The sequence below is a fragment of the Agelaius phoeniceus genome, chromosome 1, assembly GCF_051311805.1.
Source record: "Agelaius phoeniceus isolate bAgePho1 chromosome 1, bAgePho1.hap1, whole genome shotgun sequence".
NCBI classification, from domain to species: Eukaryota; Metazoa; Chordata; class Aves; order Passeriformes; family Icteridae; genus Agelaius; species Agelaius phoeniceus.
The window spans coordinates 146,440,893-146,681,047 of record NC_135265.1 but is presented as its reverse complement, the minus strand read 5'-3'; the positions used below and the strand labels follow the sequence as shown (position 1 = coordinate 146,681,047).

At 41.9% G+C, this 240,155-nt stretch overlaps 1 protein-coding gene across 2 annotated transcripts; it reads left to right on the top strand.

Annotated features, from left to right (window-relative positions):
* The first annotated feature begins 42,366 nt into the window (after positions 1 to 42,366).
* KCNQ3 (potassium voltage-gated channel subfamily Q member 3) lies at positions 42,367 to 234,042 on the top strand. Of its 2 annotated transcripts, XM_077189118.1 has the most exons (16): positions 42,367 to 43,036; positions 197,110 to 197,200; positions 198,958 to 199,084; positions 200,792 to 200,964; positions 202,953 to 203,108; positions 204,462 to 204,572; positions 205,579 to 205,674; positions 207,053 to 207,147; positions 208,436 to 208,462; positions 212,116 to 212,172; positions 219,487 to 219,674; positions 220,738 to 220,840; positions 223,158 to 223,289; positions 225,118 to 225,216; positions 226,892 to 226,976; positions 227,829 to 234,042. In XM_077189118.1, the coding sequence occupies exons 1-16, from the start codon at positions 42,705 to 42,707 to the stop codon at positions 228,564 to 228,566; spliced, it is 2,610 nt and encodes an 869-aa protein (XP_077045233.1). In that variant the 5' UTR covers positions 42,367 to 42,704; the 3' UTR covers positions 228,567 to 234,042. The 2 variants fall into 2 exon arrangements, with proteins under 2 accessions (XP_077045233.1, XP_054490329.2); XM_054634354.2 differs by lacking the exon at positions 212,116 to 212,172 and having other exon boundaries at positions 42,368 to 43,036.
* The last annotated feature ends 6,113 nt before the right edge of the window (positions 234,043 to 240,155 follow it).

The window sequence follows — 240,155 nt, the reverse complement described above, 5'->3', positions numbered from 1 at the left end:
TCATGTTAGACAGACTGGGCATAGTTTCTTCTGCCTTACAAACCCTACAAAAACCAGCAACCACTCCTTTACACAGCTCACAGAAATGTGAGCCACAGATCCATTGAAAGCAACTCTACAGCTCCTCATGGAGAGGCCCTGATGTGGTGGGAATTGACCAGGGATCAGGAGTCAAAAGCCCATTCCCTTAAGGAGATGGGATAGCACAGGACCAGCCCTCTGCTTTGTCTAGCTGTCAGCATAATAGTTTGCCCTTGGATGAGTTCAGATCTGCACAAAGTGTCAGTTTTCCCATATGGGGCACTATATGGAGGTGTCTCAACTTAAAGAGCACTTTTCTGATATTTGACAACAGCTTTTCTAGCATGATGGATTGGAAAATCATAAGAACCAGGTCCACACTGGGGGTTATACTTCTGTTCCTGGAAATAAAACTCTCAGTGTAGTACAGCCTGAATGTCTGGGCAAAAAAACATCTCAGAAGTTATAGCATGTATCATATAAACAGAAGCACTTAAAAACTCCACAGCTCTAAACAATAAACACCTTCTTCCTCAGCAACTTCATAGGAAATATGTGTGTAGAAGAGTTGACTGGTGAACATTTGGCTAGAAAGATGTGACCTGTGGTTGTGTTTTGACCCTTGTTTTTGTGCTCTTACTGCTAACCATCTGCAAGTCTACCAGCAGCATAATTATGCCTGTTTGACAGTGTACATAAATTAGTGTTGGCTCCTCTGGTTTTACAACAAGGCAGGCAGCCATCTGACTTTTTAATTAAGGATTTCACTGAGATTGATAGAAAAGTTGCAATATGCTTCCATATTTAAAATGAAAGTGCATCATCAGTATAAAAATTTTCAAAGGGAAAGCATCCATGGAGATTTATCAGGCACCTATGAAGTGTAGCTGAAGTAAAACATGACATCAGCTACAGAAGAAATCCAAGCTGTCTGCACCAAACTCCATTCTGCAGTGGAAATCCTCTAAGGGAATCAAATCCATTTTTTTTCACTCATTTTTTAAAATTTCCATGAACCTAAGACTCTGTACTGTATTTCTGAATATTTAAAGATGCTGATATCCTGCACCATTTCCAGAATTTCCTTATGTGTACTTCTGCTCAGTATCTAGTTACAGCTTCAGCTATTTAAATGCTTTAAAGTGTCACCCTTCCTTATGTCTGTAGTAAAAGCTATATTCATCTCACTAAAATTATTTTTCAATATGCTAAATAAAAATGCTTGCCTTTTTAAATTTATGCCTACACTTTAGCTCAATCTGGGAATTCATGTGTGAAACTAAGTCACTGTCAAACATTCTCAAAACTTTTCCAAGTGTGGTTCCAGTATAGCTCTAGAGTATCTTAGATAAATCCATTAAACTTTTTCAGTTTCTATCTTACAAAACCTGAGTTTCAGTCTGAACATTCTCAAAGTGGTATCAAAGGCTCCTGTGAGATATTGTTATGTACCTATTTTTGTGAAAGTGTCACAGATTACTTGGTGCTAATATGCTGGGGGTGTTTCTGTGGGGCTGCAGGTAATTTCTCACACTTTATCAGCTGTGTTGAGATACATAATTACATGTCTGTGATCTGTAAAGCAAATTCTCCCTCTTTATCAGTGTTTGACACTGGATGCTTAACAACCTGGTTAATCAAAACCAGATATACTGCTAGAATTAATGAGGCAATGAAAGGGTTTAATGACTGAGGGAAGCTTTTTAATGCCTGTTTCAAAGGAATTACTCAGTCTAATATTTGCTCATACGTAGTTGAGAAATGTGTGGTATGGAAGTCACGGTTATCCAGACAAATTAATTTCTCTGAGTCAGCTCAAACCTGTTATCTCATCACTGAAAACCTCAAATCTAGTTCATGTTCTTTTGATAGACAAAGAAGTTCTTTTTTCTTTCCCCTTGTATTAATTCAGGATTCAGTGCAGAAGATTCAAGGACAGCTGGCAAAAATGACCATTTAAATCTGCTCAGGACTCAAATAGGAGAGATTTTATTACTGGATATATCTGAACCACAGGATTAAAGAAAATTACCACACGTGGTTAGAGACAGAGAAGTCTGCCTATTAAATGAGCTGTGAAATTATTCTCAGCAACTGATAGCTCTTGAAATATCAGATCTTGAATTTGTCACTGGGATCTTGAAAAGAAAGATCTTGAAAAAAAAAGAATGTTTGGTCAGACAGACTGAGGTTCAGGTTCCATTTGGCTGTAAAGACTTTATCTAGTATTCTTTGGCCTGGACCTTTACTCAGATTGGGAAAGAGGACCCCAGGTATTGTTCAGTCTGTCTGAGGAAGGAGCAGCTGGGTGTGAACACAAGTGTGAAAGTTCTCCCCATTTCTTGTCCTGCACACTGTTCTCACTGCTTTTGTACCATGACACCGTGGGTCTGCTCAGGTGGTCCCAAGAATCTGTTCCCTGACATTGCAAAGAGGGGAACAACAAATGGAGACCTACTTCAAAACTTCCATCCAGTCTTGAACTAAACCAGCCTCCACCTGTCCATTTCCAGACCATAAGAATGTGGTGCTGGTTTGGATCTTTCCTGCTCATTTTAGAGTTCTTGGTTAAAGTTCATAGGAGCTCTCACCATTTCCTTTTGTTAAAGGAATTTGAGTGAATAGCTTGATGTGCAAACAAACTAACTCTTAAATTCTGCATCTGGCATGGTTTATTGTCAGGATGAGTCACTTAAGGAAAAATGCCTTTGCAATAAGAAATTCCCAGCACTCAGATCCACAGGTGCCTTATTGCAGGACCTCATACATCATACCCTGCAGTTTCCCAGGAAGGGCTGGGCTCTACTGTTTTATCTAGTCTCTATTCACTTCCTGAGGAGCCCTGAAAGCTTCCTAACTTCAGCTTAATTCATGCAGAAATTATTGGTGAACTATGAGTCAAAACTGGGAAAAGATATGCTCATCTTAGGGGTGATCATATGAAGAATTTTGGATAAAGTGATAAACCTCAGTCACTCGATCCAGCAGTGGCAGAGATGAGGATATAATTCAGAAGCCTATCACTTGAGGGCAGAAGGCACAAATTCACCAGTGAATTTCTTATGCCATTGCCCACAGCAGTAGGTGCAAGGAAGACCAGATGAAGCCAAGCCAGAAGCCCAATTAGCCCAAGATGTGCCTTGGTTCAAGCAGGACATTTCTGGGCCAGCAAATACAGGGAGTAACAATCTCCCTGCTCTGGAGGGCTGTGTCTGACTGTCCCATCACACCTGCTAACCTTGAGGCAGGCAGGTTCTCTTGCACATTCCAACCCAGTCCAGCCCCTTCCCCTCGTTCTGGGAGAGGCAAAATTCAATTTTGCATACCCTGCTGGGAAGACTCGACCATGTTCTGTATAAGAAATTTTGAAAAGAGTGATAATTCCCTGATACAGTCTCAGACAGTCAGCAGCTAGAGGAAAGTCTGATCTAGGGGTCTGACATGCAATTATCTTTGATGGAACACTCCTCTGGGAATCTGTGTTGCTGTTATTTCACACTAACTATGCTTATAAACCTCCATCCTTTATCCTGTGGCTACAAGCTTCGTGCTTTAATTATGCATCCTGTAAATATTGGCCTTAGTTTATTTTAAGCCTATCAACAAATCCTTGGGGATTCCCAGTTCCTTTGATTCATCCTGTTGTTTTCCTCAGAACCTTTTCTACTTCTGTGACATCCAGGACAGAGTGGGGCAAAATTTAAGTGTTTGCCCTGTGGTTTTACATAGCACCATGTTAACTCTCACTTTCCTACTGGTTCCTAATGGTCTCTCTTCAATACTGCCAAGCACTGTGCCCACATATTTATAAAACTGCCTGCAGGGAGCTCAGATTTTATTTCCTGAGTTTCAATAGCTAGACAAGAACCTACCACTATGTAGTGACAGATCAAGCTGGTTTAGGTAGAGTTATCTTCCCCTTTGTATTAAGAGATATTGAGTTTTTTTTTCCTTCAGTCACTCAACTCCTTGGGATTTTCAGACATTTTTGTGCTCTTCTCAGGCAGTCTGAGATATGATTCCTGCAAGCCATTTTATCACCTCAACATTTATTTCAGCAAATACTATCATCTCATTGTTCATCTCTTTTTCTGGACTGTTTAAGAAGGTGTTGAGCAGCTCAACTTTGAGCCCAGGTCTCTCTAGGGATCCACAGATAATCCTCCATTGTGAAAACTCTTTATTTTTACTCTGTTGCCTGTCTTTAAGAAATTCTTTATCCTTGAGCTGACCTTCCTTTTTATGCCATGACAGCTTAATTCCTTTTCCTAATCTTTCAACCTTGTCAGAAGCTTTCTGAAAAAATGCCTTATATCATGAATGCCTTATATCAACCAGAACATTCTTTTCCATAGGGTCAGTAAAAGTATTTCTATTTGAGTTGAAATATTGACAGTAAAACTTTCAAATGACTGGCCATTTCAATTGCTTCTGTATTTAGTATCCAGTCTGAGATGCCTTTGGAGGGCAATGATTTTCCACTTTTTCAATAAGTGATCAGACCCTACCTTTCATCATTTCCTTGAAGAAGTTTAAACTTGAACTCACCAGTTCTTGCTTAAAAACCTGGTTTGGATCTGTGGAAATATATAAACAGAAAGTAGAATACAGCAGGATTTCTGATTTATGCTGGACAGGGACTGGTCACAAAAGCAAGAATTTCAAGACTGTGTCTTCAAAAAACACAAAATGTTTTCTTACTTCCCATGCAGCATTTATCAAGTCAGTTGAGGTAAATGCACAAGATTTATTTCCCAGAAGGCAGAAGGCAGATGAGATGAAAAAAGACACCACCACTTGCAGATAAAGCAGAGGAGAGAGTGTCTTTCCTTCTTCTGGTACTGGAGCTGAGGAGAAAGGAGAACATGCTGAGATGCCAAAGGCACTAAGTGCAAAAAACCCTTCAAGCATTTTTGTCTATGTCGCCTCCTGAGAGTAAATTGTTGGGACTTCCTCACTTCCACTGCAATCTGGCTGTACAATGTTTTTCAAAAATGTCATTTTCAATTGAAAGGTCACTCCAGCAGAGAAGTTCTCCAATAATTACAGGTACACATTTTTACTTTTACCTTTAGAAGCCCATATTCAAATTATTTTAAAATTATTTTTTAAAGCGAATAAACTCTTATTTTACACTGGAACTGGAAAGAGCTGAATGTTCTTGTTCCCTTTAGACTTGAAAGAACTTAAAATTTGCATGTCAATACTCTTTAGTAGATCCACTTTTCCATCATTTGCATGCCTTTTACTGCATGACAATTAACAGATTAGTATCTGCATATAATTTATCTTTCTGGGAAATGGTAAGAGGGCAGTGAGAAGCTCTACAATATTCAACCTATTCATTGGCATTTCAGGGTGAAGCAATTGTGTCTCCACTAAATTTATTACTGCACTCTGTCAGAAGACTCAGACCTTGGCAGTTTAACCTTGATTGTTCTGATAGTGTGGTATAGAAATATGGCAGACAATAAAAAATGCAGGAGTTGTTTAGACCTTAGTCAAGAAACTCATTGTGAATTCCATTGTAAATAATTTTGGAGTGAAGCATGACTTGGGAGTTCAAAAATAGCTTTTTAAATGCCAAATTCATCAGTGAACCTGAGAACATCAGTCAGGAGAAAGAGTTGTGGTCTGAATACAGGAGATGAAAAATTCTTGCACTAAATCCTTGTGAACTTGAGTCATTCTTATTGGTCTCCTCCTTTGTTCTGGCATTTCAATACCAGACAGACAGAGAAATTCAGCTGCACTCCATGCAGAGATGTTGAAGCCTTGGAAACAAGGTCTCATATGAATTTTGGCAGAACCTATGCTTATAGATCCATTGATGCACCCCTAAGGTTGTATGTGTCAAACCCCATACAAGTGGGATGAGAAGAATAGAATAGGATAGGATAGAGTAGAACAGAAATGAATAGAACAGAACAGAGCAGAACAGACTGGTTCAGCTGGAAGAACCATCTAGTCCAACAGCCCAATGAATTCAGGGCCCACCAAAATTTAAAGCATGTTGTGAAGGGCATTGTCCAAATGCCTCTTAAACAGTGACAGACCTAAGGTGATATCGATCACCTCTCTAGAAAGCCTGTTCAAATCTTTGCCATCCTCTCAGTAAAGAAATCCATCTTCCCAATGTCCTTTCTGACCTTCTTGACACAACTTGAACCCTTCCCAAGCATCCTGTCACTTGGATCCCAGGGAGAAGAGCTCATCACTCCCCCTTGCCTTCACCCCCTCCAGAAGCTGCCAGAGAGCAATGAGGTTTCCCCTCAGCCTTCCCCAAACCAGACAAACCCAGAGCCCTCAGCCTCTCCTCACAGGATGTGCCTTGCAGCCCTTTCACCAGCTTTCTCTGGGTGCAAGAGACTCTTCCTTCTATTTCACAAATTTGCTTAAATTGAGGACAGCAGCTCTACTCTGTGTCAGTTCAGATTAACAAAGTCCATCCTGAGGAAGAGTATCCAACCCTTGTAGGAGCCTGACGGGGCCCTGCCTCTCAGGCCATGTTTGCAGCCAGATCTCAGGAGTTGCAGAATCCAACAGGAGCCATGCCAGCTGGTGCCCTCCTCCAGTTCACAGGTCCATGCCATCCATGGCTCGGTGACAAATGCATTCTCCTCCACCATGCTTCAAACAAGTGACATCCTAATGACTGCTGTCACTGTGGGTCTCTGCTGTGTCAGTTCTGCTGCCTTCAATCTCACATTGCCCATCAAGTGAATAATTTAACCCTCAGTATGGCCTAGGAAGGAGAGGACTGTTGATCTTTCCTTCTCCTGCTTTTTCCTTCACTGTCTCTTTCTCCTGCCATGTCTACTCAGTCAGAAGTGCTGCTGGAGGTCCTGGTTCTTTCATCACCACCCTGTAGGCATCCTTCAGGCTGTGCAGTGTTGGACAATACCCTTTTCCTGACCCACAGATGGGGCAACTGAGAGGCATTCTAAAAACTTTTTATTCCATTTTCAGTCTCATGAGAAGGGTGAGACAATACAGATGTTAGAATTCATGCCATCACAATCAGAAGCCATTTCCTAATTACATTACACTATAGGTGTTTCTTGGCCTATCAGCTTTTTGCCACACCATGCTGTAGATGCCTTATAGCCAATCATCTAAAACTACCCCTTGTGGGTCCCACTACAATGCATCTTTCATAGTTCTATATCTCTAAAGTATCCAGTCTTATTTACAAGGTAATCCTTCAAAACTTTTTTTCTAGCTCCATTTCTCTCTCAACAATATCTGTCCTATTCCATGGCATTTCTAAGTCAGCATTTCTTATCTCAAATTTTGCATACAGATGCATACTGTGGGGGCCTTCTGTCAGGCCCTGACAGCTCTCTACAAACCCATTTCCCACAGTGCAGAGCTCCACATGTTGCACAGAAAGGCACCCAAGCAGAGCTGACAGCACTATGGGGGCTCAACCTTCAGCCTTACTGCTGCTCTAGCCTGGCTCCTGGTGTTGTATTTAGATTCAAACAATGGCCTTGCTAAAAGTTTTGTCCTTATTGGCCCTATTTATGTTATTTTACTTTTTGTTTTAGCTTGACATACACCCTGCAGCTTTCTGAGGTCACTTATGCCTGCTTCTTTTTAATTGATTCTCTAATCCTCACAGGGTTGGTGTAGTTACCTGGTCATGGTCCTCACTCTGTCTGCTTCCTGTTTTGAAGTGGGAATATTTGAGTTTTAAGGCAACAAATTTCTCCTGCAGTGGTGATAATAGAGAGTCCTGTACTGTCCCTGCTGTGACAGTCTGAAAAACACACATTTTCCACACTCTTCAGACATGCACAGGATGAGGATGCACAGAAAGGGTGAAGGTAAATAGGAGGAGGGGACATGTGGAGAGCTGGGTGTGCTGGCAGCCTTCAGCTGGCTTGTGCTGGATCTCATGAGTAGGATGCTGTTTAGATCAAGCATCCATGGCTTTCCAGAAGCTTTCACTGCAATATCCAGAGTCTCTCATTCCAGTGATGACAGCCAGCCTTCTGGTTAGGAGTGTCCATCCAGGAGAGGTGAAGAAAGCCTGCAGCATCCCAGGCACTTGTTTGAAGAGTTTCAGCTGGTAGTAGTGGCTGGAATCTGACAGTGGCTGCCTCATCTTGAGCTCTTCAGGATGTGGGAATCAGCTGGTGAGGGACACCAGAAGGCTGAAGGCAAGTGGTACTCAGCCATCCTTAACAGCCCTTCCTGTGAATAAGACAGGAGAATCTGAATGAACTTTTGGTGCAATTAGCTCACAGAAAACAAGCCTTTGCTTGTTAAAGGCATGACACATCAATTGTTTGCACATGCATCTAATTAGTATGGGATTTGAAAAAGTCTTTGGAGGGAGCCAGAGGGCAGGGGAGGCATCACATTCTGCTTGTTTGTCACTTTTCCTTTGTCAAAACTATGTCTTTTATGTTAAATGCCTTATTAATTAGAGCCTGACTTTCTGACATGCAAAAATACATCCCTTTGAAGACTGAGCTGTCCAGATTATGTAAGACCCAAGACACATTTTTTTTTCCAGCCTTGCAGTGGATTAGTCTCTGTTACTAGCTCAGTGAACACTGACATCTTTTTTTGTTTGATAGCTTTACATATTAAGTTGCTGAGCAAACCAAGATCCCTTTTTTTTTCCCTCTGGGTGCATTGCCAAGGTGCAGTCAAGCAGCAAAACATTTCAGTTAGGTATTTTGTGAAAGAAATTAAATTTTGTAATGTCTTCCATGTATTCAGGTCAAGTCACCCTTTTTGGTTTAAAATCCTAAGCAGTCTTTAAGTTGGACATGTGCAAACATTCCATTTTAATTGAAGATTTATTTAATTCAGCAGTAGAATAGGTTGCCCAGAGAAGTTGTGGATGCCCTGTCACTGAAAGTGTTCAAGGACAGATTGGATGGGGTCCTGAGCATCCTGATCTAAGGGATGGCAGCCCTGCCAGGAAGAGGATTTAGAACTGGATGATTCTTAAGGGCCTTCCAACCCAAGCAATTCTGTGAGTCTGTGATTTTTCAAGTGTCTTTTCCTACCTCAGCCAAACTTTACCTACAGCCAAACTTTACCTACATGAAACTTAATCAGCTCTTTGCAAAAACTGCAGCGCATCCTGGGAACTCTCCTGCAGTAGTGCCATGCACAGAGCAGCCTCATGCCTATGCATGACCTACACAAAGTTGCTTCACCAGTTTGTCCCTGCTGTGTCCCCATGCCACAGTGTCCTCTAACAATGTACTGTCTAATATGTGCAGAATCACAGAATATCCTGAGCTGGAGGGGACCCACAAGGATCACTGAGTCCAGCTCCTGACAGTCTTACAGAACTAAAATAACTTTCAATAGGTTTTTTTGGTTTTTTTTCTGATGGGAAACAGTAAAGGGAGTTCATTTCCATTGAGAGCAGCTCTTGCAAGTCCCACTGGCAGCTGCTTTTGCACAGGAGCCAGAAGATGAATGTGTGGAAGAGCCAGACAAGAAGTGTGGGGAAAAAGCCCTTCAAAATACCTGTCACATTTGAGAACACAGACCCACAGAGCCAAGGCTGGTCCAGCAAACAGAGGTCAAGATGTGCTGTGGAAAATTCATCAAAAAGATCCAGACATCCTTGCAGAAGCTATTCACAGAGCTGTTGCAGGCAGAGAGGGCCTCTTTGCAAATAGGACATAGGAGGAGATCCCCAGTCAAAGCATCACTGGTAATGCACCTTCCAGCAGCTTCCCTCTGGGGGTCAGACATTCATTTATCCTCAGCCTGTCTAGGAGTGAGGCTGATTTACCTCATTCCTGTCTGCAGGCTTGTTCCACTGCAATATCACCATGGCTGGGAGGTTTTGTCTCCTTTGTACTTGGCTCAGATGATGGTGGGCAGTAAACCAGCAAGGATCAGCCAGCCTGGAGGAGCTGAGGGCAGGGCAGTTGTGGCTTGTACCATGGGTGATGTGCAAAGCAGTGATACCAGTAAAAATTTTCAATGCTTCCAATGATCTTCAAGCTGATTGAAAATATTGTGCTAGCTCCAGATGTCTGGTTAAACAAATTGCTGAGCAAATTAAAAGCCGCAAAATATAAAGGGAAATGAATGGGATATTAAGCACTCCAGAGACAAGGAATACCAAAAGACATGGTGGCCCTCAGAAAATCAGCTCTTCTCTAGTGCACACACCTGGCATCTTTATATAGAAAGAGAGAGAATGAATATATGTATAATTAAAAGATAGGGCTGGATTTGCACTGAAATGAACCACATAATTGTAGGAATTCCTGATTTTGTATGTGCCTAAAATATCTTCTTTGAATACTATTTGTGCTAATCTTATTTTTTTAAATATTTATTTAATTCTGAAAAACTATTTAAACTCTGGAGATGCATTGAAAGAAGTCACAAGCAATTATATGCTCCTGCTTAATATTCAGAAGAAACAGAAAAGAAGCTGTTAAACTATCCATGGTCTGTGCCAGATCTGCAAATGTCTTCTCTGAAAGCTAATTACATCTTGGCATATGGAGTCTTGGCAAAAGTGTTGCAATAAAAATAGAGAACAAGAAAAGAACTAATTCTCTGCATTTTAAAAAAAAATAATTCATAGAGCAAAACTCTTTGGTCTCCTGCTGCTTGCAAGCTGTTAATATAGAGCAGAAAGGAACACTTCCTAATTTAGTATGGACTTTCTTCTAAGAACTGCCAATTCTTCAGATGCTGGGGGAGAGCTAGAGTAGCAGAGCTGTCCAGAATATCAGAGTTATAATTGTTTTTCTCAGTCTCTGCTGCCTATCAGCAGAGACACTGGTGAGTAATCCAATTAAAACGAGCATCTCTCATTTGGAGACTTGAACCTTAACAAGGAAATCCAGGGTCCAAGGAAGAAATGGGAGTTTGCCCTAAGCTTCAGTGAAAACAGGATTAAAAGAACTGGCCTTGATTTTAGAAATCATTGATGGACAGGAAGGACATTTGAAGTGCATGTGTAAAACTAAATTATTAATTAAGTTCCACTGACTTTAATATGGGACATTATGGTACAAGTGCAGCTGTGAGTTCAGAAAGATTCATCCCATCTACCTTTGGATTTCTACCATGTAGATGTCTGTTTCTCTCCTAGTCACTCCTCATACTTTTAAAGTCTCTTTAATAAGAGAAATAAGCAGCTAAAGATGTGAATTATCTACTTCTGGTGTTTATGACAAAGCACCTATTTATTTCTCCTGTTTAACTGGAAGGGGACTCTCAGGCTCCATCTATGCCATTAAGTTAACACTGCTGACTATCCACAGTTTCTGGAAATTATTCCTGCTGCATTTTCTGCCTGGGACCAACCAACATGCTCCCACACAGTCCCCAGACACAGCTGAGGAGCTAACAGGAGCTGGGGTCATTCCCTGTGGGATTAAGGATGCAGCTGTTCCATTTCACAGGGAAAAGGATTTGTTCCTACAGGAGCAGGCACCCTCCCTTGGTGTCAGGCTGTGGGGATGTAGACACAACCCAAGGGACTTAGTCCAGTGTACAGGTCAGCTCTGGAGCTGTCTGCATTCATGACTTTTGTGCATCTCAGTAGATGAAAAGGGTTTTTTCCTTCCTCATATAAAAATTATTCCATGGCACAAAATTTCGATGAAGGCAAGGGCAAACATGGCAATCAAGCACAAAGCATCCTGTATTGTAAAGCAAGATTAACAAGAAAGTGCTGTCAGGAGCAGCAGAACTGAGTTCCCTTGCAATTTTGATGCAGCTTGGCCTGGCAGGAAGAAATCTAGAAAGAATAGAAAACAAGTTCAATATGTTGGAGCTACAGTGCAACTCTCAGTCTGCATTACTTAGAGCAAATGGAAACTCAATCCTGTGCTCATTTAATGCCTGTATTAGTAATTCCAGTGCTTATGTTACTACACCTGGCTTTTATACACATACATAGCAATATTATAACTATTTTGACATTCATAGAGAAGGAAAGAGATTTAAAGCTAAACAAATACTGACCTGTCACATGGTGACAGCATATTGCTGGACATTTCTCTCTATCTGCAAGATATCTTGCACTTTGTGCCTTTTAGTGCTCAAATACTTTTCTTCAAAGGTTTATTAAATGAAAGCTGATTTTGAAACCGTTGTGACTTTGGGTATGTGTTTGTGAAATTCAGTTTGACATAGAATAGAGATAATATTGGTTTACCTAAGGCCATGGAGAAAATCAGCTTCAGTAAGGCCAATCCCAGATCAGTTTAGAAGTGTGTGATTTTTGAGTCTGAGAAGATATGCTATAAAAATATAAGGAGAACATTTTAACCATCCAAACAAAACTTTTATAGGAGATCAGAACCAGCCAAGAGATTGTAACCCAAGTGCCACTGAAATAAAAAAATGACAGGACTTAAAATCACCAGGACTGTTTGAGAATTTTAATTACCTTGCAGGTTAGTATTTAACACCCACGTCATTTTCACCAGGAGTTAGTTGGAAAAGATACTCTTGCATCTTTAAAATATTTCCATAAAATATAATGAAAGTATATAAGCCAAGTATGTTACTGCTCATTTTAAAGCAAAACAAAACACTCATTTCAGCAAACAATTATTGACTGTGCTCTTGGTGGTTAGAATCAGAAGCAAAAAATCAGAACCATGGAATCATAGAAGTTTTGAGCTGGAAAGGACCCTCGAAGATCATGGAGTCCAACTCCTGGCCCTGCACAGGACATCTCAAGAACCCCACCATGTGCCCAAGTGTGCTGTCCAAACATTTCCTGAGCTCTGTCAGGCTTGGTGCTGTGAGCACATCCCTGGGGAGCCTGTTCCAGTGCCCAACCTCCCTCTGGGGGCAGAACCTTTCCTGATATCCAACCCAAACCTCCCCTGGCACAGCTCCAGGCCATTCCCTTGGCTCCTCTCACTGTCACTAGAGAGGTCAGAGGTTACACAAATCTCTGTTGATGGTTGCTGCCTTTGCTAGTTTAGATTTCAATCTCTGACACAGGGATGTTGGATGAAGTTCTGGATTCAGTTAGCCTGAAATGAAGAGGTAGAGTCATACCTGCTATACTTGAAATTAAGGAGGTGTGTACTTTATTTAAGCTAACATCTTCTGCATTAATAAGGATGTCATGATCTGCAGCAACACTGCCATGGGGAAAACACCAAGAAACAAGTCCCTCTTATAGAATACCTCCCCTACACACAGATTATTCAAATATATAAAATTTTTCAAGATCACGTAATTTCTGCAGCTTCACCTTGTATTTCATTACCAAGGACAACTATAGCAAACAATCAAAACATTCTCATTTATGCTAATGTTTTCTTTTTATTGTGCTTTTCATTCAGCAGAGTTGTACTAATCTTCCTCAGCAACAGGAACACTTCAGTCTATTAATAGAACTACTTGTTCAATGTTCAGCTATCAAATGATGTTAAGGATATTTCTTATTCTAAAAATAAACAGTAATAAAAAGGAACAGAGGGCAAAACTTAATTTAAAAAGCCCCAAAATTTGCTCTGAAATAGTGACTGAAAATCATGACATTTATGAAGATTTGATGAGTAACTAGTGGTTTGTACCATGTTTGCAAATCACAGATAATAGGGCACGGATCAAAGTCAGAGGAAGGAGTGCCTGTGTTAGAATCATGAGTCTAAAAATTGGGCTTTAGTGACAGCTGGCTTGGCTCTGAAAACCACACCCCAGGGAGAGCCCCAGACCCTGCTCCACGTGGGAGCCCACAGGCATTGCTGGAACACTCCACAGAGAGCTGACAGGGAACCCCAGCCCTCCTCTCCAGCGGGTAAAGGTACAGCAAGACCCAGGAACTATAAACTATAAAAGCAGGGAGCCACATTGCCAGGAATGGAAAATGAAGCTAATGTTTAACTGAGAGGGCAATTAACCAACTTCATGATAAATCAAGTCAAGTCTTCATCATTACAAGCTTTTAAACCATGGCTGAATTCCCTCCACTATAAAAATTTTAGGTCAACTCCAAATTATTGTCCCTGCTGTGCCTTGTGATATGATATTAACAACAGCATGATTGACCCCTTACCTCTCTACACATTGAGTTACTTGCTTCTGGTTTTGAGGGCAGTGATTTAGTTACTTGCTTCTGGTTTTGAGGGCAGTGATTTAGAATCTCATCCTTTGCTCTGCTTTCCTACAAATGATTCTTGAAGACCACCATGAACTTCCCTGGCTGGCAGCACAGACCAGCCCCACTGCTCCCCTGCAGTCTGTGATGGATGGCCCTTCCATGGGCACAGAAGGAGAGGAAATCACCTCCATTTAAATAGGGACAGTTTGGTCTCTGGGTGGAGGTCTCTGGATGGGTCAGTCATGTTACAATTCTCTGAGAGCCATCGAGCCCTCCCACAGGAGCCCTCTTGGATTACGTAATCTAAAGAACAACAGACAGGTCTGATATGAAAAGGAAATGGAACCAGTACTGAGGGTCATGATCACAAGCCAGGACTATGAGTCACTTGTGAGTTAAAACTTAGATTTTTCAGCAACTTAGGCTGTCAGTGAAGTCAGAGACGTCACATCTTGTTGAGAGCAAAATTAGGGTTGTTGCGCAGGGTGTTCGGAAATAGCACAGTATGCAAATGCAATTAAACCAGTAGCACTGATGACTCTGAGAGACTCTGCCAGCAGAATCAGCCTTGGCAAAGCTGTGACTGCCTTTGAGATCCCTCTTCCACTTCCCTTGTGGAACAGCTACTCCCTTGGGAATGAGGTGTGAGGAGCCATAGAGACAGCCTGGTGTGGCTGTTGAGCTGCATCCCAGTGGGGTTCTGCTGTCAAGACCTTCCTTTGCTCACCCACAGCACTGGATGAGCCTGGCACCAGTTCCCAGAACTGCTGGGGGATGTCCTAGAGCCAGAGGAATTAGAACACTGAGCTCACATAGGGATGTTTCAGTTCCTCAAGATCAGAGCAGCTGTCCCCAGACTTTGCTCAGCTGTTTGCCTAATGTGCCTTTAAAAGCAGCATCTATTGCCACATTGTTTTCATGATGTAGACTAAAGCAGCACCATTTGTTCTGCCCTCACTGAGCAGAAAACATAGCTTATCTCTTCCACAGCCACCTTGCCTATATGCCATGACTTCTACAAGGCTCACTCACACTTTCCAACTACTTCCCAGCTGGTCCTTCTAGGAAACACTGCTCTTCTTTGGACATCTTGAGCTAGCTAATATCTTTCTAAAAGCTTCTGTTAGAACTAAACCTGAATTAAATTTGAATTTGCGATATTATTTTTCCTTAGGGCTGTGCAAATATTTGTGGAAGGTAGTTCCACTCCAGCAGCTAAGTTCAGCTACATGCACCCACCTGCAATTTTCTTCTGCCTAGCACTAAGCCTTTTTGAAAAAAGATAGCAGGAGGATGAATAAAAGGTTTGTTCTGCTAAAGAAGATGAAACCAAGGAGTGGAGTGGTTTAGTGTTAGTGCTAGTGTTCAGTCATTTTGTGGGAAACAGATTTCCCAAACCACACTGTTAAGGAAGATTCTGTAGAGGTCTCAACTACTTGACAGCCAGTACAGAGAGGGCAGTGATATTTTAATAGCCAGCCTTGCTAAAGATACAGATCCAGACTGAAAAGACCTGCCCTGCTTTAGAAGTGTCTATTTAGGATGCAGAAAGAATATAAGACAAAGTGTTTCAGTGGAGATTCTACTCTTGTTGCACTCAGTTTGGGAAATGCAGTGCCAGTAATTGCAAGTGCTGAGGAGATACAGAGAAAGCTGGAGAGCACTGAGGCATTTAGAGCTTTGTGAATCCAGTAATGACAGCTGGTGGGCTACAAGAGGCACAAAACACAGCCCCTTTGATGGGTCAAGACTTCTTAGAAGTTTAAAATAAGAGCAGGAAATTAAATGGGATTCGTGTGAGAGCACATGGGTGGGAAGAAAGAAATCAGGTGAAACACCGAATAGGAGAAACACACTGGGAAAGCAAAAACAATGAGCAAGGCATAAGGAAACCACAAACAGTGAATTAGGTATGAGCCTGAAAGGCAGTAGGGAAGGCAGAGTTTTTAAAGAAGTCAGTCTAATTCTGGACTGCAGACCCAGGTTTCTCTCACTCCAGATTTCACAGGAAGCAGTTGGGAAGCAGCAGCTCCTGACTTTACTACTGGCAAACATTACTCTCTGTAATTACTCTCTGTAATGTGTTCCTCCTTCCATTTTCCCAGTTCTGGGCTCATGAGCCTATTTGCCCTATCAAATATAAATTTGTGTCCCTCTGTCTGACATACTGATTTTACTTTTGTTCCACTATTCTTTAGGCATTTTTATTCTAGTTTGTTCAATTATAAGGACAAAGAGTCTTTTTGAATGTTCTGGTAGCACGCAAGCCAAATTCTTATGAAGCCTACAGAAATCCTGTTCACAACTTTTAGATGAAGTCTGAAGGACTTTGATGTTCACTAACCATGTTCAAAAGACTCCCAGAAAGTTTCTGGTCTTTGGTGCCAGCCCTAATTGAGTTCTCATGGGTGTACTGAAAGGAATATCTGTAACTATGGACTGAGATTGGTCTAGTTTGACTTTTGCAGAATGCAACACACTGAAAAAGAATAATGTTGCTTTTTCTTGCTCATTGATTAAGCTCTTGCATTGCATTAATTCTCAAACTGAACCACATCCAGTTAAGCTCCAGAAATTTTAGGCAAGTTGGAGACAAGTTACAACATAATGCTAGAAAGATTTTGGCAGGGAGAAGTGAGTTTTAAAGGACAAAGCAATCACAGTGGGACGAGTTTGAAATTGCTGACTTAAAGGCAAACAATGAGAAATAACAAGGCAAATCCTAAAGTAGCCTGTTCAGTCCTTATCCCTGAAGAAAACCCTCCAGTGATGTCCCAGGCAGCTGTTTTAACAATGGATACTTTAAAACATTTTAACAATTATTTTGTTTTGATTTCAGTAGTGTCAGACACCTGGAATGCTTTTAGGAAGTTTAACAAAAATGTGATTTAAGAAAACATGTCAGTATTTGGTTCCATATTAGTTTACCTGGGAGATGATTATTTGCACAAAGCCTTTAGTTTGAGGAGCTGTCCCAGAGGGATGTAAAGGGATACAGTCCAGGAGCATCACCTTACTGCAGTCTGCTTTGAAGGGATGAGAATAATGTGTCAGATCTGTTTTGATACAAGGTTGAGCAGTAAAAACAATAAAACTCAGTGATATGACAAATCAAAACCTAAGCCTGGCCACAGGATTTGTCCAGAGGTGTTTACTGTACCTGTGTGTTTGAGTTATTCTGTATAGCCTGGAAGATCAAGTATACATAAGCTTATATACATCTATAGGCATATAAATATATAAATCTCTCTGTGTTTTAAGTCTCCAACACATCTGCTGACAAAATTTCCCAAATCCATTGTTGCAGCCTTAGCTATTTCTTCTGCAGGCAGCCTAAAGCCCCTCTTCTGAATGATGTCTGTGCCTGCCACTCACTCAGACCCTTGTCAGCAGCAGCTGCACTATTTTCTCCACCATGGTAGTTCCAGTGTGACTCGTTACCACTTACTGTGCCTCACAGATACAGGGTGAAAACATGGTCTCTGTGCTAAAGAGCATGCCAGGAGTATAAATGTAATCAGACCTATTTCCTATTTAAGGCCTGGAGCTGACTAATAATTGCCAAATCCAGAAGATGCTGCTAATAAAAGCTCTGCTTCTGACTGTGTTGCCAGGTGGAGCAGCCAGGGAGACTGCAAGAGAGGCAAAAAAAGGAAGGGGTAAGGAAATCCAAGTCAGATGCCAAAGGAGGATAAAGCAGGATGATGTGCTGCAAAGGATGTTGTTGACTATAGCCAGTGCAGTATGTTAGAAGTAATGAAGATTTTTTTCAGAGTTTACTCACTACAGAAATGCTTTATTCTGCCTTTGATCTCTGTGCAAATTTCTGCTTGATATCAGTGGGAAATCCCCTTGTTGTCTTTATCAGCCTGAAGATGTCAGAAAAGACTTTGCCAATCACTTCCCAGTGTCAGTCACTCTCCAAATGAGCTACTCTAGTTAGAAATTGCACTCCTTCTCTCCACCCACCCTTCCCCCTTTATTGATACATCAGCTTAATTACAGCAAATGGTGCCAGACAAACCTTGAAGTTTCCAATTTTTCCTTTCTTTAAGCCAGATAACCATAGGCAGCAGTGGTGCAATTTTCCTCTGCTCTTCTGCTAATATTCTTTATCATATTGGGGAATATTCTTTATTCCCCAATGCCAGGAACGTGTAGGGAGCAGAAGAAATTGAATTCCTGGCTTCCCTGTATTTATGTTGGTAATGAAAGAAGCCCATGGATATATTAATTCTGGAACCCATACATTACCTGTTTTTTGAGAAATGAGCACTGCTCATTTTGTCTGGGTAACTCAGCAGTGAATACAACCCCTGTTGTGGTCAAACCTCCAGGCTGCTTGCAGCCTTTCTCTGGGAGTCACAGGGATGAGGGGAAAGCTCTGTGACAACATTCACTAATGCAAGAGTCTCTGCATTGCTCCCTGTCTGGGAAGGGGAACCCTGTGCAAGGAAGGTGCTGAGGCAAATGAGCAGGCACTGCAGAGATAACAATAAACATACACTGTGTGCAGTACACACCATATGGCTGGGGGATTTTTATCAAGGTCTTTTGCTTGCAAAGTGGTTGTTAGATACTTTCTAATCTCACACCAGTGTGCTGCATCAGCCATGACAGTGAGAGGGCCCTGGGGCACGGGCTAAACCCCCCCAAAACTCAGTTCTGCTCCATACTGGGGAAATGCTTGCCTGGATCCTTTCAGCCCACAAACATTACCTTTGCCTTGCTGCATCACTGTGGCCCTGATCTGTCTCCATCGAGCGCCTACAGTGCTCAAAAGGCCCCTGGGTTTATGGAAAGTTGTGGCTGAGAATACTAAAAGCAGGTAATCAGATTTTTCTGCAAAGAGGAAAAATCCCATTGAGACATTCTCAAATCTTTTTCCTTCCATCTCCTAGAAATGACAAGAAATTCTGCCAAGAAATGCAGAATTTTTCAAAAATATAATTGAAAAATAGATCCCTGCCTCAGTATGCCTGTGATTGGAGTGGGGAGTTCTGCCCTTCTCTGGAACTCTGGAGCTGGTGCTGTACCCAGCATGGTGCTGCATGCTTCTGTGAGCAGCCTCTGCCAGCAGCTCCCGGAGCAGTTCCTTTGGAAAACTGCTGGAACACAGTTATCACATACCTGTGATAACCTAACCAGCCACTGAGTGTCCTCTTTGCTCCACAAACCCAGATGGAAAAGCACTTGCATGACAGAAAGGAGAAGGGATGGTTGATCCTCAAGGAGAGCTCAGATACAGCAACTATTAGGAGCTGGACCCTGGCACAAACCCTGAGGAGAACTTTAAATAACTAACCTGCTGGAATCACACAGTGTTCTGCCTCTTTGAGTTTCTTTCTAATGTAAGTATTTGAGCTCAAAGATTGTTTCTAGAGAGTGAAAAGAATAAATTTCTTTTTGTTTTCTTCAGCCTTTAAAAAGCAGGGATGGATTAGGCACAGTGACTCATAGGTTGAGCTAGTGTGCACCAAAGATTGCTTTTATACCTCTCTCTGCATACCAAGGGGCTGGGTCTCACAATACAGTACTTTTTCCTTCCCCATTAATTAATTGAATTCTGAAATGGCCTCTGTCTCTCTTGCATTGCAGTAGATGGCCTGACTCTTGTAACTTCCAGTGAACATTGCCTGAGGTTTTCTGTCCAGGAATCAAATGCTACAGCATTTGAACCAAGACTCTGCTCAATGACCACAGCTTTCATGGTGGATTCAGTCTCCTTCTCAGCTCTGGTTGCTCTGGGTTTTGGAGGGCTGCAGGTCTGTTCCCTGCTGAGACCTCAGAGACCTGCAACCTCCAGCATGCCTTCTCCAGACCATCCACTTATGGTCCTACATGGGCATGAGCATGCACAAAGCCATTTCCAACTGTTCTGAGATGTTCAAAGTAATTTTCATCTACTATTAATGTGCTGAGTGCAAACACCTTTGCCTTTACTCAGCCATGGGACTCTCAGTATCTTGGTTCTCACTTTCTACTACCCCTCCTGTACCATCTCCAGATGACTCCAGACAGCACCTCCTCTTTGTTGCTGTATCAAGAGGAACAGCTGAGCACCACTGCAGTAATCAAGAGGCATTTATTGGTTTCTTGCTATATATATAAGATGTTAGGAAGTTTAAGTTTGAACCCCTGCTGGGGCCGATCAGGAAATCATTAGGCTGAAGTAGAAGAAAATTAAACTCTAGAGAATATTGTTCTTCCTAAACTGTAGCATTAGGATGCAAAAAATATGGAGAGTCTTGCAATAAGAAAGTCCTGGATGCCAAAGGAAGTTGTCCCCCAAGAATTCCTGATGGAAGGACAAACATGTCAGTGTCTGTGTGTGTATTTGCCACCTTGATACAATCTGTGTATCTTCTGTGCTGACTGCTAAAGAGCTACTCTGTTGAGACACCAAATGAACAGCATTCAGTCCCCCCAACAATTTATCCTTGTCTAACTATGACTGTAACTCAGAACATCCTCCTGCTGCTCTGAAAGAGGGTATATCTTGCTCAAATCTGAACAAGAGCACCTGAAGATATCCGAAATTGTGAAATTTTTGTTTTGGCCAACTGGCAACAGTCAAATCCCTAGAGCATATCCCAGTGTCAGATACATTGTCCCAGTCTCATAGGTCTGACCTTAAACTCAGAGGCTGGCTCTAATTCCTAGGTCAGCTATTGACCTCTGTAGTCTTGTCCACCACTCCAGAAAAACTCATGAACAATCTCATGTTTAAGAATAAAGTAACATTATTGTGTGTGCTACAGCTTTGAGCATGTCAGATCTGTAGTACAAGCCCCCAGGTCTTAGCTTGGATGGAGGCAGTGACCTTGAAGTGTTACTCCAGAGAATCTGTTCCATTGAAGAACCAAGCAAAGCCCTCCTGTCACTCCTTGTTTTCTACATCTTCAGAATGTAAGCTGTAACAGTGACTGACTTTCAACCAAAGAATATTTGTGAATGCTTTTTTGTATCTAGGCACTGGGCAGTTGGGCTGAATCTATTTCACAAAATCACATAGCAGCTGAGGTTGGAAGCCACATCTAGAGCTCATCTAGTCCAATGCCCTGCTCAGGACAGGGTCACCTACAGCAGCTTGCCAAGGGCTATGTCCTGTTGAATTTTTATTATCTCCAAGGATGGACACTACACATCCCTAGAGCCTCTAGGGGAACACATTCCATTTTCAAATACCCTGGCAATAATAAATGCTAAAAGGCATTTTCTTATTTTAAGTGGAATTTCCTGTATTTCGATTTATGCCTATTACCTCCTTTATTGGCACTGAATGCCAGTGAGAAGAATTTCTGTCACCTTCACTCCCTCAAAACTGGTGTTTATACACAAAGATGAGATCCCCCTGACCCTTTTCTTCTGCTGGATTAGTAGCCTGAGCTCTCTCAGCTTCTCTTTGTACAACAGATGCTCCTCATCATTCTCACAGCCCTCCAATGGCCTTGCTCCAGTGTGTCCATGTCTCTCCTCTACTGGGGAGCCCAACCCTGGACACAACCTGCAGAAGTGTGTCACCAGTGGTGAGCAGAGAGGAAGGACCAGCTCCCCCAGCCTGCTGGCACTGCTCCAGTTTGGTGTCCACCATGTGCCCCATGGTCCTGCTGTGCCAAGCTGTTTTCCAGCTGGTTGGCACCCAGTCTATCCTGGTGCAGGGCATTGTTCCATGGCAGATGCAGGGCTTTCTACTTCTGTGTATTGGATTTCATGAGATTCTTGTCAATGAAATTCCTGTCAATCTGTTTTTCCATACTGCTGAGGTCCCTCTGAATAGCAGCATGACCCTTTCATGTATCAATCACCCCTTCCAGTTTTGTGTCACTTGGAAACCTCCAGAGGGTACACAGCCAAGTCATCTCTGCCAGTTCAGCAGGTGTTAAACAACACTTGTGCCAATGTCAACCCCATGTTACACCCCTGGAGACTGACCTCTGGCCAGGCTGCTGCTGACCTGTCTGGGGGTGGAAATGGGGGTGTGTATTCTATTCCTGTCTAAGGTGGGGCAGTTATCTTCTGTTAATTGGGCAGGTTTTCTTTATCTATTCCACAACCAATCCTCCCTCCAGATCTCTTCTGTTGATGGGCAGTGATTGTCACTGCAGGACTGATAAAATTACAGCATCCCATTGGGAGATGCTCCACCCAGGGGGAGGAGCCAAGCATTCCTACCTGGATATAATCTGGGGTTTGGAACACCACAGGCAGCCTTTCCCACTGGATTCCCAGAGGAAGTCCTGGCCCTCTACACCACCACTGGACCTTTGGAGGAAAACTCCACCCTTCTACAGGATCACTGCTCCAACAGAACCACACCTGGCACTGCAGGAGGGCTGCAGCCACCATTTAATGGGACTGTGCCACCACCCTGCCCCACAGGGTGTCAGCTCCTGTTCTAACTCTGTCAGTGTTTGTTTGGTTTTTTGTTTGTTTGTTTGTTTGTACTATTCCATTTGTTTTGTTTTTTTTTTAGTTTTCCTAGTAAAGTACTGATATTCCTATTCCCATATCTTTGCCTGAGAGCCTTTTAATTTCAAAATTACAATAATTCAGAGCGAGGGGGTTTACATTTTCCATTTCAAGGGAGGCTCCTGCCTTCCTTAAGCAGACACCTGTCTTTCAAACCAAGACATGACCATAGAACTTTGAGCCTGGCAGTGGGTTGTTTGTGTCTTGCTGTGTTCCCCCTTCAGAAGACACCAGAATGATTCAAGCCCCTGCTGGAGATCAGTCAGTGAACCTGAGCCTTCTGGAAGCTTTTTTAGCTTTTATCAGTAGCTGAAGCTACGGGTTTTTCAGCTCCAGTGGCCTTTAGCCATATCAGCCATGTTTGACCACTGCTCTTGACCTCTCAGCGGGCTCATCATCCATCCCTAGGCAGAGCTCCATGCCTTTCTGCAGCTCACACAGGGCAATTTGCTTGACTTTCCAGCCTGTCCTTCCTGAAAATCCTCTATCCTTCCACTGTAGCACTCCAGCCATCTTCCCTATCTCACCACAGCTCTGTGATCCCAATGAGACTCTTTGACAAGGTTTCTGCTACAAATAGGCTTTTTTTTTTTTTTTTGCATTAAAGATAAGTGGTCAGGGTTAGCAGCTTTCAAATTCATATCAACCTTAATGAATAACCCTCAAAAAAACTAAAAACAAACAAACAAAAAAAAAAACAAACCAAAAAAGCCCAAAAAACCCAAAAACTTAAAAGACGAACCATATTGAGGAAACAGAGAAATGTGGGAACGATGAAGGGACAGCAGCTGAGAAAACAAATACTCTCTGATAAAACATTAATAGAGTGGGAAAGATTATGATTTAGTGAAATTTAGACCTCATGGAAGCCAGTGGGATCTCAAAATACCCTTCAGGGAAGTGGTGAAGATTGCAATGCAAGATGTTTTCAATTACCATCTGTATGGCAGATTACCTTTGTCAAGTGGGCAGTTTGCTTTATCTCTCTCTCTGAGTGACCACAATCACTCCTCCCTCGGGAGGGGACATCTGCTGATAACAGCTATTGAATGTCACTGCACGACTGATAAGAGCTATAACATCCCATTGTGAGATGCTCCGCCCAGAGGGAGGAGCCAAGCATTGCTACCCGGATATAATCCAGAGGTTTTTGAGACACCAGCACGGCTTTTCTCCACGGGATTCCCCAGAGGAGCAGAAGCTGCCTCTTCTTCCATGGGATCTTCAGAGGAAGAATCCATCCTTCTCTACAGGCCCCCTGCTCCAACAGAACCACCCCTGACACTGCAGGAGGGCTGCAGGCACATTTCCAATGGGACTGCCACCCACACCCTGACCCACAGGGTTAAAGGTTGGGTTCTGAGTCTGTCAGTGTTGTTCTAGTGTACTGCATTGTTTATTTTATCCTTTTATTTTTTCTTCCCTATTAAAGAACTGTTATTTCCTGCTCCCATGTTTTTGCCTGAGAGTCCCTTAATTTAAAATTTATAGCAATTCGGAGGGGTGGGGAGGGTTTACACTCTCCATTTCAGGGGAGGCTCCTGCCTTCCTTAGCAGATTCCTGTCTTTCCAAACCAAGACAGGAAGAGTAGTAGGAAATGAAGGCAAAGAAATACTATTGGCACATGGGGAGACATTCCTTACCTTAGGACTTGGAAACAGAAATGTGTGACCCTGTAGTGTTTTCCTGCAGGTGTAAAGGTTTGCCTTGCTAGGACAGCTGCTTTTGTGTCAGGACTGACTTGTAAAAGCTGTGCCAGATGGAGATATGTGATTGTTACTATTTTTCCGTATTCTTGGTCAAGGCAGCCAATTGGTAAAACTTGTGCCTAGGTGAGATTGTAGCCTTGGTATGCTTCTCACCTGTAGGCCTTGACTCAATGATTTCTTTTGCAAATACAGAGATGCTAGAAAGGAACTAACATGCCCTGCTGTTTTTAATTTTTTTCATATGTTTTTTCTTTCTGCTTCATAGCCATGCATGTGTTCTCATTCAAATTATAATGCATTTCCTTCCCCTTTCTTCTTCTCTTAATTATTTTAATGTTTTCCCTATTCAGCTTGGTGATTTTTTTTAAACAGTGGTAATTATTGGAGGTTTGTATTAATCATATTTGTGTCAGTTTGTACCCAGGAGTTCAAGAAGAATGAGTCCTTTTAGTATGCAGGCAAAACAGTTCCTTTAATAAAAATTGCCAACAGAAGAGATCCCCCAGACAAACAGAGTATATTGTATTAGACAATGCAGTGCCCACACAGGGTGTGTTAAAATTCTCTCTGCTTTCCTCTCTCTGCAAAAATTGTGCCCCAGGTCCAGACATGCAGTTCAGAGATGATCAGCTAGAAAGAGAAGGGGACACCTTGAAAAAAACAAGTGAAGGGTATCAAAAAAGTGCTGAAAATGTGGGAGCAGAGAGGAAAGATTAAAGCTGAAGTGAAAAGGAGGAGAAGGTTGAAGTGAATCCTTGTGAGAGGAAAACACCAAATGTTGTGGGCTGAATGGAAGCTCTGGTTTTTCAGGGTTTATCAGGGAGACCCTTCCATTTAGTCTCAAGGAGCAGAAAGAACCCCCTTGCTCTGTAAACTCCTCAGAAAGGAGCCTGGGTGGGGCTGGATCATCTGCTAGCCCCAGACTGGTCAATGACTTGTGTCTAAAGGATGATACAGGTGTAATTGACCCTTCATATGACTTTGTCCCACAGGATTAAGGTTGTTAAGCCAAATATATGAATAAAATAAATGATTTCTTTAAATTGATGATGATAATGATAATGAATAGACTAAGAGACTTTAATCAGTATTATTTACTACACAGCATAGACAGTTAGAACTACTAATATAGTGCATTATTTATCAAATTAACAATTCTAAAGCTTAATAATTATTAACTAGAGATTGCTGCTACTTATCCATATCAATGACTTTGGGCAATTCTCTTTTGCTCAGCATAGAGGAGTGACCTTGAGGGACATCCCCACTCCAGGGAGGAATCTCCACACACCCTTGGAGTATGTTAGAAGTCCCTGCCATTAAAAAGTGTCAGTCAGATGTTTCTGGGTGAGCTGCAAGGGCCACACCCTCACCAGTGCCAGTTTCAGATAGAAAACATCCTCTGAATGTTTCACTCAGGGATTGATGGCTCAGGCTGATCTCAGCACTCTCCAATACCAAAAGCAGTGTGACCCCACTTCTCCATCCACTAGTAACTTTTGTAAATTGGGCAAAGTTTGAGTTGATTTACCCCCACTTGGGCAGAACACCCTGCTACACCAGAGTTTTCAAAAAAACCCCAGGCCTATCTACTCTGGAAGTGCTCCTATCAGAGGGGCCTCCCCAGACCTTCATGGCAAGGATTTAAGGTGCAGGTATTATCTGGGATGAGGAAGCACAAAATGTTCCCCTGAACTGGGAATCCTTGGAAGAATTCATTGTCACTGATCCAACAGCTACAGGACATAACAACCCAGTATGGAGTTAAAAACCACTTGACTTTCCTCCCAAGCTTCTTCCCCTGGAGCAATTTTTTCATTATCTCTGTTTACTAGGAAAGACTTAAGGAATAAGTACAAGAATCCTGTCTTCTTGATAAGCCTTAAAATTGGTACAGAGCTTGCAGTGCTGATATTAATAAAGGATCGCAACAGTTCAGCTATTAATACATTTTCTCTGGCAGAGCTTAGCAGAATATGATGAATTCTGGGTAGACTATGTTATGCTAATTAACATAAATATAGGAAAGCCCTTTTCCCTTCTGAATATCAGAATACTCCAAATGAATACTGCAGTTAACATATGCACACAGGAACACAAGATTATATGTATCACTGACAACATCATCTTATTAGCTATGAGCATATGTTTTGTTCAAGGAGGGGCTCTGATTGTTAAAGGAAGGGCAGGATACTGGCAGATGAGTTGAAGAAAAGGAGGCAGTGGAGCTCTTTGGATACAGCTCATAGATACAGCCTTGGAGACTTCTTAGACTGAAAACTGCCAGTATCTACAAACATACTGCTGTAGAACAGGGCCTTTTGGAGGGGGGGGAATGACCCAACCCCCTCCTCCCCATCACATAAATATAATTAATTAATGTGAACTGGGTTTTTTTTCCCTTTTAATAAGAGCTATCATGTAAAGAAAAAGGAAAAAACCCAAGTCCCCAGAATATATCTTCCCTGTCATAGTTCAAGTATTCAGTTCTATGGAAATAAACTCCCTTGTCTGAAATGCTTCCTTATATCATTCCCAAATAGAAGGACTTCAAAGGAAGAAATGGCTGGGGGGGGCAGGGGGGGAGTTTTTCCTTTTCATTTAAATACTGTTTTGAAATAAGAAACTGAGAAACATCCAATGCTTCTGTACTCAGTTGACAGAATGGATGCTGGTATAAAATACTGCTTTTACAAAGATAACCAGGACTGTGTCACAGTGGGAACTACAGTGGGATAATGAAGCACAATACTTCTAATTACAAGACTGAAACAAAACAAAATGTTAATGTTTCTCAAATCACACAAAGTGCACAGACACAGTAAATGTTGCTGAAGCGGAGGTCTCCATATATTTTCCCTTTGTTTTAAAAACCTTTTTAAAAACCAGAAGTTCTCTGCTATTGTGGTTGCTCACATAAAGCAAAGTTTGGCTCATGTCAATTGATGGTACTGATGGAGTCATTTAAACCCCTGAACCAAAAGTGGAGATTTAATGAGCAGCAGGAGCTTTGGATTTGAAGGCATGTGGGACAGAAAGTTGGGTCAAGGGTACCTAACAAAAGGATCTTTAGCACACACTGCTGAAATGAGCTCCTGTTTGCACAACACTGAATTTATTTAGGTTCCAGTCAAAATTTTTTCAGGCACCTGATGGAAAAGTCCATCAGGAATGGTGGAATTATTAGGTGGCCTTGAGGAACCTGGTCTAGTGCAAGGTGTCCCTGCCCATAGCAGGGGGATTGGAGCTGGATGATCTTTAAGGTCCCTTCCCCCTTGAACCATTCTATGAGTCTGTATTTCCACTTGAGGCTGAATTACATTTTCTCAGTGAATGCTTATGAGCAATTTTATATATGAGAGTGGCAAGAGGAGGTGAAAAGAAATGGGCAGCAGAAGTTCCTTTCAATTTTTTTTATAAGCTGCTTAAAGAGCCTTCTTCATGAAGAGTTTTCTTCATCTCAAGTTTAAGAAATGACTTCAGATGCCATATTTGAAAGACTGAGAAAATAAGGATATAAGCAGCCTGATCTAGAACAAAAGTCAAAGCAATGTTTCCCATTTTCTAGAGTCTTTCTTCTAGAGTCCCATTTCTGTATTTCTAGAGTTTTGCATGTTTAAGCTTGTTTTCTTTTTTTTTTTTTTTGGTAGGAAAGAAAATTTCTATTTGACCTGTATTGTGGTGTTGCATCATAAAAAATTAAGATGATACACAGTATCTTCTATTATTCAGTATTACTCTAAAGATGCATCAAATGCAGTGTGTTTTTCATACATGAGATGGTCTGTCTGCTGTTACTTATGCTGCAATAAATTCTCTGAGGGATTCATTATACAGCTCAGAATCAGTTTGAAATTACACAGTCCCACTTGGCTCCTGGTAATCTCATTGGAGGTGCACTTTGCACCATCCTATGCACAGAACTTCTTGTATTATTCAGATACATCTTTTTAGTCTCTGTTTTCATTCAAGTGCACAAAACACAGGAGTAGGTTGTAAAAAGTTCACATTTTGGTGAGCCAGCATTTGTGATTTTGGTTCTAGCCTATGTGTTTGCTCATAATAAAAGGAATATATGTGTATATATACTTTAACCATAGGCCTGAGTGCACCAGATTTATCCTTTCTTTTCCACATTGGAGGAAGGAAAGGAGAAGCAGAACCCAGCCCTCAAACATAAAATCCTAGAAGATTTTGTTTGGTCTTCTTCATGAAGTCCTAGACACCTTTATGTAAAAAATGCCTCTATCACCTATTTTCAATCCAAACAGACTTTTACATTTGAATACCACCTAAGTGTGATGAAGGTAAAAATATTCTCCAAAACCATCTATGGGTTAAAGACAAGCTGGTTAGCACAAGTGTAATACCAATAAATTGCTTTGGCCTTAGAGACAGAGGCTTCAGAGAACAAGTATGACTCCTTATGCCCCAGCAATAATTTATTGAAGATCTATATTTAGAACCACAGATAGTAAATGTCTGGGAGAGGGCTGCAGAAGTACAGCTGCTCCAATCACAGTCTGTATAATTTTTATTACCAGGATCTAAGGGTAAGACCTGCCCTGCATGGCTGCAGTTCTTTGAGGTTCAGGGTGGACTCCTGCAGTCCAAAAACTAAGTGATCTAAGCTGCCCTACAGTTCTTTGGATTTAATTGCCTAGAAACACATGGGGATTTTTTATATAAGAGGTCTTGAATATTGTAATTTTTTTTCCTTTGCGTGTTCTCTGTCAACCAGGTAATGTTAAGATTTCCTCTATCTCACTGCTGCACTGTAAACATTAGTTAAGTGGAGAGCTGGAAGTATTTAATTATTGTGATAATATGAGGCCATTATATCCCATTGATTGTAGGTAGCTGGCTCTAGGGAATGCACTGTATAAACATCTGAAATGCTTTCCAGATACTAATTATTGCCACATCGTTTCCATTTGAAGGTAGGGAAATTAAGGCGTGAAACAGTGAGCACTGGGACTTTCAAACACCACAAATCCCAGTCTAGGCACCGAAATCTTCACTGAAATTTTCCAACTAATTGCAAAGTTTTGCTCTTTCCAAGCTTGCTGGAAATCTGTTGGGGAAATACAGAGGCATTCAGAAGATCTGAATGAGGCTTTTTGGTTTGGCCAAGTAATCCTTGCCTTCAGCTTTCCATCAGTTTTGTTAGTGCAGAGCTTCTGCTGATTAATACAGCTTGTGCTGGGTGATCTAAGGGCAAATTTTAGAAACTGGGAGCCAAAAGGCTTGCTCCCTGTTGTGCTGTGAGCTGCTGCAGTGAGACCTGGAAATACCCAATTCATCTTCCCACACTTCTTACCCTTCCCAGTGGGACAACTTTCAGTGTCCAGCAGCACCAAATGCCTGTTCTGGTCCAGCACAGCCCTGTCACAGACAGAAATGCTGAAAGGCAGCTGAGGCAGTGGGGAGGAACATGGGCTTCCCTCCAACATCCACAAACTGCAACATTGTGTTAATGCATTTAAATTAATGCTCTTGTAGCTTCCTGGGGAGGACAAAAATATCTTGTGGTACAGGCACTTTCCTTTTTAGCGATGCCTCCAAAGAACAAGTTCTTGACACTCTGTAAGTATTAATTCTCTTTTTGAGCAGAAAGGTCAGCTACAGGTGAAGGAGCTGTGCTGAGAATACCTTTAAACTGCTCTGTCTCTGGCCTCCATGATGAATTGCTGGGAGCCCTTTCTCCAAGCCTGGATATATTTAGACTTTCTTTGATAGATCATTCTTCTATGGGCAGACTGATTGAGCCAAGATAGGAGCAGCTCAGTTTTAATTCAGCCTGGAAGTTGAGAGTGATCTGGCCAAATGGATCCTCATCTGCATCTCTTCCTCTGAGCTCTTCTTTTTATTCACTTGCTGCCTTCTGTGCTGAATTCTGAGAAATCCACATGGGCCACCAAGACTCAAAGGAACAAGAAAGTGCCCAGGAAGACATTTAAATGCATTTAAATCACTTGAATTGGTGGGATTCAAACTTTAAGAAGCTGCTGAACTGGAAGGTTCTGCAAGCAATAGCAAAGTCATGGGATGAACTCTGGGCCTTGCACTGCCCAAAACCTCTGCCATACAAGGGAAAATAATTTCCAAGACCTGACCTTGTGGCATTAAGAGAAAGTAAAACATTTTGTTTGAACCTGCTTTTTCCCCCATGAAATTGCAAAAGTGGGTTTGCAGTATTCTTCTGAAGCTACAGAAAGGTGCCTGAACATTGCTCCAGGGAAGGCCCCACTAGGAACAAATATCAGGAATGGCAAGTCCCCATGGCAGAAAAGAGTGACCATCAGAACCCCCAGGATCTGAACTTGTTTTACATGTTCTGCAAACAGAAAAATGATGTCTTTTTACCTTAATAGAGTAACAGCCAGCTTAGGTTACCAAAATCTATGGCTGCAGCAGAGTTAAATGGGATTTCTGTGTAGCCAATCTAAATTGCTTGTGCCCTAGGGAGGAAGGCACAGCACCCTGTTCCTCTGCTTGAGCAACACCCCTCAGCCATCATCAGTCTTTGCTGGGTGGAGTTTGGGGTGTCTGAGGCTGTTAATGGTGCAGCTATACACACAACACACAAACACATGGAGAAAAAGAGATGCCACACTGGAAAGGAATAAAAATTGGGTTCTGGCTGCTGTCAGGTTGCTGAACTCAGAGAAATGCCATGAAAACAGTCATTGCAAATTCAGTTGCATTAAGGGACCTCAAGCAACTTAAGCAGTACTGCAAGCAACCTCAAGGCTCAGAAAGAACTATGGGAGCAATCTGCTTCAACTGTTCAAAATGCTGTATTTTGGCTTTGGCTACTTTTCTAACTTTATTACTATGGGTTTGAGCTGCTAAAAGAGAGCTTTGAACTGGTAAAACACACACCTCAAACCAATCTTCAAAAGAAAGTTTTTGAACCCTGTCTAAGCTTCTGCAAAATAGGTAAAAACCTTCCACTCAATTTTTTCTTTGTTATCATTTTCCTATTAATACTTTTGAGTTTTACAAAAAATATTCCCCTCAGTTCAGCTTAAAATCCCACTATGAATTGAAGAGTTTGAAACCATTCATCTCACAATGCTTTTGTTCTCATAGCTGGCTAGAAACATCTACCAAAGACTTCAAGATCCCAGTGTACCTGGCTATCACAAATGATCTTCTGCCCAACAAAGATCAAGCTGTAATTAAGATTGAGTGCTCCTCAGTTTGATTTCAGTGTCCAAGAAAACAATCACAGAATCATAGAATTATAGAATGGTTTGTGCTGGAAAGGACCTTAATATCATCCAATTCCAGCCTGGTGCCATAGGCAGGGACACTCCACCAGCCCAGGCTGCTCAGACCCCATCCAGGCTCCAGCCATGGTCAGAGCCCAGCATTTTTGCTGTGAAAGTGGGATGGGACAGCAAGATGAACATTCAGCTGTGCATGGAAGAAATATTTTCTCCTTTCATCAAAAAGTGAGAGAACAGAACTGATGTTTATCTTGGGAGCCCAGGAGGTTATGACACCCTCTTTAAAAAGGTGAAACTCTGCAATCACTGAGTGTGAGCTCAGGCTGCCTGAAGATTCAGGCAAATATGTGGCCTTGTTACTGAACCTCAGTGAAAAATGTACCAAATATTCCCAGTTTACAGGGTAACAGATCAGCAAGCAGACATTGACTGACTGGGCACAGCCTGTTCAGCCCCAGCTGCTCCTGCTGCTGCCCTGGCTGCCCACACGTGTCCTCACTGTCCACCCCAAGGACAAAGTACTGCCCTGGTTTCAACCTTCCTGAAGCTCTGAGCATGAGGAACTGCTCAATGCTGGAACCTTGAATAATTGCTTGCTCAGCCTTTTAAAAACTTCTTGCCAAACTTTTCCATTTTGTTGTTTTTATTTTGTTAAATTGAAATAGAATCGGCTTTCAAACTGTTTTTAGTGAGCAAAAAACTTGTTTCCCAAGCAAAAAAAACTTTTCCAAAAGTTTGTTTCCAAGAAAGAATAATAATAAAAAGAAAGAGCTTAGCTTAGCACAGCACATATTAATAAAAAATTTTGTTTTCTCTTTTTTCAATTAAAATCATTGATTGAAATGGATTCAATGAAAACTCAATCCATTCAAAAGAAAACTCTGAGTGTCTTTAACTCATTGCTGAAGAATTTCCATGGGTTTATGTTCCTCTCAAAGTTTTCAGGTGTCAGACCACTATTCCCTTACCTGGGATGTGTCCATTCCTCAGTTAGCCCTGAACTAAATTACTGATGAAATAAATGACAGCAGCTTTGGGCACAGAAAGGAACCATCTGGTGGAGATGGGACTAACAGATGTGCTCTCACTGTTGGTGCCTCAGTGCACACACCCCAGAACTGCACTGCCATGCCCCTCCTTGCCCACCTGCTCATCAATAATGCAGCATTGCTCTTGAGGTGCTGAGGGACCCCATCCATCATGCCAGGCCCTGCACAGCACCAGAAGCTGTGGTCCCAAAGCAGTAAAGCCCTAATGCTCCAGTGAACTGTGTGCACTGGCCATGGAAGAAAGTGAAGCACAGGAGCAAATCCTCAGGAACTGAGACAAAAAACCTGCTCCCTGAATGGTACCTGGAGTGATACACAGCCACACAGGGAAGAGGAAATAGCAGGAAAAGAAAGCAAGGGCTCTTAAGAGCTACACCTACATATTAATTTCCAATTCAGGTCTCCTCCTGAACAGATGAGAGCAATTCCTACTCCTCCCCACTGTCTTCTAGACACACAGTCTCTGTTCACAGTTTCTTTGGATTCTTCACTATGAAATCAAGCTAAGCAATAATATGATTTAAGGAGCACATCCATGCTGTCAGGCACCCTGGACTCACCCAGACCCACATTTGCAATGGTCCAGCAAGGCTGACTTGATGGGCAGGCAGAGGGTTATTCCAAAGCAGAGCCTTGTTCTCATGGCTGATTCCTAACCTGACCTTTGGAGAAAGATGATGGTAGTAGAAAAATGTTGCTCTGATAGTGCAGGGTCCCACATCATTCAAGGTGGGAGGTGTGGACATTTGTTCTCCAGAAAAGTGGAAAAATATTTAATTTGGCAGATTCACAGTTCATCCCTTGTTCACTGAGCTGCAGGAATTATGAGATACCTGGGAGCTGCAACAAGGTTACAGCCACACCATACTGTTTTGCCTGAAGTCAAATTTGGTGTTGTGCAGGCTGATCAACATTCATCTTTGTGCAATAAAATACAGTTTTCTACAACTGATTATGAACCCTTCCCCTTCTGAACACAGAAGGTGCAAATTATGAAAGAGAGAGACAGCATTTGAGAATGTGCTGGTTCTACAGAAGCTGTAGATTTGACAGCATCATTCAGGGGGAATCTGTGTATTAGGGTGGGCCTGCTCAGCTGAAAACCAAGAGGGAAAAATGTTGTGAGCTCCTGGTACTGTGCAGCTCACTGCTGCTTTCAGCATGGAGAAACTGCATGGGCTGGAGAGCTGTGCCTGCTTGTGCAGGAAAATGTCCATCTTGAGACAAGCCACCTAAAAACTAGGATATGGTGGTGTGGACTTGGGGATTTGCTGCTTCTTCAGCGCTGCAGTGTTCAGAAAGCCCTGGAGGAGCTGCTTGTCAGAGACTGCTTCCCATGGGAGAGGGAAGTGTCATCTTAGAAACGAGTGGGCAAGGAAAAAGAGGCTGGAAATAGATTTTCAGTTTTATATTTTTGAAGACAGAAATTGTCCTAAGACAGGGCAATTTCTTCCTCTGTTTGGAGATGTGATAAGTGACATCCTTGGAATGACTGGAGTGAAATTTTGCAGTTACCAAAGGCAGTGTAAGGAAACTTGCCCTTAGGATCATTGCCAGCCCATGGGATGTTCTCTTCCCAAGGGCTGAATTTGAAATGGGAATGGGATCCCTGTACAAACCAGAGCTGGCTTCCACGTGAGAAGGACTGACAGCTGTAAATCACAGTGCAGTTCTGGGCTAAATTCCTTGACATTAAAATATGTGTCAGGTACTTCAATCTTTTGTGAAACTGGGTGTTCAGAAGCAAGAAATGAGGTAAAATTTATCTGGGGAGTCTCCAGCCTTGGAGAGATTCAAAAGCCATCTGGACAAGATCCTGAGGTTTTGGTGGCCCTGCAGGAGAAGGAGGGGTGGGACTGGGTGACCTCCAGTGTCCTTTCCAGCCTCAATGAGTCTTTGATTCTGTGATTTTGTGAATATCTGAAGACTTCTTCCACTGATGTTGTCAGGATTCCCCTGGAAGAGGACTGTTGAGTGTTGTAAAGCAGATTGCACCATGAGGGCTTGCCAGACAACATCACTATTTCAGTGTGTGATGCTTTACACAACCACTCACAGCCCCACCCACAGCTGGTGGTGAAGTTGTACCAGTTATTCAGTCATCCTCCTATTTTACCATCAGTGATGGAGCCCAAGCCATGGAGAAACACAATTCTGGCACACAAGACACTCCAAGAAAAGGCCTTTCCTGTCTTTCCTGTTTTGCTCCACTAAAAGGGGCTTGACTGAGGAATTTGCAGTGTATCCATTTATAGCAATTTAAAACTGATATTCAGAGGTTTCTGCTATATGTAGCCATCACTCATTCCTCTTTTCTACTTCAAATTGTGCCACATGGCCATTCCTATTCTGCAGAAAATTGGAAGCATTGGATAAATATTTCTAGAAAATACCTAAGAGGTATTGCTTTGCTGAGCCTGGCTGCTTCTTCATATGAAAACAGGCAGCATAAAGGAAACCAGGGGTAAATTTCTTGCAAGACACATTTTTGCAATAGTGACTTCTGCAGGTCTGAAGGCAAAGAAAGAATGATGGGAGCCCTCTGTAAAAGCAGTCACAGGCTGCACATCCTGGTAACTCTATAGTGACTGATGTTGAATCCAAAGTACAATCAGATTTCCACTGATGACATTCCAGCTGATTATTTTAATGCTAAGGGAAAATATCCAATTGAGAGACCTACTTTGACAGGGAGATACAATACTATCTGTCATGGTTTAACACTGGCACAATGCCAGTACCCCCATGAAGATACCTTCTCCCTGATTTCTGCTGTGAGATGTGACCAGGAATAAGCAAAGCAGGCCCCTACTTAGGAAAAAAGAACCAGAACTTTATTAACTACTCTACAACTACAGATAAAATGAAACACACACACAGGGAAAATGAAAACCTCACAAATGCATTTCCTCCTCCCCCCACCAAATTTCCAACACAATACATTTGTTCCTCAAATCACCAACTCTCGGTCCAGCACCATCTTTTAGACAATCAATCCTCAGTTCATCAAGAGGAGAGGAGTCCTTCTTGTGCCATGGGCTTCCCCTGGAAACACAGCTGAAGCCTCGTGTGTTCCTGTGTCACTCGTGGCACCGCCCGGAGTACATCTGCCGTCGTGACCTCTTCCTTTCATGTCCAGTGCTCTCACCACTGAACACGGACCAGAACTGCTTCTAGGGTTGTCTTTTAAGGATGCTCTGTCCCGATCCAAAAAAGGCACAATCTCTCCTTTGGGACACCTGTCCCCCCCATATTTTTTCACCCCCTGGGGCCGAGGGGCATCAACACTGAACCCTCTTGGCTCTGAGGCCATTGCCTCCCCCTAGAATGCAGTCTCTGTATCACAAGGAACATGGTTCTGTCCATGGCTATACAAAAAGAGTCCAGCAAAAGCTACTCCATCATCTCTTCCCACTAGGATTCTTCTCTACTCTTCTACTATCTCTCGCTTGCCCAGACCTCTCTCACACTGGCCCATTTCCTTTTTCATCTTCCACTCTATCTTCTAGGAAAGGTCAATGTTCTGTAAAGTTCTCATTTTCCAAAAAGGGGTTAAAAGCTCCTACAAGTGGCCGGCTGAACCCCCCCCTCTCCTCCGTCCCAGCCGTGCTGCCGGCACAGGCCCATGTTTATCAAGCTTCAAGGTCACAGTCTCAGGCAGCAGCTCTCTCTTTCTCTCTCTCTGTCTCTCAGGGGGGGCCGCCCGATGGCTCCCGGTCTCTCTCTCTCTCTCTCTGTTCCACCCTTCCACCCCGGGGCTCAGGCCTACCTCTCTTGGCCACATGGCTTTCCCCTCCCCCTGCCCAGCCAGCAGCTGGGCCGGGGGAGAGACCCGAACTCTTTCCCGCCGGAAACCCAAGAGGGCCCTCCCAGGGGAGAGCCCTGCTTTTAACCCCGTGTTCTCAGAGGCGTGTCCATGTCCCAATGGCCAGGTTAAATGCCAATATTAGAGCCTGAATATCCATTGGCCAAAAACACAGCATCCCAAAAAACACATTTCCTGTCAAACCACCACACTATCTTAGGCAAAATATGGAACCTTAAAAATTATCTGAAATGAAATGGAGAAATCACTGGAGACAGTAATGATTCCTCAGAGTTGCCATCTGTAATGATAGGAGTTCAAATGTCTGGTTTTGGGGTTGATTGTGTAATGTCCCAGCACATGGAAGGGTGACTCTCACCTTAGTTTCATTCACTCCTAGTCAGGAGGGAAAGTGAGAAATTCCAAGAGGCTCAGAAAAAGTCATAAAGCATGAGACTGAGTGAGAGAAAGTGAAAGACTCATGATGACCCATCTTTATCTGCTTGCTCTCCTCCCCTGAAGAATTTTTTCAGACAGCCCTTGGACTTTTAATGATTTAGTTCTGCCCTGCCTTGTGTGCTAAAGGGCCATGCCTGAAAATGAATCATGATAAGGTAGATTCAACCATGTGAAAGGGTTAAGCTCACTGGGTTGAGAAATGAAAAAGTTTTGGATGAGTAGTTTTTTCAAGAAAGTCAAGGACTGGGATGGTCAGAGCTCAGCACAGCTGGAAACCCAAGGTTTGAAGGTAGTGATGCAATGTTAGAACCTTGCTGGCTGAAATCCTGCTTTCTGTCTCAAAAACAAGGGCTGTGCAAAATGATGGCCCAAGATTATGAATGCACACATACATTGTGACTGTGACAGGGATTCAGCAAGGGGACCATGAGTGAATTATGGATGCTCTTTTGATTGGTTCTCAACGATCTTTTAATGGCATTAAGGCAGTGTGAAGTTACAATGTATTGATTTTCTTTTGCCCATGCAGTAATTTGCAGTGGTGGAGATTTATTTTCCACTTCATGTTTTCCATGAAGCTGGCAGGCAGCAAGGCCAATGGCAGCTGGCAGCTGGTCTCCCATTCCTATGGATGCTCTTGTGCTCTGAGGATGGGAGTGCCAGGGAACTCAATGCTTAGGGACAGCAAAGTGGGCATGGGGGTTTCTGTGGCCTCATTTCCACACTGCCATACAGGGAGGTTTTCTGCTAGGCCAAAGATGCTGCAGCTGCAAACCAGGGAACACTTTTTGTGCTAGCTCCTGGACCAGGGGACCTGTTCTGGCAAGTCTTTCCCTCAAGTGAGCACTGTGAAAGTATTTTAGAGTTGCTGTTTTATTTTGTTCGTTGTTCTTTTTTCTTTTAATGAATTTTATCCACTTTGGGACCAGCAGCATCAGCCCTAGAGTTATTTTGATTCTGAACATACAGCTAATATAGGCTCTGGCTTCCACTGCACAGAAAATAGCTTGGAGCAGCAGCTACTTTTCATTAGGTTCATCTGCAGTCTGGGGAAGGAAAAGCTGCCTGTCAGAACAACATTTTATTTTTCTGCAGAGCTTTGAGATTTCATGTACATCTCAACCCCTCTTCCACCACCAAATTTAGGATCAGACACTGATCTCAGTCTCCCCAGCATGACTGTTGTGTGCCTGACCTGGTTTCATGCAGCTCATGCAATGATCTGGATGCCAGCGAGACATTTTTATCAGTTTGACCACCTGCTGATCACAGAACATAGCTTCAAGTTAAACTAAGGTTTACTTTTAAGGTTTACTTTTAAACTTTTAAAAATAAAGATCAAACCTGCAACTCTGACTTAAGACCAAGTCCAAGAGTGCTTCATGCTTGGCTAGTTTATTCTGTCTTGTTTATTCAGTTGTTCTTTTTGGGCTACACTCTTTGTTGGTTTAAGCCACATCTTAGATTCCTTCAATGCTAATCCTTAAGAAACAAACCCTTAAAAAAATTTGACATGTAGCTGTAAGGAAGGGGGATGTGGATGCACAAAGAGGGGAGAGAAAATGTTGCTGAACACAGAAGTCACAGGACAAGATTCAGGCTGGGTGTTTGAACAATGCAGCTGAGACAGCACAGCCTGTGTCTGGGTGAGCAACCCCCCAAATCAGCCCCCATGGGGCTTCAGGTCTCTTTAAAAGCCAGGCTGCTCCTGCTGCCTAAATCATCTGGGCTCTCAGGGCTGTACTTGCAGTGTCTCATTTGGCATTCTTCAGTAGGGGCTTCCAGACCATGCTCAGTCACACTGGTAGATTTTGTGGGCATCCAAGTAGTGAGTTTTAACAAAATGATTAAAAGCAAGGTAGGTTTGAGTGTGAATGGAGTCCTCCTTAAAGCTTTTGGAGCTTCCAAGGAAGGAGCACGAGGATGCTTGAAGGAGCTTACACCAAAGGTTGAGTGTAAGCTGGTGTTAGAGACAGCTAAAAATGGGATTAGTTCTTGTCACCCTAAATGAGAAACTAAAAGCTCTGAAGCACTGCAAAAATTTTGCTTGATAAGATAGAGGAGCCAGAAGAAGGATAGACAAGGGCAATAAAATTCAACATCAGTGCTTACACTGGAACTGAGATCCCACATTCTTCTATGGTTATACAGCTTCACCCTCCATGCACTGGGTCTTGCTCCATATACAAGACTCCTGAGTCAAGAGATCCTCAAGCTTCAAATCTCTTATCCCAGGAAATGATCCCCGTGGTTCTGCTCTTCACCTTTCTCAAAGCATGCCTAAATTAACAGATCTCTATTCCTCTGACACTGCAGCTCATGAGCAGGTGTTTGTCCGTTTTATTCCTAAAGTCTTTTGCACAGTAACTGATTTTCCACTTGCACTTTCCTTCTACATGGTCCAGCTGAGTGTTCATGTGGCTCTACCAGAATACACTCTGTGTGTTAATGTGATGTTTACCAAGCACTCCTGTGTTTGTCATTCACAAGAATCCAGATGATCTATGAAAAAGCCAAGATGAAGCCATATTATCTTGACCAACAGATACAATCCTGTTTTCCTCTAATTTTAGGCTATAACCTCTTTGAGTGAACCAGTTTTCTGTTTGATGGGGGCCAGCATTACCTGCTGGGAGATGCTTATCTGGAGTCCCTCTGCACATTCCCATCAGAGCCTGTTACAGCCTCCTGGCTGCCAGCTCCAGCTCGGCAGAAGCACTTGCTTTTGATTACAGACATCTCCAGTGTCAGCCAAGGAGGTGGATATCAAACCTGAGCACGTTGGGTGCTGCCAGGAACACTTCATAAATAACAGTAATGGAGTGTAATTGCTCATTAAGCCAAATCACAGCCCTGAGCCCTCCCTCTGGCCAAACTCCCTCCAACATCAACGGGAGCTTTGCCAGCAGGTGTGCAGTAGGAATGTGGTCCCCAGCAGTGGTACCATCAATGGGGTGGTGTGAAACCACTGCTGGGGGCTGATTCAGATCCCCTTGAAACTGTTGTGTGTCTTTGGATTAATTCAGAAGACTTTAGCCAACCTCCCTTGCTTTACACTGCTCAGCCAGTACAGCTACATCTGCGCAGCAGTTATCCCAGATGGAATATGGAGGAGGAGAATTCCTGACACTGAGCTGTGGGATTTTAATTTTAGAGAGGCGATGGAAGCTCTTTCCTGTTGGGTCTCAAGTGGTGGCTTGTATGGGCGTGATTTGAGGCTTGAAAATGTCTCAGAAGCCTGCCACTGAAAAACCCCTACATGTAACTGATATTGAAAAGTGTTGTGTCTCTGGTGTAAGTGTTATAAAAGCCAAACAAGTTGGTGTGCCTTCCTATCAATCACCTATTGCTATCTGACATTGGTGCAACCCTTTGCAAGTGAAAATAATTTACTGCCTCCCCCCCATGAAAATTATTTACCATCCCCATTTCGGTTTGAACATTACTGTTGTGGTTCAAAGCTGTGATGAATTGCTTGGCTATAAATTGTCTTTCCTCTCCCCTTCTCCTCCCACCTCTTCCTAATGTAGCACTGGGATGAAGGTTAAGGCATAGGGTGTTATCTGCAGCAAGTGCTCATTCTCAGTGCCCCATACATCCTCGCTAATGCTTATGGCTCCCCTGTGGCATTGGGAAGTGTAATCGCTATTGTACTGAGGTAGAACAGGAGCTGGAGAGAGATAAATGGCCTAGTTATCAAAACTTCCTAGCCTCCCACAGTCCTCCTTGGGAATTCAGCTATAAATGACATTCAAATGATGCTGATAGATGTTAGCTGAGCAGGCAGCAGAACGTGTGCTGCGCCCGGGCCAGCTCCTTCCTGCTGATAATGCCAGGAGAGCTCAGCATCCCGACCCTGGCTGCTGACACTGGAGGCATTGCATGAGATAGCACTCAACAGCTTCTAGACAAATCCCTGGGGTTGCAAAGGTTCAAAATCAGATGGTGACTGAGACACATTAATGCTGGAGCTTGCAGAGCTGAAGGAAGAAGTGTTTTTTGTCTTCTTTGGCACAGAATTTGCTCAATTTACACCCTCAGAGGGTGAAATATGGGAGGGAAAACAGCCTTTCTTCCACCCAGCTCTGCAATGAAAAAAATGTGGTTTTTGAGTGACCTGGGATTGTCTGGTCCAAATTACTATGGCCTGTGCTGGGTCCAGAAACCACCTCCAGCAGCTCCCTTTGCATCTGCTGTCCTTCCTGGTGTGTGAAACAGGGGAAGGACTGCTCAGATCATAAATCCCTCAGGAATGGAACAGGAGCAGATAAAATAGGTGGCAAATCTGCTTCTGAGTCTGGAAGGGCTCTTGGGTGTTTTGGCATCTCTTCAGGAGATACCAGGAAAACTCCCCCATCTGGAGGAGGAGAACCTCCCATGAAAACCACCAGCAACCTGTAAGGCTTTGCATTTTATTTTATTTTATATTTTATTTTATTTTATTTTTAAATTTAATTTTATTTTTAAATTTTATTTTATTTTTTATTTTATATATCATTTTATAGTCCATTTTATTTTACCATTTATTTAATTTTATTGCATTTTATTTTATTTTATACCCCTTTTATCCTCGCAAGGTGTAGCTATGCGAACGCCCAGCCCTGAAGGCAGGTTTTCACACGACAGCAGCGCTCAGAGGGGATGTTTCTAGCGCGCTGTGGAAGAAATCCGAGGGCACCAAAGGTGTAAGGCACACAACAGCTTGTCTCTTTTACAGCCTAGAAACGGAAAGGAAAAGGGTCCGCGGCTGTTGATCACATCCCGTCAGGTTTTAGGTCCGAAGATGGACCGGGGTGCGGTTCACACGGCAAAGAGGAGCGAGGGGAGCTCCTGGGTCGCAGAGTCGGGGCGGACCCCGGGTCTCAGCTGGGCTGGGACTGGCGCCGCTCCCGGCAGGAGCCTCCCGGGAGGGGACGGGAGCAGCATCTCCGCGACAGACCCGCGCCCAAAGGCGCTGCCCGGCGGGGCTGCCCCAGCCCGGTCCGCGGGCGGAGGCTCCGGCTCGGCTCGCAGCGATCCGCAGCGGCCGCCAGCGCCTCCAGCCGCCCACTCGCCGCCTCTCCCGGCATCCCTCATCCCCATCCTCCGCTCCTTCCTGCTTCGGCGGTGGAAGCAGCCCCCCGCCGGGGGCCGGGAATGCCCTCCCCTCCTCTCCCTCCCTCCAGCCGCAGCGGGGGAGGGGGGCTGTGATGCTGCAGGGGGATCCCCGGGAGCCGAGCGGGGTCTCCCCTTCCGCCGGCTGCCGGGATCTCCCCGCTCGGCGCCGGCGGCCCCGGCGGCGGCTGCTGGGGGTTGCACCCGGGGGGTGGGGGGACAAAGGGGGGGCAGTGCCGTGGCCGGGGGGCCGGTGCCGGTGTCCCCCACACCGCGGATGACTCGACAGCCAGGGCTGGGGGAGCGGGGGGCGGGCGCCCGGCTATTTGCTGGCTGCATACAATGGGCCACTCCCTAACGTGAGGGCTGGGGGGAGGCAGGAGCTGGGAGGAGGAGGAGGAGGAGGAAGAGGAGGCGGGGTGGGGGGGGGGGAGAAGAAGGGGCTCGGGCATCGGGCTGGTAAATAAACTCCGCGATGATTCCCCTCCCTCGCGCCGGCCCAGGTGCGCTCCGCGCTCCTGCCCGCCCGCTGCCCGCCGGCGGGGGTGACCTGACGGGGATGTGACCGCCTCCCCTGCCCACCGCTTCCTACCCCCTCCCTCCAGATATATATATATATGTATATATATATATATATATACACACATACACTCACAGATGAATATATATATATAAATATATAGAGAAGTCATTTTGGGGGGAGGGACGGGGAGCTCGGATCATGGCCCTGGGGCTCCCGGGGCTGTCGCCGCCGATCTGCAGCTCGCCTCCGGGGCCCGCCGGCGACCATGGGGCTGAAGGCGCGGCGCGGCGCGGCGGGCGGTAGCGCGGCCGGCGGGGCGGCGGCGGCGGCGGGGCGGCGAGCGGCGGCCGGCGGCGACCCCGAGCAGGGCTCGCTGGCCCTGGGCACCGGCGGCGACCGCGACGGGACGCTGCTGCTGGAGGGCGGCGGGAAGGAGGAGGGCGGCAAGCGGAGCCCGCCGGGACTGGGGCTGCTGGCGAAGACCCCCCTGAGCCGCCCGGTGAAGCGGAACCACGCCAGGTACCGCCGCATCCAAACTTTGATCTACGACGCCCTGGAACGACCCCGCGGCTGGGCGCTGCTCTATCACGCCTTCGTGTGAGTACGCGGGGCGCGGAGCGGGGCTCCGGGGGCGCGGCCGGGGCTGCCCCGGGGGGTTTATCAGCATCGTTTTGCTTTATCATCCTCGGGGTGAGGCGCTCCGGGGGCCGGCTGTGCCTGGAGCAAGGGTCTGGTGCGGGGTGTGCTGCTCAGCGGCTTTATTTCTCTTAAGTCGTCGGGTTTTCCAAAAGGAGCAGCTGCTCTTAACTCTGTGTTTCTGTCTTGCCCGTACCTCCACGTTGCCTTGGAGTGGCATTCCCGAGCCTGTGTGTCTGAGGCACTGCAGGAGGGATGCCAGAAAAACCAAGCTCCGGGCGGTTTTAAGGCTCGAAGTGCTTCAGGGGAACGCGGCCAGTTCAGCTCAGCCTGGAGCGTGAGGTTCTGCTCGCTGTTGCAGACCGCGGGTGAACCGATCCCTTCCGTAGCTAAAAGCGTCAAATGAAAACCATCGGGTTTCGGTCCGATAAGCATCACCCCGCAGTGCATGATACCCGAGCATTGCAGCGCTGTCAACCAGAAAGTTACACTGACCACAAGTGAACCGAGAGGAAATAAACTCGTTTTATGGCCCATAGGTGACAAGTCAAGAGAATGACAACTAGTTTGCATTCCTAAAAATTCTGTTGCCTTAAGTTGTCATAAAGAATATCAAAAAGATCATTCTGTCAAGATCACAGAATGGAGTTGGCAGAGTCGTATTAAAATAAATGTTTGTTTTAGTGTTGGGAATGTGTTTGAAAACCCAGGGGTTTATCAGTGATCACGGTGGTGGTGTTTTTCTTTGGCTCTATAAGGTGTGCAGAGCTCTATGTGACAGAGGATTTAAGCAGTGATTTTTGAAATTGGCTTATTTGCCAAAGACAAACAAAGCTCTCTAGGCTGCATGGGTTGTGAGCCTGGATCTCAGGAAGTACTGATCATTGGCATAGTCCTTGCACCTGCAAATAAACAACTTGAGTGTCGGGCTGTGATTTTACCTTCAAGGCACATTTTTATTATGTTCACAGTGTTTTAGTCCTGAGCGAGAGTTAAAAGGCAACCATCACTACTAGAGTGCTGCTGTGTACCACTCATTCACTGCTGCTCCCCTCTTTTCAATGTTTATTCATCAAGTATATCTTGGGACTCAGGTCCTGTTTTCCAGCATAAAATCTGAAACTGGAAACTGGATGCTGTGACACTTCTTTGGTTCTTTCACCTCTTTTTGCCATAGAAAACTCGTGCTAGCAAGCAGGGAGCGACAGCACTTGAAGTGTGTTTTGCTGGGAAGGCTCTTAGGTCTGGAGGCTGCTGTTAAGTTCTGTTCAGTATTGCCTAATGCTGCTGGGGACAGAGGGCACCCCTTTCATCCTGCCTTGGCCAGCCCTCACACCTCAGTGAGGCTTTAGCACACAGCAGAGCATTCCAAGCAGTTTGCACCCCTCTGTGACAGCTGGGTCAGGTCTGTGTGCAGGCTCATGTCTGGATGGAAGCAATAGGACAGTGGATGTGTCTGGAGAGGCTCAGGTGAGCTGAGAGATTCAGACAATTGACAATACTATAATTGAATATTGAATTCATTGAATTGAATAAAATAATTGACAATATTTGCAGTGGTTTAAGATTTTCCAAGTTAAAGCATTCATTTTAGATAACTCTCTAGATGTGTGGTTGACCTTAAGATACTTATGCAATGTGGATCACAGAATGGGAAAAAAATCATGACGTTTGTAAGGTTTGATTCTTCTTAGGAGTGGACCTGACACTGTGTGGTCAACTTCTCTTTGATGACTACTCAGTCCTGCAAAACTGAAATGTCAGTCTGACTCACAAAAGTCAGTAAGAATCTTGTGAAAACCATCAGTGCCAAATTCAATATTAATGAAAACGAAACAAAACAAAACACTTCTTGGAGTCCTTCTCCTTAAAGGAAGTAAAACACACAAGTCTGTCAGCCCAGCATAAACACTTCGTCCCTCCCCAGGACATCCAGAGGATCTTGCTCTCCAAGCTGGCCCCACTGAGTTTCTGTTGAGTCTCAGCCCCCTTTGAACTCAGATGAAGCTGTGGGGTCTTACCTCACTGTAGGATCCAACCCTACAAAAGGAATCTGCTGAGAGTGATGGAAGAGTGTGCTGGGATCTGGCTGACAGAGCTTGTTCCTGCCTCTGGAGGAGGAAGACCTGCTTGAGAGCAGGAGCTGTGGGGAAGCAGCATCTCACTTGATACCCAAAGTCTTTATTCTTGCCTTCAAATGAATTGTCTTTTAACCTTTTTTCCTTCTTTAAAGGAGTCTCTCTCGTTTGGAGGTGCTGCTGTGACACAGTGTAGTTCCATCCCAACAGTCTCCCCGTGCTTCTTTTCACACTAGAACAGTTTACACTTTTCCTTGGGAAGATGAGAGATTGCCAGTCTTCCCATAAAATCTATAAATTTGATCTTGTTTTAATTTTCAAGGACAGTCCATTTATGTTATCTTAATGGCATATTACGATTTGTCTCATCTGAGTAACTTTGCAGTAAGTGCCATGCACCCAAAATGAACCAGTAAGATTGTTGCTGTCAAATACAAATAACTAGAGAATAAACAGCTGAGGGCCAAAAGGGATTTGAGGATGGCTGGATATGAGGAATTCCTTATAGATCCAAGCATTCAGAGGTGTTTAACAAAGAGATGATGCAAAGCACTCCAATATTGTGTATATCCCAGGGTCTGGGAGGCAGGTAGCTGCTGATGCAAGAGGGTTGCAACTTTTCCATCCATGCTGAGAGTGTTGTGGGAGGGGCAGGAAGGGCCTTTGACAAGCTCTTGGTGAAAACTTTGCATGCCACAACTTTTGAAAGAGTGGCAGAGATGAGATCTCATTAACTCGTGCAGAGATGCACATATGGCTGCAGAGGGGTCAGGATCCTGTGTGGATCTCACTGCTGGAATGTGCACATAAAGGAGGATCCTGTGTGGATCTCACTGCTGGAATGTGCACATAAAGGAGGATCCTGTGTGGATCTCACTGCTGGAATGTGCACATAAAGGAGGCTTTGGTTGGAATTGGGTGCTCTGGAATGATTCAGTCTGAGGAAGTCATTCAAGGAGAGCTCATAAATGGGATCAGGCCAAGCCCTAGGGACAGAGGTGCAGCTGAAAAAGGGAGCAATTCCTGATGGAAATTTTAGCATTCAGCTTTCACTGGCAGTAATTAAGAGAAAGTGTTGTGAGATACTTAACTTGTGATTCTTCCTTCTCCTTTGTTCTGCACAAGTGAATTTATCCAAGCCCATCCTTGGGGATTTGGTCCATAAAGAAGCCAGCTCTGTTTCCTTCACCATCTGAAAACATGTGCTCTCTAGTAGCTCTACTAGACAAAAGATTTATCTGTCACTCATGATGTTCCCCTTTGCTGGGTCACCAGGGTTCATGGTGTTCTTGGCAATAGGACAATGTCCTAGAGGTCCTACTTGGTAAGAAAAAATGTTTTTCCCCATGAAAAATGTCATGTCTGTAAAGCTAAACCCTAGCTGAACGTTTTCAGTATAAAGTAAAATAAGATAAAATAACCTGATATTTTGAGATATTTTTGAGATATTCCAGTTGTAAATGTCTCTTGGGGGTTGCAGGTCAGGCTACAGCCTATCTCTGTTCTTTTCTGAGCTCATGTCACTGTAGGTACAGCTGATGTTCCCATGATGTTCTGTAATTTTCTTTGTGTTAGGCAGTGCAATATTTTGTAGGAAACCCCTGCAGTTGTGCCTCGTGGGATGAGTGCTGTGGCCAGGGAGACAGACTCAAGACCTGTCCACCTCCACAAACCATCCAACTGCTTTATTTATGCACAGAAGCATTAATGAGTAGAATGAAAAATTGAAACAAGTAAGATTTTTATTTTTCCAGTGTTGTTTTTAGCTGTAAGCACAAAATATTTGGTGAATAAAGGACAGAGTACAGAAAGGTAACATAATACAGATTGTTTGGAATTGCAATTTGTGGAAAATTTTTAACCTGACTTAAAGAGAGGATGAAGGAGAGGTAACTAGGAGATATTCTCATTTTCATATCATCTTCTGAGACAACTACAGTCTTTACTTTCACAGAAAAACAGACTAGATAAAGGTTTGGGGTTAGATATTCCTTTTTGGGGAAGTGTGCAATATCACCTGCACTCTGCTGGTGTAGATCACCACGATGTACTTGCTGAGGTGAGGGGGAAGCCATGGGGAACATTAGAGAGCCCTTCTCTGTTTGCCATGCAATCTTCTCTCAGTTCTGCTTCATACCTGGAATAAGAAGAGGAGGCAGAGTCATGAGATCTCTCAAATCAGCATTTCTGGGAAGCACCTCTTGCCTGACTGATTGTAGGTGGGCTGTTTGCAGGAAGAAGTGTCATGGGACTGGGGAACAGGGTGAAGGTCTGCAGCCTTTCCATTATTTTCCTCTTCACCCTTCAGGAGATGCTCCATAAGATGTGCTCACCCCCCAGGCTCTGTGAGCCATCTGGAGGGAGATGGGAGAAGGTTTTGGGGTAAAAAGAGGAATAACTATGAATCCTTTCTTGGCTTTTTTGGCATGGACTTGTATCTGAGTGGGTCCCTAGAGCAGCAGAGCCAGCCTGGTCCATTAGCAAGTGCTCTTTGCTTATGTGTGTGCCAATATGAGTTCTGCTTTAATTATTGATGCTAATTCATCATAATGCATGGATAAATATTCTGCAGTATACTTTGTAAAAACTAATGAAGTCTTAGTCATTGGAGACCTTACCACACACCTCTGCTCCTGCAGCTCCACCGAGGCTTGAGGAGCTGCCCTGGGATTGTGAGTGCCCTGGGGGGATGTGGCTGCAGCTCAGCTGCTGGCAGCAGCTGCCAGGACAGAAGGAAGCTGGGATTTGCTGGGGGAATGACAAGGGGTAGCACAGCCTGGGGAAACCAGTGCCTGGGTAGTGAGTGGCTGGTGATCCCCAGCTGCAGCTCTGGAGTCCCCTCAGCAGCTCACAGGTGCCCAATGCTTGTTTCAGCATCCAAACTTCCTTTGAAATTATGGACCAAGCCCTTTGGTGGGAATAAGTGTTCACCTGCAGCCTCAAATCTTTGTGCTTGGGCATCAGTGCTCAGAGCAAGACCCAATCCCCAGTGGGTGCCCCCAGGTTGGATTGCTTTGACCTGTATTCAGTGGTGCCAAGTTTCTGTGCTGCCACGGCTCCTGGGAGCTGCAGGCACAGGGCTGCATGGTGCACAGGGTGTGCCTCAGCTGGGCTTTCAGTGCTGCCAGCTCAGCTGAGGAATAGCCCCTCAAACAGCAGTCACAGCCCCTGCTGTTAGGTCTATAAAACTGAACAGTCTCAAATTGAATCAGCTTGACAAGCAATGCTATAGCAAAGCCACCGCAGCAGCCAGCAAATCACGTTTTTCTTCTCTTCTGAGAGATTTGGTGTGAGGAGCAGCAGCAGCTCAGTGCCACCCCAGCAGTTCTGGAGACACTGTCAGTGGGAAAGCCCAGGACTAGAATTATCTCAGTATCTCCAGCCTGGGCTCTGGTCAGAGGTATCACTCTTCCTAAAAGCCATCCCAGCCTCTCCCCATGCCTCTGTTCCTTGCTGCAGACAATGGATCGTGGGAGGGCACAGCAGGGTCTGTGCACTTCTGGGACAGCTGCTGGGTGCAGAGGACACCTGAGCTTTACTTTGTGTTTTCATCTGAAAGAGAGATGCAGGAAATGCTACAAAAATGAGCAGGGAGAGGCTTTCTGCACTTGTTTTGCTCATTTTGCTGTAAAATGTAGGAACACTCGATACAAATTTAATGGAAATAAATAGTAAATAAAGACTAATTTAACACTAATCCATCTTAACAGCTGGATTAAAAAAATAATACATACATATAATGCCAGTCATCTATCACTGGGTGCTTTTGTGTGCAGGTGAATATGAAGGTGCTCCAGCCATTCCTACTTCTCCCAAAGGTCACCTCAGAATCCACTCAACCAACACATTTCTTTTGTTTTGATAGTCCTCATCTTCAAATATCACTTGATTGAATAATTTTTATTTATAGCTTACCCAACATACAAACCTGTGCATGTATGTAGAACATAATTCTGTATCCCTTGACTGTCAAAAAGTCCTTTGTGGCATTGAGATGCATGTGGAAGGTCAGACAATGGCATGCATATTCAAGGACAAGGTCTGAACTTGAGGAATTTGATTTAATAGCTGGAAGAAACTTTCTGATCAAAATTGATCAAGTGAGCATTAAGATAATTTATATGTTTTTTGCAAACATAAACAACTGGTGACCTTAGGCACAGCCAGGTGGCTGGGTACTACCATGGTATCAATAAATGATAATGTTTATTCTTGTGTTTAATAACATTATATTCCCTTTTTGTGTTTAAGAATGCCATACTCTCTTGTGCATGAAACTTTACAGAAGGAATGGAGCCATGCATCTGCTATTGCTTCTGGCAGATCCTGTATTAAATGGGATAAGTTAAATATTAATAGCTTTGCAGGGAATAAGCTCCACAAGAGCTGTTAAGTGTCTTAGGATGGTAGCTGGGAAACTTAGCATTTTCTGTGGAGAGAGGGACATGCCCTGGGATATTTAGATTTTGGTAACCTACTTGGAAAAAGGCACTTTAGGAGAACTTCCAGTCTGGAAATCTGTAAATTGCCTTCCGTGGTCTTAAGTGAGCAAATTGCATAAATGTGTGTTTAACTTGGAGCAAATGAAAGGTCCCTCTGAAGTCAGGAGGAACCTGTCCAAGGTGGCACTGAGGTAATCCAGAGCAGAGGATTGTGACTGGGATTTGGTGGAAAGCAGCATGAGGTACCATCATCTTCCTCTGTACAACCAGCTCCTTGTTCTGCTCAGGCCTGGTGGGATGCTCCTAAGCTGAAGGATCCATCACCCATCTTCAGCCTTCCCATGGCTTAATAACCACCTCTGGCTGTAGTCACCAGGATACCACCCTGTCCTCCTTAGTGGTGCAAACCATGAAGAAGTGAAGGTGTAATATCTCTAAATATTACACCAATATTACACAAATGTCTCTGCTAAATCTCAGTCTGGAGAGCTGCTGAGACCCTGACATGAGACACAACTGGTGTCTCTTGGCTTTTGCTCTGACACCCCTCTGCCTTGTGATTAATCTTGCCAAAGTCTTTCTTGCTTTAATTTTTCTCAGTTGCTGGTGCATGGAGCTGCATTGTTTGGCTGACATCCATTGTATGGCAGTGACAGAGGAGGAATCCTCATCCTCTCTGGGTTGCTGTTCTCTTTTACTTCCTTTGACTTCCCAAACTTTATTTCATTTCATGGATCCTTGGATCTCCCTTGTCCCTGTGTTTCCAGAGCTGTGGCTGAGAGCTGCATGCATGTGCTTTGCACTCCTTTGGCAATCCATGGTAGTTTGTGATTATCATGTTGACTCTCCAGTGGTGCTTTTTCAATAATCTCAAGTGCTTTTATATTTACTTTATTCTGTCCTCACTAGTGTTTTGATCACTTTCTAGACTGGTACCTCACAATTTTGCTAACATTCAATTTAGTTCTTTTTCTAGATCATCAAGGAAACAGTTAGTATGGCCAGAACTAAAAAACACAATTCAGCATTTCATTAAATAATAACTTCCCTGCTTCCTGGTTAATACAATGTAATTTGGTAGGGTTTTATTTATAGCTCTGGATCTAGTTTTTAATGTCATATAGTTTCTCTAGCCATCTGAATTAATACTAAGCCAAAGATTTTATGAGATATTGCACCTGTGTTGAAACTGCAAGTATTTCCTCATGTCTTTTTGTTCAAACCTGAGTTTCAGGCTATGTTTATCTGTTTATTTCTGTATAATTAAAAGCATGTGACGTGCTTTTAATTGTTATCTCTCCATCTCAGATTTTTCATGCTTTTGACATGGTGTGTATCTCAAACAACAAAATAATTAATTGTTCCTGGTGCCATCCACCACTGGAATAGAGATAAAGCAATGCTGAAAGCTTAAATATCCCAAACCATCCAGGTCCTAGCTCTTCTATGTTTTATAGGAGCCATTAGAGTTGGGCTACACCTGACTTTAGGTCAATGACAGAGATGTTAATCTTAAACCAGAGGCCTCTTTACAGGACATTCCCCACTGACTGTAAATTCAGAGTGTAAAATGTTCAGCTTTCAGTGGGATGGAGGAGAAGCAAGTGCAGCTGCTGAGGGGCTGATAGTGAAATCCCCAAGGCTCCTGGTGGGGAGCTGCCCCCCAGTCCTCAGCAGTGCAGAACCAGCTCTGCTTATCTTTGCTCCCCTCATGCCTCTCCATTCAGGCTCAGAGGGTTTGTGAGGAGGGATTACACCCTGAGGAGGGAATGTCAAGAGCAGCTGATTGAAATTGCAGGGGAATTCATTTGGGAAGGTAATTACACAAACTGGAATTTGCTCTTCTGCCTTTGCCAACACTGTTGCTCCTGTGAGATGTGCAGGAAGAATCTCAGTGCTCACAGCTAAGGCTCCCTGATCACACCCAGACACCTTCTGTGCCCTGCACCAGCTGCAGCCCAGCACCAGCCTCACTCTGCAGCTATGGCAGCAGCTTTGCCCGTGCCCAGAGCAGTCATTGGCCATGTCTTGGCTAATTGGCAGAGCTGTGACACACTCTGGCTGATTGCAGGACTCTGCTGGGTGGTGGTTTTGTTGGTGACTGAGTGACTGAGCCCAGCTCAGGTGATGCCACAGAGCTGGCACCACTCCCAGGAGGAGTCTGGGGGGCTCCCTGCTCTGGAGGTGAGGTCAGTGGTGTGGACACTTCTCATGCCAGCTGGCCTCAGGGACACAGAGCTGGGATGAACATCCTTAGGTTAATAGAACTGACATAATTCTTATGTGTGAGATCTTAGCACTTTGAGGTTTTCCTCCTGGGTCCATGCAAAAAGCCACTTTTGGGATAGAATCTTTGAATAATTTAAGTTGGAAGAGACCTTTAAAGCTCTAGTCCAACCCTGCTGCTGTGGGCAGGTGTACCTTCAGTTTCAGCAGGTTGCTCAAAGCCCCATCCAAAGTGGCCTTGAATGTTTCTGGGGATGGGGCATCCACCTGGGCATCCTCTGGGCAACCTGTGCCAGTGTTTTATCACCCTCATTGTAAAAAAATTCTTCCTTATATTTAGTCTTAGTTGATGCTCTTAGTTTCAAACCATTACCCCTGGGATAAGACCTTTCACTTAGAAAAGGCCCAAGAAATCCTACCCTGCTGAAATAATACAGGTTTCACCCTAGGTGTGTGTTCAGTACCATATTTTACATTCTACATCTTTTCTCCTTCCTGTTCATGGGACTTTGTTATGGCTTTTGCCTCTTCTGTTTCAATGCTGCTTGTGCTGCTCAAACTCCCATGGAGGTTTCAACACTTCACCCCCACATCTTGGCATATTAACAAAAAAATACATTTTTGTGATAGAAATCCAGGAGGAAGAGCCCACTGATCATTCATTAACAAACTTCTTGTGTGAAATGTGAAGATATTCCTAGTTGTGTGGATGCTGATATTTGGCTATTTCTCCTGGTTGTGTCTCACTCAATATTGTAGATGTTGCTCCATTACCTTGTCAGGTCCTGGGTGCAGAGATGGGATCTGGCAGAGCCTGGCTTATGACAATTCCTGCTCTCAGAATATGGTACTATCACATAGTACAGTGTCAAATACACTGCTCTCTTCAGTGTTAAATTACTTCCACAAACTGCATTTCCTTGCTCTTCCTCAGGGTTTGAGTGTCAGTCTTTCCACAGTGGGATCCATCCATCTGGCACATTATCTGAGGTAGCTGTCTGGAATTCTTTTATAGCTGCTGAAGAAAAACAGGAAATGGAAATTTCTGGAGCGCAATTAATCTCATTCTAAAGACAATTTGAAAATGGGTGAGATTAATCACGTCTTGCAGTGCCTGAAACTCTCCCCTGGCTACAAAGGCGACCTCATGGAACTAATTTAAATTTAGGTATTTGCACTGAAAACACCTGAGGAATGGGAGACTTTCTGCCTGACCTGAGGGGCAAGGATCAAAGCCACATTAGGGCAGCTAAATGTAAATATGTTCATGTACAGTTCTGTGTGTCTGGTAGGGATTTAGCTTCTCTTTATAGGCAGTGGGGATTTAGTCAATACAATCAGTAGATTTTAGGGTGGAATTCATCCAACCAGATGTGAGGGTCTGCTTTACATGGAGATAAATCACAGCTTCAGCTCCACTGAACAACTCTCCCTTGTCTATAGCAGGAACTGATCTTTGGTAAATATATGTAGTAAAAACCACGTTCAGACAAATGAGTTGTACCTCTAAAGGCAAGAGGAATATTATTCTTATTATTAAATAGACTTTTATTCTACAAATTCTAATTATATCTATAGTATATCAATTCTAATTCTCTTTCCTCAAGAGCTTTCTATATGTTGCCACTTAGTATACCAGGCCATGACAAGCCTACCACAGTCATCCCTGACATCATGCCAAAGAAAATCACATTTCAGTAGTTTTAAGGTCTTTCTCTAGTTGGGATTCTTGAGTTTAACTTTCCACCTTCCTTTTGTTCTCTGTTTTGCCTTGGGCTTTATCTCTCTGAGCTCTCACATAAATTTGCTTTTGGTTTCTGATGGTAATTACAGTTGATCTTGAGGTCACATTCAAACCCAGCACGTGTTGTACTGGGCTTCACATCTAAGGCTGTGACTGACTGTGTTTTCCCTTTGTCTCTTGTATTTACCTGGGCACAGGAGCTGCTGTGTTGGGAATTTGCCAGCATCAGTCCTTCTTCTTCCTATTCCTGAATTTCAGTCCATTTGCATTGGTCCTCTTGACTACATCACCCAAAATTATCTCCCAAAATCAATGAACAGGCATCACTGTTTTCTAGGGGTCTTTTAGGGATCAGAAAACATTTTGAGGGTGGCTTGAACATTGTCCTTTTAAATCCTGTAACAAGTGTAGAAGGTCAATTTGAAAGACCTGGTGTGAATGAGGGGGATCCTGAAGGTCATTTGTGGGCCCAGACAGTTTTTTAAGTGCTACAGTTTTCTGTATAAAATTGGAGACTTTGCAGATGTGTGAGCACCACTCAGTATTTTCAAGGGCATGCTCACTTTCATACACCTGCTGAAGCAGGACACCAGCATAATTGAACCTGATATTGAAAATCACTGGAAAACTGTATGAAATCTGAATGCATGCAAATGCCCTGACATAAAGAAGTGTATTTGGGTGGTGGTGTATTCCTTGAACAGCTGCTAGTTTGTGTTTTGCTTGATTTTGCAGAAATACTGACCCAGCAACTGCTTTTAGTCATGTCATTGCAAATGTAGAGTAAATCTATTACAGTCAGAGGAACAGTTGGATTTGGCTGCTGCACCACAAGCTTTTTCTGGACCCAGTACAAAATCTTTTTATCTTTATGGATATTCTGCTAGTACCAGAGGCCAGGATCAAAGTCTTGCACACAACACACTTGTCCTCCCAGTAGTGTAAGACAGCTTGAGGAGTGAGGTAGATAGGATAGATGGAGATTCCCTGGCAGAGTACCAAGTGAGCACCAACCTAGCCCAGAGCTGCCAGTATTCACACCCTGGTGCTCACAGCCTGTTTCCTTCATGCTGGGACCTGGTTTATTCAAACATGGAGGCTTTCCTTCCCTCCCTGCTCCTCAAAGATGAGAGAGAATTTTTTCCTCCCTCATAAATCCAGTTATCCACTGGTGACAAATCCAGTGCAGATAAGCTGGGGAAGTTGTGCAAGCAAAGGGCTGTGTTTCTGCACAATTCTTGGTGTAGGTCATGTCTGATATTGGGGCTGTAGGAGGGACTTGACAACTGCAACCATAAAACCATTTAAAATTGAATGTTTAGAGGTTTCCTGTCCAGTTCACTGAGCAAGGTTAACTTCAAACTCAAATAAGTTTGCTTGGGGCTGTTTCCAGTTGAGTTTTGTGCATCTCCAAGATTTGAACTCCATTATATTGTGGGAAACAATAAATTTGGTTGCTCTTTGCAGAACACATTGTTTAATGTTTTTCACATAACATGCAGACTTCTGGGCCCAGAGTCATGGAGGGTTTTCTTCCTTCCAACTCCATTTAATTCTCAGTGTACAGTGACAGAAGTGAGGTGTAACATCTAGACAGAGATGCTGGGCAGATCAGCCCACTGCAGAGCAATCAGTGCTCATATTTAGCTACAAAAGAAGTTGTGTGTCTCTAGGCTAACCCATACCAGTGTCTGTGTTTGGGGTACTGACACTGGGAAATGCTAGGTATAGTTTTCATTAACCAGTAGAGTTCATTGAGGATAGGAAGTCTTTCCCAATGAATTTTTTTTTTTTCAAACAGATGTTGTAATTTGCTATTTCCACCATTTTTTCATCATTCAGAAGAATCATTCAGTCTCAACTCTACAACTCCTTCTCACTTTCCCATCTCTTTCTCCCTATCCCTCATTCAATCCTGTCTCCCCTCTTTTCCTTGGTGGCATTCATCACCTCACTACTGAAGAACAGCACCAGTCACTGGATCCTCCAGCTCTGCCTTTCCTACATTACATGACTGGGACAGCAGAGTTGAGTTTGACTTAAAATCCCTCAACCTAAGTGCTGATAGCACTTAGGTGATGCTATCATCATGGAGATGCTGATAGATGGAGATGACATGTCAAGTTGTCTCTTACTCATACATAGCTTTATTTACTTTTTTTATCTTTTCTACTCCTCTTTTTTTAACTTTTTGGATTTTGACATTGGGTTCACCTATGTCAGGCTTAAAACTGTGCCTCTATTCCCCAGAGTCAGGACTCATCAAGAATTCCTTTATCCATGTGGAGCAAGGTAGTTTAGGTGCAAGAATGATCTCTGAATCACCTTGTGATGGGAATATGGCATCCAAGGGTGAGGTCCTTCCAGTGGGTCCCCTGTGACTTTGGGCAAGGCTTTTTGATTCCCTACACAAACAAATCCTTGTAGGAGAAGCTCACAGAGCTGTTGGGATTCAGGCCCACACACCTGTGAGTCACAGTTCCTGAACACTCTTTGCCCAGGGGTGGTGATGGTGTTGGGAAGAAGTGATTTATTGATGACCTGTGGAGGTAACAGCTTCCTTGTGGTGACTCAGCTGCTCTCTCGAGAAAGAGGGAATAAGAAGTGGAGGTGGACACCCATTTATCTTCCCAGAAAGGATACAAGTGGCACTAGTGTTTGTCCCTGGTCTCACTGGTAGGAGGAGGTGGTTTAGGAGCTCAGCATAATCCATGACCTGCATGTTATTTCATGCACAGTTGGTATCAGAGCTGCAGCTGCTGCTCCCAGAGTCAGGATGATAATACCATGTCCTGGTTTGCAGCTCCATTTGCTGCTGGGGTTGATAACCAAGAAATTAAAGATGGGAGCTCTTGGTGTGACAATAAATGGACAGCAACTTTCTGTAGCAATTGAGCCAGGGCTGAATGCCTGAGTCACCACATTTCCCAGCAAATGGGATGAGAAAGAACATTGCTCCCAGAGACCAAAGAAGGACATAATCACCTCCAAAGCAATGTTTTTTTGGACACCATAGGGAAAATCTGCTGTTATAGAATAATACCTTATAGTTTTCTGGAAACAGTAACTCTAAAGAAAACATCATTAGGAGGAGTGAAGGAAAGAGATTTTGAGCAGATGGAAATCTGTCTTCATTGGCAATGCTTGTTTTCACTTACTCTACCATGAGTTAATTTCCCAGCAACTTGAAGTAGATAATGTGTTTATTAGCCTTAATCTGAGATTTCCATCAGTGTTTCTTCCAGGCTATGAAGATGGAGTTTCTGTTTTACTAGAGGGCTTTTTAATTGCATAAATGATGATATAGCATGATTGGAAGGTGATGCAAGATAAATTCAGGCTATACATAAGGCCTAATAGCAGATCAGAAATCTGCTGAAAGAATTAGCACGAGAAATTATCAATTTTCCACTTGTCATTTTTAAACCAAACTTGGAGAATTTTCTAGAAGACAGCTGTGGACTGTATCTTAGCTGCAAAATATGGGCTAAATCAATGATTTTGTATATTCTTGGCTGGTGATTGAGCAGGACTGCAAGGTATAGCCAGGAATATGATAGGTTTGGGGGTTGTTGTTTTCTCGTCTTTGGTTTTTTTTTAGTTTCTTTTTTTTTTTAAATTTAGCAACAGATAAACAAATGAGCAATGAATTAACTCAGGAAAAGGAGATTTACTTGTATCTTAATTGTAATGTTAACATCATAATGTAGCATAACAGAAGTAGTAGCAGTTACAGTAATTGCGCTTGGAAGCTTAGGATGAAATGTAGATGTTTTCCCTGTGAATGTCTAAATGTGCCATTTCAATCTCCTCAGATGCTGACATAAACCATGGCTGCAGGAGCATTGCTGATCTTGAGCTCATCCTGAAGTAAAGGAGACAGTGATTTACCACACCCTGATTGCCAGAGATTGTGCCAAATAGATAGGGATCCCTTGACTGTAAGAGGAGCTTCAACACATGGCTTAGATGTAGAAATCTACATTACAAACACTGAGGTGAATCTCATCCTAATCACGTTGTTGAAGGCCTTGTGGGGATAATAAAATAACTTTGTGAAGTACTCTGGACACGAGGATAAAACAAGCCAGCCTTTTTGGCCTTGAGATGACTTTGCCAAATGCAAAAATCCCATGCAGTCTAAAGTGTGAAACACCCTTCTCAAGCATGTACATGCATGAACCAAGATCACCAACTTTCTGCAGTCCTGAATTCTGATTCAGTCTTGTTCCTAAATCTTCTTGTGATGCCCTTTAGGCTCACCTTAGGGTGACCTCTGCTGATGTCCCCCTGGTTCCATGTGCATTCAGAAGGTAAATCTCATTTAACAGGTTTGCAGGACTGGGTTCAGAAATTGTTGCTGGTCTTTCTGGTCAGTGTAGTCCCTACACTGATGACCAAATAATGATTGCCAGAATGTGGTGTTTTGGTTTTGTTTTTTTTTTTTCTTATTGGAAAGGGCTCTAAGTCAATGTTATTGTATTCAGAACACAAACACCTAGTTGTATCTCTTCAGTTATTTTAAAAAGCAATTGCAATATGGTGATTTCTTCAGCTGTCAGCTCTCTTGAAGAGTGGGATGTAAGTTTTAGGTGTCCATGCAGTCTCTTTGCTGCTGATCCTCTAAGGAGAACAGATGGACCTGTCTGATATCTGCCTTGTCCAGAGGGAAAAAAATAATGATTTTCAGCCCACATGGGTAAAAAAAAAAGGCAGAGGAAAAAATAAGCAATAAAGCCCTTGTTTTTCAGAGTGAGGTAAGACAGAAGACAGCAATAGCTCAGGGAAGAATCCAGCAGCTTTGAAAGCAGTTCCAGTGATGGTGACAAAACAGCAGCTGAGCTGCAGAAGGAGGCAAGGGAGATGTTGGAAACAAACTGGCAAAAATGAGAGGAAAGAGGATTAATCTCATTGTGACATGTAGAAGAGAAGGAGGAGGGGAAATAAGGCTACTCTTGCAGGTCAGCGTGTTAGAAGCACTTAATGAAAGTGCTGCTTGTACTGAGAAAACAACTGAATTGCCCACCTGGAGCTTTGGGGGCTGTTTCAGGCAAATTCCCTATTTTTGTCTAATCCCTAAGTGTCTACAGTGTGCAGCCTGATGTTGCTGTTGGTTTGCAGAGAGACTCTGTGTGCTCTGGGTGTGCTGGGAGCAAGCCCAAGACCTGGTGAGCAGTGAGGAGCCTTGCCCAGGTAGTGGAGGGATCCAGCTCTTTGCTGTTTGCTGCTTGAACTATTCCTGCTCTGCAGAGAGCCAGGGCTGTGCTTTCATTTCAGGGTGTCTCCATTGTCCTTGCACATGTCATGGTTGTCATCTGCTCCTGGCAGCACAGGGCTGTGAGCTCTGTCCTGACACCCCGAGTAGGAGACTGAGGCTTTGTTTGTTATTCCAGTGCAGAGCTGAGCCCTCAGAGCTGAAATCCTAGGAGAGTGTGCTTTGTGGGAATTTGGGCTGTCCTGGAACAGGGAACCTCCCTCTCTGCCCTACAAGCTCATGGGTCAGCTCCAAGGCTGAAGAAAGTGTGAAGAATAGAGACACCAAAGAAGCTGCATCTTCCAGGCATGTTAAATGTAAGATAAAGGAGGAATAGCTTAGAATCAGTCATTAAGGTTGGAAAAGACCTTCAAGGTCATCATTCACTGACTGAATGCCATCATGCCCCCTAAACCATATCATGAGGTGCTACATCTATGTACTGTTGAACATTTCCAGGATGGTGGCTCCTCTGTTTCATTCTCAAAACTAAACTTCATTCTCAAACCTGAGATTTCACAGGACTGGGAGAAGCACATAATGAGGTGATGATTTCAGCTGTTCTCTGTTCTCATGGCCTGACAACACTTCTCTTCAAAAAGTTTCAGTTTCTTTACTTTTGTATTTCATAAAATGCCCTACCCTGCACAGGCTATCAAGGTGCAAGATCTTTTGTAATTCTCTGTTATTGCTTTTGTAAAATTTACATTGTGTTCCCTGCAGATTGGTCATTGTTTGTTGGGTTTTTTTATATTTTTTTTTTTATTTTAAGATGAGGCAAAGGAAAGTCACTGGTCTCTCTGTGAGTCAGCAAATCCACCATAAAATTAGGGTTTTAGTCTGAGATTAATCTTCATGTCATGGCACCCTTTTTAAGCTCCCAATAATTTTTAGTGGCAATAAGGACATTTTAGCTGTGTGCAGGCATGAGGTGAATGTGATGGCACAGGTTATGTCTGACATAGCTGTGAATGTGTGTTTGTAATAGTGTAGTACCACACAGTCACTGCAGCCCCTATCCCTGTTTGGATGTAGCAAGTGCTTTTTTTACTAACTCAGAAATTATTTGTAGTGTATTTATATATGTTATAGAAGCACCTTCAGGGACAAGCAGACATGAAAGCCCTTTGGGCTGTGCATCCTTGTACTCCCACAGTATCCCAGGCTTCTTCCAGCACTTCTAGGTCCCACCACAGTGCTTCCATAAAATCTCCAGCCTTCTCTGATGAGGTGTGAACACACCTGCCCTCCTCAGAGATGCTGTTCACTCTGCTCAGACATCCCTTGGGCTCTGCACTGCCCAGACAGAGCAAAGAGGATCCTTGTCCCGAGCTGGGGCCAAATTTTTACATAACAGGACACAGAAAATAACTGTGATTACCAGTTGGGGCAAGTATAATTTAACAAGAAAGCAGTTGTGCTTACTGTAATAATTATTATTCTCAGTGCTTCAGTGTTATTGTTAGTGTTTTTCATGTGTGGCACAGAGAAAAATGTCCTACAAGGGAAGACTGGAAGGAGCATAGTGCTGGATTTTCTGGCTCCCACAGGCTGCTCCTTCCTTGCTCAAGGGACAGAGAGTGAGAAGGGCAGCATGAAAAAAGTGGGCCAGTGAATAGGAGAAGATGATATCTCTGGTGGAAAAGAGAGTGGCTGGTGGAAAAGAGAGTGGTGTCACTCCAGAACCAGCAATGGTTCAATATTAATAATGTTCTTTGATAACTGGGGATTAAACCCTTCATGTTGTTTTGGAAATACATTGGGTGTTAAAGGTCAGGGATCACTTGAGAGACTGTCCCCTCTAACTGGCCTTCAAATGGTGTTCAACATGCAGCTGGCATCCTCACTGGCAGTGTCTTCAATTATGCCAGAGATTAAATGACTTTCTGAAGTCATCTCTGCTTTGTCACTGCTCCTGAGGTGGGGCTCAGTGAGAGTACAAGTGGTGGACACACAAACTGCTATTAATCCTGCTATTTTCACTCTCAGGGAGAGAAGACAAACCAACTAAAGGCTGTCATATTTCAGGGCTAATTCAGCTTCTTTTTTATCAATTCACCGCACCATGGATGGAGCTACTGACTTTGGGTCCTGAGAACTGTTTTGCTCATAGTGCTGAAGAGACAGGAGTGAATATTTGATGACATTAATTCAAGAACATGTGTCTCACATGGTCAGTCTCCCAGCTGCACTCATATGCAGCTAGCTGCTCACACACAGCTTGTGATGGGATGGGATATTTTTGATTAATCCTCCTCTCTGCTGGGCGTGGTTGGGTTTGTGTTTCTGGAGATCCCATCCATTTTATTCTCAAACCATGTTTTTCAGCCACATCTCATTCAGATTCATATGCAAGCTCCTGGTAGATTACATAGATTTATTTGATTCACTTAACCTGAAATCTGTGGTTCCACCTCATTTTCCTTGGCCTATTGACACTGGGAGACTGGAGGGTTAAAAATGCAGCCAGTGTACATCCTCTGTTCCCACCTGTGAACTGTCTCAGCCCTGCCCTTCCTGCAGTGACCCATCTCTGATGGAAATGCAGAGGATTTAGGGAGGCAATCAAAAACAGAGGATCATATAACACTGAGGTTTTCTCCCTTTTTTGGGCCACCCTAAGCTGTTGAGCTACAACCTTTCATGGCAGTTGCTGCTGCATTTTGGAGCTATATGGGCTAAATCTGATGCACAAACCTCAAGGTGGGTTGTGATCCTTCAGCTGGCAAGTGCTCATGCATGTTGTTTTTATTGTTGATTTATGCAGACAGGCTGAGGTTGGCCTTGTTTCTGGCAAGTCTGGAAAGCAAAGCCTGTTTTTGTGTCTCTGGATCCCGTATGTGGTGCTGCTGCAAGCAGGGAATGGGGGCAGAATTGGCACATCCATTGAGCTTCTGGCCCATCCAGCTCTCCCAGTCTGCAACGTCTCAACAAGTTGGTTTTGCTGCACAGTGTCGGCTTTAACTGGGGAGGAAAGTGACTGGAAGGGCTGGAAAGGGAAATGAGGTTTTGTCATGGATGCTCAAAACTTGTTACAGTGAGATGGCAGTGGTAACTGCAGCTTGGAGGATCCGTGGCTGAACTTTGCTAATTTTTCTTTTATTAGGGAAGGCAGAGCAGGCAAGGAAAATGGAAGGCCTGTTCATGGGAATAAGACTTAAAATATTTGTGCAGCAGCAGCAGCAAGAACCTAGTTATGGTCAGTGATCTCACTACAAAGGCAGATAAAAAACTGGTCTTTGCTCAAATTTACAATTTTAGTGTAAGGAGGGTATTTACAGGTGGACCCAGAAGAAGAGGGGTTGAAACAAGAAGCATTAGCAGTACTCACAGTTTGCCCTCAGTATAAACTGTTAATAATGTTGTATTACTACAGGAACAGCATCTTTGAAGAAAAGCTATTAGAAAAGTCAGCAAGGCAGCTCCATGCATCTTTGCCTCTTCCAGCTTATGCCAGAGCAACTAATACATTTGGGGTGAGTGCAATAGAGATCTGACACACGATCAATAGGGGCTGGCCCAGATCTGTGAGGAGCTGCTGTTCCCAGCAGGAGGAAGGGGAAGGCACAGCAGGAACCATGACTCAGGGCTAAGCCAAGGGGGTCTTGTGGTGCCTGGGCTGTGCTCTGGCACCAGGGCTGAAGCCCAGCCCTCAGTGGTAAAGCTTTCCTAAGGACAGTGTGCTGTGATTTAAAACACATTGTGGGTGCTCCTTGTGGAGCTCCTCTGCTCCACATCAGCTCCTCAGCCTTAGCTGGAAATACCAGGAGGTGGATCCTGGATGAAACTTGGGGGGTCCAAAGCGCTTCCTTCAATAGCAAACTAATGGGTGCTTTCTGCTGTAAGGTGTTTGTGGTGTCTCAGGAAAAAAAAAAAAAACAAACTGTGAGCCCCATTAGCTCTCTCAGTTCAGCTGCAGAAGGATTTTCCAGAGGATCCTTTTCTCATCTGTAAATACATTGGAGGTTATCCCTGACAACAGCAAAGAAAAATGAGCGAGCAGCTCTGAATAGGGTGCTGGAGGCTCTCAGAGAAACAGTGTGACTTCAATGTAGCATAAGCTGAGCTGAAACTTGGCTGAATATTCTGGTGAAGATGAAGTGAACTAAAAGATAAACTGGCTGGAGAGAGGCCTGTAGTACATAAATGCCAAAATTATGTTTCTGGCAAAGCTGTAAGACATCATGCCTGTCTTTATCGTTCAGTTTTGTGTCCTTTGGCTCTGCAGCCTGAATACTCCAGGGAAGAGCAGAGGTGGGAAATCAGAATTATAAGTGTGCAACTAATTTTAGAAATGCTGCTATGGCACATCACTGCTCACTGATTTATTTAAATCTCTGGCTAGAAAATTGCTGGTTGTGGAGGAATGAGCTTATTCTGGAGACAACAATTGGAAAACATTAAAAATGAGATGGACAAAATGTCTTTCGGATTTCCGTCGTTTCTCATAGCAGTCAGCTATTAAAAACCCAAACAGCTTCCTTCTAAAAACCCCAAAAGATTTCCAAGGTGCAGACAGCTTGTATGCTACAAGTCTGAGTTGGAGAACTGAAGAGGAACCAGAAGAAGCTGCTCAGTGTCTACATACAACATTAACTTGCAAGTGTGACCATTTTAAATGTCACTGTTGATTTCATAAATGACTCTGTTGATGTTGAACAATGTGGCCAGATAATACACAAATTATAAACAAGAATAGTCTCTGTTTTTTTCTCCATTTTGGTGTTTTAAGACAATGTAATTTAAGCAGCCATTATTTTCTGTTACTCTGAGCATGCTGTTGGTAGGATTTTCCAGGATTATAGCACAATGCTGATATCTTTCAAAGGACTATCAGACTTATCTCTCTGGTGTGTAATGCACTTGTACAGGCACTGGCACCGATAGCAGCAGGGGCACTCCTGTAAACCCAGACCTGCAAGGCCCAGGCTCAGCCCCTCACAGCTCAGATGGAGAAGTGTTTCCATGTTGTAGCTGTTCCTGTTTCTGCACTGCAGCACCTCCCAGGCGCCTCTCTGGCTGTGCAGGGGAGGAGATGCAGTGGCTGAGCCAAAGCAGGGACCTGATGCCCCTCGGGGGTGCCACATCCTGGAGTCTGTCACTGGGGCTCTGTGCCTGCACCTCCAATAAACCAGGGAAGAGCTTCCTTGTGAGCCCCTGCTGTGTGACAGGACAGTGAATTTAATGGCATTGTTGCCATGGCAGGAAGAACTGAATGGGTGCTTACTGCAGTGGTGAGGCTTTGCTATCTCTCTCCACTTTAGGTAATCCTAGTCTCCAGTGCAAAGAATATTCTACCCAGAATTCTTATTTTCTGCTTTTAAGTTGTCAGTGCTTTTTCAAACAGAGCATATTCTATAAATTGATTTTTTCCTGGATACAATCAATTTTTGGACATGAGGGGTTTTGTTTGGGAGGGAGCTTTCCTTATTGTTTTACACAGCACAAATCCTTGGATATATGAGCTCCTAAATTCATTGTAAGGTACTGTATTGTTAGCAAAAGAGATTGATACTCCAAATTTTCTGGACTACCTGGGGAACAGTAGTGAATAAAAAATGCAGTTCCAGAGAAGGAGAGGAGAGCCTGTAATGGAGCAAACATCTTTCACTGTTGTAAGCTGAGTGGTAACCAAGGCAGGTAGATGCTGGAAACAATCAAGTGTAATTGGTCTGTTGGCATTTTAATAAAACCTTTAAAGCAATAAAAATGTTTTTATGAAAAACAGGTTTGGGCATCTTTTTTAAGGAGGTCTTTAGCTGCTGGTTGAAATGTTTATTATGGTTTTGTGAAGCATCTTTTCACAGCAGGTGATAAGCAGCAGAGAGGAGGCCTGGTGTAGTCAGCCCTGTGCCTGTGAGATCAAATCCCTTTGGAGAACGTGGTTCCACTGTGGGTCCTCCTTGTTTGTGTCCATGCTCTTCATGAAATTTGGCCAGGGAAGGTTTACAGACCCCTCCTGCAGACTTCTTGGGGTATCTAAGGTGTGTAGAAATGTGAGGAATCTGTGGGTTTGCTGTGTCATGTGAGTGAGGGCTATTTATAGCCAGGGAAGCTGAAAAGGTAGGTATTGAAAATAAGCAGATTATGTAAAAATCAGTCAAATAGTCATTTTCCTTCAGGTTATAAAACAGCCTTTGTTAAAGTAGAAAAGCACCATCTTTAAGATATTTTTTTCCTGGTATTGCCTGTATCTTAGTGTTTGGAGAAAGCACAGGGATCCTTCTACAAAAATAACTTTCATAGATGTTGTTGCTAGCACCATTTCAGGAGTTAAGAATTGCAAAGCCATTTACAAAGAAATCTTCCTTTTGTATCTGCTCCTACTTCGGGAAAAAACCCAACCCAACCAACATAAAACCCTTTAGACCTATGTAGTCTCTATTTTATCACCATTAGGCAAAAACACTAAAAGCAACTTAGATAAATTTGTTTATTGAATTTTGAATTACAGGTGACCTGGCTGTCTCTTAAAAAAGGTTCTCTGAGTGGTGGTGACTCCCAATTTGAGTACAAATCCCAAGATACTTGCAGAATTTCTTGCAGTCTTAACCACAAGGGGCCTTTTGTGACAATTATAGCAGCTTTTTACATATATGTTAATCTTCTTTATTTATTCCTTTTGCCTTTGGAAGGTTTACGTTACCAGGCAGTCAGAGAGATGTAAGTGAATGTATCAGCTTTCCAAAATGCTGGGAACTGGATACTTCCAGCTCTTTCAAATTTGCTTTTTTTAAAGAAAACTTTGATAATATAGAAATCATAAACTTCTCATTTCTCCTGAGAGCTTGGTTCTGATTTTGCCAGTGAAAGTCTGCTGCTATTGTATCTTTCCAGAAGAGCAGAAATGCAGTTTTTTTGAAACATAACAGATTTATAGTCTAAAAGAATATAATGGTGTGGGTGAGCTTAAGAGGGCAAAAGAATAAATAGCTGATACAGTAAAGTGGGAAAAGTGAAAAATCTGTTCAGTAGGTATTGTGTGAGACCATATCCCATTTACTTGTGTGGTATTACACAAGTAAATGGGATATTGTGCTCCTGGTCCGTGGGGCTGCAGTGGGCTGCTCATTGCACTGCCATAAGATAAAATTAGTCCTTCCCTCCTGTGCTCAGGCATCTCTGCCTGGGCATCAGGAGACACTTTATAGCTCTCAGACCCCCTTGGCAAGCTAGTGACAGAAGGATTTGGAGGAAGGAGATTTTAATTTGTTTTTCTGAAAAGAAGCAAGCACCTATAGAAGAATCCAGGACAGGAAGGAAATCTTTGCAGGGACTGAGCTCTGTTCTATCTGAGGCAGGAACATAATGTGGTCTTTTCCTTCAGTGGATAAAGTCTTTGTGAAGGCTGATGAGGGTCTGTCCATACTGGGCTCAGACCAGGACTGCAGTGCACTCCTGGACTGGCGCTGGTTTGGGACGGTGAGCTCAGGTGCCAGGAGCAGCTGAGAATGGAGCTCCACAGGGACCATAAAGGAGGCTGAGAAGGAAGCAAAAAGGCTGGAAGACTCAGCAAATGACCCCAAAATGAGGCCCATGTTTCTGTAGCCAGGCAGTTCCCAAGAGTGAGCAGTGCTCAGAGAGCCTGGGCACATCTGCACATCCCTGCCGGGTGCGCGGATCCCGCTGCTCTGCTCCCACGGCTGCTATTTGAAGCCTGTTCAAGGCTTTTGCTATTTTAGTGGCTCAAAACCTTTCAAATCCATATCTATATTTATGCACAGCCTGTGTATATTCATTTCTGTCTTTTGCCAATGCTGGTTTTCAGTTCAAACAGCTCTTCTGCTTCCCCCATTCCTCACTTTCCCAGCATAATTAAAGGGAATAGTCATCTTCTATCTTAACGGCTTAGAAACATAACGTTTGTGTATCTAAGGGGAAAAATACCCTAAAAGCAACCTTGGGATACTTTTTGGAATTTCTTAGCCATTTTTTGTGACCTTGTTTTATAATATTTTATAATATTTATAAACATGAGGGACCTTGATACTGGATGTACTTCTCATAAAGGTTTCTTGAAAATATTTAAATTTAAACTTGGGTTCTTTTTGTACCCTTATGATTTATTACAGGAAAAATAATATAGACAAGAAGAGTGCCTAAAAATATACATATTGCTTTTTTTCTTACTTTATATTTTAGAATATTGGAAATATCAAGGCTAATCTTCGTTATTATGGAGGAGGCTCTGGCATGTGTTGGAGCCCAGCTGCTGGAAGCTCCTGAGATCTGTCTAGCTCTGTTCTCTGAGTACTGGGAAGCAGAGCCAGTGGCACTAGAGAGTCCCTTGGTGGCCAATGCCTCACTGACACCTCCCCTGCATCAGCAGCAAAGCCCACAGCCTTGGCTCAGCTGCTTTACAAAACAGGCTGCAACACTGATCCCCTGAGGCACTGCCAGTGACTTTGCCTCTCCAATTAGCAGTTCCACTTGGGCTCCTTATGAATTCCCATAATTTTCCTCATGAATTTCTCCAGACTGTTTGAAGATTCTCCAGGTATAATTCTGGTGACGTTTTGCTCTTTGCTTAATCAATTTCCTTTAACATCTCCTCCTTAGGTAGGTCTATCCTTGATTTCCACTTTTCCATATTCTTCCTAACAGATTAGTATTGCCTCTAAATGATAACATTAATGGGACAAATTAACTTTTTAATTTTGATTTAACTTCATATATGAATGATTCAATGCATGGGATTGTTCAGTGAAGCTAAGCCCCAGCATTAGGAAGGGATCAGTCGAACAGATTATCTCTGCACAGATGTCACATTTATAGTCTTCCTTTACCATAAACTGCTAAATTAACTGCAGACATGGGCCCAGGTGTGACTGAGCTTCACTCTTGATTCATGGTCAGAGCAATCCAGGTTGCAGTTGAGTTGCTGTGTCAGTAGAGGCAATGCCACTGGATGTTTGTGACAAGGCAGGGCACTGGTTTTACAGCATTGGTTTCAGGTGGTGGAAATGCATTAATTGCAGAAATCTACTCTGTGATTTCTGGTTCTTGTCACAAGGTAGTTGCAGAGGTGGGGAAAATGCATAAATCATTTTGCAGGAATGCTGAAGCCTCCCATCAAAGCTTTAACAAGAGCAGTGAGACAGGTGATGGGAGCAGTGCACAAAGGGGAAGCATCTGACGCTGTCTCCAACAGCTTTTGTTTTTAAGGCTGTGCAGATAAATGGTGACAAAGGCAGCAGATAAAAATGGTTGTGATTGACTAGCCCCTTTGTGTTAAGTTTGGGGCCAATGATTTAATGGAGGAGGAGGAAAAAACCCTAAGTAGCTAATAGGCATCCAGGATATTTTAATTTTTTTTAATAGCTTCTAAAATTTCATTAGAATCCAGTGGATGATTATCCTGTGTTATTAATGAGCTTCACTAGATGTCATGTGGAGTTTGGGAACATTAAAAAGCCACTGTAGTGATAGAGGGCTGGGAAAAAAAAAACCATATAAAAAGTAGCCTTTTCTCTCCTCTGGAGTCCATTTTTATCAAACTAGCTTGGAGGGTAATTTTTGTACTCTGTAAGGGAGGAGGCAGGGCTTTGTGAAGAAGGCTTTTTGAAACCTGAGTTTTTAAATTTTAAAGCACTTTCTTGACCTCCTCCCATTCTTTTCATGTTCTTCTGAACACCAGCAGTAGATATATAGATAGATACCACCAAATCCAGTGTAGTGTCAAAATGTAAGATTGGGTGGGACCTTAGCTGGTCATCTTGTCCATTGCTAAACTAGAAACCAAAGCACACCAACATAGCTGAGTCATTTGTGGAAGGTATTTGTCCAATATGTTCCTAAAAGTCAGAAATCATGTTGAGTGAATAATGCTTTAGACCATCTACCTTTATTTCATTACCTTTTCTGCTGGACAATTTTCCTCCATGTCTATTTGGAACCCATTTCTTCTCACATTTGTCTCCCTACTCACTTTTGTTTGATCTTCCCCTTTTTATTACTGCAGCTAGAATTCATGTCATGACCATAATCCATGAAAAATTTCCATCTCAATCACCTTTTTGGGGTTAATGGCTGACTTTTTAGCTGTGGTAGATGATGGATTTTGTAGTAGTGACTTATTCTCCTTGCTTTCTACCTGCTGCCCTGTGCATCACTTCAGGCTCCCCTGGTAAAAGCAATGTGTCAGTGACCAAAAAGCTAAACCAAATTTCCCTCAAATTTTTGTTAATATAGTCTAGAATTCAGTTTTATGTTATTTTCCCAGGATCAGAATTAGCTTGGTTAGTTTGTAATTTTCTAGTTCATGCCTTCTACACTTTTGAGCGTTCAAATGATGCTGATCATCCTGCAGTCATTGGAAATTTTGTTTCCCAAGTTTCGTTGAAATTAACTTTATCATGAGTTCCTCATCCCTTAAAGGCTCTTGGTGCAAGATATGTGTCTGTTGTTTTTAAAAAATGTTTAATTTTAGCAAATGCTACCTCACATCCCCTTTTCATCACAGATGGCAACCTTTCTGTTCCACCCTCGGTATAAAATTCCTGCTCAGTTTGATATACAGACAAAAATATCTATCCTCTGAACATTTTTACTTTTTTATACTTTCCTAAGAACAGTTTTTCTGTGTACCTTTAGCAATAGTTCATGTTGAAAAAAATTGGTGTAATTATTTCTATCTGTATTGGTCATTTAATTGTTCCCTTCATTTCCTTATTATTAGTCAAATGTTTTGCAAATTGTAATTGTCATTTCCTTTCCATTTTCTTCCTGACTCTATAAATATATAAAAATTAATGCCTTACTGCTATTTCCATATCCCCTTTCAATGTTTAAGATTATTTTTTTTCTTTGTAGAGCACTGACATGACTGGGGATTTCTGGCTATTGGAGTCTTCACCAGGAAATTTGAAAACAGTTCCCACTGCAGTCTTCTTTTAGGATTTCTTCCTTTAAATTTCTGTTTCTGTCAGTGATGCTGACAATCTCACTAGTTTGTCCAAAATCAGCCTTTTCAAAAATTCTTACACTGCTGGTCACTGGTGTTCTCTGTTTGCACACAATAAATGTAAACAGATTGTCCCCATAATCTTCAGTACCTAAGCAACCACTCATTTTTAGGTCATAATTGATTTTTCTTTGTCCATCAAAATAAGGTCCAGTATTAAGTTACACCATGCTAGGTGGAAAATTTGCTCTTCCAAGAAAATACCTGTTATTTTTAGAATGTTTGGGGAAGTTTAATTGTTGCTTGCACTTGTTCAAAAAAGGGATCTCGAGTGAGGTCCCCTGTAATGAATATGAAGCCCATAGATCTGGTTTCTTAATTCTCCAGTGAGACAGAGAAACTGAAAACAGGTAGAATCCAGTTCTCCTGCATCTGTGAAATTATGATCCACAGTGTTTTGTTTGTTTTCCTCAGGAAGTTTAGGAGAGTTTACTCCTGCCCTGTCACTGTGCTCCACCTGGGAAATATCAGAGCACTGGAGTGAGGGGCTGTGGCTGCTTCTGGAGTCAGTGGGTACCAGCCTTCCCCCATGCCCCCAGGTGAGGCTCATCAGGCTGAAAGACTTTACCCCAGGTTTCAAAAGACTGGAGGTGCCTATTTCTCATGGCAGCACATGGCTCTTTAGCTCTTTTCAGTGCCTGGGAAATCCTGAGAAGATGAAACCCATAAACTTTTAATCTGAAAGTCTTTTTTTCAGCCTCCTGAGCATTAAATATCTCTTTCAGGTATCACAGCAGCATTGTGGTGGCTCTTGCTTTCTTTGCTGGGTGTTCCTTCAGCTGGAAATTTGAGTTACTGCAGGCACTGGAGGGCCTGCTGAGCTATTTCACTCTTGGTAGCCTGTGTGCCTCTTCACATTTGGTGTAATTTCTCACATGTTAGGTGAATATTCATTCATTTGAAGATTACACGCTTCCTTGAGAGGCAGCAGCAAACCACTGAAGGATTGAACACCATGAGCTTTTGGGACCTGAAGTCCAAAGATAAAAGCTGGCACATGACATAATATTAAGCTTCAAACCTGTTTTCTGAAGCATCTTGAGACTTTAGGGAAAACAGGAGAGATGGAGCTCAGTCTTGGTTTCTTGTTGCCAGCTTCAGGAGAAGTTCAGTGTCAGGAGAGAGCCTCATCATCAGCTCTGCTGAAGCCCAGGCACCCCAGCTGCTGTGCTCTGCAGCCTCTCTGTGTTTTGGGCTGTGGCTGAGGGAATTGTCTGATGAATCCCACCCTGCAGGTCAGAGACATGTCCAGGGTCACACAGAAATTTACCCCAGGGCTCGCGGTCACACCCAGGTCTCTTCTTCCACATTGGCACAATTTGACCCTGGAGTCTCTGCTCTTGGACCACACAGCTTTGCCCTGACTGTGGTACACAGCTCACACAACTGTATTTGTGTGTGTATTTGTTCATGCCACTCTGTCTTATCCTTGGTACACCAGGAGTGGAAAAGCAATTTTGCTCCTGAAGCTCCAAGTGGATGTTAAAACACACTTACTTATTTGTAGATGCTAATGAATATTATGGATAAGGGATTGTAGGGGATTTGGGGAGGGAAATAATTTTAAATAAGCAAATTATTTAATTTAAAATTACATTTACTATACATAATAATGGACAGCTTTCTTGTGGTGCTTTGCAACTTCAAAGTACTTTGCAACTATTAATTAATTAACATGTGCTCTTTTGGAGGTAGGAAACTAATTATTAACAGCCCAGTCTTTCACACAGGGAACTAAATGACAAACATTCATGTTATTTAAACAATTTAGCCATTGTATTGCATGCTCAATTTGTCTCTGCAAGTACCATTTCTCCATACATAATGTGGATTAATACATATGCAAATGAATAACTTAAACAATTCGTACAACACGTGATGATCATCATGAATAATGCCCAGTGATTTGCCCAGTGTTTTATATCTTAAGACTCCCTTAAAATGACAATTAGTCATCCTTGTTTGTGTTCCCTGAAGGTCATTTGAGATGGATATTTGTCCCCAAATGGAGCTGAAAGATGATGTGGGCCAGGAGTTGTCTGGGAAGCTGGTCCCTGATGTAGAAGGTTCTGGAGAGAATCCTATAACATGGTGGGGAAAAAAACCCTTAGACTGAAGCTGGTGTTGCACATAGCTACACACACTCTTGTGTCCAAAACTCCCCAATTCAGTCCCAGTTAGGACAAAGGGGGAAAGATGAGTAGAAAATGCAGACTCATTGAGCTGGTGGCAGAGCAGAGATGCAGTGGCTCAGTCAATGTGCTGTACCCAAGCTCTCACTGCCTGCACCTTGTGGTGCTCTTCCTGTAGGCAGCCTAAGCCAACCCTCATTTTAGCCTGTGCACAAATCCTAGCAGCCTTATGGCAGAGAAATCTCTGAGCAATTTAGGGAGCCTCTGTCTCTGCCAAAAAATCGGTCCAGGGACGACGGTGTAAAGATGGGTGGGACAGATGATCCTGCTGGAACAGGAGCTGAGCACCAGGCTTGTGCCTCAGCCAGGAAACTCTGCTCATGCTCCTGTGGATCATTTGTGGAAGGTGAACTTGCATTTCATCCTCCAGGAGCACCAGGTGATCACCCAGCAGTTTGTGCAATGTGTGGACAGGCAGCAAATGTAGATTGAGGTTGCTGCTGCAGAGCAGCCCTGGAAAAGCTGAAGAAGCAAAGTGACCTCCTCAGGGTCCAGCACTTACACACTTTAACAAGTTATTTAAGGCAGGTTGATAATTTTTCTTCCCCAATGTCCATTTTGGGTTTGAGATGCTGGTGATGAGAGGTGATTTTCATCACAGGCACAAGCAGACACACAGCTTATCCTGCAGTGCTGCCAGGAGCAGAAGGCAACATGGAACTTGTGATGATCTTCCCACCTCTCCCTGATGAGGAGAGAAGCTGTGCCAGGGAGATTTAAAAATCCCTGAAGAAAACAGAAAGGACTAAGGAAAGCTGAGGAAAGCACCCTTGGGAAGGCACAAAAGGAATGTGACAGCTGAGGGAGGAGAAGCAACTGCTAAGTAAGCAGGAGTGTTACCAGGCTCAGACACTTGGAGAGCTCAAAAAAGGCAACAGGAATGAAGCACCTGGGAGTGTGAGAGAGCCTGGGGGATCTGAACAGCAGTGAATCTCTGCAGACCCTCCTCAGGCTCCCAGGACACCTGGTCTGTGGGCTGGTGAGAAATTTCCAGCGTGGTCTTCTGATCTCTGCATGGCTGTATGTGTTCCACAAGGCTTTCCATGCTGGAACATGGACTGTCCTTATCTCAGCTCCTGACTGTTCCACTAACAGTTTGCTTCAATTTTCCTATCTGCCAGTAATCTTATTTCCTTTTTCCAGTCTTTTATAACTCAGCATTGCCTCTGTCATTGAGCCTCTCCTTTGCCTTCCCAGTAGCTTCCACACCCTCTGTTTAACCCATCCCATACAGAAACCAGAGACACACAATTTGTGACCCTTGGATGACACTTGCATCTCTCCTTGCTACCTGCTGTTCCTTCCCCTTATTTTTATGCCTTTTCTGATATTCTCAGCTTTTTCTGCTGTACACTGTTCTGTCCTCTTTATACAGTTCCTGGCATACTTATTTCTGTTCTTACCTCAAGTCTCTAGGCATTGCCTTCATGCTATTAGCAATAATGACCACGTGGCTTTTTAATTTCTTGATGCATTTTTAAGAAAACCTATGTTTAGCTCTTAATCCTGGCATAGACAGCATGTTCTTGTAGATAATTGGCCTATTAGGTTATGGGTACAGCTGAGTAAATTTCATGCTTATAAAACTGCTTGAGCAGGCAATGCATTTAGCTGACTGCAAACTGGTATTTACCTACTTTCAGGAGAGTAAATAAAGCCTACTGGGTGGCCATCATCATAATGTTATTTTACCTCCCCCTTTCCTTCACTCTCAGTTTCATGCAAAAGCCCAATCTCATGCACAGTCTTATTCCTCCAAGAGGGTGTTCAATTTCTTCAGCTGCTACCAAAATGAATGGCACTGGGAATGTTCTCTGCCCTCCAGGACCAGGCTCCAATTCCCAAACTGTAAGCAGTTATGAGATTGTTCCTAATGTCCATTCCCACCCCCAGTGAGGATGTTCAGTGCAGGACTGGTAATGTCTTTGCCTGTTGAGCTCCTGTTGTGGATTGCACTGATCTCACTCAACACCATGTAAGGGGAGTGTTTTGGAATGCTGGGCAAAATTGAGATTCCACATCTTTTTCTTCTAATATTTATGGTTGGAATAACTTTTCTGCCTCTACTTTTCTTATCTTGTAAGTCATTTGCAAAACAACCTGCTACAGGAAATGATTATTTTTAATTCATTAAAAAGAAGGCTACAGCCCCCTGTATCCCCCAGGAGAAGTCCATGGGCTTGTTGCTATTAGTGTCTGAGTGCCAGCTCTGTAAAACTCTCAATGTGTGCATTGCCTTCTTTCAGTTTTAACAGTTTAGGAGCATCAAATCATGGGATCACAGAATGGTTTAGGTTGGAAAGGACCTTAAAAATTACCTGGTTCCAGCCTCTTTGCTGTGGGCAGGGACAACTTCCAGTAGACCAGGTTGTTCCAAGCCCCACCCAACTTGGTACACTTCCAGGGATGGGGCAACCACAGCTGCTCTGGCAACCTGTGCCTCACCACCCTCACAGTAAAGAATTCCTTCCTAATATCTGTAATATAAATTGACTTTCTTTCAGTTTGAGACCATTCCCCCTTGTCCTACCACTACCTGCCCTTTTAAACAGTTCATCTCCTCATAATGTTCCTTTCCAGAAGATTTCTCTCAAGATGCATGAGCAGATCTCTTCAAACTTACATGTAGGTTTAAAATTAAGCACAACATTGTAATCAATATATTCCTAGGTTTGTGTCTCCAGAATGTTGCCCTAAGCAAAAAGTGATCAAGTGGTGGTTCCCAAAATAATGAAATCTATCTGTTTAATAGAAACTCACCATTTTTTATTATTTAGGACTTACCTGTCTTGGTATTTAAAATAAGCTGATATAGGCAGAAATGAAAGCACATAAATGTACTAAAATTCATTAAAAGCTGATTAGTAGTGGCAGTCAACAGCTTAATTATCAGAGACTTACACAAAGATGTGGAGAGTTTATGAAGGTAATGAGACCCTGGCAGCTGCTGGCACTTTGGAATGAGCCTTTATCTATTCCCAATGGACACCAATAACTTTCTAGCTGATACCAAAACAATTGCCCAGTTGCAGACATACCATTTGCTTGGACAAATAAACTGAAATTAGGTTGTTGTGTCACGTAAGATGCTTGTAAGAGAGTGTGTGGAGCCTGAGGAAAAATGAGAGTCAATCAGTCCCTCTGGAAAGAGAAGCACAGCTGGAAGCAGAGTGAGCCTACAGAAACAGCCAAGAAACCAGATAAATACATGACAGCATGAACTGCATCTTAGCTGTAGATTACAGACACTTGATTTTATGCCCTCAGTATTTCCCAGTCCAGCACATCTTTTTATGAGGATTTCCTCTGTCTTTTACCATGTTGCACTAAAAGTGGAGGTTTTTTGTGCTTTTTCACTGCAAATATCTCTTTCTCTTTTACTTAAAAAAATAACTGACTGAATTGCAGAAAATTTGCATGTCAATTTCTGTGTTACACCACAAAATCAGGGCAGACAATCCTAACAGTCCCCCCAGATTTGCTTGCACTCCCCCCATTATGATCAATCAGCCTGGCTTCTCATGTCATGTGGATTGGGGATTTCACAGTGGGGATTTTCCAGCAGCAGCCCTGTCCCTTCTGATCTCCAAATGGATGCTTCACACTCTCCCAGGCTGACACATGGAGACAGTTGGTGCTTGGAACAGAGTAATCCAGATCTCCTCACTCCCACACCCCTGCTGTGGTGCCGTCCCTCCGATAGAGCAGAGCCACAGGCAGCAGAGCAAACACATGGATCAGCTCTTCTGGCTCCAGAGAGCTGGTGGTTCCTCTTGGCTGCACAGGCTTAGAAAAGACAGGGAGAATTTTTCACTATGAATTATTTAAAATGAGCCTTTTTGACCTCATTTTCTATATGCATCTCCTAGCAGAAAGTTGAAGCTAAAGTCATTTGTCACGGCTGAGTGTAAATCCAAGGGGAGCAGATGGGGGTTTCCCTGCCACGTAGCCATGCAGGCAATGTGTGCATGAAAATGGACTGCCTGGGATGAGGCAGGCAAAACCTCCACAAAACAAAATGGGGCTGCAGCTAAATGTTTCAAAATCACACCCCTAAGTTTACTGGTGGGACTTTATTCTCCTGTAAACTTCGTCCAGGTTTTGGTCAGCCTGGAGGCAATGTCTTCATCAATTAATTCAACATCCTCACTGATTTTTTTTTTTCATTTTGAAAAAAAAATTGTTGTCCAATAAACTGTTTTTCTTTCTGGGATGTGCTGGTAGTGGCTTTGTAGCATGCTGTGGAATGGGCTGAGGAATTTTCTGGGGCTCAGTAAGAGTGTGGAAGATTCTCTGTCATTTGAAATCTTTACACGCAGCTTAGTGCCTTCTTGTGCTGTCATGCATTTACAGACTTGGTGAAGAAATTATTATCATATAATCAGTGGGTTCCTAATGGTGATAGAATAGCTTTCTCTCTTCCAGGGAAGCCCCTTTTAGCTTTCATTACTGTGCATAGCTGCAGCGCCTGCCAAAGAGCAGTATCGATTCCTGTGCTTGGAGCAGATCAGGGCTGGGTTTGTTGTGCAAATAACAGCCCAGCAGCAGCACTGCAGACACCAGGAGCAGAATGAGACACAGGTCTGTGTCAGGCATTTGGATTTATTCATTCTGCCTGCTGTTTGCAGTGCAGCATGGTGAGCTGCCTGAGTTTCTGCACACATTTTCCATACGAGCTCGATGCACTGGGGGGACTTCTGGCTGTCAGCTCTCAATGGAGCATGCCCTTGGAAAGGCTGGCATGAGCTCTTAAAGATGAATTATTTAGACAGCTTCACAAACATCTGTGAGCCAAAGCTAAAGATACATCTGCTTGTCATGGGCAGTCATGGACCTGTGATGAGAGCAGAGGGGTTTCCCCGTGCACAGCCCAGCCTGTTGCTCTCTGCTGCAATGCTGCACAGCAGGAGGAGCAGGAGCAGTAGGAAAGGGAATGCTCTCCCCATAGCAGGGATTTGCTTTTCCTGCAGGCTGTATCACAACAGGAGCATCAGCTGAATCAAAATGTCACATTCTCAGACCTGGGTTTTGCTGAATTTCTGCCTGGTGAAGTGCAGGACTGGTTGGTACTGGAGCTGTCACTGGTGCCACCCCTAAGGCAGTTTGCATGTACAGACAATGTATTTAATCTGAAAGTAGACTCTGGTGGGGTTTGCAGCAGTTTAAGCCCTGCCTTGAGCCAATGCAGATGACTGCATTATAGATTTTCCACTGATGTGGTCACCTTGTAGGGAGTTTCCTCAATGCAAACACAGCCCTAATGCCTTAGGCAAATAATTAAGCATCTTATTCTCCTTTAGCTGTCAGAATGACAAGGTGCTGCCTGTCTGCCTTGGGTGATGAACAATACCTTATCATTTTAGCTTTAGCTTCCACGGAACGTGAGGTTAGAACAAGAATTTCCTTTAGGTTGAATTCCTCTGTTCTGGGTAGCTGTGAGATTTCTGATACCTTTCTCTGAACTCTCCTGTGGGAGATGAGATGCTATAACTGAGGAGACCTAAGGTTGAGCTGAACTGGCAGTTCCTCCCCTCCTGCTGGTCTGGGAATTAATTAATATTTTTATGCTACGTGCAATCATGCAGTGGAAAAGCAAAATGATTAGTGATTCATCACTAAGCTTGTTTTAAAGATATTTCTTGGTGCAAAACCTCTTTTTGACTGCTCAGTGCTGTATTTTGAACTGCTATGAAGCCTGTCTGGAGGAACTGTAGTAGTGCTAGTAATAATAATGATAATAATAATTTCTAGCTCTTGTATAACCCCCCTTTGCAAGATTTCTGGAAGTGCTTTTACAAGGAGAATAATGTGTTAACAGAAAGAGAAAATTATTTTCTTTGGATCCTTTGAAGCTCATGTGATGCAGGTAGGAGTGGAAGTGGATTTTTTAGGCTTTGTATCCTGGCAGGCACCACCTCTGGGGACACCAGCTGTTGTAGGTTACTCCTAGAAATTGAAATGAGGTGTCTGAATTGCTGGTACAGGGGGTTTGGGCTGTTTGTGCAGGCTGCAGTTGGAAACTGGGGAAAAGAATTATAGATGGCTCACCTGCAGGTTTTGGGAAAAGAACAACAGCCTCTGCACATCTCAGTCTCTCTGCCCCAGTTTTCTTCTCTTTTGCCTGGGTTCTTCCATAGCTTGAGTAATTAACATCCTGGGTGGGAGGCATTAAGTAGAGCAATGATGACTCTGATGCCTGACTCAGTTTGACAGTGAGTGTCAGGAAATGGTGTATTTTCATTGGGAAACAATGAAATCTAAGCCAAGTTAGTCTTAGGTAGGAAACTTTAAGACCATGTCTCCACCAGTGCCAGGACTCAGGGTTAGCCCTGCCAGTGCTCCTGTACTGAAAAGGGCAGTAGATTTCAGGAGCTTTTTCAGACTAGCAAAATATCAGAGGAAGAACCAGGGCTACAAGCTTTATCCCATAGACAAGCACCTTCAAAGCAGAGATCCTGAGTGAAAATAGCTTCAGGCAGAAAAAGGGGCACAGGCAAGGGGAAGGGGATCTATGGACAAGCACAGGAGAAGTGCTTGGATCCACATTGTTCCCACATCTCACTGGGACTGTTAAAATGGCTCAGTGTCTGTCCCAAAGAGGATTATCTGAGCTGGTGGCCTCCTGAAGGAGAATCAGGACCTTCTGGACATGAATCAAAGTTAATTCAGAGGTTAATCTCCTGGAGAAATGTAATGCTGAAAGGCGAGAAGATTGAATTCCCCATCTTGGTACTAAGATACAGAAATTCTTCTAGGGGATATTATTCTGTGTGCAATTTGAGAAGAACATCTGAATTCAGCTTTTAGTTAGATTTTCAGTTTTATTCAGTGCTCACTGTGGTACCCTGAATGTTGTGTATTAAATGCTGTGTACAGGCTCCAATGCACCATGAGTCAGCATTGCCAACAGGTGTGCAGCAGAGTTCATGTGCTGTTCTCATGGTTTTTTAAGAGCTGTTGCTTCTTACAGGGGCAGCACATTCTGGTGAGATACAGTTCCTGCCTGTTCACAGGAAAAAGAGGAGTGGAATTGAGGATTCTAATTTATTGGGAAGATAAACAGTTTATGGCTAGATCTTAGAGCTTCTTTCCTATTCAATCACAAAATACATATGCTTCTCTTGCTGTTGAAACAAAAGATGAAATAGTTGCTGGGAAGATTGGATATGTTATTTTCAAAAACATTTTGTTTTGATGTTTTGAGGAACAGGGCGTGTACATTTGAGAATGGTTTAATTTTGTTAGAGAATACTTTTGTTTGTTTGATCTTGCTTTTTTTTATTAGGTTATTACCAATCTTTTGTTATGCATTATTAAAACAGATAAGAAGATACAATTCTTGCTCCAGGGTATTTTCTATCCTCACAACTAAAGGCTTTACAGCTAAAGAAACTACAATTAACAAGACAGACAAATGAGGGAAGGAAAATATTATTGTCTCCAGTCCTGAGGTGGGTAGCAAATTACAAGGAGATTAAAGATTTAGGTTAGCAAAACTCTTAAATGCATATACCATGCCTAGATCCAGTCCATAAAGGAAATGAGGGTGTCTAAGTCTTGTTGATCTTGGGGGGCTTCTTAAAAGAGCCATGGAATCCAAATAGCACGAACAGCCAGACATTCATTTGTTAGTTAAAGATATGCTTTTGGACATTTGAACTTTATTATGCAGCCTGGGATTAAACACATACTTAAAATGGGACTGGATTGGGTTAAACCTTTGGGCAGGGATTAGATGGGATTAGATCTTCATGGAAGATTTCAGGTTCTGATGCTATTTTTGATGGTGATAGTGTGAGTGCTTTTCTAGGACCTCCTATTTTCTTGTCTCATCTGCCAATATGGACAATTTTCCATCTCAATAATGTTTTTATCCTGCTCTAACACTTCCTGTTACTCCTTTGTCCACAGGAGATGCAGTTTCATGCTTTTGAGATTTGCTTCAATGTGACTTTAAAATCACTATTGATATAGATAATTCCCTTTTCAGGATAAAATAATCCCTTGTAGTCTCTTGGCCAAGCAGCTGAAGGGTAGGTCAGGCACACTGATTTTTTCAGTTGGTCAATCCTAGATATGTGTTCTATCTACTCTCCTCTTTCAAATCCTTTAAATCTCTCTAAACACGATTTATAAAAGGCTGTACTATTATTTTTTTTTGCATCCATCAAAAGACAAAATTTCCCCTGGATGCTTTCTGCTCATGCAGTCAGAGTCTGCATTGAATTCTGCCTTTGTTGTTAGGTCTGTAGACTTATTTCCCAAGCTCTTATCTGCTATGCAAAGGATATATCAGCTGCACAGCCTCTGCTGTGGCTCTGGCTGAGTCATTCCTGCATTCACAAACAGTCTCTGTCCTGCTGTGCATTGATAATATCAGTGCTCATTGATGACCATTGCTGGGGCCCCTGCATCTCTGTCCTGTTGGTGCTGTCCCTTTCAGGCCCTGCACAGAAAATCTGAATTTTCCTCTCCTCTCTGCACTTTGGGGTCTGACCTCTGATGAATTTTCTTCTCCAGGGGATGTTCCTGCAGTGGTGCCTGGTGGGACCCATATCTGGACAGATGATGGGAGGAGGTGTTGACAGCACTCAGAGGTCACTGGGTGGTGCTGCTGGAGCGGGGCAAGTGCTCCCCACCTCAGAGGCACCTCCTGGGCCTTTGCCATGTGCCATATGTGCCATGCTTCTCTCCTGCCTCCTTTGCCATGTGCCATGCTTCTCTCCTGCCTCCTTTGCCATGTGCCATGCTTCTCTCCTGCCTCCTGCACATTTCTCTTGTTGAGGCCTTTCCCTCCCCTGTCTCCATGCTGGGGACAGCTGGCAGATGGCAAAGCACTTCTGCCTGTTCTGAGAGGTCTGGGCACACCCATGGTCTCGGCCATGCACTGCAAGGATGGTGCAGGCATTGTTTGGAGAGGAGGCAGCAGCTGGGGGAGCCCTGTGCTCTGTGTTTGACCTGTAAAAGGTCTGAGGGACAGAAGGGTTTCATTTTCTGCTTGACCTGAGGCACAATGAGGTGTGTCCCAGCCTGGCAGTGCCCTGCTGGTGCACACACCCCTCACAATCCCTCTGGGCTCAGTTTGAGGGCTGCAGCTCTTGCCTGAGCTCCACACTTGTGCATCCCTTGCTGTTGCTGCCTCTGCTGCTCTCAGTTAAGCTCCTGCTGGCAGTGGCAGTTCCCAGATTGTCTTTTTAGCCCAGAGAAATCTGCTCCTGAGCATATCCCCTGCAATATTGCCTCAGGAGACAGAGCCCAGCACTCTTCCCAGCTTTGCCTTTTGAATACCTTGATTTTTTACCCTATCATAGTCCTCCAATCATGGCATGTGGCTTGGGCTCGTGGCCACTCTTTTAAGATCATCCATAAGTTTTCACAGCTTTTATCTCCTTTCCAGAGCTATAATCAATTCCTGAAGATGGAGTAAGTAAGTGAGGAAAGTTAATTTCAATGTGTCCTTCCCAATAACCTCATTTGCACGAAAATAGCTCAAATATTGTCATTAATCATTCCTTTATGCAATCACTTGGACAGCTGACTTTCTTCTATTTTCCTGGTCAACAGTTTTATAACACTGCTCAGCTGAGCAGCCTGGGGCAGGATGAGGAGGGGAGAAGTGGGGAAAGGGGGTACCTTGTTGCTAAATCACAATTAATTTGTCCTGCTGAATGAAGGAAGGTCAGGATGGTGAAGGGGTTGGTTAAAACTTTTCCATCCTGTAGTGCTCCAGTGAAAGCTCTTTGCTTGATAATGAGCATTTCCTACCTGCAGATCAGACACCTGAGCAAATATTTTAACAGACCTGGAGGGTTTAATAGAATCCCAGAACAGTTTGTGTTGGATGTGACCTTAAAGATCACCTGGTTCCAGCCCTCCTGCCATAGACAGGGACACCTTCCACTGTGGAATACCATGGGTGGGAAGAGGCTCAGAAAGGTCATCAAAACTCACTCCTGACTCCACCCAGGTGAACATAAAAGTTACACCAAGTATCTAAGGGGGTTGTCCAAATGCTTTTTGAACACTGGCAGGTGTGGCAGACATATTTTATGAAAAATCCTCTTGCCAGGATCTTTTCTCCTGTAAAGCTGAGAAGCTTCAGCTTCTCCACGTTTTTGCTGCTTTGGAATGTGATTTGGAGAATTGTTTACCCAGCATGTGGAATTGTTTTTACTTGATGACCAATGACAGCCACTTGTGTCGAAGCTGTGAGCAGTCCCAAGATTTTATTATCATTCCATTCTTTTCTATTCCTTGCCAGCCTTCTGATGAAATTCTTCTATTCTTTTAGTATAGTTTTAATATATCATTTTCTTTTAATATAATATGTATCATAAAATAATAAATCAGCCTTCTGAAACGTGGAGTCAAGATTCTCATCTCTTCCCTCGTCCTGAGACCCCTGCAAACACCACCACAGGCAGGCTCTGGGCCATGACCACTTGCACAGGGACCTTGCTCAGTGCTCATCCATCTTTTCAGTGCAGCTCACACTTCAGAAGAGCTATGTGAGAATCTAAGCAGAGGTTTTGAATTGTACATTGCTAGCTGCAGTGGTAAGAAGATATTGTAGATCTGATTTGGGAGAAAACACAGAGAGAAACACACAGGCAGAGCTGCTTTGTTTTTTCATGAGCTTTAAATGCCATGGAAGTGATAACTAAGATTCCTAGATGCTGTGTGCTTTTCCATAATGAAGCTTTTTGGTAGTGGGATCTTTCAAAATAAACACCTTTGGTTTGTTAAGGTATCCTTGTTTAGGTACAGTTGCTAATGTCACCCACAATGAAACTGTATTTACAACAGAGCATCTTACAGTTACTCTACAAAGGACAAGACTCTCTACCCAAATTTGTCCCATTCCTTGTCCTACACCAGGATTTCACTCCTTTGCTGTTTGAGGTGCCTTTACCTGCTTGGCCACTTCCTTCCCTACCAGTGTTCCCTTCCCAAATTCAGACCAGGATCACTCAGCACCCTGTTCATCCTGGCCTTGAACACTTCCAGGGCTGGGATTTGCCTCCCAGCTGGAGGGACACCATCACAATTAGGGATATTAAATGGGGTAAACTGGGTGCAAAGTGCGAGGAGAGCTGTGCTAGCAGTGGTCCTTGCACAGAGCACCTGAGGCCAGGGGAGCTGGCTATAAATAGACAGGTTTTTGGTTTTGTTCCCTGAGTGCAAGCACAGAGGTTTGTTTTCTCTCATTTATTTGCATAATTCCAGCACATATTTTGACAAATATCTTTCCCTCTCCTCATTTTAATTAGATTATTTGTGGGAAATGCACAAGATTTCCCAGGCTGTTGCCATGTGACGTATGCACGGGATAACCTCTGTATCTCAGCTCTCCTGGTGGCATTTGAAGCTCCTTCCTGGTTTCCATTCAGCCACAGACACAATTAATTTTTAGCATCTGGCTGTAAACAGCATTTTGTCTGGCTGTGACAGGGAGGCAGGGAGCCCAATTAACACTGCCTTGAATATCTGTTAGTTTGCTTTCCAGACCCATTTCTATTCTGTGTTAGAAGGCTTAAAGCTTAGAGCAAAAGGAGAATAATAAATTCTTGATGCAGTACTGTCTTATTTAATATTAATTTGTGAATATAATATGATAAATACTGTTGAATTCATTAAACAACTCCTTCCCTCCCAGTCATACAATAGTGGTAATTACATGTGCAGAATGCAGTGAAATACTCCCTCCAGTGAATTGCTTTCAGAGTCACTTGGTGGGAATTCTTAGCTAATCAATAGATAACAGGGAGAATAGGATCCTGACTGTAGGAGTAGGAGAATCTTGAGGAGGTGGCTTAATTTGGTGGACACTGTACTGTATCTAACTTTAAAAGAGCTTGTTGAAAAATAAGAAAGGTTTTGGTAAAGTATTACAAGACATATTTGAGGTTTTCAGAAAGTCTTTTTGAGAAACACACCTCAGAAGATAGAAATATTTAATTTATCCAGGGAAGGATTTATTTTTTTTTTCCTAAATTTATTTAAGACTAGTTTGTGGAAAACTACATGGGGAAGACATTGCTGGGAGTTGATTGCTGTGGCAGAAAAAGCAAAAGTGACACAGTGGTTAGAAACTGAGGCAACTGCTATGAAAAAAAGACATAGAGATGATATCTTGTACTGAAAAAAAACTTAGTGCTTGTGATACTGGAAGATTGTCCTCTGGTTTTAAAGTTGCTTTGGAACATGTTTCTTCCACAATAACAGGCACAATGTCAGATACAAGGTGGTGTTCTAAGCAAGGTCTGTGGGGAGGAACCTGCACAACCTTGAAGTTGCATCAAGGCTTAAAAGCTCCATGTGTCTAAGATAAAATAGTGTTTCTTTCTCCCAGAATGGGTTTAATCAGACCAATACAGCATTTTTGGTTGTGGGTACCCTCAGGAGAATATCTGTGGAAACAGAAACTTCCCTTTTCCTAGTTTGTATGTTTTTCTGAATGAATCACACGAGTTTTGGACTGTAGTGTGTCCACTTGAACCACTTAAAGCTGTGGGTAGTCATCAAAAAGCCTGGAGTTGACAAGGGCATTTCAGTACTCTGACCTTTCTTCTCCAGCCCCAAAATTTTTTAGGGCCCATGACAGAAGAACACAGGTTGTCTGCTTTTAATCCTTTCTCAAATATTATGCAAATATTCAAATAGATTCAATTATCATACATAAGATTGTTATTTCAAGAGGCCCACTGACTCTCATGAGGATGCTTTCCAGGATCTGGAACCAAAGGGCTCCAAGAAAATTCCTGCCACTTGAAATGGGATCCCAGCACAGTAAATTGTGTCAGGACCATCATAAGGGCTCAAAAGGAACCTCTCAGGCTTTGAGGAGTCAGGTTCCAAGTGGAAAAATGTCCCAAGACTTCCAAAAGTCAGGAGATAACAAAATGTGTGGCTGTGCTTCACCAGTGTTTGAGCCATCAGGCTGCTCTGGATTTTCCAGAAGCTGTGACAAAAGCAGCACAGTGAAGATTCATCTCAGAGCAAGGTTCATCCCCTTATGTTTTCATTGCCATCAGAAATTATAAAATGTAATGGAAGGTGCTAAAGTCATCTCTTTGGCATGGGCAAGAAAGTGCCTGTGCTGCAGGATCAGACCCTTTAATTGCAATCTCAAGTCACAGAGACATTTTTCCATTTTTAACATATATTTGGACACTTACAGCATGACCCTGAATACTCTCTGTTGAATTTTGTAAAACTGATAGACCTAGTGGAGATATTTCTGAAATGAGCAATTTTCATGCAGCAGAAGGAATGTTTCATGGAGAATTTCATATTGAAGGTCATTCTAGAAATAAAATTTGGTTTGAACCTTTCTCAGCTGTAGGTGAAAACAGCAGCTTTCTGCAAGTTGGTTGCAGAGAAGTGGTTTGTTCAGGATTAAAATAGATTTACTGCAACATCTGCCCCACTTCCCACTCACTGCTTGAAAGCTTTTAATCAGAGACTGACAGCTGAGTCTTTTCTGGGTGACTCCTGTTGGGACAGGGGGCAAATGCATCCTGAAACACAACTGAGTGTCAGCAGAACTGTTATGAGAAAAAAAAATCAAAAATAACAAATTGCATGTTCTGAGAATGCTAAATTCTCCATCACCTACTTTTCTGCCAATTGCTAATTCTTCTTTTGGGCTCATTAACTATTCCTTGGTCAATTAATGAAGTTCATTTTCCTGAGATAAAACCCCTGTATTATGCTCATTTGTCTTATACCAAGACAAAAAACAACGCAAAACTTGGTCACTATGACAAGTTTCAATGTTTTTGTGTATTTACCTATAACTGGAACTTAGAGTTAAAATTATATTCTTGGGGGTTTTTTTAGTTGTGGTTTGGGGTTTTGTTTGGTTGTGTTGTTGTTGTTGTTGTTTTAATTTTTTGAAAGTGCTCAAGAACATTTTGAATGGGAAGCATCAAAACAAGAAGTATCAAGTTCTTGGATGAAACCAAAAAAAAATCTTATTTACTCACCACTAAGCATTTCAGATGCTGATTTGCAAATGACTTTTAGCTGAAACTGATGATCTTGAATTTAAATTTCTTTGGATAACTTGAGGAAGCACATTTGAAGGAAACATAAAATGCTACCATATCAGTTTTATTTTGCTTATGTCAGTGTTCCCAAAGCAAAGGGTTGTGTCTCAAATTTCCTCTTAAGACCTTAAAAGCAGATTGTGCAGAATCCCACAATTCCCCAGCTGAGATTCCCAAAGATAACCAAAGCACAGCTGAAGCTCAGTTGCCAGCTGATCCATCTCCATTGTTGCTGGGCTTCAGGCTGTGGCCAGACACTCTCAAATCTGATCTTTGGCTGAAAAAAAAAAAATTTCACAGAAAATAACTGAAACACTGGGGTTTTTCTGGTAGGAGGGAGACTTTCCCAGTGTGAGCCAGTTCACTGATGCTGTATTAGTTCCATGTGGTTTGGGAGAACCTGGCAGGGATGCGTAGGGTGGAATGATTGCATTAATATTTGAGTTTTTGCCCACATGCACTGTCATATTGATTACCTGTGTCAATCTCTAATATACAGCATCTAATATCTTCTTTTGGCATCCCCAACTTACTGCAGCTGAGAGAATTGTATTAAATATTGGCTTTTGAGAGAAGAAGGAGCCCACAGACAGAATGAGGGAGAAGCCAATCCTTAACAGTCCCTCAGAAATCAAATTGAGCCAAACTTAAGGGTCACATCCATGCTGCTGTTCCAGGTAGTGGTCACCAGGGCATAAAGTGTGATACTAAGCTGTCTGACAATATAAATGTACTGGAAGAGACCAATTGAAGAAGAACATTGAATTTTTGTCAGGGTAAGCATTCTGTATGTCATTTGGATGAAAGCAATACCCACCCTCCCCCTGCAGTGCCCACCTTCCTGCTCCATTCAGTCACGAATAGGGCATTGAGCAGATGCAAACAACTGCCCCCACACACATCCTGTTCAAGATTTACACTATCAAGCATTAACATATTTTAATAAATCAGCAGATTAGACTTTTCTTCCCACCTCTTCCCAATAACTGACTCTTAGATCTAACTGTTATCTCTGAGATGGTGGAGGTAAAAACCTCAGTTTACAAAATGCAGGACTAAATCTGGGATGTTGTGCAGGCACCTTTTCCCCCTTTCTGTTTGGGCACCCTACACTCTTTACACCCTGTGAAAATGTCCTAGTCTAAATAAAAATAGATGGCAAGAGTAAACAGAAGGTTCTTCCTGACATCAACCAGAGTACATTGGAGGCACATTGACACCAAATAAACCCCAACAACTCTATTTTAAACAAGTCTTCTTCCACTGCATTATTTATCCCTTAATATCTAGGGAATGTTCTTTCCCTGAATATTCTCCCATCCTTTGCTAGAGCATGCCATCTGCCTCCCCATGTGAAAAATGGATGCACAAGTGGAGAGGCATTAAAACATTAACATTCAGAGAGCTGTGGTGCAAAGGGATGCACATGAGAATGGCTTTTAAATCATGAGAGATGAAGGACATTCTTTGAAGACTGGGCACTGCACAAATTTAGCACAGGTCCATTCTTACTAAGATATTCTGTTCAATCGAGTGTTGATGTTTAAGTACTCGTACAGAGTAGCCCTTAATGCAAACCCAGAGGTCCTCTGGCTCATTAACAAAACAACTAACCAACCAAACAAACAAACAAAACATGGTAAAATAAAAATAAAAATAAGTAAAAATATTTCCAGCCAAGCACTGCAGCTGTGCATCACAGTCCAGTGCTCAGCCTGAAAGAGCAGCTCCCAGTGCTCAGCTCTGCCAGTGCCCTGCCAGCTTGCCCTGAGTGTCCTTGGCTGCCCCAGTGTTGGTGGGAGATGGAGCTTTGGTTTCATGACTGCTTCAGATGAGCTGATGGAAGGAGCTCTGTGGCAGCCCACAGAGGAAGCCCTGGCCCACTGCAGGAAGGTGGGAGTTGAGTTGTTTGCTCAGCCTGAGCTGGCGGTGCAGCCGCCCTTGCTCACGCTCCCATCTCAGCAGCTGCTCAGCTCACGTTTGGTGCAGTGCTGCTGTTACTCAGCTCCTGTTTGCCTCAGGGTGAGCAGAGCAGTGTCATACCTAGCTGGGAAAGTACTGACAAACCCACACTGCTTCGTGCCATAGTCCTATGAGTGTTGCTTTTGCTCAGCACGTTATGAGCGTGCAGCAACTTGCCAACAGCCACACACAAGTTTATTTAAACTTTTCACTGAAAAAGTGGCCAAGCATGGGAACAGGCTACCCAGGGAAGGAAGGGTTCCAAATACATGCCTGGAAGGGTTCCAAATACATGTAAATGTGGCACTGTAGGAACATGGTTTAATGGTGGATTTGGCAGTTCTGGCTAATGGTGGGGCTTGGTCTTACAGGTCTTTTTCAACCCTAATGATTCCACAATTCTTAGAGCAGGTAACTGTAATGGGTTACCTGACTCTTCTAAACCCACAAGGAGATAACATTTTTTCATGTATGTTACTGTTGACTCTTTTGCAGTTCCCTTTTCTAATGGTTTTAAGGTGCTTGAGAGCCTGTCCTTCCCTATCCCACTCCCCTTTCCCTGCAAGACTTAGGAGAGACCCACCTTTGCCTGAAGTGGCAGCTGGAATTGATGCTACAGGGCTTAATTAATAAGCTGAGTCCTGACTGCCTGAAGAGGAAGTCCCACACTGTATTTTGGGGTGGTTGCATCAGCAAGAGCAGCATGAGCCAGCAGTGCACGGGAGCTGGGAATGCTGCGAGGCAGAGCCGGCAGTGGGAGCTCACACAGCCTTGGTGCAAAACCCTCCTCAAGTCTCTGGTGCCTTCAAAATCACATCTCAGCTGTTCTCCTGCCTCTTGGCAGGTAGTAGGAGAAACAAGAGACTCAATGAATAGAGGAATTTGGTTTTATAAAGAAAAAAAAAATAAAAACTGCTGCACTTTTGATTCCCTTAGTGACAGTAAGTAGGCAGATCCTTCTGCATCAGATACAGGCAGGACTGGTACTGATGTCTGTCATTAACAATAATTAGACAGGACTGGCAACATTTTGACCATTGTCCTCATCTGAAAATATGATAAAATTTAAAATTTTATAATATTTTAAAATTTTCAACAAAAAACAACAAGCTATTTCAGATAATGAAATCAGGACATATTTTTTGTTCATGCTAAAAAGGGATGCTACAGTGAAACTTATCACATTTTTATGACTTAGCACTGGTAAGGAGTATTACCTGTATGTCTGGGATAATTAATTTGGTGTTCCTGTAGAAGTTTCCATATGTGAAGAAATCATGAATTTTGGAAAATTCTGGTTTGTTATAAGAAACTCATTGGAATTTGGCAGCTGACCTCTTCCCAGATAATCCCAGCTCTGATTCTGCTGAAGGTGGAGGGTCTTGGCCGGTCTTCCCTAGAGAAAATTTCTTCCCAAGGAATGTCAGGAGGCTGGAAGAGGAAGGAGAGTTGCCTTACTTTCCTCCTTGATGCCCCAGGGAGGAGGAGGAGGAGTGGGTGTTTATGTGGGAGGAAATGGGACAGCACTTGTGCAAGTCAGAAGTGCTCATCACTTCTAGCTGCAGCCAAAGCCAGAGAGAGCTGTGCTGTGGACTGATAAAAACCTTGAGAATAGAAAAATGAAATATGGTGTCCTTATTCTGAGATGTCAAAAATTAAATTGTTCTTTTGATCCAGTCCTCCTGGCTTTGGTTCCTCCCTCAATAAAATAAATCCAGGATTGCTCTGATGTCACAGCAGATTTATGAAAAGGAATTTGTGTGTGTCTGTGAAGTGTGCAGGGATTTGCCAAGTTGGGAGTGAGGAAACCAATGGTCTTATTTCCATCAGGGTTTTGAAGTATGCAGCAAGGTTATACTCAGTGCAGATACAGGGTGCAGAAAGGAGGAAATCTATTCAGAGGTTTGCCCAGCATCCCTCATTCTCTCTGTGCATTGAGTTGTGAAACCTGTAAAAATAATAATATATGTGCACTTATAATTAAAGGCTTCATCATAATGCATGAGCACAGGGAAGGCAAATGAAGGTTTGTGCATGTGCAATCATTGAATAACTTTCTAAATTGCAGCATCTTGCTAAAGCAGCAGAGGTTCAGGCTAATTTAGGGAGTCATGGAAGAGGTCTGAAATACTGAGCTGTGCAGGAGTTACCCCCTACAACAGGATTTTATTTTCTTTACTAAGACTCGGTGTATTTACTTCAATTTTTATTTTCTGGATTCAGGAAAGGGAATATGAAAATATTTCTATGGGGTTTTTTTTTGTCCTGCCCTATGAAACATAAAAAATAATATTTTGAGCTCCAGATTGCAGTGTTATTTGATGTTTAGGCATATATCTAAGCTCATGTGCTTTAAAGAGTGCTGTACTTTAATTTACTGTTATGATTTCATTTAATGGCCACAGTTAAATGGAAAAAAAAAAATTTAAATGAAATTTTCTAACAAACTTTTTCTCAGGGTGTGTGTACAAAATTGTATAGTGAGTCCTTTCCAGAATGTAAAATCTGAGATGCCTTTACCTCAAGTAAGGACCATTTGGATTAAATTTCTATTTTTGTGTGAAAACATTGGAGAAAAGAAATAGGAGTGAAATCCTGACTACACATAAAATTAATTTCTCCACAGCTTTCAATGAAATTGGAATTTTGCCTTAAGTATAGGGAAGAGCATTTAGCTGTAAACATTAGGCCTTTGTTGCATTTCATTCTCTTGGAAAGGTGTATACAGATATTTCTTACTCTCACCTGTGTGTATTTATGGGGCTTCTGAAGTTGATGCTCTTATGCAAAAGCAGTACCTGCCTCCCATTTTTCTTGCACAGAGACCTCTACAAGGCTGAGATATGCCTGAAAGGATAAACTAAGGAAGTGCATTTACAGTGGAGGGAGCTGCACACTTGACTCCCTCTGACTCTTTATTATTATCCCCATCTGTGCAGAGCACACCATAAAATCAGTTACTGCATTCCTGGATTGCAGTGGGCATTGGAGAGGTCAGACTCTGCTTCCAACAGGAGTATGGAACTCTACTGTTCTTCTGGACCATTTCAGAGCCCTGGGCAAGGTTGTGGCAGCGTAAAACAGGTTTGTGTTTGTCTGCAGTGACCTTTCTTGGGGTCTAAGAGGAAATCACTGTGCTGAAGTCTCCACTTTAGTGCAGGTGAATTGGGTGCAAATGCTGCAACCACACAAAAACATGCATTTGCCTCTGCAGCAACTCAAGTGTCCCATCCTTGGGAGTGATTTAAGGCCAGGTTGGATGGACATTTGAGCAACCTGGTTTAGTGGAAGACAGGGGTTTGACACTGGATGTCTTTAAAGTCCTTTCCAACCCAATCCATTCTGTGATTCTATGAAATCCATTGTGGGTAACTTTCCAAAAGGATTTTGATCCCTGACACCTGTCAAGTTCTTTTCCAAATCAGCTGAGAGAGAAACCTGAGAAAACCCTTCTGGGAAAGGGTGGCCATGTGGATAAATTCTGGTGTACCACCAAGATAGCTTGCCATCCCCAAAATGGGAACAAGGCCAACATGAAAAAATATGGAAATAGGGAATCAGCTTCCATCACTCCTTGTAAGGCACGTAAGATGTTTCGTACAGCAGTTTTATTACATTACCCTCTGTTCTAATTTTCAAATTGGAGACAGAAAGAGCAGCCCATGACAGAGAGGAAGATGACTTTAGGATGCTTGGCAGTGCTGCTTGGATTCATTGCAGTAGTGCCCAGTGACCTTTCTAAGGTCAGTGTGGAAGCAGTGTAAAATATTCACCATAGTCTGTCCAGGGAATCTCACAAGCCACACATGACCAATAGTCAAAGCTGGGAGGTGAAGAAAAAACAAGAATTAAAGTTAAGCAGGACTTTTCCCTGGCAGCTGTTCTAGATTACAGAGGTGGGCAGTTCCATTGAGGTGAGTTTAAGAGTCTTTGTGGTTTTTTGCTGGATTCTTGGTTTTCCTTTGTTGCAGGGCATGTCTAAATGTCAAGAGAAGTTTGTTCCAACATATTCCTTTGCTTGGCTTAATAAAGCATTAGAAAGATAAGAAATTTAATAATAACATAATTTTATTTTTTGAGTTCCAGAGGCCCAAAAATCTAATAAGAGAGGAACACTGCATTTCATGTTATTTATTTATGTTGGACCTCTGCTCCAAAGTAACTTCAACAAATAAAACCAGAACAGCATAAAAGCAGAAGGAGCATCCTGTAAAAAAATAAATTGATGATCTGGGCACAAATCATATTTATTAGAATGATTAGGGTTATGGACTTTGAGAAAATACAATATTAAAAGCAAGTTTTCAGTCTGTGCAACTGTGGATGGTGGTCTTGTTAGAGAGAGCCTGACCTTAAATCATGCAAATGGGCTTGCTACAGATAAGAGTCACTTTTTAGAAGCCAATTAAGAGTATTAGTGCTCCAACCATGGGATTATATTATAATGTCAGTTTAGACAGCAGAATCTTCAAATGCCCACACATAAGCACTTCTATGCTTATTAGGAAATCATCTGGAAGATTATTAGGACAAAAGTGATCTGGAAAAGAACTGGAAGCAAAAAAACCTGCTTCTGTCATTGAGTCTTTCATTGGTTTGTTTGGTATAACTTATCTTTTACCTCTTTGGGCCCCAGTGAGGATGTGGGGACTCATGAGAGTAATTGTGGTGCAGACAAGATGACAATGTCACCAGAATCTCCTGAGTGGCTCAGAGTCTATTGTATGAAAACAAGCAGCATAGTGACTTCTACCAAGCAAAAGAAACTTTTTTGTCCTCCAGACCTGAAAATGTTTCAGTCCCAAAGTGACAGAAGTTGGGAAAAAAATGGGAAGAAATGGCTCCTTGGTAGATTGAAATCCATTTTGACATGAAAATGAAATTTTGGCAGAAAACCTCCTAGCAGCTGCACCTCAGTCTCTCTGGAAGAGGCAGGTAGTTCTCATGAGCAGATATAGGTGGCAGAAAACAGTAAATAGGGCACAATCATCTGTGGACTTCTTGTGCTGGGCTGTCTCAAGGAATTCCTGCCAACCCTGTGCTCTTCTCCTCCTGTCTAGCACAAATATCCTGAGGCATTTACATGTACACTGAGACCAGAGACAAATATTACTTCTGAGGTAGCAGATTTTCAGAGGTTCTGTTGAGCTTCCTCTCTGTAGTTTATGAAAAGGTCTGATGAAATTAAAGCATGAGTTGTATCATGATATTCTATTCTTTTTCATTAGTAAATTCAAGGAGTTCTTAAGTTGTATGCATGGCTGAGAATGCTTTATTGGTTGTTTTTATTTCCATGAATAAGATCCACTTTAACAGTAGCACAATATTTATTTTCTCACAGAGGGATTAATGTGTCATAATCCAGTGCAGCTTTTGTCACATTGCTATATTCATGGCCAACTATACCCTGATTTGAGATAACATATAGATGTACATCAGGTTACATCTGATTTTATAGCTTTTAAATTCAGTATAATAAAAACCCAGCTCTCTTACTAAAAATTAAAGTCATTGCAGGACAGAGGATTTTTGAACAAAGAACAAATCCATTATTCATTATGCAGAGATCCAGACACAGTCTTTTCCTTTAGATTCATTGCCTTTGTGTAATAGTGCCTTTATTTGAAAAACTTTGGGTTTTTTCTTTTTGGTTTGTTTTTTTTTTTTTTTTTTTTTTTTTACCAAAATGTTTCAAAGAGATTTATTGGCCATGTTTTGCAATACTGAGAAATCAGAAGGAGGAACATGAGATCTGAGTCCCAAACTCTTTGCATATTTGAGACAAATCAGAAATCATGGATGTGATTTCCAGTGTCCAAGGCAGTTCCATTGTTTGCTGCAGAAGCTCTTTATGCTATAACCAGGGACTGACCATTAAGTAAATAATTCCCAAATAATGAGCAGTAAATACTAACAACCTGTGAATTAATTAATTCCTGAAAGAAGTGGTTAGGAAATGCAATTTAAGCCTGATTAAATACCAGTTTTTTAAAACACATCAGAAGAACTAAACTTTTAGGAATCAATACTAAGTGCAGTCAGATCAGCAAGGCAATTCTTATTTGTTGGATCAAGACTATGGAGCTTGGAAAAGAAGTGGACCCAGATTCTGGAAACTTCAGCATGAATTAGGTAAAAAATGCTTCTGCAAATGCATTGCTTTGTTTCCTGTCTAGATCTAAATTAAATAATTTTGATTATTATGGTGCCAGTTTTGTTTTTCTCTCTGGACCAAGGCCTTGCTAGACCCCAAGAAGCAGCTATGGGCTGTGTTCTCTGCTCCTTAACTTAGCTGTAGCCCTCCTGTCAAAGGAGAAATGTTCATTTCTCCCCTTCACCAAGCCTAATCATGAATTCTAACCACTTGTTCTTGAATGGAACACAATGTTTTTCAGTCTGCCTCATCATTCATTTTGTTGCAAAGGGAAAACTAATGACTCTGAGGAGAAACCTTTGCAAAGGGATGTGGCATTTTCTGAACTAACAAATAGCCAACAACTTCATTTATATATTTCTTTCTTGGCTTGTGCTTATTGCTGATGGGATGTAGCATCAGAGTTTGCTTTGCCTCTTGCTGGCACTCCCACATTCATTTTACTCTATTACTCATACACATTGCCCCTTGTATGTTTCAGTGTATTTTAAGATATCTTCCCCTTTTAAGAGACTAATTAAGTGCACAGTGACCTCTGATCAGATGCCTTTGTAGGGAGCCTGGAAACAGAGAGCAAGTTTTGAGACTCCAGGTTCTGTTATCAGAGGTCATAGGATGTGGTGGCAGCTCCTTAACCTCCCTCCCATCCATGATCCCTCAGATCAGAGAGCAGACATGCAATCTGCAATGCAATGGGCATTTGCAGCACACAAACATTGGAGTATGGAAGCTTACTTGTGACAGACTAGAAGGAAATGAAGTTTGCAATAAAAACGTGAACACCCTGCCTTTGGATACCTGCACAGTGCCTTGATACTGTTTTGGTAGTTGCCACTTGGTAGAAAGCTTCAACAATGGTTTTAAATAATGTTCCTTGCTATTATTATTAAGTACTTTAAGTGAGCTTCACCCACTGATGTATCTGTGATATATTCACAGTTGTGTTTTTCCTTGGAGATACCAAAGGGAGGTAGAGAAGTCTTGGTACTAAGCTGGAGAAAATAGCCTGGTACAGATCATTGACTATAAAGTTATGACTGCTTTGTGGACCAGTGGCTGACAACTCACAAATGACATCTGTGCTGCCATGACTGTGAAACTCATTCTTTGGGAACTGCCTGTTTAATGGACAGTCCCTGTCTGGCTTGCTGCAATGTCCATAAATAATAGTTGTAACCAAAAGGACTTTTGTAGCAAAAGGTAGATCTGCCATTGAGCCTGGAAATCACATTTATGAGGTTGGTAGAGATCAGTTTGTCTGAATGTTGTTTTAGCTGAGCCTCAAAGTAGCTGAAAGTTTATTGAAAAAATTATTTTCACTAATCAAGCAGACAGTTGAAGTCACTGCTGTGAATTCAGTGGGCTCTGGAAGGAAACTTTTGTTGTTGTGATTGATCTGAAGGGTTTAGAGAAGCATTTTCTTCCCACAGTTTCCCCCCTTCATTTTATCAGCAGCTCTGTGCTTTCTCCTGTGATCCCAGCATCTGTTTCCTGTTCTTTCCGGTTCCTTTTCATCACTGAAAAAGAAAGGGTGAGACAAAGAAAAGAGACATGATGAAGGTAAAGGGATGTTATTAGTTTAACATTTTTTTGGGAACCTTTTTGATTTCTGCTGAAGGTATTTTTTTTTACACCCAAAGGAAATAGTTCATTTTTACCAACCTGTCTTGCACAGACTAGTGCTTTCAACTTCTGTGGAAAATAAATGAAATGAGGCTCATCTGCCTTCTTTATATGTGAATATATGTAACTAAATTCACAGTGCCTGAAACATGAAAGGGCTTAAACAGAAAATTTAGGAATAGCTCTGCAACTGGCTTTAGTGTTGACTCCACTGACCAAACATCCTGGGGGCATCATTCATCTCTCTGAGCCATCAGAGCTACCTTGGGATATCCAGCCCAGGCTCCAGCTGCCTGTCCAGAAGGATGTGCCATGCTCAGAGGTCCTCAGACACTTCAGAGCATCTAGATGGCACTAGCAGCCTATATTTAGGCACATGAATTGAGCCCCAGGGCTATGATTCAGCTTCAGAAGTTGGATGTCTGTAGTGTGCTCTTGGTGTCTACGCTCATACTGAGCAGAGACCCAGGTCTGAATGTGCCTACACAAATCCAAACCCCTAAAGGTAGGTGAAATTCCCAGGAGCATCCCTGTGGGGCTGTAGATCCCAGAGTGGGTGAGCTGAACCCCTTCCAGCTGCCCTGGGTCCCTGTGTGTTGCTCCCAGCCCTGCTGGAGATGTTTCCATTGGGAATCCCAGCCTGGATCTGGCAGCCCTGGGGGGCACCTGGGCTCTCCCACCCTGCAGGCTCAGCCAGGAGCAGATGGGGAAGGTGCTGCAGGGCAGCTCCTGCCTGTCCAGGCAGCAGCTCCATGGAATGACAGCCTTGTCCCCTCCTTGGACAGCTGATCTTGAGAAATCAAGGCAGAGAGCCAGGGTGCCTCAGCCAGGGTGGAAGGAAGGAGCATCACTGTTCCCTTTGACCTGAGAGCTGATAACAGCCATGACCAAGTGACTCCCTCTAGCTCTGAGCACCTTCTTCTCCTGCTGCTGATCTGAGTTTGGCAGGCAAACTGATCATAAAAGTGATTTATAAGGGAAGGGGTCACAGGAAATCCTTTTACAACACAGTTCATCTTGTATATAACTAGGAGGCCAGGGGAAATTTTTGACACATGCTCTCAGCTACTTTTTGGAATGGTGAGTGGGTAAATCTGCATCATTCTCTGAACTGGATTGAATTAACACTGCACTGGGAAATGATCTCATTGTGCAGATTCTTGCCTGACTCCCTGAGCTGTATCAAGGCTAATAGTTTCAGGGTCACTCTTCTGAGATATAGGAATGTTGAAAAATAGAGAAAGTTTGAATTTTAAGTATCTCAGAAGGTTGTATTTGCAGGGAGAAAAAAAATTACCTGTATATCCAGGTGACAGAAAACCTTGAGGAGTTATGCAATGAACCCTAAACCACTTTTTTTTTTCTCTGTTTTCTCATACAACAGGTAGGGAAACTGAGGCATGGTACAACTGCAAGTTTTCCATGCAATTCCTCAACTGGAAAGGCTGATGTGAGCCTCACATGTGTATCTTTACATTGATCTCTTTTGCCCAGGAGTCATATTGGAGTGTTATGATTCTCCTCTCTAGTAAACCCCAAAATGCACCAGGAGAGTGTGGGCAGTTAATTACTGAGTTCATTTTAAACTTTTCTAACTAAATCTCCATGGTGAGAGTGCAGGAACACTCCAGATTAGGAGCCCTAATGAAAGGAAATTCATTCCTTTTCTTAGAGAGGGAAATGAAGTGGAAACTTCCTCATCTCTTCACTAAATTCTTTATGAAGAAGACTCAAGACTAATTTTCCAAGTTCCCAACTGTGAAATATTACACACTTAATATTTTAATAACACTATAACCCTCCCACACAGGGGAGGAATAGATTATGACCCTCCTTTTCACAGTATTCCTGATTTATACCCATGTGAGATGAGAGACTCTGGAGGTTCATCATAAAAGTGATGACCCAGCAACTTGTGGGGCTGTGATAAATATTGCATGATATATCCATACATGAAAAAATCTTTTATAGAACATTAATCACTGCTAAGTTAATGCTGTGGGATGTTTTACTATTTTGTAAGTACTAAATGATCCATTAAAAAGCTGATTTACTCTGAACTTTGACCCAAACTTTTGGAAGGGTCAGAACACAGATATTCAGGAGCAGCCAAACTTCACTTTGCATGTGAGTTTCCTCTCATTTTTTTCCTGTCCTTTTTTCCTTCCCTTAAGCTTCCTGTGGATTTCCCACCCTAAAATGTGGGTGAGCTCACATCCCACTTAGAACCACAGAGTGTGAACACTCTCTCCTTTAATTTATAATGCTGGACCTCAGACACTGCAGCAGCACTTCTCATTTTCCCTCACAAACCTTTATTCCTCTTGGTACTTTTTTCTTGCCCCAGGCTTAGCCCAAGCCTTAGGCAATATTCATCTGAGCGAATGCAAAGGCAGGATTCATCTTTGCAAAGGCAGAAATCTCCTCTGACAAGTGTGACACCTTGAACTTGTGTCTCCACAAACCTTTCTTCAGCTAGAAGGGGAATGTAGAAAGGAGCCTTCACCTTTATAGCCATCCCCAGCAAATACTGCTCTGCTCAGATGACATTATGTTCTTGCAGTTGAGAAATTCCAATTTTAGCTAGGCTACCCCACATCTGAGCTTCCCATCTAATCAATGAAGAGAAACAGGTCTTTTGGGGAATATTCCTCTCACCCTAAAATAGGGCAGAGAAGCTGTGAAAGCTGTGATCTACATGCACCTGCTTCTCTTCACAGCCTTTAAAAAAAAAAGCCAAGGCAATTTGCTCAGACACAGACATTTATAGATAGATGAGGTGATCTCCTCCCTCAGCATCAGTTTCAGCCATATGGACCATGTGAGATGCTTTAGAGCTTCATGGCTACCCCCAGCTTTCCCCTTTGGAAGACCCTGATCCTGTCCTTCAATCAGCCAGTGCTGCAGCTCTCCAGATTATGTGATCTCCCTTGGATATCTCCAGTGGCACCTGACACCCATATGTGGGTAAATAATTGAGTCCTTGGTATCATTTATTTTTACTCCTCCACACACCTTACACAGTGTCTATTTAAATTAGAAAAATAATGCTTCTTTTCCACTTTTTAAGAAAGACCCTATTTTTACAAAACTCTGCTCCAAATACAGCAAATTGGATTTAAAGTTGCACTGCTGAATTGTGGTCTCCAAAAATAAGTCTCCTTTTTACCACTGACAGGCCAGCAGATCAGCAGCTTGTGCAGCCCAGGTGCAGAGCAGTGCTGTCCAGGCTGGAAGGGTTTTGGGGTTTTGGCTGTGGCTGACTGAACAGGTAACAGACATCTTCAGCATCCTGTGGCCCATGGCTGACCTTCATGTGCTTGTTTCTTTTCTTGGCTGACCCAGTTTATTTGCTTCATTCCCTTTGATTTCCTTGGCAAATGTGGAAACTTTCTCCTTGCTTTTACTGCTGCCCCAGCAAGCAGCATCTGATGAGCTGTGGGCACCTGCCAGCTGCAGCTCTGGCACAGGTCTGCTCTGTGCAGGTGTCTCATTGCACTCTCATCTTACAGCTGAACACCTGGCTGCCATCAGACATTCAAGGATTTATGGAAAGCAGGACAGTATCTGTACGGAAAAAAAAGCTTCTAGTTTCAGTATTCTTTTTAATTTTTGATGGGAGAGCTTGAAACAGAGAATTTGGGTGTCTCCTGGGGGCTCAGTGGGGCTTTTCTTTTGTTCCAGAATATCCTTGCTAGCAAACTGCATGACTAAAACAACAGGAGTTTATGATTGCACCAGATTAGGAAACACACAGAGAGGTAGGAGGAGCAGAGCAGACAGAATATCTTGTCTCTTTCTATAAAATGATCAGTATATGTCACAATTTAGACTTGATTCTTCATACTGAGTATAACTTGACCACAGCAAACCTTTAACACAGACCAGAATGCACAGATGCCCTTTTATTTGATTCTGGGTAAAGTAAGTTTTAAGATAGAAATCACTCCAACTAATTCAGAGATAAAAATACAGAAAACCTTTGCTTCATTTTAGCAATGCTGGAATCTATTTCTATCCCTTTTATTGTGGTCTTCCATTTTCCTGTCAGTGTCTGTATTTTTGAATTATCACAACATCCAACCACACAGTAAAACTGATACTTTAGGTTGGCTTAAAAGAAAGGTAACCTTGTAAACATTTTGCTGGAGGTTTTAAATGTTAATGAGCCAGAGTGAAGTTCTTGCTGTGGGCAACCCATGCATCCCCGAGAAGTGTAAACAGCAAGAAGGAAGGGGAATCACAGAGGATGGTATAATTATCTGTAATGGGCTGGAATTACTAAAGGAGAAATTTAGGCAGGTTTTAGGAAGTGTCTGTGAGCATTGGTATGATGGGGCTGTTCTCTGGTTTGCTTGGAGCAGCATTGCTGCAATGGACAGCAGATAACCTGCTTAAAGGGCAAGGAAGTGTCCCATAAGAAAAAGCTGTGCAGCAGCAAAATACTGTATTTAAAGAGTGGTTCTCTACATCCAGGTGGCTTTTTTGGTCCCATCCCTGCCATGTGATAATTTTATATTTGGCAACATGAGAAAAGGGAAGTGAGGAGCTGGTTACCACCACTGAAACTGTTAATTTCTCTGTCTGCTCTCAGCCTCACTCCAGAATACTCTGAAGGACAAGGTTAACCAATCATTTTTTGCTCCTGAGGTCAAACCAGGATTCCTGATGCATGTATAATGCAAACAATGTGAATTGAATGTCCAGTAAATCCAGCTTTTCTAGGATACCTTAAGTTTACTGAAGAGATTCCCTGTTGTTGTCCCTACACCAGAGATCTAACCCACTCAGAGGAGGAGCCATAGCACAGAGCCCTTTCATACCAATGCACCTTGAGGAGCAGTCCTTCCCAGACAAAAAACTCTATCATTGGTCAACAGTAGAAGTTTTTTAAAGAAAATTCTTCTTTGAGATGTTTTGCTGTCATGAGGAGAAAGCAAATCAAGAAACTGTTTAAATTTCATGTAATTTGTTAAATAAAGAGAAATTGTGGCTATTACTAAACAAGTGGTTATGTTCATGCAAAATTATAAAAGGTTGGAAAGGACATTGTGATTCTGAAGTCAGACTGGACCGAAATCTAATTCCTAACATAATTCTAGAAGAAACTAAAGCTATTACAGAAGTGATTTCCCACTTGGAAAAGTCTGTGGGAGGCCAGACTTCCCTGCCTCTTATCACAATTAAAGGACCTTTGTAGAGAGGGAGTTTTCTCAGGTGATGAGAGACAGGACGTGAAACTTTTCCTGCTCTGTCTGGTTCAAATCATGGACCTGACCTCGAAGCTTTACTTTCTTAGGTGAAAAAGGAGAGTGAAAATTACCCTAATCTCCATGTGGGAACTGTGGAATCGTGTCACAGGTGGTGTGACAGCACCTGGGGTTGATGGGGAGTGCAAGAGGCCTCACTTAGCAAATGCACAGCCTGTCCCTCCCTCTCTTCTCCAGGTCAGCAGTGGCTGGGAATGCAAAGTGAGCAATTCCCACAAGAAGCTGGAGAGGCCAAGGAGAGCCTGGTGGCTGGAGGGGGTTTATAATCCAATCTCTTTGTGCTGTCTCTCTCTGCCTTTTGCATTTTAATCAAATGTTTTGTTTCTGTTGAAATTGGTACAGGCATCCCTTAAAAATGGCTCCATTGTCAAAGATTCTCATTTTCCTGCCAAAAGTCGTTTTAGTGGGACAGGCTGGAAAATCCTTTTGTTTGCTGGCAATCCCTCCTTGTGGAAGACCAGCTGCTCATTCCTGGTAGCAGAGCAGGTATTGATTCCTCAAGGGCACTGCATTGTCATGGCCAAGCCCAAAGGCAAGTCCAAAAGCCTGGGGAAGCCACTGGGAAGGATTGCACAGATTTAAAGGCAGAGATGATTTTTGGCTGCAGCAGTGTCTGGTTTTGCCTAGGAAATGACTCATGACCTTGTGGCAGCATGAGGGCACCTCCTCCTCTTGTTAAGAGCATTTTTGGCCATGCTGGGCACCATCACATCAGCCTGTGATGCTTCATTGGGTTTTTGCCATTTGTCCTCCAAGCCAGGAGCTTCTGACTGGCACCCAGTTCAGCCAGTTCTCTAGAAGAGGCTCTGAGAAGCACACCTGGGCAGAGTGGCCTCATGGGGACACAGGTGGTTGATGTCATCTGTCAGGAAATCAGTCAGTAATGTACAGAACTCTGAGTGCTGCAGACTTTCTGGCAGGAGTTTCAGATGCAGACATCATACAGGCACCAATGAGCCTATAACACCTAATAAGACAATTTTCTCACCAGGGGCTGTTTCATTCCTTTTATCTAGTGTCTCTTTTCCTGGCTGCTCTTCACTTCCCTCTTCCCTCCCCTCTCTTTAGTCAAAATAAGCAGAATTAATTTCTTTCCTTTATTACAGATGTTGGTTGTCTTGGGAAAAACCTGCTTCATCTGTCTAGGTAATGAACCCTCTGTTAAGAGCTGTGGTATTTTTAGGAGTTGCTTGCATATATAATCATGCTTTGCATTGCCAGGTATTCTATAGCATACCAGATTTTCCAACATTGTCAGGCTCTCTCTATTTCTTTACTGATAAATAGGCATATATCTCACTGGCAGTGATGTAAGCTTAGCTGAGGGAGCTACAAGAGTAGAAATCAGAGCCCAAACATGACTTTTTTTGTATCAAAAATCCCATTTTCCATCATTGGGCTAATGCTGGTAGAGAGGCCATAGACTTACTCAGGGGAATTTGGAGAATATAGATTTTTGAGAAACTAAATTTGTCACAGACAGTGGCAGCAGCTACCCTGCACTTAACTCAGTGAATGCTGGACTGCTTTGTCTCAGAGAGGAAATAGCTCAATTAATAAATAGGTGTATGCCTCTCCGAAAATAAGCTCTAATATGCAATTAAAGTGAAAGGTTTCCCTTTTGAGGGTGTGGGGAGCTATTAGATAAAATTATAGGAGGACCAGATGTGAGAGGTACTGTTATTTAATATATTTAAAAATGAGGATAATTAAAAGAAATGAAATGTATAGAGTCTGCCTTTAAAGGGGAATGCATTTGTAAGCTCCCCTGCTAACATCTGTATCACTGGGGAGATTGTAAGGACTAGCTATGCCACATGGCAGAGAGATGACTAATTACAGAACATGCACACACTTGGATTTCCTTAATATAATAACGAGAATTTATTAAGCAGTGGCAGGGAACAGCAAGCTGAGTGCTGAAATAATAATAATAATAATAATAATAATAATAATAATAATAATAATAATAATAATAATAATATTATTATTATTATTATTATTATTATTATTATTATTATTATTAATTTATTTCTGTTACAGTGCTGCACATAGGAAGGAATGGAAATGGGAATGCCCATCGTGTTGGGTGCTGCATAACCACAAACTGGGTGATTGACTCCTGCAGCTTAAACACTGCTCTTTGTAGCCATTCCCTGTGGGGATTAGAGTCCAGCTCTGAGGATAGGTAGAGCATTTAGCTTTTCCACTTTCACTTGTGGGAATCAATTTTCCATTAGGTGTGTCAAAGGTTTGACCAGTTGAGCTCTAGCAGAGGGATCATGTAGATCTGAAGGTGTACATGAAAGGGTAGAAATGGAAGGTGCATTGGATAAGCAGGGAGGTAGCACAGGCATATAAATTAAACTATTCATAAACCCTGGGTGAGGAGGTTGCATTATTGCAAGAACTGCTTATTTCAGGGAAACCTAGAAATTCAAAATTCCTGTGGCTTCCTGTGTGTCCCAGAGACTATGAAACACCTAACAACATGCCTCCATGATGTAACCAGACCCTAATCCTTTCTCTTTTGTTGGGACAGGATTTGTTTGTCCTCCTGGAAAAGAAAGGGATTTGAACAAAAATGAGCCCTGGACCAGCCTAATCCCAGGTGATGGTCAGGAGACTCAAATTCTTTTCCCCATCCCTGTTCTCTGCTTTGGGAGCACAGTGCCATGCTCTCCCTGCTCTGTGGGCAGCCCTGCAGCAGGCTGGCAGCAAAAGACATTTCAGAGGAATCCATTCCCAGCTGCAGCCCTGTCCCAGCATCCTTCTACTGCCACCTGTGAAATGAGACAATGTGTAGAATCTCACCTGTGAGGTCACAAAAATACCAAGAAGTTTGCCTGCAACTGAGACATCTGTCAAGGGGAAAAATTTTTATTTGGATGGTATTTCCTTGCACTAGGAGGTCTTAGATCTCTTGCAATCCTGCTGATTTGCAGCCTGTGATGTAGATTGTGTAGAATAATAATTTAGAAAGGAAATCAGAACACATTTAGGTCATTACTGCCACCAGTATTTCTTTGTTTACAAAGGACACTTGCTGCATTTATTACACCTACACTTTGCTAATCTGAGAGTCTTCATTATCAGAAAATATTTACAAGCTCAGGATCTTCTACCCAATCCTTACCTGAAATGGATGCAAAGAAAGAGATTAAGGATAACTATATCCTGATCTTTTCTCAGGATCTTTTCCCTGTTTTCTAAGACTTTTGGCTCAGTAATTTCCAGATTCTTTTTTTTTGTAGAGCCCATCTGTTTTTTTCTCCCATTATATAATTGATTCTATCTACAGTCACTTATAAGCATGGCATGTAATGAATGATCTTATTTTTTCTTAATCTTTTTTAACTTTCTGGTTTTATGTTATTCCTTCTATTTTGTTGGAAAAGGCAGCTGGAAGTTGTTCAGCCTCTCACTGTCTCTTTTGTGAGACTACTTATGACATCACACAGCTTTTTCATATCAGTTGTTTCATTTCCAGGCAAGTAAGTGAAATGGCTCCTCAAATGGAGACTATAAGTGTACTTTGAGAGGGATAACACTATCTTGGAATGAACCATGTTTGTTGGGGATGTTATAGATTTCCTTTGTCACTAATTGGAATGTGTATGTAATTGGGTTTACTTTGGAAAGTCAGCAGTGATCAATGTCTTTGGTCAGGATCCAGTATTGACTCTGTAAAATTCTGGAGTTGTCAGCACTGCCTAAGCATGCAGTGCTGCTTGATGGAAGTGATTCAGTTGCCCAAACACAGGTGTGCAGTATGGGAACTCCTGGGATACCCAAGGTAAAGCAGGAAAAATGAGATGGGGTCTAAAGGGAGACTAAGATGCTGGAATCTGCTCTGGGCTTTCTCAAGGCTAGTGAGATAACCCAGGACATTTCAGGTATTCTGACATATCAGACATTTCAGACATATTCTGCCTCCTTTTATCCAAGTGATTCTTCTCTACACTATGGACAGCAAACCCTTCTTTATGAAGGCACACACATAAGGAATCAGGTCCCAGCTTTCAGATAATTCACTTTAAGATAGTTATTGCCATAATTCTCACTTACAGACAATTTTTTATCCTAATCTATATGAAGAGAGGGAGAGTTGCTGTAAGCAATTGTTTAATGAATCCACATTTGGTTAGCATTGCTGTCATTTCTCTGGATGCTCTTGTGTGGCTTGTTTTGTATGTTCTAATTAAAAGAACTTAGAAGCTCTTGGATGTCTTCTTTATTTATGCATCTTTTAATTAGAAAATTCAATAGTTAAGAATTGGGGCATGTGAAGATTCAGCCATTTCATCTCCTGCTGTGATCTTGTTATATGTCCCGAATTAATTGATACCAAGCCAAGTTAGAACTGGATAAAAATGCCATTAGGGATTAATCCTGGGTGTATTTGCAGGTCAGGCTGATGATTTAATATGTGTCAGCTGTACAAGACTGCTGAGTCTTGCATTTGTTCTTGCCTTGTGGTGCCAGACACCCTTGTCCTGGAGATACACACCCACTAAACACCCTGGGGTGCATTTTCCAGCAGAGGAGGTTTTGATATGAGGTCCAGGCCATTTCCAAAGGCCTTGTGGCACCCAGAGCTGCTGTCACACCTGTGTCACTGGGGCATTGCTCTCTTTGGTCTCTGCCCAGGCCAGATCCTCTGGGGCCAAAGGAGCCCTGCCAGCTGAAATGGGCACACAAGCATCTGCTCCAGCTGGGTTCCACTCATCTCTTCACAGGGGCCATCCTCCACTCCCTGCAGATAAGTAATCACATAAATCAAGTGGATCCATGAGAAAAAATTGTTTTTAAAAGCACACATATGATGATGTCACTCCTTAGAGAAGTTCACTGTGCCCCAATTTGTGGTTGTAGGAAGGAAAAGCTGCTTACAGCAGTGTTTTGGACACTTTTATCTTTCTGTTGCCATGGATGAGTGAAAGGAACAGATCTCTCCCTGCTACTGTTTGCCTGGAAAGAACAAAGATGTGGACAAAAGACTCAGCTGGTTGAATATCCACTTACTCCTGGAAGTGAACCAGTATTCAACCAGCTGTTTGGATGGCTGGAAGAGTAAAAAGGATCAAAGGGCTGGGGACTCCCACAGGTTCCCAGCCTGTTCAGTTTCTCAACCTTTTTCTTCACTTGCAGCCTGTGAAAAGGAAACACACTGACAAATATCATGAAAGACACCATAACTCCACAGCAGTTTTCCTGCAGAGAGCTGAAATTAAGTTTTTAACCTTTTCTCTTGTGCTACCTCTGAAAACAAGGACAAAAGAACCATTGTTTCTGGCAAAGCTGAAACAAACCTGCATTCTCCTGACATTGATTCTGTGTAGCACAAATCAGAAATTATGCCAGAAGAATGCTTTGATACTTTGCTATTTATATGTATGCAGTACTAAATGAATTAGAAGTTATCTTAGATGATTATAATGTGTCAGCATCTTGGAAATGATAGAAGTAAATGACACCCTTGCTCACAGACAATACTGAGGAAAAGGCTTGAATGTGCAAAAAAAAAAAGTGGGATCCCCATTTTCCCCAAAGGAGAGAAGGCTCAAAGTAAAGCCCATTGAGGCAAATCCTGCATCATGATTGCTGCTGTCTTTCTGTTATAGAGCCATGGAGTTACAGGGAGGAGGACTTGATTGCAAATATTGTTTCCTGGCAGGTCCATTTCCCTGGTATTCTTCTGAGTTCTGCCTTTGGTCAGCTTCTCATGCCATTAAATAAACAGCAGATCAAATTTATCTGTCCCTCTTTCACTCAAATACCTGTAAAAATGACAATTGAAATTGATCAGAAATTCATGGTTGGGGTCTCACCACCAGTTTGCACACGCTCATAATCTGATCCTAGTGCTGTTTTTGGGGGTTTTTGTTACCTTCATTTGATTAGAAATCTCTTTCTTAAAGCTGCTGTAAATATGTGTTCTTTAATTCTATTTTAAATTCTCAGTGGACTAAGAATGTGTCTAATTTGTCCCTGCATAATGTGCCTAAAAGAATGCTTTTCAGTGCTAAAATGCTTTATAGAGAATTTTTAAAACCCTTTCTGGAGACACTAATGGAATTTTCCTCTTTTTCACCCAATATTCCCCTTTCTAAAACTTAAAAAATATACCAAACAGCATAATGCAGAACATGAATTGTTTAAAATCAGGCATCTTTCCTCTATCTCATGTAAAGCAATTTTCTTTTTAAATGTCTCAAAATTTGCAGCTGTGCACTTCTAACAGGATGTCCTTAGCTATGGAAAACATATGAGCATCTGTATGCTTTCTGACTCAAATTGTTTTAATTCAATTTTAGTGTACACTTGATGTGATGAATTCAAGTCATGAAACTATTGAATAAGCATTGGGGAAGATGGATGGAGATGGGGAAAAGTAATGTGTCATCAAATGAAAAATTTTCTTCCACCCTATCTCACTGTCAAGGACATGAAAGGGAATGAATTAGTTTGAGCAAATATGCTGAGAGATCTGTATTCTTTTATCTGTTGCATTGGTCCCAGTTTGAATTCAGACTGTCAAGGATGCATCTGGGTACTGAACTGAAGATTTACAGGGAAGAGGTAGCAGCCAGGGGAGAAGTATGAATAATGGGGCTCTTGGTGACCTCTCTGTAATGTTTTATATTCACTGGAATTGCCAGTGCTGCCTTTCTCCAGGTTTCCTTTGAAATGATGAAGGATGATCCCAAGACCAGCCTGCTGTCAGCCAGGGAAGCCCTGCTGCCTGCTCTTTTTTGTGTCTCAACATTTCCAGGTGATCTTGGGCTGACCACACAGGCAGGCTTGAGGCACAGCCCTGGGAGGCATGGGGAGTGAATCAGTGCAGCTCAGTGCATGCTGGGCTGGCTGGTCACGTTTGTGCTTCTGGCTGCCCCCAGCTCCTGCCCCAGGAGGGGACTGGTAGAAGCAGAATCTGTGTTTTGTGTTCCACTGCAGGGTCATCTGCAATGCCATGGTAAACAATAGCTGTGGGTAATAATCTGACAGTACAGTGTATAATATATGGCCAAAAATATTATCCATTGGTTTTAAAACAAAACTGTCAGAAATTTTGTTAAATTCATCCTGATTTATTAATTAGTCAACAGAACACTTCAGTTCCAGTAAGTGAAGGGACAAACTCCATATTTCATCTTTTGAGGGACTGGGGTCAAAATTCTGATTCAAGGAAGAGTCTGGTTGTTTAATATTCATATTTAGAAGCTAGTGCTGCTATAAATCTTTCCTGTGTTGGTTAGTTAACTGGTGTTTTGCATTTCTGATGTATTGATTGAGAGATTAAATAAAATAGCTTCTGTTAGATTAGCAGTTGTTAGAGCTTGGTGTAAATAATGCCATGGTTGTGGGATTGATCTCTGTAAGAGCTGGACTTGATGATCCTTGTGAGTCCTTCCCAATGGATCCCATTGGTCTACAAAGACAGACTTGGTGTTGTGATGGATGTGCAGTGAATGCAAGAGCCTGCCATGTGTGCCTCCCAAAGTTTGTATGGAAAAGCTTCATAGGAGGGGAAACATGGCAGGGTAAGAGCATGAATCTTCAGAGATTCTGCTTCCAAAGGGGTCAGGACACCAGTCATGACATAGCAGAGAATCACTGACTGATAGCAGTGTGTGACCACTGCCAAGAAACTCCAAAGCTCAACAGCTTTTTCCTCTGTGAATTCCACTGATTGCCTTTCTGAATATCACAGGCCTTCATCTGAGCTTTGCAAAGTGCTTTGCAGGTCTTCTCTGAGGTGTACAAAATGCCTGATACTTGCAGGACACACTTGCTTAGTAAGGATCTGACCTTGTGCTATCAACAGCTTTCATTCAAGGCCTCTGTTCACTGACAGCAGAAGTGACCTGGTTACAATCCAGGCATGGCTCAGACCAGGCTTTCTCATGGATTTTTTTCCATACCATGTTCAGTAATGATTTTGAATGTCACCTGGTGCCTCCCTGAATCTGTTGGGGATTTTGTCTGGTTCTATTTCTTTTCTTCAGCAGTGATGGATGGGTGTTTTGAACAAAGCTGCTCACAGCAAACATGTCAAGTTTTCCTGTTCCTCAACACACAGCCAGGAGAGCACCTCTGCCAAGAAGCACCTGGACATGCAAACAACACCCAAAGAAAGGGGTGGCTCCAAGCAGAGCTTTCCATGCAGCTGTTTTTGAATTTGTGTGAATAAAGGAGGCTCGGGGAGGCATTAATCACACTCTACAACTCCCTGACAGGAGGGTGTAGCCAGCTGGGGGTCACTCTCTTCTCCCAGGTAACAAGTGACAGGACCTGAGGAAAAGGCCTCAAATCGTCCCAGTGGATATTTAGATTTGATATTAGGAAAAATTTGTTCACTGAAAGGGTGGTCCCACATTGGAACAGGCTGTCCAGGGGAGTGGTGTGATCACAGCCCCTGGAGTGTTCAGAAATGGGTGGATGTGGTGCCTGGAGATGGGGTGGGTTGGGCAGGAGTGTAGAGGCAGTGGTTGGACTCAATGACCTTAGAGGTCTTTTCCATCTTTAGCAATTCTACAGTTCTATGAATTGGGACATTATCTGGACTCAACATGGCACAAATTTCCCCTCCCTTTTCTCTATACCTCAAGCCACAACCCATAAGACAAATCTGTCACTCCACATAATTCTTGTAGGTATTTCTTGGATAAACCCAAACCAAATTGTTCCCTATCCAAACCAATTGCTTTTCTTTTAAAAAAATATAAACATCTAACATTTCAGTATATCTTGTGTACTAAGAAGATAACCACAGTTATAAGGCAATCTGATTTTTGTCCAGAAGAAAATTACAGACTTAAAACTGTGAAATACCTCATTCCTGACAAAAATAATGATAATTTAAAAAATGCCAAGATCTCCAAAGTAGAATCATATTTTAGATATATACAGTATTCAATGGACAAGTATCTGATTTTTTAGATTGCTTTGAAAGATAATAATACAAAAAGGCAAAGAGCTCCTCAGAAGTTCACCATTAAGATGCAAATCTGTGGGCAAGAGGGCTTTGTTTGTAATTATCTGCCAAGTCAAATAATAGGGACAAAGCATACCTGAAGAGAATTTGGATTAGTTGAAAACCATGTTGTGTCAAGTCAAAATGATTAACTTTTTTATATATTTATGCTTTTTCCAATGTCTGGAAGGAAAAAAACTGAAAAATGACATGTATTCACCCAGGAAAACTCCATACTCTGCAAAGGCTGCATTTAACAGCTCACAAAGTGATTACTTCATCCTTTCTCTTTCTCTCTCTGGGCTCATTGTGCCATCAGATACTTCTCTAAGCCTCCCATGATGGTGTCAGCATCTCTTACACAGGGGAGCAGTTTTGTCAAGATAAAATATGTGGTATTTTAACAGCACTGTTGTGTTCTAAAGAAGTTCACAGCACTGTCTGGGTTCTCCCCACCATGCAGGGCTTCAGCAGCAGCTGTGGAGTAAAATGGATGAATTTGCTGCTGTGGGGAAAACTGCTCAAGCAGGCAGCTGGGATTGCCTCTTCACTGAGGTCCCATTCCCCTACTTCAGGCTCCCTCCTGCCTTTGCCACCCAGAAATTTGCTCTTGCTGCTTCCCATAGCACCCCTCACCCCTCTGTGTCCCATTCAACTCACTGCACCTGCAATAGTTTATGTCCTTCCTTTTGCTGAGGTTCACTCTTCAGCCAAAAATCTCAGCATTTGCAAACTTTCATAGATGCCCTCACTGGGGTGAGGTGCACTGGGGGATTCCCTTGTTTGCTCCATTATAAATTTCTGAGCTGGGAGAGGCAATAATTCAAAATCTGTATTTCAGCATTTTTTTCCTCCCTTGAGTTCTGTGTTATTCTGAGGACTGTCCCAAGCCATTTGAGAAAGCAATTTACCTGTGTGCAGTTTTTACTGTGATGAATTGTCCCATGTGTTTTGTGTCAGCTATTATGCCAGATCAACTCTCTGAGGGCTTTGCTGTTCCTGTTAGTGGCAAATGCTGAAAAGTTACCTCAGTGACATAACTTGATTTGCTGAGGAAGCTGGTCAGAATTGGAGTCATGTCTATTACTGAGACCATCCATCCTTTTTAATTTTGTGCACAGTGGCATTTTCTTGTTATGTAAGAGTTTGCATGCCAAGGAAGTCAGCTTGGTATAGACTGCAACAGGGGATTTAAACACCTCTTGAATTTTGTGGAAATAGAAACCAGACTTTGGGGATGGCATAGAGCTTCAAGTGAAAGCTGAGGACTTTTCAGGTTTTAGCATTTCATAGCTCTTTCCTTGTAAAGATGTTTTGTTGTTTTTCTGCTGATTAGCAGAGGAAATTAATCATAAAAAAGAGCAGGAAATTATGGGAAAGTCTGCTTTCATGGCATAGCATAAATAGGCACGAAGCTTCATCACACAAAGAGTGAAAAATCCCTAGAGGGTGAAGTTTAATTTCTAACAGTAACAAAACTCAAAAGAAATGGAAGAGCACCCTCTGAGGCTGAGCTGGTGGGTGGAGAGGACCCAAAGAGCCGTGACCAATCCCTACCAGATAAAGCCTTGGGGTCATTCTCACATGAGAGCAGGAGTCTGTTTGTCAGAGTTTGGGATCTGAGCTTTTGCCTGTGGCTTTTGGCACCTGCAGCCTGGTGATGGCTGGGCACTGACAGGTCTGGGAATTTCGGAATTGTGCAATACAATTTCAGCAGGGGAATGCCCATCACAGGTTTTCCTCACCAGAGAAACTCATTCAGTTCTCCTTCCTCTTTCTGGACACCAGCAATCAGGAATCTTGTGGGAATTTCTGTCCCATCTCTGAAGTGTTGGAAGAAGGTTGAAATGCAATAGGATAAAAGGGCAGAGGGAATCAGACTAAGATGTGGGAATGTGATAATGACAGCAAAGAGGCTGATTTCAATGTAAAAAATCTAAATATTAAAAAGATAAAGATATAATATCTAAATAATAAAAAGATAATTGTCCAAGCAATAGTATGTTTTTCTTTTCAGTCTTGTGCATACTTGCAGACATCACAGCATTTTTGTACTTATTTTTCTTTCTTTTTGCTTTGTTCTTTGCCTCTAGCACATTTATTTTTTAAGCCTAGCAGGTTCTTGGTGTCTCAGCTTTGCAGCAACTGCATTTTTACTTTATTTTATTAGAAAACAGGCACACAGCTGAAGAGATGGGAACAAACCTTTTAGCAGGGCCTGCTGCAGTAGGCCAAGGGGTAATGGGTTTAAACTGAAGGAAGCTGGATTTAGCTTAGATAAAAATAAATGTTTTTTAGAGTGAGGATGATGAAACTCTGGAAGAGGGTTGGCCAGAGAGGTGATGGGTGCCCCATTCCTGAAAACATTCAAGGTCAGGTTGGATGGGGCCCTGAGCAATCTCTCTAGTAGAAGGAGTCCCTGCACTTTGCAAGGGGGTTTGGGCTTTTAAAACTGGGGATTTAAATCCTCCCAATCCAAACAGTTCTGTGATTCTAAGATGCTTCATATGCACAGCACTGGGCTTTGCCATAGACATGAGCACTTCTGCCACCTTGGTCAGAAGGTACAAATCTGACTGCAAATACTGCAAAAGGAGGATGCAGTGTGAGTGCATGATCTGGTGGAAAAAAACCCCAAACCAAAAAACCCACGCTGCAATCATAAAAAGCATCAATGCAAAACTCTAATGCCTTCAAACCAAAGTTATTAACATTAACATGCTCCAGCTGATGGCTTTTCCACCAGGGCTACACAAGGGAACCTTGTCCCTGCTGTCCTGGGGAAAGCAAAGCTCAATGTCACCTTCTGCTTTCTCTTGCCCCTCCTCTTCACAGCTCCCCTTTCAGTGCAGGTCTAACCCAATTCTGCTTAGTTTGTAAAGCTTGACAAGATCCCTGCTCAAGGTGCTAAGTTGGTAAGGTGCATTCATTTTTCATTTCAAATTGTGCCTCTCAAGCTATCTATAGTCCAGCATTTAGGCAGCACATAAAGCTGTGGCTGGTGAGCTGAGCAGAAAAAAGAGATGATAAATGAGTTAATACTGAGTTTGTCACAAGGCAATTTGCTGTGTGAATTAAAACACAAATTGGCCCATGGGTTTAGGGTTTAGCAGCCCTGCTACAAAATATGTTAGTGCAGGAATCTGGTGATAGTGTGTTTGAAGGTGTGTCTTTCCTAAAGCTGGGCAACTTGGCTGTCCTCTCTCTCTGGCACAAAGTCAAAAGAATAGAGAAGAGGCCTGTGCTCATGTGAGTGATGCTTTAAAAGGGGAGTGTCATATACATGCATTAAATTAATCTCCTCTGGTCAGGGGAGCTGTCTGCTGAGCAGCATCTGTCCATAAAGTATTATGTACTTGTGGTCCCATTTCCTGAGGTCTAGTGCTTTTTTATGTTTAATGGTGCTCTGAGCTGGCCCTCTCTTCTTTTGGCAGACACAATGACCATTGCTGTTCATTAAAGTAGTACCTGACTCCATGCCAGAGGGCAGGACCCCATGCCATGGACCAGTCCATTCCTACAGCTCACAGCAGCTCCTGTCATGAAAACCTGAGGACAGCCTAGACCTGTAGGAGAAAGGATTTAACATGGTAAAATGATAAATGCCACATTAACCTCAATTTTTTTAAAATTTGATGCAGTGCAAACATCTCTAAGAGGGCAGCTCACCTTGCACTCCCTCTCTTGCAGCCTGAAGACATCAGGCCTGGGTTAATGAGGTTTGTGCTCCATCCCAGTATCCCTCCATCTCAGATTGTCTCTGAAGGGCTGCACTTTTCAGCCACAGTCTGTCTTCACTTGGTGACTAAAAGTTCATTTTATCCTATGACAGCCTCTTCAAAACTTATCATTTCCTTTACACCCATGGCAAACTGAATAGTGAGGAAAGGAGCACACAGCTGTGTATTTGGCTAATGCCAACCATAAATGTCCTAATGAATTCTCATAACCCCAGTCAGTCTAGGAAACTCCATCTCAATTCATGAGAGTCTGTAGTGACATATTCTTCCCTCTTTTACATGTCCCATGGGGTCTGTGTGCCTGCAGAGCATCCACCAACACTAAAGTCTTTTCACCACAGGGCAGCTGTGGTAAAACATTCCCTAAATCCCTGCTGTAAGCTTGGGAAGAACAGACTGTGGAGGACAGTAGGACCTTTCCATGAACTACACCACCCCCTTGTTTTTCCAGGAATTCATCACTGTTTATTTATATATTTTTTTTTTAGTTTACCCAGCCATCCTGGGCAGTAATGCATACATGTAAAATAAAATGCTTGTTAAAAATAATATGCAGAACTCTCTCAGTCTCCTGGCTGCCTGTTAGGTTTCCAAGCATGCTGGAAACCATTTCCAGTCATGGTGCATTTGTTTTCCCTAACCTGCCTTCAGATCAGGGAACTCTGCCTTATCTTTGAGAGGGGCAGCTGAAGCAGAGTGGGTAAAGCCTTGATCCTCAAAGATGCATGGGTGAAATGGGATCCAGAGGAAAGCAGCCATTCAAATTATAAGATTCTTAACTAACTGGAAAGTTTTGGGCCTATGAGACTTCTCAAAGTCTCTGTGCAAAAGTAGGGAACTGAGCCCAAGGTTCTGTGTGCTTAAACACTTTGTGGTGATCCAGACTTGATTATGCATAGGGAAAGGTAAGTAGCTATTCAAGTGTTAAATATTCTTTTCTCCTGAGTGAGTTTGTGAGGAGCTTTGCCCTTGTCAGCTGCAAATGTGAAGAAGATTAAGCCCAGGGAATGAGGGTACTTTGTTACATGTCACCCTGAGAAGTTTTCTAAGAAGCAGATCACAGAAAGAGGCTTTCCTGCCTTGAAAGGCAGGTGCCAGCTGTGGCTCTTAGCTCCTGTTGGGGTGTTTCATCTCTGAAAAATTGCCTGGATCTGTCAAAGATCTGAGATCTTAATTTCTGTGGCCTCCTGGAGACTGAGGAGATGAATTCTCCCACAGGTTCTAATTATGTTAAACTCCATCCTTCCTCTGCTTCTTCTGCTGTGTTGTTGTGATTTGCATCCAGCCTGTTCCCTGTGCTACTGAGTCAGTGCCAAAGCAGAGGCCCCTGGGTTCCTGATCTTTGACACTGCTATTTGTTTGAAAATACTGAAAAGCAGAATGACAATTGTTAGTGTTCCCAAACCTTCTCATTTTGTTACCAGCACAGTGTAGAGGCAGAGGGGAAGTTCTGTCTCACCCCTGGGAGGGCTGGGTGTTAGGGGAAGTTGTAAAACAATTAAATTGTTTTAAACAAGATTTCCTGGTTAACCAGAGGGCCACCTGCACAAACCTGATTCTCACTAAGCCTTGAATCATATTTTTATTTAAGAGTGGCTGATTGTAATTTGACCCCAGTGGTCCTCTTTCATGAGGGATGTAACACTTGGGGCTTGGGGATCAGAAGAGAAAAGGTCAAGCACTGGGATTTTCAGCTGAAATCTGTGGGAACTGGTAACAAGACTTATGGACCTGAAGTTACTGATGAGTTAAATGTATGAAAATCAAGTTTTTTGGTTCTAATTGGCTATGATTCAATGATCCTGGGTGGAATGACAAGGCAGGAGATTTCCTGGAAATGATCAAGTTGTGCTTAGATAAGGCACTTGTAAATACTAAACAGAAATTATTCTTGCAAGTGCAGAATTGGTTATATGGGCCACCCCTTTTAGTGTATTTATTTTGGAAATGTCTTATATAAGGTTATGATATGTAAATAGTGATAAGTCATGTTTGCTGGGCTGCTCACATAGAATCAAAGGCCCGCTGGAATATAGGAACTGAGCAGAAGAGCCTTCCCCAATCCAGATGAAGACATCAGTGCAAGGATATCCACAACAGATTCCCACCACCAGTGGCAACAAGAAACTCCATCTGTCTGGGAGATTTGACTCCTCACATCTGCTGTCCTGGGCCAATAAACTGTTCCTATCCCAATTAACTGTTCTCCTCTTCAACAAACACTGTCCATGAGTGTCTGTGTAACTATGGACAGAGGTGCTACCAAAATGTTCCAGAAGGATCAATCCATGGGCATAATACACTGGGCTCTCAAAACTGATGGTGTATTTAACAATATCTCCCTCAACCCCAGTTCCTTGTATTTAAAAAGGGGATATTAATATTCTTCAAGTCTAATGCAAACAGGTTCCTCTTGAAGTGCATAAGACAATCTTGATGAACTCAGAAAAAAGTCAGCAATGAATTCAAACTGTGCAGGGTTGGAATAAGTCATGTCAAAAATGATGTAGAGCTGCCATTGGACAGGGCCATTGAATTGGAGTTTGGAATACATACCTGATCTTATATGCAATGAATGGGGTAAGGAAAAAACAGTGGAAAAACTTATCTGTGATTAAGTCATTAAAGACTTTCACAGTACCCTTAAAGAATTAATAAAAAGGAATGGAAAGTTACATGGTTGTTCCATTTTTGGTATTTTCTTGACTGCTTAGTGCTTTGACCGTAAATCTTACTATTGTGTCACATACATTTCTGGATATTAGTGGTAATAAAAATCAGTTCATTAGGGCCAAAAAGCTCATTTACCATATTCCCTTAGAACTTCTTGATGGAATACTTTGTGTCCCATGAGACTGGCTTTATAAGAAGTGGAACATTTCTTTTTCTTTTCATAAAGTTTTACCATGACACATGCAATAACAAACACTGTGCTATACTAGGATGTGTTTGTGTTTACTCTGCTTGAGATTCCCCATCAGCCCTCACCACTGTTAATAATTCTGTCAACGAAGCTGAGATTTCCATGGGAAGCATATAGGCAAAGTTAAACAGAGTGAAGGACTAAGGAAAAACAAGCAAATTGCATCATGGAAATCTGTGTCCCTGCTGTGTGCTAACAGCATACCAGCATATGGAAGAGTTGCCAAAAAAGGGATTAGGGAACTTCAGAGTTCCTTAGAGAGGAACCAGGGCAGACAGACCTCACTAAAATGTAGATTGGTTTTTCTTGTGGATGCAGATAATTCTCTTCTCTGAGCTCATTTCTGTCTTCCTTTATTCAGTGTCACTCAGAGTTGTCTTGATGTATTTCTGTATTTCTGTCTGAGCTACCCCATGATTTTAGATTTATTTTGGCAACATTTTATCTGAGCTGATATCTCTGCAACAGCTGCGTTAAAAAAAAAAATCAACAAACCATCAAAATCCCTTACAAAACCCCAAAATACCAAGTGATGCTAATGTAAAGTTTAAGAATCAAGTGGACATACCCACCTCAAGCACGCATAAAGCAGTCCATAGCCTGTAAATTACTGCTACTGTGAGAAAAAGTAGAAACTTCCCAGATATTAATGAGCACCTTGTAATTGCAGAGTTCAGGACTGACAAAGAGATATTTGTAAGTAATGCTGTGTTAGTCATGAGTTGCAGCTTGCCTTTATTTTACAATTAATCCTGAAGGACAGGAAGGGATGTATTGTCCTTGCTGTGTAATTGTGTTACAGAGGTTCTTTCATTAAACTCTACTCTGGCAGCTGAGCACTTGTTGTGCAGTGGGTGCTTGTGAAACACAGCAGTGACCCTGCTTTCAACTGCACTTCAGGGAGCCAGCAGGAATGTGCATTCCTGCACATGCAACACAGCCACAGCAGAAGTGAAGAACATCTCAGAGAGAGACACTTCTGTGCTTCTGGCTGTTTCCAACCCTCTTTACCCCAGAGCAGATCACAGAGAAATTAAAGATCAGATGTGTTATAAGTGATGTGTACAAGAGACCTCTGAGGATGGTGATGTTCTTTTCCCATCATCAATCACATAATGGGAGTGAGCCCTTGCTGGGTAGCAATCTTTTTCAGCTGCTGAGTTTAGACCTAGCAGCTGGGTGCATTGCAGGTGTGGCCATACTGGATTGCAGAGATGCCAATAGGTTCGTTCACCTTTTAAAGTTTCATGTCATTGGTTTGATAGGGGGAGTTTTCTCCTTCTCCATTCATGCTGAAATGCCAGCCAACACAGACAAGAACCTGGTCTTCAGTCAGGTTCTTTCCCAGTTCTTTACCCTGCAAACATCAATCATAGATTCACAGAATGGTTTGGGTTGGAAGGGACTTTAAAGATCACCCAATTCAAACCTCCCTGCCATGGCAGGAACTCCTTCCACTGGACCAGACTGATCAAAGCCTCATCCAGCCTGGCCTTGAACACTTCCAGGGATGGGGCATCCACAGCTTCCCTGGGCAACCTGTTCTAGTGCCTCACCACACTCATAGGAAAGAATTTCTTCTTAACATCTAATCTAAACCTATTCTCTTTGGAGTTTCCATTTGCAAGCCATTGCCTCTTGTCCTGTCACTACATGCCCTTGTAAAGAATCCCCCTCTTGCTTTCTTTTCTGATTGAAGTGGTTTTCCCTGATCTGAACTAGGTTGGCTTAGGACAAGTGCCAAGGATCAGGAGGGCTGTGCCCTATGTGGAAAGGGTTCAGCCCCTTTGCAGGTTGGTTCCTGGTGAGTGCAGGAGAAGGAGCAAAGCAGAGGAGATTGAGCTGTCTGACATTGCGTGTTCCCATCAACCTTTATCTAGGCAGGCTGAAGCCTGCCACTTATAGCCAGGAGTCAGAATAAGCTTCCTAGCTGGAGCTGTGCATTTTAATTAGCTGCTGTGCACTTGGTGGCTGAGCACTGACATAAAGCAGCTTTTTTAGCCGGATTTTAAAAGGCTTTGAAAAGATACTTTACAGGAAGGATTTTCTCATTTTATTAAATTTCTTTGGGCAGGTGCAGACTCTCTTTAGGTAAATATTTCTTACAACAGGAATGTTAAATTTTTTATGTGCCAGATCTTGAGATACTGCACACCAATACCGTGCTGTTGAAGCCAGGAGTTATTCTGATTTATTTCAGCAGCAGATACAATCTGCTCAGGAAAACAGGGGAGAAAAATAAAACAGAAAAGAGAACAGGGAAAGTGAAAATTAAAGAACAAATTCTGGTAGTTTGCTGTTTTAATTAACTTCACTTTTTAACCCCCAGAACATTATTTTGGCCCCATTTGCCCTGCTGTAGCTGGAGTGTGATGGCCATTGTAAAATCTTTGGCTAAGCTTGGTGGAGCTGTTGGAAAGGTTTGCCTCATTTTCGTGAGTCTGAGGGTAGACATTGGTGGATGTTTTCAAAGAAATAAAGACCCTTATCAATTTTTTTCTCCTGCTGTGCAGGGGAGATGTCTTAGGGCTGTTGTTGCCTTTGTTCCATCACAATGCTCTCTGCCAGCCTCAGAGCTGTCAGAGGCTTCTTGCAGGGGAGGATTCCAGCTCCGGAAAGTGATTCCCATTTCTTTTATTTTTAGCATCAAGATGTCTTTTATTCTGGCTGAAGGACAAAATCCCTTTTCACAGAGTCTGCTTGAACAGCAGAAATGAGTGGCTATTAAAAGAAGGCTTACTGTAAAATAGGATAATAACCTAGTTATTTTGCATTTCTAAGTCATTCTTGAATTGATATTTCCTTTCCTACAATGTACACCAATTAAAAGCCACTGAGCAGTAAAAAAAAGCAGTCTATGCAATAATCTGACAGAGAATCATGAGCTGTGAAAGGAAAGAATTATTTTGTTGCATTAATGTAAGAAACCATAGCAAATTCTTACAAAGCAGACTTTGTCCTGGACTATTACTACAAATGTCTTTTAAGTCTTGTAAATGTCTTGTATATTTTAATGCCTTTTATGTACAAATAAACATAGGTGACGTGTTAGGTTTCAAGGACAGCTTCTCTTCTTGCCAGTCCCCTCAATGCTCCTTGAATGTCCTTCATACTTCTAATTGAGCACAGGTACAAGGGCTGTGCAAGGCTCTCTTAATCCTGATGCATTAGATCAGACAATACAAAAATATTCCATCAAAAACAGAGGAGGGAATTTTTTTTGGAGGCCAAAACATTGACTAGGAATGAATGTAGCAGGATATTCTCTATTAATTGCTAATAGTTAAGAATGATGCATTTCAGTGCCCCTGAGGTTAATGGGAAGTTTGGGGCAGCCCTCGGTCAAGCTGTTTAGCAAATATCATCAAACCCCAGTCGCAACTGCACTGCAGATTTGGATGCAAGAATGGAAGAGGACAGATGAAGCTTGTAAACAGACAAGGCACTCATTATGCTAACTTGATTGTAGCTAATTAAAAAGGGATATTAGCTGATTGGATTACAGGGGATGGAGCAGAATGACCCTTTGTTCATGCCTGTGCTTGCATCAGTAGGATTCTCTGTTCTGTCCAAGAGCGTGTCTGCATTATCCTCATTCCCGTTTCTTCTCGCCTGCTTTCAGGGACAGATGCTCCCTCACAGTCTGCTCTCCAGAGCAGCATGCCAAGCTCCCCAAAAGCTGCTGTGCCAGGCTGGCTGGTGCTCTTGTTGCTGTGCTGTCAGGCCGTGGCAAGGAGAAGCTGCCACAGTGCAGTTCTGCTCGCTGGCTGTCTCCGCGGGTGTGCAGAGCTGCCTGCTCTGATCCCAGCTTGGAACAGAGAATCAGGAAACCACATCCAGCACCTTTCAACACCATGCCAAGCAGGGCCCTTATTTCTTCCATGTTATTTGACATCCTCAGTTTCCATAACAGAATCTTTTGCCACATCCCTGGCAGCGTTCAAGGCCAGGCTGGATGGAGCTTTCATCAAGCTGGTCTAGTGGAAGCTGTCCCTGCCCATGGCAGGGGTTTGGAACTGGGTGATTTTTAAAGTCCTTTCCAACCCAAACCTGCTGTGATTCTATGAAGTTTCTTGTGCAAATTTTATAGAATAATTAGATGGAAGTGTTGTGCACCTACTCGATGTGAGACATTTCAGACACTTACTGTCATTCAGGTTAGAAAAGCAACAATAACAGAATATGGATTTTAGAACTAAATATGATAAAAGCTAAAACAAAGCCTGGCATTCCTGTTTTAGTCCTTCATACAAAATAACAGGATACCATTGCATAATCTTTTTAGTTCTTGACCTGTGAAAACACAGCTCTTAGAAATGCATTCTTTTCTGTGTACTCATTCTCTTGCCTTTCAGAGGACTGAGGTTGTTATGATTTGCCATGGCTGTCTCCTGTTTTAAATTCAGAGCAGAATGGCAGACAGACAGAGCTGCCAGAGCAGGCAGCAATGTTAAGAAGCCTGAAGAGAGGCTTGCATATATACTGGGCTAGGAGAGAGGGGTGTGAAGTCTTTTTCTGCAAAGAGATGAGCCAAGCAAGGCTATTTCCAGATTTTCTAGCTGTCCATGCCCCTCTCATTCCGTTAAGAAGGCAGACATAGAATCACAGTATTGACACTAGAAACTGCTCAGTTCATTGATCATTTGAAAATAGGGTGACCACCAGAATTACAAAGAAAAGAGGAATGATAATTTAAAAAACTTGGTGTTTATTGAGGAACCAGTATATCTTGGAGTTGGAACCACACTATGGTTGATTCACTGTGCATAATTGTTTGTTAAAAGCATTATTTTTACCCCATTTGGTGTTTCTGTCTGTTAAAGTGACAGAACATCAGTTCAGATCTCATCTCCCCCACCTTTATCCCTATTGATGGGTAGGTCCCCAATGTGCACAGGTCATTTAGGCCCATGGAATAAGCATGGAGAAAGGCCAGTGCTTTTAGAGGGCTGTGATCTCAGGACAGGTGTCTAACACAGTTGAACATATTCTCTTCTGGAGATGCCTTTTTCCATAAGCTGCAATTAATGGCTTGGTACAAGGAGACTCTTAGATATCCAGGGTAAACTTGCTTCACAAAATCTTTAGGTATTTATGATCTGATTTGAAGATTTAGTTGAGGCTTTTGTTATAGTCAAGGCAAATAGAGTGTGACAATCATCTGAGGTCTTCTTGAGATCATCTCAGCCTATATGAAGATTATTCCTATAACTCATAGTTTGTATGAACAATAAGAACCATTTGCTGGATCTCATCCTAAATTCCATTGAACGCCTTGGTTAGGGGTCTGTTGACTACAAGGAATCTTTTGGTGACTTGCTCAGATACAGACATTCCCAGTTATAGATCTTCTTGTGAAATAAGAAAAATGCAATTGATCTGAAGTTTCTTATCAAGAAAAGTGTTGATCATTCAGTAGTGAAAAAAATTGGATTTCCATTATCCATCCCATTGAGAGATAGAACAGTTGTCATAGTGCATGCAAACATCAAGACCTGAGAACACAAACCCATGATTTTTTTCATTTTTAGATCATAAATATATCATTCATTGCCCCTTGTTTTTAAGGCTACTGGTTATCTAATTTTGCCTAGAAGTTTAGTTTCATTCAGGGATCTGGAAATGCAGAGAGAAAAAAGAATCCCTTTGAATAACAAATGATCAGGACCTGGTACTGAAAGAAACCCTTTGATATGGGAGGGATTCAAGAATGATCCAAGAGCTGGTAAGGGAATCTGAGTCAGATTCCAGAGGTGCTACTGGCATTGTGGTTAGAAATGAAAGGTGCTGACATTATTATTCCTCTGAATCCTGGAAGATTAGATTGGTAACAGCATACCCTGATATGACAAAGTAGGGCAGACACAGCAGGGAGCAGGACTACTGAACAGTAGAGTTTTGGCTGCCCTAGGACAGGTGAATAGCAGCAGATTTTGTAGTCAGAAAATAGGGCACTCTTACTGTGGGGGGCATGTGACCCAGCAACAGCCACCTTGTTTGAAGGGAAATATGGTCACTGATGTCACTCCAAACAGCAATGCAGAAAGGGAGGCCATGGAAATCTGCTTTGAAAGATGGAGATTTATTTTAAAAGTGGTTTGGGTTTTGGGTTTTTTTTTTTCCTTTATTACTTTTTTATTTGCTGGGCTTTGAAGAAATATTTAAGCTTTCTGCTTTGTGTGGATTGGTGCCTATTTCATGTTGAAAATGCCATTTAGTTGCAAATCCTATGAAGGCAAACTCATTGCTTTGTTGCCTGGATGGTTTTTTGTCTCATCTGCAAGGTCTAAATGAGAATTCTTCACAAATATCTGTCTCTCCTCAGTGAGAAAGTAAAGATAGTGATAAAAGGATTAATATACAAAACCCTGATCCACAGTTCCCTATTCTGCTTGAGTTCTGAGTAGGGTCAATAATGCTGCTTTGGTTTCTCACAGGTCCTTTCCAAGTTTGCTGTTTAGAGTTTTTACAGCCTGTCTAAACTTACATGAGGTTCATGTCCTCTGTTCTGAAATGGGGAGAATTCAACATCTAAAAACATTTCAGTAAGGCATTTTAAATTCAGTAAGTGTGTTGATTTTATATTTTAAAGTTCAACTGAAGGTGAGGACCTTGGAATGATTGCTTTGGAAAGGTAAAGTAGCCCAGCATGAGCAGCTGACACATCTAAATTATATATTTTACTCTTGAATGCTGTAATTGGAAGAAGTTTGGATAAGAGTGGATTTTGCTGTGTGAGTGTACACAAGATGCCCCTTTAAAGACCTTTGCCATCCTATTTTCTGTGATTCTCACTGTAGAATGAATTGGAAAGTATGTAAGGAATTTGACTGAAGACTTTCATAAACCCCCAAACTTTCTGAAGGTCATTTTCTTGACTGTGTCCCTGGACATACAAATTTGGACCGCACTGAAAAACAGATTCCCCTGAATATGGGGTTGAGATAGAATGAATATAGAACAGTTTAGCTACTTAAATTCCAATGCCTGTTTCCCACAGCTATAAAAGTCATCAAGTATCTACCCTACACTATCCTTCTAAAACTCGAAAATAAAAATTTCCTATAATTCCCTGCGAAGTATAAAACAATAATGGGTGACATAATTCCATAGTATTAATCATGAGAATAAACCTTTGGTTTAGGTTATTTTTGTTGTTGGGTTTATTTGACTGTGGTTTTTCTTTGGTGATTTTCTTTTTCTTTAGTTGAAATAGGTGAGATGAGTTGGTACAATTTATTTCATCCTCCTGTTAATGATAACCAACCTGTCCATCTTTACCTACATCTCATCCAAACCCTGAGGTTTATTGATTTTGAGAAATGGTCCATGTTTTGTTCTGGAAGTGAAGTTATTGTCAAATCATACTGAGAGGCTGCATATTTATATTTGATGGCTCTAAGAATTCTGTCTTTAGGAAGTGCCAGAAACTTTTTTTTTTTTTTTTTTTTTTTTTTTTTTTTTTTTTTTTTGTCTGTGATTGACAATTTCAGGAAGAACTACAGCTTTCCACCTTCCTTGCAGACATTAGCTCACAGAGGCATCAGCTGTTTTATTTTCCTTTAACTTCTTGTGAGTTATGTGCCATGCTTCCAGTGGCAGCAGAATCATGCCCCCAGATGTCTGTAGCTATGAATCAAACATAGCTTCTCCCATTAATGGATTATTGACTAGGAGAGCCTGGAGTTGCTGTATGATTCATTTTGCCATTCTTGTGAACACTGAGCTTCAGTGTGTCATTTGACCTACATACTAACCTGGGAAGCTGCTCTACAAAAGACATTCAAAGTCAGATTTTTCTTAGCATATGTTAACAGAATTCCCTAGAGATTTTTATCATGCAGTTGATTAATTTATTACTAGAACATATTATAGGCAGCACTGAGATCATTCTTTTAATTTACTTCTTGTGACCCATTCTGCCCTCCTTCTATTTCAGTAAATTTTATTCTCTGTCTCTGATTAGTAGTTTCAACTTAGGTTCATAGAGTCTGCATTTGAAAAATACATATTAGGTCATCTAGGACAACTTTTGTCATTACTAAAGCTGCTGTGTAGGTAACACATGGGGGCATCATCATAGGCATTTCTGTACCAAGGATGTGTCAGAGTGTTTGGCAGTGAATTCACATCACAGGACAGAGTTAACCAGACTGTTTTCCATCCCCTGCTCTTTGCTAGGTGCCTCTGCCTTGAATCAATCACAGAGTGAAAATTCATCTGAGCCTCTGATTTGACCCATGTTGCTTTTCTGAGCTACCTTGCAGTGGATTTGAACACAAATCACACAATAAGTGGCTGTAGAAATAAAAGAAGGACCCAGGGATCTGGGTGAATATAGTATTTTGTGAGTCATTAGATCTGTCTTTTCTGTGTGATTCAGGCACATTTCTTGTCTGCCACATTTTGAGTCTGAGTTTCACAGAGTGAACTTGTCTCTCAATAAAGGAAGCAATGATATTCAGCCTCATGCATTACTACCAAAAATACCCTTCAAAACAGCTAAATTCTGATCACAAATATCTTTATTCCTGGTGAAGGGGAACTAGGCAGAAAGGTCACAATTTGACTTTCAGATCTCCAATTACATCTGAAAGGCTGGCATTTGGTGCATGTGTGTGAGGATCATTTCACTTGCAAATCAAGCATATTTATTGACGGATTCTCCTTATGTCTGCCTCTTTCATACATCTCCTTGTCCATCTCATTCAGACATTCTCAGAATAAGGATTACATTTATGCATTGGAGGGGTGAAAGAGAGTTACCAAAGGCCAGTTCCAGTGCTGTCATTTCATACAGCCACTTACTTGAAGATATCAAGCTCAGTCTGAAAATATTTTAAATATTTCACTCTTACAAGTTCAAAATTAATGTTAGTTATGGAAGTACCTGATATTTATTAACCTTTGTTTATGTGCTCTTACTCACCTTAGCTTTTATCAGTGTTGGTTTATGGCTTGAATGCTTCATCTTGCTCTCTACTATTTACTTTCCTGATTAATTAAAAAACCCTAATTTAGCAAAACTGACCAGATTTTTACCTAGTACTCTCTTCTTAGATGAGCCTCCATTCTCTTCTCCATGCCATTGATCTGTGACTCACTTTAGCATGGACTGCTTTCTCTTGAACACCAGTGACCCCACCTAGACATAACATTTCAGAGGCAACTATACCAATTACACACCAGTTTTCAACCACAACAAAAATTTAGAACTAGTGCATAACATAATATATTGAGACAGCTTCTAGATCAAGACTCCATCCTTATAAGGGAAGAAAATAAACAGACAGAAACCTTTTTTTTTGAGAGTCAGGGAAATTTTAATAATCTGAGGTGTTTAGTCTCTTACCAGTGCATAAATAGAATTAAACAGTAATATTGATGTGCCTTGGCACTTCCATCTTCAATAACCTTTGCTATCACTTGTTCTTCACTGCATACATGAAAAATAAAGAAAGTTGATTTCTTAACAGAGACACCCTAATTATAACATCAATAAAATATTTTTTCTATTTAAAATAGGAATATTTCAGAAAAATGTGCAGTGATAGAATATAAAAGAAAATTATATGCTAAAAATTGTGTTTCCCAAAGTAAGAATGGTAAACCCCTTCCCTGAATGTTTAATTCTTTCTTTGAAACATTAATAAATTAAAAAATTACTAAAATGAATAAAAAAGACCCTAAACTATTGTGAGAAGTTTTATCATAAGAAACATAATATTTCGCTTTAACATTGGTGAAATGCTTCGATAGTGAAGCAATACTGATGATAGAAGACTATGACCCGTGATATCACCTTGAACCCAGTGCACCCTTTGACTCACCAGCTCTATGCCTTAACACAGGCAGGAGTTTCAGCCATCCTGGGCCTGACTGTGGATCCCTCCATCCTTTAAATACTGATCATGGATTTATTGATCAACTGGCAGGAGAGACCAGCATGCTGGAGATGGAGATCTCAATGCCTCGTGGTGGGGTCATTGGTGGTTAACTTCTTGGGGCAGCTTAAGAGCAGCTTCCAAACCCAAACCAAGCTTTTATCTTGTCTCAGAAGATCCAGATCAACTCACTAACCTTGGATCTGAGGATTCTTGGGAAAGGCTAGTTCCTGTGAGATTAATTAAAGAAAAAAATAAATGTAAAAGTCAATCCCTGGCTTCAGCTTGGGTTTGAGCTGTTATCTGAATCTAAGAATCTTCACTCATTATTAAGGTGTGCAAACTGTTCCCTGTGATGATCATCTCAGAACAGCAAGAAACAGGGAGGAATCCAAAGCTCACTGGGTCAAACAGGCTGTGGCAGTGGATTTTTTCAGGGATAGCACCATGGTGTCCTAAATTAGATATCAACAAGTCTGACTCAAGTTGATCCTCAAGACTACAGCCAGATTGTAAACCGTCTGCTCCTGATAGGAACAGATAGTTCTGAAGAGATTTCAGTGTGCTCTTGCTATCTCTTTTCTGCTCCCTAACATAATTCCTAGATCAGGTAGGATTTCTGTATATATTCCAAATTTTCAGATAGAAAATGATACCACAGGGTTCAGATTATTTCCTAGACCATGGAGGAAGATAGAACTGAATGTTTCTGTAGAGGTATAGACTTAACAGCACCCACAGTAATTAAAGACTGATTCAGATTGATACCAGAGATTCTTCAAATGTCTACAAGAGCTAAAGACAGATCACCTATATCCAAATAGAGGTCTATGGATGCCAATCAAGGACACTGCTGAGACCCTGTTTTGTAAACAAGTGTAGAGCTGGAAGTCAGCAGATTAAATTGGTGTATTGGGAAATAGGCCTAACTAACAAAGAAGAAAATGAGTCTATGGGACCTACAACATTTTTTCACAGAATCATGGAATCATAGAATATTTTGGGTTGAAAGGAGCCTTTAAGATCATACAGTTCCAACCTCCCCACCATGGGCAGGGATGCCACCGATGAGATCAGGGCCCCATCCAGCCTGGCCTTGAACACTTCTTGGCATGGGACGTTCACAGCATTCCTGGACAACCTGTTCCAGTGCCTCACCTAACAAGGCTTTTAGGGCTAATTTGTTTGATATTATATGAGTGATAACTGAAGAAGAAGTGGAAAGGATCAGAGTCATTCCTTCTGTCTGCTGAACTCCAAAAATCATTGATGTTGCTGAACTTTCATATCTTCACTTTGAGAGATGACTCAGCAAATTGGATGTGAAGAAATGTGTTTAGCTTTTTTACTTCTTTGTCAATTGGCTTTTGCTAAAGTTTGAATGGCTCAAGGTTATACAGTCTCTATCTTATCTTTCCTTTCCCTTTCTACACTTACTTTTTCTCTTTCCCATTTTTTCTTGCCATGTGCTTAAAAATGGATCATGTTCAGAGAACATTTGGCTGTGAACTCATCACCAAAAAGGCAGCTAAATAGCAATGTTCTAAAGAGCACCACAATGACATAAGTTTGCCAGGTCTCCAGGTGGCCTGAAAGTATGTTGTGTCTGTCTGTCTCCTACAGTGAGCATGTTTACAAGAGTTAGCACCAAAATCAGAAATGGCAGGTTTTATCCTTGCTGTTCTTTTCTCTCTCCTATGTGCATCCTGTTGTTACTCTGTCCAAGGAAATGGCTTACAACTCAAATTTAAGAGCAACAGAGATAATTCTTATCTTGTATTATTTTTTCTTCCCTAAAGGCACTTGCATTTGAAGTCAAAGGCTCTTTCTTGCTATTACCTACAGGAGAAAAAATGAAGGATGCTGTTTTTCCAAAGAAGAAATTTCAAAATCTGGCAATATTTTACTATTAAATATTTGCACTGCTTTCCCCTTCCCCTTCATTCTCTCCTTCCTCATTTTCCTGAAGTCCAGCATTGCTCTGAACCAAACTATCAGTCCTGTAAAGTTTAGTAATCTGGTGATTATAGTCTGTTATGAATGCACTACTGGAAAGAAAGAGTAATGCTGATGTACCTTGGCACTTCCATCTTCAATCTTCCCAAACCTGAGATTATCCTTCTTTAATCACCAGATTTCACAAGGCAACAAGCTGCAGGCAGAATCCAACCACATGGATAAAAATGAATGATTCACAATGTGAAATCTGCTGCTGACTTTGAAGCTACAAGATTTCAGACTTCCTGAGCCATCCCCCTGCTTTTTGAGCTGATGGAGATGTTAATGCTTGTGACTAATGCATCATTGCCCAAGGCTGGCTTGTCCTAGTCAGACTGTATACAAGGGTGCCTCTGTCTCACCAGTTTCTGAGGTGAAAGCACCATTTTAAATGGAAAAAACTTGTTCAACTTCCTTTAAAATCAGAAAGGTAAAAGCAATGTGTTTTCCATTCTGGGGTAGCCACCTGTACAGGCTCTTCTCTCCCATGGCAAGTCTGAGTGTCAAAAACCTGACCCAATGCCACAGGAAAGAAAGAAATGTCTGTCACTGACTTCACTGCACTTTTTGCCAGGGTCTGAGTGGGTCAGATGTAAGTGGTTTGTGACACCACAAACATCCACAGCTCCTCTGGCTGATGTCCTTTGGGAAGATCAAAATCAACAGCCATAAAACACAAGTGCAGGAAGGGGCACAAATAAGTCTAAATGTGAAGTGAATTCATGTTGTTGTTTTTACCTTGTAGCTTTACCTGGTGCATAAATCTGAGGCACAGCATGCTGGGCTGTTCCTGAGCAGTGAATTATGGTGGTTCTTGAGGAGGAGTCTGGGACAGGTGTACCTGTCTGACTGCTCTCCTGCAACTCAGCATGGGAATAAAAACCTGATCTGACATCAGAGCTAAGGATGGAGCATTTCCCCTGGTTAAGCTAGAAAGAATCTCTTTTCTGTTGGTTATTATCATCTTTTTATTACATGTTTTACGTGGTGGTTGTCTTCAGCATTTTTTGCAAATGTATGCTGGGAACCTGATCCTCTGACATGAATAAGCCTTTAGTAATTTGACTTAAACCTATGATATTGACTCTGCCATTCTCACTGCTGTTTTGAAGTCTTGAATAGTCTTGAACTTTTGAAGTCCCTCATCTCCTTAGCTGTCTGTGGCCATGAGATGTTCCCTTTGCTTTTATGAAATCCAAGTGCACTATAAAACTCTTGTTCACTATTTGCACACATGCTCTGGGCCGGTATGGCTGGTCTGTTCTTACCTGTTACATGGAGAACCTGCTTGGCAACATCAGCCTGACCAAAGCTGGTCTGAATTTGTGTGCCTGACAGTTCACCTCCAATGAAATTGTTGTTATTTTGGATGTACTCAGTGCATCAGCACCATTTACAGCAAGGGAGATTTTCAGTAAGAAGCTGTAGATCTGAGAAATGTCCATTCAGAGAACAGGAGATCTCTCTCTCTCTCTTGCAGGCAAATTTCTTATCTCACCTCAAGCACTTAGGGATAATGCTCATATTTTCACTTACAGTATTGCAAGTGTGAAGAAGGCCACAGAATCTTTGATATGCAGAAAAACATTCTACTGTTCTGGCAAGTTTTATCATAGAGCAATGGAGAAATAACTTTCTCTACTTTACTGACACACAGAATAAAGTTTTCAAATATTGATGTGTCAGCATTTCAAAAACTTAAAAAAATTAAAAAATAATGTTGCTGGACATTTGTTCTAAAATGGAAATATAAGAGAGCATTTTAGAGTTTTCTGCTGTATTCACTTGCACATCCCATGGGTTTTTTGTGATTATATCCACATGCAGACTTATCTATGATGCAAGAAATACAAAAATATGTAGACATATTGAAAGCTTATGGTAAGTAGAAATGTGTTTAAATCTTATCCTAGACATTAAGTCTGGAGAAACTTGCCCTCAATAGCTTAAGCTGGAATAAGTAATAATATCTGAACTAATAAACTAAAGAGGGGTGTGACATGGGTGTAAGAACTGTCCAGACGGCGCAGTGCCACCTTGCTCCTTGGCGTGGTTGTGACCAGGGCAGGTTCCTCAAAGATCACACCCTCAGGAGCAGCACAGGAAAGCATGATTCCCATAAGGAGCAGGGATGAGGCCAACCTGTGGCAGGGGGAGAGAGAAGTGACCATATGGGGCACAGAATCCCAGAATCCCAGAATGGGTGTGGTTGGAAGGAACCACAGTGGGTCACCTGGTCCAACCCAGAGCACACAGCCCAGGATTGTGTCCAGACAGTTCTGGAGTATCTCCAGTGAGGGGAGACCCTCTCTGAGCAGCCTGTAATGCAGTGCTGTAACCATGCAGTGCTATGCCAAGGTCCCATTAGCAAGAGATGCCTCTGCCCCAATTAAGGTGCAAACAAGACCATATGCTAAAGACAATAATATGGATTTTACTTAACTGTGAATGTGAGGTAAAGAGAGAAGAGAAGAGAAGAGAAGAGAAGAGAAGAGAAGAGAAGAGAAGAGAAGAGAAGAGAAGAGAAGAGAAGAGAAGAGAAGAGAAGAGAAGAGAAGAGATCAAGCAGAATATTGTCACCACCCATGGATCCAGCAGTATCCCATTGGTCCTTCTTCACCCTGGTCTTCCTATTGGTTTGGGTCCCAGAGTCATTCTTCTGAGGCTACCACCTTTATACAGTTCAAGTTATGGGTGTTGCTGGGGTGGTTGTAGAAGTTGTTCCCATAACTTGGTGTGATGTGTGTGGGAGCAGTGGCTTCCTTTCCCATACTTTGCCACAGTGGGAATTTCCATCTGGATATGTTAACCAGGGAGCACTCACCAGATCTTGGCTTCCCCAGGCCTGAAATTTGTGCTTCACTGTCAGAAATTCTTCCTTTCTGTGCTTATCTCAAGCTCCTGCTGTGGTGGCTGATCTTATGGCAAGTTCCTTCTGTGGCTTTGATGGTGTTTGAGACAGTCAAGAGTGCTCTGTGAGTCCTTCTGTGAGGGGCAGCTATCGAGTCCTGTCCTTTTGTAGACTCATACAGATGTACCTAGTGGATCCTCAGAAACTGTCTGGACAAAACAGATGTCTGATGGCAGCATCAGCTCTGAACTTCTGCTAATGAAAACACTGAGAGACTATCAAAAAGACAAACTGGAGGAGCAACCAGAGCACAGAGAGGAACTGCTAAGTGGCTCCTGCTGAGCTGAAAATATCAATTAATGCCTCCTTGGTCACTGAGGGACTTTGCTCTGTGACTGGCAGACAGAAGAAGACTTCCAAATCTCACAACACTGTTGGTTTTATTCCCTTGAACAGCAAGGAATTGTTGTTTTTTTTCATCCATTCCTATGGGCCATGTCTTATTTCAGAGCTGCTTTACCACCTCGTGCTAGAGTTAAGATTGGGTGAGGTGACTTTGAGCTCAGTGCCCAAACTGAGGATCCAGGAGGCTCAGCCAGTGCCACAGAAAGGGCTGGATGAGGATGGGAGCTAGAGGGCATGGTACTCTGCACTGGAAACTTGTCAGAATGCTTCAGAAATCTCGCTCTAGCAGTGGGCAGGGTAGATGTAAGAGGTGTCAAAAATGTTGCAGTGATTGAGGCTTGGACTATGCTTGAATCCCTTGAAGAGATGTTGAATGGAGTCTGGGACCTCAAAGCACCAGAAGAACAAAACAGGGTGTGAAGGAACACCCCTAGCCAAGAAGAAGAACGATCAGCATTTCCTAATTAATTTTGCCCTGTTCTTCCCTCTCAGGGACTCCAAACAGCATGAGAGAAGGCAAGAAGCATAAAACTTTGGGTTTCCCACCTACTGTCAGGGTAAGCAAGTTCCTCGGTGGAGCCCAGCTGGGGGTTGCTGTTTGTGGGGTGCTGCTCTGAAGCAGCTTTGCTGCACTGCTCACAGGAGTGTTTCCTTTTTGGTGTGTTGCCCTCAGAGATAAACAACATTATTCTCCCCTCAGCTAGACATTATAAGGAGCATTAGTCTTACTGTTTCCTTATATTTTCTCTTTGTTTTCCATCTTGGTATTGACAGCTCTGATGTGCTCAAGGAAAGCAAATGCTCCTTCTTTAGAGCCCTTGTTTTAGGGGAAGGTGCTTTGTGTCCATTCACCCTGTGCTCTGAGCCAGGTTTCTTGTTGGACATCAACGTGGTTGTCTGTCTGAGCCAAGGGCCAGGCTCCTCCCTGGGGAGCTGAGATGTCACACACCATCTGCCCAGAGAGCCTGAACCAGCCTGGAGAGAAACCCTGTCCAGCCAGAACTGAACAGCACACCATGGAGATAAGGAAACCAAACAAAAGAAGAACACACTTCAAACATCTTTCTTGCCTTGCCTTCTTCCTCTGTTCAGGCTATTCTGGGCATTACACATGTGGGCACTACAGATCTCAGAATTAACCACACTTCTAAATCTGGACAGTTTTGGATGTTTTTATGTCCAAGCTTTATTGCATTTGGCAGAAGACAGTAGCACACTGATTCTTGGTTTAGGACTTGATTTGCTTTTTTAGTACATAGGCATTAAATTTTAGCCCTCATTGGATCCCTCAGGAACTTCTTCTTTTCCTATTTATTCAAAACACACAAATCACAAGCACTTTCCCAGCACAAATGTAACTCATTCTAAATCCCTGCTAATTCAACAAGACACCAGTTTTACTAATTGCCACCTTGATTAATCAAAGTGGAAATAATTTAAGATGCCATCTGCTTCCAGATAGACAGGTCATTTAAATTTGTTTAACTGAGTTTGAAATACAAAATTTGGCCAACATCCCTCTATTAATCAAGCTCATATTGTATATTATCATTTTGCCTTCCTGATTACCTCTTCAATAGGATCATATGGTTGTGTTCATGACTTCAGCAATGATGGGGACTGTTGCCTAAGGCCTATCATCCTTTCTAGAGGGCCCAGCAAACTGAAAGTATTATTCTGCTGCCTATCAGTGTAGGCTTTTAAAAGAGCCAATTTCTTTAATTCCGAGTTCAGCTCCAATGTGTTTAGATCTTAAAAAAAAGCCCCCCCCCAAAAAACCCAATTTAGCTGGGGAGATGAGAAGATTTGTCACCATCACATTGAGCATATACCCATAGATACATTCAGGGATGGGAACAGCAATTTAGAAGTTTTTGAAGTTCATCTGTCCTGCAGCTCAGGTCTGAAAATGCAGTCAATCCCTGGGAGTGCTGGTACAGCTCAACACCATTGGCTGGTGACAAAATCCACCTGCTCCAAAGTGAGTGTAGGCACATCACTGAGCCAGGATGGATCTGTTCTTACTGACAGGACTAGTGACACATTGCTTCCTTATAAAAATTCTAAATGAAGGGTCACATCAGGCCATGAGCAATCTGATCCACACGTCCCTGATACCAGCTGGTCAGACTTCTGCAAGTGTTTGTGGGTTTTGGGGTGTGTTTCTTCACAAGAGGCTGCTGTGTGAAAGAAACAAGTGCTTCAGTAGTTTCTCCAGTGTGCACTGTGAGAGCTTTAGGGTAGAAGCTGCATTTTGACAGCAAAATTCTTCTATTGAAGAATCTTTTATGTACTTTGATCACAGTGCTCAAAGGATATGTTGGCTTTGGTCTTATCTCTTACTCTCTTCCACACAGGCATTAAGTGAAGGATTTAAAGCAGTCACCAGTGTCTGTTTAACAGGAATATTTTCTGAACTGACTTTTACAGGATTTTAAAAATTATTATTAAACACTAGGAATATCATATTTGACAGGTCAACAGATTATTGGGTTTTGGCTTAAATATCAAAAGCCACAATTCTTGGCACATTTCAGCACGCTGAGGAAATTCTTGAAATTCACAGCAAATAAAATATTTAAAAGCTGATTACCTAATCTTCTGCAGGGAGACTGATGGGGAGGCATGCTACAACTTGGCACCATGTTTAGCTGAATTTTTAGCTTCTTACTTACTGATCCACTTTTACAAAATATATGTGGGAATAATGTCTTATGTCTTGAGGAGTTCAGCAAATGTGAGGGTATTTCAGGCCTCTCTAGCTCTCTGTCCTCCTGCTTCTGTTGGGAGGGACCTTAAAGATCACCTAGTGGCATTTCCATGTTCATGGGGATGTGTTGTGATGAGGAAAATGCACCAAGATTACTCCACCTATCTCACTCTGCCCAGGAACAGTCCAACAGACCATTGCTGTGGTCTCTGCCAGCAGACCCCTGTTAAAAGAACATGAGAGGAACCTCACAAAACAATGAGAGAAATGGGATGAGACCCTGCTAATTTCAGATGTACCAGATCCACTGACTTCTACAAGCCTGGAACAATTTAATTCAGCTGAGGAGTTACCTTACATTAGATATTAACAGTGACAGTCTCTTGAAGCCTGTTCCACTGATCTTTGTGGGAAGTTTGCCATTGCCTCTAGTCCTTGGCTGCTGGACTGGAGTTCAGGCACATTGGCCAAGATTCACAAAGCACCATTGTTCTGGGATCCCATGGATTTCAGTGGGATTCAGGCAATGAAATTACTTTATGAATCTGGGTCTTCATTCCAAGAAATTTGAAAATTTGAAGAAGCTTATTGAGCACACACTGTCCTCAGAGACTGTGGTCATTCTATTTGTTTGTTGAAGCCAATCATTCTTTCACACAGCTAATGCACAAATAAATTGGATTAATGCACACATACCTTCTTCCTGGTGTCAGGGGTCTTTAGATACCATTGCTGGCTCTCCTGTTAAAAGCACAGAACTTGGCTTTTGGCATGAATGCAGGTCAAATCTCAGAAGCAGAAGGTCAGAGCAAGGCCAGGTGATAGGTGAAGAGCCATCCTGGCAGGAGATCTAGTCATAAACTCCAACACCACATGTACTTCTGAAAACTGGTTTTTATGGGTTTCCCTTCCTTTTTGAGCTTCTGGCTCAAAAGTTCATTTAGGTGAACTGATCAGCAGAGTGGGGCTGAAACCCAGGGCTTCTCAAATTCCTACCCAGCATCATTAGTTGTCCTTGTGCTCCCAAGGCTGGTGGCCTCCAATGAGTGCAGCTTGCCTTAAAATGGGAGAGGAGGGCCTCTGTGACTGACATATTTCTCAGACACTCCTTCCTGTTCAATTTGATATTTTTTGCTGATGCATGACACATACAGAGGGTTTCTCTGTGCAGTTGTCCTCACTGTGTAGTGGAGCAAGACCAGTACACAGCAGGGTGATATCTTAAGGGATGCATCAAAGAAGGAAGCAACTGGGTAAACTTCTGAGCCAGGAGTTTGGGACCTGGCTGTAACCCAGGGCTTTTCTCTAACCTTCTTGCAGCCATTTTAACAGGGACAGGTGCTAACAGGGAAGAGATCCCACATTCATCTCTGCCTCAGCTCTGCCTGGCTTTCTATTCCTGAGCCAGTGTAGAAATGTGACATATATCCTAGAGAAGGGCTGCTGGAAATAGGATTTTCTCTTTGTGGTTCAGCTGGCCCACCTTAGGTCCTTCAGACTAAGGGAAGGCTGGAGAGCTTTTACCTATACAGGGCAGCAAGTAAAGAAATGATGCAGTAGTTTACTGCTCTGTGAGACACCCCAGGGGGAAGCAAAGGAGAGATACCCTGGATCATCCCAGATGACACTGGATAAAGGCCCACATTGAAATGAGCCCATTGTGCCTCAGGGCCCCACTGCTGCCCCTGGATGTGCAGTCAGTGAAGCTGAGGCAGCCCAGGGAGTAATTCAGCTCACCCTGGGGTGGGCAGCTGGTGTCTGCATGGCCAGGTCACTCCTCAGGCCCCATCAGCTGTATTGACTAAAGGTCTTTGCTGCAAAAAGAGTTTAAAATGTTTAGAGTTTAAAGCATTTAGACAGGTACCTATGCAGACAAATGTGTTTCTTTACTCTTGAACTGTCTTCCACCCAAGACAGCTTTGTTTTTTTCCAGGTGAATGGTTGAGTTCAAATCACAGGCAAAATTTCTGCTATGAGCTCCAAGTGAAAAAAAAAAATTCATGCCTAGAAATTAGTTTTATGTATAGGACAGGTATTTCTACTCCTTTATCCCACCTATAATATAAAAAAAGAACAAAAGTTCCCTCAATCAACACATTTTTGTGCTGGATTTTAAATTGATTTTAGTGCAAGCACCTTAATTGGGAGCATAATTCTTCTTTTGGAAGTGTTAAGTCAAGGAATAAGGACTTTCTTGTTGACTAGGTGAGACAGTAACACCAACCCAAAGATGCACTCAAAAGACTTAACAGCCCAGATCAAAAACAAACAACAGAAGGAAAGGAAAGATGGTGTTGGGAAGTCAGTCTGGCAAAACAGGAAACCAAAGGCAGTGTTTGAAGTAGGATCTAGGCAGGGTAGGGTTTAACAGAGAGCCTTAGATGAACCTGAAGGGAAAGAAAAGTTTTGGTATTCAAAATATGGCATGGCACCTGTCTCAAGGTACTGGTATAACAAAATAATGCAGGACCTAGAGAGATAATGGATTTGAGGAAAACTGCTTGAACATCTCTGCAGAATAGCCTAGAGAAACCTACAAACATGGTTTATTATGAATGGAAGTCTGCATTGGCCTGTCTATTATTATTTTCACTGAAACCCTAGAGGATGGAATAAGAAACCTACTTAGGCAGTTTGCAGGTAGCACCAAGTGGGGTCTGATTAAACCTGCTCATGGGTGTTTAACTTCATTCAATATAAGTTATCAGATAACTTTTTAAGAAAATGGAGAAATTGCAGTGCAGAAAAGGTTTCAGACATAGCCCTTAGGCAGAGAGTCTCAATTATACAAATAAAAGTGGGAGAAAACAGATCTGCAGGAGAAGTTCTGGAAATTGCAGTGGGTGAGAAGCTGGCCTTGACTGAGTAACCAAATTCATGCTCCTACAGCAAAAGCAGACACAGGAGGACAATAATCATCCTATGAGAAAGACCTCAGTCTGAGGTTTTGTGAGCACCACCTGGAAACAGAATTTGGGGAAAGCCCAGGGAAGAGCCATGTCAGCCAGAGACACTGTGCTAGTGACATGCATTGGAAGGTGGACAGGACTTGGGTTGCTCAGTCTGGGGAAGACTGATGGCTGTCAAGAAACAGGGGTCAATATACAACAAATTGCTGCAAAAATCATCTGTTCTCCATGTTCATTACATGTGGAACATGATGCAATGAGGAATGTGGAATGCGACATGAAGCAATGAGGAAATATCTCAAAAAGAAGACTTAATTTGGAAATTAGAAGAATGTTTTTTAGCAGTGAATCTAGCTAAATAAGCAAAAAGAATGTGGGAGGCAAGGAAATGTCTCTTCCAGGAGGTGCAGCATTAGATAGCTGTCTGTGCAGAATAGATTCCAGCCATAGTCCCACACAGCTGGGACTGCCAGCTGTGTGCCCCCTCCAGCCTCATTTCACTCTGATTCCACAGTGCTGTAAATGGGGATGGCAGAATTGATGGATGTTCATCAGTAGGACTTGACAGCCCACTAATGTGGCACAATACCACAGGCAGCCCAAGGATTTGCCTGTATACAGGAAATTCAGTAGATTATTCTGAAAAGAGCTTAAAGTTTTAAAAAATGTGCTTTTGCTTTCATTTAAATTTGATTTTATATTTTATGTTGGTCTATTTGTAATCAGGATGCTCCATGAAGTGCAGCTCTGTTGTGTCCCACAGGCTGGTTTCCCTGTGGTTATTCACCCTTTGGTTTGTTGTGGCTGTCAAGTTAGTCCTTTCCAAGAGGGTTGAGGGCATACAGCTGCAGGTGTTGCCTGCACTCTGCCTTGACTGAGGAAAGCCTCAGTGGGGGCAGCACAGGATGAATGAGGCTGTGTGGGGAACAGTCTGTGCTGGAGTTTTTGGTGTCTCACCCAGGGATGGCCCTGCTGGGCATTGCCAGGGGTGGCTGACAGCACGAGCCAGGCACCCACTCCCAGCCAGGCTTTTACCAGCATTTAATTTAATGTACCTAAACTAACACAAGTTTGGGTATTGGCCAAATTAACAACCTGAGGAACAGGTTCTAGTTCAAGCAGGCCATGGAATTGAATTATCTTGCTGTCTCTTGTCACTCCTGCAGTTTCATTAGAGGCTGTGTACATGGATGTGGCTCTTACTCACTTCCTAATGGGAAGAGACAGAAAGGCTGAAAAACCAATAAGTATTAAAAAAAACCCTTAATAATTTTCCCAGATCTGCTTTATCTTCAGTTTTGACTGTGTTGAATAGACAATCTCTGACTGGCAAGAATATTACACCCATAATCTTGAGCTCAGGCCAGTAATAGAGCTTTTTAGTAATAAAGCTTTGGTGAATTGATTTCCAGATGCCTGCATTACCTTTCAGGGGTCCTTGCCTGGGCCACATTCAGCTCTTTTTTAAAAAACATGGGGTGGGTAAGGTTCTTATGGGTCAGGAACTGAACTTGGACAGGTGTTTATGAGCTCCTGTGTATGTCTTAAGCCTGAATCACCCCAGCTGAAGCACTGTAGAGCTATCTGGGAGTCCATCTACGTTTTCTGTGTGGTCTTTGCCAGAGCATGAAGGGTGCTCTTGGAGCCAAAAGCAAGCCAAATGGATGATATGGGCTGATAAGCGAGCCTAAAGTGACAAGATGCTTATTTCACATTGTGTAGAAGGGTGCTTAAAGCTTCCCAGGCTGAGCCCTGGCCCAGATCTGTTCCCTTCCTCCTGTGCTGCTTTGAGCCTTTCCTGCTCCAGGGTGAGTCCTGCAGTGGCCACCTACACCAGGATGGCAGACACCTCTGGGGATGCCACTCAGGCTTTTTGGATCTCAAGACAGATGGAGTGGAATCCCAAGTCATCCCCAGTGGGATCCTAAGGGAAGTCAAGCCCTTGAGGAGGAACTGAGGACATCAGAGAGGGAATGGAGATTTCCTCCACAGCAGGGAGATGGAGTCAGAAGCAGTGAATGTCTGCCCAGATCTTCTCAACAATAACCCAGGAGAAGGGAAACCCCTCACCTCAGAGGGAGACTTTTCTTCTGTGGGTAGAAATCTGCCTCTGGCATCCATGCAGAGCAGGGTTATTGAAGCCTGGACTGCTGTAGGACTGAGCCCTGTCTCCTGCCCCTGAGGCACTGGGGGCATGTCTGTATTTATGTTTTTTCTCTCAGTCTCAGCTTTCATTTCTGGCTTTCCTGTACACAGAAGATAACACCAGGCAATACATTTCTTGAGCACCACACAAGGGGAATCATGCACTGGAACATGAAATTATTGCATTTCTTGACTTATGGTCAGTCATTTGTGCAATTTTTTCATTCCAACAAAATAATACAGTCTTTAACAAAGGAAGATAGGTAATGTGCCTCAATTTGTCAGAAAAGTTTGGAAGCTGTTGGGTCCTACCTGTGACCTGAAAGAGTCAAAAACCAGATGATGTGTTTTAAAATTGGCATAGTTGGTCATTCAGACAGGAGCTAAACAAAATTTACTTCTGTCCCAGTCTTGCAGGACTGTCCCTGTGTTTACTGGGTAAATCTGGAGTCACCCCAGGCAGATTATGCAGATGGATCAGTGACTAGAGGGGAGGGAATAAACACCTATCTTGGTAGCAAACTAAAAAAAAGGGTTAGCAACTGCATGATTTTTTTGACTGACTTTTCTGACTTTTGTTAATCAGTATGTTCCCTGCTCTGTTAAAAATTGAATCTTCCTAACATTATCTTTGCTTTTATGAATTAGCTTTTGTTACAAGTGGTCTTGTTGCAAAAAAACAAAACAAACAAACAAACAAACAAACAAAAAAAAAAAACAAAAAACAACAAAAACTGTTAAAAACCTTTGGTTGAGTGTTTACAGGGATCTGCATGTATAAGACATTTATGAAACAGTTGCCTGGTGTAGAGCTCATGAAATGGCAGCATTTTATACAGCAGCATTTTATACAGCAATTAAACCTCAGAAGTCAACACAACCTTTCTAAGCAGGCTGAAATTGCAGTGGGAAGTCTCATTTCTCTTCCATTGATAATAAACAAGAGTGACATTCACTTGGGTAAGGTGGTGATCTGCAGCACCCACAATGAGCAAATGTCCCTGCTCCCCACTGCATCCAGGGAAAGAGCTGGGCAGGGACATAGCAGAGTTCAGGATGCAATTTGCCTTGTCCTTGGCCTCCTGTGATTGCTCCCTGCTGACTCCACTGGTTGGGTTCTGAGCCAGGGCTGGAGATCTGAGGGAGCTCAGGTGTAACAAAGCCAGGACATCTTGGGTCTGTGTTTGCTGTATAAAATTGCTGTATAAAATGTCTGAATTTCTCAGCAGTGGGGCAGAAGGAATTTTGAACATATTATGTGGAGAGAAGGCACCTGCATTTACCTGACCTCAGGAATAAACCTGACATTGTCAGCCTGTTCCAGAATAGTCTGTAGCTCTCACAGATGTGGGGAGAAGTTCTGCAATGCACTTCTGCATTGCACAGTGACCCCCCCAAATCTGCTGTAAGAGCAAAGACATTTCAGAAATAATTAGAAAGGCCTGCAATGGGCTAAGGCAGGTTTATTTCACTTGCATCAAGAGTTTATTGGCTTCAGGGTGAGCTGTGGGTGTAATTCTGAAAAGGTCAGCAGCATAGCAGAGAGAGTGAATCACTTTTATAGCTAAATAAAGGCTGACAATGGCCATGGAATGGTTCTTCCCAGCCATGAAGGAGTGTGGTGGCCCTAGATGTATGGCTTTGGTGGGGATTGATTGTGAATCCATCCTTTTAACAGTGGAGGGGGCCTGGGACTTTGCTTGCAAGGAAGGAAGATGGAATGTGCAGGGAGGAGAAAGTGGCTTGCAGAGAGGACCATAATGCTGCAGAGGCAGGTAGAAATCTGTCTTGGGCTCCCCTTGAGGCACCACAGATGTAAACAGGCAAAGGCAAACTGGAAAGTTCATCAGAGAATTAATAACCAGTGATTGCTTCAGCTGTCCTTCTTCTGACACCCCAGACCAGTACCTCACTGCTGTGACTCTGGCCTCTAGACTTTGTCTGTGGGTAGAAGTGAACAGCAGGAGTTCAAAAATATTGTACTTTTACAGTTAATCCAAATCCAACAGGATCCAATATTTCTTTCTTTTTTTAATTAATATTCTATCCATCTTTATAAATAATTGGAAAATGTTAAATAAAAATGAAGAGGTGTTTAAAGCATATTGGTAATAGAAGTATCCAATTTTATACATGGTACAATCCCATCACATTAGCAAACCTGTGGACCTCTTAGATTATTAACTATCATACCCACTGACCAACCATTTATTGACAGTCATTAACCATTTATTATCTCTGCTTGAATTGTTTCTAAATGTTCCAGTAATACAAATTTTTCTTTCAAAATTCAGTAATGCAGTTGAACCTTACCTGCAGTGCTGTCTTTGCCCAGCATTTAATATGTTTAAAATCCCCTCTGAGTAAAAAATTTCAGTAAGAAAGTCATTATCAGGCGAGTGTTCTTTACCACAATAATCCCCCATGCATGTATCTCTGTTAATTGATCTACTTTTCTAGACAATGTGGTAATTATAGCTCATTGAAGAGCATCAAAGAGCTTCACTGTTATTTTACCCTGACATTTTCCCCATCAGTGTGAAGGCTCACCAGCATAATAGGGATTTTTTCCTTTGAATCACAGGGCACAGGTGGGAACTGTGTTGTTTTGTCAGTGATGATAAACAGTGTCATAGGCACAGGCATTTTTTTGAGTAAGACAATTTTACACAATCCCTTCCATCCATGCAGGCACAACCCAGACCACACTGAGCTCGGTGGTTGTGAGGCACCTGCCTTGGACAGCAATTCTGTGTATCAAAATAACCAAATAGATTTTAAAAAAATCTTAATGTTTTTATCTTATGATATTTTAAGATCAAAGATATGTGTTTACAGACTGGGATTTCTTACATGGTGAGCCTGACTGTAGAGTTTGAGTTTCCTTTTCATGAAGACAAATCCAACCAGGATGGGTTTGTTCCTGCTGGAGGCAGTGGTTGGACCCCTCTTGTTTTGGCCAGTGACTGTACAGGGAATCAGATTTAGCAAGTGCAGCATCTTTGACTTCCTGAGCTTGGAGCTGTTCTACTTCACAGATCAGAGACACCACAGATAAACATCAGCAAAATATGAAAATCAGCTTAGTCAGAGTACAGAAACAGGACATGGAAACAAGACTTCATGTTGAATTTTTTGAAATGTTTAACAAGTGAGTTGAGTTTTGTGGTGATTAGTTTTCCTGTTCTAATAATTTACTTGATCATTAAATCTGCTTCTCTTCCAAAGTTATGTAATTCTGGATCTCACTTCTGGAGAAAAGCCATCTGTTTGCTTATTAATCAATAGTCACCTCTTAACAATACTGAGTACTTGTTAAAACTTATTTGGGTAATGTACATGCATGGAGGAAGGTTTGTTAAGTATATATTGGATAAGAGTTTTGAGGGAGAGAATAGATCAAGTCAAGTAATAACAAAATCATTTATAAAGTTAATTAGGTAAGGGCCACAAAAGTAATTATCAGCATCACTTCAAAGCACATCTCCAGTAATTCATGCTTCTCCCATTACCATAAAGAGAAGAATCCAGATAAGAACTCCAAACTCCAGCAGGGAACTGAAGCCTAATTAAGGATGTGGTGGCTAAAGGTTGTTGTTTTCTAATGGACTGTATGGCACATACTGATCCAAAATGCTGCTATTAAACACACAGTGTAGTTGGCAGTGTTGGTGATGCACATAAAGAAGGACTTTGGGATCTGGATGTTGACCTGAACCATTCTGAATGTCTGGCAAAGCTCTCTGGAACCTGACAATCCCCTCAGCAAAGCTGGGGACTGAGCAAGCTCCCCCTTGGAGCTGATTGTTCTGACACCAGGTTTTCCTTGGTGTGTGCCATGGCTTCTCACTGCTCCTGCACACCCTGCCAGGGCCCATCCTGTGCCTTGCACTGCTTGTTTTGGTAGCACTGGCCCCAGCTCCTTGTCCTTGCAGAAATGCTGCAGTTCCTCAGGCACAGCTGGGCTCCAGATCCTGCAGAGCCCAAGTGAATTGTGTTGTGATCCAGTGGGTGAGCTTGCAAAAGAGGCTGGAGGAGCTTGCAGAGCTATCATCCTTGTTAGATGAGCCAGAACTCATGCAGCTGCTATTGCTTTGTAAACTGGGAGCTTTCGGGCCCACAGTAATTATATCTTGCTGTAAATTACTTTGGAGTGGCTCTCAAGATGTTGTCATCAAGGCTGTCATCTTAAGGGACAAGCTCAGACACAAGAGAAATAAGCTAAAGTGAATCAGACAATGGTGGTGGCTGAGTTCATTTCATGGAGCTTGTGCAGTCATCTTGACCTCTATAAAAGTTCTCCATTTCAATTTCTGTCTGCTGAGGAAAAAGCTGCATCCTTCCCCTTCTGAACTTTTTCAAGTGGAGGAAAAGTAGGAAAGAGTTTTTTTTTTCTTTTAGCCAGAAACAAGAGAAGCTCATCAATACTTTGACAACACAACCCCACTTAGAATTTCTTGTTACCTGCCAGGTAAATCAAATTTCATCTTACCACTCATTTCATCACAGAGCTGACAACTTTTACCTTTTCCTCTATTGCACATGTGAAGAGCAGTGTAGAGATTTGATATTTACTGCTGAAATTTTTAATGTGGAAGTGAACATGATTTAATTATTGCTCTGGCCACTGCCCTTTAAAGCTGCATCTTGGACAGGATGCTGTTCAAATGCCCTTCTGGATTCTATTTTGTAACTCTTCATCTCTAAACAATAATGTACTTATAAATGAGATCTGTCAGGAAAGTTCTAATGATGCATAGCAATGGTAAGCAGCCTTTAAAAAATGTATTTTCTAATGAGATACTAAGGAACAAAAGTAGTATTCTGAATCTCTGATGGTCTTGTAATTGGAGCATTTAGCTCAGAAACGAGACAAAAATGAAATAGTTTTGCTCCATTATACTTGGTAATTTGGCCTTTGCAATTAGAAGAATCTGGAGTAGTGTATTTTGTACCTTTCTGTTATGAAGGATTATAAAGGCTCCATGAACACACACAAAAGGAGCACTAGAGTGAGTGAATTTCTGCTGCTGAGCATCTCCCTGTATTCAATCTGACAACTGAAAATATGAGGGGCTCTGAGGCTGCCATTATGCTCCATCATATCAGTGATCCATGGATAAGGAACTGGCACAAGCACACTGAAGAGCTCTAAAGGAGCTGTAATAGCCTTCCTTGTCAGCAGCCAGGGGCTGTGGATTAAACAGGAGAGGACTGAGCCACACAGACTCCCTTGCTTGTCCCATGCTGTTCACCTCTTAGGATGGGAAGCTTGTCCACTTTTGGAAATATGATCATCAACAACTGCTGGTGGAAACTGGATGCCTTTTTGTCATAAAAAGAACTTCTGTCAGCCAGCTAGGGAGAAAGCTGTTGCTGAAAGTGATGGTGGTGGTGGTTTGTCCATTGCAAATGGGTTTGTGATCACTGTGTTGCTGTCGTGTGGCCAAGTGCCCCTTCCCTGGTCACATCCCTGGGCTGTTCTCCAGCAGTGTTGCCAATGGCAGTCCCTCAGCCTGCCCAAGGACAGCCATGGCCCTTGCAGGCTCTGCTGCAGGCACCTGCAGAGGAGGGAGAAGCAGGGAATCTCCAGTGCTCGTCCAGGTGGGTTTGCACGGAGCAGGTCAGATGCTGAGCAGCACTGCTCCCTCTGCTCTGCCTTCCCAGTGTTTCCTCCTCTGGGACAGCAGCATGGCATTGCAAAGGAGCAGACTCTGTACATTTGTGCAGTGGTACACACCCCCTTCACCACTCTTTGGGGCTGCAGGGGGCTGGAGGGGCCAGTGCCTTTACAAGGAATATTCCAAATCCTGCAGAGCTGCAGCTGAGGAGTCCTGCAGGACCCAGAGTGACTGTACAGGGCCAGATGGATGCAACTTGAATCCATATCACAGTTCCTTCTGTTAGTGCAATTATCTGAACCCACCATCACCCTGGATAAATGAGGGTTGGTCTTTAAGATAATAACCTCAGTGTCATGGCGTTTTCAAGACATTTTAGACTTAACCAGAGAAATTAGGTGAAATAGTAATTGCTCATTTAAAGTTTTATTTGGATTCACTTTAGATTTTTGTAATGAAACAACATTTACCTTTGGCCACTACTGACCTGGAGCGGATCCAGCTCAATGACCTACATGGGAAAATATCTATATCTATTGCTGAGCATGAGCCAAACATTCCCTACTGCAGAGGATTTACAGTCCTTAATCCTGGAAATAAATTCAGAGAAGCAGAGTTTTGTGACAAGGCTAATACTTGTTGAAGGTCTGAGGTTTCTCTGAGAAGAAGCAGGGACCACAGTCAGGGCTTTCAGGAAGAGCAGCATATCTGTGTCAGGTAAATCCAGGATGCTGCAGAACACTGTATGATCCAAATCTCAGGGTTTTCAGGCACACAAAGTCAGAACTATGCACTGCTGTATCAAAGTTTGATCTTTGCCATTTATATCTTAGTCCCCTCCCCTCCTCTTTTTTATCTTCTCCTCTTTTTCTCAAGTTTAGTGGAAAGACAATTTCATTCCAAATTCATAGCAGTTGCATTTTTAATCTCTTCTATTTTTTTATTTTCTGATTTTTGAGACACTGTTAAATTAATGCTACCTCCATTAATCTAGCATCACTTAGAATGTCTGTATTCCTTGGAGAAGATAAATAAGAGTCACTCTATCATTACTATATTTTTCCTCATATACACAGTTGTGAATTTCAAGACCTGAAAGGATCCTCTGGAACCTACTACAGAGGGAGAAAGAGATGATTTTTCTGCAGAGGGAAATCCAGTCCACCTCTGTTAGTGATCTATGCCACTGCTTCACGTTAAGATGTTTTTGTATTACTTCCAGTCAAAACTTTCTGCCCAGTTTTAGAACATCTTTTGCATTTTTCTGATTATTAACATTTTCTTTCTTTCTTTCTTTCTTTCTTTCTTTCTTTCTTTCTTTCTTTCTTTCTTTCTTTCTTTCTTTCTTTCTTTCTTTCTTTCTTTCTTTCTTTCTTTCTTTCTTTCTTTCTTTCTTTTCCTTCCTTCCTTCCTTCCTTCCTTCCTTCCTTCCTTCCTTCCTTCTTCTCCCTTTCCTTTCCTTTCCTTTCCTTTCCTTTCCTTTCCTTTCCTTTCCTTTCCTTTCCTTTCCTTTCCTTTCCTTTCCTTTCCTTTCCTTTCCTTTCCTTTCCTTTCCTTTCCTTTCCTTTCCTTTCCTTTCCTTTCCTTTCCTTTCCTTTCCTTTCCTTTCCTTTCCTTTCCTTTCCTTTCCTTTCCTTTCCTTTCCTTTCCTTTCCTTTCCTTTCCTTTCCTTTCCTTCCCTTCCCTTTCCTTCCCTTTCCTTCCCTTTCCTTCCCTTTTTCTTCCCTCCCTCTGTTAGTTCCACTCTGCCTTGGAAACCAATGCACATGTACTCCCCTTCACATCTCTCAATCACATTGCAGTTACATAAGAGATGTAACTATGGTTATAAAATGTCCTTTACTCTGAAAGAAGGAGTTTCAGTACAATGACTGAAAGAGACCTTGTTTTTTATATAAAATAATTTGATTCTGCACTTTTTGCTCACCAAATCATGGGCATGCCCCATGTTTTTGTCTCCATCACCCCTTTTGTAAGACTGTGTGAGAGTTGCTGCCATATCATTGTTAGCTATTTGTAGCCTAAAGTTTTCATGGCCAAAATTTACTTTTTTATTTCAGTCATTTGGGGAGGATGATCTCTTACCCCAAACAGCTTCTTTTGCTTATCATTGTTTCTACCTGAATCATTGTTTTCCTCTCCCTTGTTCAGGGAGGTTGATGGTTTTTTTGTATCAAACAATACAGCTTCCATCACATTGGCATTTATGAAATGCCAGGACTGCAGTGTCAATGCAGGGAGATGGTTCTGAAACATGGTGGTTTTGTGTGTTAGGTACACACTCCTGCCTCTGTGCAGTCCAAAAATTCACTGTCTGTAATGTCTTCATCCCCACTCAGCCCTTCTGTCCCCACAAGAGGGGACCAAGTGCATTGTCCACTTTGGAAGGGGCAGTCTGGAGTCCCAGAGGGACCTCGCTCCCCATGGACCAGGCAGCCTCAGCACACAGGGCCTGGCTGCTGGAATATCCTCCCTCCCTTCTGAAGTTTTCATAGTCACTTAAGGGATTTGATTCTCAGTCTTCATTAAATTGAATGGGGTGAGGGCATTCAGACATCTGAAGTTTGCTCTGAAAATCTCAGCTGTGAAAGACAGCTTATTAGGCCATTTCCCCCATATCTTACAAGCAGAAAAAGAAGAGCCATTGTGAGTGAAAGAGAGAGAACAGTACATCATAATAAATAAGAGAAATATCTACTATTTTGTAATTCAATTGTAACTTCCTATTAAATTTAATAATGCATACACTTTAACTTCATTTTGTTCTTATTAAGAGAAAAGAAATTGGTCCAGGGAAGCAAGCAAATAATTAAATAGAAATATTTAAAAATGCATGAACACTGTAGAGCTTAAACATGTATCACTTTTACAGCAGCAGACATGATTTAGAATCTGAGTCCCTAAAAATGAAACATTCTTCAAGCTTTTGAAAGCTCTCTAGGAATTCTAGCATCAGAAATGAGCTTTCACCATGCCAGTACCTCTAGAGACATAAGGTTTCTTATTTTTCCATGCCCAGCATGGGCATTACTAAACACAGGAAAGGGAAAGACCACACTTAGTGATAGAAAAGACCACAGCATAGCACTGAAGTACCTGAGCTGCCTTTGAATCACCTGGGATATTTGCACCCTGTTTCTTACTAGGCTGGTGGAGGACAGGCTGTTTTCCAACTGAAGCAGCAACTTCTCAACACAACAAAAATCACAATAATTCCCTGCAGTGATTGCCTGATGGAGCAGCCCTACCCAAACAGATCACAACATTTAGAGTCTGAAAATAGAGACATCAAAAAAGTCACTGAGCAAAATTCCAGGGCTCTCTAAGGAGCTTCATGCTAAGAGAAATTTGCCTGAAGAGCTTGAAGTGAGGCCAGTGGAGCTGATTTCAGCCAATTTTATCTTTATAAATACATCTAAACCTGACCTTTTTTTAGGCCAACTCACATTCACTGCCAAAGGATTTCCCAAACGTCACAGATCTCCTTTTTCACATATATTTCAGAAAGCTTTCTGTCCCCATACCTGACAGATAGAACAGACAAAAAGGGACAGGAACAATTAAATACACATACAAAAATACCTACTTAAGCTCACTGGCCTCTCACTTATATGCCTGTTGAAAACTTTCTTATTCTTTCAGAAAAAAAAAAAAAATCCATTAGCAGTAGATAAACATTATCTGGATGTTCCAGATCAAATCACTGCTAAAAAAAAATTAAGCCTTGACAGTGAAATGACCAGAATTATCCTGTTAAGGAGAGTTGAACATTAATTCCTTAATAGGCCTAGATCATCTTTTATATGCAGAGTACAAGAAATGCTGCTGCAAGGCCAGACAGAAAGGCAAGTTACAGGACAGGGAATCTTTGCTTCTCCAGTGCTATCTGTGCAATAAATGTTCACCTTGATGGTTGAAATAAACTTTACAGTAACAATATTCCTCTTTATTTCCTTTCCTCTGCTGGGGAACAGTACACTGCATCATTCTACACACTGATTACAAGTCCCCGTGGGAAAGGACAAAAACCTATGATTCCTTCTGCTTTAAAATCATTTCTGTTCTGCTGCCAGTGGCCCTGTATGGTATCCAAGCACTTGGGCTGAGCTGTGTGAGCTTTGCCTCTGAGTCTTGTTTTCCTAAGGGGTTTGTGGTAAGGTGGGGGTCAGCCCCTTCTCTCAGGCAGCTGGGAATAGGATAAAGGGAAATGGCCTGAAATTGCACCAGAGGACGTTCAGGCTGGATATTAGGAAGAATTTCTTCACTGTAAGAGTGGTTAAGCATTGGAACAGGCTGCCCAGAGCCGTGGTAGAGTCACCATCCCTGCAAGTGCTCTAAGAATGAGTAGACATGGCACTTTGCAATGTGGTTCAGTGGGCAGGGTGGGGTTGGTCAAAGGTTGGACTGCACAATCTTGGAGGTCTTTTCTAATCTTAGTGGTTCTATGATGGTTTGTAGACATGGCTGTGCTGATTTGGGTCTGGAGGCATCCCTTTGCAGCATAGAAAGTCTAGGAGGTTTTATTTTAAATGCCTGGGCATGGAAACACCAGAAATTAGTGACTACTAGTGGCCTTTAGTGTAGTTACTAATTTGTGTAAGATGGAGTCATTAAAGGCAGCTAATACAAGCACCATAAGTGGGTCAGGCAAAACAAACATCCAAAAAAGCCAAAATAACTCGATGCTTTTAGGGAACCCCCACAGCAGACAGGGAAGAGTGGAAGTATTGATCAAACTTAATGCTGCACAAAAGGGAAGAAAAGTGGTGTGAGGTCAGAGCATTGAAAGGGAGGTGTGTGTCTGGGTGAAAGACTTGCTCAGCAGTGGAGGTGCCTTTCACCAAGGAAGGATCTGAGGAGCTGCACAGGCAGAGCCAGGGGTACTGCACATTGCACTGACAGCTGGGAGACAGACTGGGTTTCAAAGGAAAATGTGTGTCCCATTTGCCAAAGACAGCAAGAGCTGCAGGCTGACCACTGGCAAAGGGGAGAGTCTAATTTTGAGGTGGCAAGGCAGAAGCAACAGGACAGGCCAGAAAAAATACCAGTGAGATTGTTGTAACTAGGGGTGTAGTTGAAAGCCTTCCCACCCCTTTGTTCTGCTGGGTTACTTCCCTCAGTGACACTGTGCTTTAATGCTGTAGGATGCCCAGGTTTTACTGGCTATTTCCTAGTGAGCACAGAGGGTTCTGGGAATAAAAAATAGTTTTTGATTTAGTGCCAAAATCTACAAAGCACTTTGAATTTCCAAACAGGTGAACGTTATTCGTGGCAATACATGGCCTGAGCCTGAAATAGAGCAGGACATGACTTTGTTCCTGTCTCAGTCTTGCAGTGGGGACAAACCACATGAGAATGACACAATCAAAGGTGAAAGAACAAAAACATAAAGCCATGACTCCAGAATTTCACAGCCTGAAAAGCAGATCACAGGGAAATCCTTTCTAACCATCACAGCAGGAGCAATATTTGCCTGTATTTTATCAGCCCAGTGAGAAAATCAGGACAACCTCTGTGCATTGGCAACGTGCCTTGCCACCACCTAGGGCTGTGGTTGGCTCAGAATATCAGCATGTTTGAGGCATTCTGCAGAAAAGCCAATTTTTAAATGACATAGGGTCAGGCTCCAACCACCCTAGAATAAATGGAACTCTTACCATATCTTTAAGGGAGCTTTAGATTAAGACAAAGGGATGTAATTAATTTATCCCAGAGCCTTTGGAAACCTCCATTCTGAGAAAGCTTTTCAATGAAAGTTCATTGATAAAAAGGACTCAGAGAACTGGACTGTTGGTTGAATAAACTTCCTTATGTACTGTGAGGTTGCTGGTAGAACATCTGATCTTTTGAGCCCACATTCAGATATTTATTTACTAAAGAAACTGACAGTTTTATTATTAAGAATTATTTTTTTCTGTAGTTTGTGTCACTATGAGTCCAATGTTGTCCCTTAATGTTGCAATATACATTTTAAAATAGTCAATATTTTAAAATATTAATTTATCAACATTGAAGAATGTATTAGTAAGAGACATAAACATATATCTTTATGGGACAATTAAAATTATAATCATATACCATTTTTGCTATGTATTCCAGAGTTAGAATGAAGAACAGAGAGATTCCAGTTTCAGGTGCAAAACTAATGCATCAGAAGGATAATTTACTGTGCCCTGAAAAATGCACTCATATTAAAAAATAAACTGGAAAAAAATTCTGGGTTATTTTAGAAGGCATTTGTTTTAATTTTAATAAGAACAACTTAAAATGGAACTTTTTAAAGATAAAAGTATCAATAATCACCTATGACTTATAAAAGATATTTCCTTTCCATTATGCAGAGGAGGCTGTGATGACGTTTGTTGCCTCTGCAGCTCTGGAAGCAGCAAGATCTGGAGTCAGTATGTCTGCTAGCTCTGCCAGTTCATAGGGACATAAATCAACAGCTTGCTGACCTCAGAATTGTCTGTCCTTTAGCCATTTCTATGCTGTTCACTGATTTATTCCTTACCATATTCTGTCTGGTCCAGACTAACTACCTTTTCTAAATGCACTGGTTAAATATGAGTTTGATTCACAGCCCAGCAGATCCTTGTTTTCCTGATTTTCATTCCGTATTTTTTTGTCTCATATATATTTTTTTCTTTGGCTTTTCCTTCATCCACCATGCTGTTTGTTTTCTCTGGTAACATGACAGATGCACTTTTATAAGGTGCAGCTTTGTAGTTAAATCCTGCCTAGATTTTCACTGGATTTTGTCAGTGCAAGCCAGGAGCAGGACTGAGAGTCTGACCTACTCAAGGATTTAATTCCTTTTCCCACTGAGTCCCTGCCCCACTGGAGCAAGACAGTAAGCAAGTGTGTGTTAACAGAGTGCTGATCCTTCTCTTCTCTTAGATCATGCTTATCCAACAATTACAGACTCTGATTTCCTAAGTGAGAGGATGGGAGCAGCCTCTTTCATCCCTACAAACTCATGGGACTGCCACAGTCCTGTCTGCTTCTCTGCCATGAGTGCTGAAGGTGCTCACTTTAGTTTTTTCAGCTGTTTTAGTAACTTCCTTAATTTAAGACTTAGCTCATGCTGGGCCTAACAGAAGAGGCAGATTTGGAGGTCTTAGGTTGTGCTATAATTTTCTATAGGTTGTGCTATAACTTGTCTCCTTTCTATAAGAAGGGGTGAAAAAAGACAGCAGTGCAGAGTCCTTAAATAGCATAAAGAATTATTATATAATTTCTGATTTAGGTGTTAAAGGGAAATCCTATCAGTGTACTACCAGTGCTTTTAAAAGAATAATTTGATATAGCAGTTTTTATAAGATTGAGATTGCAGCATTTACAGTCATGATATTTAGATAAACACTTTATCTTCCTCCTCACACATTGCTAGATCCACAGCCCTTTTCACACCCATAATTTGGGCTAAGCTTTGTTAATCCTTATCAATGCTTCCAAATAAGACTCTGGTGAAAACTACCTGGTATTTTGGTATTTAGGAAAAGCAATCTAAGAATTAAACATACACAAAATATCTGCAGGAAATGTATTTTAAATTAGGGCTTTTGTAAGGAAAGCTTGGTGACTGTAGAAATTTCAAACTCTGCTGCCAGCAATTATTAAATCTTCCATTGCTTTGCTCTATTCAAGGCAGACTCAGACAAGGAATTATTCTAGTTATGAGTAGATGGATATTGTCTCATCTCTTTTATCAGAATGAGGTTATCAAGACAAAGCAAAACAGAGAGATCCTGGTGGGGATCAGAAATAGTGAGTATTAGAATCTATACAGTTTTAAGAAAATGAAAAGCATGTCAGCTTCAAATGTGAAAAGAGTAAGGGATGATCTAAAAATTGCAAATATCAATGCTATATTCTTCATTTTCTATAAAGCAGGCAAAACATTTTGCATTCAACTCTATTAAATAAGTTTCACCATTTTCAGCTTTTGACAGCTTATGTTCCAATGTAATGTAGTTTAGATTAAAACAGAAATGTTTGACAGATTCATTCCAGTACTCGGATGTACAGTGAAAAGTCTCTTGTGCCTTTGCATATGGTGAGGTTTGGAAGAAATAATTTATACAGAAAGCCATTGAAACTGCAAAATATCTGCATTAGCAATTGAAACTGCAAAATATCTGCATTAAGCTGGTAAATTAAATAAGGTCTGGATACTGCCATGCAAAAACAAGTCCTGCACAGGCTGTGGGAGTTATATTTCAATATGACAAAAAGGGCAGGGTTTTTGTGTTTCATTTCTGTTACATGGTTGTCTGTGGGAACTGGACTAAGTATCCTGATGGACATTGTGCCTTCCATGCAGACCAGTGGGTGCTCAGATCCTGCATCTGTTGAGAAAAAGATTGGAAGTCAGTTACAGTGGATTTTACCAGGGATATCGGATCTGCTCCGAGTTGTTTTTCACTGCTTAACTGCACTGAGCAATTAAACCAAAGTGTCAATTTAAGTTTGCTGTTCTATGGGGTTTGAGGGAGACTTAGTCTGGAAATGAGCACACAAACACACAAAAAACCTCGCAGTGATACTTGCAAAAATCTCCCCATGCTCCAGCAATCATCCAAGTGGAAATCAAGGCTCTCAGAGAAGCCAATGGAGTCCTTTACCAGGATATGATGTAAAATCCCAGCTGTTCATGTGAAGAGCTTTCTAAGACAGATGTTATGATTCTGATTCTTGACAAGTGTTTCTGGAATTCACCATTTGAATGACAACAGACTTGTGCCTTAAAAACCTATTAGCATGAGCTAACTTAGAATTAGAAGCATGTTCTTTCAAAATATATTTATTATGAAAAATAAAAAAAATAGGCAAAGAAGGGAAGGCAGAGGTGGTATGAAATTGCATCCATGTATTTCAATAGGTAGTAATCGAAAAGTGAAATATTACAGTCTTGCATCTATAACTCAATTGACCTTACTGTCAAACTGGCATCCCTCCAATTTAATTCTAAAACTAAAATTTCAAAGCCAATGTTGAGTAAAAGAAGATGAACTATTAGTCATTACTTCATGGATTTATTTATAACTGCAGTCAGTTTTCCAAAAATATGGCAGGCAAAGGGCAAACCCCATCCTGGGCTGCATCAAACCCAGCACGAGCAGACAGGCAGCAGAGGTGATTCTCTCCCTGAGCTCAGCCTTGGAGCCCTGTGTGCAGGGCTGGGCCCCACCAGTTCAGAGGGATGTGAAGGTCCTTGAATGTGTTCCAAGGAGGGTAAAAGAGCCAGTGAGAGGGCTGGAAGTCGTGTCCTGTGAGGAGCAGCTGAGGGCTCTGGGCTTGTCTGGTTTGGAGAAGTGGAGGCTGAGGGGTGACCTCGTGGTTCTCTACAGGGAATGGCGGTGCTCAGGGCTCCTGTCTAGGGTTCAGTGATAGAACGTGTGGAAATCATCCAAAGCTGCATCAACAGAGGCTCAGTGTTGATATTGGAAAGCGTTTCTTTACTGACAGGGTGGTCAAACACTGGAACAAACTTCCTAGAAACATGATCAGTATCCCAAGTCCATCACTGTTTAAGAGACATTTGGACACTAGAGTTAATAACATGCTTTAACTTTTGGTCAGCCCTGCAGTGGCCAGGCAGTTGGACTAGATGGTTATTGTAAGTCCACTTCCAACTGAACCATTCTAGTCTACTCCATTCCATTCCATTCCATCACAAAGAATTTCAATTACACAAAAGGACCTCACAATTGGACTGCCAAAGTGAACGTTTTTCTTAAATTTCTAAGTTTGCTTCTTGTTTCAGCTGCTTTTCATATGAATGGCTTTCCACCTGGAAAGTGCTAACTTAAGGTTTGCAAGCTCCAAACCTGCAAGAAAGACTGCTTTTTTTAAGATTAAGCAGCATTTGAATTTAAATTGTTCACAGTCCCTGGAGGAAATAGCCTCATTCACCCTGTAACCATTTTGGCTGTGGTACCACAGGCATTGCAATGTGATGCATAACATTGGGTCTGAAATACTAATGGGCACCAATATACAGCCCAAGTCATATTTCCATTTTGCAGCAGTGTTAATAAAGCAACTATGGAAGCTATAAGCTGCAAGGGGGGGGGGGAAAGTTACAACTGTGCAATGTTTCAGTGAGGAATTTAAGATGGCTATAACAGTTCCACAATCCATCAGTCATTTCTGTAAATAGGAAAAAAAATCAAAATCATGATGATATGTTCTGAAGATTAAAAAAACCTCTCAGTCTTGGGAGTGAGCAGTAACCTTTGAGCTGCTGCTAATTTGTCTGCCTGGCAAGTTTATCAGCCTGCTGAGGCTGAAGACTGAGACAAGCAGATCTTTGAGGAAAGGTTTTAACATATTTTGAGTGTTCATTGCTTTTTTGACAGAAAGTTCCTACCCTTCTAGGGCTGAGAGACAAAGCTGAGACTCAGTTTGTGCCCTAGAGCTGCTGAGCTCTGGCTGGGGCTGGCTCTTCCTTGGGAGTTACTGCATCCAGATAACCTGCAGCTCCTGCCTTGCTCTGCAGTAGTGTTGCTAGGCAGTTGCTAAGGCTGTTTTTGCTCCAGGCTAGATGATCTACCTGTTTACTGCACTAAACTGTGGGATTTAGGGATGGAATATTATCCCAAACCTGGGTAGTGAGCCCTGGCTGCTCCTTGTGGATAAGCAGGATGCCTGCTTGCTGTGCCCTGGCAAAGGTCTGCATGGCTCTAACACCTCTCACCTGGGGTAGGAGCCAGGCTGCAGCAGGAGACTCCCAGGACACAAGAAGGGATTTTCCTTGTGGATTTAACTCCTCAGGATGAAGACTGGGATTTCTTCCTCTGAGAGCAGCTGCCACAGGTCAGCACCCGAGTGCAAATACTGGTGTCACGTAACAAGGACCAATTGTTCTGCCTGAGTTTTCCTGGCAGTTATGGCTGATTTTGTTGCTCTAATGTTTTATCCAGTTGTTATAGTCATACCCAAAAGAAGATTTCACTTAATTAAGCAGAGGTCTTTTATGCCATAGAGAGTAGCTTATATTCCTTTAGTGATTAACAACATTTTCTGAAAATAATTTAGAGCAGGGCCAGGTTGGTCAGATCTACGTTCAACCACTGATGACAGCACTCATTTTTCTATTGCCAAGGCATTGCCCTGGACTTGCATCTGCCTTACAGAGAGATAAATGGAATGTGACTATCCCTCAGTCCTGCAGTCCCAGTAGAAGTTTTGATAAAATTTAATCTGACAAATTGGATTCAAGACATCTGGGATTAATTCTCAGTTCAGGTTTTGCTGGATATCTATCAAATGAGCCTATCAGGCAAAGTTCTGTGCACTCTCAGGTAGCTCACTTAATCCACTTTATGGTTCCTCCTCAGTGAAATAAGGCCAGTACCTTATAACTACCTTAGCAGAGGAGTCAAAAAGCATTACTGAATATGAGCTGTTCAGATGTTTGGAGAGCTGGGAGACAGAGAGGAGAGGATCAGCATTTTTTTCTTATTTAGTACGGTGATATTTTCTAAGGGAGTGTTCAGTTACCAAATTTCATTCCAGAAGAAATATTTCACAGGGCCAAATAATTCTCTATCAAATCAATTCTTTATAGTCCCTTTCTAATAAGGCTCATTTTACAGAGCTTTCTCTGTTCCATCTCTTAATGTAGTTGACATCCTGCTTGGTGCTTCATCACTTCTCTGCACTCCAAGTTTTCAAATAGTTTTTGTTTCCCTGGTGAATTATCATGATCACTGGTGATAGCTGAGAAGATGCAACAAAGCAGAGATGCTTCCTCTTTTCCTCAAGCCACGAGTTTGCATTTTTTTTCCTTTCTATGTGATTGCTAAAAAAGTTGATTCAGTTAGAAGCAGAGAGAAAGATCAAGCACCTATGTGATAGGAAGTGAAATGAATGTTCACAAAATTAGTACTGTAGGGGCTTTTGACAGATTTATGTAGGCTCTCTGCATCTGGGCATTGTCTACTTCAGTTTCAAAACGTTTCTTTTACAGAACCCATTGCAGTTGTTTTGCAGAGCTTTTTATAGGCTTGTGAAAAGAGCTGGCTGTCAGCTCCAGATTGCATCCTCCTGTCCCAAAAACAGGTATAAGATCAGCCCAGAAGGGATGCAGAGATGTTGCCTTGGCAGTGTTATGCCTGAAGGAAAGCTTAGCATCACAGAAATTGTTTTTGACTTGTCCTTAGCAGGCTTCAAGTGATGGAGATGGTCACTGGCTGTGAAGCAGGTTGGTACCAGTATTTTGCTGGTGTTGGACATCTCTGCTGATGGGCAGATGTTGTTTGCTGTCATTTTCTCTGTCATAACACCATACAGATATTTCTACCAAATTAATTATTAGGGTTATGCAGGCAAGAAATTACTCTTTTGGGAATTACTGTTCTGGCCTTTGTGCTCTGACCACTAAGAATACTCTAATTAGTTTCAAAGAGGATAGCAGTAGCCTTAATTTACAGGATTATTAGCCAGTAACAGCTCTTTAGCATTTGCTGCCCTTGTTGGTGGCCAAGCAATTGCACAAGAGGGAATGGGCACAAACTGATGCACAGAAAATTCCACTTGAAAATGAGTAAGAGTATGTTCACTGTGTGGATGACTATGCACTGCCACAAATTGTCCAGAGAGGGTGTGGAGTTCCCCTCACTGGAGATATTCCAGAACTGTCAGGACACAATCCTGTGCCATGTGCTCTGAGCAGGGAGGTTGGAGCAGATGACCCACTGTGCTCCCTTCCAGCCTGACCCATTCTGGGATTCTGTGAAACACCACAGAGATATTTCTTTGGGACTTGTTGTATTTGCTGGATACACACCAGATAAGCCTAATGTAGAACTGTTCCTGTTGTTGGACCCTGGACCACCAGATATGACAGAAGTTTCTTTGCTCATGGCTTACAGGTGACAATTGCTCCTTCTACCAGCTCCCTTTCCCCTCAAATGCTCTCCACAGAACTTACAAAGCTTGCTCTCAAGTAGAAGCTTTCACCTTTTGGTTTTGTCCCCCCATCCCAGTCACATCTCTCTCTAAAGGTGGAGATTGTTCCTGTGCCAGATTCCATGTTCATCCTACAGATGCATTCTTTCCTAGGTTATTTCAGTGGGGCTTTGCTTTGGAGTAAACTACTTGCACTGGAATTGCTTTTGTGTGTTACAGAAGTTGGTCAGAAAAAGAGTTCCTGTAATACTCACTTGTCAGATTCTGGGTAAACGAGGAGAAAGCTATAAAAATGCACATAGGTATGGAAATACACATAAGTATGGAAAGCCTGAAGAAAGGGAGTGATTTGGTGGGTGGGAGAGGGGGGAAATTAGGGAGTAATCAAGCTCCACTGAGAAATAAAGAATTTAAACTGAATGCTGATTATACAAGAGTAGTTCAACAAAAGAAGCAATAGAAAGTCTGCTAATCACAAGCAGATCATATCTGACAAAATGTGAGATAATGAATAAATTTGTTTATCTCCTTGCCTGTTCAGCCAGAATTTATTCTCACTAAATTAAAGCATAGAAAGTGGGTATGGCAAGAACTATTTTGCTTTGAGCTCCCTATATTAGTCAAAAGGAGAGATAAAGATACCTCTGGAATCTGCAAGAATGAGCAAAAAGTAGGCAGGTCCCCCAGTAAATGGGCAGAATATACCCCACAAAGCACTTCTTGTCTCTTCATTCACTGTTAGAAGAGCCTAGGAAAATTACTTGTTTTGAGGCAACCTACCAGATTAGGGCCAATTTACCTGTATGACCCAGCACCACTGTACCTCAAATCATTACCCATCAGATGTGCCTTTTCCTCATGAGAGTGAAAAATGTTTTAAAAGCTCTTTTCTGGCAAGGTAATTTGAACACGTTAAGGATGATTCAGCAAAGCCCTTAATTGCATGTCTCAGCCTATCCCTAATTAGCAGAGATCTTAAATTCTTGTACCATCCTAAGCATATCCTTGAAGTTAACTCAGGCACATACCCAAACTGCTGAGCATGCCTGGGGGAAAGCAGGTAAGTTGAGCCAGTGTTTCAGTAGCAGGCCATGTAAATGGCCAAAGATACATGATATCTTTGATAAAAACAACACCTGAACCTAGAGCAGCTGAATTTCTTCTTTATTCTATAATCACAAAATTAGCATTCCTAAATACTTGCTAAAACGTCACCTCCTTTCACTGTTCTACCGTGTGGACATGAGTTTTCTCCATCTTCCTGATACTGGACCATTGTCTGCATATTCCTGGGTGTTTTGTGCTCAAGAATGTTTTGAAAGACAGAAGTTTGAAATATCTTTGAGAATCTGGTTCTTTTCACTGCACTTCATTGAACTTGACTGCCTTGTGTTGCACCCTCAGAAGGACTGACTCTCTTTTTCCCAGGCTTCTGGAGTTCACTTTTCCAGGGTTGGGAGGTCACTAGCATTGGCTTTTTTCCACCTCAGAGTTCCTGAATTTCTGCAGGAGAGAACACAAAGTTTTGATAGTGAAAATTGCTCAATATTGTCTGGTGTTCTGATGGATGGCAGTATCCTTGCTCTGCGTCTCTTGGTACAGCAAAACACTTCAGCTGAAGAGGTTTTAAAAATCTATTTTGTCTGCTTGAATGCACGAGTTCTGTGGTAATGAACAGCTTTCTTACCAAGGTCAAATCAGACTAATTGCCACTAAGCAGATTTGTTAGTGAAAACAAGGCTGTATTATTTGATAAGAGAGTAAGGATTTAGGTTATCTTGCATTTTGCTTCTTTTGGTATACATTGAGAATTTGCAGGAAACTGGGAGGTTTATTCCTCTTTTTTTGCCCTTCCTATTGCCCAGTATGGGCACAGTCTGCATTTATACTGGCAAAGGCCCTGCCATCACCATTTATACAAATACCAGATCCATTTATACAAATCATGGTCAGGATGCAGCCCAGTGCTATGAATAGTCCTGGGACACCTGAGTCCCAACCAGCTTTTAATTTATTTATGACATTTATTTTGTTCCATACCCATACTCTGGCTGGTTGCCTGTGACCAGTACTATGGATATCCTCCAGCCTTGGTCTCCCAAACCTGGCATGTCATTTGCCTTCACAGAAAAAAATTGTCACCTTTATGTGAAACTGCAGAGATTGGCTGTGGCAAGAGATGAGATGATGGCCAGAACCATACTGCTGCTCCTACAGGTGCTGGATGTCTTGTTTCATAGTTATATTCATTCAACATGGGTTAAAAATCTGGTTAAAACCATCAGATATATGGTTTAGAGGATTTTTTTTCCATTTTGGATTATTAAAACCTGGGGCAATGTTTGTTTTTTCTCTTTTGTTGTTTCTGTAGCTTAGGGTGTACTCCACATCTTGAAAGGAGAGGGTATTTTCACTTGAGTGCTTTTGCAATTGCAGGAATGATCTCCTCAACCTCTCCTGTTCTCTTCCCCTCCATTGTGTAGCTCTGGTCATTCTTGATCCTTTGTACATTTACATTGCTGTGGTCTGCAGCGATGACTTGAGCTGAGGTTTTGTGGGTGCTTCCAGATGAAATGTTTCCAGAATTACCTGCAATTGCAAAGACTGATAGCCCAGCTGATCTCATCCATCCTGTGTTCCCAGTGCACCTACATACCCACCCAGAGGCAAAGAATCAGAGTTATTTTCAGATGTCCCTTTGAGCATCCTTGATTAAACTCTGCCAGTGTAGCCTCAACCTTCGTTTCTGCCTGGGTAGTATTCATTTCTGTCATTCTGGCCCTGGGTGGTATTGCCTTCACTGCCCTTCATTATGTGTCATACAAGGGAATTCCTTACACATTAACAGTACAGACCTTTCACTGGGACAGGAAAATGACTGCAGCCTAATTCTTGGAGTATTTCTAGCAAAACACAACATAATTGTCACAGCTGTAGTTGCCCAGCCAAGCCATCCAAGGTGAGTTGTTTTAATGACAGGGTTTTAAGCCTGGGATGTTTCCAAAATAATTTTATTTAATGAAATGAGACAATCTGCTCAGGAAACAAAAGGCACCACTCCACAGCTCCTGAGATCCATGTGGCATGAGTGAGTTTGCTTTTGAGATAGGTCCTAATCAGGTGACCAGAAAATCTTTATAACTCTGGTTTTCCTGGGTAACAGGGTGAGGCTCCATGTGTTGGCACCTTTGTGCAGCTGTAACACAATGGAACACTCTGGTGATAATCTCTGTTGGTTTCTCTCCTTGAACTGTAGTGAGGCTCATGGCAAGGAAAGCTCTCTCAATATACTCCTGTCTTTCCTGCCTCTCCTTCCAGCTGGGAAAGTGATTTTTACAGAAGAAAGAATGTCTATCTTGCAGAAACCTGTGCTGCAGGCCTATTCTTCTCCCTTTTTGATTTTGTTGGGGTTTTATTTTTAGTAAAGGCAATTCAGAATTGATTCAAAGCAGAACCAAATGCACAAGGGTGGGGTAGGGGATTAGAAAGGCACAGTAAGAATTTACCCAGAGAAAATTAATTTGAGGATCTACCTGAAATGTAGTAAATGAACCTCAGAAATACTGTGGAATTAAATTAGTGTAAAATTTATTCAGGCTTAATCATTAAAGGTCTAATTAAAAGACCATTATTTGACACTATATTGTCCCACTACCTCATGAAATATATTAGTCTGGGATTTCCTTCCTTCCTTCCTTCCTTCCTTCCTTCCTTCCTTCCTTCCTTCCTTCCTTCCTTCCTTCCTTCCTTCCTTCCTTCCTTCCTTCCTTCCTTCCTTCCTTCCTTCCTTCCTTCCTTCCTTCCTTCCTTCCTTCCTTCCTTCCTTCCTTCCTTCCTCTTCTCCTCTTTGTCCCTTTCCTCTCATTTGTCATTCCCCATGTCCTTCCCTCCCTTGGTGTCCCTCAGGAGCCTGTGCAAAAATAAAAATTGTGTTATTTTGAATGCAGAACTGCAGTTTCCAGCCTGGGGTTTGCAGACCCTCAGGGTTACTTGTAAGAAGGGGAAAGTATGAAAAGAAACTAGGAAAAGCAAATTGAGGTACTAAATCCTTGTACGATAGTTATGCCCCTGAAAATAACATTGGACCTTCAAAAAGTAAAATGGTTGGAAGCTACAAGTAAAAAGGGAATTATTACAAGAAAAAACATCAGGAGGTTTGGAAGGTCATTATGGTCAAATATATAGTGTAGGTAAACTTCAGAGGAAATCTGTTCAGTGTTAATACAATTTTAGATCAAAGGAATAACATAGTACCTGAGCTGTAGACAGTTAGTGGAATTAAACTTTTGAACCTTTTTAAGACTTTCCTGTCATTTTACATAGCCAGTAAAAAAGAAAAATCCTAGTTCCTTCCCTGCAGTAAATTTACAGAAGTTCATGAATGAATCTGAACTCAAATATTAAAGCTCTGAAACACCATGCTTTTGCTTATGTAGGAACTTGGATTCAAATGGAGCTTAAAATGATTGATGGACATGCATTTCATAGGGCACAGGTGGCATCAGAAGCTACATTTCACACAGCTGTATCTTGTGCAGCCATAAATAACTTAGCAAAAATATTTAGGTAGAATTTTTTAAGAGCTTTACGAACAAGTGATTTGTTTACAAAACAGAAAAACTGCATGAATATGCCAGGTCTGGAAGTGACAAATTCTTCATCAGGTAAAGGCACAAGGATGCAGAATAAAAATTATTTGCAATTCAAGTAATTGAAAATAATAACAGAAGCATTATATAATTAAAGCACACAAGCTTTAGTCAGGGGAATCTTTGTATGCAAAACTGTCCAGCACTTCTTGAAACAGGCCACCAGTGTCCCAGCTGTTTGTCTAAGGCCCTGCAATTTAATAGTATTTGCTCTTGAGAAGAGGTTTCAGGCTCTGCACAGACAGGTTTAAAGGAACACCACCTCCCCAAAAAGAAAAAAAATTACCCCAGAACAAAACCCCAGATCATTTCATTGCAGATGTTTGCCACCCCAGGGGATGGCAGAATCATTGTCTGCATCCTTCCTACCCTTACCCCTAGGACTGGGTTAAATGCTGGCTAGCTTTAGGGCTACACATTCCAAATCCTTTTGGATTTAAAATTTAAACCCAAGCAAAGTCACCAGCTTTCTCAAGTTGGAGCCTTCGTGTCTGATTCTCTCAGGATTTTTCTGTATATCTGTCACATCAACAGATTATTTTTTTTTCTTTATTTTGCCCAAAGCAGAGATTCTTGTGTAATCATATAACTCAAGGAGCTAGGGCTTTAGAAAAATGCTGAATATTATGTTGTACTGCTGCAATTTGTCAGAAGAATAGCTTCTCCAAGCTATTGAGATCTACAAAGTTCAGTTTAGATTTTCCAGAATAAATTGTCCCTTGACTGACAATCCAAAAGAATAGCTCCATGATTAGTGTTTTGGGACAACCTTAAAGCAGGATTTCCCTTCCTTTGCCCTTGCCCTGCAGGCAGCCTCACTCAGTTCTATCCAGCAATCAGTTAATTTCTTCACAGAGATTCCCCCAGCCATGAGCTGGGTTTCACAGGGGTTGTGGGTGCACAGTTGCCTGCAGCAGTGGAAATGTGTATAAGGAAATCAATACAGTGTTTTCTGAAGCACAGTCTCAGTAGTTGCACAGTGATCACCTTTGGCTCTTTTCTATACCCTCAATATCCCTGTTGGGCAGAGCCTAAATTTGGAACTGGGGAGCAGTTGCAGAGGGGTCTATTGAAGCCAAATCTCTGACACTGCAGTGCCAGGGAGCATTATACAGGGCCACTTCCACTCTGTGTTAACCATTTTTTATCCTGTCAGGGCAGCAGAAAAACCCTTCATATGATGGAAAATCAGCCACTTTTTGTGCAATCCCAGCCTTGTTTCCAGCTGCTTAGCTGAACACTTGGTCCACCCTCCCCACCCAGATCCCCACTGACCAGACAGAGAGAGCCCAGTCCATCCTGAGAGCCTCACCAATCTGCAGACACTCATTTAATTGCCTGCCAGGACCTTTGTGTTTCCAAAAGGGAGGATTTATACCCAAAGAGTGCTCATATCCCTGCAGTGGGGAGCCAAGAAATCTGTTGCTGGCTGCTGGTGACTCATGAGATGTCCAAGACAAGCAACTTAACTTTCTTTTTCCTCTGTTTCTGTTTTCAAAGAAACCACTTCTCAGCTGCACACCAGGGGGCTGTTGTGAGTTTGAATTAATTTGAGGCTTCCAAATTAAAATTGCTGCAATACAGCAATTCATTTCACCCTGTGAGGAACATCTCAGATCCGCTGACTCTTCCTGTGGAGGCACCTGCTTCTCTCCAAAGCCAGCTCAGCTAACAAGCTCAGGCATTTTCAGGCATTTCACTGACTCTGATGAGCTCTCTCTGAGTGTTAACTCTTCTCTTTGCAGGTCTTAGGACCCCACAGGCAGGAAACAGAATCCTAACTTGCATCACATGGGAAGTTAACTGAATATTGTGCGCAAAGCCTATTTCCAGCAAGCACAGACCTGCTGCTGTTCTATTTATGCTCTGGCTTAAAAACATTCAATTGAGGATGCCATTAGGGGGTTAATGGAAGCATTGTACTTAGAAAGTCTCTCTGCAAGCTAGGCTAGCCTCCTTACCTTACTGTGTGATCAAATTCATCATTTTCCAGCTCCTGCTGGGATTGTAAACAGTCAGATTTGAGCAAATGAGCTGCAGATGTATTTATATCAGGACGATAACATCAGGGGGGTTTGGAATGGCATGCTATGACCTGCTCAAGAATTAATGTAATTAAATTATTGTTTACAGAAAGAAAACTGGCAATTCTGGGTAGATGGTATTTTTAAACTTTCTTGAAAAGAAACTTGAGTCTGGAACATCCTTTAAAAACAGAAATTAGAGGTCAAACACTGGATGAGAAAGCAAAAATAGAGGCATTTCATCTCCAGAACTTGATGAACAGCACATACACATCACACACACAATTATATCTTGTGTTTGTGAAGATTTTAGGCACAATGACACCATCTGTATTGTCAAGGCATCCATCACTTAAGGTTGTGTGAGCAACTACTAAACAAACAATTTCCCAAACTTCAGGAGACTGAGTTTGCCTGAACTTGACATAAAAAATGGGTGCAAGATATCAAAATGGTGTCCTCATTTTATGAATGAGGGAATGCATTGCTCAAGGTCTTTTTGTTTTGTTTTTCTTTCTTTAGGGGAGGACTGGAGTGGGGCAGGGGCACACAGGACTTTGGGGGAGGGAGGCTAATTTTATTTCTATTTATTGTCTATATGTAAACAACTGGTGACATTTGAGATGACCCAAAGTATCAGTATGGGATGCTAAGTAGGACACAGAGAAAATCTCCCATTACAGCACCCTGTCTGTGCAAACAAACCAAGCCCTAGATCTCCAGGAATGATAAGGGGAAATGTAGGCACCTTGCCTACACATAGGTGCACACACATGAGCACAGCCTGTGTTAATTCTCAGAGTTAACCCTGCCTTGATGTTTGTATTTTGTTTGGAATTATTATTTCAAAGATTGATCATTTTCATACTCACAACTCTCATAGCAGCTGGGTTACTACTGTGGACAGGTAAATAGTGCTGAGTGACTTTCCTGGGCTCCTCCTCACTGCCACCTCTCCTGGTTTAATGCTGTCACGACACAGGGGAGGTGTGCTGTGACCATGCTTGAACATTGTGCAACTGTTCAATTTTCCTATTTTAGCTTCTGTACAACATCCTAGACAATCTCTCCAACTGTGGATGCCAACCCCCAAACACTTGACAGCTTTATCTGATGGCATTTTGTCTGAATTGAAACATGTGCAAAGCTTGGCCTCCATCCAGAGGCAAAGTAGAGAGCCACCTCCACCACCACAGGCTGTTTGCATCTTGTTCCTGTTTCAGGAGAAGCTTGAAGGCCAGGAAAAACATGTAGTCTACTATGCAGTGTCTATGCCTCAGCTTATGCAGCCCAAACCACTCATCCGTGTTGTGCCTGTAGCAGCTGGGATTGTGAACCCTTGTTTCTTCCCCACACTTCACCAGGACCATGGCTCAAAAATGAGTCTCTGCTGTAGGTCACCTCCTATCTCCATTCACATTACAACATCACCCCTAATATCTATTAACCTTTTCCTCAGAAGACATTTGAATGTGCCACTTTTTCTTCCTCCCAATCTCAGTTTGATTAACCCTCCAGTTTTTATGCTCAGATTGTGTTTTGCTCCTCAGAGTGGAGAGATCCAACACTGCTAACAAAGCAGTTGTGTGTATTGGAAGAGTGCAGAGAGCAGACTGGAAAACATGTTACACTCTTAGTATTGCTCCTACACAGCTCCTACTCTGTTTCTGGAAAAAGAACACCTGGATGGACCAGTAGTTTGAGCTAGCAGGACACTTCTATGATATCTCTTTTCCAGAGAGTATTGTGTATTCAGGTGGGTCATGCAGCTTACCTGAAAAATAGTAGGGGAAAAAGTTTTTGGCTTCTCAAATTGCAGACAACATGCATTGTAAGGAGATGTGTCAGATAAGGAGGTTAATGGCTTTTTCCCCACCTCAACTGAATTCCTACCTCCCTCCTTGACCTGGAAATCCACACTTGCAGGGCTGGTGGAAAAGATGTGTGATAAACTCCTGCCCTGTTTCTGTCAAAGTGACCCACACTAGAAAAGACATTCAAGCTATCCTGAGCAATCTAACACCTTTCAGCTTTCCTTCCCAAAATTAAAGCAGATATTATCAATTGGATAAATCACAGCAGCAACTGAGAATACTGTGGGCAGGTTCAGAAGTGTGGTTTGATCCTCAAGTCTGCACAGAAGTCTTTTCCCATTAAGGAAAGAGGTGGGAAGGAGACTGAGAAGTTGTTGTGGTTTAACCCCAGCCAACAACCCAGCCCCACGCAGCCCCTCTCTCTGACTGGGGAGAGTCAGGATGGTTAAAGCTGGAAAACTCGTGGGTTTGATAAAGACAGTTTAAAAGGGAAAGCAAAAGCCAAGCACACAAGCAGAAAAAACCCAAGGAATGAATTCTCTCCTTCCCACAGGCAGGCAGGTTCTGCCATCTCCAGGAGAGCAGGACCCCATCACATGTAATGGTAATTTGGGAAGATAAATGTCATCACTCCAAATGTCCCCCCTTCCTCCTCCTTCCCCCACTTCATACACTGAGCATGGTGTCACATGGTCTGGAATACCCCTCTGTCCTTTGGGGCCACCTGTCCTGCTGTCCTGTGTCTCCTGCCAGCCTCCCCTGCACCCCCAACTTCCTCACCAGAATGGCAGAAGGAAGAGCAGAAAAGGTCTTGGGTCTGTGTAGGCCCTGCTCAGCAATAACAAAAACATCTCTGTATTATCAACCTCCTGTTCAGCACAAAGGCAAAACACAGCCCCACTCCAGCCACTGAGAGGAGAACTAACTCCAGCCCAGATGAAACCAGCACAGAAGGCAAAAAGGGAGAATGTCCCAGTGAAATGTTCCTGTACACACCAGTGGAAGGTGTGTACACTGCATTTCAGGTACAGTCAACAAGTACAAAACATTCTGGTTAAACAGAGACATTTCATTCTTAAACTAGAACAGAGCTGATCTCCTTTATGTACTGGGGAGAAAAACAGCTTTTAGGTTTTTGCTCTTTTTGAACATTACTAAAGAGGTTTCACAGTACTGAATGTGCCAAAATGAAGTAGTATATTACATTTCTGGTTCACTCTTCAAATGAAAACTCACATGTTCTCATGCTTGAATTCCTTAATTTTGGAAAAGGAATCCTTCAGACCACTAGTATAATCAACTCCTATAATGACAAGAAAGCTCTCAATGTCATTCTGCATCCATGGAAGAATTCTGTGAATTTTGGTTTTTTTCAGAGCATCTTTTTTAAGAAAGAATCATATTTCATTTTTCACTAAAGTCTGTGAAGGAATATCCAGCATAGTACTCTCAGTATAAAAGAAGTAAGCAGGAAATAAATATGTCTGGTCCTTTATAACCAAAATGCATTTAATAATTTGAATACCTTAGATAATTTATTTTGCTTCTAAATTGATACTTTGGCCTCACTAAGTTTTCAGAGAATGCTTGATTCACTATCAGAAACTGAAACAGGGACCACAAGTCCTGATTCTCAACCCCATTTTAGATCCAAGGGAACCAGAACTGTCCCTGAGGAAAAGGTAAATGAAAATTAATTTCTAATGCACTCCAAAGGCCACAGTTCTGTGGCTCTCTTCATCACTGGATTATTACTGACGATCAGTTCCAATTTGGAACAGAGACAAGATGACAATTATGCTTCCTAACAAGTCTTGAAATAACCCATCAGCTTGAGGTACTACAAGAAAATTCTCTTTTCACAAATTATTATTGGCTGAGAACACCAGGTTCTGATCTCATTTTTCTGCAAGTATCTCTTTGCACCAAATTCCAATTTCTTACTTAATTAGTGAGCACAAAAAGCCAAAACAAAATACAAAATAAATGCATGATAGAGGAAGTTATCAGATCCAATATGGAAACAAAATTCAAAGAACTCTAAGAGAGGCATTTAGGAGATCATTATACTCTTTGTCCCAGAATCCTGGCAAACTGGCATGTTGATAGTCATAGGAGTGTTTTCAGTAAATCTATCAAAGTGATAGAGGAAAGGCAGCATGTTACCTGGAGTCAGATGGTGAGAAATGGCCAAATGGTCTGTGCAGAAACCAGCTGGCACCCCGGCCTCAGGAGCAGACAGAGCTGTAAGAGCTTCTTTCTTTTAAAAGACAGAGGAAAACAGAAAATGTAATGTGCCTATGAAAGAGTAAATGCACTTATAAAATACATCAGTAGTTTTTGTCCTGGAGAGATGAACTATTGCAAACACTGCAAACGTGTTTTTTTTATTTGAGGTCCATGGAGAACTTTTAGAAATTGACCAAAAGTCAAGTCAGAAAATCAGCTTTGCTTTCCAGAGGCCTCCAGACACTTGGAAAGGATGCCCAACTTCATTCAAAAACTTCCAGAAAGATAAAGACTGAGAAAGCTGCAGTCCATATCTGTGTAAGAATCTGGGCGTGTTCAGAGCAGAGAAGTTCAAACTAGATCAGATGCAGAGGTGGACCACAGGATAATGACAAAATTGAGAGATTGTTTTCTTATGAGGAGAGACACACTGAGTCAGCTTGTTTAACTTCAGCAAAGTGGAGGCTGCAGAAATATATGTTGTCTGTCAATACATCAGTGAGTGATCACTGGGGAGGCAAACAATTGTTAGCAGAAAGGACAGTGCTGGCACAACCAAAAGTGAATATATTGCTCATTATTATTTTAAGCTGAAAACAAGAGGGTTAGACTAGTTGAGGAGTAAGATTATGTGACACTCTTGCATGAGAAGCACCAGAGGAGAGATGATCACAGTAATGGAAGTGCAGCCTGACCTGCTTTTGGACAGGATTATGTGACATCCTATGGAAGGAGGGATGTAATGACCCAAAGGATTAATTTCCCTCAGTTGTTTTGTTTTTCTGTAACTTGCCTAACTGATCACTGGTCTCTTAACCCCATAACCTGTCAGACTGAAAAATGCCAGCACCATCAAAGTTAAGAAATTTCCTAATAGTTTAGAGGCAGGAAGACAGGGCTAAACCATGTCACTCTAGAATGCCCTGGACATTGGTAGATGTCACAGACTGTGTAGGTGAGGCCCCCCAAGACTGTTAGACCTGTTACACATTGAAGCCACCAGAAATCCTAAAAAGATGTAATTATTCAGTCAGAACCACCAGACTTGTCTTCCATCCTAGAAAAGGAGGGCCAGAATAACCAGCAGACTAGATAATGGGCAGTTCACCAGTCTCCTTCCCTGCATATTTTAATATTGCTGACAACATCAAAGATCCCTTGTGATGGGCGTAGCAGAATCATAATATTAAAGCAAGTGCTCATTAATACAGGGGGACAACTTAATGCTAGAGAGATAACAATGACAGAACACACAACTTAGTTGAATATGTGCTTTTAAGATCTCTTCAGCATCTCCTCACTTGAAAAATTAATTCATTCGAGCTGTCAGGTTTTGAAACATTAGGGAAAATCAGCAAGAATTTCAGAAGCTTTCAGGAGACAAACAACAGGCTTTTATTTGCCATGCTGTGACCTAATCTGTTAATGAATCAAGAAGTGTTGTTGTGTGGCTCCTTGCAATAAATGAAAGAACATTCTGCAATCCCTCACACTCCTCCTTTATGTGGGGTGTTTGCTTTTAGGGGTCTGATTTGCAAAACAGATGTTTGGTGACATATCAGTTTGTTCACAGGGTACATTCCCTCCTTATTACCAGAAATTCTGGGAAATTTTCTGGGATAAATATAGATATTTTTCTTGTTTTACAAGATCCTCTAGAATCATACAGAATCATTTAACTCTGGGTGAATATTCTGCAGGTTTCCTCTCTCTAGGGGTCAGCAGTAGAATTAATAACTGGGTTTTAATTTGAAGCCATTCATTCTTTCAGCTCTCTTTCAATTGCCTCTTTTCATATTTTGTTGCCTTGTCCTTTCCTAATGCAGCCTAACACCATCCTTGTGGTTGCCCAGCACAGAGCACTGAACAGATGTTTTCTTTGAGCTGTGCTCAGCCATATCTAGGCCCTTTCCCTCAGTAATTACAGTTAATTCTAGGAATCCTCAGTGAATATTAATGGTGGAAATAGTTCATCAAATATCTATAACATTACACTGAATGCTCTTTCACAATGCAGTGCTCAGTTACACAGATGCATTACATCATCCTGAAGTTGCATGTACTTTTTTTATACTTAATTAGATTGAAAAAGGGTGCCTGGAGGAATGGGGGAATGTGCTCTAGCTTCCCATAAATCCCTAAAGCACATTATACCCCACACTCAGAAATGTCTTTCTCCCTAGTGTTCCCCTCTATTTTTTGGTATTTTCAACATTTATCATCTGACATGATATAAAGGAGCTGGTTGCCTTAAAATATGTAAAGGTTTTCCCTCCTGTACCCTGCTCAGTTTCTCCTGTTTGATCCTGCAGTGAAAATGCAGATCTGCCATCATTACAGCCAGACCAAAATACTGCCTATAACTATGTCATTGACTGTCATCATCACAGGCTTAGCCTGTGACTTCATCCTGGGGCCAGAGAGGGGAGTGGAATGGGAAGCAAAGGAGAATTGGCTGTGATTAAGTACAAATCACCAGAGCAATTGGAGAACGTGAGCAGACTGTGAAAAGCACATGGAGACATCTCACAGTCTGATGGGTTCACAGGTTTTTTCCTACTTACAAAAACCTATTTTTGATGTTTGCCACCTCCTTTGCTCCTACTCTGTTTAAGGAAGGGTGGCTGGGCATAAAGGAAAGCTACAGAGGCAAATAGCCTGGTCTTTGCACCTAGCAGCACTGCACCCATGGTGGAGGGCAGAGGGACAATTCTCTGAAGCACACAGGGCTCCCTGAAGCCAACAGGAGCATAGCTCCCTGTCTGCCCTGTGACTCAGGCAAGCAACTCTTACAGATCTCTCTTTACTGGCTGATTTATTGAAAGAAATCTCTGATACATTCCTGTTGGCTTCTGTTATCAAAAGAGGCACTCAAGAAGACATGGTTCTCTTGCAGTCATGCAGAAATTTGCTCTATAAAGCTGGAATCATAATGTATATAATTAGCCCTCTAGGTAATTGACCATACATTGCAGTCAGTCATTAAGCAGGACTGAACACTGCACAAGATCTTGTGAAAATAGGATTTTTCTTAACACAATAAAAATTTGACTAATGATGTTTCAGATCAAAGAAAGAAAGACTTACTGTAAAGGATGGGAAAGAAGCTAAGGAATTATATTGCAGGAATTATATATATTATATATTGGGATGTCAAGCTGTCCAGGTGCCTCTGCAAAATGTTGCATGCAACAATTTGGGCAATATTTGGGGTACCATGAACATCAAGGTAGTTGTTTCTTTTTGTGACAAATGCAATCAGTGCCAAGTATAGTCCTTGTTAAATGACACAACCACTGAAGGATGCTGTTGCAGTCATGCTCTGTAAAAAGATAAGAGAAATAAACCCAGTGGCCCAATGCTGTCCAACAAAGTGCATGCAGCTGCATTCAACTTTCATGCATTATGTTATAGGTTTGGCTTTCTCATAAATGTTGATATTGATCCTTGAGCTCATTTTGTCCAAGGATCCCAAAGCAGTTGACAAGTATGAATTACCAAAGCTTTGCAACACCCAGAAGAGCAGGGTAACTGCTACATCCTTTTAACACTCAGGCATAAAATGGCAAAGTGAGGTTAACAGGCTTGTCTGGGGTTAGGCAGGGAGTCAGAATGGGAGCTGGAAAGTGGGACCCAGGGGTTATTGTTCTGCTGCTGCTGCTGAATATACACAAGAAGAGGAAATGTGGGAGTTGCCTGAACAGTGTTTGCTACAGCTGGTGCTGAGTCTCACTGTCCCTGATCTCTGTGCATGTGCCCTCAGGAGCTGGAGCACAAACACTCTCAGCACATATGCTTAGGTGATGGGAATACCCCAGAGCGCTCCCACAGGTGCTGTGAAGAGGATTCCTCTGGGCTGATGAATGTAGAGAATGATTTTAAACAGTGTAGGAGTTCACTATGGAAGGAGAATAGACAGGACTCCTTTTTCCAGCAACTTCTTAATTTCTGTTGCCACAGTCCTCCAGTTAGGACAGTTAGGAAAAGGTGTAAGGAATTTTTTATTTTGTTGTGGTTTTTTGTTTTTTTTTTTTATCCTGCATTGCTAAAACAACAATAATGTTGTTATGTTCCTGTTTTCAAGTTGCTGAAATTGCAACCATTTCACTGGTCTGAAATATAGCTAGATCATCAAATTTCCATTTCACAGATGAGTAAATGGAGGCTGAGGAAGTGCATCTGTAGTAGATTTAAGAACCAGAAATCCTTTACTGACACTGGACAGTTTTCCTTTGGTGGCTTCAGTGAGGTTTTAGATACATACATGTTAAAAATTTAGATTAATCTGCTGAGCTATTACCCTCTAGACTGACATTAAAGACACTGTCTAACCCAGAGAACAAAAAATATCATTACCATAATTTCCAGCCTGGGCAAAGCCATTACCAAAGCCAAAGCTATGGCTGAAATCCCTGATGGTACCATGGTTCAGAGGTTCCTGCTCTAAGCTGGAATATTTTGTTTCACAGCTGCAGAGGGCTATGGATACATGGCCAGTTACCATGCCTGGCTGATACCTGTTAATCAATGATGCACTGATTGCTTTGGCTTAAGCAATTGTTTAGACCTCTGGTCTGAATTCTGGCTGCATTAAAATAACCTTTATCTACCAGGTTTTTTCTCAATGTAAGTGGAGTTTTTCCTGTCCCACACAAGCACTAGGCAGTGGCTGCTTTCCTGCTCCTGTCATATGGCCACTGGCAATGGATCTTCCACTCTGTGTCATCCCAAAATAAATTCTGCCTGAGTGAGCTATAAATCAGTAGATGGCCTCTGAGGAACAGTGGCTCTGTGTTGCTCAGCCTACACTGATACAATGGAGGGCACAGTGCCACTATCCAGCTGTTGAGATATGAATAAACGACAAGGAATTATGTACAGACAAATTTAAATACTGCTGACTTAGGGGAAATAAAATCACTAAGCTCTGAACGATGCTAGCAGGCTTGAAGCCAAAATCACATTTGCTTTTGTTCTGCTCTGACATGGGGTGTAATTGGGTTACAGTGAAAACACTGAAATAATGTTTTTTTTTAAGGTGAAGAACACAGAAACACTTCTGACAGTGGTCAGTAGCATGTGAACAACACTAATTGTTCATCAAGAATCAGATAGACTCGCAGAATCATTGAATATGCTGAGGTTGAAGGGACCCATCAGCATCACAGAATCCAGCTCCTGGCCCTGCAGAAGACACCCCAAGAGTGTCCCACCATGTGCCTGAGAGCATTGTCCAAATGCTTCTTGAACTCTGTCGGGTTTGGTGCTGTGACCACTTTCCTGGAGAGCCTGTTCCAGTGCCCAACCACCCTCTGGGTGAAGAACCTTTTCCTGATATCCAACCTAAACCTGCACTGACACAGCTTCAGGCCATTCCCTTGGCTCCTATCACTGCTCACCTGACAGAAGAGATCAATGTCTGCCCCTCTTCTTCCCCTCATGAGGAAGCTGTAACTGCAATGAGGTCTCCCCTCAGTGTGCTCTCCTCCAGGCTGAGCAACCCAAGTGCCCTCAGCTGCTCCTCATACAGCTTCCCCTCCACATCTTTCATGTGGTCCCTCCTTCCCCATCTTCATAGCTCCCCTTTGGGTACTCTCTAATATTCAATATCTTCAGTTGTGGTGCCCAATACTCAAGGTGAGGCTGCCCCAGTGCAGAGCAGAGCAGGACAATCCCTCCCTTGCCTGGCTGGCCATGCTGTGCCTGATGTCCCCAAGGACAGGGATGTTCCTCCTGGCTGCCAGGACACTGCTGGCTCATGTTAAACTATCCACAGACCAGGACCCCCATGTCCCTGCCCAGAGCTCTGCTCTCCAGCCTCTCATTCCCAGCCTGTCCACACAACCTGGCTCTGTCTGTGCCTCTGTCTGTGCCTCTGACTGTGGCTCTCACTGGCCTTCCAGACACTCAGATAGCCACTGGTCGTTACAGTCAAGGTCATTACAATTTACTCCACTAAAATACTGAAAACAACAAACACAAATCCTCTAGAATGAGTGTCCAAATAATATTTTTCTTTTTCTTTTTTTCCCCCTTTTTTATCTTTTATAACTTTGGATTAAGTAACAAAGAAAAGACATCCAGAATATATAAATTGGTTTACCATTGATGTCTGCCCCAAACTTCTTAAATGGAAATATGAACTGAAAGCACTTCACTCCACCTTGAGAATGGGGATGTGGTTGGTCCCAAAGCCCCTCTGGGCTGCTTCCCTGCCTGTCCCTTCTCCCTGCCCCAGCACAGGCCATTCCCTGGGCTGCAGCCCTTCAGTGGGGAGCTGTGCTCACAGGCAGCTGGCACAGCTCCCTGGGATAAGCAGGAGAGCAACAGATGGCTGAGACAGAAAGTTGTGCTGAGACTGGAAAGGAATTCCATCATTTCAAAGCCTTTGGCCTTTACAGTGCTAGGAATGGGTTTGGAGGATAGTTGCAATTCTATTTTTGCAACTATCTGGTTGCAAATAGTCTGGTTTGGGGACTCTTGGTTTTGCCAAACTCACAGAACACCAGGCACTGTCTGCAGGAGCCAAGGCAGGTCCAGCTGTATCAAATCTTGGAGCCAATCCACCACTGCAAGTGGCAACTTCCAAGTATTTCACTTTGACATTTACTTGGCTCATGCTATCTCACCATTGACACAATTCTGGAGCCTCCTGGATAGATATACAGGACAACAAAAAGACCTTTAAAACACCCGTTTCAGCCATAAAATTCCATGAGCTAAGGGTGAGTTCCTGTCATTGGGTAACACTGGTCATTCCTTTGTGCCTGCACCGTGCCCTTGGCTCTCCAGCCTTTCAGACTGAGTGGCTCACCCTGGGCTGCCTGGTGGCACTGCTTTTACCCTTGTGAGCACTTGCAGAAGGTGTTGAATTCCTACCTTCCTCTGCACAGCTATTATTTATTAATGTATCAGACCTTCACTCACTATATATTGTTGGATTTAGCTTTCAGTGAGATACACAGATATTCAGCCTGTTCAGCTAACCACCAAAAGTCAATAAAATGCTGCAACCTGAGAAGAGAGAGAGAAGTTGCACATTCAAGGGTCTGAATCAGTCCACCTGAAACCACAGAGTGTATCTTTCCCAGTAGGATTAGAGTGGTGATTATCCCAAGAGAACTGGTAGGTGAGGGCAGACTTCATCATTTTAGGTGTTTAATCTCTCAGAGCCAGAAGGCTGTATATTAAAATGAAAGATAAATGGATAAATATTTAAGACTAGGAAGGATTCATTTAGATGCTTTGAAAGTGGTAGCAATGTTTTGCTAAGATGGGAAAGAAGTTGCTGGACAGATATCTTGTCGGTTTGATTTTTTTTTTCCCAGAAAAATGTTTTGTTTTGTTTTTTTTTTGTTCCTAGGACAAACTCTGTATCCCTTTGTAGTGTACAGTGTGTCCTCAGGGTGGGATGGAGCAAGCAAGAGATTAAAAAAAAAAGCATTGGGCAGTTACAAGATAAATTTCAAGGTCTTTTGGCACTGAAAAGCCTTAGAGGCAAAAAAAAACCACATTAAACTGTCTTTTGTGTACATCCCAGGAGAATGTTTTCTCCTTTGGTGTGTTGAATCTATGTGTTTACTCATGTATTAAAATTGCTGCTTGGTCTGCAGTGTAAAGATAACATAAAATGAATCCTAAATGCCAGATATAGGTTTACAGGCTGAGATGCTCTCTAGAGTTGTCATCACTTCTGGGTTGTGGCTGTGATGGGATGTAATGTTTTATGCTCTGCAGCTTCTGGACAAAGCCAAGGCTAAAGGGATTTAGAGAAACCAACCAACAGATTCAGGCTAGGAGACTGCTACAGAAACACTCAGCAAGTAGTGAGGAATTGCCAAGGAAGAGAAACCTCCAGAGGAACAAGATTTAAAATGTAGGCTATCACCTTGCAGAGTTCATCCTGCCTCACTGTGTTAAAGCTGTGGCTGTGGACTGGAGCTCAGGAGGACTTGGGGACACGAGTGGGTCCCAGAGTGTCATGGGGAAGAGGAGGGGGAGCAAGTCACAGCCCTCAGAGATACAGAAACTGATCTCATTCCCTCAGCAAGGTCACAGCAGCCACTGTGATGGAGTTGTTTTGCCTCTTATTCAAAGAGCCCAAATCACTTCAGTGGGGCTCAGAAAGGTCAATCTCAGAATGCAATGGCACCCAAGGGTGGCTGTCTGTGATGTGGTCCTACATAACCAAAAGTAACTCATCTTTTGCTGTGATGAAATTCCCTGTGATATTGTTGCCAGTGTCACTCTTTACATACTCACAGCCTGGGAGTCTGCAGTGCTGGAGAAATGAACTTCTACCCAAGGAGATCCTTCTGCTTTGTCTGGCATGCCATGTCACATGTCCCAGAGATGATTTTTACCCCATTTCTTGGGAGGCTAAGTGCTCCTGGAACTGGGACAAGAGCTGTGGTCATCAAAATGGGCTGTGTTGGTGAACACTGTTTGGGGCAGGTGACATTTGGGGAGGGAGCAGGTTGGGAGAGGGGACATTTCTCAGTGCACACACTTCTTCCTTGTGCTGTGAGCCAGTGGCTGCTTTATGGCAGGGATTCATTTGTGATTAATGAGCTATTATCAGCATCGTTAGAAAATCAACCATGGCTGTCACCAAATAACATTCATCTCCTATTTAATTCCTGCTTTTGGCTCTCAGACTTTGGCTGAAATCAGATACTAAGGTGGAAACATGGGGAAGCAATGGATGGCTTCTGTTTAGGTTGCATAAAGAGACCAGTTGTTCTGTGAAAGCCCACCAGTGTGTGTTTGGTATTGATAGCATTAGTGCAAGGTAATTAATATTCCAAGATTGTAGACCTGCTCCAGATTCAATAATATGTCCTGCAAAGGAAATTACCAGGACATTGTTTCTTAATAACACTGAACAGGCATTTATTTTCTTAATGGATTTTTAGTACTGGCCTCACAGTTCACCACTGTCTCAACAAGCCTCCCTTAATCAAAGTTTCATTAGTACAAGAGGTCCTTGATATTTCCAGAAAATATTGGACCTGTAACCTTTGTAAATTTGTACTTCCTGAAGTCTTCTTCAGCCAAACTCTGGATTTGTGCTGCATGCTGTGGTTACCTGTGTAACCCAGGGGAAAGCAGCTCTAGGTGTGGTCTGACATCACCCAGGAGAATTGTGAAGATTGCAGTGTTAATTTACTGGGTTACTGTTAACAGAGCTCCAATAGAAACTTTGTAATAGAAATGTTATCTCCCTGTTTTGGATCCTGCCTCTGTGGAGTGTTTCAGAATTATGGAATCACAAGACCACTTCCAGACTGCACTGAGAGGCTGTACACAAAGTTACCCCTCAGCTAGAATAAATTACTGAGGCACAGTGCCTTAAGTATGCTGGCAGACATCAGACTGATATCAGAAAGGAAAAAAAATCATAATTTAAGAAATGTGGTTGGAGTCAAGCAGCTTCTTTGAATTATTTTATATTCAATCGTGTGGACAATATCTCATAAGATAGAAAAGTGTAATAGTAAATCTTCTGGCCTGTATTTGTGTGACAACTTCAGTTCCTGCCTGAGTCTCTTCCTTGTCATCAGCAAGCAAACATCAGGATCAGGCAGGTGAAGTAGCCTTCTGTCAGCCTGTGGAAAGCAGCAGGGCATGCAGCACACAGAGTTCAGGAATGTCTTCAGCAGCAGTAGGGTTTAGATGTTTGGAACACGGACATGTTGAATTAATGCAGATGTTTCATTTTGGCACCAGGCTCTATAAAAGCCAGGGGCTCACTCTGAATGTAGAACTGTCTGCTGGCTGTACCCCACTCTTCTGTCCTGTTCCTCCTTCCTTCCATCATTACCTGCAAGACAGTAGAGCTCTTACTCAGCTTGAAACTTCTCACCACAAATATGTGCATTAAAGAGGATTGCAGAGACAGCATAACACTGAGCTTGCATAAGGATGCATGCCACTTTCTGGCTTTAAATAGTTTTCAGGTCCCCTTAGCAACTGGGTTTTGCAACAAAGTGCTTTTCAGGAGTGCTAATCATCAGACATTGGTGCCCATGCTGGAGAGTTAACACTGATGCCCTCTTCATGCTGCAGCTGATATTCAGAGATTTGCTCACATTATAGGATTAGATCAAATGATCCTCTCTTTAACATTTCCTTGAGGGTGAATGGAAGGTTTTACTTAAGAAGTAATTTTGTTGTTTGTTTTTCCCTTAGTCTGCTCTAGCTTTGAAAACAGACACAATTTCAAGTCAGCACTGATACTGATGGAAAACTTTGCTCCATTAGTTTGTGGTGGGATGCTGTCCCACAAACCCATGAAATGATGCTCATTGTTTACTGAATCACCACATTTTAAATTAATTGTTTATTGAATCACCACATTTTAAATTAACATAAAGCTTCATCCACTTATAAGTAGCTCTTTTCAGCAGGTAATGCCTCCTTCCTTGTTACTTCATGGTAAAACCTCCACTGTGTTGCCAGACAATTTGATCCAGAGCTTGATTTTGCAAAATATAGACCTGAAACCTCTTATTTTTCTAACACTTCTCTCTCTCCACTTTAAGGTAAAATATTCTTTCTAGTCTTTAACTGTCAGTTACCTCCTAGAACAACAACTGCTGATTTTTTTTTAGAGAATTAGTTAATGGAGGCAGGGAGGAGAGCCTACAATGCTATTTCATATTCTCCTGCAAAGGGGCACTGAAGCATCTCAGGCTTTTAACCTTGACTTGGAAATGGTTTTGTAATTATGCCTTCTTAAGACTGTAGGTTTTAAAGTCTGCTCATCACTGGCTGAGTGGGAGAAGGAATCTTGTCATTCATGATGGCTGATAACTCGCTTGCCAGATCAAAATTAAGAATAACCTTTCACCAGCAGCTCTAGCACAGACATCATCCTTTCTGACTTCTCAGTGGGTACCAATGAGATTACAGCCAGATTGCACATGACAAACCAAAAATATCCCCAGCAGTCTGTTAAAATTTAACTCCCCCAAAAGATTGCATCCTCACAAGCTCTGCAGCTTGGTGTAGTTCAGCTGATCAATGGGAGCTGAATCATATGCTTTATTATTTCAAAGTTTTCAGAAATCTCAATCAGAAGAGAATTTGTGCTGCAAACAGGGAATGGTGTATCATGGTGCAACCTCCAGCACAGACTGCACAGTAAAGTCTTTGCAGGATTAAAGCCCCAGGCCTTCAGAACTGACACTGTAAAATTCAAAGCAATTATTCTAATAAAACCTTAGCTAGATCCTGTCTGCTTCCCTTCCCTGAGCCTTTAATTGCTCTAGTAGGTTTCTCCTGTTCTGTTGGAAAATACATAAAACTACAGCATTAGCTAAAGGCACCTCAATTTATTGGGTATTCCAAGTCATTACAATGAAAAGGGATTTTTTTACAGTTGTAAGATCCCTCTTTAAGACTTCCCCCAGTCACCAGAGACATAGGTACTCAGAATTGGTGGGGTAAAAATCCCTGAGCTGACAGCTGATAAGCTGAAAAAATAAAAAGAGAAAACTTCAAAGAAGAATAAACAGCAACTTTGAACGTCTAGAGCTCAGTGCACATGACAGCAAGTTTGGGGTCATCTTCCCCAAAGAGGGAAATTGCCAGACATCAGAAGTGCTTAGGTCATTGAAGTGTAGAGATTCTCACATGAAAGAGTTTGCCTTTGGGATTTGCTCTCTGACTGTCACTATTTCTCTGTGCCTACTGTCTTTCATCGCTGCCCTGTCCTTTTCTTCCCTTCTTGGGCTCATGCCTTGAGCTCTGGTCTTTTCACTATTAAAGTCACCAAGAGTTTTGCCAGTAATTTCTAAAAGCATAAGATCAAGGTCTTAATTTTCTTTCATACTCTTGTTTCTTTCTAGGCTTCATTCCCCAAAGCACAGGTGTTCATTCTGCTTCTCTTTTACGTTTTTGGGGTTTTTTTTTTTGGTGAAAGAGTAAAAGCATTTTAAAAAAATCAATTAATAATTTGATTTATCAGATTTTCCCAAGCATTCTGGGAAATTCTCTTTAGGATAGGGGTGGGGATCAAGGTAGTTTAGATTTCATCTCTCCTTGAAATAGCAAACCAATGTCTGTAGGATGTTTAGTTGCCAGAAAATAAATTCAAAAAACACACGCACATGCTCACTCCCACATACAAACTTTGCAGAAAGTAATTTGGTATTCATGTTTTAAAATAATTAAATAATTTCTGGTTGCTCTCATCTAAGCCCTGTGAACAATGTATGCAGTCAAAGCTGCTAAATTAAACCCTCCTGGCTCCATAATGCTGGTACATTGAGCAGATGTGTTCCGGAGTGCTACCCACTGCCTCCATATCTCCTGAATAGCTGCACATAAAGACAGAACATTCATGTAACTCTGTCTATAAATACAGCAGCCAGAATACACTCCAGAGATGCTGTGAGGGCTCCAAAGTTAAGTTTGGTTTGAGGTTTTGAGCTCAAATCAGAGCTAAAACTGATGTTATAATGATTGAATACACTTTCCAGATTTAACATCTTCACAAACCTATTTAATTTCCTGTAATATTTTTAGCTCACATGAAAAGATGTTCTCCCTATTCATCAAAAATTATTTTAAACCTGACAGGAGGAAAATGAAGTTACTGATGTCTGCTTCCTTTATTTAGTACTTTTCACTTACATCCTGTGCTCTCACATCAGTTTCTTACATTGGTTCTGGGAACTGGGCAGAAGAGCTGGTCAGTAAAATTGTAGGAAGGTAGAATAAGGAGACAGATGCGCATCTTGGACCTGAAGTTATACAGAGTAAGTTTGGACCTGGGGGTCCTGGTCTATGGACAATTGAACATGAGCCAGGAGGGCCAACCCTGTTCTTGGGGACATCAGGCCCAGCATGGTCAGCCAGGCAAGGGAGGGGATTGTCCTGCTCTGCTCTGCACTGGGGCAGCCTCACCTTGAGTCCTGTGTGCTGATTTGGTCACCACAATAAAAAAAAAAAAAAAAAAAAAAAAAAAAAAAAAAAAAAAAAAAAAAAACCACATTAAACTATTAGAGAGCATCCAGATGAGACCATGAGGTGGTGAAGAGCCTTGAGGTGAAGCCGAAAAAGCTGCAGCTGAAGTAATTTGGATTGTTCAGCCTGGAGGAGACTGAGGGAAGACCCCATTGCAGTCACAGCTTCCTCATGAGAGGAAAAGGAGGGGCAGACAGCAACCACTTCTCTCTGGTGACCCAAGGGGATGGCCTCAAGCTGTGTCAGGGGAGGTTTAGGCTGGATAATAGGAAAGGATTCTTCACCCAGAGAGTAGTTGGGCACTGGAACAGGCTCCCCAGGGAAATGATAACAGCACCATGCCAGAGAGAGTTCAAGAAGCACTTGGACAAGTCTCTGAGGCATAGTTCTTGTGGTGGCCTGTGCAAGGCCAGGATCTGGATTTGATGATGTTGATGGATCCCTTCCAACTCATCATGTTCTATTATTTCTGATCTTTCTGATTTATTTCAATGGTCTTCTACTGCATGTGCAAGAGTTATAGCCCCTTCTGCACATCTGACCCTTCAGAGTCAGGCTCCAGGATGTAAAGATGGGGTCCTCTGATTCATTGCAAAGGGTACAAGGACCAACAGCTTCAGTCACATGCAGTTACATTAAATTGTCTTTTCTGAAGATGGTATCAGAGACAATCTACTTATGCACTGCATTCACCACCACAATGACAGTTACCTCTACAATGAGCCTGAAACATTGAAAAAAGGCCTGTACTGAAGACCAAGTGTTTCAAGAGTGAGACACTAATTATTTCCTGCTACAGTAAAATACTCCCAGATTAGCCTAAGAAATAGATTATGCTTTATGTTCTAGGCAAAAGAAAAGAAAATATCCAGGCCTAAGCTAATGCTCAATGCCAGAGTGAAATGAAGAGATATCCCTCCCTGATGCCAAATCTGGTGCTTGGCTTAAGTCAAACTGTGGAAGTAAGATGTAAGAGGTGTGTCATCCTGTGCATCAAAGACTTCCTGGATTTTATTGCACTTCTGCTTAATCTGTCATTACTTTCCTTAAGCGGTGGCATTTGTATATGTACTGCTTCTAAGAAACAAAAACCACAAATATGGAACAGATTTCAGTGGGATGTAGAAATACCTGAGCCTTCTTTACCCAGGCTACAATGATAATGGGAGCAGATTAACTGTGAAAACACAGGATTTTGTGCCCTCATATTCATTAATTGCTTCTTAGTATGAAAAATTAACCCATTCCACTTAAGTTACCTTTGTCTCCATGCCCTTGATAGACTCATTAATTCTGATACTCTCATACTAAAACCCTGTATAATTAAGTAGGAGGTACTAACAAGTAACTGTAATAGTATGGCTTGCTGTTTTACCAGGTCTGGTTCTCCAATTTAAGGTAAGGTTTTAAAGTTGTGTGTACACAAACTTCTTCTCAGTAAATTTATTTTTTACTCACTGGGATTGAAATCCCATTGCAGAGTAACCAGAGGGATGTCAATGTAAATGTGACAGCTTAGTGAAGACTGGGGTGAGTAGATTTGCTTGGCCTGAACTCCCCCTAAACCCAGTATTGCCAAGGTGATGAGATCCAGCCCAAAGGCAGAGGGTAGGATGGAGTTATCTGAATCTTTCCAGTTTAGTATTTCAAGATTTCTCAGTTCCCATTGGGCACCAAACAGTGACAGAGAAGAACTTGACAGAGAAGAACTCCATCTTGCAGGTGGAGTGGATGAAGGGGAGAGGAGAACCTGAGGGCAGGCAGAAGCTTACAAACCACACCATTGCATGCTGACTCTAAAACAGGAGCTGGTAGCTCCCAAAAGCATAGTGATATGTTTCATGTATACCTGTGAAATAAATGTGAATTTTTATGTATGAATCCCAGAAAATTAATCTATACTTTATTTGTTCCCAGATGAATGGAGGTAATTATGGAAATTCATGCATGCAAAAAATGTCTGATCTGATGCACTTCTACCTTATCAATTAGGAGCATTGTGTGACTCCAATCTAGCTAACTTGCTGTACCATAAAAGCAAGTGGAGAGGAGCCAATAACCCCTGAATTCAATCTGGTTTTAGCTGTTATTTCTTGTTTCTCCTTTTATCATCTAACTCATGAAGTTAGGATCTGTGGGCCATCAACTGACTGATTGGGACTGCTGCTCAATTAGCTGATGAAGTCATTGCTGGATCTAATGGTTGCAATTTAAACCCTGCTTTTGAGCAGATAATGGAAAGGTTAATGCTGTAATAAAGGATGAAGAGACAGACATGTGCCATTTATTCCCTGCTCTGTAAATTAGGGCACTAATAAAAAACCTGTTCTGGAAATTAATAAACAGATTAAAATAAATTAATAAATAAATAAAACAGGAAAAACCAGAATTACTTCCAGGAGGTGAGAAAACATTTCTATATGACTGCATCCTCCAACATACAGAACTTCCACAGAAAGACTAAAACTGGCGTGAGTTTAAGCAGTGGAGCAAGGTTGAAAGATGCAACACAATGAACAAAATAACAACTGCAATATTAATTTCTACTGTGCAGGCTCAGGGGAAAAGCTGCTCTTGTGTTTGTGCACAGTGTGACATTTCTTGCATAAAGACAGTGACTCAAAATTCCTGGCAAAACAATATTTGTGTTTGAAATATTTCCTACACTTTTGTATTCTTCTGTCCTGTGAAGGAAAGAACACAATGATCCTTGCTGGAAGAAGGAGCACAAGTTCCCTCAAGAGTCTGGAGGGTGAAATATTTCTTAGCCTGCCCCATAACTCCCGTAATGGTGTGTGCAGACCTTAATTATGTGCTTTCTATTGGGGGAATGTTGAATCACTTGTGTTAGATGAACAGCATCCACAGCCACATTACATCTGTCTGGTGTACACCTAAAGCAGGCACCTTGAGATGTATCTAATAGCTTTACAAGCCAGCTGAGTACAACCATGTGCTTTTTTTTAAATGCCACAGTGACCAAAATAGTGTCAGTAATTTAATGGGAAGCATTCACCATGAAAATCTTTTGAATTTTGTTCTTGTGAGTAATTAGCTTTATCATTAGACTTACCACAGCATCCCCAGAATTCAAATGACTTGAAAACTTGTAGTTATCAGGTCTTATAATTCTACTGGCATTACAGTACTTGGATTGTTGTTTTTTTTTTCCTAGCTATAACTCTTGTTCACAGGGGAAGCTAAGCTTTCTTTCTTTGGAAATTCTTACTTTTATAGTTGTCTTGTCTGTGAAAAAACAATAGAATTCATCTACACTTGAAGGTGAAAATGGTACAAGGAGGTATTTCTAAGAACAACTCATTATTAATTTTGGCTCCCCAGAACTGCCTGGGACTGGCTCCTTAATTTCCTGTCTAAAAAGAATATGGATTACTTCGAATATAGACCAGAATCCTGAAACTTTTTGGGACTACTGCTGCTGATAAGCAATAGAACAATCAATGTACAATCAGTCATGAGCATCCTGATCAAGATTACTCAGAAAACACCCCTGAAACAGTTACAGCCTATGAGATAAATAATTAATCAATGTTGACAACAACTTCAAGTCACTTTACAGCAAATAGAAATGCGTAGCCAGTGCTGTAGATAGCCAAGGCCAAGATCCCTGTTTAATCACAGAATTGAGGTACTGGAGGGATTGTCTGAGTCAATAGGTTTTTCACCCAGGAAACAGTTACAGCCTCATGCTCACCTACTAATTTTCTCTGTAGCCACACGGCAAGTGTAGCTCCCTATCCCTGGACATGTCCTGGTGGGACATAAAGGGAGAAAAACCTGACTTTTAGATACCTTTTAGATACCTGTGTCAACCACCATGTTTGTCTGAGAGGTCAATAAAAGCCTAGGCCTGAAATTTGTCCCTCTGCAGCAGTCTTAATTTTACAGATATAGGGAAAAGCTCTGCATGTCTGATGCATACCTTCCCCAGCATCCCAGTATATATATGGCACTGCAAGCTGGGAGCAGAGCACCAGTATTGTTACTTGCTGTTCCAGGCTTTCTGCTTCTGTTCACCTGCAAGAGATGAGATTCAAGGCATGATTTGGATATTCAATTCAGGCACCCAAATATCTGTGTGTGTAGAGATGATTTAAGTGTCTGCTGTCCCACTAATGTAGCTGGTACTGCCTGTGGAGTTCAAAGGGTTGTTCAGCTCACTGAGTGAGCTTTACTGGCTCTCTGGATGGTCAGATAGTCATGCTATACCTGAAAATGGATTTAGCTCTCCACCCTCATTGATTCATTATTATGCTGAAATTCCAGTCACTCTCTGCACTGATACTACAGCAGAAGAATGTGGCAAAGCTTGAATTAAGAATAGGAATTCCTGTTCCCATGGATGTCAAGAACAGGAAAGTTATGTCAAGACTGAGTCTCACTGTGCCCAGTATTCCTCTGTCACAGACAACTTCCCTTCTGTAAACCCAGCTGTTCCACACAGGAGACACAACAGGAGACACAGTTCCACACAGGGTTTTGAGGACACAAACGTGGTAGTCCTAACAGAGTTTCTTAGCACAGGCTTAACTGTTTTCTAGATTGTATTCTGCATGCAGGACTTCTCATTACTGCATTTTTTCTATTTTTCTAAATGTACTTTGCATATGCTGAAATCACTGCCGTTTTCAACTTATTTAACTCATTAGATTTCTTTCTTCAAATAAAAACAAAAATCTCTCCTTCCATATTGCCATTTTTCCCTGAGGGTTTGATAGAATTGTCATTGTTTGAATCTGTCAGGTTAAACAGGGACAATGCAATCTGAGACATTAACAAGTCAGTTGAGCAAAAGGGCCATCATACATTGTGTAGGGAAGCATTGTTGCAGATGCTGGTGAAACATTTCAGGAATAAAAATTGGACAGGTCTGGAAAAGACTGATAACCTCCTCCAAAGACTTCAACTTCTGGCATCAAATGAAATATTACATGCTTACAGATGATCCTTCTGAATTTTGAATGCAGATTAATTGTTTATGGTAATGCAAACCAGCAGAAATACTCTAAAACATCATCAGATTTACATAGGTACAAATCCTGTGTGCTAATGACACCGTTCCAACGTGTCAGTCAAAGTCCTGATGGTACAATGACCTCCAAAGAGCTTATTCAAAGTTCACCTCCAGTGAGGCTGTGATTCATTTGCCATGCTAACACAACTCATCATTTGCTAATGAATGTGAACTGGAGATGGGAAAGGAGCACAAATAATTCATATGCTCCTCACACTTCAGCTGGTGCTGTGTTGGCCTCCATGCTTCATCAGCACCATGCTCTTTCCTGAGATGCAGATCTTACAGAAATTCCACATAAACACAACCTCTGTAAGCACCTTTACTGAAACACTTAAAAGTTATTGACATATTCTCATCAGTTTAAATGCAAGATGTTGAAAAAAACACTATTATAAAGGGATATGCCTTTTAACAACTGATCATCCCATTCACATTTCTGTCCAGACCACATATCTTGTCATGTGTTAAACCATCAAGGCAGCAGCCGGCATTTTAGGGTCAAAAGCCACTTCCTGTTCCTCTTTTATTTTCCCAACAAATAGATGTTAAAAAAATTCCCAGTGTTCTTATAGAAGTATCAGAGAAGAGAAGCCCTCAAATATATTTTGAAAGGCAGGTATTAAAAGACAGAAGACCTGTGGCAGTGGTTTGGTTGGTGTGAGGCTGAGTTACAGGGAGTGGTTTTATTTCTGCACTGAGAGAAAGAGCCTGACATCAAATATCTTGCCATCTGGGGAAGGTGTGACTGGGACACCATGCTCAGGTTCCCATCCCAAAGGGATTTTCATCCATGTGACACTCTGCTCAGGGCCAGGACTCTGACACTACTCTTGGTCAGTATAATGGAGCCATCTCCTTCAAAAACACAAAAAATCTGGGGCTTGAGTGATGTGTAACAAGTGCACTGTGAGACTCCATACAGAGCTGGAAGTATCCAACAGAACCTAGGGGAGGAACATCTGTTTCCCCATGGAGGAGCAGCATGAGAGTGGACTTGCACTGTGGTGTCCATCATTACTGGAGAGAAGCCCATCCCTTGGGATCAGAATGAGATAAGGGTCCTACACTTGCTTAAAAATGCTAATTTGCTTTAAAAAGGCTATTTTATCTGAGATAATCTAGAGCTTCTGAGACATTCCCTGTTCTGTTACAGGGAGAGACTAGAACATTAAGAATATTCTGCATTCAGTTGCCTTCCCCTGGCTTCCAGATAATGTTGTTTTCTGGGGTATTGTTCTGGAAATGAGCTAGAGCTGTGAATCCTTGTCATCTGACTGATCAAGAATGCCAAACTACAACCTGCTCTGAAGCACAAAGCAAAGGCAAAGAGTCTGGTGTAAGAAAAGGTTTATAGGAACAGCATAAATCAAACTGGATTAAAAATCTGGTTTAATTTCCAGTGAAATTTGGTCTATTAACACAGTTTTGCCTGTGTTAATTTGTGTATTCCAAGAAAAAGCATTCCTCTATGCCACCACTGCATCTTTTTATCCACAGCATATGCCACCACTGCATCTTTTCATCATGACATGAAGTTTAGCCTTTGCATCTTTCAGCACAGATCCTTTCTTCTTCTCTTCTTCTCTCCCTGTGGATAAAGTGAGGGCAGCTCATCCTCTTTGCATTCTGAACAGTAAGAAATCCTTCCCTGACTGATTGATGTGTTTGTTTTGCAGCACACTGGATGTGTGGATGGGTCATAGTCTACAGACTGGATTGTTAAGAAAAGCTGATGTGCCTTTAGGTTGTCAAATAACCTAAGTTGCAGTAATGACTCTGAACTCTTCACTTATAGAAAAAATTCATAAAATCTTCCTGGATTTAAAAAACCCAGCAACTGGATGGTTCAAAGTAAAGATCTGAGACCTTTGTCTGATTTTCTCCAGGTCAGGCAGTGATTAAACACTATGAAGAAAAGATCTATCTTCCATTCTAGCTTCAATACTTCATGATTTTAGCTGAAAAAGCCCTGAGTCAAGTGCCCTGTGTCACAAGCACAACTGTGACCACCTCAGGTGCAAAATCATAGAGCTCACTGCGGAGTAAATGTCAGAAAATCCAGAGATCCTACCTAATCTGAGAGAACTGAGCCATATGTCTGGCTCCACAGGAGCTGCATTATCAGGACGCTTCATTGCCCATAATGGAAAACCCACTGAGCTGTACCTGGACCTGGAGTGCACTGGCAGAGTTGTTGTTGGGTGCAGGTCATGTGCAGTCATGCACCTCTTCCTTACACAGATGCAAATCTTTGTCCAGGCTAAAAAGTCTACTGGGAATGGCACCATGCAGCTTTTCTTCTGAATGTCCCACTCCAGGTGAGAGCTGAGATCCTTGCAGAAAGTGTTCACGTTCTCACGTAAGGGTGACTGTGTCATGAGATTGAGAAGGTACAGGCAAAGATACAGTCCCAGCTGAAATGTTGCTTTTTTTCAATTGGCAGCCCCACTTGGCTGATGTGCTACATTGGGTTGGAATCATTGGCATTTTTTAAAGTATGGGGTTTGCAATGTATGGTCAAAAATATAAAAATACCCAACTATCAATATCCCAAATGGGTTGAAGTCTTGCATAAAGAGCAAAGATTCTCTTTCAGTTCATTGTAAGAATCTGTTTGACCACCAAATTATTATTATTATCAATTTCCTACCTAGTAACTCTGTATTGGAGACTACAGAGGCTTTTTCTGGACACTGCTGCTTTCTTATTAGAAGTTCACTTTCAGCTGTGCCAGCTTTGGAGGACCTAATATATTTGATGTGTGTACCTGCAAGAAAAGGCACTTTGGTCAGGTGGAAGAAAGGGTGGGTGGGCTCTTTGGGTTTTTCTGTTTGTTTTCTCTGTCTGCTACAGTCTTTTGATCTTTATTGATTTTAAATGGGACAGTAGAAAATATCACAACACTCTATTCAATCAAGGCAGAAGTCACAACTGTGTGTTCAGGAGTTACTCTTATTTGCATTTTTTTGAGATTTCTAAAACTTTATTCAGAGGGTATAATTCATTCTTCTCCTTTCTAAAGAAACAAGGAAGGGTTTGTGGGGGAGATCAGTGTATGTCCCTGTGAGACATCCTAAATCTTGTGTACCCCTGAGATTTTGTCATGTTTGGAAGTAGACTCCTAGATCTTTTGTCCCTCTGGACACAGCAGTTTTGGGTGACATTTGGAAAGGTACCTTCCTAGAAATTTTTCTCCAGATGTTTAAGCATTGATATAGATGATTGCTTGCCTAACCTTAGGCTCTTTCTGTCATCTAAATTCACTTCTTTACAGAGTTAGCAGTAGTCTGGGCACTTAACTACTCAATTACAGGTTGGCCTTCGAAGGTCCAGCACTTTTATTTTGCAAAATTTAGCAAAAACCAATGTAGGAATCTTAAGGTTTACCTTCAAATGGCTCCACACCAATTTTTTAATATCTTTTGGAGAATGCCCTGTCAGAACTCATTTGATTTGTGGTTTTTGCAGCTGGGGCTGCTGGGTGATGTGGTTTGGCTCTGTGCTCTCCTTGCTCTGCTGCACTGATGGATCACCGTGTTCCTAGTCTGTGTGTCTCAACTCAATTAGCAGCTTTGCTGCCAGCCAGAGATAAGCCCATGGATAGGCATTCTGGGCATGGCAGATAAAAGCCCCAAACAGTTGTTCAGTCTGATATCCTTCACTTGATATAAAAATAGAATTTAAAACCACTAATGAAGCAATTCAGGGTATTTAGTTGCAAGTCAGAAGCTTTTGGATCCTTATTCAAGCTGCAGGGGATAGGAGACATGCAACCCCTTGGTAGCTAATGCTGTCATTGCCTCTCCTTTGCTTCTGCCATCTGTCCCCCACTCATGTGACAAGATGCCTTGGTCTCTCCCAGTAACTTACACATGCCAGGAATTTTGGAGCACTTTTGACACTTTTCCCAGGAGGGAAATAGGATCTTGGTATATGACTCTTGTCTTCTATGCTGAGGAAAAACAGGCAGGGAAATGTAGTGCTCTGGGCTGTTTTGCAGGCTCATACCAGCAAACCTGGGAAATGTGTCAGACCATTCTTCTGACAGAAAATGCAGATTGATGGTATCTGTGCTATCTGACACTGCTGACCCAAAATGTACCAGCATGCCAGACCCTGGGAAAGATGGCAGTGGTGGTCAACAGGACTCAGAAGAAAAAGGTTTTTAGGACTGGGCCTGAAAAAAAGCAAGACAAGGGAGATTTAACCTGGTTTGGCTAGTACATAGAGGAGAGGAAAGAGGAATCATTTGATATAAAAGCTGTTCTTTCATACTCTGAATGCCCTGCTGTGAAGCACAGCTTTCCCCTCCCAGGTCTTGATTTTAAAAGCTTTCCAGACTCATGGACACAGCAGTGAAGCCCATTCAGAGGCATTCCTGCCAAAGAGAGCTCAAGGCCATCAAAAACCTGGCATGAGTAAGGGTTTGGGCTTTTCTGCCTCAGCTTCCTGCTGTGCCAGGGACAATGTCTGTCACCTCTGTCACCAATGGACAGGTGTCATTCTGGGCTACCACCTCAGCACCTGCCAGGTCAGCTTTGTATGCCAGTTAGACCAGGACTCTTTTGGGGATCTTTCCTTACATTCTAGAGTTTCCCTCAGCATCATATGAAGGACTTTTTTCTGCCTCTGCTATCACAGCAGAGCAAGAGTGCAATGCAGCTTACTGAGCATGGCATTTCTGCCCTGTCCTTGCTGGACAATGGCACTGGGACAGGGATTTTTGCATGGAGCTGTGGGTGCACACTCAGGGAAATCTGTGGATGCAAGGAAAGGGAAACCTTAGAACACCCCTTCCGCAGGACTTGTTGCTTTTTCTCTTCTCTTCCAGGACCTCCACTAAGTTTCTCAGTGCTTTTCCAGGCATTCCTGGCCCTTTTGTAGGCTCACAAAATGTTTGGATTTTTCCTGTCACCCTTATCTCAGTACTGATCTCTGGCCTATTGCTTGGAATTGCAGAGATTCAAGAATCTAAATATTAAACTCTGAGTATTCCAGAGTCTGTGGAAATCAGGCATGCATTCCCTTCTCTCTGAAGAGCTATTCTCAAATATTTGGTAATGTAATTTTTTTTAGTGTTAAAAACCCTGACTCAAGTTTCTCATTAGCAACCATAAAGCGATCAGTGCAAGATACTGCAGATGTTCTGTGAAAAATGAAGTTCTGAAGAAGAGAAAAAGATGGTGGGTAGGAATATAGAGCAACTGAAAGAAATGTGAGAAAAGATGCATTTTTAATCCTTATGGGTAAAAGCCAATAGCTGAAGAAAATAAGGTTTTTCCAATATGAAATTTGGGAAACTGTGTGGGAATCATGGTTTAGAACCATATTGCTTTGGATACCCTAAACCAAAAATTTAGCAGAACACTGTCAGATTTTCTTTACATATCACAGTCTTAGAGAATTCCATTAGCATTTACCAGGTGGCAGAGCATAATGAAACCAGAGCATAAGCTTTAAGGGAAGAAAATAAAATACCAAATGAAGCAAAGCCGAAAAATCTAAGATTCATAAGAATATTTGGAGACAGAAGAGTCCCAATGTCTTGCAAGAAGTGGTATTGAAGATGAGAGAGCAAAAAGAAATCTGTGCACTGTTGGACTGAGGTGATTTCTTACTAGTAACTGTTCAGTTAGAGGCTGGAGGCTTTCTTACCCAAAGCCTGGGTTATAATTTTGTAACCAGGATTCCTGGCCACATGTAGATGTGATACCTATATTTACAGCAAGGGATTTCAGACAAACCAGAAATGCTGTGGCTGGCTGGTTAATTTCAGTAGCAAAAATACATAAACATTATGAAGAGGTGGTGTTTATAATTATATCCAAACCAGGGGTAAACATAAGGGGTGGCATTCAGCTGATTTGCACAGTAAACCTCTCCATAGGAGCTCATCACCAGTCTGTCCTTACAGTTAAAGAGAAGAAATATCCTCTCCAGGTGCTCCTGACCAGCTTGAGCTATTTGGTTTAAATCAACCTGAGCTGTACACTAGAAGCACACATTCCTCTCTATTAACTAAACCTCACTGAGGCTTAAAATTTTGTCCCACAGCATAAAAATTTGTCAAAATGATACCCAATGCAAATGTAGTTTGCCCTGCCTATGGCAGATCCAGTGCTCAAAACAATTTCATAGGAAAGCTGTTTTGGAATAGATTACAGGCAAATTCCTACAGGATCTGCTTCTACAGTTTTGAAGGAAGGGATGGTGAACAGAAATGTGATGAGCAGATGTATATATAAAACACATAAATGTTCTCAGCTATATCTGTGTTCTATTGGCTTCAAATGAAAACAGATATAGATGAAAAACTCAAAGAATGGGGAATAGCAAAATAAGTAAAAATTTACCAAACAAAACAGTCTGTGATGTTCATAGAAGAAACATTAGATTCATCATCATGCATAGTCGTAAATTACTTCTTCTTTTCTGGGAAAGAATTTTTTTTTGAATACTCTTTTTAACACAACAAAATACTGCAGTTAGAAAATATGAGTATTAAATATGTAATTTCTAAAACTAAGAAAATATATTGACCTGAATAATATGTGATTTGTGACAGTAACAAGCAAGCACTGCCATTTGGTGGTCTGGAAATTATGGATACAACAAACTAATCAGATTTTTAAGGCATAATGCTGCAAATAGGAACCATGTAATATGCTGTGAAAAATTATGTAAAATAATGGCAATGATGATTCTAAAAGCTGAAGAACACATTCAGATCCTCATTTGGCATAGGTGATATACATTCTTGAAGTCTGGACTGCCACCTGCTGAAACACAGTTTCATAGGAAGCTTTGACTTAATAGGACTGAGTTTTCATTTTAAACCTTGATTTTCACCCTGTTTCTTTCTTCCAACCCTTAGTGCTCTATGTCCCTTGAATCATTATAACTGTGAGTAAATTTCAGATTTTCTCCCCTTCTGTGCCTTGATTCCCCAGTCAGTGGCAGTCTTCTTTCTGTTCATCCTCTGTGATTTCAGCAGTTTCTTACCCTGTGATTTTCCTGTTACAATTTTAGAGCCAGACTCAACCCCTCAGCCCACACTGCTGCCTCTACAAAATGAAATTAGGCAGTGCAGACTCAGGCACTGCCCTGTTGCCAATTCTCTTTATGTTTGCATGGCCACCACATGGGCATAGGTCTGCCCAAAACAGGGGCAGTAGCAGCGACGGGAAGAGGAGCCTTCTTATCTTTGCTGAGCAAGGGGACTGATGTAAGAAGGGTGGAATCTGAGTGACATCTTCCACAGAAAGAGGACACAGGAAGACTTGCAGGCTTCAAAACCATCAGGATCCAGACCAGAGGAGGCTGAACTGCACAGCATCAGTGCAGATTAAAGTTGATGGCATGCTCTGAGCTGCAGTGATAATTATTGCAGAGGCTGAGGAGGACTGCTGAGATGTGATCTGATTAACTTGTGGGTGTTTGCAGTTGGTGTTTACCCTTCAGCTGTGGTGCAGCAGGAGGAAAGCAGACACTTCCAAGATGGGTTATGGGCACTAACACGGGCTTTTCATCCCCTCATACCCCGAGTCCTGTGGGAAGGAGCCTGGGGTGAGGCTCCGAGGGCTCCGTGGGTTTGGGGCCTGCAGCTCCCCCTCAGCAATGGCACCTCTGAGGGGCTTCGTGCCCTTCCTGCAATGGGGGGGGTTCAGGCCACCATCTCTTCTCAGATTTGCCCTCAAGATTACTCACAACGACTTGTGATCTTCAGTATGACCCTCTCACCTACTTTTAGAGGGTGTTTTGTCCTGCATGGCCTCTTGTCCTCACGGGTGGGCTCTCACGTGGAGCTGGGGCTTGCAGCGTGCTTGGTACCACACAAGGAACTGAACAAGGAGCACAGCTAACAGCACTGAGCAGCTGTCCCTTGGTGTCAACATCTGGGATTTTTATTGTCCAAACTCTTTCATCACTGTAAGACCCCTTTCCTTGTATCAAATACGTGGCTGCGACCACCTGCGCATCTTCGAACTGCTTTGAGCCTGTTCCAAAAGGAGGGAGCTGCAACCCCTCACTCTGTGGAGCACTGGTACCCTCTAGTGGTAAAACCGCAGGCATTTTTAGGCAAAAAAGATGATTTCACTACTAATTTATCTTCTGTCTTCCTTTTGGACAAAAATCTGTACATAATCTTTAAATGACAGCAGTGTTTTTCTAAATGACATCGTATTTTCATGCCTTTAGTTTAAGTACCTATGATGTAATTTGATGATGTAATTTCCTTGGACTGCTTTCAGTGTGTTTCAACTTTCATTAAATCATTAAAATGATACTTGTGAGCTGATGGGTGGCTGAATTTTCACATGGTATAAAGAAGTGGCTGTAGTGGAAAGTACCAAGCAGCAGCTGCTCAAGGCTTTTAATGGGGTGTGGGTGATGGTACCCCTCCAAGGCTGAAGTGTGGCAGAGCATAGGTGGCTTATAGTTAATCAAAGAGATCACCTTGCCTTTTTTAGTTTTCACCTGTTTGCTCTTGGAGGTTCTGGACAGCTGGACCATGGGTCTTGGGAAGCCAGGGAGCCACCGGCTTTATAACTGCATGGAGGGGACAAGAAGATAAGGTGTGACAAAGCTCAAGGGCATGGCAGGAGCACCACAAAATTGCTAAGTGAACTGCCAAATGTCTTGAAAAGCAGTAGTGTGGTTATAGGTAGATGAAAAAGACATATTTTGATCTGTTTCCTACCAACTACATAACCCATGCTCTAGAGCAGGGCTGGGGAGTGGGAAAAGGTGAAACTCGCTAAAAAAATCCAAAATTATTTAGCATGAGCAAACACATTTACTTCTGCTCTAACCTTGCACAAAATGGCTGATCTGAAATTTTCCTGGCATAAGAACAGTGAATTTCAGAGAAGCCACAGAAAAGTAGTCCTTCAGGGTTTGCTATTAAATGTTTCACTGTTGTCTTTTCCTTGCATGTAGGGTGCTAGTGGACTCTGCTTGGAGGAAATTCCCCCAAAAACCATCAGGAGCTATCTGGAGCTCACCTCTGTCCTTTCACTCCAGCTGCAAATAATTTGCACATTCTCAGAAGACCCCTCTTTAGCCCTAGGTTTTCTCAGACATGAAGGAAATGAAAACCCAAGGTTTTCATGTTGCTGAGCTGAGCTGAGTCCCTTGTCACTGCCTCCTCTGCAGGCTCTGTCTCTGCTCATTTCACCCAGTGAAACAAAGTGGAGTTTTTCTCAGCAAGAGATGAAATCACACTACAGGAACCAGATTGAAATTCAAAGCAGGTAGTACACATAAACACAGCTTGATTCTTCACAAGCTTTTTTCCCTGGGTGATTTCAGTACCTAATGCCTATCATTTCTTTGATGTACCCTAGCTATGAAAGCAGGGTATCCAGAGCTTTTACAAAGATATCTCTCTAATTTATTCATTAAACTCAAAATATTTCCATGGCCACCTGCCCCTCTGTTCCTGTGGATCAAGTTTTGGAAACACATTAAAATGCCCATGGTTTGGGTACATGAAGTACCAGAATATGAGTTTGCCCCTTTGCTTCACAGTAATCACTTCTATAAAAGATTTTGAATAGCTTGAACCTGGGAATAATTTTGCAAAGCAGATCAATTAGACTGAATTGGATTTGCCAGCAGTGGGAGTTAAATTTTTAGTCAAATCTCTGTGTAGTGGAGCCTCACAGGCAGAAAATAACACAGGGGCAATGATTTATCCTATACTTTGTTTACTGGAGAGCAGAAATTTATCCTCTCTTGTTACTCTTTCAAACCTTTTTGTCTTTTCATCTGCATAGAAATTAGTGCAAAAATAGAAGACAAAAAGAAAAAGAAATGCAGTTTTCAAGGGAGGGTTTGTCCCAGTCTGCCTTGTAGTGAAGCATTTGCTCTTTCCCAGGCCTCAGGATGTGCCAGGGAGATCCATTGGCAGTCACTGCAGTGACATTCTGGGCAGCACACAGCTTGAATAGGCCTCCTGAGCAACACAATCCTCTGCCATATCATGCAGTCCCTTCCCAAAATGCACTATCACCCATCTCATTCTTGAAGAATGTGGGTTGATTAAAGCATGTCTGTCCCAGGAACATTCTGACTGTGATCTTGCCATGACTGCCAGTTCCCCCTGCTCCAACCTGGTTGAAAACTTCTGATCTTCATCAGAACCCACCTCATTCTCACCAACAGGGAGTAGCCATCCCATGGAGGTCTCTACTCATGATTTTATAGGCAATATCTCCAGTGCAAATACAGAGAGGGTTAAAAATGCTGTGCTTTTTGTTTCATTTCAGGTTTCTGATTGTCTTGGGGTGTTTGATCTTAGCAGTCCTGACAACTTTCAAGGAGTATGAAACAGTTTCTGGAGACTGGCTCCTCTTGCTGGTAAGTAAACTGTGGATGCTGCATCAGCCTGGTAATGTCCTGGAATTGAAATCAGCCCCATCAGCAGGGATGGAAACTTGCTCCCAGCTGTGCATGCAGTGAGGCTTCTGCTCCTGCTCCTGGAGCAGTGACTGTGCACTTACATATTGGAGAGTTCCCAGTCCATTGTCAACACCAACTGAGTAAAAAGTAAGTGAGGTTCCTGAGCAAAAATAAAATGAGAGCAAAGACCCTAGCCTGAGGCTTTTAAATCATGGCTTTTCAGCATTTGTCTAACAGTCCTTTCATCAGATTATCAGGAAATTTGCTATTGACCATGCCAGACCTAAGCACACTTTAAAAATATTTTTGGAGGAATCTTTCAACAGTTTTGATTCATTCTATAGTATTCTGTTAATCCTAGTATTTCTTTCCAGGGAGGTCATCAGAGTTGGACTCATGCTTTTGTCCAATAGCAGCATAACTGAAATTGCTGCAGGCAGTGCCTTTGAGAGAAAATGTATTCACAGCAAATACATTCCCGACTGCTTGTTCTATAAATGCTGAAATTCATGCTCAAGACTTTATTTCAGCAAGGCTTCCCATTTAGCAGAAGAATTAAAAAATAGAAAAAACCCTCCCTAATTATAAAATTGCAAATTCAACATTTTATGAAAATGACCCTAAAAATGAACTTCCTTTGCTCCCATAGCTATCATAAAATACAGGACACAGTGTCTCGCTTAACCTGGCCTTGTTTAAAGTATCCCCAGAGAAACTGCACACCAAAATTAGTTCCAGGATCTCAATTTCCATTTCCCCTTGTACCTCCAGAGACATATAGATTCAACCAAGAGCTAAATACCAAAAGGAATGAAAGGTGAATTCCCCTTGCATGTTCTTTCTCAAAAAGTGCCTGTTTGAAAAGACCTTCATCCCTCAGGGAATGGGAAACTTGCTTTTGGTCTCTGTTACCCTGCTTAGGCCCATCTTTCCCATTTGAAAAAGCCTGAGGTTATCTTTCCTTCTCCTGTGCTTGTTTTTATGTGGCTCTCAGCAGCTTTTAGAAGCTATGGGCAATGAGCATGGGGAAAAGTCCCCTTTTCCCTCTTGCCAGCAATTCACAGAGAGGAAAAGTAACCATGTGCCCCAGGCTGCCCTTGGCACCCCACCCTGCTGAGCACCTCAGAGAAGCTCTTTGCTCCCCATTCCCTCCCCATGCTTAGAAAGGATCTGGAGCAAGGCGGAAAATCCCATTCTTTTCATCCACCAGAAATTTAAGGGAACAATATATGCCTTAAATTTTTCTTACATATGTCTTTATCACTGCTTTAAACTTATGACCATATGAGTGTCCTGCGTCCTGCCCTGTCTGGACATTTATGGCTGCATGAACGAGCTGCTGGTGGCTGACCCTGGGGGTGGGCACAGAGTGCCCTGGGGACTCTGCAGTCACCCCTCACATACATCTCCTCATTTTGTGTAGAGCAGGAGGTCTTTCTGTGAAGTAATTGTCCTTCCATTAAGACAGGGTAAGCATTTCATTTTTACCCACCAGCAGGGGCAAATCCTTCCTGCATGGTACTTAGCAGGCTGGAAAACTATGTCCCCTCTTTGCCTTGCCCTGTCATCAATCTTGATTCTCCTCCACTTTTTTCCTCTCTCTTACACATATCCTAACACCTGCACCTCATCTGTTTCCTTCAACTGTATCCTTGTGTCCAGAATTACTGCAAAATTATTGTGGGACTAACAATGTTGTTTGTGTCTTGATACAGGAAACTTTTGCCATTTTCATCTTTGGAGCTGAGTTTGCCTTAAGAATCTGGGCTGCTGGCTGTTGCTGTCGCTACAAAGGATGGAGGGGGAGACTCAAGTTTGCCAGGAAGCCTTTGTGCATGCTGGGTAGGCACATGCTCTCTACTACTGTTTGCCTCATTAATGTCCCTTTTCCTTTTAAGGCAGTTTGGGGGATATCAAAAAGCTGGTGATTGGCACTGCAAAGAGCACTGAAATCAGATCTGCCCTTTATGCCAGGACCCGTGTCCTGCTTGGAGTAATTATTTGAAGTAGCCAGCAATAACTTGTAATTCAGAGACACTTGGCTACCTCATCAGTGAGAATAAAAAAAGAATCCTTCTACTCTTCAAATACATTTTCCTTGTCCTGAGCCCCATTTCACTTTTCTTAAGCTCATCCTCAGGAAGACTCTCTCTGCCTTCAGTTTCCCAACCCTATACCATCTTCCCCAGTTCCCTTTCATATTTGCATTTTGTTTTACAATTGTATTGTTGGTCTGTATTTGCAAACAAGTATTTTTGTGATTTCACCCATGTTGTCTTTCAGGCTTGGAAGGCACTGCCTATAATTATCCACACAATTACTCATTATTCATGTTTGAATACCCTCCTGCAACTACTCATTTCATCCATAAACCAACCAGCCAACATTTAGGAGCTCACTCTGCCCTGAACACTGGTCATCCCCATTCATCCACTGATTTTAGGATACCCTCACTTGTTTCAACTCTCTTCAGGCCAAGCACTGTTTTTTTTTCTTTATTTGTACAGCACACACTCTGGGAACCATGGTGCTGCATGAATACAAGCCTCTCTTTTTGTTTATCTCATGGATCTAAATGGTAGACAAAATTGTCACAAATTTTCTTTGTGCATCTGTGCTATCCTCAATTTAGTAATGCTCCTTTGGGTGCTACTGTTGTACAGATTCTTATATTCTAGTAGGTTTGTGAAGGCAGCAGATGTGAGCAAGTGGGATTGATTCTGTCTCATTCCTTCTCAGTAACAGTGTCATCTCCCTCCTGAGTATGAATCTTCATTGATATCTGGGTAAAAAACAAAAGATATCCTGGATTTATTAAAATCATCTCTCATTTGCCACTGGTACAAGTTTGTTTTGAGAATGATTGGAAGTGAATATATCTGAAATCCACTTTTTTGGCTGGAAAGAGAAATTTTTTTTATTCAATTCAAATAATTCAAATTTAAATCAAATACAATTCAAAGACTGAGTGCCCAGAGAATGTTTGAAGCTGTTTGGTACCACTTTCTTCTTGTATGTGTATATAGGATCAAAAGACAGGGTGAAACAAGGAAAAGAAAGGAAACAAAAAGAATTTATTCACATTTCAAACCTCTTCAGTCATCAGCAAATTGCTTCTGTGAGCACTTAAAGAAAAAAAGTAGTACTGACTTCATGATTTTAGTGGGAAAACTCAGCCAAAAGAATAAAATGGTACCATCAAACCTGAATTTCTCATCTGCTGACCTGCTCACTATGGTGTTGCAGTGGTACTGATGAAGTTAAGGCTGATTTTCTGTCAGCATTATGACACTGTTTCCATGCATCCCTAAGCAAGTTCAGTGTCTCAGGTCCAGTGCATTGATCTGTAAATAGATCCCAAGGCTTTCCAGGAGGTTCTGTGCCTGATACTGGTGTGGCAGCTGCAGATATCTGATTAATTGGCAGGAGAAGGCATTTTCAGGCAGCTCTGAAACTCGCCTAGGGAAATTTGCAGTGCAGCCAGATGGGATTAAGAAGCAGGTGATGGGGCCACTTTTGTTGGCAGGCTTTGTCCTTTTTGCCTTGCAGATATCTTTGTGCTGATTGCTTCAGTGCCAGTGGTTGCTGTTGGGAACCAGGGCAATGTTCTGGCAACGTCTCTCAGAAGCCTCCGCTTCCTTCAGATCCTCCGGATGCTGCGCATGGACCGGCGCGGCGGCACCTGGAAACTTTTAGGATCAGCTATTTGTGCACACAGCAAAGTGAGTGAGGAGCTTGCAGGCTCACATGGGGCTTGGGGAGGAAGATTAAAAGGAAAGAGAGGGGGTGCACAGGTACAGCAGTGCCTTGGGGTTATGTTTAGCAGTTCAAAATACAGCTTTGTTCTTTCAGCTTTATTCCCTTTTCCATTCTCTGAACCATTTTGCCCTTTGTTTTACCTTTCTGTGCTCAATAGTGTGCTGGGAAATGAGACCATGTTCATTCCCACACATTACAACAAGAATTTTGCCTTTACTGTCAATGGAAGCAGGGACATCCCTTTTATAGTGAAGGATGCTGAAACCCTTGACAAAAAAGCCTGGGAAGCTGCAACATGTTTGTAGTGGCTTCTCAGACCTGTCCGATCAACAGATGGAGCAGGCCTCTGAAGGGATGGAAAGAGGCTGAATAGCCTGAGGAATATGCACAGAAATGTGGTTTCCAAGGGAGCTACCAGTAAAATTTCTCTTTGGAAGCTTAGGTCAGACAATACAGAGATGTACATAGTGGGAACCCAGACAGGCAAAAATTCCTGAAGTCATCTTTGCTTGGTCTAACTTGATGCTGTAGTCAGACACACCCTGTCTTGCACCAGACAGCTACTTGTGTTCTTGGGTTTTCACAAAACATTATTACAAGTTTAAAACTATCTGCTTAAAAATCCTCTAGATGAGATTTCTCATCTGCACAGGATATAGAAAAACGACATATACTCCACTACATACTGCTTTTTCTTACCCATGAATGACATTCCTGACATCTTAGGGGGTTTTGAAAGCTAAAATGCCAGCTGGCACAGCATATTTAGACTTTGCTTCTGTGCACAGACTAATGGGGATGCCCACCATACTTCATTTCTTATGAACTTCTGCTTCTTCCTCATATAAACTTGCTACAAGACGGGTGGCAGATAAACACTTATGTCAAAAATGTTTCTCAGGAAACAGATCACTGAAGAAGTCTATGTAACAAAAACATTGTTTAGAAATTGTTAAAGGCTTCATGGTGTGGGATTTCATTCAAATATTACTTGTTTGGTTCCCCACCATGCACTTTTAGACCTCAGCTGGCTGGGGGAGATTAGAGTGGGTTGTGAGAACTTTGCTTTACTGGAGACAATGACAAAACAATTTTGCTTATTTCCTTCTGTGAGTACACACCAGAAATTAGCTAGAAAAGTTTTTCTCTTGTCTCAATATTCAATTCCAAAGTTCTCAGCTACAGCCTTTTTTTTTTCTTTCCCAATACAGTGAATTGAATTGGATGAATGACTAATATGAATGATAAAAATGAATTGGAATATTGATTTTTTTTACCTAGCTCTGAAGACCTAAAAAAAAAAAATGTTTCTGCCTTGTTTCAGATATTGCTGGCATTCTGGGATTTTAACTTGGGTGGTTGCATGCCCCAACTCTGTGGGGCACTCCACTTTAGTCATTCTCTCTAAAACAGCAAAGTTTGGGGTTTGCTTGCACACAGAATATTTTCAAGGTCTATTCTTATTGCATGAATTAATTTTGAAAACATCATTTGTGATGGGATCAGCTTTGTTATGGCTGAAGAGATGGAAATGCATCCTGCAGCCTTGGCTCTCTGGAGGTAGGGAAAGGGCAGAGCTGTTGGTTTGTTTGCCAAGACTGACCAGGCCCAGGGGCAGAAGGAAAGGAAAGAGTCAAGGTCAGGGTCAGAGCCCTGCAGCCCCCTGTGCCATGGGTGCAGCTAAGCCCTTAACCCAGCTTAATGCAGAGCCACAGCTGCAGATTCCTCCAGGCTGCTCCTAAGGAAAGTTCTGTGTAAGGGCCAATTCTTGTAAATTTCTGCATTATTTCCCACTAAGTGCTGAGCTGGTCTGGTCATGGATGTGACCAAAGCCAGCAGTGACAGCTCTGCTGTAACCCTCTGTGCTTCACTCTCCTCCTGATGTTTACTCTGCCACTGTGGATATTGAGGCTCTTTTCAGCCCCTCTGTGTTCATCTGTTTCTTTTGCAGGAACTCATCACTGCTTGGTACATTGGGTTCCTGACACTCATCTTATCCTCATTTCTTGTTTATCTGGTTGAAAAAGATGTTCCTGAAAAAGATGCTAATGGGGTGGAGATGAAAGAGGAGTTTGAAACCTATGCAGATGCACTGTGGTGGGGGCTGGTAAGTGACTCCAAAATTACATTATACACTTCTTTAAAACTTCATATCCAAGAAGAGATAAAGTTTTAGGGATTACAGTGCAAGTGCTGCTCTATTTGGGTGAAAGGCACATTACCCAGGAACTTTACCAAAGTAAAGGTGCCTCTACAACCAATCAAGAGAACCTACAACCCTGTTGATTTTCAGGTTGATTTTCAGAAAATGGCCCTTAGGTGCTTAAACCGCCTTCAGAAATCAATCTGTGTTCCTGGTGTCTGGGAAACCTCTTTTAGAGGAGCATCTCTTTAGGGGTAACTGCACTATGGGAGACAGAGCTCCCATGCCAGCAGTGTCCTGCAGTGAGAGCTGTGTTCCTCAGAAAGTGGCAGAGCCACAGCTGCCCGGTGGATGGGTCTGTTGGGCTGTCAAAGAACACCAAACATTTGGGCCATTGAAGAAGACAGGCATGGCAGGTTTAGTTCTTATGGAGCCACTGACTGAAGATGTCTCTGGGTTCAAATGGAGGAAGTAAAAAATATTTCTGGCAAGGTTAACATAACAATTCTCATGTCTTACTTGCATTCCCCAAAGATCAGGGAGTGCTATTGGTGGTAGGATGCTGAACAAGAGGGATTTTTGATACATCTGTTCTTGTCTCTTCTGATTAAGAGAAGAGTACTGGTTTGCACAACTCTCATTCAATCACAGATACTCCTGCCATTCCAGAATTCATGTTGCTTTGTTACTGAAAAGGAAGTCTATGTCATGCTGTGACTTAAATTCAGCAGCATATTTTTTATTCAGTGAAGTTTACTCATAAATATAAAATACTCCCCTTCCCCCATTATTAGTCAAAAGGTACCAAGTGTTGCCTAGAACACCTGGATGTTTCCATGTCCTTTTATATCCAGGACATTTAGATGGAGTCTCAGGGGTGAGAAAACGTACGCAGTTGGAAATTAACAATTGTGCCAGAAAGGAGAATGCTTTCACAAAGATATCTTTGCTTTAAGAAAGACCAGGACTTCAGGTAGAGCTATTTCTGATAGGTTATTAAAGGTCTGCAAGCTGTTAAGTGGCAAATCCCATTCCTGACTCTGTACTGATGGTGGGCAGGAGATTTATGTGGACTTCACTTGCAGCAAATGCACCTGTAAGAGGCAGCTGCTTTGAGACTAAAGCCATTCTCCATGCAGTGCCTTGGGATTATGATGCCACCAAAAAATTGGTTGACCCATCCTCAAGATCCTATTCCACCAAGCTGTGTATGAGCACCCTCAGGGCTAAGTGAGTTACACAACTTTCATGGTGACATTTACACAGAGCTGTTGGCTTTGTTTTTCTTACATTAAACCCTGGTTCTTGTGCCCACAGATCACACTCGCCACAATTGGATACGGAGACAAAACCCCTAAAACATGGGAGGGACGGCTGATTGCAGCCACCTTCTCTCTCATTGGAGTGTCCTTCTTTGCTCTTCCTGCAGTAAGTACCTTCCCCTCTGTTAGACACAGCCCAGCTCTGTGCACTTGCCAAAAGAAGGTGAAGTTAATAAAATCACCATTGGAACCAAATCCCCTTTAAAGAAGTACTCCAGATTCTTGAGTGGGTCTGTATGAGTAAATGGAACTTGTTTCTGCCCAACTTTGCACAGAGCCTATTGGGAATAATATGTCACCCCAATACTCCTTGAATCACTATGTGGGCATTGTCTGACAGTGCTAGTTAGCACAGGACAAAATTAAACAAGCAAGTGAACAATCTGGGAAATCACAAGGCAGTTCATGAGACTGTACACTGGCACATGGTAATTTACTGGTATTAGCATAACCCCTTTACTGGTATTAGCATAACCCCCACAAAACATATTTTCAAAGGATTTGGGGTCTACCATTGTAATAATTAGAATTTGACCCATCTTATCCAGCCCAAAGGATTTGGGGTCTACCATTGTAATAATTAGAATTTGACCCATCTTATCCAGCCCTTTATTTCCTTTGTCTGAAATGTCCTCAGATAAGAATGAAACAAAATCTGACTCAGATGGGCTGAATAGCAACAGAAACTGCCCCAATCCCAGATTTTAGGATATTTTTCCTCTAGATCCAGACTTGGAAAGAATTTCACAGTGGATGACAAGTCCTGCACTCTCAGACCAAAGCATGGTCTAGCACAACCATTGTATCATGCAAGCAGAGTTTCAGTGGAAATGGAAAGTAACACAGCAGCTGGACACCACCAGCTTGGAAAGGCAGTAGACATTCAAGAAGCCTCTTGAGGACCTTTAATAGTTTGGTGTGGCCTGTGGTCCTTGAGAGGATCATGACAACCTCCTGTCCCATGAGTGGAGCAGCAGGAAAGGCATGGGAACTGCACAAAGACTCCATGTAGCCATCTCCATCTCCACCCACAGACCTGCATCCTCTCATCATTAATCCCTTTTGTTCTGAGTAAGAATAGTCTAAAATCTTGCATCACTCTGTGCTTTCAGGGCATTTTGGGGTCAGGGCTGGCACTGAAGGTCCAGGAGCAGCATCGTCAGAAACATTTTGAGAAAAGAAGAAAGCCAGCAGCTGAGCTCATTCAGGTTTGCAGCCCTTTCCTCTGCCTTGAAAAAGTGCTGTGCATGAAGACTGCTGCATCATGTTAGCAAGGGCCACCACTCCTCCCTTGCCCAAATTCTCACTTCCCATTGCAGGAGGTGAGAATTTTTGTTTGTCAGTTTTTCACACTGAGCTGGATAATCCAAAGGCCTTTGCAGTTTTGCGGAATCTCTCAACTCCCAGAATATCTTTCAGAAGAACAGTGTCTTGCAAAGAAAGGATCTCATCTGCTAGCTTCTGTAAACCAACTGGCTTCTTCATCACTGCCACAAAATCACAGGAAACAAGCTGTTGAAAACACATTCTTTACAAAATACAATTTTTTTTTTCAGTTCCCTTGAGAAAATGCTTTTCTGTGCAAACAGCTATGTTGTTATTGATGTGAAAACAGCAATAGAAGTAACACAATATACAGTGACAATTTCAATCAAAGCAAATAACATAAATAGTATATGTGGGGTTTAAAAACTAAACCACACCCTGTATCCTCTGTTATGTCACTGGATGGTCCAGAAATTGAATGGGAAGAGAGCCCTTACCTCACTTGGACATCAGTTATGGCCTTTGTTATGAATTCAGGATATTAAGCTTAAAATCATTCATCTGTGTGCTGACAAATTTGAAATTCTTTATTCTTACTAGGTGTGGAGCACATCCTGATAGCGGTTAAGTAAATGACAGCATTTTCACAGAGGGACAGAGAAAGTTTCTGTGATAACAAATGGAAGCATTGGTGCTCAGGATTGAACCAGTCCTCAGGAGAAATAGGCTGAATGGCATTAAAATTCATGGCTGTTCTCATTAAAAACATGCTTTAGCAAACAGAGGGGCTGCAGGCATGAATTGTGAATAGAATTTGATGAAACTTAATTTTAAATTAAAGCATCTCCACTGATCAGGTAGCTTATGCAGCTAGTGGGTTTCAGGTTGGGGAAATTTTTTGGGGGAAATTTTAATTTGAACTAAATGCTGAAGTAGAAAATTGCTCAGCAAAATTTCTTCTGATGATACATTAGGGGGCAAACTGTCCTAAGTACTTCCAGAATTACTGGACAAGTCCAGCAGTGCTTGAAGCTCTTTTAGACATACCAGACAGGACAATAAAACCATTTTAGTCTAATGTAATGTCATGTTCTGATAATGGTTGCCTCCATGTTCTGTTTCCTTTAACAGCCCTCCAAGATCAAAATTCAGTGTCAAAAGCTTTTCCATATAGTTGCACTCATTTGGTATGGCTGATTAGTAATTAATTTTCAGATAGTGACTCAGGTGCATTGTTATGTTCTTTGACAGAGTCTGGCTGCAGTCAGCTGGGAAATAACTTCACCTAACACTAATTATTTCCTCTCCCCTGTAATTTAGGCTGCCTGGAGATACTATGCTACTAACCCCAACAGGATTGATTTAGTTGCTACCTGGAGGTTTTATGAATCAATTGTATCATTTCCATTTTTCAGGTAAGTGCATTGTCCACCTCTCCATCATCATTTTCTGTGAAATATCAGCCAGGATAGGAAACACAGACTATATATATATATATATATATCAGCGAGGCTTTTGTAGGTAACAGATGTTTTCCAGAAAACTCTTCTGAAGAAGAGGAATCTTTTCTGAGGTAGTAGTTTAATTTCAGTCACCACTTCTGAGTTCAGTGAAAGTATTCCATACATAAAGATATTCAGATAAAATAGATGCTTATATGTTTATGGCTATTAGATTGATCCTCACTCTCCTTGGTTATCCAACAGGCATCTTTCTCACATTAGGTCTTAACATTTTTAAATGTTTTTTAAAAAACCTGTATGGCCCTATGAAAAGCCAAGACTTTTAGCTACAGATTATCAGCTGATAACAATGGGCATTACATATCCAAGTTAGTGCTTTAAACGTTCCTCCTGCTCTTGCTGTTGTGCCTCATTCTGAAAAAGAAGTGCCCTTAAACTACTGTTCAACTCAGAGGTCTCCATGCATAGTTATGCTCACTGCCCTGATACTGAAGCTCCAGCTGTTGCTCAAGAATCCCTTGAAATGTTTCAGACTCCTGCTTTCACAAAGGGCAAATTACAAACACTCACTCTTTCTTTGTTTTAGTCACAATAGATTTTTAGAACCAATTTCACGTGTTTCAAAAAGGAAACCTCAACAACAACAACAACAAAAAGAACAAACAAACAAAAACAAAACAAACAAACACAAAAAAACCCTAGCACCAAAAGTGTTTGATTAAGGCTCAGTGCATTTCTTTCCTTTTCTTTATCTCTTTCACTTTCTGTCTATTCCCACATTTTCCATTACAGAATAATTTCTTCAGGATTTCTTGACTGCAGGGTTTTCCAGAGAGTAATTCTCAGATTTATAAGGAGTCTGGACTCATTACTGTGACTTCAAGCTTGCTCATTTTGTGTAGGTTCTTCTGTGATCCAAATGCAATCTGAAATTTAATAGGTATTTTGCAAATAAGAACCTGGGAAGGAGGGCAGGAGAGATCACTTCTAACCAAAGACTGGATTGTCAGTCAAAGCAGCACAGACTGGTTTCAGGAATCTAAATCAATTATTTTTTTGCTTTATAGCTCATTGAAAATTTAGCTTTTATTCTGCTTTTTCTGTCAGTTATGGTCACAGAACAAAAGAGGTATAAGTTATTAGCAGTAGATTAGCAATTTATATTTTAAAAATATGCTGAATTTATGATATGATTTTTCTCTCCTTGCTTTCTTGTAATGCGTCCTTTCTTCTATAAAAGGAAAGAGCAATTGGATGGTACTGCCAGGTATGTAGCTGTCATTATTATGCATATATGTTTTAATACAGCTGTTGGAGGATGCAAGCTAAATAGTTCTATGTGGATTCATGAGCTGTTAACTAAATCATGCTACTAACACCACAGGTAATCATTAAAAATTATTAACAAGTCCATTTCTTAACTGCTTGCTTTTTCCCCTAGTTTAACAGCACAGCTAAAATGCTAATTGTACAAAGGCAGTGTTGCTTGCTGATTGTCTGTAAACAGCTTTATTGTTTGTTATGACTAATCATGGTGTAGATTTCTCCTGATCCATGCTGCAGAGCCAGGGTTTAGCATCCAGGCTGTTCTGGGGGGAATTTAAGACTCTGGTTGCTGTTGCTCCACAGTCTTGCACAGAGCAATGTTGTGGTGTGAGCAAGTAACAGTTCACCCAGTGCAAAGATTTGTTGACAATAAATAAAGAGATGGGTGTCTAAGATGAACCACCAGGATAGTCATTCTCTCTGGCAGCACTGTAAAAGCTGCATTAGGTTTGAGGGCCTGGTGTCACCCATGCTGAATAAAACAGGAAAGCTGCCCATCACACCAGGGTATTCACAAGCAAAGAGAATGAAGGAATCCTCAAACCCAGCACTGGCCAGTCACTGCAGAGCAGCAGAGCAGCCACAGTCAGCCAACCTGCAAAGCCTCAAATGGAAATGATATCTTTATAACCTCTTCAGATATTAGAAGAGTTAAATGCACATACAATAATTGTAACTCAAAACTTAATGTTAAACCACTGTCAATGGGTCACCCACAATGTAATTCAATAACAATTAAAGGATAAATAGCTCCACAGTGCTGAAGCTACTTCAGTTTGCTTCACCATTTACAGCACAGAGAAAGGGAACAAAATTGTAGCTACATTTCAAAACTGTGAGCCAGAGGTCAGGTCTGGAGTTCTAGTCCCTGACTTGATGAAAAATTATGCTTTTATTTTTGTTTTTTAAATATTCCATGTAACACATGAGAACTTCAATAAAGGAAGTTGACAAAAAAAAAAAAAGATTACACTTGCTGTTCTCCTAGGAACTTTTGGGGTTCAAGCTTTATTTAGCAGAGAAGAAAAACGTATCTCAAGTTTTCTTACAATTCAGGCGAGTCCTCTAGTGACAAATTATTGGGAAATGATGTCTTCCTCCTCTTACCACCAAAATAATGAGCTCATCTCAAAGATGACTGGGTGGGAGGCACCCAGTTTGTGAATCCCCATGGACCTCAAGTACTTTACAGCCATGGCACGCCCCAGGCTAAGCAGTCATGGGCAAGCTCAGTTGCATTAATGGAGACGTTTGAAGATTTTAGCCATCTCCAGTCTTGGTAACAGCTGAATTTTGGTCTTTAATATGTAGGGAAGAACTTAGGAGCTGAAATCCTTTTGAGTAATTCCATAACTTGAGTCAAAATGTTCTGGCTGAGAAGCAGCAGCAGATTAAAATTAGGTAAGAGAATGCCTGCTGCAGTTCACTGTTGATCACAGCTCCTGCACCTGCAGCAGTTCTGAGTTATTGTAGCTTTCAGGCAGTAAAAATCATTTGATGTCAACACACTGAATTAAAAATGGAAAAGTATGACTCACAGCTCAAAATCTTTAAAGCTATAATCCCAAGGCCCCTCATTCTAGCTGGATATAATTTGGTTTTATTTTATTATATATATAATAACCCTCAGCAAAATCATCAGTACACCTGCATGGGAGCCTTCCTGCTAGCAGAAATGTGTTTATGGAATGAGGCATTCAATTAAAGGGATTGGAAACCCTCCAGGTAAACAGACATATGATGGCACTTGTGGGAACATCCACTGACTTCAGTAGAAATGTGATTGAGCCATAAAATCTGGTTGTTTTGACAGTACCACATCTCATCTCTTATAAAACTCTTATTTACAAACAAGATAATTAAAAAACAATCTTCTATCTTCTTCCTTCTGCAGTGATTTGGTATAGAAAGTATTCCTTGTACTCCACTGCAGTTTGTGCTTTGACTGTATTGAAATAAATGAGCAATAAGGGAGTGTGGTCCTAATGGGGAGAACAGCCCATAAGTGTCTTCAGTCTCCAGGTTCTTCCATCAGTTTAGTACTTAAAGAGAAAGTAAATAAGTAGTAAGGCTGCTGTAGTAATAAACTGCATCATCTGATCCATGGTTGACAAAGGAGAGAGAAAAATTGGTCCAAAATTTTCACAGAAGCTTTTAATAAACAAAAAATGAGGCCTGGCTGTGTCAAAATTTGAGGACAGGAAGTGCTTTAAGTGGCAGAGTTTTTAGTGAGTAGAGTGAAAGCTCTTTAGGAACTCCACAGTTCTAGAGTTGAACTCCATGACAGATCCTTCTAGGATCTCCCCTGGACCAGGAGAGAAGCAGGAGCTTGCATGATAAAGTCACAGACAGATACAGGACCCTGTTCTTAGACCATTTGGGAAGAACACAGGGGTCACAAATGAGTGGAAAAGTCCATTTCAGGAGTTGGATCCCAAGGCAAGGCTGCAGGGAAGGACTTTTCACAGTGGAAAATCGAGTAAATTTTGTCAGCAATCTAAGGCTTTACTGAAGCTCCCTTTAAAATAAAGCTGTGAAGATATGAGATATGATGAAGAGGACATTGGACTGGAGCTCGACTCTGTCCTGTAAACAGCAAAGGGAAGTGGTAGTTATGATGCTGCTCTTGAGAACAGCATCTTCCCTATGTGTATTCCCCAACCCAGGAGGAACTGAGCTGTGCTCCCTGTGGCTCACTGATGAGGAGTTTACTGACCTCCTGCCAGAGGTGCCACCAGCTTTTTTTTTTCCCTTAATCAATGCCTAAACCTCATAGCCCCATGAAATCTCAGACAGCAACTGCTTTTCTCCCTGTATTGCAAAGCTTTTTAATCTGTTCAGCTCTCCAGAAGGGAGATTTATGAGGAAGAGATGCTAATGCTCATTTCTGCAGGCATACAGCAAATGATTCAGCAAACATTTGGGAGCCTGACCTACATTTAGGATGGACATTTGCTTGCCAGACATATTTTTATTCTGAGCAACTTTTTATGTCTATGTTTCAGGAATTAATATTGGGGCCTGATTTTTCAGTGCTGTTGTTAGCAGCTGTTCCACTGACTTTGACCAGAGTTTAAACTTGCATGTACAGGCACCTTAGTGAAGAATTTTGAACTTCTAGGGTCTTACTCCTGATCCTCATTGTCCAGCTTTAGAACTTGACATCAGGAGAGTATGCTCATTCCTAGATCTGTTACTATGTGATTGCAGAAAAGTCATTTTTCCCTGTTTCCTTATCTCTACAAGACAAATAATATTTCTATGTCTTTGGAAAGTTGATTTGATTTTTTAGAGGAATGGCATAATGAGTACCTGTCCTTCCTATTACATGAGTATGAAAGAATTCATGAAATGTGGTACATTTCTGTATTGCCAATGCTGACAACAAAATGAAAATAAAACCCTACTTTTCAAAGTGTAAAATTTCACTGTAAGCTATTCATCCTAATACATCTGCCCAAAACAGGAAGGAAAAAAGGCCACTCTAATCTACACACTGCATTAAGTACAAATGAAAGGCTCCCACTCTTTTTATAGAGCTTTTCATGGGTAATCATTAATGTCTCATCTTATTAACTTTTCTTCACTTTACAGTAATGTCATGATTAGTAGGGAGTCATTCTTTGGATCAAGCCTCACAAGAAAACTTAGGTATATATGTTCAAGTAACAGTTCAGCCTTATTCTTTTCATATTTCTTGCATGCCATTCTCTGCCTGCACTTTCTGTTTTTACTACAGTAGTTCACATAACCACCATCAAAAGTAAGGGACAATAAGACTGAAAATTTATTAAGCATAAAAAGAAAGTTGCATGACCTTGCAAATAGTTAATTGTTCTACTGCTCAGAAAACATGGGATATTATCCAAGCTCTCCAAAGAATCTGCTTAGAAACAGGTGTTTTTCTCTGTTTCTATCAAATGGAAATTAAACTAGCCTAGTCTGCAAAGAATTTTGAAATTTACTGTGAGAAAAATATACTGTAAGAGCTAAACACTGTTCCTTATGTGGTCCCAACCCTGCCAACACAATTCATGCAAGTTACTTTGAATTTGAGTTCAGTGGAACAACGTCTTTGCATGTGTATTTGCAGGTTCTGGTTCAGCAAATGGAAAACAAGTGGATGCTTTTGACCATCTGGATAAAGTTAGTGACATGCTTAAATATCTTGCTGAACTGTGACCTAAGACCTGGGGCAAGAACTTTGCCTTCCTGCAAAGAGACATAGTCATAGCTTGTGGCACTTCAGGAATACAAAAGATACATCATTAGAAATAGTATTTTGACTGAATTGCAAAGTATTTCACTCTATCCCACACCTTGCTGTCATTCAACTTTATCTGGTTGTTCTCATTCCAGCTTCATTCCACAAACATGAAACCATCTACCTGCAACTCAGCTTTTCTAGCTGGAGCTCTTCAGCTTTTGGAGAGCAGCAAGTAAAGCACTCCATTTTTTTCATTTGATTATTGGCCCATGCACAATAGTCAAGAGACTTTGATTTAGCAGTTTGATTTGCTTTCTAGTGATTGATACATTATATGTTCACTTTGAAGCAAAAAGTGGGTCAGCGTCCATTTCTACCTACAATGGCTGCATCCATTGGTGAAAAATATCCATCCTGGTTTCACAATGAATTGGATTTGGATTATTCTTCCCATAGATTTATGTGACATTATTTATTTTCATCCATCTCCAATCCCTTTAGAAGGTGTGGATGAGAGAAGGAGCTAAGCAAAGGCCTTTAGTGTATGTAAAAGTGCTTTCTTTTTCTGAAGGGCATCAAAGTTGAGCTGAAGTTTTGATTTGTGCTCAGGTTTGTGGGCAGATAGTCTGGATGGTAGGTCAGTCTGACATAGTCTGACATGGTCAGAGTCATAGCCACCCTTAAATACCAGTGAGGATGTACACCACCAAGAAGTGTGGAAATCTGTTGACTTAGAAGTGATGTTTCCATGTTTCCTCCTCACATGTTAGAAACTTGCAAATTTAGGCCTCAAGATTCAGAGTGCAGAGTGAAGTCTTTAGTTTTCAGGAAGCTGTAGTCAACTATTTTGGGACAGAACTTTTTTGTGAGATCTTCTCTGAAGGAAAGAATACTACTCAATAAAAGGGAAAGTTGATTGGCTAAAGTTTAGAACTACCTCAGAAGTGTGGAATGTTCTTTGTTTTATCTTAAGAAATCTCATGGACTGTCTGAGATCAGTTGAACGGGTTCGCTGCAGAACTCCTGTCTGTCATAACATTAGCTTGGTATTAATTTCTATTAGGAAGTGTTCAAAGCAGAATATGGGATACTTCTGGAAACCTCATTCAGAATGTTTCATTTTCCAAAGCTAAGTTCACCCATATAAGTTCATCTGATAAGGTACAAAAATGCTGGAGTAAACATTACTTCCTTCTGCTTCCAGTTACCTGAGATTAATTACATCTAGTGATTTTAAACTGTAAAAAAATGGAAAAATCTCCTGATTATCATTTGTCCTTGTTAGGTGAAAGTGGTAAATCCATGGCAGAGGGCTGTTTGGTTCACTCTTAGAATTAATTCACTATTTTTCTCCTCACACACGGACCATTTGTTTATGAAACTCCAATACAATACTAGGAAAAGGATAGAGAGGAGAGTATCTGGCTTGCATGATGGGATGTAAATGCATTATTTCTTTGCATGACTGTTTCTGGAAAATATATCTAGTTCAGTGGTTCCCACTCTTTATTCTGAGCAAGGGTGAAACATGTGTTGCAGAAGGCAGCCATCTCCCGTATATCAAGCCACCAAAATAATCTCTCAGGTGGTCCAAAATAATTCCCACTGCTCTTGGGGAACAAATATTTAAGAGCTGAATTTTTCTTTAGGGTAGAAAGAAACTGCACTGCTCTCACCTTCCTCCCTTTCTGGTGATCTGTATCTACCACAAAGTTAAGGAATTTGCATCCTGGGTCCCATTTCAAGGACACAGGGTTTGGAACCCATGAGAGAGAGGATCTAATAGCATGCAAGACAAAAAATGGTGATTTATCCAAGCTAGTCAGAGAAACTACCCTGGATTTTTGTCAGCATGCTTGGGATAGATTTGTATCTCCCCAGTTTCTGGAACTGTGCTGGAAGTTGAGAATGATATTTTATTGAACGTAAGGAAGCCAAATGAAGTGGGACCACTGTTCCCAGGTGAGGAAAAGTAGCTAACATCAGAAGGGGGAGTCTGCAAGAGGAGCAGCAGTGCATGAGGCTGTGGGTGGGAACCACTGTCCTAGCCCCTCTCATGCAGGATGGTCGGCGCATGCTTCACGCCCGGGACTGAGCCATGCGCATGCTGCTTTAATGAGGAGATCGTGTCATGAGAACAAATGTTTCCTCAGCACTTTTAAAAAGATCAATGGAAATAAAACCCCAGCAGACCCAGATTTCATTCCTTGGAAATGAGAATAAAGTCCATTTTTTTTTTTCCTGATGACAGTTGTTATCTGGAAAGAAGCTTGGGTTTTGTTTGGGGTTCTTTTGTATACAACACATGGTTGAATATTTTGATGTGTAGCTGATGAATTATTTTCTGATGATTTTACTGCTCTGGCTGCCAGATAAGAACACAATTGTCTATATTTGTTGCATAAACATACTGTTACGAATCTGAATGTTACTTCAAGGGTTAATCTTCAGGATTCCATTAATGAGGAAGGCTTCAGCTCAGGTAACTTTAACTTAGACTAGAGATCTGCTTTTTGGATGACTTCTCATCTAGATCTTTCCATAGTCAATAACAACGTTCCCCAAGTATAAAGTCATCCCAAACTGAACCACACTCTCCCCACTCACTGGTTAGAGTTGCTGACTTCCCACTGATTATAGAAATGGGTCTAAAGAGTAGTCTTAGATAGGAAGTTTAACTTCTTTAACAGCTTAAAAAAGATCAGAAGAGTTCTAACTCATAAACCTAAGATGCTCAAACAACAGTCTTTGGAGAATAGTTTTTTCCTAAACTGACTCTTATCAGCAGGGATAGCTGCAAAACTCTGAAAAGAAAATCTGGGAATACTTTCAGTTTGTATTATCTGCCTTAGGTCCCCACCACACTGAAAAAAACACCAAAAACCCCATCCCACAAATGAGCATGCCAACATATGCAGAGGAAAATGCCAGTGCAAATAAGTAGGGTTTTGTGCTGAATGCAGAGGAATTTTTGTTCTGATTTTATCTATGAGGAGGATATAAAATCTTGTTCAGTCCCAGTCTTGCATAGCTCTATGACAAATTTCTGCATATCTTGCTTATATTGCTGTCCTATACTTATAAAATGTCACTAGATTAATATTTGGATACTTTGCGTCATCTACTGACCCTTTTCCTTCTGGTCTGATCCCTACAGGTCCTCACTTCACTTTATGCCTCCATTTTTTCTGGTATGCAAGGCAGTTATCACAGGAGTTTTACGGGGCAAACTTTGGGACAGCTGGATAGAAATATTTTGAAGAATTAAGCAAGTTTCTGGAGAGGGAGTTAGAGACCACATGTAATGACAACTGTATTATTTTAGTGTAGTACTAAATGGCTTTTTATAAACAACAGCAGTCTTTTGCCTCACCTATTTTTCTGCTTCTTTGCCTTTCAGATTCTGTTCCTTAAAGATATTTTTCTCTTGAGAGTTTCTCTGTAGTGTTACTCACTCAGATCTTGTGACATTTAGTACATTGCTCAAAGCCAGTGTAGTATGTGACCACCTGACTCTTCCTTTCATTTGAGATTCATCTATCAATCATCTATTGTCAGTGACCTGTAATCCCCCCATGTGGAGAAAGCTGATCTCCACAACAAGCCTGTTGCACAATTTTTTCAGACCCAGAAACAAACCTTGTCATTTTATTATCACAGAACAGATCTCCTCCCCCTAAAACTGCTTTGGTTTCTCCTTTCTTGTATCTTATTCCACAGTCTCCTTCAGTCTGCACAGATCAACACCAGGGTGTCCATGCCTCATTGCTTTTTTTTTCTTTATATTAAAGAAATTCTCACTCTCACAAGCTTGCTCTCTCCAACACCTTCAGGTCCATCAGTTTATATTGCCTGGCTGACTCTGTTATCACTGAACTAGTTTTTGGTGCATTTCTTTGGAATAAAATTTTTTCAGTGGTGATGTGCCATGATTCTATACTCTTCTTGACCATACTTCTCAAAATTAATTCCTCCTTCAGACTTTGATTTATTAATGAGACACGAGAATTTATTTTCCCTACTTTACCTGCCCAAAAATCCCACATGCAAATCATTCTGTTGACTTTTACTTCCTCACCTTTATATTTTGTGCCCTTTTCAAACTTGCTCATTAGTTTTCTTCTCCAGTATATATTTGCCCTGAGTATGGCAGCTGAGTGCTTGAGGAATCCAAATTTCACAGAGAATTCAAATATCTGTCTTGTAAAGCAGTACTGCTCTCAAATATGGTCAAAAAGAGAAGGGAAAGTGATGCAGAAAAGGGGGTGCAGGATCTCCCTACGTTAGTAGAACACAAATCACTTGCTGGGACTCTGCACTCACCATCACTTCAGTGTTGACAGAACCTTGGTGGGCAAAGCAGATCAAGATTCCACCCCAAAAGCAAAAACTATGGAAATAATTTTTAAAGCTATTTTACATTTTAAATTGCATTAAAATATTTTAAAGCCATTTTACATTTTAAATAATTTTTAATTTTTAAAGAATTCTTTAGCTCAAATGTGAGATTTTCCAAAACGTAATTTGTCACAAATGTAAAGAAGCAACATCTCATCTTTTTCTACAAAGAAGGAAGTAATCCCCAATTTTTACTCCATATATTTGTCTGTGATTTGTGCATCTTACCCCCATGCCATGAATTCTTCAGGAAATTACATTAGGGCATAGTCTGAGAAATATAGATATTCATTTAGACTGTTCTAATTCTTCACTCAAATCCATGCTTTTATCTCCTGGAAATGCTGATATATCAGGACTAAATCTGTGTCTCTGTACCCAACTCCTCGTTAGTTGCCACTTCAGTACTCACTTGCACACGTGCTCTTCATCCATGCAATGACAGGCAAGTGTCTGGACTTCCTAGGCTGCAGAAATTACATTCACAAGTATTTTCACAAGTATTTATATAGCAAAAAGAAAAATCAGAAGGGTTGTAAAAACTTCCTGTACCCAAAGGTTTAGTGCTTGCAACTTTTCTGATAGAGAATCCCATATTTCATTACTCCCTGGGTCAAAGATATATTAATCAGAAACAGACAGTAGAGAGGAGAACCCCAGTAATTCACGTAAAAAAACCCCCAACAAACAAAAACAGCACAAAAACTTGCAACAGCTGTGATGCTCAATGCTCAGATAACACTCATTGTGGTGGGATACTGCAACAGAGCGAGCTCTGAGATAGAAATGTGAAATCCTTCTTTCCCACTTGCAAGGTCTGCACACGCATCTCCATCCTTGGCCACGATGTCCTTGCACAGTGGACCCTCCCCACGCTTGCCTCTCCTGCCAGCAGGTTTAGTGGTTGCAGCTGAGCATCCTGCAATGATCCCTCACCTGTTGATTCCTTCTTCTGGTAACCATGGCTGTTGGTCCTTCAGCTCTGCTCTCATCTGTGGCTCTCAGAACCCTGCCAGCTATAAGAGCCTCTTCCCTCCCCACACTCAACTTACTTGATCTGGTGTCCCACACAGAGCTGCCTCTTGTTCATGTGTGCACAATTCACCTCTCCCTAGAGCTGTCCCAGGAATGTGTTAAAAAGCTTTCTTCCTGTGGCTTAGCCCTGGTTTTCTTTTCTTTTTTTTTTTTTTTTGTTTTTGTTTGTTTGTTTGTTTGGGTTTTTAACAAATGTGCAATTAACAAATATTTGAGCAGCAAAGTGAACAAGCAAATCAAATATTTATACCATCCATCACCTACAAAGTGTTCAGAACATATATAAGCTGATAAACTCCCTGTCAAATTCCTATTCCTGTTTCTGCTTTAGTGGCATTAGTGATTACCTTTAAGATCATTACAGTCATCAGGCTGTCAGGAGGGTTCATGGTGCTGGTAAAATGGCAGGTAGATGAAATTCTATCTCTGTGTTGTCACTGAAGGACAAATGTATTCAGACAGTAAATCTCTAAGAGGACAGACAGTGCAAGGAATCATCAAAGGAATAAAATGTGTCACTTCACTACAGCTCCTTTAGGTCAAGGTGGAGAGAAAACAGGGTATCCTGCCCTACCATGTCCCTAATCAGTGCTTGGCAAAGCCTTCCCAGAATTTTGCTGGTGATTTATCTGGTTCACAGCACATCTGACTTTATTTTATTCCTTAAAGTTGAGGAATAAAATAAGAGAGTTGAGGTTGTTATGTTCAGATAAGAGATGGCTCTGAGGAGACTTTAGAGCATGTTCTAGTACCTAAAGGGAGACTGCAAGAAAACAGGAGAGGTGCTTTTAACAAAGGTGTGTAGTGACAGGATGAGGAGGAATGGCCTCAAGCTGAAAGAGTGCAGGTTTAGGTTAGACATTAGGAAGAAATTCCCCACTGGAACCACCGGAACAAGTTGCCCAGAGACATTGTGGATGTTCCACCCTTGGAAGTGTTTTAAGGCCAAGCTGAAAGGGGCTCTGAGCAACTTGGTCTAGTGAATGACATCCCTGCCCATGGCAGGAGTGTTGTTTCATGTCTTAGTAATGAAACTACTGCGTGAGGTGTGCTACGTGAGCTGAAGCACTGTGGCACCTTGCATGGAGAGGATAGCATGACCCTCTGGTAACATTTTCAACATTGATACCAAAAAATGCTCATAAAAAGCAGTTAATTATCTGTGGACCTTAACTGTTGCTTACAAAGACATTGATAATTATGGTAGCCCCAGCAGTGTCCTTGTATACAAAACAATTATTTAGCCCATTATATACTTAAAGCATCATGAAAACAAGTTAATATTGTACAAAGGAGGAAAATGATTACTTCTGCTTATTTTGTAGCCAAAAGCTGGGTCTCTTGGATCGGGTTCGTGGTACCAATACTAAAGGAAAGCTATTTACCCCTCTGAATGTAGATGCCATTGAAGAAAGTCCTTCAAAAGAGCCTAAGAACGTTGTCTTGAATAATAAGGAGCGTTTTCGCACTGCGTTCCGAATGAAAGCGTACGCTTTTTGGCAAAGCTCGGAAGGTAGCCCATCTGTGTTGATTTCTTTCTATGCATCCCCTGTTCTCCTCATTTTACTTTGTTCTTCTGCATATTCTGTTGAAGGTTTGTGACTTTCTGGGACAAGCATGTCTGATACCTGTTTTTATGTAGTACGTTTGGGGAAGCCCAAGAAAAGGAGTCCTGGAGTCCCGGCAACACAGTGCTTGAAATCAAACACCAGCCCTTCTCAAAAGCAGCAACTGACATAGGATAAAGCCAGTGCTGGATTCAGCCTGTTTGGCCTGAAAAAGTGGGCACACAGGGCAGTCAATGTGTATTGCCCAAAAAGCACACACCATCATGGCTTGGTTTATGAGCAAGCTGAGATAGCTCCCTCCTGGACTGCATCCAGCCCTGCAACAGCCTGTGTGCAGGCATCTCAAATACACCCTCACTGCCATCTCATTAAACCTCCTTTATAGAGTCAATGTCTTCTACCCTCCCCCTCTCTCCCCAGGCCTGCTGCCCCTCAGAGGTTTCCACTGGGTCTCCATGCAACATTATAGGGCATTTTTCCTCTCAGCTTCCCTGAGCACACATTTCCCTCTTGCCCATAACATTAAAATGGTCTTTAAATAGCAGGTTCCCCTTTCTTGTGCCAGCTGACCAGTGCATGCTGGACATGCTACCATGGACCTGGTTGTCCCCATCAGCCTGGGTGTCCCCATCAGGAACTTGATTTTCTCCTTCATGAAGGTACATGAGCTCCAGGCAGTGCCAATGGGAGGAGAACTTGGCCTGTGGCTTCTACAACCTATTTTAGCCTTTCTGTAAAATAATTTGGGCAAAGATCTATTGGAAAGGAAGACAAGTTCCAAGTGTTTCAGAAATGCTGGAATCTGAAAGGAGATCTTTCCATAATGTGTCTTACAGCTGTCCCAAAATAATTAAATCCTTTTCAAGACCTGACCAGTGAAAGAAGCTGTAAGAGATATTTCTTTATTAAATGGCACTTACTTTATGTAGTGCTTTATTCAGCCATGCATCCTTCTAAATATTGTGTGGTGAAATGTTCACACATCTGGTTTTTTGGCCTCCTTTGCAGATGCAGGAACAGGGGAACCCATGGCAGAAGACAGAGGTGACAGTAGTGATTTCCCTATGGAAGATATGATCCCCACATTCAAGACAGCCATCCGAGCTGTCAGGTAAATGTCTTTTTGAAGGATGATAGGAAATAACATTACCATGTTGCTACATGTTGATTCACTGTTTCTGCTATTACTTTTTTTACATGCAATAGATGAGATAATTTTAGAGTTTTCAGAAACATTAGACAGACCCTATTCAGTCTGTTGAAAGTCTGCAAAAAGGAGAAACTTTTTAATAACATTTTCCATGTCATTTTGAGAAATAATCCACAGTGTTTTTATAATAAAATAATATTTTGTACTATTCCTTGCTAAAATGCTATATAAATATACCTTTCTCAATTTAGTGACTAATATTTGTATGAAACTGGAACTTTTGCTTAACAAAAAACTCTGAGCTGACTCAACTCTTTATTCACAATTATATGAGTGTGCAACCTACTTTTCAGCTGTCATATTTTAATACATGCTGAGATCTCCATTTCAGCAGTTTTTGGCTTGTGACATGCGTCACCTCCATTTTCACATCACAAGAGATATTCCCGAGAGTTGGAAAACTCCTACTAAGCCTTGGTCATGTGTTTAGCACACCAAGCAAATAGAATCTATTCACTGATGCTCTGTTACTCCTTGATGCAGTACTTTTTTACTCTCCTCCCTTGAAAAATGCCCCCATGGGAAAATACTCTGCTTTCATTGCAATTGCTGTTTATCCCTAAAGTTGTTAATTTTTGGGCCAGGTAGTTACCACCTTCCAGGTGAAATACTGCAAGTCTGGAGTGTCTCAGATTTATCTTAGAAAAACTTCAGGGAAGATGGTAATAAAAATATAACCATATATTTATATGTATATAACCATGATATGTACTCCTGGTTCTTTTTGAATTGGGTGCAGGAGAATCAGTTTGTAAAAAAGTCCAAGTTTTGTAAAGGCAGCTGAAAGCCAAGTGACACAGGCTTTGCTCATGTTACCCATGACTTCTTTGCTCCAATTGGAAGCTTCTTCATCCCTGTTCTCCACAGCTTTCCCTTTCTTTCCCTGATACCTGCTTGTTTTCAAACATGTTATTGTTACTTTTGAAAAACTGCTTCCCCACATCCTGTCCAAGTCTAATTGATTCATGCAATTTCCATTTAAACTCAATCAGGAGCCAAGATTTTTTTTTCTTGTGTAGTGTACCCAGATCCTGAACATTAATTGAGAGTAATTCTTTCAGACAAAATCACTTAATAGATTTCGGGGTCATGATCAAGGAGATTTTAAATTAGAATTGCTAACATTGTGATCCCTATTTTTCCCTTAAGACTTTGAATGTGTAGTTATGCTGTTACCATACCTAATTTGGCAAAAATAGGCCCAGGTATACTTTTGAAACCTTTAAATATTTATAAGCAGCAGAGTTAAAGAATCAGCAGCCCTTAAGAAGTTGTAATAGAATTATCTTTGCTAAATGAAATTTTATACAGACTTTAAAAACATTAAAAAACCCACCAACCTTAAATTAAAAAAAAAGTTAGAACCTTAACAGATGACAGCAATATCCCAGTTCAGACCAACAAGTACCTGGAGACTCTACTGAGAAAGCAAACATCCAGAACCCAAGTCTAAACCAGATAAAGATAAAGCTTTCATTGTTTAAATGTATTTCTTCTATTTGTTTCATCTACCTATATATATATGTAAAGTAATGTATAAACAGAAAACGGTGAAAATGCCAAACATTTTCAAGTGCTCTGGCCAGCAGTGTTCCTTTTTATAAGAATTCTGTTACTAATTACTAGCTCATTTTATAGCAATAGCAATAATAAGAGCAATCATATTATTATCACTACAACAACAACAATAATGTGATACTGCTGTTTTCTTCAAGGACACTTCAGGCAGTTCTAAAAAGCTTTCTCCTCTTCACAACCTGAACTGCTGCTAACTTCTTAACTTCCACATCTATATCTAATTATCATTTCCTATCCAAAACTTTCCCAGGTGCAAAATTAAAACCAAGATGAAAATGATTCAGCATTGCATATACTATAAATTTGCTTTATAATAGACTGAAGCATAGAAGAAGCAGCTTCAACTTCACAGCTTCAAAATCTCCTGTGACTTGTGTTGTTCAAATTCGAGCTCCAACTGTGATTCTGAAGCTTTAAACCATTTTTAAGACTATGAATTATGCAAAGACAACTATTATAAATGTTCAAATATAGCATGATATTATAGATTCTTTGTTTATATTTTATTGCCTTGTTTGGAAATAACCATACTCAATTTGCACTCAAACACCTAGCGAATTCATCCATATTTTGAAAAAACCGGAAATTTTCATCACGAAATCTATATAAGAAATTAATATTTTTTCTGTTTAATTTGCAGAATACTACAGTTTCGTCTCTATAAAAAAAAATTCAAGGAGACTTTGAGGCCTTATGATGTAAAGGATGTGATAGAGCAATACTCAGCAGGGCATCTTGATATGCTTTCCAGAATAAAATACCTTCAGGCAAGGTAAGAATCTTCTGGTAAATGTACAGCTTTGGTGGCAGAATGGAAACATTGGCCTATCTGTGTACAAGGCCACCCAGAAGTCACGCCTTTGCACGGTGCAGCTGGTCCATGACAAAACCTTTTCCCAAAAACAAAAGGCAAGAGAGAGCTAGCAGGGAGAACTGCAGGGAGAGACCACTGGCTCAGATATAGAAGAAGGACATCAGAGCTTAAAAATGCTGTGAATTTTCTTCACTGTTGCCTTATTTGGTCAGGATCAAATTTCTCTCCTCTCCCCATTTTACAGATGATAAATAAAAGCAATAGTTGCTCTCCATGAACTTTTCTTTGGGCTGGATTCTCTGATGATGTGTGCCTAGTGAAACATCACATAAAAGTGCCAAAATACATCAGCACAGAAGGTTTCACTTAGGTGTAATTGACCTATCTGAAAAAAAAATGGAATTTCAGGCCTCTGTGTTTGTTCAGGTGCAATCTGCATCCACAGCTCGTTCCTCTCAGAAGGGGTTCATTGCAATGTGATTTTGAGGCACATCTACAAAAATTTGTGCTTCTTGTCCCCTGATCCATTAGCCCAGGTCAGAGCTTGGGGTTGGAAATCCGTGTGGGCCTGAGTGCACGTGTCCAGATGTGTGTCCAGATGTGTGTGCAGGTGTGTGTGCAGGTGTGTGTGCAGGTGTGTGTGCAGATGTGTGTGCAGATGTGTGGGGCTGTCTTTGCTCTGTCTCTGCACAGCACATTCCTCGAGGCCCTCAGTGACTCCGAACATCAAAATGCCACAAAATCACCTTCATTTCTCTCCCAATAACAGGCTGAGGGAGTGCAACTCTTGCTGCACATTTGGGCGTTGTCTGGACTTACCTTGGCTTTAAAAGGCTGCCCTGATCTTTCTGCTGAACTTTGTAATTTCTTATTTCAAAGTGATTTTCCGTGCACTGAGCAATCTCTTTTTCAAGTATTTAGCATGTCTGTCAGCAATGCCTGGGGATTCAAGCCAATATCTAGCTAGCTTTGTGAGGCTTGCCTGGAGCTTTTTCAAGTTCCATTTTCAGAACTCTATGGGGCACTATGAAACCATGCAAGGCATCTGCATGGATTGTCCAATAATACAGATAACTGGTTTGTGAACTAGTGCTGATTGATATGTGGCCATTTTGAGGGGTGAACTGAATAAACAGAGACTAACTTGCACCTGAGCAGTTGGAAATGACAAATGAAAGAATATTTGATATAGTATAAAAGAGTATAATTACATGTTGGAGCATTCCGAACAATCTTTCTCCTTTGGTGCCAAATAAAAAAAATTGAGTAGACTTCCTTATGCAACTTCATTTAAAGTTATGTTTTTCAAGCCAAAAGAATAATTAGTAAAGACTAAAATATTGCTGACAATTGGAAACAACAACTGACAGAATGTGATTGGTTTGTTAGGAATGTCAGCAATTCCACCTTTTGCCAAGTTCTGATTTTCGTTACCCTGCACAAAATCTGATGGATCTCCTGACATTTTTAAGAGCAGCTGCTATTGGCTATTTTTTCACAATTATGCTGTTTGGCTCCTTTGAAGGAAAAGAAGTTGTGTTTCAAATGTTGAAGTTTGGAAACAGTGAGCTAGAGCATTACTTAATTACTATTAAATTACCAGGTAATTGCAATTCAGTGCATTGATTGTGACCCAAAAGAGAGCAGACACATCATAAGCATCAATATATTACCAAATCAACACATGCTTCCTTTTTGAATCTTTGCTTCAGAGATGCCCAGCGTATTCTGTCATGTGTTAACTTTTGGAGATGGACTTACACAGTTGCACTTTTCTTTTTTTCAGAGTAGATATGATTTTTACACCTGGACCTCCATCTACTCCCAAGCATAAGAAATCCCAAAAGGGAGGAGCTTTTTCTTACCCTTCACAACAGTCTCCCAGGTGAATTCTTTTATACCTAGTGTTTAGCACAGCCCAACGCAGAAATAAAAAGTTAATTCATTCCAATAAGCATGATCTTTCTTCAACCACTGTTAAAGTAATGATACTGAGAGGATATGTTGCTATGAGATAGCTGTGGATAAACATTGAGCCAGAAAGTCACTAAGAGCAATGTGTGATGAAAAATCTAAACAACGGCTTCTTAATTGTCCAGCTCAGCTTCTCCACAGTTTGAAAATATGGTTTTAAATTAAATGCATGCATTTGATTGCTGATGTGCTAATTTTCTAACATTTAACTTGTAAACCCACTTAAAAGCTCAATAAAAACCACTAACAGTTTGAAAGTAAATTAGTTCTCTTCCTGAAGTGCCCACCAAAGGGCAAGCAGAGCTTTTTAATGCTGCAGCTTTTAAATCAGTGATTGGTGAGAGATACACAAAACAAATTGAAATAACAGATTTCTGAGTGTGAAAATTGCACCATATTATTGTATTGCTGCATTCCACATAGAAAAAATTCAATAATAAATGACATTTCTTCTGTTGTTTACAACTATCAATCTGTCAATAAATATCCATCAAGAACCACACAAGACCATCAACAATCTGTCCCCAAAGCTGTTGTGGTTGCTCAGAACAAAAGCAATCTTACAGAAAATAAATTATCGCACACAGAGAAAATTCCAAAACCACATAAATGTGAAGAAAGAGACCTAAGTATATGGAAGAGGCACTGATCATTTGGGGAGGAAAGCAGATTGCAAAAACTGCATGAGCCCATATCACCAGTAACCCAATGTGGAAAATCTGACATGTTTTAGGTATAGATTTTGCTCTAATACAATTTATTCACAGCTGTATTTTGGATTTTGTCAGGAAAGAGAAGAACTGGGCATGTCAAAAGTCTTAAAGTATATTTGTTCCAAATCATGTTAAAGAGCAAGTGCTCAGAAATTAGGCATAGGTTATGGGAAAATATTGACTCCTTTGACATCAGTTTGGAAACTGTTTGATAAAGGATTAACTTGATATGAGAATCCAAAATTCCATGAAGTTATAAATAAAACTCCTTAGTTAGAGATCATCTTCTTACCTAATGAATTTGGTCCATCTGATGGACAGGCAAGAGGAAATTGCACAGATGAAAACTTATTTTGGAATCAGCTTTAAATCTCCAGACCAGACTGTCTCTTTTCAGCATTTCCAATATCTGACACTTACTATTTGATATAATGAAATTGAGAAAAAAACCACACTCATCTTTGAAACTCAGATTCAGTCTCCAAAGACACTAATTATAAAGAATTAGATTTAAAAACACATGGCCATCTGTAGACTCACTAACTGCACTATCTCAATAATTTTCACAAACCTGAAATTATTCCAACAAGCTGGAGATTAATTTTAATTTTCTTTTGAACTTCTGGTGCTTTTTAATCTTTATTTGAAACTTGAAAAACAAAACATTAAAAAATTAAAAATCAATATTGTATTTTTTTAGGAATGCATTATCACATAGAATAGACTCTCACTCCTGTTTGTATAAACAGCAAAAATGGCTCCAAGGATCTATACGAATAAATCAACAAGATGGCAATTCTGTTTTCTTATATAAATTGCTTGTTGTGATGCAAAGAAATTTTGAACACTAATAGAGTTATTAATTCTTTGCAGAAATGAACCATATGTAGCCAAAGCATCTACAGCTGATACTGAAGACCAAAGTATGATGGGAAAATTTGTTAAAGTTGAGAGGCAGGTAAGTAATTTCATGAGGAGCTTGTTCAGAAATGATAGAGCTGATATAAATTCTGCATGACTCTGGCTGACCCAGGCAGAATTGTGCTGCTGGTGGTGAAGACTCACAGAGATCTTGTTCCAATGATCACAAAACTATGCTGCTAGTTTTTCATGAAAGAATTTGCTTACCTGGGAAGCGCGCCTTTTGAAACTTGTTGAATCAATGTCACTGTGTATGGCAGAAGATCCTAACCACGATATTGAAGTGGAACTTTTAAATTCCTGTAGCTTCAGTACTCATCATATCTGGTGTTTGGCATGAGCAAGCCCTTTTCCTGCAGGCTTTGGACTCAAAATGGTTGTCCACTCTTGGGCCCTATCCAAAAGAGAAAGGAAACTAGTCCTGGTGTGTAACCCTGATGTTCTGGGTCTATTACGTGGCATTAGGTCATAAGTTGGACTTAATGATCTCAGAGGTCTTTTCCAACCTAGATGATTCTGTAATTATCAGTTAGAGAACAGGTCTGTATGCAAAGGTAATTCCATATATTGTATTTTGGTAACAGCTATTTACCACTGGTATCAAGAACTTTGTCATAACATTATAGAGTCCTGTTGGATACTGTACTGATAAATATCCAGCAAGACTAATAATTTTTTTGGCATAGTTCATAGGGATGAGTCTTCTTATTCTGAGGAGTTAGAAGATAAGCTGTTGTCCATTTCAGCCCAGCTTTGAGAGGAGGTCATGGTTATTGTATGAACCTCCATGACCAATAAACATGGCAGCACACCATTGTACATGTATGGAATCATGGACTCTTTTTGAACAACTGACTTGAGGCAATATCATGACATTGGTATTTTTCAGGTAAATGACATGGGGAAGAAACTGGATTTTCTTGTTGATATGCATATGCATCACATGGAACAGCTGCAGATACAAGTTGCTGAGATAAGTCCATTGAAAGAAACCGCTTCTCCTGCAAGGGAGAAGAGAGAAGAAAACAAATATTCTGAATTGAAAACAATAATATATAAATACACTGAGCAGTGTTCTCGTGAAACTCCTTACAACTTCCAGCAGGTTCCAGTCAACAAAGTCAGCCCCTATGGTTTCTCAGCACGGGGTCACACGGCTCACTCACAACCTTTATCAATAGGTGGGCAAAACTCTGGCAGACTGCAAGCCACACCTTCCTCAACTTCATATGCAGAGAGGCCAACAGTTCTGCCTATATTCACATTAATGGACTCCCAGGTTAGCTACCACTCCCACGGGGACCTTCAAAGCCCTTACTCAGACAAGGTGTCCCCGAGGCAGAGAAGGAGCCTCACGAGAGACAGCGACACCCCGTTGTCCCTTCTCTCCGTCAACCACGAGGAGCTGGAGCGCTCCCCGAGCGGCTTCAGCATCTCCCAGGAGAGGGACGACTTCCCCTTCGGCCCCAGCGGGGGCTCGGCGTGGATGAGGGAGAAACGCTACCTGGCAGAGGGGGAGACAGACACAGACACAGACCCCTTCACACCGAGTGGCTCCATGCCTCTGTCCTCCACGGGAGATGGGATTTCAGACTCAATATGGACCCCGTCAAACAAGCCAGTTTAAAAGTGCGTGTGGGGGCAGTCACTGGCTGACTTCTCCTTGTAATGTAAGCATACTTTGTATATCTCACTTACTCTACACCCAAAGCTTACTAGTTCAAAACACCAATGGCTGCATAAGATGCATGTGATATTAGTGGTAGTCATTCTGCACCATTTCATACAATTTACTGATGCAGTTTTTTTCATGCTACCAAAACTAAGGAGCTTAGTTTTGAGCATGGTTTGCATGACTTTGCCCTGTATAAATGGTACAGCTGATTTCTTCCATGATACATATCTATCTGGTACTCTTCAATACAACAATGGTGAATTGATAACAGACAAGATACAGTGGTCCTTGCTACATTTTGTAAACAGAGCAGCAAAATAAAAAGATTTTTCAGGAACTATAGCCCTTTGTGGAAACAAAATATCTAAATAATTTTCCATTATAAGCAAATCAATCTCTAATAAACCAAGCCAATCAACCAAGCAAATCAATCTCTAATCAACCAAAAGCAGGGGAAAAGCTGAGTTAAACTATGACCTTATTGGAAAGTTTTTGTGAACTAAATGTTTCTCATGTGATCTCATATAATTACTCCTGAAAAACAATGTTGAAATGAAATTAAGGGTAGGATTTTAAATCATCCAAGCCACCTCCTGGGATTGATGATAGGTATTTATTTATTGTAAAATGTAAATAGAAATCCCTCAAAATACTTTGAAAATCTTCATTAGTGCTTATAAAATTGTTCAAAGTAGGGTTATAATGCTTTTTTTAAGAAAATCTTTTGCTAAGTCTATTTGCTACTTATGGGGCCAAATTTTCTTTGTTACAAAAATAAGGTTGTTCAGCATAGAGAACTCCAGGTTTATACACTCCACTCTTCTATTGACTTAGGTGCTGCTAAGTAAGAAGCATAATGTAACTCAGCCTCAGTTTCCCAGTCTGTTAATTGGGAGTTACACTTCCACACATGCTCACAGGTTGAAAGGCTCAATTCTCTAATATTTGTCAAGTGCTTTGAGCTCCTCAGATGTGCAGAAAATTGCTGTTCTCTTCCCTGCAAGTTCTACAGTGTGAGATGCTGCCAGGATCTGTTTCTCTCTGTTTACCTTTTCTCTTGGAAATGGAGTGCTCCAAATCCATGAATGTGTGCTATGTTTAGGATTAATATATGAATAAATAATCACCATTTTTGTCATGTGTCCCTGAGCAACAGAGAGATAAGTATACTCCCTAGGCCTCAGCCAAATATTTTTTAATGGAAGTTGGAAAATATTGAGAAGGAGGAGACCAGGAAAATCACTGGATAACTGGAAGGAAATGAATCAAAGATCTCACCACTACAGTGAGAATGTAATACCTATAAAGCTAGTGAAACTAGCATATCCAAATACCCTGTACAGGTCTTACCTGGTGTCAGTCCATGTGTCCATGAAATAGCATCCATGTGATGTCCAGCTTGGTGGCTGTACACTCTTTACAGCTGGTGGGAAATGAAGGAGTACAGTCAGTGAGCACAGGGTACAGCAACAAAGGCACACATCAAATTCAGAATGAGATTAATCTCACCTTTAACTCAGTTATCCACAATGACCAAATGTGCACCAACTTCAAAGAGAGCAGAAGGTGACTTGCTTAGATGTCAGATGATCAGAGACCACACAATCAGTGTTAACTGTCTCACCTCTCCCCCAGTGCTCCAAGGTGCAGCCTCTCTGCCATGGCTCATCCCCACCTCATGTCCAGAACAATCCCTGTCATTCCACACAATGACTTCCCCACTGTGGCCAGGGCAGTGACCAGCAGAGATAGGCAGGATTTGGCCCAAATAAGGTGTTACAAAAGGCATTTTCTGTAAAGGCTGCTTGCATTACACTGCAGCTGCACAACTGAGCATCTTTGGCGCATCCAGTCTGAGCCAAGAACACGTTACTGGGCTTCCCAGTGCTTACTGGGAACTGCACAGCCCTGCATGGAAAGTGCTCTAATAGACAATATTTTGTTAGGTTTTTCTGACCATAGTAAGCTTTTGGTTTAATTCCTCAGTATTGTTGACATCTCACAGCAGTAATTCCATCCAGGGAATTCTGTTCTTTCCCAGATATGGGCATTGCCTTCATCTTCACTGTTTGTTCTCTATTGGAAGAGACATCTAAAGGATTAGGATCTTCTTACTTCATCTGATTCTTCAGCTAAATCATGTTTCATCCTTCTGGGATGGATCTTCAGGAAGAACAAATTGCTGTTGTTACAGGATTAAATACTGCAGAGCAGTTACAGCCTTTGAAGACTGGGATGAGTTCATGGAGCTGTTCTGAAACCACTAACCATGATGGTATGAGGCACAATTTTGGTAATTACTTAATTGACAAAATAGCATTGACTTGAAAGATAATCTGTGTTTGGCACAGTTTTGTGGCTAAATTTAAGAATAAAACTAAATGACCAAGGTGTAATTCGTTATAATTTGGCATATTGAGAATTCTTTGGCCCTTACGATTCTTGGAAATATCTGCATTGTACCTGTTGCAGGCTTTCTGAAATAGTAATAGATGTCTGTGGCAACTTGTGAGATTTAACCCTCACATGACAAAAGAATGGAAAAGAATGAAAATTTATTTTAACATTGCTACACTTCTGAAGTGTATGCAAGTATGTGCTAGACAAGCCTGCTTCAGTTTTCTTGAATATAAAGGGCCTGTTGTTCCTACTGATTTAATCTGAGTTTGGTCCTTCTTTAAATGCTTCCTAGAGCCAAACAATCAAAAATGATGGCAGCTAAAAAGCAGGTGCAGTCTGATCAATTTGTTTGTGACTGTCTTTGACAGTGGCTATGCCATGCAGTTCCCTGTCCAATTCCCACTGAAATTCTTCAGTTCGGGTTTTTGTTCTTTTTCATGACAGGTCATATAAAAGGAATCTTTTCTCAGTATTGAAACCTGGTTGAAAATCCATAAATAGCCTCCTTATAAAGTTATGTTCTTTCCAAGAGAAGATCCAAGCAAGAGCAGAGACTTGGATGTACATTCACCTGCATACAGGGTACAGCCCCAGAGAAAGGATTTGGGCTACCCTGCACTCTGCACACTTAGCAGATGAACTGTCTTGAAGTTAGTGTTTTCTCTGGCCTGCAATCACAATATGCATCTTTAAGGTGTCAGGTCAGGTATTTGTAGCCACATCATGAAATATTTAATGATGCCAGATAAGATCTTCCTCTTCTTAAAAAGCACTGGTGATAAACTCAGCAAGATCCTCTGCAGTAGACATCTGTGGGTCCTGTGAAGGAGATCCAAGAAATGAGACAGGCAGATCTGATTGGCTTATTTTAATATATATTTTTCTTTCTTAACACTGAAACCTGTCACTGCTCTGTTCATAAGGGTTCTTAGCAGCTCTCTGCCATTTACATCATTGGGGTTAAAAATAGGGCATCCATCAATTCTGCTGTCTGTGATGACAACAGATAGGTGTCAAGGTGTCACCAGCAAGGTGAGATCTGGAGACCATCCCAGATCTGGGATTTGCACACAAATTCACCAGACTCCAATCAGGGTGAGTCCAGGGAATGCATCCACCCTGGAACTGTGGTTCATGTGCCAGCCATAGATGCTGGACAAAGCAAAATGAACTATGTGTGATCCCAGTAACATTAAGAATGTCAAGACCTCTTTCCATACACAATCTCTATGCACAATTTCATTTGAGGAAGGCATCTGGGTCAATAATAGTCTTTGTAATAGGAATTAATTAGATTTATACCTTCTTCTGCATGATGTTTCAGTTAAAGAGTTATCAATTCTCTTTGGGTCAGACCTTTCTAGCATCTCGACTCACACTAGCACTTTGTTTGCATGTACTTTACATTAAAAAGTATTAATGACTTTGATGACTCTCATCTCATTTCAGGCCTTGAGATATTTTTTGTAATTTGAAACTGTGGAGCTTTTCTCTGCTCTCCTTGAAGTAAGATAGAAACCTTCTCACAGTGATGCACTGGGAGCAGGTCTGGGTTCTAATCTGCCATTATTTATAAATTTTCTTGTGAAGGACAGCACTGATCTGGAGACATTTTTCTTGGCTACATTTTGAGAGTGATTTTCAGTCCCAAACAAATGCCAGATGTCTGGAAGTTTTCAAAAAGGTGAATCTGTGTTTACATTGTGTGCCTCTCTTTGCAGCATTATTATCAATTAAGCTTCCTCATTTTAGATGAAACTGGGACTATTTGATTAAGGCAAAAGTGAATGCTTTGTTGAGGTATGAAGGTATGATAAAAGAGGTTTATGCTCTACTAAGAGAGTTGGCACTTTAAAAAAAAATCTAGTCAGGTAATGACTGTTGTCCTTGCCTTGGCTTTTCCCTGCCCTGAATTTATCACTCTGGCTCCTATCTAAATAAAAGGGAATTCAACCCATGGAGAGATTGATTAAAAAGTCCCTAAATTGTCCTTTGGCTATATTTGCTCTGTTTTTATCTGTAACATTGCTGCATTATTATGGTCCAGAGTGGAAATAGTTTAAAATTTTTCTGCTTCAAATGGTGGCCCATGAGTGCTGCAAACTAAAGCCCACCTGAACCCGGGGCTAGCAGGGCTTTGTGACCTTCAGGAGAGCACCAAGGTCCAAGCAGTTTGCAAGATCACAGCCTAAAGCAATCAGAAAATGCAGAGTGAGGAGCACCCTCAGCCCTGCTGGGAGCCCAGCTGCTGCAGAGGTGTCACATCTGAATCCATCCTGATTACTGCAGAGCCTGTGAGGAAAGAGCTGGGTCTGGATTCCCTGCACCCCACAACCCCCATCACTGAGCTGGAGGTGTCTAAGAGCTGCAAACCTAAATCTCCTACAGCACCTCATGAATTTGGTGGGATGTCACTTTTTCAGGAGCACAGCTGGATGTGAGTGCTTCATTTGAAGATTATTTTAAGAGGTGCAGAGGAAAAGGGGGCATTTTCCAGTGTTTTAGTGTTTTTAGCTGGACACCCTAGCAATGAAGACCCTGGGCATCACTTTTCCTTCTGGTTTTTTAGGCTGTAAGATTTGATCCTTCCCAATTCAGCTTTGAGTAGCTTCCCTCTGAAGTTAACTGAAGCAAAATAGTGAAAATGGGCTCCTATTTCCATCATGAAGAACACTGAGACTGAAGGTTACATAGCCAACTGCATTTTGTTTTCTAGTTATGGCATCTTATTATTACTAGTATTTGTGCCTTGCTCACTGAAATCTTCTCCATGCTACAAAGATGCTTTTCAGATTCTGGCTGACAAGGGAACACAACTTTTATACAAGTGGCCTTTAGTGCTCTTTATAATATTATTTATTGTAATTTTTAAACTGTATGTGTAATTTCTATTCTGGCACTGTCCAATATTTGAACAAATTTAATATGTTTATTTCAATATATTATGCAAACAATACTTCTTAACTGATTTTTTTATGTTCTGTCTTTAAAAACTGCACCACTTATTAATAAATAGAAATTTCAATTATGATGTGGTTGGATTTATTTTCATTTAAATCTTAATATCTTCACACATATTTAAAGAATATATTGTCAAATGTACTCCCAGCAGAGACATTGGCAAAGACCCTTTTGACTTCATGTGGGCAGGACTAAACTCAGCTACAAGCAGGTTTTATGTGGCTTCCACAGCCAGCCCTGTCAACACATGCTAGATCCCATTATTTGTGACATCTCTTGATTTTGTGGCCATGTAATTTATATGGCTTTAAGCATATGTGAAGGGGAAAATGAAAAGTGGGAGAAAATGCACTCATATTGGAAACATAACGTGCTAAAATATTATGAAATTGCAAACAAAATATAGAGGGAACACAGTAATGGTACAAGCATGATCAGAATATCCCCCTTGCTTGAATTCTACCCCTGGTTCTGTTGCTGCATTTCTGTGTGGTTCTGTGTCTGAATGAGACAGGAAGAGAAACACATGAAACATCAACTCTTCCCAAAAATGTAGCTGGACACAGAGAGGTATTTTAAAACATTCTCTGTGGCTTCAGTTTCATGGCTATCACCAAGGAATGAGCTCTGCTGAACACTTGAAATACAACCTAAAAACCTTATAGCCTAAGGTTTTTTAATATTTTATGGTAGGTAAAAAAATATTCAACATTTATGCCACGTCTTATCCCACTTCTAAACCACTGTAATGTGGGAATAATTAAAGGATCCTTTAGTACTGCAACATTAAGTTGTAGTGCTTTTGAGTCTATTTGTTTGTTTTCAATGATTCAATTTAAATAAATAATAACTAAAAAATAAATAGGGTGAATGTCAGGCTCTTACAACCAAGTTCTTTTCTTTCCAAAGATTGACAGTTTGTGTTTTTCCAAACTAATGCATCAGAGTGTGGAATTCTGAACCTTTTGGGGTTCAGGGGTTTTTCAAGTGTGTCCACTTTTACAGACAACTCTACCCTGCATTATCATCACTGCCTCAGCCCTGAATGTCCCAGCCTGAGCAGGAGGGCTTGGGCTGAGCCCTGCAGCTGCCAGGCACAGCAATGGCATTTCCCTGAGCATTTCACAGACACAGCAGGTGAAACACTCAGCTTTGGTTCATCTGCAATGAAAGGTGTTGCATTAAAATTTCCCCTTGGCTGTCACCCAAATACCAGAACCTGACAAGTCACTGGATTTCAGTGAGGTATTAGCTCTGATCCTTTAAGAAGTGGACTCTAAAAAGGGAAGAAGGTGTGATAGCTATTCTAAGGCAAAGTCCTGCTTGTATCCAGGGGTGCAGCCTGTGCTTACCCCTATATGGGACTTGGGAATCCTATACAATTGTCCCCCACCTAAGCAGAATAAGACTTAGGATCAGCAGTTTAGAAAGGGTAAAAATTGAAGCAGTGTCAATCAAGAAACAGCTTCAGGAATGGAATTTTCTCGGTGTACCCTTCTATTTATTTGTAGGATGCTTTGATTTTTAAGACTTGCCAGGGTAAAACAGTTGCTTGACAAACACAGGGCATCCTCTTGGAACACAGAGTATCCTTTTAGAACACAGAGAAGGGATGGAATCAGGAAAGCCAAGTCCCAAGGCAGAGAACAGCAGGGGAGCTAGACATTATTTAAAGAAATTGCTCTCTAAGATAATACTGTCAGCCCAGTGGCTTTGGGACAGCACCACAGCTTTTCTCCTGCTTCTTTGTGTCAGGTGCAGATGGACAGCAGAATACAGAGTAGAGATCATGAAAAAGGCGTAATATGTGAATTTTTTGGCAGATTTGATGGGGTCAGTTACATCACTGACACACATCCTATCAGAAATAAAATCATTAGATAAGTCATTACACAGTTTTCTAAGTTCTGGACTGCTTACATTTCTTGTTATCTAATCAGAGCTTTATGAGGATCTGTGTTTAAAAATGTCAAGTGCTTTATCACAAACTAACTTTGGAAACTCTCAAGGAGCAGTGCATAGTATTGTGTAAAAATCTCATGTATTGTAACTCACATGCAGATAAGAAAATCACTAGGACTTCATGCCTCTCACCACTACACATTTTCATGATCTTCATGGCCCCTTTTTTTTATTTTCTCTTCTTTTACTCCCTCAAGAGCATACTTGAGTTCAAAAAAAGTTTCACAATATCAGACACTTCAAAAGAAAGTGTTTCCTACTTTAGTAAATACACAAAACACTTACTGAAAACAGTTTGTAGAGTTTAATGCATATTCTGTTCAGGAAGTTTTGTGATGTTAGTACCACTCTTAGCAATTGCTACATAGATAATAAAAATTAAAGAAAAAGTTATATAAAGGACAGAAACTATTTTCAGTTCTAAATCCATGTTGTCTTGGTTTGGAAAGACAGAAATCTGCTAAGGAAGGCAGGAGCCTCCCCTGAAATGGAGAGTGTAAACCCTCCCCATCCCTCTGAATTGCTATAAATTTTAAATTAAGGGACTCTCAGGCAAAAATATGGGAACAGGAAATAACAGTTCTTTAATAGGGAAGAAAAAATTAAAGGATAAAATAAACAATGCAGTACACTAGAACAACACTGACAGAGTCAGAACCCAACCTGACACCCTGTGGGTCAGGGTGTGGGTGGCAGTCCCATTGGAAATGTGGCTGCAGCCCTCCTGCAGTGTCAGGTGTGGTTCTGTTGGAGCAGGGGCATCTGTAGAGAAGGATGGATTCTTCCTCTGAAGATCCCATGGAAGAAGAGGCAGCTGCTGCTCCTCTGGGGAATCCCGTGGAGAAAAGCCGTGCTGGTGTCTCAAAAACCTCTGGATTATATCCGGGTAGCAATGCTTGGCTCCTCCCTCTGGGCGGAGCATCTCACAATGGGATATTATAGCTCTTATCAGTCGTGCAGTGACATTCAATAGCTGTTATCAGCAGATGTCCCCTCCCAAGGCAGGAGTGATTGTGGTCACTCAGAGAGAGAGATAAAGCAAACTGCCCACTTGACAAAGGTAATCTGCCACACAGATGGCAATAGAATACATCTTGCCTTGCAATCTGGAACACATGTTCTGAAATGGGAAGGACATTCTATGAATGGAACAAATACAAGTTTTTATGTATAACTATGTATTTGGAGTTCTACAAAGCAAAGTGCCGAGTTCTGCACTTGGGTCAGAACAATCCCCTGCAGTGCTCTGGGCTGGGGCTGAGTGACTGAAAAGCTCCCAGTGGGAAAGGCCTGGGGTGCAGGCTGGCAGCAGCTGAGCATGAGCCAGAGTGTGCCAGGTGGGCAAGAATTCCAATGGCAGCTGGCCTGCATCAGCAACAGTGTCCCCAGCAGGACCAGGGCAGGGATTGTCCCCCTGTGCTGGGCACCGGTGAGGCCACACCTCAATTCCTGTGCTCAGTTCTGGGCCCCTCACTGCAGGAAAGACACCGAGGGGCTGGAGTGTGTTCAGAGAACAACAGAACTGGGGAAGGGTCTGGAGCACAAGGCTGAGGAGCAGCTGAGGGAGCTGGGGGTGTTCAGCCTGGAGAAAAGGAGGCTCAGGAGAGTGTCACAATAGGACACGAAATGAACGACGCGCACAAGCTGAAATGTCCAAGGTAAAAGAGCGTAGTTTATTTTCGAACTCCAATATTTATAGACTTTCAGAAGTGACCATGGATTGGAGGATGAAATTGCCACCTCTCCAGCCACACTGGTCAAACCAACAGCCCATCAATTTTCTCCTCCTCCAGAAAGGAATGCAAAACAAACATTATTTACATGAAAAGTGCATGAGAAACTCCATTCCAAAAATGTAAACATCAGAAGGCTTAGAAGAATTTAGAAGACCAGGGCAACAGGAGAGACCTTGTCAGTCTCCACATCTGCCCGACAGGAGGCTGCAGCCAGGTGGGGTCAATCTCTTCTCTCAGGTAACAAGAGATGAGAAAAGAGGAAACGACCTCCAGTTGTACCAGGGGAGGTTTAGGTTGGATATTAGGAACAATTTCTTCAATTGAAGGATTGTCAAGCACTGGAACAGGCTGTCCAGGAAGTGCCCAGGGAATCACCTCCCTAGAGGTAGTGCTGGGTTAATGGTTGGACTCAATGATCTTAGAGGTCTTTCCCACATGTAGTAATTCTGAGTTTCTTTATATAATTTTTCTTTTAGGAGATGAAATGTTATTCTACTGAAAAAAGATTGACAAAGAAACAGTAACACATTTAGAGAGTTGTCTTTAATAAAACTTGTGCCAAAAATAATAGAAGGATATAATAGAAGGATATTGGAAAAATCTAAAATTAAAAATTTCTAGAACTAGTACATTTCTTAATAAAATAAACAAAATATCTTATAAAATTGTGATGGTAGAGGACTAACAGAGAAGTGTTGAAGTGCAAACAGTTTTTTCAGAACAAATGAAATGTACTCAATTGATACTTTTCTAAACAAAATTTATTTAATAATCATTCAAAGATGCTTTCATGGAAACCTTTGCCACAGTAAAATGAAGTGTAACTGAAAATAAAACTTCAGTGCTCTGGAGTACACTTGGGTTAAGTTTGCTTCTTTGCACTCTATTTAAAAACAGCATTTCCTTCTCTCTTGCACATCAGCATTGGGTGAGAGAGACACAGCTGGATTTGTGTTTTCTAACCAGGTAAATCAGGCAGTTTTGTGATGTGCTTTAGGTTCTACAGTGCCCCAGGTGCCACAGCTCATCTTTCAGGGCAGAGATGGTTCACAGGCCAGCCAGGCTGGAGGGTGGCCACACCTGAGGACGCTGCCACCCCAGTGGCACACCAGGACAGGGAGCCACTGCCAGCCCAGGACAGAGCAGGTGGGAGGGGACACCTGTTCATGCCACTGGCTGAGGTCACAGGAATGTATGGCTGCAGCTCTTGCAGTCACTTACTCATATTGCGATTTCTACAGAGAAATGTGTGCTTTTAACCACCTCTAAAGGCCTAAGAAAAAGCCAGAAGGAAGAAATAGTGCTTTGCTTTCACTCTGTGCTCTCAGCCCTCAGAGAGACAGAGCTCCAACAGCCAGACTTCATTTTCTCCCTCCCTACCAGAACATTACACCACACTGTCTCTTACAGATAAATCACAGGCATTTCCTTGAATTTCTGTTTATTTAAATTGCATTAGCAGGCCCTTACCCTGTGCAACCTTCAGCAAATGGATGCATTTACTAGGTAATTTATGTGAATTGTGTGTCTATACTGTGTTACTAAGAGACACTGAAAATGTCTTTTTTTTTCCTGTTCTGGATTTTGGGATGCTGGTTATGGACACAGTGCTGCCACACAAGGGGATGCTGGAAAAAGGAGGCATGTAAAGACTATACTCCTGAGAAAGCTACTTGCCCAGAGGTATGTTCTGAGTGAGAACACAGCATTGTCCCCAAGAGTCAAAGTTGGGGCTGAACAAAAGCCCCCTCCCAGGTCACCTGAGCATTGCTCAGCAGCTGAGGAAAGTTAAAATTACAGAGTCCCAGGGTAAGACACAGCATGAGGCAAAACCTGCTGAAAGTCTAATTATCCTCACAGGCAAACATCAAAAGGCTGGAACTGATCCCAGCACACACATTTTCCTGGCTATACCTGTTTTTGTCAGCTGTTACAGAGAGGACTTTCATCCCAGTCTTCTGGATGTGCAATTGAGCAACTGGTAATTAAGTCAGTAAAAGTAAGTCTTGTCAAAGAAAAGGTGCTTCCATATTCCTCCAGCTGCAGCATTCAGTCACAAGTCTCAAAAATTTTCCTTTTGTCACAGCATTAAATTCCATACAGAATTAAATGATACTAGATGCAGTGACACCCCACCACATAATGTTTTTTTGTGAAAAACAGAGTGAATGAAAACAAGGAAAAATTGTACATGCATGTGCACAGACATGTGGGCATCTTATAGACCAGCTACAGCTCTGGTAAATGTGGCTGCAGTTGCCTTGCAGCATCTGAAGTTCTTGGTAAAGGCAGGATTGTTAGGCAGACAGAGACACAGCTCAACCACACACATAAAATGGTTGCTAAAGCACTTTTTGTTTCATAAATTGACTGTGAACCCACTTAGATTTCCTTTATTAATTGCTACATTTTGAGTGGTTTCACAAGTTGAAACGTTTGGTGGATTGTGATAAAATTACTGAATGGATGATCACTGGCTTTT

Bases quoted from the DNA above. Each gene is read 5' to 3' on its own strand.
- KCNQ3 (XM_077189118.1), top strand. From the start codon at position 42,705: ATGGGGCTGAAGGCGCGGCGCGGCGCGGCGGGCGGTAGCGCGGCCGGC. The intron at 220,841-223,157 runs GTAAATGTCTTT...TTTAATTTGCAG, and splicing joins ACAGCCATCCGAGCTGTCAG to AATACTACAGTTTCGTCTCT. The intron at 223,290-225,117 runs GTAAGAATCTTC...TCTTTTTTTCAG, and splicing joins ATAAAATACCTTCAGGCAAG to AGTAGATATGATTTTTACAC.